Here is a 239,263-nt window from a genome sequence, read left to right as displayed (position 1 = left end):
TTCTTTCTTTTCTAGCCACACAAGAAAACAGGTTTTATCACTTTATAATAACACCTTATGTTTATACATGTGGTTCTGTGATTTATATGAATTGGGTATTAAGGGAAAAGAATAAGCATGGCAGAAATCTAAACAAATTACAGTTTCAAGAGAAAGTATATATATACAAACAAGTAAGGACATTTGCGAGGTTGCATTATCAAAACTGGTTGTATTCATTTTCCATAGGAGTATAAGACATCTATGTTTTAAAAAAATTCCACATGCTCCATTATAATTAAGTCAATAACTTCAAAGTAACAGTGTGCTTACTTATATTTTAAAAGTTAAGCTGAATTGGCCGGGCGCGGTGGCTCAGGCTTGTAATCCCAGCACTTTGGGAGGCCGAGGCGGGCGGATCACGAGGTCAGGAGATCGAGACCATCCTGGCTAACACGGTGAAACCCTGTCTCTACTAAAAATACAAAAAAATTAGCCGGGCGTGATGGCGGGCGCCTGTAGTCCCAGCTACTCGGGAGGCTGAGGCAGGAGAATGGCGTGAACCCGGGAGGCGGAGCTTGCAGTGAGCCGAGATCGTGCCACTGCACTCCCGCCTGGGCCACAGAGCGAGACTTCGTCTCAAAAAAAAAAAAAAAAAAAAAAAGTTAAGCTGAATTAAAAACGTTTTTCATGAGATGATAGCATTGGCAGTGTTGACGGGCTGAAAATCAACATTCTATCTAAATCAATGTTAAAATTGCAGTTGTATCTATAAGTTAGTCTTTCAAGGCAATTTTATGAGGAATTATTGTAGTAATTATACAGGCTTTCTAGTACTTCCGTGTACAAAATGAAAGCCATCAGACAATGTTAAATTTACAATGTGCTGCTTGTTTGTATTAATAATAAGTAGATTTTAAACCTTGTCTGTTGAATGGAACACTGCACTTCAAACAGTTGCAAAAGAAAACAGGCAAAATGTTTTCTTTGTATGTAATAAGAGTAGGTTTGGGTAATAAAAGAAGTATTTGGGAGGAAATCTTCTTTTGTGGTTTCCTTTGTGTTGTCAGACAAACCGCTGAAATTGTATATGTCAGTATTGGTTCTTTCAATCTTTGACCCAAAGAAGGAAAAGTCTCAGCTCTTGCCACGTTAATTACTATTCCAATTCAACCATGTTAAACTCATACAATTTCCTACATATGCCAGGTTATATGATGTCTTCCTCCCTTTGCTGGTACTGTTTCCCCTACCTATAATATCCTTGAAAATGCTCATTCATTCTTTGCAAACCTTTGATAAAGGAAAGTTGATCAATTCTTAAATTTGTACCTCCATTTTGCCTAATGAATACTTCTACTACTGCACATATTTTATTATAAATACTTGTTAGTTTGTGCCTTCCCCAGTGAACTCTGTATTCCTTGAAATCAGGAGCGTTTATTCTTCTGCCTCTGGCATCTGGCATGTTGCTGGTACATTGTGGGTGCTCAGTAAGTGATGGTTTATGTACAAAAGGTAGTTGACAATACAAGAGTTGGTATGTGAACTTATTTGTTGAAGTATGGCAACAAAACTTCTATTCAGTGGATAGGATAATATTTCTTATTCAAGAGAGGTGTCAATTTTACATAGGCTTCAGAGGTTCTGAGAAACCCTTGAAATTTCATGCCGTTTTGTTTATTGATGTAATTGTGTTTCTTTTTTTCTGGAGAGAAGACCCATACTTTAATCATTGTCTCAAAAGGATCCATGATCGGCCCGGCACAGTGGCTCATGCCTGTAATCCCAGCATTTTGGGAGACCAAGATGGGTGGATCACCTGAGGTCAGGAGTTCGAGACCAGCCTGGCCAACATGGTGAAACCCCATCTCTACTAAAATACAAAATTAAGCCAGGCATGGTGGCGGGTGCCTGTGATCTCATTTACTCAGGGGGCTGAGGCAGGAAAATTGCTTGAACCTGGGAGGCAGAGTTTGCAGTGAGCCGAGTTTGTGCCAGTGCACTCCAGCCTGGGTGACAGAGCAAGACTCTGTCTCCAAAAAAAAAAAAAAAAAAAAAAAAAAAAAAGATACATGATCCCCAAAGGATAAACAACTAATTGAAGGATTATTACTTCATTTTTCAGCAATCAAAATCCTCCCACTGAATGCAAATTGGCACAATTGGTAAATTGGTCTTTATTTCAGGAAGTCCACTTCTAGGAAATCTTCATAAGGAAATGACCTAAAAAGCAGAGACTTCACAAAATTTTTTTTCAGACTGGTGTATAAAGTTTCAAAAATTGGGAATAAATTCTAGATGTTCAAGAACAGAGATGTAGCCTGGCACGGTGGCTCACACCTGTAATCCCAGTACTTTGGGAGGCTGAGGCGGGTGGATCACTTGAGGTCAGGAGTTCGAGACTAGCCTGACCAACATGGCGAAACCCCGTCTCTACTAAAAATACAAAAATTAGCCAGGTCTGGTGGCGCATGCTTGTAATCCCAGCTACTTGGGAGGCTGAGGCAGAATGGCTTGAACCTGGGAGGTGGAGGTTGCAGTGAGCCGAGATCGTGCCATTGCACTCCAGCCTGGGAGACAGAGTGAGACTCCTTCTCAAAAAAAAAAAAAAAAAAAAAAAAGAATAGAGATGTAGTTTAGTGCATATACTTGATGAGATAACATACAGTCACTAAGAGGGATTAGGGAGAATTATTAAAAACTGAATCAAAGTTAAATGAAGAAAAATGGTTTGTTTTGAAGATGTGCATGTAATTTCACTCCTGGTATATAGTTTAGAGAAACTCATATATGTGCACCAGAAGCTGGATTTCAAATTCTTCACTGCAGCATTATTTATTATAGCAAAATAATTGGAAACAGTCCAAATGTCTGTCAGTAGAAAAACTGTGGTCTATCCATATACTTTGAACAGAATTTTATGCAGCCGTGGAAAATGAATGAATTACAGCTGTATACATCAATGTGGATGAATCACAAAAACAATGTTGAGCAAAAAAAAGTAAGTCATAGAGGCCAAGTATGTAATCCCAGCACTTTGGGAGGCCGAGGTGGGCAGATCACTTGAGGTAAGGAGTTCGAGACCAGCCTGGCCAACATGGTGAAACCCCATCTCTACTAAAAATACCAAAATTAGCCAGGCGTGGTGGCAGGCACCTGCAATCCCGGCTACTCGGGAGGCTGAGGCAGGAGAATCACTTGAACCTGGAAGGCAGAGGTTGCAGTGAGCCGAGATCATGCCACTGCACTCCAGCCTGGGTGACAGAGTGAGACTCTGTCTCAAAAAAAAAGAAAAATTAGCATTTTGAACTGAATGAAAATGAAGCAACATTTCAAAATTGTGGAATGCAGCTAAAGCAGTATTTAGAGAAAAGCTCAGAGTACTAAATGTCTATATTAGAAAAAAGACTTCAAATTAATGACGTAAGCTTCTATCTTAAAAAGCTAGAAAACGAAGACCAAAATAAACCCAAAGTATGCAGTTAGGAAATAACAAAGACAAGAGCAAAAATAAAATAGAAAACATAAAACAAAAAACGGAGCTAAAAGCTAGATCTTTGAGAAATTCAATAAAATTTATAGACTTCCAGACAGATAGATAATCAGAAAAATTAAGAAAACACACACACACACACACACACACACACACAAACAGTACCAGGAATGAGAGAGGGGAAATCACTATACATCCCATAAATATTAAAAGGATAATAAAGGGGCCAGGCATGGTGGCTCATGCCTGTAATCCCAGCACGTTGGGTGACCGAGGTGGGGGGATCACTTGAGGTCAGCAGTTTGAGAGACTGGCCTGGCCAACATGGTGAAACTCCGACTCTCCTAAAAAAATACAAAAATTAGCTAGGCATAGCACCTGTAGTTCCAGCTAAACGAGAGGCTGAGGAATGAGAATTCGCTTGAACCTGGGTGGCCGAGGTTGCAGTGAGCCGAGATTGCTCCACTTCACTCCAGTCTGGGTGACAAAACAGAGCAAGACCCCGTCTAAAAAAAAGGATAATAAAGGAAGTTTATGCCAACAAATTTGATGACTTACGTGAAATGTACATATTCCTTCAAAGACACAAACCATGCTCACTCAAAAAGAAATAGATAACCTAAGTAGCCATGTTACCTTTATTTAATTTAATTTGTAGTTAAAAACTATTTGTTTGTTTATTTATTTATTTTTGAGATGGAGTCTTGCTCTGTCACCCAGGCTGGAGTGCAATGGTGCGATCTCAGCTCCCTGCAACCTCTGCCTCCTGGGTTCAAGCAATTCTCCTGCCTCAGCCTCCCAAGTAGTAGGATTACAGGTGAGCGCCACAGTGCCTGGCTAATTTTTGTATTTTTTGTAGTAGAGATGGGGTTTCACCATGCTTGCCAGGCTAGTCTCGAACTCCTGACCTCGTAATCTGCCTGCCTTGGCCTACCAAAGTGTTGGGATTACAGTCATGAGCCACACTGTACCTGGCCTGTAGTTAAAAACCTTTCACGGGCTATGTGTAGTGGCTCACACTGTAATACCAGCACACTGAGAGGCCAAGGCAAGAAGACTGCTTGAGCCCAGGAGTTTGAGGCCAGCCTGGGCAACAAAGTGAGACCCCGTCTGTATAAAAAAAAAAAGAAAGAAAAAAAAAAGAAAAATTAGCCATGTGTGCTGGTATATGCCTGTAGTCCCAGCTATTTGGGAAGTTGAGGTGGGAGGATCACTTGAGCCCAGCATTTTGAGGCTGCAGCGAGCCGTGACTGCACCACTGCACTCTATCCTGGGCAACACAGTGAGACCCTGTCTCTGAATAAACAGAAAACAAACCTTTCACAAAGAAAACTCCAGGTCCAGATAGCTTCACTGGTGAACTCTAGAAATATTTAAAGAAATATTACCAATTCTACACAAACCCTTCCAGAAAAACTAAAGAAGAAGCAATATTTGTCAACTCATTCTATGAAACCAGCACTACCCAAATAAAAAAAGAAGACATAACAAGAAAACAACAGACCAATGTCTCTCACGAATATAGACAGAAACATTTCTAAGAAAATTCAAGCAAATTTAAGTACAACAATACACTTTAAAAAACAGTACTTCAAGGCTGGGCATGGTGGCTCCTGCCTGTAATCTTAGCACTTTGGGAGGCCAAGGCGGGCAGATCACCCGAGGTCAGGACTTCGAGACCAGCCTGGCCAACATGGCAAAACCCCGTCTCTACTACAAAAAATACAAAAATTAGCCAGGCGTGGCACATGCCTGTAATCCCAGCTATGTGGGAGGCTGAGGCAGGAGAATTGCTTGAACCCGGGGGTGGAGGTTGCACCACTGCACTCCAGCCTGGGTGACAGAGCAAGACTCTGTCTCACACACACACACACACGCACAAATAGTACTTCATTACCAACTGGGGTTTATCACATAAATGTAAGTTTGGTATGACATTTAAAAATCAATCAGTGTAATTCACAAAGGCTGAGAAAGAAAAATAATATGATGATTACTTCAATAGCTGTACAAAAGGCATTTGACAAAATCCAATATTCATTCATGATAAAAATGATGATGATGATGATACTCTCTTGTGTATTGTGATATAATAAGAAATATAGGCTGGGCACAGTGGCTCAAGCCTGTAATCCCAGCACTTTGGGAGGCCGAGGTGGGTGGATCACTTGTGGTCAGGAGTTTGAGACCAGCATGGCCCAACATGGCGAGACCCTGTCTCCACTAAAAATACAAAAAAAATGGCCTGGCATGGTGGTGAATGCCTGTGATCCCAGCTACTTGGGAGGCTGAGGCAGGAGAATCATTTGAACCCAGGAGATGAAGGCTGCAGTGAGCTGAGATTGCGCCACTGCACTCTAGCCTGGGCAACAGAGCGAAACCCTGTCTCAAAAAAAAAAAAAAGAAATATATATTTGGGTCTTTGTCTAGCTCCCAGCTTTTGTACAAGTTTCTAAATGATAAGAGCTGTAGTAGCATCTTATGTTATATTTGGCTTTTGTCCCTGGCTCTTGTAATAGGTCCAGGGTGATAAAGGTGAAAGGAACAACTTTTGTTACTTATAATAAGCCCCTGTTGACCACACCTGAGTTAATGAAGTGACTTTGGAAAAGCCCCTCAAGATGAGGGTGCTGGTTGCCAGAGGAATCAACTGTATGTTTGGAAGATTGAAACGTTTAGCCCAGGAGGTTTTTTCTTTTGTTTGTTTATAGAGAGGGTCTCACTCTGTTGCCCAGGCAGGAGTGCAATGGTGTGACCTTGGCTCACTGCAGCCTTGACCTCCCAGGCACAAGTGTTCCTCCCGCCTCAGCTTCCTGAGTAGCTGGGACTACAAGTGGATGGACTATAAGTGGACACCAGTACACCCAAATAATTTTTATTTTTTTTTAGAGACAGAGTCTTGCTATGCTGCTAGGGCTGGTCTTGAACTCCTGAGCTCAAGCAATCCTCCTGCCTTGGCCTCCCAAACTGCTGGGATTATAGGCATGAGCCACTGTGCCCAGCTAAGGCCAGAAGGTCCAGGCTGCAGTAAGTCATGATCTTGTCACTGCACTCCAGCCTGGGCAACAGAGTGAGGCTCTGTCTCTCTCTCTCTCTCACACACACACATACATACACAGACACACACACACACCCCTCACTATATGTTAGTAAATGAATAAGTGAATCAGCCGTATCACAGTTTCTACACTCATAAGTACAATAAAGGTGTGTAAGTATACTGCAGTCTGCAGGCTTTGAATTAGTGCAAACTTAAACCAAAATCCCAATAAACTGTTATTTTGGAAAGCATCAAGTCACTTGTAAGTAGGGATGTTTGTGAGTGACCCTGGGAACATACAGCACAAAATTCCCTTCGATGGAATGGTGCTGATGAAGCTCATTCCTTCAGTGTAGAGAGAGATCACGCCCACAGACCTGACTGCATGTCCTCAAACACTGCGGCCTGTGCTGACTGAGTAGGAAGCAAACATAGTCCAATATATGGATGCTTTTGGTGCCCTCCCCTTCCTGCCTTTACTTTCACTGCAGAACCAACAGGCTTCATCTCAGCTTTTTAATTTCCCCAAAACATTTTCTAAATGAGCCATTGTTATCTTTAATCACCATGGCTAGGGGGGATTATCCAGCCTTATTTGAAGAAGCTATTTTTTGCAAAGAGATGAGATCCTTCCAGACAAGGATAAAGACATTAATGTTGTCTATTAAGATTCTGCTTTAGTCAAGATAATAATTTTAGGGTAATTAAGCAAATTGTATAGACTCCAATGGGCCATTAATCCCCAGTGGAATTGTCTGAAATGGAGAGGCCTTTAAATTTGGAAACAAGGAATTTGGCAACAGTTACATTTTGAATTTCCTTCAGTTAAAATGAAAAGGTTTCAATGTTAACAGGTACTGTCCTGGGTAAAGAATTTTATTTAGTTACAATCTGTATCTCAACTTTTTGTATTAAAAGGTAGAGATCATTAAACCTTTGAATTAAGAGTTAAAGTATCAGTTAAGTATACTAAGGAGGAAGCAGAAACATACCAGAAAACCTAGGCTAAAGGCTAAGTTAGCAAATGGCACCCAGTTGAGCTACGAGCTGCCCAACAAACAGCAACATAGATTATTTACCTGTATTACTGTCTAATTAAAAGGTGCATACTGGAACATCAACATAAAATCTATTTTTCTTGGTTCTAAAAGATAATAGCTTACGGTACAAAAAGCATCAGCTTTGAAAGTGATATGGACAGGAGACAGGGAAATACTGAGTAGAAGAGAGCAGTCCCTGGCAAAGGCCCCACCCTCAAGCCTGGAGACCTGCAGCCCTAAGTGGGAACAGGCATTTCTGTTTTCGTGCCCAAAAAGTTGCCTTTTTGCCCACCACACCTCCTATCTTGTACCCATATAAACCCCGAACTCCAGGCTCCGGAAGCAGACAAGCAGGGGAGGAGATGAGATAGGCAGAGGAACTGCGGAATGATGCAACAGAGAAAGAGAGAAGAAGAGGAACATCTGAATGCCCAGAGGAGTTTGGCTGGGGGTGGTCAGAGAGGAGTTCGGCCACTGGATGGGCAGGCTCCAGGGGAATATCATCTTCCTATTCCATTCCCCCTTCCAGCTCCCCATCCATCCGTCTAAAAACCACCTCCACCACTCAATAAAACCCCACATTCATCCTTCAAGCCCGTGTGTGACCCGATTCTTCCAGGATGCTAGGCAAGAGCTCACAATACAGAAAGCTATCACACTGGCCCTCTGCCCTTACGAAAAGGCAGAGGGTCCATTGAGCTAGTTAACACTCAAGCCGTCTACAGATAGGAGGGCTAAAAGGGCACACTGTAACACATGCCCACTTGGGCTCCTGCAACTGCCTGTCTATGTGTTCCCCCTTCCCTCGGGGGTTTGAGCAGTGTCAGTGACAGGCAAGCCACACTTGCCTTCACACGTCCTGCGAGAGGGATTGGGGAACCCTCCCATTTCAAAAGCAGAGAGATATGGGTTCTAGTGCAGGCCTCACAACTGTAGGATCTGGGGCAACTTAACAGATGGCTCTTCGTCTTGTTGCCATTACCTATAAAAGTAATAACTTTTTAGTTATCACTAAACATGGGGTTTCGCCATGTCGCTCAGGCTGGTCTTGATGCTGACCTCTTAGGGTTGCAGCGAGGTTAAGTGAAAACCTTATGTGGAGCATCGCAGCACATGCAAGGTCTACAATGAATAGTTCGCTTCCTCTCTCCCTATTATTTAAGAGGTCTTTAGGCTGGGTGTGGTGGCTCATGCCTGTAATCCCAGCATTTTGGGAGGCCGAGGCAGGCGGATCACAAGGTCAGGAGTTCAAGACCAGCCTGGCCAAGATGGTGAAACCCTGTCTCTACTGAAAATACAAAAATGAGCTGGGTGTGGTGATAATGCACCTGTAATCCCAGCTACCAGGGAGGCTGAGGCAGGAGAATCGCTTGAACCCGGGAGGCAGAGGTTGCAGTGAGCCGAGATCGTGCCATTGCACTCCAGCCTGAGTGACAAGAGAGAAACTCCATCTAAAAAAAAAAAAAAGAGGTTTTAAATAAAAACTTTACAAAAAATGCAATGTTTTTCTATCTCTAGTGAGTGGATAATTGGATCAGGTACCAGCTGGTTTGCTTCCTGACTAGAAAACCAATCTACAGCCCAGTATTTGAGTAAGGCTACTCTTGGGTTTTGGGTATACTTAAATGAAACGAGACACCTCCCTAAGTTGAATTGCTGCTGTTTCTGTGTTTTCAGTGAGTGGTCTGTGGCCAGGACGGCATCCACAGGAGGCTGAAAGAAGCAAAGTGACATGTTGTTGGCATTCTATGGTTCCACAGGGATCCATGAAGAAATGCCATATTTGCCTATGGGAAATGGGTGGGAAACTGGTATTGTGAAGCGAGGAGAGTACAGGCCTGGGAGTCTGCCCATTTTGGGTCTATTCTTGCTCTGTTATGCACTTGTAGAGTGAACTTGGGCAGGCCGCTGAATCCATCTGGATCTCAGTTTTTCCACTGGTAAATCCAAGAAGTTTAGTTAAATGTTCTCTGTGAGGACCTTTTTAATTCTTGTATTCTATTCAGTGGGAAGATAAGGGTGTTCAGAGTAAGATAATTAATTCTGGTTAAGATTTATTAATTCATTCTTTCCTCAATATTTATTAAACACCTATTATCTGCCAGGCACTATAAGAGACCAGAGGGTATAGAGTTAAAAGTTCCTGCTCTCCAGAGCAGCCAGACACAAGAGTATGCACTGTATGATTCCAGTCCTAAGAAACTGTTGAAAGACAAATCTTGGCTGGGCATGGTGACTCATGCTTGTAATCCTAGTACTTTGGGAGGCTGAGACTGGAGAGTAGCTTGAGTACAGGAGTTTGAGACCAGCCTGGGTGACATGGCGAAATACTATCCGTACAAAAAATACTAAAATTGGCTGGGTGTGGTGGCATGTGCCTGTAGTACCAGCCACTCGGGAGGCTGAGGCGGGAAGATTGCTGGAGCCCAGAAGGTCGAGGCTGCAGTGAGCTGTGATTGCACCACTGCACTCTAGCCTGGGCGACAGAGGGAGACCCTGTCTCAAAACAAAAACAAAAAAACAAAAAACAAAGGAAAGAAAGAAAAAACAATTTTTTTTTTTGTTTTGATACAGCATCTCACTCTGTTGCCCAGGCTGGATGGAGTGCAGTGGCGTGATCTCAGCTCACTGCAACCTCTGCCTCCCAGGTTCAAAGGATCCTCCTGCCTCAGCTTCCCCAGTAGCTAGGACTACAGGTATGTGCCATTATGCCCAGCTGATTTTTGTATTTTTAGTAGAGATGGGATTTCGCCATGTCACCCAGGCTGGTCTTGAACTCCTGACCTCACGTGATCTACCCGCCTTGGCCTCCGAAAGTGCTGGGATTACAGGCATGAGCCATCGCGGCCACCTCATGCCCCACTAATTTTTAATTCTTTCTTTGTGGAGATGAGGACTCCCTATATTGAGTAGGCTGGTCTCGAACTCCTGGGCTTCAGCAATCCTCCTGCTTTGGCCTCCCAAAGTTTTGGTATTATAAGTCAGAGCCACCATGACCAGCCCAAAAAGACAAATCTTTAATGAGGAAAAATAGAACAGTGAGGCCGGGTGTGGTGGCTCATGCCTGTAATCCAAGCACTTTGGGAGGCTGAGGTGGGTGATCACCTGAGGTCAGGAGTTTGAGACGAGCTTGGCCAACGTGGTGAAACCCTGTCTCTACTAAAAAATACAAAAATCAGCTGGGCGTGGTGGCGCACACTTGTAATTTCAGCTACTCAGGAAGCTGAGGCAGAATTATTGAACCCGGAAGGCGGAGGTTGCAGTGAGTCGAGATCTCACCCTTGCGCTCCACCTTGTGTGACAAGAACGAAACTGTCTCAAAAAAAAAAAAAAAGAAGAAAGAAAGAAAGAAAGAAAAAAGGCTGGGCACGGTGGCTCATGCCTGTAATCCCAGCACTTTGGGAGGCCGAGGCGGGCAGATCACGAGGTCAGGAGATCGAGACCATCCTGTCTAAAACAGTGAAACCCCGTCTCTACTAAAAAATACAAAAATCAGCTGAGTGTGGTGGCGCACACTTGTAATTCCAGCTCCTCAGGAAGCTGAGGCAGAATTATTGAACCCGGGAGGCGGAGGTTGCAGTGAGTCGAGATCGCGCCATTGCACTCCACCTTGTGTGACAAGAACGAAACTCTGTCTCAAAAAAAAAAAAAGGCCGGGCGCGGTGGCTCACGCCTGTAATCCCAGCACTTTGGGAGGCCGAGGCGGGCCGATCACGAGGTCAGGAGATCGAGACCATCCTGTCTAAAACAGTGAAACCCCGTCTCTACTAAAAAATACAAAAAATTAGCCCGGCGTGGTGGCAGCGCCTGTAGTCCTAGCTACTTGGGAGGCTGAGGCAGGAGAATGGCGTGAACCCAGGAGGCGGAGCTTGCAGTGAGGGGAGATCGCGCCACTGCACTCCAGCCTGGGCGACAGTGAGACTCCGTCTCAAAAAATAAAAAATAAAAGAACAGTGATTTCCTGAGGGGGAAGGGAGATTGACTTGGACTGTAACACCAAGGAACCTTGTGGGGTGATGGAAATGTTTCACATCTATGCTAATACAGTAACCACTAGCCCCATGTGGCTATTTAAATTTTAATTAAGATAAACATTTTAAAAATTCAATTCCTCAGTCACATAGCTACATTTCCAGGGTTCAATAGCCACAAGTGGCTAGTGGCTATTGTATTGGACAGTGCAGATTTAGAATACTGTATTTCCATCATCCAAGAAAGTTCTGTTGGAGAGCCGTGTTCTATCTCTCTCTCTCTTTTTTTTTTTTTTTGAGACAGGATCTTGCTCTGTTGCCCAGGCTGGAGTGCAGTGGTGTGATCTCAGCTCACTGCAACCTCCACCTCCTGGGTTCAAGAAGTGATTCTCCTATCTCAGCCTCTGGAGTAGCTGGGATTACAGGCACACAACACCATGCCCAGCTAATTTTTGTATTTTTAGTAGAGATGGGGTTTCACCACATTGGCCAGGCTGGTCTTGAACTCCTGGCCTCAAGTGATCTGCCCGCCTCAGCCTCCCAAAGTGCTAGGGTTATAGGCATGAGCCACCGTGCCCAGTCTGCTATTCTGTATCTCTTGATTCTGATGATGGCTACATGAGCATGTAAGTTTGCCAAAACTCACCAGAATGTATACTTGAAGTGGGTACACCTATTTTGTGTAAATTCTATCTCAATAAAGTTGATTTAAAATATTAACATTGGCCAGGTGTGGTGGCTCATGCCTGTAATTCCAGCACTTTGGGAGGCCGAGGTGGGCAGATCACCTGGGTTGGGAGTTCAGGACCAGTCTGGCCACTACGGTGAAACGCTGTTTCTACTAAAAATACAAAAATTAGCTGGGCATGGCGGCGCGCACCTGTAGTCCCAGCTACTTGGGAGACTGAAGCAGGAGAATGGCTTGAACCTGGGAGGCAGAGGTTGCAGTGAGCCGAGATTGTGCCACTGCACTCCAGCCTGGGCTACAAGAGTGAAATTCTGTCTCAAAAAATAAAATGAAATGAAAATAAAATATTGGCATTGTCTCTCCTGGCCTCAAGGAGTTCACACTGTGGCAGCCAAGTTAACAATTACAGAGCTAAATGTCACAATGATGATAAGCTCAGGGTATGCTGGGAGTCCAGAGGTGGGACATCTTCCCAAACTGGGTCCCAAAACTTTCTCTTAAACTGTTGTTTAGAGGAACCTAGGACTCACAGAGAAGGGGAAGGAAGCATATTTTAGACTCTAAGAGTCACTGGCATGTATAGTTCTTTTGTGTGAATTAGAAAAAAGGCATCCCTGCTTTGGGATAAACTCACAGCTTGTCCAGCACAGCACGGACTCAATTTCAGCCTCCACTCCTCCTTTGGGTGGATGTGCTTGTGTAGGGTGCAGTCTGTGCAGTGTACTTGGTGGCATGTCACACACACAGGAGGACACATGCAAGGAAAAGGGGACTGTCATTTATCCCTTTAAGGAGGGAGGCACTGCAGCTGCCACAAGTGTTGTGTTCATCCTTCTCTATATCCTGCTCTGCGCTCTCAATGTGAATTCACCGCATTTAAGGGAGATGCAAAGTTTACCGTCCCCTCCTGCAAGTCACAAGACATTAAGTACTTCTTTTAATCTGCAAAATGTCCAGACAGTTGATTAATTCAATTACCCTTCTCTGCTTAGAGCTATCGCTGCTTTACATATTCAATGTGCAGCTGGAAAGGGTGCTTGAAAGCACTCTCTGGCATCCTAGGATAATTTTTCCAGCAGCTTTTAGATCTCTGTTAGCCAGACCCTGGATTTAAGTGGGTGGGGATGTGGCCATCATACTGAGGATGATCAATTTAGGTAGGAGATCTTGGCGTGGGACATATCTCTGGCTCCTGCAAGTTTCAAAAAGCTCAGGAACCACGTTTTGTGAATCAGGAAATGGAGGTCCAAGCTCCTCTCTGTCACTAGCTTGCTGTGTGACTTTGGGAAAATTGGTTCATGTCTCTGAGCCTCAATTTCCTTATCAGTAGAAGAATGATAACAAAATTGTCTTAGAGCCATTGTGAGGTAGAATCAAGGGATGAAGAATGTGACACGGGCTTTTTAAATAGTTGCATCAAGTAGGGATTTTATTTGATCTCTGTTGGCCTTCAGACATGAGGAGCTAGTGCACATAATAGTATGTACAGGTTTTTATCCTGCTTTTGCAAGGCCTAGGTCTTACTTGTAAAACAGCCTTCCCCAACTGCTCAATCAGAATGACTCAATCCCTTCTGCGATCCTAGAATCTTACTGTTCTTTTTCTTTTTCTTTTTTTTTTTTGAGATGGAGTCCTGCTCTGTCACCAGGCTGGAGTGCAGTGGCACGATCTCTGCTCACTGCAACCTCCACCTCCCAGGTTCGAGCGATTCCCCTACCTCAGCCTCCTGAGTAGCTGGGACTACAGGCACGTGTCACCACACCTGGCTAATTTTTTTTGTATTTTAGTAGAGACGGGGTTTCTCCACGTTGGCCAGGATGGTCTCAATCTCCTGACCTTGTGATCCACCTGCCTCGGCCTCCCAAAGTGCTGGGATTACAGGCGTGAGCCACCGTGCCCAGCCCTGTTATCGTTCTTATACCAACAAAGTATTTAAAATGTTTTGCTTTGTTTCATAATTATGTATGTGCATTTTCACCAGCTTCTTGAGGACAGGTATTCAGTGAAAGGCACTATGGCCTAGCGGTTAAGAACATGGGCTTTTGGATGAATTCTGGGTTCAAATCCTGTCTCCACAACTGAGCTACTTGGATGGTGTCGGGGCAAAACTTTCCTTTAACCTGTCTGGTTCAGTACCTGAGGGTTCTGTGAATTAAATGGACAAAAGACAGATTAACAGGAGAAAAGGCATATTAATTTTTATTAATAGTTATGTGCACAAGAGTTCATAGAAAAGAAGTGAAACTCAAATAAGTGGTTAGGCTCAAGGGCTTTTATCCCATTATAACAAAAGAAGGGAGTGTTGAGCTTCAAGGCTGATAAATCATGGGGAAGTGATTAGGGAATATATGGGGGAAACTAATGGTAGACAGGGAGGAGGCACATGTTCACAAGGGGGAATTTATGTCCTGCTTCAGGGTAGAAAAGGAGAAGGCAGAAAATTCTTTCTGCATCTGTTGATTCTCAATTGTCTTCAGCTCAAAATAATCCTTATGCGAAAGGGGCATATGTTGGGATGGCATATTTTGATCCCTTTCAATGGCCAGGCAACTCTTTCTTCTCTTTGTACTTCAGTTTTGTCAACCATAAAGTTGGAGCATAATCAGTTCTTGTTTCATAAGGTTATTGTGAGGATTGAATGCAAAGTATATAACACAGTACCTGGCACATAGAAAGAGCTTAATATATGGTAGCTAATTTTAGTTATTCATGGAACATCACAGCTGAAGGGGCCTCAATGTTGTAGTGTAATGCATTCAGCATACAGATAAGAAAATAGGCCCAAAAAGTTGAACTGGGAGATTGGTATTAACCTTATATTATGTTGATGTGTGTCACCATCCCTAGTCCAATAATCTATATTCTATTCCTTTGATATTTGGTATTTCTCATTCCACTTTCCATCTTGAGAAAAAGTCAGGACTTGGAGTTAATTTGACAAACTGGCATTGAGCATCTACTATGTGCACAGCCTTGGGCTACATGTTGGGCCCAGAAGGCATCACTGGCTTGATCACCCTGCTCTTCAGAGAAGGCAGTGGGTACTAATTGAGAACTGGTCCTAATAAGGACTGCTGGTGTTGAGGGTTGGTTGGTAAGAGGTCTTGGGAGCAAGGGGGCAGATCTGTCTGCCAGAAATACTGCCAACTGTGGGACCAGACAGGCATGGGTTTGAATCTCAGCACGGCCATGGTTTAGAAGGGCAGCTTGGGCCAGGCGCAGTGGCTCATGCCTGTAATCCCAGCACTTTGGGAGGCCGAGGTGGGCAGATCACGAGGTCAAGAGATTGAGACCATCCTGGCCAACATGGTGAAACCCTGTCTCTACTAAAAATACAAAAATTAGCTGGGTGTGGTTGTGTGCGCCTGTAGTCCCAGCTACTTGGGAGGCTGAGGCAGGAGAATTGCTTGAACCCGGGAGGCGGAGGTTGCAGTGAGCTGAGATCGTGCCACTGGACCCCAGCCTGGGTGACAGAGTGAGACTGTGTCTCAAAAACAAAAACAAAAACAACAAAGCGTGTCATTGCCATGAAAGACAGAACTGTCAGAGACTGGAGGAGAGTAAGGAGATGTAACAAGTAAATGCAGTGTGGAATATTGGATTGGATCCTGGACCAGCAAAAGGGAATTAATGGGAAAAGATTAAATTTAAATAAGATCTGTAATAAGTAGTATTGTATCAATGTAATTTCTTATTTTTGACAATTGTGCTATGGTTGTGGAAGATGTTAATATTTTAGAAATTCTTTGTACTATTTTTGCAACTTTTTTCTAAGTTTGAAATTATTTCTAAATAAAAAGCTAAGAAAGAAGGAAAGAAAAAAAAGTGTGACCTTTGGGAAATCTCTTCCCCTCTCTGAGCCTTTAGTTTCTTCTTCTGTAGAGTAGGGCGATCACCCCAATTCACTTCACAGCATCATGAGGATAAAACGGAAGAATGCAAAGTAGCAGCATTGCGTATATATTGATCCTATAAAAAGTTATTCTTGCTGTTAGTAATGGCAGTTCAAGTGTCTTGATCTGTTAAAGCTTCAGGAGGGTTCTACCCAAATGAAAAACATCTGACTGCAAGCTACTTCCTCCCAGCCATTTGATATGACCTTGTCTGAGGAAATAATAATGCCAGCTTTGTGGTTGGGTGGCTGTTGTCAAGGAGATAGCCCCAGATAGCCCAAACAGCTGGTGGTAGTGACGTCACCTCTAGGTTTGGCAGAAAGATCATGGTGAGACAGAGACAGGACAAAGGCCTCTGTCTCTGAACATGAAACCACTACAGTAGCAGGAAAACCAACTTCCAAATAGCCTTTCCTTTGTGCAATTGATTCTATTTTCAGTTTCTAGGTTCACTAAAGGGTTTAGCACGCAACCCAGGGACATGGTCATGCTGAACAAGGCAACGGACTAATCATAATGAGAGATCCTAGGCTGGGCGTGATGGCTCATGTCTATAACCCCAGTACTTTCTGACGCTGAGGTGGGAGGATCATTTGAGCCCAAGAGTTCGAGACCAGCCTGGGCAACGTACCAAGACCTCATCTCTACTAAAAATAAACAAATTAGTCCGGCATGGTGGCACCTGCCTGTGGTCCCAGCTACTCGGGAGGCTGAGGTGAGAGGATCACCTGAGCCTGGAAGGTGGAGGCTGCAGTGAGCTATGATCACTCTTATTGTACTCCAGCCTGGTTGACAAAGCAAGACCCTGTGTCCAAAAAAAAAATTAAATAAATTAAAAAAACAACCTAACTCCTCACAGGTTCTTTCGTCTTCAATAATGTCTAAGGTATTCAATTAGATGAGGCAACCATGTGAACTCAGCATTGTCCTCCCCATTTTACACATGGGAAAATCGAGGTGTAGCAAGGGGAAGGAACCCCAGGTCACAGGATAAATGGGAGGAGTTTCCAGAGTCAGAATCCAGGTGTCCAGACTTCCAGTTCTGTAAACTGCCCACACTAAGATTCACCTCTTAGCCACTTTGAAGCAGTTTCCCAAGGAGTAGAGTCTGGTGAACACAACCCTTAAATACTGTCGTCTGGATGTAGACCTTGCCTCTTAATACTAAATTCTAAAGCAAAAGAGAAACCCAAATGGGGATGACAGGCTGCCTGAAACAATCAAGGTGTTGGAATTCAAAGGGACCTGGTCTCAATTCCAGCTCTGGCACTTACCAGCTGTAGGACCTTCAGTAAGTAGTTTTTACCTTTTGCAGCCTCAGTCTTCTCAATTGTAAGTCAGATAGTAGGGCCTCCTGCAGAAGGTTGTTGGGAGGGTTAAATGAGGTGGTGCATGTAATATGCCTGGAACAAGTGACGTATAAGACATGCTCAAAATGTATAAGTTCTCTTCCTTGTTTATATTCTCAAGAGTTTTCAATGGCTGGAGATGCAAAGTTAGTTCCTTCATGTGGGAAGTGTTAGCCTCCCTCCCCAGGAGAGAGTTGGTTGTATGTTAGTAGCTTTGAAATAAAGACAGAAGCCGGGCACAGTGGCTCACACCTGTAATCCCAGCACTTTGGGAGGCCGAGGTGGGTGGATCACCTGAGGTCAGGGGTTCGAGGCCAGCCTGGCCAACATGATGAAACCCTGTCTCTACTAAAAATACGAAAATTAGCTGGGCGTGGTGGCAGGTGCCTGTAATCCCAGCTACTTGGGAGGCTGAGGCGGGAGAATGGCTTGAATCCAGGAGGTTGCAGTGAGCTGAGATTGCATCACTGTATTCCAGCCTGGGCAACAGAGCAAGACTCCATCTTAAAAAAAAAAAAAAAAAAAGAAATGTAGAAATCACCTCCAGAGCTGTAACAGCCTGAGAGACCCTGAGAGGTTCAGCCCTCTCATTTAACAGATGTAGAAGCTGAGGTACACAAAGAAGTGATTGGCCAGGCCGGGCGGGGTGGCTCATGCCTGTAATCCCAGCACTTTGGGAGGCCGAGGTGGGTGGATCACCTGAGGTCAGGAGTTCGAGACCAACCTGACCAAGATGGATAAACCCTGCCTGTACTAAAAATACAAAACTAGCCAGACGTGGCAGTGCATGCCTATAATTCCAGCCACTTGGCAGGCTGAGGCAGGAGAATCGCTTGAACCCGGGAGGCAGAGGTTGTGGTGAACCGAGATCGTGCCATTGCACTCCAGCCTGGGCAACAAGAGCAAAACTCCATCTCAAAAAAAAAAAAAAAAAGTGATCTGCCAAAGATCACAGAGTTGGTGGCAGAGCCAGGGTGGGAATCCTGACACCCCAACTTCCCTGCTTTTGGACACACCTATCTCATAGGTTGAACTTACTGGCAAGGAGTATTGGTTCCTGGGCTTCAAGGACTGCCCCGTTCCTGAGGCAGTGCACCAGGTGTGCTAAGCTTTCCCTCTTTTTCATGCTTTTATCATTGCTAATTCTGGGTGTGGTTGAAGATCTAGGGAAAGAAGGGGGACAGGCAAATAATCGTGGGCTTTGGAAGCCTAACTAAAGCTCAGAGAGAGACAGAGAGACAGAGAGAAAGAGAGAGAATGAATATGAATCTGGGATACACAGAATTACTATTGACTGAGCTCCTAAAAGTATCTCTGATTATTCTCACAAAAACCTTGCAGGATAGGTATTGGCCTTATTTCCAGACTGATTGATTGAATCATTCATTCATTTAACATACATTTTCAAATAGCTGCTGAGTGGCAGACATAGTGCTAGGTGTTGAGGATATAGCAGTGAACAATTCAGAATATAGTCCCTGCCCCATGCAGCTTCCAGTCTAGTGCAAGGAAAGACATTTAAAAAATGATTTTACACACACACACACACACACACACACACAAATTGCAAAATATGGTAAGTGCCACAAAGGAATAATTTGCATTGCTAGGAATACAAGAAGTGGCTTGATTTAGATTAAATGACTAGGGAAGGCTTCTTTTGAAAAGTATCAATAATTGGTTAATTACTTAACTGAAGAATGAGGGCCTGGTGCAGTGGCTCAGGCCTATAACCCCAGCACTTTGGGAGGCCAAGGTGGGAGGATTGCTTGAGGCCAGGAGTTCAAGACCAGCCTGGGCAACATAGTGAGACCCTCTGTCTATTAAAAAAAAAAAAAGAATGAGGAAACTGAGGGTGAAAGGGGAATTGTTCAAGATTACTGGGAAAGTCACTATCTATCCACTCACCAACCATTTCAAGTTATTTTCATCGGGCGCTCTCACAAGGGCCTGCAGAGGAAGGAGCAACACTGCGTTGAGGAGGGGAAGGTTAATTTCATTGCTTAAGCTCTGCCAAGATTATCTAAGTGTTTGGTGATTGCTATGTGCTTTAAGAAAGGTAGCCAAGGGGCCAGTGCTGTGGCTCATGCCTGTAATCCCAGCACTTTGGAAGGCCGGGGTGGGCAGATCACGAGGTCAAGAGATTGAGACCATCCTGGCCAACATGGTGAAACCCCGTCTCTACTAAAGATACGAAAATTACCCAGGTGTGGTGGCGCAAGGCTGAGGCAGAAGAATCGCTTAAACCCAGGAGGTGAAGGTTGCAGTGAGCTGAGATCGCGCTACTGCACTCCAGCCTGGCGACAGAGGCACCATTTCAAAAAAAAAAAAAAAAGAAAGGCAGCCAGGGTTATGCAGAGAGCCCTCATCTAGTTGGCAGGAGCTGCGGACCCCCGCTCCAGTTGAAAGACATTGTCAATACTTAATTACTTTGGGAGAGTCCTTTCCTCTTGCTGGCCCTCAGTTTTCTGACCACAGGTGCCTTTGAGGCCTAATGGTAATAAAAGACCAATAGGTGAGAGACTGGAGTGGGAGTGCTGTTGACCACTGGCTCATGGGAATGAGTTATTTGCTTCAAACTAAGTCTGCAAATTACTGTTTGCCTTGAGATTCCGCACGTAGGATTTTTCCAAAGCAAGGCAGCACTCAGTTATCTGAGTTTCAACTTAAGGTCAAATCCCAAAGTTTTGGGGTCATTATTCCAGAAAAGCAAACACGAGTTTAGGAACTTTGAGGATTCCTGAAGGGCTGTATTCATTTCCATCTCCCGCGTAAATTAACGGACTAGGGCCCGCTTTGGCCCTCAACAAAGATGGCACCCGCCCTCGCCTCTCCCTGAGTGCCCTCACAAAAAATGGCAGCCGGCCTTTTTTGTCTCTTATTTTTGCTTGCTTAAGCGCGGATGCTATGCCCTTAGTTAAGATGGCACCTATCCCCGCTTCACTGCCCGTCCTCTGGCGCCAGCCGGTCGGCTTCACTGCGTGCGCCTCAGTGACCCCGCCTCGTTTCCGTAGGAAGAAGCGCCGGGAAAGATGGCAGCGTCTGTGGTTTGAATTCCAGCGGCGCCGCAAGAGTCTGAACAAGAGCTGGGGTGGAGGGGGCGGGGACCCGGGGAGCCCGGCGGGTCGCTACCGCGGGGGGTACTAGTGGCGCCGCCGCCACAGACACCAACGCCGCCGCCACCTCTGTATCCATGATGGACTCGGTGTTGGAAGAGGACGTCACCGTCCCTGGGACGCTCAGCGGCTGCAGGTGCGGCCGGGGCATTGGTGGTCGTGGTAACCGGGCCGGGGTTCCAGCTGATGGGATTTCGCTCTAACGCGGCCTTGGGGTTTGCTCTTGAGGGTGTCTGGCCAGGGGCAGTGTGTGGGGTGGGTTCCTTCGGAGAGGGTCTCTGGGGGGCCCACCAGCTGACACTCTGGAGGGCTGGGAGCCGCGACCTGCACCACAATTGCCAGTAGCATTGCGCCACGTACTTTGTAGAGACTGTGAAGAACAGGTAAGGGGTTTTCTGAAAGAGTAGGACGAGGGTGGGGTCACTTGGAGTATCCCGTTAGTGGGGATTGGTGGAGAACAGGGACCTTGAGGGCACCTGATGGTTCATTCTGGTTTGAGGGTTTGTTTTCATTATGGAGAGAGTGTAGCCGGTATGCCCAGACTTTGCTTTTTGGGTCACATAGTGGCCACCCAGGAGGCAGTGGAGTGCAATGATTAAGAACCTTGGCTGGAGTTGGACAAAACTGGATTCAAATCCAGCCCTGTAAACTGACTAGCTGTGTGACCTTGGTAAAGTGATTTCACCGGCTTTCCCATCTGTAAAATGGGCTAGTAATATCCACCCAACAGAGTTGGGATGAGGATTAAAAGAGGTGATGCCTGTCGAGCCATTTGCTTGGCAGGTGTAGTGCCTGCCACATAATCAGTGCTTAAAAAATGATCTTGTGTTGCCATTAGTGTCATTATTACTACTGTCATCAAAGGTGATATGAATCAGGGAATAATGGCCAAGAGTGGCCTCCCATGGACCTGCCCCAAGAGACTGTGGAGTCCCCATTGCTGGTGGAGCTGGGGTCTGGTAGGAAGGCCTAACAGAGAGCTACTCTGCTCCACGGCTGACCCCTGTGGTTGTCCTGGACTCCTGGTTGGAGAGTGAGTAGAGGGAAGAGGAGGAGAGCCCTGACTGAGAACCTGCACTGTTTATCCAGCTCTACTATGGACAAGCTGCTGCTTTTAGTCAACAGATCCTAATTGAAAGGGTGACCATGGTATTTATTGTGCTAACTGGGACACTTAAGAGTGAAAAGAGCCAGGTGCGGTGGCTCACCTGTGTAATCCTAGCCCTTGGGGAGGCCGAGGTGGGCCGATTTCTTGAGCTCAGGAGTGTGAGATCAGCCTGGGCAACATGGTGAAATCCTATCTCTACAAAAAATACAAAAATCAGCCAGGCGTGGTGGCATGCACTTGTAGTCCCAGCCGCTCGGGAGGCTGAGGCAGGAGGATTGCACGAGCCCGGAAGGTTGATGCTGCAGTGAGCTGTGTTCATGCCACTGCATTGTAGCCTGGGTGACAAAGTGAGACTCTATCTTTAAAAAAAAAAAGGAAAGTGAAAATAATTAATATTTATGCCCGGGCAGCAGACATAAATAGGGCCTATCTTGGGTAAACCTGGACAAATGGTTTTTCTGTTTATTGAGAACCTTCATGTATGAGGCACAGACTAAGATGCTTTGCAGTTCCTGTCTAATGGGGTCCTGTGGTATTTCATCATGCCCTTTTCTATCTATTTTACATCCACTGCCCCAATATATTGGGAGTATGGCTTCTCTCCTGTATTGTCCTTTGCATCTCGAATAGTTTTTTATACTACAGTTTGAAAACTATTTTTTATTTATTTATTTTTTTGAGACGGAGTCTTGCTTTGTCACCAGGCTGGAGTGTAGTGGCGCGATCTCGGCTCACTTCAACCTCCGCCTCCCGGGTTCAAGCAATTCTCCTGCCTGAGCCTCCGGAGTAGCTGGGATTACAGGAGTGCACCACCGTGCGTGGCTAATTTTTGTATTTTTAGTAGAGACGGGATTTCACCATGTTGGCCAGGATGGTCTCCATCTCCTGATCTCGTGATCTGCTCTCCTTGGCCTCCCAAAGTTCTGGGATTACAGGCGTGAGCCACCGCGCCCGGCGTGAGAACTATTTTTAAAATTTAAATCTGCTCTTCACAGTCTGCTGCTTTATACTTTTAATGCTGCTTATTGCTGTTATCATAACTTCCATTATTATTCTCTCAGATAGCCATTCTTATTTCAGTGCTTTTTGGCCAGACACATGGCTTTTGGGGTCCCAGGCCTAGCTGGGTTTTAATCCCAGTTCTGCTACTTAACAACCCCTTGATCTGGGGCAAGTCACTCATCATCTGTGAGCCTCAGTGTTTATCATCTGTAAAAGGGGTTGGTATAAAGTCTAGGGTTGGCATAAGGATTAAAATGAATCCTAAAAAGTTTAGCTCAGTGTCTGACCCAGAGTAACTACTCAACAGATCAGCAAATATTCTCCTTTCCCTCATCTCCCTGCCTTTGCAGGACGTAGATACTGCATACATTCCATCTTAACCATTTTAAAGCATGGTTCAGTTGTATTAAATATATTTGTATTATTGCTCAATGGTCACCACTGTCTATCTTCGTAACTCTCCATCTTGCAAAACAGAAACTGTGTCCCTGTTAAAACAGTAACTCCCTATTCCCCTCTTCTCCCAGCCTCTGACAATCACCATTCTACTTTCTGTCTCTATGATTTTTTTTTTTTTTTTGAGACACGGTCTCGCTTTGTTGCCCAGGCTGGAGTGCAGTGGAGTGATCTTGGCTCACTGCAACCTCCGCCTCCAGAGTTCAAGCAATTCTCGTGGTTCAGCCACTTAGTGGCCGGGACTACAGGCATGCCCCACTACGCCTGGCTAATTTTTGTATTTTTAATAGAGACGGGGTTTCACCAGGTTGACCAGGCTGGTCTTGAACTCCTGGCCTCAAGTGTTGTGCCTGCCTTGGCCTCCCAGAGTGCTGGGATTATAGGTATGTGCCATTGCGCCCAGCCTGTCTCTATGATTTTGACTACTCTAAGTGTCGCATATAAGTAGAATCATACACTATTTGTCCTTCTGTGACTGGTTTATTTAACTTAGCATTATGTCCTCAAGGTTCATGCGTGTTGTAGTATGTGTCAGAATTTCTTTCCTTTTTAAGGCTTTTGTTTTTAATTTTTTTTAGAGACAGTCTTGCTGTGTTACCCATGCTGGTCTTAAATTCCTGGGCTCAAGTGATCCTCCTGCCTCTGCCTTGCTAAGAGCTGGGATTACAGACACAAGCCACTGTGCCTGCCCTTCACTGATATTTTTATTGTCCTTTGGATTATAGCCATCCTTTGGGTGTGACGGGTGTGACATGGTAGGTATCTCATTGTGGTCTTTTTTTTTTTTTTTTTGAGACAGAGTCTCACTCCCTTGCCCAGGCTGGAGTGCAGTGGTGCAATTTCGGCTCACCGCAACCTCTGCCTCGTGGGTTCAAGTGATTCTGGTGCCTCAGCCTCCCAAGTAGCTGGGACTACAGGCACGTGCCACCATGCTCGGCTAATTTTTGTATTTTTAGTAGAGACGGGGTTTCACCATGTTGGCCAGGCTGGTGTCGAACTCTTGACCTCAGGTGATCTGCCCGCCTCGGCCTCCCAAAGTGCTGGGATTACAGGAGTGAGCCACCCCGCCTGGCCCTCATTGTGGTATTGATTACATGTTAATGACTACTGATGTGTTGAGCATCTTTCCATGTGCCTTTTAGCCATTTGTACACTTTCTTTGGAGAAATGTGTATTCAAATCCATCGTCCATTTAAAAAACGTGAATATATTTTGACCCAGCAATTCCACTTCTTGTCATCTATTCTAGAGAAATCCTCATACTTGTGCATATGGGACCTTATAAGGACATTCATATGACATTGCATGTAAAAGAAAAACTTGGAAACAAATTGAATTATCATCAGTAGGGGATTGGGTAAATACACATCCTTTCAAAAGTATCTTTCAGACTGTGGCCCGTTGGTAGCTCATGAAGTTCAATTTAGTAGGTTGCAACCAGGATTTAGAAAAATAGAACAGAATAGAAAACATTTCAAGGATGAAGGGTAATAATATTTCTTCTGTGGCTCATGGTCAGTAAAGTTTGAAGAACACTGCTGTAGAAAGCTTTGTAGGAGTTGAAAACTTTGAGGCATATCTATTTGTACTGTCATGAAAACATCTTGAGGGCATATTAAGTAGAAGAAGGATGTTGTAGCATGATGTATACTGTTTGATTGCGTGTGTTTTTAAGCAGCAAAATTGAAACTATCTGTGTAAAAACACATAAAAAGATCTGGAAGTTATAGGTCTTTTTGAAAACAGTGATTACCTCTTAGGCGGGTACTAGATGGGAGCGAGGAGGAGCCAAGGAGAACTTTAGGCTTATCTGTATTTTTTTAAATTTATTTTTCTCTAATTAAGAATAAAATAGAATGAAAAAGGGGTTGTTAAAAGACAAAAGTGAGTTTGTTTGTGTAATCGTTGTCAGAATGTGATGTCTGGTCTCATCCATGACTCTCATGAAACAATTTGTCAAGGAGACATAAGACCCCTTGGGTCTTATGGTTTGAGTGGACAATTGTTGCTGGCATATGTAGGCATAGAAAGAGGTCAGTCCTTTTCAGTAGCAATAGAGCAAGATAGGAGGATGAGGTGGTGGAGCTCAGGTGAAGGTCCATTCAGTCACTCAAAAATTATCCACAAACAGTTGCTATAGCTGGGCGTGGTGGCTCATGCCTGTAATCCCAGCACTTTGGGAGGCTGAGGCGGTCAGGTCACCTGAGCTCAGGAGTTCAAGACCAGCCTGGCCAACGTGGTGAATCTCCATCTCTACTAAAAGTACAAAAAATTAGCCGGGCATGGTGGTGCATGCCTGTAATCCTAGCTACTTGGGAGGCTGAGGCACGAGAATCGCTTGAATACGGAAGGTGGAGGTTGCAATGAGCTGAGATCACGCCACTGCACTCCAGCCTGGGCGATAGAGTGAGAGTCTCCAAAAAACCAAAACAAAACAGAACAGTTGTTATGATGGCTGTGCCCTGTGCTGAGTGATGGAAACTTTATGCCTAAGTCCATTCGGCCCTTAACCACCACCACACCCCTGCCACCCCCAACCTCCGGGAAGGCGTCGGGGGTACCAGGGTGGTGTAGGTTCACAGCAGGGGGTTAAAGTCAGGCTGGCTTGGAGTTTCCAGCCTGTTAACTTTTGGGTCTTTGTTTCCTCATTAAAAAAAAAAAAAAAAAAAGGCAACATTAAAAAGTACTACCAACCGCAGAAAGACTATAGTGAGGATTAAACCTGATTTTAGTTTCAAACATTCAGTTTAGAAAATGGACTTTAATCCTGTGGTGAGGATGAAAGGGAAGGCTGCCTGTCCTGTGCTGAGTGTGGTGCTTGTGCAGCATGGGTGCCCCATACAAGGGCAGGTTTCTTAGATTGTGCTTTATTTTGCACGTGAGGAAACTGGTACTCCACCATGTGTCACATTTATATGGTAGCTTTGGGCAGTCCACACACAGGCTAGCAAGTGGAAAAGACACTGGGATCCTGGATTTTGGGCTTGGATTTGCCACTAACTTTTGTGATTTTGAGTAAATAAGTTCCTAACCCATTTCTGGGTTTCAGTCTTCTCATCTGTGGAATAAGATCATATCTGAGCCCTTTTGTTTTGCTTATATTGTTATTTCTTGTGAGTCTCCCTGAGGCCCCAGCCTTAATTATGAGGCTACAAGTGAATGATTAGAATGGAAAGAGGGAGCTGCTTGCAACTGGAGGTGTAGTTGGAACTGACTGGAGGGTGCAGATGACAGATTCATAGCATTTTAAAAGTGGGTAGGTAAAGCCCGAGTGGAAATTTGGCAGGATCCAAGCAAAAATTTCTGCATTACATAGTGGTTTTGTCTAAGAGTTGGGATGTCAGATGTCATTTTTCAAACTTCAGTGTTTGCCTGTAGGAAGCTTGTCTAAGACCAGAATCTTTGGCTTTGTTTGCTAGGTACTTTTCAGCTGTGATTGATCTTGGTTTGAGTTATTCATGGGCAGTTTTAGCCAGTGGGAGTTAATGTAATGGCTCTGGTGGAGAGAACCCCAGATTGAGAATGCAGGACCAGACCTTAGGCTGAGCTTGGCCAATAACCTGGTGTATGTGACTTTGGGCTTCTGGACCACCATCTGCAAAAGGTGATGGTTGAACTTGATTTTAGTTTTTAAAATTCAGTTTAGAAAATTGACTTTGTCCTTTTAGTGATGTTTATTGGAGGAAATTGAGAATTATATAACATTAAAAAGGGAGAAAACCTCTCATTTCCCTACTAATGATAATTTTTAATATTTCAGTATATTTCCTTTGTCTTGTTATATATCTGTAGCCCACCTATTTCCAAAACGGACTTGAGGTGACTTCAGTATTTATGTACTGTATATATTTGTTTTCATTATTGAGGACATATTCTGTTTACGTTTTTTCATTTACATTTACAGGGGACACATTTTTTTTTAATTTTTTTTTTTTTTTTGAGGTGGAGTCTCACTCTGTCACCCAGGCTTGAGTGCAGTGGCGTGATCTCAGCTCACTTCAACCTCTGCCTCCTGGGTTCAAGTGATTCTCCTGCCTCAGCCTCTCAAGTAGCTAGGACTACAGGCACCTGCCACAATGCCTGGCTAATTTTTGTATTTTTATTAGAGATGGGGTTTTACCATGTTGGCCAGGCTGGTCTCGAACTCCTGATCTCAAGTGATGCACTGGCCTTGGCCTCCCAAAATACTGGGATTATAGGCATGAGTCACTGCACCCAGCCCGGACACATTTTTTTGTGATCATTTTCTTGATGTTGGAATTTTATGATATTTCCAATTTTTTGCCTGTTTTTGATCTTGAAGTGTACATTCCAACTCCAAAGTTTGGTGGTCAGGCGAAATTATCCTAGGAGCACAATGAATTTGGATTTAGAGGCATGGAAAGAGCAAATTGCCAAGAAGTCAAGCTGAGTTTCCATCAACTCCTACTTTACAGTGTGGGATAGGGAAGTATTCGTGGGGGTTGGACATAAAAGACCTGGCTTCTGGACCTGGCTCTCCACAGAACCGCCATGTGACCCTGGCTAGGACAGTAAAATTGTCTGGGCCTTGGGGCCTTCCTTTGAAAAATGTGTGCACCCTCAGGGAATTAGGCAATTCTAATGATGGTAAATCTTTTATAAATTGTAAAGCACTGTAGGTTTCAAGGCGACATGATATTTTGCTCCCATTTGTGGAGTACCCACAATATACTGGTACCTTGCAGTATCTTGTTTAATTGCCAATTACTCTTTGAGGTAGCTGCTGTTCTCATTTTACAGCTGAAGAAAGTGAGGCTCAGAGAGATACATGGCAGAGCTTAGAGTAGATCAGGGTAGTGTCTTTTGTGTCACACCACACCTCCTATTATGGGTTAGTTTTCTGTCAGTGTCTCCAGATCCTCACTGAATTTATTTATGTAATTCAACCAAGACAACTTCTTGGATCAGTGAATTTTGCATTGTTTGACATTCTTAAAACATTTAAATTGGTGTCTGATTCCCAGAGGTGGTGATAGGCATATTAGTAGTCATAATGATAATAGTAACAACAACAATAGTTGCCGTTTACTGAATACTTACTATGTGCTTTGTGTTTATATACATGAACGAATTTAATTTTTACAGGGAGGGCATGGTATCCCCATGTACCAGATTAAGAGGGTGAGACTCAGAAACATGAGTATCTTGTACTTGTCACAGTGCCTCTGCCACTAGCACATGTTTGGCACACAGAACATTTGATGTATGACTGAATGAATGACGTTACTGAAGGTCACTCAGCTATCAAGTGTTGGAGCTGGAACTCAGCCCCAAAGCCTGAGTTCTTAACCTCTGTGCTTCATGCCACATAGGTAGCCCAGCTGTGTGCATCCCTCCTGGCCATGGGATGATTGTCATGTGCAGTCCAGACGGTCTTAACAGTCTCTGTTGTTCAAACATTAGCTCATCTCTTATCTCATATGTTCTCTCCTAGTGGCCTTGTTCCCAGTGTACCAGATGACCTGGATGGCATCAACCCCAATGCTGGGTTGGGAAATGGTGGTAAGTACACAAAACCAGGCATTCTCTTGAGTAAAGAACAAGGAAAGTAGACATTGAACTGTGAGCATCTTGAGCTTTCATATCTCTGGGGCCCAGAGGCTTCCCTGAACTGGCACACAGTAGGTGCTCAGTATTTTTTGTATGTATTGATTTGCTTTCCACCTCCTTTCATAAACACTGGACTAGAGGAATTGTCCTTTTGGCCATACTTCATGAGTTTCATTTGTTGCTACTAAAGCTATAGGGATTCAGTGAGCGTTTGCTGAACTGAACAACTGCACGGAGGCTGGACATTGAATTGGCGGCTAGGCCAGTGGCTGGAGGCCCAGGAGAGCTGCCATCTGGACTCTAGTGTGCCAAGGCCTTCCTGGCAGGCTGCTGGATCCTGTTTGCCGGCTGAGGCCCCGCATTCCTACACGGGCCTGCCCTTTGGAGACAAATAGCTGGTTAGACCACAGGAGACGGCTCTGAGTAAATAAGTAGCATATTGTGTTTAAGCTGGATTATGAGGAGACTTTGCAGTTTGGGTCTAGCTAAGCATTCTTCATAATTTTTATTTCTGAAAAAAGTGAATGCTTAAGCGTCTCTGTGGGTAGTGCTAGTTTTTGCAAAATATCTCTAAGATATTTTGACTTGTTCTTTTTTTCCTCTTCTCCACAGTGCTGAGATATGTGCAAAAGGAGGGAGATTTTGGAGCAGACAGGAAAAAGAGTCCCACAGTTTATTTCTGGAAAATCCCTTAACTTACAGGGCACCTTCATGTTTTCCTGAGGAACCTATTAACTTTTACTTTATTTTTACTTTTTATTTTTTTGAGACAGGGTCTTGCCCTGTCACCCAGGCTGGGAGTGCAGAGGTGCGATCATGCACACTGCAGCCTTGATCTCTTGGACTCAAGCGATTCTCCATCTCAGTCTCCCTAGTATCTGGGACTACAGGCGTGTGCCACGACACCCGGCTAATTTTTGTATTTTTTGTAGGATGGTTTTGCCATGTTGGCCAGGCTGGTCTCGAATTCCTGGACTCAAGTGATCCACCTGCCTCAGCTTCCAGAAGTGCTGGGATTACAGGCATGAGCCACCGCACTCATTGGCAACTTTTACTTTAAATGCAAAATCCAACAAGTCTGATTGGAGATGGAGTCTCGCTCTGTTGCCCAGGCTGGAGTGCAGTGGTGCGATCTCGGCTCACTGCAACCTCCGCCTCGTGGGTTCAAGCAATTCTTCTGCCTCAGCCTCCCGAGTAGCTGGGATTACAGGCACGCGCCACCACGCCCAGCTAATTTTTGTATTTTTAGTAGAGACGGAGTTCACCACGTTGGCCAGGCTGGTCTCGAACTTCTGACCTCAGGTGATCCACCTGCCGCAGCCTCCCAAAGTGCTGGGATTACAGGCATGAGCCACCGTGCCTGGCCAGCCTATTTCTTAATTTAGCCGATAGTATACGTTTGCTTCATGCCAGACTCTGGGCTCAGTGCTAAAATTCAACCTCAAATGTGGTTACTGTTAAGCTGAGAAGACAGACAAACCCTTATGAGAATTTGTATGGTCAGTGTCAGGAGCAAAGATGTATCAAGTGCTGTGAGAGGGGATTAAAGGGAGATTTCCTCTGGTGTGGAGGTGGGTCAGGCTAGAGTTTCCCAAGAAATTGATATTGGAGCAGAGACCTGAGTAAGTCAGATGTAGGTAAGGAAAAAGGAGGGGATGAGCATCCCAGACACAGGTGAGGGCATGGCCCGTTTGAGGAACAGGAAAACAAACTAGCGTGCCCTTCACAGTCTGCCCTGCCCACTCCTTAGCCTCTTTTCTGCTAAGTGGTTTACGAACACCATGCCCCCTCCCGCCTCTGTGCTTTTGCCTGGGCTGTCTCTCCTTCCTTTTGTTCCTCATCTGCCCGGTGCCTCCTTGCTCCCTCTTTAAGACTCAGCTCAAAGCTCACCACCCTCTTTGGCTCTCCCCAGGCTGACTAAGGTGTACTTTCCTCTCTCAACATTGTGTATTTCACTTCATCTCATCTCATTTCATTTATTCCTGTTCGCTACTTTTAAAGTATCGGAATCAGACTAGTTCTCACCCACCTATACTCCTTCCATCCTACTCCAACCCACCATGATCTGCGGCCTAGATTATCTCAATATTCTCCTAACTGGTTTCCCTGTTTCTCTCCTAAGCCCCTTACAGTCTGTTCTCAGAAAGGCAGCCAGAGGGAGCCTGTAGAAACCTAAGTCGAATCATCTTACTCCTTAGCTGCAAACCTTCCAGCAGCTCCTCAGAGTCCTTAGAAGAGCCTAAAAATCATATACAGTCTGTCCCTGTTTACCTCTCTCACCTCCTGTCCTGCTATCCCCCTTTGTTTATTGAGCTCCAGCCTTTTGGCCTCTTGACTGTTCCCCAGACCCACTGGGGACCGTGCTTCCACCTCAGGCTTCTCCCTGAACGTGGAGAATTCTCCCCCAGGTAACTGGTCCTTTCTCTTCAAGTCTGCCCAGATGTCACCTTCTCATTGAGACCTTCCTTAACCACCTTACCTAAAATGGCAGTCCTCACCCCATGCCTCCTATTTCCTATCCTTATCTACTTTATTTTTCTCCATAGCATTTATCACCTTTTAACATATTATGCAGTTGTCCTTTTGTTTTGTTTATTGTGTTTCCTCCCTCTAGACTATCGGCTGCATTTGTTTGTTTCCTGATGTTTCCACATCTAGAAAGGGGCCTAGCAGAAAGTGGATTCTCAGTGCATATATTTTGAAAGAATGAACTTATTCACTCAGCACACATTTACTGAACACCTACAAAGTGCCATGGGCTTTATTCAGCCTGATAACAGTTAGTTTAGATCTCCATCCTGCTCACTCGATAGGGAACCTCTTGGAGGCAGGATTGGTGTCTCCTTCACCATTGTTTCCTCAGCATGCAGGATGGGGCTTGGCACCGAGTAGGTGTGTAATACATGTTTGTTCAGTTAAAGATGCTGCGGAGAGATTTGGGTATTGCCATAGTGTTTAAAACAGGTCAGCAGTTTCCGGTCCACTGCTTGCTTTTGAAAATAAACTTTTATTGGAACACAACCACTTTGTTTATGGATTGTTTGTGGCTGTTTTTGTGTGACAACAGAGGATTTGAGTAGTTGTGACAGATTTTAGGCTTTGTGTATGGCCCACAAAGCCTAAAATATTGTCTGGCGTTTTAAGAAAAAGTTTGCCAACCCCTGCTGTCAAGTCAGTTAGATGTGCTTTGTTGTAATTACTGACATGAGAAGATGCCACTCTGTTCAGTAAGGTAATTTCATGAAATAAGGAAGTACATATCAGGACAGTCTGCTTTGCAAAATGCCTGATGTGTTTGCTGGGTTCATCCTCTGATGTGCACATTGTTACTTTGGGGTTAGTTTAAGTAATTTGTAAATTAATGGTTTAGAGCTTTCCCTGGAGTAAAATCAGTAAATCACAACAGACAGCAAGTACCAGCCGCGTGTACTGTGGAAGCAGTTCGTGTTGTTTTCCTCTCTGTGCTCTATTCCCCAATAGGAACACTGGGCAGTTTGCATGCTGTGACGTTTTCCTCTATTTTACCTTTTTACAGTGTTCCCAAATGTGTCAGAAGAAACAGTGTCTCCCACCAGAGCACGGAACATGAAGGACTTTGAAAATGTAAGTGGAAATACCAAATTACTGCCCCCAATAAATTGTGTCTGCTGCCACTGTCCAGCCAGACCCAGGAAAGCTGTGTTTCTTGAGATCTAAGTTCGGTGATGCCAGAGGCAGGGAGGTGCCATGTCTCATGGACATCTTCTGTGAGACTTTTACGTACACATGCAGTCAGCCCTTTATACAAGGGCCAAATATAGGTTCTGACGGGATCAGCAGTTTTCAACTTTGGGTGAAACTTTTGGTTTTCAACTTTGGTTTTCAAGTTTGGTGTCTTTCTGGTGTCCTAAAGGTGAGGATGTTCGCATGTTGCACAGTTGAGGGGAGCTAACATTTGTCAAAGGCCTGACTGTTACCATAAGGCACGTTATTTATGGTCCCCTATTTGATGCTCACTGCAACCTTTGAGATATTTTGTATCATTTCCATTTTACAGGTTAGGAATCTTAAGACTAGGAGAGACTTGTTTATGGTCATATAATACATAAGCGTCAGAGTTGGGATTTGAATCCAGGTTTTTATTAATTCCAAAGCCATTATTCTTTCCACTGCATTGTGCCTCCCCTTGCATTTTGTAGACTTTATCTTTGTTGCTGTTGAATGAAATGTGAGTAGCCTGTACCTAGTACTGTGTAGTTTTCTTTCTGAGAATGGATTACTTGGTGATAGATTTGGCTTCAATGCTTGATGTCTTCCAGCATTGTGTCTTTCATTTATTAGCAGAGGGGGTTTGTTGTCAAGTAACAGGAAAATAAGGTTATTTTCCCAATTCCAATTCTCTTTAACAAGTTACCTGTTCAGTGCTCTCATTTATCATGGGAAGAATTAGACCCTTCTTCATTTGTAAGCAAATGAAATCCATACTATGCAAGACACAAGAGATACTTAACAGAGAGAAGATGGAGGACACAGAGAGAAGGACATTCCACAATTATGTTTCTTTCTCCCCAGTTGTCTTTACAGAACAGAGCAGTGCTGTCTCTGGATTTAATTTAGAATACTCATTACTGCTAATAGTTATCTGCAAACCACCAGTGACCAATTGAAGAAATGACTTGTCAGATCTCTAATGGAAACAAGTAATTTCTGAGCTTTGGGTTGTTATAATTTCAGCTGTACAACTCGATCTATGCTGTGGGGTCTGGGGCCTCAAACGAATGAGATTTGACTATTCTACATCGTGTATAATTAAAATATGCTCTACTATTAAATGGTTGTTCCTGTTTTATCATAAGAGTAATAACAGCTACTGTTTATTGAGCTCTTGCTCTGAGCTGGGTACTTTAAGTGCTAAGCTCTTTGTATATGTTACTTTAATATTAAAGCGGCTCTGCAAGATAGTTATTTCATTTTTGAAGGGCACTGTTTTACATTTTATTTCTAAATTGGAAAATTTCACAGAATATTAGAATTTTGGTTTCACATCTTTTATCTGCTTATTGAACTGAAAGGAATCCTAGAATTGAACACAACCCTCTTTATTTTATATAGGAGAAACTGAGGCCCAGGGATGTGATGTGGCAAAATTGTTCTCAGAGGCAGTCTGTGCTGCCTAAGGCCCATTGGCTTCTGGAGCCAGGCTGCTTGTTTGTCCACTTCTCCTGGGTGCCCTGTGGCCGGTCACTTAACCTCTCTGTACTTCCCTCATTTTAACAATGGGCCTGATAACAGTACCTACTTCATAGGGTTGTTAGGAGGATTGAATGAGTGAATATTTGCAAAGCACAGAGTACATTCTATGTGTTTGCCATGACTGCTTCTTCCTTTTCTTACTGTTATTGTTATAATTACTGTTATTTTTTTCCACTCTGCCATGTGATTCAAGTTCCCCTTGTTCAGATGTGTTCTTGATGACCTAAATCCTGTTTTACTTGAAGGTGAGGGAGAGGCTTCTATGCCAACATGTTTTAGGATTTATGTTTTTTTCTTTATGACTGTAGTCCTTTGGTTGCTGTTAGGTTTTTATGGCATTAATATTTTTTATTGTAGCATTTTCAAGAGCAAATTCTGCAGCCGGAATTGAAATGGCCACACTGTTCTCGATGTCTCCCTTTCAGGTCTTTATGAATCACTGAAATTTTTCATTTGGCCTGAGTTACAAAATGCACGATCTGTATGTAGTGGTAGTCTGAACTTTCTGTGGGATGCTTATAGGAAATGCTCTTGGCACCTAAAGCTAATTTTAAGAGCATGCATATTAAGGAGGGGGCTGAGATACTTTGGGTTTAAAGTGGAAACTCATGATTCGTCCTATTCTAGTCTCAGATGATTGATACCTAACCATCAGGAGTTGCATTTAGTTGGGAGCTGGCAACACATAGGTCACCTTCTGGTTTTCCTCAGAGTTCATCCATTTAATAAACATTTTTTAATATATGCCACTGTGCCAGGCTCTCTGCCAGGGGGAATCTGCAGTGGATTAAGACCAGGTAAGTCCCCCTGTCCAGAGGCTCACAATCTGATTGGGAAGATGGATAGGAAAATAGTGCAGGGACAGAGGTATAAGTCTAGGGTGCTGTGGGGCCACAGAGGAGGGGCTATGACTCGGGATTCAGAGAAGCCTCTGGAGGAGATGTTGCCTGAGTTGGGTCATCAGGGACAGGTACGGTTTGGTCAAGTGGGGAGAGCTAGGGAGCATCCCAGGCACAAGGACTCACATGTGCAAATGTAGAGAGAGGCATGACAGGGTTTGATGAGTTCAGAGAGCTGTAAGTTCCCTGAACTTACCGGCTGGAAGGAGGCTGTGTGAGGGGAGTGGAGAGAAGTGAGGCCATTGAAGCAGGCAGGGGCCAGCTCCTGCAGGTTCTTGAATGTTACACTGCTTTGTTTGGTTTTTGTCCTGAAGATGAAAGGGAACCAGCAATGGATTTTAATCTGGGGAGGGAAATGACCAGAATTGTGCTTTCAAAAGCTTACCAGGCTGGTGACTATGAGGAGAAGAGTTTGGAGGGGAGCAAGGCTGGTGGTAAGGTGATGAGTTAAAAGGCTGCTGTGGTGTTGTGGGCCCAAAGGGAGGAATGTGGAGCTAAGGGCATGGAATGAAGGGATATTTAGAATGGAGTTAATTTCAGAGTTGGAGGAGCTCTAAGAATCATCTCTTCCAGTGCTTTCATTTGACATATGGGGACTCTGAAGCCCAGACAGGGGTAGGGACTTATTCAGCTTTGAACCCAGGTCTTCTATCAAAGGAATTCCTTTCTATTTCATTTGACTGTTCTGTGCGAGTACTCACTCTGGCATGTGAAAACCACATGTCTTCTTTTTGGTCTTTAAACTGGTAATCCATTGTCTAATATCCTCATTAGCTGAGGGTATAATCACCTGTATGGCAGGCCTTATGGTAGGAAGTCGGTAAATCAGTTGCTCTTCTATGGGAGCCTGTCTTATTGGTCTTCCCTCCCTAGACCAGAGGAGGCCTCGCGGAGGCAGCATTTTGTGAAGGCCTGTACCTGTTGTGACTTGTTCTGGACACTGCTATCTGTCTCTCCCTTTAAAAAACATGTTTTTTGGGTGAGTAGGGAAGACCCAGAATCTGGTACAACATATGCTGTCCAAGTAGCTATCTTTGTGAACATATGGAAGAGTTTAATCTTGGCTTTTGACAGGGAATGACATGGATAACTTTCCATTATCAATACTCGTGGATGGCATTATTACTGGCTGTGTAATATTAAATCAAGGCTTAATAAAAGGGATAGATTGAGCCATAATTTATATAACCTTACTGTGGGACATTTCAGGTTGTTTCTAATTTCTCACTTTTATAAACAAAGCTGTGATGAATCTCCTTGTGCATATATCTTTTTATAGTTGTGTGATTTTTTTTTTTTTTTTTTTTTGAGACAGAGTCTCACTCTGTTGCCCAGGCTGGAGTGGAGTGGCACGATCTCGGCTCACTGCAGCCTCCGCCTCCCGGGTTCAAGTGATTCTCCTGCTCCAGCCTCCCTAGTAGCTGGGATTACAGGCGTATGCCACCATGCCTGGCTAATTTTTTGTATTTTTAGTACAGGTGGGGTTTCACTTTATTAGCCAGGTTGGTCTCACCATGTTAGCCAGGATGGTCTTGATCTCCTGACCTTGTGATCCGCCCACCTTGGCCTCCCAAAGTGCTGGAACTACAGGCGTGAGCCACCACGCCTCGCTGAGTGATTTTTTTTTTTTAAGGGTAGATTCCTAGAAATGAGATTTCTGGATGTCGGAGATATTAAGCATAACTTACATGCAATAAACAATAGATACTATGGAATAGGATTTGTTATGTCTAGCAGCTTCCTTTCTAAGGAATTGAAAGAACTCTTAGCCAGGTGTGGCTGAAACAATTGCCTGTATCCTGTCCACACCTGGTCTCCTTATCTTTTGTTGTTCTTATCTTATACCCACCTGCCCTGAGATGTTGGCATTCTTGCATTGAGGCCCTTATTCCTGTTGTTGAAAATTCTTGGCCTCAGCCGAGGCAGTTGGTCAAATTTGAGTGTTTTGTTTGTGGCTTCACTAGGAGGTTTGCATCTTTAAATTTGCTATAATATGTTTGTGAGTTACTTACTGCCAGATCATAGCTCCCTCACCTTCCACCCCTGCCCCACTTGTATGGCCCCGAAGCTTTCAGAAGCACCATGGTGTATAGATACGACATGGATTTGAGAATGATGAGGACTGGGTTTCAGGCTTGGCCCTGCCACTTACTGATCTGTGGCCTTAAATGGGTTGCTTCTAAAACCTCATGTGTAAAGTGGGGCTACTACTATCTTTCCTTCAGTTATTAATTAGGTAAGGTATGGAAAGCACCTAGCATGATGCTTGGTGCATAGAGGGTACTCAATGAATGCTGATGTCTGCTCTAATCCAAAGATTCCGTTGACTACAACCACTGCCCTGGGTTCTGCCCCATCAGTGTTCAGTTTCTGTACATCCTTCTGTGATGTTTCTTTGACCTTGGAATAAAATCCCTAATCTTGGCCCACGAGAACCTGCCCTGTGTGATCGGCAGCTTCCTGTCTTTCTGAACTCAGCATATTCCTCTCCCCATCGTACACTGCTCTAGCCACACAGGCTGCTCTTCCTCAGCCACACCCAGCTTGTCCCTGTGCCAGGGCCTACGTGCATGCTCCACCCTCTGCCTGGACACGCTTTCTCCCTTTCCTTGAATGGCAGGCCCCTGGACCTTCTTGCCTCAACTTGAATGTGGCCTTGTTAGAGAGGCTACCCCTAACTCCCTTCTCAACTCATGATTCTGTCTTCTAGCAAGTACTCAGCGCCCTGTCTCTCCTACCATGACTCTTGTGACAGTTTGTGATTATTTCTTTATTAGTGTACTTGCTTAACATGTGTCTCTATTCAATGTCTGGTACTCAACGCTGAACCTAACAAAATCGTAGGCATCTAATATTTGTTGATTGAATGAATGTGTAACCTTGAATGGAATGCTAAAGCTCCGAATTTTGGTTGCTTTATCTGTAAAACTGGGAAAAATGTTCATCTGAGGCTTGTGGTGAGGAGTAAATAACATGCTAGGATAGTGCCTGCTATACCAGATCTTTAGCAAACAGGGCGGCTACTGTGGTTATTGTTACTAAAGTGGCTGGAGAGGAGATATACCTAGAGACATATCTAGAGGCAGACAGCTTATAATGAGGATGGGGGCATGCAGGGCCAGAGTCAGGAAAGCAAGCAGTAATGAGGGCAAGGTGAGGCTAAGAGTGGGAGAATGAGGGTGAACTTAGAACATGGCAGGAGTGTAAGAACTGTGTGGGATGCCGCTCAGTGGAAGTGGCTGAAGACGAGGTCTGTAGCTGGCAGAGCGAGTGTCATAGCCACTTTCCACGGAGCTCTGTGCACAACATATAGCCTGACGGTGCTAGGGCTTTTTGCTGAGTTGAGTACTTGGAATCAAGTAGGGCTTATGGCTGTTGGGGTAAAAGTGTAAGTACAGGGGTTCGTTTGTGTAGTGGGATGGCCTGCTGAATTGAACGCTCTGAGTTCCCGTACCTCCCATGTCCTGGCCATGCCCTCCAAAAACCTGGCCAGATGGAGGGCTGAGTAGTGTAAATTTTTACTATCTTTTTGAAGGCCATTTGGAAAGAGATTTTGATAGCCATAAATATAAAATTACTCTTGAGCCCAATAATCCATTTTGGGGAAATTGATACTAGGGAAACAACCCAGTAGAAGGAATAAAGCTCTGTTGATGAAGGTGTTTGTTGCCACATTGTGTATAATTGTGAAAAACTGGAAGGAAGGGAAATTATATTTTATATTTGTTATCTCTTTGCTTTTGACAAGCGTGTGTTGAGGATATTTCACAGATGAGGAAGCTGAGGTTGGAGAGGTTAAACAACTTGCCCATGAGCTTACTGTGATTGAGAAGCAAAAAGAAGGCAAAATTCAAGCCTGGTCTTTCTGATTGTAAAGCTGGTCACTTTCCATGAGAGCACACTGAGTCTATCAGTGCACAACAGAGAAATGGTTAAACGGTTGACTGTGAATCACTTCAGTGCAAGGTAGTGCAGTTATTTCAACTGACAGTTTTGTGTAATTCTGCCACAATATGAAAAATACTTAAGAAATATTAAATGAAAGCAATGGAATATGCAAATTCACTTATGTTATAATTCTGCAAAAATGTGCATTCATGAGCAAAGATTCAAAAGAATATGAAAATAGTTGATTTCATAAGGTAGTTAAATTCCAACTGGTGTGTGAGATTCAGTTTTAAATTTCTGTTATTGAGGCTGGGTGTGGTGGCTCACACCTGTAATCCCAGCACTTTGGGAGACCAAGGCAGGGGGATCGCTTGAACCCAGGAGTTGTGACCCAGCTTGGGTCACAAAGTGAGACCCCATTTCTACAAAAAAAATTAAAAAGTTAGCTGGGCATGGTGATGTGTGCTTGTGGTCCCAGCTACTTGGGAGGCTAAGGTGGAAGGATTGCTTGAGCCTGGGAGGTTGAGGCTGCAGTGAGCCATGAATGCGCCACTGCACTCTAGCCTGAGCGACAGAGAGAGACCCTGTTTAAAAAAAAAATTCTGTTATTTCTCCAGTATTATTTATAAGATACTTACCTAGTAACAGTTTTCTTGATGATTTGAAGACACCAAGGAGAGTATCAGCATCAGAAATTGATTCCAAAGTATCCTCCCCTCTTTACTACCTCACTTAGCTGCTGTAGGCAGTATTATCTTACATGCAGTATTGTTTACTAGAGATGAACTTTGGGTAGCCAAGTTCATGGTTTTTGTTATGCTAGGTGAAGTCTAACAGTGTTTGTACTTTCAAAAAGGTTAAAAAATTCACTGTGGCCCAAAGATCTGCTTATTGAGGGCCTGAGAAGCGAATTTTTTTTTCTTTTTAAAAAAGGCTTTACTGTGTGTGTCTGCATACACATACCATTATTTAAGATAGACAATATCGGCTGGGTGCGGTGGCTCACATCTGTAATCCCAGCACTTTGGGAAGTCAAGGCGGGCATATCACCTGGGGTCAGGAGTTTGAGACCAGCCTGGCCAACATGGTGAAACTCCGTCTCTACTAAAAATAAAAAAATTAACTGGGTATGGTGGCATGTGCCTGTAATCCCAGCTACTTGGGAGGCTAAGGTAGGAGAATCGCTTGAACCCAGAAGGCGGAGGTTGCAGTGAGCCGAGATTGCGCCACTGCACTCCAACCTAGGTGACAGAGAGAGACTCTTGTCTCAAAAAAAAAGAGACAATACCACCATCTAGGTATGCAGACCAGAATACTTCCCTAGATATAAAAATTTAAAAATTGATGACTTCATGGAGGAAAGATGCCATACTGTCTTGAGACTGTGAATGGGCTGGCAAGTGGAGCATAATCACAGGGTCAGCAGCAGCCAGGATCAGCACAGACCATTCCTGGTCAATAGTGAGTGGAGAACATAGGCCTTGAGACAGCAGTATGGGTGGGTTGGAGAAGATCTCTTCCCTTTAGTGCCTTGGTGTTGCCTTCACTCTACGTGATTTTTAACTCTATCCTGTGTTTCCTGCTTGCTAAGTGCAAGGCTCTGCCAGGTGCTTTAGCTCATTTAGTTGTCACAGCACCCCTGTGAGGGAATTGACTTTATCCTCATTTTGTAGATGAGCCAACACTGGACAAAGATGTTAAATAATTTTCCCAAGGTCACACAGTGCAAAAGTAGCAGCTCTGGTAGTTTAGTCTGTTTCTGCTGGCCCGAGAGCTCTTGCTCTTAGCTCTTGCTGTCTTGGGTGGAAAGATGAATTGGTAGGGTGAGCCTCAGCTTTGGAGGCCCAGGTTCTTGTGAGCCATTGAAATGGATAGCCAGAGTTAGGTGTACTTTGCTTAGATTTCAGTTGAGGTGGGGCGGGTTGGAGTTGCCCTGATTCCTTTTTATGTTGTTGGTTTTTCTTCCCTTTTAGATGAAACTTCAGGCTAGGCAAGGCTTTTGACAGAGAGTGGGAGTAGGAGGAAGCCAGAATGACTGACCAGTAGCTCCTGCAAAATTTTTCCTGCCGCTAAGCTGGGGCCCTTCTCTAGTTTCAGAAAGCACCACCCTGTAGTCGTGTTGAGATGTTTCCCATTTCAGATGGCTGCACTTCCACAGTAACACATGGCTTCCAAGGGCTGGAATGTGGCAAAAACAGCCTTGCATTAGCTTTCTTTTGAGCATTAGGTTTCCAAGTCATATTTCTTGGATTTTATATTTTGGGTATTTATTCCTACTGTATTGTAAGCTGTTTTCAGTTTTTCCACCTCAAGTTTTGTTTTTTTTTTTTCTTGTTTCTCTTAAGGGGAAAAGTACACATGAGAAAAACAATGTTTTAAAATCTTCGTTTTCTTTTTTTTTTTTTTTTTTTTGAGACAGAGTCTTGCTCTGTTGCCCAGGCTGGAGTGCAGTGGCCTGATCTCGGCTCACTGCAAGCTCTGCTTCCCAGATTCATGCCCTTCTCCTGCCTCAGCCTCCCGCTTAGCTAGGACTACAGGCACCTGCCACCATGCTTGGCTAATTTTTTGTATTTTTAGTAGAGACAGGGTTTCATCGTGTTAGCCAGATGGTCTCGATCTCCTGACCTCGTGATCCACCCGTCTCGGCCTCCCAAAGTGCTAGGATTACAGGCGTGAGCCACCGTGCCCGGCCTCAATGTTTTAAATTCTTATGTTTTACTAGCAGCTATATTAAACATTCTAATTAATTTCTTTTAATTCTTAGACTAGCTTTTTGAGGTGGTTATAATAATCCCTTTTTTATAGATGGAGGAACTGAGGCATGTAGGAAAAGTGAACTTTATTAAGGCCATACAGCTAGTAAAGTGGTCTGGATTGTATTTATTCATTAATTTGTTCACTCATTTAACAATTTGTTGAACGTCTACTGTGTTCTAGATACTTGTTAAAACCTTGGAGGAAACAGCCATGAAAGATTAAGTGGATTATATTCATGTAATAAACATGATAATAATAAACATGCAAAGAGATGAGACGTATACAGATTGTGAAAAATTCTAGCAAGAAAGTAAGAGCTATGTATTAGAGAGTGAGCTGGTTGGGTTCATAGAGATGGGGCCCACTTTAGATGGTGTAGTTGGAGAGGCCCTCCCCAAGGCAGTGACATTGGAGCTGAGGTGGAAGGGATGAGATCGAGCCACCCTGGCAGACGCGTCAGAAAGAGCTTTGTAGGCAGACAAGGGCTTGGCTTATTTCAGGACTGGAAAGGAGGCCAGTGAGGCTGGAATATTGTGAACAGGAGAAGATGATATCTGATGAGGTTGGAGAGGTGGACAGGGGCCAGATGATATAGCACTTTGTGGCTGTGGCAGGCAGTTTTATTCTAAGAATGATGGAAAAAAGAGCTAATAGAGGGTTTAACCAGGGAGTGATGTATACCAGATCGGTCTGAAGTCTAAGGGGGCTCTTATTACATCACACTGCCTTAAAGAAATTCTTTTTTTTTTTTTTTTTTTTTTGAGACGGAGTCTCAGTCTGTCGCCAGGCTGGAGTGCAGTGGTGCGATCTCGGCTCACTGCAAGCTCCGCCTGCCAGGTTCAAGCCATTCTCCTGCCTCAGCCTCCGGAGTAGCTGGGACTACAGGTGCACACCAGTACACCCAGCTAAGTTTTGTATTTTTAATGGAGACAAGGTTTCACCATGTTGGCCAGGATGGTCTCGATCTCTTGACCTCATGATCTGCCTGCCTCGGCCTCCCAAAGTGCTGGGATTACAGGCGTGAGTCACCGTGCCCAGCCTAAAAATTTTTTAAAAAAGAATTTCTTGGCTGGGCATGGTGGCTCACGCCTGTAATCCCAGCACTTTGGGAGGCCGAGGTGGGCAAATCACCTGAGGTCAGGAGTTCGAGATCAGCCTGGCCAACATGGTGAAAACTCGTCTCTATTAAAACTACAAAAATTATCCAGGTGTGGTGGCGGGCACCTGTAATCCCAGCTGCTTGGGGGGCTGAAGCAGGGAGAATCGCTTGAACCCGGAAGGCGGAGGTTGCAGTGAGCCGAGATTGCACCACTGCACTCCAGCCTGGGTGACAGAGCGAGACTCTGTCTCAAAAAAAAAAAAAAAAAAAATTTTTTTTGACAGAGGGTCTCACTCTGTCACCCAGGTTGGAGTGCAGTAGCATGATCATGGCTTACTGTAGCTTCGACCTCCTGGCCTCAAGTGATCCTCCAGCCTCAGCCACTCGAGTAGCTGGGACTACAGGTGTGTGCCACTATACCCAGCTAATTTTTAAAAAATTTTTTGTAGAGAAGTGGTTTCGCCATGTTGTCCAGATTGGTCCTAAACTCCTGGGCTCAAATGAGCCTTCTGGCTCTGCCTACCAAAGTGTTGGGATTATAGGTGTGAGCCACCCTGCCTGGCCAAGAAATTCTTAAATGTGTCTGTCCATCTATTCTGCCAACCATTGGCTATTTAGTAACCATCTGTTGGTTTACAGTCTAGAGTGCCCAAGGTGGTTATGGGATGGGGGTGGGTAGAAAGCCGAGTATCCAGCTAGGACAATGCAGTATGGGCATTGCTCTGATAAAGTAGAGAGTGTGTGGAAACATGAAGAAGGATCCCCAGTCCAGCCTGGTAGTGGTATTCAGAGAAGACTGTGAGGAAAGTGGTACTAAGCAGAGAACTGAACTGGCCATGGTGGAAAAGATGGTGCTTGTATTTCATTTTATTCATTTGGGACTGTCTGTTGTTTGCTGTGACCTTCTAAAGGCATATTTTGCTTTGCCATATACAAAAATTTCTTTACCTATAAATAGGACAAATATTCTTTCAAGTGTTGTTAAGAATTTTAGCATTGTGTACAATGGGGGCATTCTAAGCAACCTACATAAATATTTTATTGGTAGCTGAGTAACAGAATAAGGTTTCTCTTTATAGGAAGCATCTGGCGGGGTAGTCGTTTTTTTGTTTGAATGAATGTTTTATGTGCTGTTTCCTTAAAAGGAGGTGCTAATGAACCTACCAGTTGTTTCTTGTGCTGTTCTTATTAACCACAAAATTGAAACCTTAAGTGTTAACAAGAGGGCCAAGGGTAGATAGTTTGAAGATATACTTAATGTGAAATATGCTTATCGTTTTCTTTTATTCAGTCATAAAATTGTATTTATGGGCCGGGTGTGGTGGGTCACACCTGTAATCCCAGCACTTTGGGAGGCTGAGGCGAGTGGATCGCCTGAGGTCAGGAGTTCAAGACCAGCCTGGCCAACATGGTGAAACCGCATCTCTACTAAAAATAAAAAAATTAGATGGGTGTGGTGACACCTGCCTGTAATCCCAGCTACTTGGGAGACTGAGGCAGGAGAATCGCTTGAACCCGGGAGGCGGAGGTTGCAGTGAGCTGAGATTGCAGCACTGCACTCGCACTGAGACAGAGCGAGACTCTGTCTCAAAAAAAAAAAAAAAAGTATTTACTAAAAAGAATATGATATGCTATTAAAAATTATTTTTTAAAAAGCTGAAAAAAATACGTGATGAGTGTTTATGTGTGAAGATGTACTAGCGTCCAAGTATAGCTTTTCACATTTTGCCCTATTTCATTTTAGTTATTTTAAAAATCAGCTTTATTGAGATATAATTTACATAAAATAAAATGCACCAATTTTAGGTGTTGGATGAACTCTGACAGATGTATATTCCCTTGTAATCACTATTGTAATCTATATGTACGTATGTGTGGTTATAGTTTTTTATATGTGTGTGCAGTTCTTGGCACATGTAACGATCACCACAATCAGAATATAGAACAGTTCCGTAATACCAACAACTTCCCTTTTTTTTGCTTCTTTGTGGTCAAATCCTCTCTTCACCCCAAGCCTGTGGCAACTAATGCCCTGTTCTCTGTCCTTGTAATTTTGCTTTTCCCAGAATGTCGTATAAATGGAATCATACAGTATGTAATCTTTTCAGACTGTCTTCTTTGCCTCAGCATAATGTCTTTGAATTTTATTCACGTTGTGTGTTTCATAGTTGCTGAGCACTATTCTGTCATATGGATGTCTACTGTTTATCCATTCACCCTCTGAGGGACGTAAGAGTTTCTCCCAGCTTTTGGTGATTATTAATAAAGCTGCAGTAAACATTTATATACAGGTTTTTTGTGTGAACATAGGTTTTCATGTCTCTAGGATAAATACCTAGGAGTGGAATTGTTGAGTCACATGTTAAGTATAGTTTTTTTTGCAAGAAATTGCCAAACTATATCTAGAGTGTCTGTGCCATTTTGCATTCGCATCAGCAGAGTATGAGAACACCATTTATTCTACATCGGTACTTGGTATTATCGATTAAAAATTTTTATTTTACCAGGCACGGTGGCTCACATATTCCAGCACTTTGGGAGGCCCAGTCCTCTCATTTAACAGATATGGAAGCTGAGGTCCACAGAGAAGTGATCTGCTGGGCCAGGCAGGGTGGCTCACGCCTGTAATCCCAGCACTTTGAGAGGCCAAGGCGGGCGGATCACTTGAGGTCAGGAGTTCGAGACCAGCCTGGCCAACATGGTGAAACCTCGTCTCTATTTAAAAAAAAATACGAAAACTTAGCCAAGCGTGGTAGTACGTGCCTGTAATCCCAGCTACTCAGGAGTCTGAAGCAAGAGAATCACTTGAACCGGGGAGACGGAAGTTGCAGTGAGCCAAGATCGTGCCAAGCCTGGGCAATAAAGCGAGACTCTGTGTACCCACCGCCGCCCCCCCCCCAAAAAAATTTAGCCATTCTAATAGGTGTGTACGGTATCTCATTTTTTGTAGGGACAGGGTCTTGATTCTTTTTTTATATCTGTTTCTCCACTGAGACTTTCTATCTTTCCATTCATTTCAAGATTGTTGTCTTATGTCTTAGTACATGATTTTGCATGTTGCAAACGTTTTAGTCACTTGACTTTAAACGTTTCATATTTTGAGGCTGAGCGTCGTGACTCACGCCTGTAATCCCAGCACTCTGGGAGGCTGAGGTGGGAGAATCACCCGAGGTCAGGAGTTTGAGACCATCCTGGCCAACATGGTGAACCCTGTCTCTACTAAAAGTACAAAAATTAGCCGGGCATGGTGGCACATGCCTGTAGTCCCAGCTACTCGGGAAGCTGAGGCAGGAGAATGGCTTGAACCCGGGAGGTGGAGGTTGCAGTGTGCCAAGATTACGACATTGCACTCCAGCCTGGGTGACAGAGTGAGACTCCGTCTCAACAACAACAACAACAAAAAAAACAAAAAGTTTCACATTTTGAAATCGTCAAATTCATTTATTTTCTTCTCTCAAAAACCTATGAGATTGATTTTATTATCCGTTTTAAAGTTGAGGAAACTGAGGCTCAAAGAAGTAGCATGTCTAGGTTGCATCATAAAAGAGAGTTAAGATTGAATTTAATATTGTCTCCAAAGCCACTAATCTTTCTGCCTTACCATTGAAAACTGAGCTTGAACAGTGACTTTGAGAATGGAAAGAGAACAACAGATGCATGAACTATAATGTGGATAGACACACTGCATTTAGTAAATATCATCAGCACTCGCTTCACAATTCAGAGTCTCAAAAAAAGATTGCATTTATCTATTATTTAAATTTATTTCATTTATGGGAAATTTATATGGTACAAATATACAGTGTACTTCTTTATGCCTACTATCATATCAAGTAAATAATTATGTATTCATATCCCCTGCCCTTTTAAAAAATAGTAACCTATCTATATAATGTTCCATACTATAGTGTTTTTATTTAACAATGTATCTTGGACTTAATTTCCTATGAGTGCACAATGTGGTCTCTCATTCTTCTTTATGGTTCTATCATATTCTATTGAGTTAACATACTATAATTTACTTAACCATGGGTGAATTGACTTTTAATAATTCATATTAACTGTAGACTAGTAGACTATTTGACTTTAAAAACTTTAAAAAATGAGGCCAAGTGTGATGGCTTGCACCTATAATCCCAGCACTTTGGGAGGCTTAGGTGAGAGGATTCCTTGAGCCTAGGAGTTTGAGGCTGCAGTGAGCTGCGATTATACCACTTCATTCCAACCTGGGTGATAGAGCAAGACATCATCTTTAAAAAATAAAAAAATAAATAAACTTTAAAAGAATTGTAACATACATGCAGGCATACCCACAAATCATATGTGAACAGTTTAATGAATTATCAAAAAAGGAGCATACCCTATAACCATCACCAAAGCCGAGACATGGTACATTATCAGTGCCCTAGAAGTTTGCTTTGTGGCTCATTCCAAGCACTATGCACTTTTCCTCCCCAAAGGTAACCATCATCCTGGACTAATTTAAAGTCCCTTCCTAGCTTGTGTTTCTGTCACTCTCTTTATAACAGGGTAACGAGAGGAATTTTTTTCCCACAAAGGCAGAGACTTAAAAATGTATGAAACAGAGAGGGAGAAACTGGGGATGTTGGTAGGATTTTGGAGAACATTTAGCTATTTAAACATGGTGATAGAAACATACTAGGAATTGCTTTACTGTATAGGCTAATATCTGTTCTTGAAGTTAAGTTAGACTGCACAGAAAAGTTTACTGGATGAACCAAACCAAAAAAAAATCAGGAATTTTCTCTATAGGCAGTGAGGCTGAATTGACAGATCATAGTTACTGGAGTCAGACAGCAGTATAGGAATCCCAGCTCTTCCCCTACTGGCGTGATCTTTGATCATGTATATAGCAGAGGCAGTACTTTTGCAGTGTTACTTTAAGAATTGAGATATTGTATATAAATTGTCTAGCTTGGTGCTTGTTTACATGGTAGGTTCTCAGTAAATATACTTTTTCTTAATATATTATTTTTTCCCCCAACTTTTTATTGTGACAGATTTCAAGCGTATGAAAAGGTGCAAAATAGCACAGTGAACAACCATGTATATTCATCTAGATTCACCAGTTAATGTTTTCTGTATTTGCTTTATCTCTTTTTTTCCTGTCTCTACTCATTTAATTGCAGATGTCATGACACAGCACTCTTTTTTTTTTTAAAATTATACTTTAAGTTTTAGGGTACATGTGCACAATGTGCAGGTTCGTTACGTACGTATACATGTGCCATGTTGGTGTGCTGCACCCATTAACTCATCATTTAACATTAGGTATATCTCCTAATGCTATCCCTCCCCCCTCCCCCCACCCCACAACAGGCCCTGGTGTGTGATGTTCCCCTTCCTGTGTCCAAGTGTTCTCATTGTTCAATTCCCACCTATGAGTGAGAACGTGTGGTGTTTGGTTTTTTATCCTTGCGATAGTTTGCTGAGAATGATGGTTTCCAGCTTCATCCATGTCCCTACAAAGGACATGAACTCATCATTTTTTATGGCTGCATAGTATTCCATGGTGTATATGTGCCACATTTTCTTAATCCAGTCTATCGTTGTTGGACATTTGGGTTGGTTCCAAGTCTTTGCTATTGTGAATAGTGCTGCAATGAACATACGTGTGCGTGTGTCTTTATAGCAGCATGATTTATAATCCTTTGGGTATATACCGAGTAATGGGATTGCTGGGTCAAATGGTATTTCTAGTTCTAGATCCCTGAGGAGTCGCCACACTGACTTCCACAATGGTTGAACTAGTTTACAGTCCCACCAACAGTGTAAAAGTGTTCCTATTTCTCCACATCCTCTCCAGCACCTGTTGTTTCCTGACTTTTTAATGATTGCCATTGTAACTGGTGTGAGATGGTATCTCATTGTGGTTTTGATTTGCATTTATCTGATGGCCAGTGATGATGAGCATTTTTTCATGTGTCTTTTGGCTGCATAAATGTCTTCTTTTGAGAAGTGTCTGTTCATATCCTTTGCCCACTTTTTGATGGGGTTGTTTGTTTTTTTCTTGTAGATTTGTTTGAGTTCATTGTAGATTCTGGATATTAGCCCTTTGTCAGATGAGTAGATTGCAAACATTTTCTTCCATTCTGTAGGTTGCCTGTTCACTCTGATGGTAGTTTCTTTTGCACACAGCACTCTTAAGTACATTAGCATGTGTCTCTTTCTTAGGACATTTTCCTGTAAAATCATATTATTACCTAATATAAAATTGTTATTCAAGTTTCTCCAGGTATCATCATATGGTTGTTGTTGTAAAAAATTCAAGATTCTGTTGTACTTAGTAGTCATGCCTCTTCAACCTCCTTTTATTTAGAAGAGTTCACCAAACATTTTTGCCTTAGGATTGCCGTTAAGATTTTTGAAGAGTTCAGTTCTGTTGTTTTGCAGAATGTTCTTCAACTTAGATTTATCTGGTAGACTCCTCTTGATTAGATACAGGTTAAAGGTTATAGACAGAAGCACTTTGGATGGAATTATTTGCTCTCATTGATTTATTTCAGGAGGAAAATAATGTTAGTTTATCCCTTCAGTGGTGATAAGAGATGAATTTTTTTGGTCAAGATGGTGTTCGCAAGTTTTCTAAATTGTAAGGTTACCTTTTCCTTTTGTAATTAATAAGCCATTTGTGGGTGATATGTTATGACTGTCTGAATATTATGTTCTGTAGTGATCTTTCATCTAATGCTTTTAGTGCTGCTGATTCTTACCTTAATCAATCATTACTATAAAGGTTGTAAAATAGTGATTTTCTGTTCCTTGTATTCTACATTTATTAACTGGATTTCTTTTGAAAAGAAGAGATTCTTCTTTTCCTTTTCTTCTTATTATCAGTGTGGAGTTTTGAATTCTTTCTTTATTCAGTCATTATTCATTCCTGTCATTATTCATTTTAATGCTCAAATTGTACTAACTTTGGCTAGTGGGAACCACTTAATTCTTCTGGGTTAGTAGAATGGTAGCAAAAATAAGCTTTCTCTAGTATTTAACATTTGAATCAGTTTTGTAGCCTCGTAATCCATAGCGACTAAGGTATGTACTATCTGTTGGACTCTCTGTCTTTTGTTTGCTTTTGATGACCCTTCTGTGATATTTTTCAGCAAATCACTGAATTGAAGAAAGAAAACTTTAACTTAAAGCTCCGCATCTATTTCCTTGAGGAAAGAATGCAACAGGAATTTCATGGCCCCACTGAACATATCTACAAAACTGTGAGTGGCCCATTTCTCATTACTGTCCCTTGTGTCTTTTCTCATTGTCATTTCAAGCAGAAATTTGATTAATATTTGTTCTTAGAGTTAGCATGAATAGAGATGCTTTCATTTAATCTGAATTGATTATGGGGAGCATAAAGATATTAGGATGACTTTAATATTAAGCAAAGGGGTACATGATTAATTTTAAGAAAGTCTTTCACTGTCTTTTAAAAATCAGAATTCAGATTCACTACTTTTTACCTCAATTAAGTTTTTATAATTGTGTGTTCTTTAGAAACAGGCAGTGGAATGGTGGAATGGTTTTGGAGTTGAATTCTACTGTTACCAGCTAACTTGTGTAACTTAGGCAAGTCAGTTTAGCTTTTGGGGCTTGCTTCCAGAATTAAGTGATAATCCCTTTGTCATAGGGTTATTTGTTTGAATTAAAATGAGAAAACAGATGAAAAGCTCCAGCACACAGTCAGTGCTTGACAATTATCGTCTTCTTGAGGCTTCCTTTGGCAGCCCAAAGTTAGGATTGTCAGTTTTTCTGTGATAGGACTCTTCGGTATTCCTGTGTGCTTGCCTGTAACTGTCAGAAGAAAAGCCTATCCTCATTTGAAGTCTTGACCTGCAGGTCTTTGTCTGAAAACAAACCTTGGTTCTGAAAACTGAAAAAAGAACTTGGCTTTCTTGAAAAGACAGGAGTACAAACAATATTTCAGTGCCTGTTTCTTGGCTTTTTCTAGTAGATTAGCCCTTGGCCTGGGAATTATTCTGACTTTTCTCCTCTGAAGTTTGCACCAGTGGAAACTTTTGAAGGAGGAAAAAGAACTCTCCTTGAGTTTCAGCAGATGAACTTAAATTGACTTGTCTTGAAGAGGGATTGTGCTGTACTTCTGAGCCTTTTCAAGAATTGAAAAGCTTCTTTGTCCCTTATGAAAGTTTTTTTCTTCACTCTGGGAGTGGAAAGACAATGAGGATGTCCCCTTTTCTGGAAGGGAGTAGTGATGCAATCACAATTTTAAAGGAAAACCAATAGCCTAAAGCAGTTTATGTGTGAGTATGGTGGTCATGCGTCTAGAACCTCTTGGGTGATAGGAATACAAAACGTGTCTATTGCCACCTCTATCAGGCACTGTCTTGGGCATCTGTACATTTGCATCTTATTGTAATTCTCATGACAGTCCTATGCCGTGGAGTTTATCTTCATGTTACAGGGGAAGAAACTGAGGCTTATAGATGAGTAAGCCACCTGATGTCATATAGCTACTACGTGAGGTGGATTTTGAGCCCAGGTCTTCCAACCTCATTGTACTATACCACTTCAATTGTCTGACTAGATGACTTGATTTCATTGCCCCTTTCTTCAGTGTAAGTTTTTGGGTAGGTGCACATGGTTTAGAATTCAAAAAGCCTAAGAGATATACACTGAAAACACTCTTCCACCCTTGTGTCCTGGTCCTCTAGATCTAATAAATATTGATTGCTTATGCAGAGGAATTTTATGTATATATAGTATAAGCAAGCGTGTGTTTGTGTGTGTGTATGTGTATAAACCCTCTTTTTACATAAATGCAAGCATGTTCTGTTCTGCACCTTATATTTTTCACTTAATGATATCTTTCTTTCTCTTTTTTTTTTGAGACAGAGTCTCTGTCTGTTGCCCAGGCTGGAGTGCAGTGGCACAATCTTGGCTTACTGCAACCTCTGCCTCCCAGGTTCAAGCAATTCCTGTCCTCAGCCTCCTGATTAGCTGGGATTACATGTGCACGCCAGCATGCCTGGCTAATTTTTGTACTTTTGGTAGAGATGGGGTTTCCCCATGTTCTCCAGGCTGGTCTCAAACTCCTGGCCTCAAGTGATCCACCTGCCTTGGCCTCCCAAAGTGCTTGGATTATAGGCGTGAGGCACTGCGCCTCACCTTACTTAATGATATCTTTCTTTAATAGTAGTTTAAGAATGAATTTCTTTATTCTTTTTGTTTTTAAGACAGTATCTCACTCTGTCACCGAGCTGGAGTGTAGTGGTGTGATCATAGCTCATTGCAACCTTGAACTCTTTGGCTGAAGGTATCCTCCCACCTCAGTCTCCTGAGTAGTTGGGACTACAGGCATGCACCACCACACCTGGCATTTTTAAATTTTTGCTTTTTATAGAGATGGGGTCTTGCTCTGTTGCCCAAGGCTGGTCTTGAACTTCTAGCCTCAAACCATCCTCCTGCCTTGGCTTCCCAAAGTGTTGGGACTTACAGGTGTGAGCCATTGCACTAAGATGCCTTTTTAAATAGTTTCATAATATTCCATTTTACTCTTTGAAGGTGCCCTGACTTTTGGTTTGGAAATTACAATTATGTATATAAGTTTATAACTTGAGATATTGGGCTTGAGAAAAATAGCCGAATGGACATGTTAGTATTCATTCTTTTAAATGTATTAAATTGGAGTGCCTGTTGGTTCATCAGAAAGTGAAGCACGTAGAGTATATTATATCACTTCATAAATAGAAGCTCTCCACCCTTCTGAGAGCTGGAAAAAGAATCCTCTGTTTGAAGGATGTTTCTGCATTTTTCACAAAATTACACTTGAAGATATTATACACTGTCACCCAGTGTCCTTTTTGCAAAGATCACTTTCTTCAAGAAAAAGTTCTGCCTCATAGATGACTTCTTTAATTCTTGTTGTTTGACAGTGAAGAAGATAACCTATTTTGAGCCCTGTCTCCGAGGCTTTTCTCATTTGCTAGCTCATTTAGTCCTTAAGGCCCCCATGTCATGGGAGCTTTTATGTTTTGTTTTTGACACTTGAGGATTAGAAAGGAGAAGCATTGCTTTCTCACCCTGTGGACTTATATGTCTAAGGACAGTTAAAGTATTGTGCTTCTAGTTTTGTATTCCACGTTAGCATGTCTTGTTCACTTCAGTGTCTTCTGTGGTTGGTCCTTCACAGGTGCTTGGTAAGTTTCTCTGACGTGAAGGAGTGAGTAAGTGAGGAGCCGCTGACTTTGTGGTCTCCTCCTGGTAGAGAGTAGAGACAGAATTTAAACCTATGTCCTTTTGTTCACACACCCATGACCTTACTGTCATGGCTGTACTTCTCAGCATGAAGTACTTGCTTCTCTAGGGCTGCTTGCCAGAAAGGAGGGAGGCATACCCTGTGAGACAGTAAATCTTACTGGAAATGATTTTTTTTTTTTTTTTTTGAGATGGAGTCTCGCTCTGTCGCCTAGGCTGGAGTGCAGTGGTGCAATCTTGGCTCACTGCAACCTCTGCCTCCTGGGTTCAAGCGATTCTTCTGCCTCAGCCTTCCAAATACCTGGGATTACAGGCATGCGCCACCACTCCTGGCTAATTTTTGTATTTTTAGCTGAGACAGTGTTTTGCCATGTTGGCCAGGCTGGTCTCGAACTCCTGACCTCAAGTGATCTGCCCACCTCAGCCTCCCAAACTGCTAGGGTTATAGGTGTGAACCACTGCGCCCGGCCTGGAAATATTTTTGTTTAAATAATACACATATGGCCGGATGCGGTGGCTCACGCCTGTAATCCCAGCACTTTGAGAGGCCAAGGCAGGCGGATCACTTGAGGTCAGGAGTTCAACACCAGCCTGGCCAACATGGCGAAACCCCCGTCTCAACTAAAAATACAAAAAATTAGCTGGGTGTGGTTGCAGGTGCCTACTATAATCCCAGCTACTCGGAGGCTGAGGCAGGAGGATTGCTTGAACCTGGGAGGTGGAGGTTGCAGTGAGCTGAGATCGCACCACTGCACTCCAGACTGGGTGACAAGAGCAAGACTTCATCTCAAAAAAACAAAAAAAACAAAAAACAAAAAACACGTGTATTATGGAGTAGAATATAAAATTGGCATGGATTATTAAAATAAAAGAGGAGCTATAAGCCCAGTGCTTTGGGAGGCTGAAGCAGGAGTATCATTTGAAGCCAGAAGTTCAAGACCAGCCTGTGCGATATAGCAAGACCCAATCTGTAAAACAAACAAACAAACGAAAAGACGGGTGTGGCAATGCACGCCTATAGTCCCAGATACTCAGGAGGTTGAGGTGGGAGGATCCCTTGAGCCCAGGAGTTTGAGGCCTGCAGTGAGCTATGATAGTACCACTGCACTCCAGGCTGGGCAACAGCAGAGCAAGACTCTGCCTCTAAATAAAAAAACAAAAAACCAAAAAAACAAAAGGGAGATTTCCAAGAAATTGTAGGTTTACAGCAGTCTTCCACAAACAATGCACCCAAACCCCCATCTACTATTTGAGTTCATCTAATATTCTGTCTGGGATACATTTGTAGATAAGTTTGAGAAGTCTGCCACTGTTCAGCTGTCTCATATTGAATTCCATTTGCCCTGGATTCTCACGTGAGTTATAAGCCCAAGGCTGTGTGCGACTCCCTTTGTTCCAGTCAGTTAAGAGGAAGACATTTGGTTGGAGAACACTGTGGTGCTCCTTATAGACAGCTTGCCCCATGTGGTTGTAGCTTTAAGTGAGAACCCTGAAATCTTATACTGAAATGACACACGCCATGATGTGGTCTCCTGTTTTCCATCCACATGTTTTATTTTTTTTTAAGCTGTAACACGTTCCCAGTGCTGCAGCCACCACATGCATGATTGTAAACAACCACCAGTAATTGCTTTGGAATGGGAAAAACACACCGCAGAATTGCTTGTAAATTCGCTTGGTGGAGGGCATACAATTTTTAAATCAGCCTTCCTTGTATGACATTTATGGCTTCATATTTGAATGCTCTGGCTGTTAGAAGCTTGGAGCATTTACATAATTGTTCCAAGTCTCACGAAATCCAGGTCTTTCTTTTGAGACCAACAGTGTTTAATAATTCCCTTTTCCCTGTGCCCTGAGGCTAATGAGGGTTTTTTGAATCTAACATCTGCCTATTACAAGCATCCTGTAGTCAGTCTGTGCTGGAAGCAGTTTCCCCATTGTTGACATTCATAGGTCCTCTATTTTACATTGTTTCTTTTCTTTCTTAATCTTGTTTTGTAGAACATTGAGCTCAAGGTGGAAGTAGAAAGTCTGAAGCGGGAACTCCAGGAGAGAGAGCAGCTGCTCATCAAAGCCTCGTGAGTACCATCATCCGTTGAAAGCTTGCAAGTCGCCCACACTGGGTTGGTCAGTGAAATAGAGCCGTATACTTTTCTAAGACAGTTGGTTTCCGTCTGGACTCTGAGGACTGCAAGGAGGTTTTTGTTTTTACTTAATTATTTACTTTTCAACAAGCTTTTAAGATATACCATGCTTATAGAAAAATGAACAGATCTTAAGTGTACAGTGTGAATGTTCACAAGCAAACACACCCGTGGAGCTACCATCCAGATCAGGAAACAGAACATGCCAGCCCCCCAGAAGCCCTCTTTGTGTTCTCAGAGCTCACCTTTCTCCCCTAAAGATAACTACCATTCTGACCACTGTTAGTTCTGTCTGTTTTTAAACTTTATATAAAAGGAATTATATAGTAGATTCTCTTTTGTGTCTGGCTTCTTTCCTCAACAATATATTTGTGAGATTGATCTATGTTGTTAATTATATCAGTAGTTCATTCTTACTGTTGTAAAAGCCTGGGGTGATTTGAAGGGGTCCTGGTGGGTGAGGCAGGGAGACAGAGGATGGGGCTTCAGCCATGGTAACTGTCTTTTTTTTTTTTCTTTAAGATCTGTTAAGTGTACTAGGGACCCTCATAATGTTATGCTTGAGAGAGGTTCTCCTCCTTAAAAAACATTTGAAAAGTAGTATTTTCATTTATTAAAATATTGAACAACAAGCACAGTTCAGCAAATACAGTCTGTGAATCAATTGATTATTCACTCATTCGTAAACATTTATTACATAGTAACTTGTGAAATACACAAGTATTTCAAATCTAACATCTGCCCGAAGATCTGAAAAGAGACAGCCCTCCACCCCTCTACTCCAAGAGCTCATCAGAGACTGGTGAGCTGCCCATCACACCTATGAAAAATAACACGCCAGGAAGGTACAGTGATGGAGGGTGTTGTGGGTAAAGTGGCGACACCAAAGTGTGCTAAGTTTTGTTCTGTGACAGTGGAATAAGACTTTCCAGGGTTGCCTCACCGAGGATCCTAGCCAGAAGCTTATGTGGAAATGCTTCATTTGTCCTGGCAATAGAGTTCCTGCTGGGTGTGGTAGGCCAGGACCATGGAGTTCTTGGTTTAGGGCATGGCTGCACTGCTCTGGGCCAGGCCAGTATAATTCCCTTAGTTGCCACAGGGTCCAGCAGCTGGAAACTGGCCTGCTGTTGGCTTTCAGCAGACTAGAGGATGCCAGGCCCAGGCTTCTTCTCTGGGTTATGCTGAACTTGCACACTTGGTATTTTCTGAATGAATGAGTGAATGAAGTAATAAATATCACCAGATCAACAAGTTGTTGTTATTGTTGTTGTTGTTTTTTGAAGTACATTATTTTCTGGGCAGGGAGGCAAATCTGCTTTATCAAGCTTGAAGATCAGTAATGGAATTTGGTCTGTTTCATACTCAGTGCCCTGCCTGCTACAGGTCTTGGCTTGGACTAGTTTTTAGTTAAGCTCATACACATGGAAACCTCAGCTCACAAAGGCTTGCATACACTCCTGAATAGCAACACATGGGATTGAGTATTTTGGAGGCTTGTGCACATGTTTATATGTGTATATTTCCCAAACTGCTCAGGCTTGTGTGGTCTGACTAGCTTTATTCGTTTATTCAGAAAATATTTATTAAGTGGCTCTTGTGTGCTGCAGTGGACTAGGTTCCTGGGGATATAGTGGTGATGCAAACATGTATGAGGCTCACATTCTAGTGGGAGTGATGGTGACAAAATACTTGGAGTAATATATAAACACAAGTTGGGGAAAGAGCTATGAGGAAAAATAAAGTGAGCTATGAGAATTTATAGGTAGGGGAGTAAATATATATTATTATTATTTTTTGAGACAGAGTTTTGCTCTGCCAGGCTGGAATGCAGTGGCATGATCTCGGCTCACTGCAACCTCCGCCTCCTGGGTCCAGGCGATTCTCCTGCCTCAGCCTCCTGAGTAGCTGGGATTACAGGCATGTGCCGCCATGCTCAGCTAACTTTTGTATTTTTAGTAGAGATGGGGTTTCACCATGTTGGCCAGGCTGGTCTCGAACCCCTGGCCTCTTGTGATCCGCCCACCTCAGCCTCCCAAAGTACTGGGATTACAGGGGTGAGCCGCTGCACCCAGCCAGGTAGGGGAGTGAATATATAGATGTGGCTATGTAGCCGGGAAGGTGTCCCTGAGGAGGTGGCATTTGAGATGAGATCTGAAAGATAAGTAGGAATTAACCAGTTGAATGGGTAGAGAAACTGTTCAAGGAGAAGAGAATGTATAGGTCTGAGGGAATATGAGAAGTCTAGAACACTAGAGATTTTGATCTTTATCTTAAAATCACATGGAAAGCAGTCGTGGGTTTTAAGCAAGTGACACAATCAGAGTTCTGTATTTGAAAAGGTCATTCTGGATGCTGGGTGGAAAGTGGATTGTGGAGAGAGCGTCAGTGAAAGCTGGGCGACCAGTCAGGAAGCTAGTCCAGTGGTTGAGGTGAGAGGTGAGTGACAGAGTAGCTGGGTGAATCAGACATTTGGGAAGCAGAATCAACAGGCCTTGGTGATGGATGGGAAGGGAGATGTCATGGATGATTCCTGTTTGGGGTTAAGGTCATGAGCTCTGTTTAAGAATGTTCGCAGTGACCCAGCTGCTCCAGCTTCCTCTCTACCAACTCTATTCCAAACACGGTTCATGGATGCTAAAATGTTCTTGCTTTTGCTGCTCTAACTCTGCCCCAGCAGACCTCCTCCCCTCTCATCTCCTCCAAGCCCAAATGCCTTCCATTGCTCAGCCCTTTGTAAAGCTTCAGATCTGGAACCGCGCATGGCTTCCTCTAGCCCACATCAGTTTCTTAATGGACTTCGCTGGTACAGAATGATAATACTCTATGTGTAACACTTTTTAGTTTATAAAACACTTTCCATTTACATTCCATCATTGTTCTGGGAGCTGGGAAAGTCTTGAGGAATACCCTCATTTCACAGAGGAGAGACTATAGGCCAGGAAAAGGGAAGGGCCATGACTCCCAGCCAGGAAGGTCACATCTGGTATTAGAACTTAAGTCCCTGACTTCTAGTTTAGCACTAGGTTCCATGTTCTTTTTAAATTTTTGTATGTAGATAATTGTACATTTGTATATACACAGTATCTGTGTATCTGTTCAATGATAGTATCTACCATGGAACTGCTAGGTGTACCCATCTCTTTTTTTTTTTTTTTTTTGAGATGGAGTCTCGCTCTGTTGCCCAGGCTGGAGTGCAATGGCACAATCTCGGCTCAGTACAACCCGGGTTCAAGTGATTCTTCTGCCTCAGCCTCCCGAGTAGCTGGGATTACAGGCATGCACCACAACGCTTGGCTAATTTTTGTATTTTTAGTAGAGACAGGGTTTCACGATGTTGGCCAGGCTGGTCTTGAACTCCTGACCTCAGGTGATCCCCCCTGCATTGGCCTCCCAAAGTGCTGGGATTACAAGCGTTAGCCACCATGCCTGCCTATGCTTTTCTCTTTAACCCTAGCTTCCTAGCACCCACCAGTATGTCTATGGTGGATACTTGTTGATGGAAAATATCTATGTTAATATAATACCCTCAACTCCCCTTTTCAGTTTTAGGATTTTTGTTGGGGCGTGGGGACAGGATATGACATCTGCCACAGGAAAATCCCCTGCTTTTTCCTGAAGAACCATAATTAGAATGAAAAGAATCCAGGGGAAATGTGGAGAATTAAAAAGGGTAGTGAGGCTGGCATTTATAGAATCTGGCTTTCTTGTATTGGGTGGAAAGCTAGATGAAACCAGTTTCTCTCAGCCTTTCCTCTTCTCAGGTCTTGCTGCCCACCTTGTGTGTTAGCCCAGATTCTGCAAGGAAAGAAAGGGTCGAGGGAGGGAGCTAACACTTATTGAGATCCTTCTTTGTTCCACATCCTGCGTCTGGCGCTTGACAGGCTTTATTGCATTTGATCAGTTATGTGGGCAGTCAGTATTCCCATTTGAGTGGAGAGAAAACCAAGGTTGGAGGAGTGGGGAAACATGTAGCGGCTGCTCTGCCTCCAGAGTGTGCTGTGCCTTGCTGTGAGATAAACATATTTGTTGGCTGGTTTTCCATTGTTATATTTATCAGTTACAATAAGGGGACATAAAAAACGAAAGCAGTCATATTGTTGCGAGTAAATTTTATCTCTGTAGCTTTAAAACACAAACAAAAATAATAATTCCATTAGTAGAGGAAAATTGTACCATACTACTGAGTATAAATTTTATTGCCACAGAAACTGTAAAACACAAAGATGATAAATGAAAAGTTGGAACATTTATTATTGGGAATATATTTTACTGGTATAACTAAAACTCAAACAAACTGAATAATAATAGTACTTGTTAAAAATTGTAATCAGCCTCTTGACAATGTATGTGATTTAGACAGCAAAACACAAAGGTTAGATCTGGGCTGATAGGAGGGAGACGGCCTATTTGCACTCTGGTGGGCAGGGTGGAGGGGTAAGGGAAAGGGTAGCAGAGATGAGCCGTTTTATAGAGGAGGCTCTATGAAGCCCCAGGCCTCAAACCTTGGTGAGTGGGTAGCAGAAATTCATTCCTGGAGAAATCCTGTAGCCAAGGCTCGGGAAGGAAGGGCTTCTCATCCAGAATTCTTTTGGCCGTGTATAATGCTCCTTAAGGAGTGATAGAAATGATTGTGAATCACTGTGAATTCAAGACAGTGATCCAAAAATGAGCCCCGGGAGTCGGGGGTGATGGCATTCAATGGTGTTAATCAGGAAATGGAAATAGGCGCCTTGGCTGTGGCCAGCGGAGACCCCAGCAGAGGGTAGCATGAGGCCTCTCACAGCAGCTCAGCAGGAGCCAGCGCTGTGTGGGCCTCAGAGGCCAAGGGCTAGTGTGCAGAGCACTCTGATCAGAGAGGAACAGGCCGACGTGTGTAAGCACATTAATTCTGAGAGGTAATCATCTCATTTTTCACATGAGGAAACTGAGGTGTGAGAGGTAATTTACTGAGGCTAGGTAATTCACCCAGAGTCACACTGAGGACGTAATAGAGTAAAAATTTAGAAGCAGATCTGTCCAGCTTCAGAGCCCATGTTCTTTCTTTCCAGTTGTTCACATTGAATTCCATTAAAATGATATGACACTGGGGCCTTCTGAAGCTTTATTGGTGAAAAGAAAAAAGATATTAATAAAGTCTTTATTTTCAGGCGACTCATGTTTGAGACTTGGACAACAAGTATGGCCCTCTTGACTTTCCATTGTTCTCAGTAAAAAATTCACATGGCTTGTACATATGAGTGATCACATGGCTCTCAGTTGGAAAAATTTTATATATCTTTAAAGTAGGGCATGGGAAGCTGGTGGTGAATAGATTTGTTCTGTTGCAGTTTTTCTGAGAAACCAGCCTTAGGTGGAAGCATTTCCTTTATTATTTTGCCTTCTGGAAACCTGCAATCATTTTAGAAATCTGACGAGGACTGCTCATACAGTCTTACAGAGTCATGTCCGACACTGTTTATCTTCTGGCATCGGTGGTTGTAGTCCTGTGTCTGATTTGGGCGTGCCGTTCCCACCACTGCCAGTCATGTGGAGAGAATATTCCATGGTGCTCTAGCAGTGTGTACTCTGTGTTTTATGTTAGAGTAACACGGAGTACGGGCTGCTTGTGTAACCTCCCCTTTTTATGCCCTGAGTGGTAGCTAGTGCGCAAACAGATTGATCCTGATGCATTTAAAATGCTTTTCTCTTCAGTTGGCAGAAGATGAAGTATACAGACTTCGTTGCATACTGCTCCCTTGCACGTTGGTTTGTCAGACCAGCTCTCTGCCCTCCTTGCACCACTGGTGGAAGTGTACTTTGTTGGAAGCCCCTTGCTGAGAAATTTTGCAATAGCTATCCAGAATCTTAGCGGTGGGCTTACCATGTGACCTAGCTATTCCCTTTCTAGAAATCAATTCTCAGGAGGTCACTGGATAGTAGACACACAAGGATGCTTTTATCATAACATTGCTTATTACAGTAAACAGTATCACCAACATTTATTGAATACTTACTTTGTACCAGGCACTGTTGTCAGAACTTTGAGTATCGTCAGATACAATGTGTTAAATGAGAAGCAATTTAAATGTTGTAAAAATAGAGAATTGATTTAGTAAACTATAGTACATTTCATACATTGAATTAATATGCAGCCTTTAAAAATGATGATGTAGACTTTTATTTATTGACACAAAAGAATGTTTATAGTATATTAAGTAATAAGATCAATTCACTGATGTGTACTAAATGGTTCTTTTTTGTAGAAAATGTCTGAAAGGCTATATGCTAAAATGTTGACTTAGTTATCCTGAGTAACAAGATTATGGATGATTCTTACTTTTTTCTTATCTGTGTTTTTAAATGATAAATATTAAGCTAAAGAAAAAGAAGCTCAGCACAGGTCTGTGGGAGAAATGACTAACAAATATTCCTTGTGTCTTTGGGGCTGTGAAATAACCATCAGACCATCACCCTTGCATGTTTTACCCCTGTACCCCTTTTTGCAGCAAAGCAGTTGAGAGCTTAGCTGAAGCAGGTGGCTCTGAAATCCAGCGGGTGAAAGAAGATGCTCGAAAGAAGGTGCAGCAGGTGGAAGATCTCCTAACCGAAAGAATACTCCTTTTAGAAAAGGCAAGTCTGGAAATCCTGAGGGCAGTGTATTTCTTATAGTGGGTTAATCATAGGCTGGCACAGTTTTGTTTCTTTTTTTATAAACCGTCAGTTTCAGCAGAAACAACAGCCACCCTTATTGAGCATCTCCTGGATTGTAGCCCCATTTCAGGCATTTTATATGTATAATTTATAACCCCTTTACCCACAAACTGGCCATTGTGGTCCTCATTTCTGTGTAAGATCCCTGAGATACAGAGAGAAGTACTAACTCGTTTAATAGGCTTAACCTAATACTAGTAGGTTTAATCCTGGGTTTAACTATTCGGATTTTAAAGCCCATGCTCTTCCTACAGCACCACTCTGCTTATTGTCTAGTTTAGCCCCATTATTTTAAAGATGTGGAAGCTGAGGGCCAGAGAAGGGAAATGACTTACCTAACATTAGTCAAGCCTGGAACCAGACTCTGACCTTTAGGCTACCACGTGTCCATCCAGCTCTGGTCCCTGGTATCCGGCTTCCCTCTAACCATCCTGCCGGTGCTCATGGAATGTCTTTTCTCTATTAGGCACTGCGTGCCACTTCTTCTATTTACTCTCAGTTAGGTATTTCCTGTCACTGTGATGGGAGTCAGGATGTTTCCTGGCTAAAAAATCCTGTCTCCTTGTCTATTTTAAGCTAGTATTAAGTAATACTATTTAATTCTTGGTCTTTGAAATCTTTTGTTTTATCACAGTTTCTCTACCTGAAACTCTGGTTCTTTTTAGATATGGAGAGAAATGGCACCAAAAGCACTTCTGGATACAAAGAGCAGGCACTGTATTTTGCAGTTTACAATTTTCCATTTATGATGTTCGTATCAGCCCTTAAATTGTCATCTTGGGGTTATATAGCTATTAGGCCCAAAATACCTGTGTTTTAAACAGGCTTGGAGAGGGTTAGAAACATAGTATAGGTCAGAAGTGGTAGAACTAGAACCACATGAAGGTTCTCCTGATCACAGATTCTGAATTTTAGCGAAAATGTAATTATGAGATCTAACTTACTGGTTCATTTGTTTTTCCCTGTAAGTGCTTTCCCATGTGTTGGAGTGACAGGTCTCTGCTCTGTCACTTACTAGCTTTATCACCTAGGATAAGGTATTTGCCTATCCTGAGCTTCTGCTTCGTCATCTGTAAAATGACAGTGATACCTGGTTTGCAGTGGTAATTGTAATAATAACTGTGGTATTAACAATTTATTGTGGGCTTACCATTTCATTGTGTGAGACATCCTTCTAAGCTCTTTATAGACAGGAAGGTAATCTTTTCAATAAACCTCTGTGAGGTGAATACTTCTGTCATCCTTTTTCATTCATTCTTTTTTTTTTTTTTAAACAGATGATGAAACAGGCACAGAGTGGCTAAGTCACTTGCTCAGGGTCACACAGGCAGTAAATATCAGGTAGTCTGGCTTCAGACCTGCATTCTAAACTGCTATACTCTACTGTCTTAGGATATAACTTTTTAGGGTTGGATGCAGATGGGAGATAATACGAATGAAGCTCCTTGCTCAGAGCCTGGCATTTAGTAAATAACAGGCTTTGTTGTTGTCTAAGAATATGATAAATGATTTTTTTCAGCTTTCATTGAGAGTGACAGGAAGCCCCTTGGGGAGATAGTGGTGGGGGCGGCACTGTGGAGGGCAAGGGCGGGGAGGAGGGAGCCAACATTTTTTTCTGAGCTTCCTGTGATGGAACAAGCATTTGATAGAGACTCATGGTAGCTCTTTGATGGGACGGTGGTTATCCCTATTTTATAGATTGGGAAGTTCAGGCTCAGAGAGGTTTAGCAACTACCTGAGGTCACACAGCAAGTATGTGGGAGAGCTGGGTTTTGAACCCAATTCTGTTTGATGTTTATCTTTGTGATGTAATTGGAGGCAGTTGGTGTGAGTAGTTGGAGATTCATATCTACTCCCAGGTCACTTTCATGACCACAAGGGCCTTTTTCCCTAACACAGACACTGCCTGCATGATTTAGATAATTTCCTCGTTGGCTTCTCTGACCTCTTGGGAAGAACATACAGTTGGTTTTTTTTTTTTTTTTCCCAACTGAATCACCTTGGAGATATAGAAAATGTACTTTAGAATTGTTCAGTCATTATCTTAAAAAAATAGGGCGGTGGGGGTGTGTAGGATGAATTTGTATGGAAATTATGGTGACTCTTTGGAATTTATGTATGTTTATTATTGGGAGGAGCATTTCTTCTTGTTCTTCTTGAAGCTGTAAATATTGATCTGATTTTTCAAAACCAAAAATACAGTTCTTACAGAGTTGAGTCTTCTCCATTGGAAATGCCTGTTATGCTTCAGGATACAAGAGGGAAAAATGGCTGGCAAATGTATTTATTATTGATTCTCTCCATGTATAGTACAATTCAGGGAGGGGAAATGTGCCGGAGAAAAAGTCATAAATATTTATATTTTAATCCAATTTCCTTTCAAAATGTTCCCAATTGTATTGAAAAATTGCATCAAATGCATTTAATTTAACTCTAGGATGTGACAGCCGCCCAGGCAGAACTGGAAAAGGCCTTTGCAGGGACAGAGACGGAGAAGGCTCTTCGGTTGCGTTTGGAAAGCAAGCTTTCAGAGATGAAGAAGATGCACGAGGGGGACTTGGCGATGGCTCTGGTCCTGGATGAGAAAGACAGGTCTGGCTCTTGTCCCTGTCATACCCTGACATCACATTATCTGGCAGCGTGGGGAAAGAACTGTTCCCTTTTCTTCCCTTTTATCCCTCCCTTCTCCCCATGTTTCCCATAGGACTTGAGTGACTAACGGGAACAAGTCCAACACAGTTAGATAGAAAACTAGGGATAAAATCAGGAGGAAGAGAAAAGGAATAGCATAGTCATATGAGGTCAGAGATTGTCTACCGATAGACATTCACGCTAAAAAGTTCTACTCAGATACTAAAGTTAGCATTTGATTTTGCCCATAAGCTTCCTGGGAGCCAAAGGAAAAAGGGTAGAGACAAGATTCACATTGCAAATGAGGTAATACAAGCTAGTAACTCAGGAGAAGCCCAGTTTTACTTGGCATTATCAGAGGAAATTTCTCTTGTGGTTCTTCCCAAAGTGAACAGTGAGTGACTGCCCCCACAAGAAATAACAGTGAATTTCGTGTGACTTATATTCCATCATATCTTTTAATGCAGCCCAAGGCCCAAATGAGAACAGGGCAAGGTGTCAAAAATAAAACAGTGTAGACCAAATACAGAGCTCTTTGATGATCCACAATAAAATGGGTGCCTTCTAGTTTATTGGATAGTTGATATGTCCTTTAGGCAGTCTTTAGTGCCCATCATATTTTGCAACCAAATTTTTGGTAAAAACTTGTCAGGAGAAAGTTGAGTTTATTCCTTACCGTAAACCTTACATTATGATACTCTTGCCTTATTTGGCAGTCACTAAATGGAAGGTTAACTAAATATAAGTCCAACTGCTGGCTAACCTGTGACCTATCTTTTGAAGAGCCGAGCTTGTTTGGAATTTGATAGAAATTGTTCTAAAGCAAACGATCTGTTTCGGAGGATACTGTCTGGCTCCTTTTTCTTGGTCATTTGGTGCCTGCCCTCTGCACTGACTAGCACTACTGTGTTGTTTAGGTGCTTGGCCTAACTGCCCAGTTCCTCAACTGTTGTCTGCTTTTACTTCTGCCTTGGTACCACCTGTGGAGATTGGAGTCTGCTGCTTGGAAAATCAGATGAGCAAATCCTAATCTTTGGGATAGGATTATCTGTAAAAGAAAAGTAAATAGACCCAGAGGGAGAGCCCATGCCTCCATGTAAGTGCCCTATTTTCAGCATTTGGAGGTGCGAGCATTTATTTGGTGCTCTGCAATCTTTTCTTAGCTTTGATCTGGAGAATGAAAGTTTTATGATTAATAATTTCAGGGTGAGTGAGGAAACTGGGTTCCCCATGGACCTCAGTGGAATGAATATATATCATCTCAGTTTACCCATTTGAGACCATGTGTTTTTCTTGACTTCATGGCTAGGAAGAGAAACTTCCCTGGGACGTGCCCTCCTACTGAGCCTCCCCGCAGAGTACTGGCCTTTCCAGGCACCACCCATGGAGCCACTAGACTGTGAGAATTCCACAGAACCATTTCCGTGTTCCCTTGTATCTCTCCCAACCCATCAGCAGTGAAGCCCTTAGAAGGCTTATGGGCTTGTCTTCCTGGGGGAGCTACAGGTCTGGAGCAGTTAAACTGGGAGTAGGGGACCCAGGGAATACAGTATGTGAGCAGCCACCAAAGAAGAAAAGACTGGCAGAATTCCTGGCGCCTGTGAAGGGGAAGGAGAGGGTTTGGGATAGGTTTGAAAAGAGGTCCTGGGACAGAATGAATAGAAAAGGCCCTCTGAGGGTCCTGACAGATGCTGAGCAGTCAGTTAATTGGTTCTATTGGATCTTTATGCCTTTTATGCAACAAATATTACCTGAGCATCTTCTACTCAGCACAGTGGTGATGAGAATGTAAGAAGGAGTGATACAGCCTGGGTTCCTCTCCCCAGGAATCTCATTGTTTGGGTTGAAGCTTATCATCCAGCAGGGTGGGAGGGGTGGAGGGAGGAGCAGGATGATAAGGGCTAAGTAGGATCAATGCTGGGTTAACATATATCTAATTCAGTTTAGAGGGATTAGGAAAAGCTTCCTGGGAGAAGTACTAGGAAGAGGAAGAATTACTTGGACAGAGAAAGGGAAGTAAAGGAACAGTGCGAGTGGAAGTCCAGAGGCAAGAAGGAACATGGCAGGACGCAGGCACAGGAGGGTGCATAGCCTGGCCTGAGTGCTGTGTTCTGGAAAGGAGTGGGGAAGAGGTGAGGAGAAGGAAGCTGGGGAGGTGACATGGACCTTATTGAAGAATTTGAGTTTTATCCTAAAGGCATACAAGAAGCCACTGAAGAGTTAAAGGTGGGGCTTCAGGGAATGACAAGATCAGATTTAAATTTAGAAAGGTCTTTCTGCCTGCCCTTGGGGAATGGATTGACACTGGGGCTGGGTAGAAGACTGGTTCTCAGGCTGATGCAGAAATCCAGGAAAGAGCTGATGGTGACCAAGGTGGAGGTGACAGAGCTGGGAATGGAGGAGAACAGGCTAGAAGGTAGAGTGGACGTGATGGGCTTGAAGGGCTTGGTGACTGACTGGATCTGGGGGATGAGGGGAAAAGCTACAGTGACACACCCTTGCCCAGGTGTTTTTTTTTTTTTTAGATGGAGTCTTAACTCTGTCCTCCAGGCTGGAGTACAGTGGCGTGATCTCGGCTCACTGCAACCTCTGCTTCCCAGGTTCAGGTGATTCTCTTACCTCAGCCTCCTGAGCAGCTGGGATTACAGTTGCCCGCCACCAAAAAAGCCTGGCTAATTTTTGTATTTTTAGTGGAGACAGGGTTTCACCATGTTGGGGTGATTTGCCGGCCTCTCAAAGTGCTGGGATTACAGACATGAGCCACTGTGCCTGGCCCTTGCCCAGGTTTTGAGCATGAGCAGCTGTGGGGTGGTGCAATTTATTGAATTTTGTTGGGGGAAAAGGAAAAAGAGGAAATGTTTTTGGGTGGAGGGAGAGGGAAGATGATACCTTCAGTTGGCACATGTTGGGTTTGAGGGCCTGTGAGCTTCAGTGGGTAGAGACTAGGATGTGGTTGGATGTATGGATTAAAACTTGAATTAGAGGAAGTATGGATTCATTCCTTAACCAACTACTGAGTGTGGCCTTGGGAATGCGTGCTGGGAATGCAGGGCTGAACGTTGTCCTGCTTCTATGGTGCTCTCAGTGTGGGAGGGGATAGATGTTAAAAAAATATATGTCGTGATTGATGCCGTGATAGAGGTGAGCCCAGGGTTCCGTGCTGTGACAAAAGCAAGGTGTGATCAGCTCTGCCTGGGCGTGGAATGGGGAGGGCTTGTCAGACAAGGAGTCCTGCGAGTTGGGTGAGGACGCTTTGCCAAGCAGAGAGAACAGCACGTAAAGGTACAGAGCCTGGCACATTTTAAGGTGATCCTAGAGGAGAGTGGTCCTGTTAGCATGTGCCACAGAAGCTTAATTGCTCATCTTTTTTTGGAAGGGGGACTTTGGGAACGGTTAACGTGTATCAAGTACTTACTGTGTTCTAGGTGGTAGAGTCTCCATGGATGTCGGATCAGAGCTTTGCTAAAGGCCGCATCTTCCTGGGATTTCCCATAGGTCTGACTCGAGAGGCACCAAAACCCAACATGTCAGTCCTATGAATGCAGCTGTCTCTTAGGGATAGCTGTGTCCCAGGCGCACTCCCAGAGATCAGTGCAGCAGTCAGATGCCAGCTCTGGATTTTTGCTCAGGGTGTGGCCCTCTTTGTGGTGAAACCTTCCTGGGTGTGTGGGATCAGCATGTTCCCTCCCTGAAGGCAGGCCTGCCTAGGAAGCTAAGTCAAGGTCAGATGCTTAGCAGAGAACTGGAGCCAGAGTCCTTGGTTTTGCCCTGGTGAGACGGATCCAGATCTGCGACACAGATTGACTCACTGTTGGGCAGGGCAAGGTATTGAATCTTTAGGGCCCAGGGACCCCTCACGTGGATGGACTCTGCCAATATCTTTCTGGGCTCCCACCACCCTTTTTAAAGGTGCATGCTTTAGCTACTTTATTGCCTTCAATCTGGCCTTTGAGCTGCTCTGTGTCTTTAAGGCAGTTAATGGAAGCCCTGCAGATCAAATATGCCAACAGATATGATCTGTTTGGCTTACAGTATTTTTTAAAGTGTGGATTAGTTGCCAATATGTAAAAAATTGAATTTCATGCAGAAGTCTGGATTTCCACCTTCTGTTTAAAACCTAGGAGATTGGCAGCCCTGGGTATCATCTTGCTGGATAGAGGCTATCCCTCCCCTTAGATGGGCTTGGTGCTCCAGCTTGGCCACAGGAGTCCCCACCAGGCCTGCCTACTTTTTCTGTTCTGTATCTAGAACTTGCTTTAAGGTAACTAAAAAAAAAAAAAAAAAAAAATTCAGTTTTATTGGTGTATAAATTACATACAACACAGTGCTTCAATTTTAAGTGTATATAGTTCGGTGACTACCTCTCCCATTGATTATGTGACGATTTCAAAGTTGAACCCCTAGAGGGCAATCTTACACCTCTTTCCAGGTTTTCTGGGGCATTGCACTGGTGCTGCCTGGAACCTTGTCTCCTAGTGCATTGCTAGGTGCTTTAGTTACCTTTGTCTCCCTCTTTACCTTCGTCCCAGGAAGCTGTGCTTCACTAGGGCAGCTCTGTCTGACTGCAAAATCTTTCTTCTTTCTACCAAACTAAGTTGCTTTCTAGGTTTAGCTGCAGAAAGGCTATTCTGAGGGTCTTCTGACAAAATGCTAATTGTTACATGTTAAAAAAAAAAAAGTAATAATTATGACAACTGTCATTTGTTGAGTTCCACCATATTCCAGGAGCAGTGCAAGATTGTTTTAAATAGCTTGTCTCTGGTCCACAATCACAAGTCACCCCTACTTTGTAGCTGAGGAGGCACAGGCTCAGAGAGATGGAATTACTTGCCATGGCCAAGGGGCAGTTGATATGGGATAATTTGGTAATTATATTGTGTTATTTGATAACACAGCCCAGAGAGGGATGTGTTCAGCTGTTCCTGAGGGGGGCACTAGGGGTGCAGGTAGCAAAGCTTCCTGGAGGGGAGCTTAATTAGCTTTGGCAGGATGAATGGGTGTTTGTCAGGTAGAGGAGGGGGTGAGGCGGGGGTAGGGTGGGGAAGGGCATTTTAGGTAGAAGGAATAGCATGAGCAAAGGTGTAGAGACATGAAACAGTCTGGCTTTGGGAGAGAACTGAAAGTGAGGCTACTGAGTGGAGATGGAGAGGGCGATGGTTTCCCGTGAGAGATGAGACTGAAGCTGTCGGCAGGGCGCTCTGCTCTGGTAGGCCCTAAGACCTAGGACCTAGAATGCCTGGGAAGGAGTTTCACCTTTTACAATTTTTTTATTTTTTCCTTTTTTTTAAAAATTATACTTTGTTTTAGGGTACATGTGCACAACATGCAGGTTTGTTACATATGTATACATGTGCCATGTTGGTGTGCTGCACCCATTAACTTGTCATTTAACATTAGGTATATCTCCTAATGCTATCCCTCCCCCCTCCCCCCACCCCACAGCAGGCCCTGGTGTGTGATGTTCCCCTTCCTGTGTCCAAGTGTTCTCATTGTTCAATTCCCACCTATGAGTGAGAACACGCAGTGTTTGGTTTTCTGTCCTTGCGATAGTTTGCTGAGAATGATGGTTTCCAGCTTCATCTATGTCCCTACAAAGGACATGAACTCATCATTTTTTATGGCTGCATAGTATTCCATGGTGTATATGTGCCACATTTTCTTAATCCAGTCTGTCATTGTTGGATATTTGGGTTGGTTTTATCTTGAAAGTCAGTGTTTTTAAACTTTGCCCTGAGAAGTCTTGGCAAGACATTCCATTTTTTCCACACTCACTGGAACAGCTCTGCTTCATTGGTTTTGTTTGCTTAGGTTTCAGTGACATATCTTTTGGAGAGAGGATTTCTTGGCCAAAGAAATTAGTAGTCCACTGCTGTTGGTGGGGACCGTTGAAGGTATTTGAACAGGAGCACAGCTTGGCTAGAGTCCAGAAGCTCAGAGTTGAATTGACTGGAGCCAGGCTGGAGGCAGGTAGGGGACCAGTTAATGTCACACGAATTCTGGCGCTTAGTCTCCTACCTGCAAAATGTGATTCTGTTTGTGTTCAGCCATTGTATATGTCTACTTTGAAGATATCTGGCCCCATTTCCTTCCTCCTCCAGCTCCACTGAGCTAAGAGAACAGCTTAGAATTAATATTTAAATTTTGTTCTCTTTTAGACTGATTGAGGAGTTGAAGCTGTCTTTGAAGAGCAAAGAAGCTTTAATTCAGTGCCTTAAAGAGGAGAAATCTCAGATGGCATCTCCTGATGAGAATGTGTCATCTGGAGAGCTCCGAGGACTTTGTGCTGCTCCAAGGGAAGAAAAGGAGAGAGAAACTGAGGTGAGGTGACAGGACATGAAGAGGGGGCTTTAATTAGCCAACCAGACTCCTCTGTGGGAGATGGAATGTGCATTCGGTCCTCATGGTTCACACACAGCCTGCTTCTAAATATGAGTCCCCTGTCAGCTGAGGAGTGAGCAGAAACTGCCTGTCAGGGGCCCTGGCATTCTTTTTCCTTCTTAGCCTCCTGTTCCTATCAAGAGTTGCTTAAAGAAAACCAGTCCCTACCTGCTTACCTCTGTTTTACCATGTGTTGATTTGTTGTTACCTGGGGACTTTATTTTCATCCTTTGGGTTTTCTTAGGATACAGTTGTGGTGCATTGTTTTCCATCTTGCCTTTTTGGTTAGAAGTAGGTGTGAGGCCAACTTTGGTCTGCAACTTGAGAGGTAGGGTGGGAAGAGGACTAACTCGTATCGGGCTTAGCAGTATGGGAGGGGTTCAGTATACCACCTCGTTCAATCCTCCCAGCCACCTGGCAAGGTAGAGCTCATGGTCTCCTTGTCAAGTTTAGAAACAGGCTCAGGCTCAGAGGAATTGTTACATTTTTCCAGGTTCCAAGAGATGGGTTGCTAGTAGCTGACCCCAAAGCCTCCCTGGACTCCTGCCCCCGCCCTAGGCGGCCTCCCCAGCAAGCTCTTTTGAAGAGGTTGGGCAGGCCAGGGAAGTGCAGGTAGGTCTTAGTCCAGGCCTTCCATTCTTGTTGGAGTAGCTGCTGCATGTGGTGTGTTCACATTGGGGATGTTCTGGTTGTTCACAGAAAGTCTTGGTTTCTTCATGGAGCAGGGCCTGTGCTCCTACCACAGCTGTGGATGCTGTAGCCTTGCCAGTTCGTTTTCATCTGTAATCCACAGTTGTCTCCTGTCCCTCCTCTTAACTCTCTTGCCCACTTCCGCGGCACGGCCCTCTAGTAGGCCTTTGTCTTGTTAAGCAGCACTGTGGTTTACTCTCTGTGGGGCTGGTGATCAACCAGGGTAGGTTGTTGTCTTCACATTTTTCTTCATTCAAATCAGGTGGGGCTTTGGGTGGGGCGGAGAGAGGGAGGGGACACTTGTTTTAACGAGTTCCACAGTAGTGGGGGAAGGTGAGTAAGCGACAAGAACATGCTCATTCTAATTGTTCTGGAGAAGCTGTTGGATTGCACGTCCCTTCTTCACACCAATTAATGCCTTTTCTTAGGCTGCACAAATGGAGCATCAGAAGGAGAGAAACAGCTTTGAAGAGAGGATCCAGGTATGTTGATACAATTTTAAAAAATGTATTGAAGATTTAGCCTATTCTTGCCTCTTGTTTTATTCTGAGTACAGCAGATAATTCTGTGTCACAGTAGCTGTCACTCATTGAATGCTACTGTATGCAGGTCAAGCATAAGGTACTCTAGAAAGGGTTTCTTAATCTTTGCAATAACTCTGTGAAGTAGGCATTCCCATTTTACAGATGTGGTACCTGAGGCCCAGAGAGGTGAGGTCACTTGCCTAAGAGCACATAGCTAGGAAGAGGTAGAGCAAAGATTTGGACCTGCCCATGTGCCATGGTTTCTCTGTCACAGCAGGAGGCATTTGTGTAGTGCCTGCCAGCTTAGAAAGTGCTTTCACATCCATTATCCTGTTTGATCCTCACAACAGCCCGGAAGAGAGGCGGTGGTGATTATCTTTAGAAATGAACTCAGACTATAAATGTATAGTTCAGTCTCCATGAAAAGGAATGAAATTAATGATCTGTTATTTCTCCCAAATAACCTGGTATGGTTTCAAAGACTCTGACTGACTGTATTCAAATTCCAGAAGGCATTGGAATCCTTCCCATAGGAATAGCTGTCATCGTCTTAACTGATTTGATCCCCTTCCCTTCACCCAGCCCTGTTGCCGGGAGCGGTAACACAGTAACTTGGAGCTGATGGCACTATGTTCAGCTCCACTTGGAAACATTAATCACAGGTTGACAGGAATAAGATAGAATAACTGCATTTGAGTGTGCTCTTAAAGATATATTTACGGTGCATTTTGGTTGGAACGCATCAACTTAGTGAATCTTTTTCTAATCTAATTTAGGCACTTGAAGAGGACCTGAGAGAGAAGGAAAGAGAAATTGCTACAGAGAAGAAAAATAGTCTAAAGAGGGATAAAGCCATTCAGGGTTTAACCATGGCATTAAAATCAAAGGAAAAAAAGGTATGTCTGATACACTTGAAGTAAGATTTTTCTTTATTAGCTTCTATGACTGGCCTGTCCTACCCTGAATTTTTAGCGTTAGATAAAAAGTTTATAAGAGAGCTGAGGTAGTATAGAAAGTGGGGAAATGATCCTCTAGTCAACCGGAAATTCTTTTGGAGTGTCTAATCCAGTGCTGTCCAATAGAAATATCATATGAGTTACATATGTGATTTAAAACTTTCTAGTGGCCACATTAAAAGAAGTAAAAAGAAACAAGTGAAATTAATTTTAATTATATATATATATCCCCCCAAACATAATCATTTCATCATATAATCAGTAAAAGTATTGAGATAGTCAACACTTTTTTTTTTTTTCAGAACTAAGCGTTTGAAGTTCAGATGTGTTTACAGCACACCTCAATTCAGTATAACCACATATCACATGCCAAGAGCCACATGTGGGTAGTGACTGCCGCACTGGACAATGCAGGTCTAATCTTTTGAAGGATAACAGAAAATTGAGATAAAGGAGTTTTGGGAAGCAAGGCCATGACTGTGAGCCAGTTAAAGAGCTGCCTGAGTGTTGCGTTTGTAATCCAAGGTGGTAGCTGATGGTTCTGTGCTGTTTTCTTGTCCTTACGATGGCAATCTATTGTGTCCTAGTAGCTGTGCAAGGAACAGACACAGAGAAGAAAACCCAGCTCTGCTTGCAAGTCTATTGGGGAAGAAAGAGTGTTGAGGGTTGTGATTGAGGGAAGTGTAGGGAGCTGGGGAGGCAGAGGGAAGGGGACCTGATCCAGATTAGGTGTGGATGTTGCGTGTGGGGAGCAGTGCTTAGAGGAGAAGGTGCCTGAGCTGCATCTGAAAGGATAAGTAGGAGTTAGTTGGGAAGGAAGGCAGGGATGGGGATGCCATTTTGGACAAAGGGAGAACATTGGTCAAGGTGTTTAGTTAGGAGAGACCCCATATGCACCACAGACAGTTTGGAGTTGTCAGAGCACAAAGTGTAAAACTTAAAGGAGGCGAGAGAAGAAGGTGAAGCTTCTTTAAGTGGCCAGCCGGTGGGGGTTGGGGAAACTCATCATATTGAGCTGCTTAAGTGGCACTTAAAGACACTGAAAACTCTTAAGCATATTTTCATTTTGGAGAGGTCTGTGGCTCTATCTGGAGAGTGAATTGCAGGAGGGAGAGAGTGGAGGCTGGGAGACCAGTAGCCTCAGTGAGAGCCAAGAAAGGGTGAATTAGAGCAGTGGGCACAGCAAGTAGGAATGGAAGGGGAGGGGCTTATTTAAGAAATAAGATTCAAAGTAATTAGAAATAAAGTTGGGAAAATTTGAGGATTAGATGTAGGACTTCAGAGGAGCATAGTGAAGGAAGACTTCTAGGTGTCTGGCTTGCATGACTAGAGGTATGGTGGTGCCACTGACTCAGTTCAAAGCGTGGATAATGGAGGTTGATGGCAAGATCTGGGACAGTGGTAGATGTGATGAATCTGTTTAGAAAGTGGTGACTTTGAGGAGCCCGTGGACCATCCAGATGAGATGTCCAGGAGGCAGATAACATGCATGCCTAAAGTTTGGAGAGAGCTCAGTCCTGAAGAGGTCAATCTAGGAATCCCTGTTTACAGGTGTGAGTTAAGATTCTGAGAGTTGACCTACTTATCTAAGGAGAGTATAGAATGGGAAAGAAGAAGGTTGATGATGGGACTGCAGAGGACATCAGAATTTCAGGGATAGGGAGAGGAATGCACAAAGGAGACAGAAGGAATGGTTGCAGAAGTAGGACACTAACGAGGAAACTAGGGGTGTTGCTAAGGAGTTTGAATGATCACCAGTGTCAGATGCAGCAGAGATTTGCCTCCTAGTGATAGTAGTCACGGTGGGCATGGTGGCTTACGCCTTTTATCCCAACACTTTGGGAGGCTGAGGTCGGAGGATTGCTTGAGGCCAGGAATTTGAGACCAGCCTGGGCAACAAGGTGAGACTGTGTCTCTAATAAAAATACAAAAAAGTAGCTGGATATGGTGGCGTGTGCCTGTTGTCCCAGCTACTTGGGAGGCTGAGGTGGGAGGCTTGCTTGAGCATGGGAAGTTGAGGCTGCAGTGAGCTGTTATCAGCCACTGCACTCTAGCCTGGGTGACAGAGCAAGACCCCGTCTCAAAGGAAAAAAAAAAAGTCAACATTGTATCACATGTGGGGAGTTCTAGGCCCAACCGAGATCGGAGCCCTTCAGTGTGTCAGGACACTGGTGTCAGAGCTGCTCTGGGTGCTGGCAAAGTCCAGGGTGTGGCCATGGTGGTTCATGGCCAACTCCGGGGTATAGGAGAAAGTCACTGGAGGCTGAGGAATTTGGGGAATACCCTGGCTAGGTGTTGGGTAGGTCATCTATATGGACAGTAATAATTGTAACAGTATGACCAAGGCATTATTTTAGCACGGATGCACATTACCTCATTTAACCTTAACAACACAATAGCTGGGTAAGCGGTGGTATCCTCATTTTACAGTTGAGGAAATGGAGTCTCAAAGATGTTAAGTACCTTGCCTGAAGTTATCCAGCTAGTAAACGGCTAAACTGGAAATCCCACTCAAATCTCTTCTGACTACAAAGCCCTTGATTATAAGCACGACACAATTGAGCAGGAAAAGCATGTGGTCTGTGCAGAGAGGAGAGCCCAGTTACATACTTGGCTGGTATTCGTTATTTTTCCCCAGGTTGAAGAACTTAACTCTGAAATTGAAAAGCTCAGTGCTGCCTTTGCTAAAGCCAGAGAGGCCCTACAGAAAGCACAGACCCAGGAATTTCAGGTAATGTTCACTTGGCTTAAGTGGCTGTCTCTTTGATCCTGACCCCTGGTGAGGTGAGGACTTTGCAGCTGAAAGAACTTGGGTGATTTTAATAAGGAAAACCGTGGGTGGTCTTCAGTGATAGAATTTGCTAGTCTAATTAAAGGGAAATTCTCTACCAGATTTGGGAGCTTTTCCAGCCCCCTCCTCAATATGATAATGATAAATACCTCCACAGTTAGGAGTGCTGAGTGTGCTCTGTGCTAAGTAATAATGCAAGATATGTGGATTATCTCATTTAATCTTCACCAGCCTGTGGGAAAGGTAGTCATCATCCGTCTTGTTTGTAAATTTTTTTTTTTTTTTTTTTAAGAGTCCCTCTCTGTCGCTGAGGCTTGAGTGCAGTGATGCAATCTCTGCTCACTGCAACCTCCGCCTCCTGGGCTCAGGCAATTTTCCTGCATCAGCATCCTGAGTAGCTGGCATTACAGCCCACCACCACGCCTGGCTAATTTTTGTATTTTTACTCGAGCCGGGGTTTCACCATGTTGGCCAGGCTGGTCTCGAACTCCTAACCTCAAGTGATTCACCCACCTTGGCCTTCCAAAGTGCTGGAATTACAGGAGTTAGCCACTGCGCCCGGCCGTATTTGTGAGGTTTTGAGGCTCAGGAGGGTGTGTAGCTTATTCACTGTCACACAGTTAGCAAGTGGCAGAGCCAAAATTTTAGTGTGGTAATTGCTAATAATAGCAAGAGACATTTATTGAACACGTACTATGTGCCAAGGCCTGCTAAGTGCTCCCCATAGATTATCTCAGTTAACTGAACAGCAGCTCTATGAAGTAAGTACTATTAATATCCTTTTTTTTTTTTTTTTTTAAACTGCTGAGGAAATCCAAGTTAAGTTTCTAGTAACTTGCACAGGTTCCCAAAACTGGTAAGTAATAGAGCTAAGATTTGACTCCAGAGCCAATCTGACTCCAAAGACTGTGCTTTTACTGTCATCCCGTATCTCTCTTACCTGGCTGCTTTGGTCCCAGCTGCTCCTTTCCAAGTTTCTTTTCCAGACCTTGATGTTTTTGACCTGCCTTTTCCCTCCTCCCTCCGCCCCCCAATGTTGTACTACAAGGACTCCTGATGGTCAGCCCCTCTTTCTTCCTTATTTTAATTTCGTGTTTTAAATTATTTTAACATGTTTATTCTCATGTTTCTAGTTTTCTTATACAGCTTATACCTATCACTAAATAACTTAATAAATCAATACAGTTTCATCATCAAAGTAAGTCCATACTGCCTAAAGCTTCCTCCTCCCACCCCTTGCACTGATGTTGCTTTCGGTTGTAACGTAGAAGTTAGAAGTTAAATCTGATTTAAGACTGTTTGATTCCCAAGATTCATATCCCATGCCTTATCTTTTGCAGAGCTTTAGTTCACAATAAGAATAATTGAAGTAATTTGGTTTAAATCATGGTACGCTAGGAACATAGACAAATCTTTGCTTTTGGGATCTCAGACTTGCCTTCTCTTACCGTTTTGACAGTGGTTGATGAAATGGAGCTAAGATTACACTTTAGACTGTTTCTCTCTTTCCTTGCCTAGAAAATAACAAGCTTCAGAAGCTGAATTCTTAGGAAAATTATGTTTTCCATTGCTTGGGAAAAAATCTGTTGGCTGCTGATAGCCAGAGAGACCGGTATAAACATTGTGATATTTTACTTGTTATGACGGGTCTTAAAGGAAAGAAAGGAATCTTATACATTTAAATGTTACCCAGATTTATTACATACGTTTAACTTAATAACCCCAGTGTTAGTCAGAAGACTTTAAGAATGAGTTTTGAGGTCTTACAATGTACAGTGTTGGTCAAGTTTCTTATCTTGCAGCACACAGAGATCAGGAACTGTTGTAACTCTTCAGGTTATACATGTCAGGTTGGCTTTTCAGAGGACCCTCATTTAATCCTTGCCCAAGGAGGTAGCAGATTTACAAACCAGTGAGTTTTTGCAGGACTTGAACTCAAGTCTGTCTTCAAAGCCTATGCTCTTTCCACTCCTCTGATTGTGTGTGAGTAAATGCACACAATACACCTATATTGGCTATCTCACTGTGAGGTATACATAGTTTGAATGGTGCACAGATACTTGTAAATGCATTTTTTCCCCATGTATTGGGGTCTTTTTGCCAGTTGCAGCATGAGTTAAATAGCCAGTGTTCACAGGGTTGGCATCAAGCCTGACACTGAAGCAACAGCAGGTGATATTTAAACTCTTGAAGTGATTGCCAAAGTTCAGAAGCACAGAGGTGTGAATTCTAATCACTGGTTTCACTGTGAAGGTGATAGTGTGGGCTGGCTGCTGCTGCCTCCATACTCATTTTAAAAAAAACTTTCAAATTGGAAACGGCATCCTCCCAGCTATTAAAGTAAAAATGCACATTGTAGGAAATTTATAAAGTACTTAAAGTAGTAGTGAGAGGTTGATAGAAATCATCAGTAAACTCACCTCTTGCCTTGACTCTGTACCTTGACTGTAATGCATATTTATGCATATATACATATATACTTTAAAAAATTAAATAGGATCATAATATGTATTTTGTTCCATGACCATTTTTTAAAATTTAACATTCTTGCCATGGCAGTATATATAGACCTACCAAGTCTTTTATTTTTTAGTTTTTATTTTGAGGTAATTGTGGATTTACATATACATCCTTTATACTCTTTACCCAGTTCTCCCAAAGGTAACATCTTGCATAATTGTGATGTAAAATCACTGCCAGGTCATTGACATCAGTGCAGTCCTTTGACCTTATTCAGATTTTTAGCAGTTGATATGCATTTATTTGTTTATGTATGGGGGTGTGTGCATATTTAGCTCTGTGCTGCTCAATCTTTTTAAACAACTGAGTATAGTCCATTATATGGAGGTAACATATTATTTTTACTGGGAAGAACATGGAGTGGGACATGGATTTGAATCTTGACTCTGCTCTTGCTAACTGTATTAGTACATTCTCATGCTGCTAATAAAGACATACCCGAGACTGGGAATTTACAAAGAAAAAGGTTTAGGCCAGGTGCGGTGGCTCGTGCCTGTAATCCCAGCACTTTGGGAGGCCGAGGCAGGTGGATCATGAGGTCAGGAGATCGAGACCATCCTGGCTAACATGGTGAAACCCAGTATCTACTAAAAATACAAAAAATTAGCCAGGTGTGGTGGTGGGCGCCTGTAGTCCCAGCTACTTGGGAGGCTGAGGCAGGAGAATGGCGTGAACCCAGGAGGCGGAGCTTGCAGTGAGCCGAGATCGCGCCACTGCACTCCAGCCTGGGCAACAGAGCAAGACTGTCTCAAAAAAAAAAAAAAAAAAAAGAAAGAAAAAGAGGTTTAATGGACTCACAATTCTTCATGGCTGGGGAGGCCTCACAATCATGGCGGAAGGCAAAGGAGGAGCAAAGACACATGTTACATGACACAGGCAAGAGAGCATGTGCAGGGGAACTGCCCTTTATAAGACCATCAGAACTTGTCAGACTTATTCACTGTCATGAGAACAGCATGGGAAAAACCTACCCCCATGATTCAGTTACCTCCCACCAGGTCCCTCCCATGACATGTGGGGATTTTGGGAGCTACAGTTCAGGATGAGATTGGGGTGGGGACACAGCCAAACCATATCACTAACTGTAACCTTGGGCAAGATATTTGAGCTCTTCCAGCCTGTGCATTGCAAAATCTAGATAATCACCCAAGGTTTAAATAAGAAAGTGTACCTGGGCACAGTAAGTGTTGTTAGCTCACCCTTAAATTAGGTGGTATTTGGACAAAAACAGAGTACTTTGGTCTGTTTTTCAAATTCTTGGTTTATAGTGTTATTGTATATAGCTTTTGGTTTGTGGAACCTCTGTTATTTTTTGATTGGGAATGAAAGATAATGGAGTAGGTAAAGGAAAAGTAGAGCTAGATTTATTTATGTTGTACCCACTGAAATGGCACTTTATGTGTCATATGATATATATGAGATACATCTCATGATATATCTCATATGATATATGAGATACAGCTCATATGAGATATGATATATGAGATACAGCTCATATGAGATATATATGAGATACAGTTCATATGAGATATATGAGATACAGCTCATGAGATATATATGAGATACAGCTCATATGAGATATATCATATGAGATATATGATATATGAGATATATCATGAGATATATCACATACATATATATCTCATGAAATATATCATGAGATATCACATGATACATATATATCTCATGATATATGAGATGTATCATGTGATATATCTCATATGATATGTGATATATGAGAGAGAGATATATATATATTTTTTGAGACAGAGTCTTGCTCTGTCGTCCAGACTGGAGTGCAGTGGCGCAATCTTGGCTTACTGCAACCTCTGCCTCCTGGGTTCAAGCAATTCTCCTGTCTCAGGCTCCTGGGTAGCTGGGACTACAGGCACATGCCACCATGCCCGGATAATTTTTGTATTTTTGGTAGAGATGGGGGTTTCACCATATTGGTCAGCCTGGTCTCGAACTCCTGACTTCAGGTGATCCACCCACTTCAGCCTCCCAAAGTGCTGGGATTACAGGCGTGAGCCACCACGCCCAGCCTGAGTATCATATTTAATCTTCACAATGACCATATGAAAATAGAGACCATTCCTCCCAAAGTGTTGGGATTACAGGCAGCGAGCCACTGTGCCTGACGAAGGATGTGTTTCTTGATATGAGTGTATTCAGTTTGTGAACATTTGTTGAGCTATACACTGATGATTTGTGTACCTTTCTGTATATATGCTATATTTAGTAGAATGCTGGTAAACCAGCTTTCAGAAAAAAAGAAGGAAAAAATAATAATTTAAAAAATAGAGGCCGTTACTTCCCATTTCACAGATGTGTATATATTTGATAATCATATGTATTTTCTTTAGTTAACTGTGTATTAATGAAATACCACATATTCTTGACTTATTTTGCCCATGGACTTTGCTGAAATTACAGTCTCTCAGGCTGGCCATTGAACTAGCATGCTGACCACCTTTTTTTTTTTTCTCCAAATGAATCTGGGTTTGAGCCATTCTGATGTGGATGAACATTGTAAGTGCTTAGATATATCTCTGCTTTTTGTCAACCTAAATAACAGAGAGAATCTCTCAAAAAGAAAATGATACTTATTCAGGAATAGGACATGGCAGTGGGAATACATATGCCATAGCTATGTGCATATATTCAGGGAGGTTAAGGAAGACAAACATTTTTAAAGAAAAATGAGAATTACATAACCGTATTAAGATACTTGTCCTTGGCTGCAAGGATCAATAACAAGGATGACACCAGTCGTAGGTTGGATGGGCGGTTGCTGGGCAGATGTCCTTGTGGAAGTATTTTTTGTGTAGGATTGCGGTGGCCTTTGTGCAAGGTTGTGGTTTTTACAGAGTCTTTTGTGATAGTTTTTGTTCTGAGGCATTTATGCCTGAGTAATCTGTCTTCATATACCCGAATCTATTTGTCAAGGTTGTTTTTTTTTTGGTTTTATTTTTATTTTTTTAAAGACAAATGAGTCCATTCTGATTCTGACAACTTTCACATTTTCAAATGAAGGTCTTCATTTTCTACCATTTAAAAATGACTTAAATTGTTTTTTAAACCATTATTAAAGTAACATGCTCACTTACCTTAGAACATTTGAAAATACAGAGTTATGACAAAAAAAAGTAACTATAGTCCCACCCAACTAAAGACAGTTACTGTGAAAATTTGTGCTTTTCTTTCTTTTTTCTTTTTTTTTGAGACGGAGTCTCGCTCTGTCACCCAGGCTGGAGTGCAGTGGTACGATCTCGGCTCACTGCAGCCTCCGCCTCCGGGTTCATGCAGTTCTCTGCCTCAGCCTTCCCGAGTAGCTGGGACTACAGGCACCCACCTCCACGCCTGGCTAATTTTTGTATTTTTAGCAGAGACGGGGTTTCACCGTGTTGGCCAGGCTAGTCTTGAACTCCTGACCTCATGATCCATCTGCCTCAGCCTCCCAAAGTGCTGGGATTACAGGTGTGAGCCACTGTGCCCAGCTGAGAATTTGTGCTTTTTTTCTGGTCCTTTAAGAAAATACTTCTTTCGTACAACCATCCACATCATAAGAAACATTATCTTATGTTATTCCAAAATCTTCCTATTATTTTTGCTTTGGTTTCTGAATGTTGTCTATGTTAATCTTTTTCTTTTCTTTTTTTCCCCCATGGCGAAAAAGAGCCCAGGTTTCTTGGTTTGTTTCATGAGGTATGAAAATTAGCTCATCTTGCTTCTCTGCCTTCTCTTCTAGGGGTCTGAAGACTATGAGACTGCTCTATCAGGAAAGGAAGCCCTTTCGGCTGCGCTGCGCTCACAAAACCTCACCAAGAGTACAGAGAACCACAGACTGCGTAGAAGCATTAAGAAGATCACCCAGGAGCTGAGTGACTTGCAGCAGGAGAGGGAGAGACTGGAGAAGGACCTGGAGGAAGCCCATCGAGAGAAGAGCAAAGGAGACTGCACCATCCGTGTGAGTACCGCCCTGCCCTTCTGACACAGTGGACAGTGCTTTTGGGGCTATGTGGCTGTGTCTGGTTGTAGGGTGATATTCAGTACAGAAGACTTAAGAAAATATTTCACTTATTATCTCAGTACCTAGAAATGACCAGCTTCATTTGATCTATTTGGCATTTCAGTCCTTTTATTCTCCTCTCTCTCTCTCTCTCTCTCTCTCTCTCTCACACACACACACACACACACAGAGTTGTTATCGAGTTGAAAATACAGTTTTGTATCGTGTTTTTTTAAGTTTAATGTTCTCTCTCTGGTTTGTTGCCATGTCATGAATGTTCTTCAAAAACAATTTTTTTTGTGCCAGCATAATATTTCATCACTTGGATGTATTACAGTTTATTTAACTAGTTCTTTTTTGAACGGCATTTAGATTATTTTACTGTTTTTTTGCCTTATGACTTCTGCAGCAAACATCCTTGTACATAAATATTTATCCACTGATTCTTTGTTGTTTTTTTTGAGACAGGGTCTCACTCTGTTTCCTGGGCTATTCCTGAACTCCTGGGCTCAAGTGATCCTCCCACCTCAGTTTCTTGAGTAGCTGGGATTATAGGCACATGCCACCATGCCCACCTCACTGATTGTTCCTGATAGAGGTATAATAACTGGGCCAAAGAGTATGAATATTTTAAGGACTGTTGTACAGATATATTCAAATTGTTCTACAGAAAGATTATATCAGGTTTCTCTAGGTGATCTTTTTTATGACTGTACTGTATTTAGCATTGGGTATTAGCATTTAAAAATCCTCTCTGAATTTGGTAGACTTATTAAATTTCAATTATACTTAAACTTAAATATTCAGTGTCTTTTAATTTAATCCCTCCTGAGAGTCACATCCAGATATGTAGCCTTGTTGCAATCAGGTAGGATTGGGGTCTGGGTCTGAGTGATCATTGCCATGAAGGTTAATTGAATTGTCTGCCTGAGATCCTGGGCCAGGCAGTCATTAGAGTAGAGGACTCAAAAGAGTACCAGTGGTTAGTTCTCTGGTGGCTGCTGCTGATAGGGACACCAGGATCCAGAAGGTGAAATCCCAGTGTTAACACTGAAGAAAGAATTGAAATGCAAATGTTTGTATATTTTAATAAAATTTTAACAAACATTAATGGATCAATAAAGGAAACCTAGAAAAACTAGAAAATGGTAGCTATAATTCCACTACCCTAGCAAAGTAACTCTTACTGATTTTCTGTACTATCGTTCAGTCCTGATGCCCCTGGGCTCCTGGTCTAATCAGAGGCTAAATACTGTTCTGTCTTTGATCACTTAGTCTGTCATAGGCACCATCTCATGGTGTAGGCTCCAGAACGATCATGTTGAATTATGATGCATACCCTTTCACTGAATAGATTTCACATGATTTACTTAATAATCTCCTTTGTTGGACATTTTGGCTATTTAAATAATACCACAATGAACATCTTTTGACATAAGGATATTTTCTCTTGAAATCCCTAGGATAGATCCTGAGGAGTGAGATTACTGGGTCAGATAGTGCCTATGTATATATGTACATACATATTTTTTGGGACAGAGTTTCACAGTGTTGCCTAGACTGGAGTGCGGTGGCATGCTCATAACTCACTGCAGCCTCAAATTCCTGGGCTCAAGGGATCCTACTGCCTCACCCTCCTGTGTAGCTGGGACTTCGGGTGAATGCCAACATGCCCAGCTAATTTAATTTTTATTTTTTGTGGAGACAGGGTCTGGCTGTGTTGCCCAGGCTGGTCTCAAATTCCTGGTCTCCAGTGATCTTCGCATCTTGGCCTCTGAAAGTGCTGGGATTACAGGTGTGAGACACTGCACCTGGCCAATATTTTTTATTTTTTATTTTTTATTTTTTATTATTATACTTTAAGTTTTAGGGTACATGTGCACAATGTGCAGGTTTGTTACATATGTATACATGTGCCATGTTGGTGTACTGTACCCATTAACTTGTCATTTAGCATTAGGTATATCTCCTAATGCTATCCCTCCTCCCTCCCCCCACCCCACAACAGTCCCCGGAGTGTGATGTTCCCCTTCCTCTGTCCATGTGTTCTCGCTGTTCAGTTCCCACCTATCAGTGAGAACATGTGGTGTTTGGTTTTTTGTCCTTGCAATAGTTTGCTGAGAATGATGATTTCCAGTTTCATCCATGTATCTACAAAGGACATGAACTCATCCTTTTTTATGGCTGCATAGTATTCCATGGTGTATATGTGCCACATTTTCTTAATCCAGTCTATCGTTGTTGGACATTTGGGTTGGTTCCAAGTCTTTGCTATTGTGAATAGTGCTGAAATAAACATACGTGTGCATGTGTCTTTATAGCAGCATGATTTATAGTCTTTTGGGTATATACCCAGTAATGGGATTGCTGGGTCAAATGGTATTTCTAGTTCTAGATCCCTGAGGAATCGCCACACTGACTTCCACAATGGTTGAACTAGTTTACAGTCCCACCAACAGTGTAAAAGTGTTCCTATTTCTCCACATCCTCTCCAGCACCTGTTGTTTTCTGACTTTTTAATGATCGCCATTCTAACTGGTGTGAGATGGTATCTCATTGTGGTTTTGATTTGCATTTATCTGATGGCCAGTGATGATGAGCATTTTTTCATGTGTCTTTTGGCTGCATAAATGTCTTCTTTTGAGAAGTGTCTGTTCATATCCTTTACCCACTTTTTGATGGGGTTGGCACCTGGCCAATATTTTATACTGGTTAATCATGTTGCCAAATTGTTTGTCCAAAAGGCTGACCCATTTTATGCTGCCACCAGCAATGTTAGAGTGCACTAGTTTATTGCATGTTATTAAAAGACCTGTTTCTCATCTTTATTCAGTGTTATTGAACACAAAATGTATCTGGTTTAGATACTGATGGAATTACAATACGTAACTCCTGAAAGTTTTATTTTTCTAAGGGAGATGAAAATGTTATACAAGACAAAATGCAAAACAATTTAAAATCCACAGTTAATTAATGTAACCTGTACTCAATGCAAAAGATCCTGTGTGATGTGGTAGTCAGGGAAATCTTCTAAGAGGGGCTGACACTTGAGAATGAAAGGGGTCAGATTTGAGTAGTGTGACTTTATATAGATGAGGTAAAGAAAAGGCTGGCCAGAGGGTCCATTTATAGAGCTGCATGTTTCGTAGTCAATTCTTATATCTTTGACTATTAGATGACCTTTTTTTTTAGTTTAAAACAATTATCCCTCATCTCCTACTGCCATTATAATGTTTGTTTGGTAAAATTTGGATGGCCGAGGATGAGGGGGTGATACACACACACACTCTGTCTCTCTCTCTCTAGATAATATATAATATGTAGTTTTTTTATATCATAACTTAGTCTTTGTAATCATTTGAAATTGCTGTATAACATTACATCAAGCGTATATACTGTAATTTTCTTAGGTATACCTCTGTTGTTAGACATTATTTGTTGGTTTCATAATTTACTTATTCATGTAAACTCTGGTGCTTCTAGAAGAATTTTGGGCTGCTGTGGATAAAAAGATGTATTGCTACATAACATGTATACGTCTTCATATGGAGGTATTTGGGAAGGAGTGGAAGGGGACTATGATGGCAATAGCACAGGAATTGGGGTGAGTATACAATGGGTAGGACTTTCTTGTGAGTGGTAGAAACCTAGCTTGAACTAAGTTTGGCAGAAAGGGAACTTGATTGCCTTGTGTAACTAAACTGCTGGAAGGACGGGGCACTGGAACACTACCAGGACCAGACTCTCTCTCTGAGAGCTGGCTTCTTTTTCTTGCATCCATACTACAGTTCCAAGTGGCTGGACTCATTGCCAGCCACGCTGGGATCACATCTTCCCGATTTACTGCAGAAGAGGAAGAAGAACTCCCACACTTTGCTGCCCTGGCTGGTTTCTTGTCAGGATGGCCAGACGGGTGATGTACTGAGAATCCCAATTTGGGTCACATGCTTATTGTGCCTTGGCAGAAGGGTGTGTGTGTGTGTGCGTGTGTATAACATCATTGGCAGCCTCCCCTAGAACCACATGTTTGGAAGGGGATGAGCGGGTACCCAGAAAAAGTGGTATTTTGTTTCAGGACACTGGGCAGACCAAAAGCAGCTGTATACTCTAAATGCTGTCCTCAGGTGAACATGCCAGTGACTCAGGCTTCCTGGCATCTCATCGTGACTACCTTTACACATCAAGTTACATACATGTTTCCAACAAGATGATTTGGCCGTGGTTTCCTTTTTTTGCATAGATATTGCATCACAGTTGTATCTCTAGTTAACTTTTGCTTATAGTCTAAGAATTTGATGTGTCCATCTCACATGACTGTTTTATACCAGGTCTTGGAAGTATTGGCTTACTCAGAGCCTGAGGAAACATGGTGGGGTGGTGTCTTTGCATTATGGTGCTAGGATAAATGTACAGGTGGAACATAACACACTAGCCTTGCATAGCTTACCAGCTTGTTTCTGGTAACTAGGCTCCTTATTTAACTGGAGTGCCTCCTACTCACCAGCTGCTACAGGTGTTGCTTTTGGATTGAAACAGACAGAAAAACCTAGAGCTTTTAGTGGTCTCTGTTTCTGTCCTGGCAAAAGAAAGGAATCCATTCATACATTCAGCAACATTGAACACTTTGTGCAAGCCCTCTACTAGACAAGGAGAAAATTCCATAATAGAGACATGAAGAAACAACCACAGGAGCACAGAGAAAGGAAGTGGCTTGCAGGACCAGAGCAGGCTCCTGGGGAAAGTAACTTTTGAACTGGTTCTGAAGTTTGAGCTAGAGGTTAATAGATAGGCAAGGGAGAGGAGGGTTTTGTATAGAAGGCTAAGGTTTAGAGGTGGGAGAGGGTATGGTGATTTTGGGGAAGAAGAGTTTGGGGCTGCAGTAAAGGGTGGTTCCTCTAGGGATGAGTCAGGAGTTTAACCCGAGAGAAGTTGGCTTGTGGAGAGCCTTGGATGCAGAGTTTGGGAGCCTGGACTTGAGGTGTAGGCAAGGGGCCCCTGGTGGGGTAGGGTTGGCTATGCCAGTCAGAGGATTGACAGGATCAGATTTGCAGTTTAGAAAGACTAGTCTGATGGATGTCTAGAGGATGGATTGCTGAGGGAAAGCCAGGAAACAAGATGGGAAAAGGCTTTTCCTTAACATGTAAGTCAGGCTCTGAGAGGTCAGGGTTATAGGGGAAAAAGAAAAGGAACCTGTTTCTCTGTAATGGGGATGCTCAGGTGTAGCTTCTGGGGCTTGACTTGGTGCGTATTCAATGCTTCATCCACGAGGACTCTAGGATGTTCAGCTTTGGGTCCCTCTCATGTTTACTCAAATTTTGCTGCATCCCACAGGTAGGATAAAGAAAACATTGGTAAGAACAATGTCCAAAATACAGGTCTTGTTCTCAATTCACATTCAGCTCAATCCTCATTGTCCTCTTTGGTAATGAAAACTGCTATTCAGAGTGGTAGAAATAAAGCAGGTATGATCCTCAGGTGTAGATTGTACTTTACAAAGATTGCCTGTGTGCCCGCGTGATGCTCCCAGCCTTGGGTTTGGGCATAGAAAATGTTTTTCCCATTTTACAGATTAATCTGTGCCTCAGAATTTACATTGCTCAGCCGTCGTTACGTAGAAGGTGATATATATGTGACATGGATTCAGGTCTATGGACTCTATCTAATTTCAGGACTTTGCTAAGATACTACGCTGTTGCTATGCCAAACCATCAGTAATTATGTTGAGAATACTGTGCTTTTGGCAGAAAGGAAGATTGGTATATTTTCAGCTTTTCAACAGACCAGAATAATACATTCTCAAGAACACCCAACTTGAAGTATTCTGGCTAATTGAAGCTGTAAACATTGTAATTTGTTCCTTTTTGTGTTTCAGAAATACTTGCAGAGGTTTATAGAAAGTCATAAGATTAAATGAAATTAAAAATAAAGGCTTTAGGGTTCAGGAAAAATAAAAGTGACTAGCAAAATGGAACTAGAGTGAGTATTTTAATTAATTAATTCATTTGAGACAGGGTCTCACTCTGTCATTCAGGCTGTTGTATAGTGGCACGATCCTAGCTCACTGCAGCCTTAAACCTTCAGGCTCAAGTAATCCTCCTGACTCAGCCTCCTGAGTAGCTGGGACTATAGACATGCACTACCACACCTGGCTAATTTGTTAAATTTTTGTAGAGAAAGGGTTTTGCTATGTTGCCCAGACTGGTCTTGAATTCCTGGCCTCAGGCAATCCTTCTACCTTGGCCTCCCAAAGTGTTAGGATTATAGGTGTGAGCCACTGCCTGTGGCCCAGAGTGAGTATATAAAAATGCACATTGTGGCCGGGCGCGGTGGCTCACGCCTGTAATCCCAGCACTTTGGGAGGCCGAGGTGGGTGGATCACCTGAGGTGAGGAGTTGAAGACCAGCCTGGTCGACATGGTGAAACCCTGTATCGACTAAAAATACAAAAATTAGCTGGGTGTGGTGGCAGACGCCTGTAGTCCCAGCTACTTGGGAGGCTGAGGCAGGAGAATCACTTGAACCTGGGAGGCAGAGGTTTCAGTGAGCTGAGATCGTACCACTACACTCCAGCCTGGGCGACAGAGCGAGACTGTCTCAAAAAAAAAAAAAAAAAAAAAAGCATGTTGTGATATCCTTCACAGTGCTAAAGAGGGAGACTTACAATTCAACTGGTAGCTCCTGGCAGGGAAAGCAAAAAGAGAAAATCAGTTACAAGGTCTGCAGTGTCTGTAAGATGAACATGTCAAGTAAAAGGACAGCTTTTGCTGGCACTGAGGCCCAAGGAAAGAATTGCCTCTGGTGAGCTTTTATAAAGAGTACTTTGAGCAGTTTATAGCATCTTCAACAATACCCCATTCAACAAAAGCAATTCTGCATGGGGCCAGATCAATGTGATCCAAGTCAGTAAGATTGTAAGTATAAGCTTTTCAGTCCCTGGGACTATATCTAGCTGTTTCCCATTATTCTCTTTTCTTGGACAAGAACTACAAAATCAGTTGGAAATGCTGCAGCCCTGTTTTACAGATGAGCCCTGACCTAAAGCCTATGTACAGGATCCAGATCAAGCAGTCCTGGTTTTTGTAGCGTTCTTGAATTTTGATGGTAAGCCAACCATTACTCTTGGATGTGATCAAACCATCCTTTGCTCATGCCAACAACATTTATTGCCAGTCTCATTGTGCCTCTTCTTTAGCATTTTGTAGGGAGGCAATTCTTTTGCTGAAAATTGAGCTTGGATCAGAGGCTTATGAATTCACTGTGTCTGATTGTGCACGAACACTGAGAAGTTGAGCCCCGAGAGTCAGTTCTCCATGTTTGTTTGTTTTAATTGCCTGTGATTGCAGTGACCTAGTGCCGGTTGACTCAGCATGTGTTGTAATTTGCAGTTTTTTATTTATTCAACACATTTATTGAGTACTTGTAATGATATTGTTAGGCTCTGGTGAATACAAGCTTTGGTTTTTACTTTGGTAATCTTATTTACAGTGAAGAAGGTGAAAAAGTGAGGATCACAGATAGGTCCCCTGTATTGTAGTATACCTCCTTGCTGCCAAAGGGGCTCATATCCCTTGAAGGAAACTCAGGAGACCTTTGCAAAAACAAACAAAAAACCCAGTGTTCCCAAGTCTATGCCATAACTGGGATGTTTAAAGTGTCCTACTCTTGAGGTTGGTAACAGGGATGCTGCTTGGATCCTCACATCTCTGCCTTCATACATCTGAGTTTGATACATTGTCAGAGCCCAGAAACCTGGGCTCTCCTTTTAGTGTGTGTGAGTGTGCACATGTGCATGAATGTGTGTGTTTGGTGAAGGGTGAGGGAAATCTTTATTTTAGGTGCACTCTCTCTGGTTCAGGCACTTGGTATTCTACTCAGGGTGGGTGTGGGAGAGAAGCAAGCTAAGGTTTTTTTGTTCTCCTTTATAAGCAACATATATTAGACATTGCCTTAGCCATATTCCCCAGACTATTTCAGAATGCTTTCATCTGTTATGAGACCCGTCATCCGCTACCCTGACAAGTGTGTGCTTCAGTACCTGGGCACTTAGCTCTGTGGGGATGCATTTGCTGGCTAAAGCCCAAAAATCTAATTAAAGTCGTACCGGTCACCCAGCTGGCTAATCCCATGTGCTTTGACAGGAGTGGGTTTAATTTCAGGGTAGTTCAGCCTGAACCTCCCAGTTCTCACATGTACTCATTGATGGATATCTCCAAATGAGATTGTGACAGCATTTAGAACATCTCTTGGTAAATCAGAATCAAAACATGGCATTTGGAGACAGTGTCTCTACAGGCTGGTTGGTTAGGGCTAAGACCACAGATCTGAGGTACTATATTTTTTACTAACGGCCAAAGCTCCTCTTGCCCTAAAAAAAAATTTATATATATGTGTGTGTGTGTGTATTAGGTGTGAAGGTTTTGAGTTGGTCTCTTTATAGAATAATGTGCAGTTTAAATGACCTATGTTGGAAGAAGCCTGAAGCCAGAAACATGAGTCAAACTGGTTTGGAGTCCTGGCTCCATTACTTACTAGTTATTGAACTGTGAACCAGCAAATTTGCCTCTTCGAACCATAGTATGCCCATTTCTTATCAGAATAATAGCGATTAGTTGTTAGGTTTATCTGAGAGAGGGAGTGACACTTAGCATAATACTTGACACATCATAAATGAGCAAAAATTGGTAGCTATTTTGATGATGATGCCTTGGCCTCGGGCACTAGAAACGTAGCAATTTTAGTGGCCATCTTTGGAATAGCGGAAAATAGTTCTCAACTTGGGTTGCAATCTCAGCTTCACTTACAAGTGCTTAACTTCTAAGCCAACAGCTTAAACTCGTTAAACTTATGTTCACTCCCCGAAAGTGGGGTTGATTATATCTATTTTAGGATTAAACAAATGAATAGTAAAATGTAATGTGTGAGAAAATGCCTACCGTGGTTCCTGGCACAGAGAAGTTGATGCTCAGTGTATCCGATTCCTTCTTTTCTTTCCTGTTTTCCTGCTTTTAATTGTGTGGCAGGTGCTGGCTCAGGACTTTGAATGACAAACCATCACCTGCTAGAATCTACCAGACGGTGTTGATTAATAAATGTTGTCTTCCCTTTTACCAGCCAAGTCACCAAAGGTATAAATTTCTTCCTTGATCAACAGTAACCTCTCCTCTGAAGAAAGTGCCTGTCTGTTCCTTTCCAGCTGATTGATCCCTATAGGAAGGGAGTCGGAGCGCTCTGCTATTGAGAAACTCTGGAGAATCTCAGTGGCTCACACCTGGGGCTGCTGTTAAAGCTGTTTTAAAAGGCTGTCCCCAACAGTTTTCATATGGAATTGCTGTAATCTCCATGGGGCACAAACAGGGAGACTTTCCCTTATGTCACCCTCTCATTTTATCATTTCTGTGCCAGGCTCTGTCCTGGGCACTAGGAGTACAGGACCGAATCAAATCATACACAGTCTCTGAAGGAATCTAGTGAAGAAATAGCATAGAAATACAAAGAGCTAATTAAAATATAGCATGATAAGTCCTGATAGTGGAATGGACCGAATGCTTTGGAAGCACAAAGAATGGAACTGTGCTAAGAGACCAGAGAGGGAAGGAGGGAAGGCTTCACAGAGGAAGTGGATTTGAGCTGAGACTTGAAGGATAGGTAGCTGTTTGCCTAGGGGAATGGGAGGTGGCAATGCATTCCTGGTAGCAGGAAGGCCTGTGCCAAGGTTTGGGGTCCATGAATGAGCCTGGCTCATGGGGAACAGTGAGTGGGGCTGGAGAAGGGGGCAGCTGGTGAAAGCTACATCAAGCCCTTTGCTCAGAACTTGTGCAGTCATCACAGCTAGCACCATACTGTTAGGTGAGGCACATGTTTGTTAGTTCTCTATGCCAAGGAGTGTTTCATTCTGGTGGCCTCCAAGTTTTTTTCCCCCAGCATATGAATTATTTGTTTGAATGAACCGTTATGGAGAGAAAACACAGAAGTGGAGTTGCTCAGGGTGAAGTGAGGTAGGAGGCCTGGCACCCACCTCCACGCATCATCTGTTTCCGCCACAGCCCGCAGGAGCAATGAGGCTCCACAAAACGTGGCTTGAACAGTGCTCTCACCTGCTAATTCTGGAAATTCTCCTTACATCACAGCGTATCTCTTCCTCATTAAGATTGTGGAGAAATTTCCTTTGTATATTTAAAGGTAACCACTGAGCACTTTGACAAGCTTTCTCACAGTGAAACCTGATAAGGTGGAAATTTGATGGATGAGAACCTTCTCATTCTCCATCTGGCCAGAGATAAAACAAAACTAGCTGGCTGGAGGAGGAAGTGTGAGGGCTTGGCTTTTCATTTCTAATGTGATTCTAAGATTTTAGAACATGTTATTTTTCAAACAATCCACTTTATATATATATATATATATATATTTTAATCAGCCAGTCTGCTCTAAGAGAACCCTGCCATGCAGAGGCAGCTCTCAGCCCAGTGCTGGTCCAGAGTGCACCTGTGATTCTTAAGGGAAAATTGCCCATTAGTGTAGAAATTGAGGCCATTAGTTGACATCATCATACAGGTCTTGCTGTGGCAGCACTAACTTTAAATCAAGGCAGTAGTCTGGTGTAGGATAGGGTTCTTTTTTTTTTCCTGTGTAAACCCTTTGTTCAGAAGCAAATAAAACAGATGCACCCAGGAGGGCTCTGCAGATTCCTTAGGATGGTGGCTTTTTTTATTGAAATAAAATATAATTTTCTGTGGTCTTCCCTAAGCTACTGAGTCAATTTCTAGAGGAAGGCCCAAGAACATGTAGTTAGAGGGTACTGATATCCAACCAGGTTTGGGTATTCCTAATCCTAGAGCTTCTTGGATTTGGCTTGTAAAACCACTGGTAGAGTAAAAAGAATACAGGTAGACCTGGTTTCAAATCCTGCTTCTACTACTTTTTACCTATGTTGCTTTGGTTAAGTTGTTTGAAGTCTTTGAACTTCAGTTTTCTGATTGGTAAAATGGGTATAATTAAGGTACAGACATCCCTCAGGAGATATTAGGGATTGGAATAAAGTGAGTCTTACGAATTTTTTGGTTTTCCAGTGAATATAAAAGTTATGTTAACACTATACTGTGGCCTATTATGTGTGCAACAGCATTACGTCTAAAATAACAACATACATACCTGAATTGAAAATACTGCCAGAGATACTAATGATCATCAGAACCTTCAGCTAGTTGTAATCTTTCTTGGTGGAAGGTCTTGCCTCAATGTTAATGGCTGCTGACTGATCAGGGTGGTGGTTGCTGCAAGAATGAAGTTTGCCACATTGATTAACTCTTCCTTTCACAAAATATTTCTCTATGGCATGTGATGCTGTTTGTAGCATTTTACCCACAGTAGAACTTCTTTCAAAACTGGAGTCAGTCCTCTCAAACCCTGCTACGGCTTTATCAACTAAGTTTACATAATATTCTAAGTCTTTTGTTGTCATTTCAACAATGTTCACAGCATCTTGAGATGGAGAAGTTTCCATCTCAACAAACGACTTTCTTTGCCCATTCATAAGAAGTAATTCCGTATCTGTTCAAGCTTTATCATGAGATTGCAGCAATTCAGTCACATCTTTAGACCCCACTTTTAGTTCTCTCGCTATTTCCACCACATTAGCAGTGAAGTAAAGTCTTGAATCCCTCAAAGTCATCCATGAGGGTTGGAATCAAATTCTTCCAAACTCCTGTAATGTTGGTATTTTGACCCTTCTCATGAATCGCAAATGTTCTTAAGGGCATTTAGAATGATGAATCCTTTCCAAAAGGTTTTCCATTTACTTTGCCCAGATCCATCAGAGGAATCACTCTTTACAGATGTATTTCTTAAAGACTTGAAAAGTTAAAATTACTCCTTGATCTGTGGGTTGCGGAATGGATGTTGTGTTAGCAGGCATGAAAACAACATTCATCTTCTTGTACATCTCCATCAGAGCTCTTGGATGACCAGGTGCATTGTCAATGAGCAGTAATATTTTTAAAGGAATCTTTGTTTCTGAACAGTAGGTCTCAACAGTAGGCTTGAAATATTCAGTAAACCATGCCGTAAACAGATGTGCTGTCATTTAGGCTTTGTTGTTCCATTGTAGAGCACAGATAGAGTAGATTTTGCATAATTTTTAAGGAGTTCTGGAATCATAAGTGAGCACTGGCTTCCAGTTAAAGTTACCAGCTGCATTAGCCCCTAATAAGGAAGTCACCCTGTCCTTTGAAGTTTTGAAGCCAGACATTGACTGCTCCTCTTTAGCTATGAAACTCCTAGATGGCATCTTCTTCCAATGTAAGGCTGTTTCATCTGCATCGAAAACCTGTTTAGTGTAGCTACCTCCATCAGTTACCTTAGATCTCTTGGATGACTTACTGCAGCTTTTACATCAGCACTTGTAACTTTACCTTACACTTTTATGTTACTTAGATGACTTATTTCCTTAAACCTCAGGAACCAACCTCTGCTAGCTTCAATTTTTGTTTTTTCTTTTTGCAGCTTCTTCACCTCTCTTAGCTTTCATAGAATTGAAGAGAGTTAAGGCTTTGCTCTGGATTAGACTTTGGCTTAAGGGAATATTGTGACTGGTTTGATCTATTCAGACCACAACTTTCTCCGTATCAGCAAGGCTGTTTAGCTTTCTTACCATTCATATGTTCACTGGAGTAGCACTTTTAATTTCCTTCAAGAATTTTTGCTTTGCATTCACAGTTTGGCTAACTGGTGCAAGAGGCCTAGCTTCTGGCTATATTGACTTTTGACATGCCTTCCTCACTAAGCTTAATCATTTCTAGCTTTTGATTTAAAAAGTGAGAGACATGTGACTCTTCCTTTCACTTGAATACTTAGAAGCCATTATAGGGTTATTCACTGGCCTAATTTCAATTTTGTTGTATCATAGGGCATAGGAAGGCATGAGGAGAGGGAAGGAGACAGGGAATGGCCAGTTGGTGGAGCTCTTGGAATACACTTTTATCCGTTAAGTTTGCCGTCTTATGTGGGTGTGATTTGAGGCACTGCCAAACAACTGGAATAGGAATATCAAAGATCACTGATCACCATAACAGATACTAATAGTGAAAAAGTTTGACATATTGCAAGAATTACCAAAAGGCGACACAGAGACACGAAATGAACACATGCTGTTGGAAAAGTGATGCTGACAGACTTGGTTGATGCAGGGTTGCTGCAGACCTTGAATTTGTAAAATACAAAATTTCTGTGAAGTGCAGTAGAGCAGAGCACAATGAAATGAGCTATGCCTGTACCTGCTTCATAGGGTTGTGAGAGTTGAGTGAGGTGATGGGTAAAGTGCCCAGCACTCTCCTAAATGTCATAGAGTTTGTAGAAGAAAATGTTGGGTGGTATTTTATGAGGATGATTGGTGATGGCCTGAGTAATCAAATTGGGCCTTGTGGAAGAGATGGCACTTGAATTGGGCCTTGAAGGATAGCGTGCTTTCTCTAGGTGGAACTGGAGGGAATTTGTACTTTTTCCAGGTGGAGGGGACTGGTAGATACAGGCAGAGAGCCTGAAAGTATGTTAATGAAGTGGTTGGATGAAGGGGACTGGTTGCAGATAAAGCTGAAATGTAAGCTGAAGCCCACTAGTAGGAGCCTTGAGTAGACTCCTCGTAGGGTAGCTTCATTCTGCAGTTAACTTGGAGTCAATGAAGGATGCCTAGCAGAGACGTAATGATCAGAGGTCTACATGTGGTTTAGTGGGGTGAACCCAGAAGCAGCAAGACCAGTTAGGAAGCTGTTGCAGCTGACTGGCTGGGAGCTGAGTTCTGAAGAAGGCAGAGGCAGTGGGATGAAGGGTAGGGAGCTGTCTGGCGGGAGGAATACCTTTCTTAGTACTGCAGCTTCTACCCTTCTTCCTTTATAATTAAGGAGGGAGGAGTTACTAATCTGAGTGATGAGAGTTCAGGATATTTTGGGGGCCATTCTTGTTAATGGGTGAGTTATAAGAACCCAAGTTCCAGATTCTTTTGCTTTCCTGCTCCAGATGTAGCCAGGCCTAGCCTTTGCTGGGCAGGCCAACTCCCTCATTTCCTCATCAGTTGTCTTTGTGCACTTCTACTTCTACTTGAATAAGAGAACTTGGGCAGCTCCCTAAGCTGCATACACCCTCCCTTTTCCCAAACAGTAACAACATCAACTACCCCAAACCGTTAATTTTATCAGAAAGCACTTATCTGGATATGAGATTGTCACAGAATTGTACTTTGATTCCCCATTCTGCTATTATTGTGTATAACTCCTTTGAGAACTCTGGGGATAGCAGGAGTGATTGACAGGGCAGGATTTGGACACTCTTGGCCATGAAAAGCACCAAATCCTCGCTTTTCATCTCCCAGGTGCTCTGTGTTGAGGGCGTGCCGCACCTTAAGGCCTGGGTTAACTGTTGGATGACAAGGTGCCTGTGAGAGGGAGGGGCAAGAGCTGAACCTTGTTGTGGGGTGGGGGTGGTGGTGGTGATGCCATGGCCATGTGAGGAAACCGGGTAGTGAGGATCAGCCTGGGGGTTGTATGTGGGGACAGAGAGAGGTGACACGGCTTCATTTGCTCTGCATTAGCTTCTATGCTGGGCTCCCATTGTGCATTCTCTCCTCCAGACCTCCAAGGACCCTGGGAGTTTGCATTATTATCTTCATTTACCGGAAAGGAAACACTCAGAAAGATTTAAGTTATCCATCTCTGGTCACACTGCTAGTTAGCAGTAGAGGCAGGATTCAAGACTAGGGCTGTCTGTTTTCACAGTCCAGGAATATCGAAGGAGGTTTGGAAAAACCACCCAAGATGATCAGTTTTCAGTTCTGATTGTTGTACTCAGGCAAGACATGCCATCTCCATGCCTCCCCAAAACATTTATTAGAACCCCACTGGCAGCAAGTGCATGAGCCTGTCTGCTGTCTTTGTGTTGCCATGGCAGCACTCTTCTTCAGGGCCATCTCTGCACACAAACCTGCCCTCCCTCTATGGTCATTTTGCTTTAAACTTTCTTTGACTGCTCTTCATATGAGGTTGAAGGTGCTTGGTTCTGCCCCATTCATTAGAAGGAGGGCTTCAGTCTCGGGCTAGAGAGTCCATCAATCCAAGTCCTTAAGAAATGATATGTTAATTTCAGGTATTGAAATTATTGGCTAGTGGAAGCCTGTGTCACAGAGTGGTTTTATGTTTTCTTTAGCCTTAACAATAGCACATTTGGGTGGAAAAAGCACAGAATTTGGGATCACACTGACTGGGGTTTGGATTTCAGCACTAGAAGTTACTAGAGCTTTTGTAAAGCTTTGTGAAAATCTCTCAACCTCTGTGGGCCTTAGTTCTCTTTCTGTAAAAACAGGACTAATAATACTTACCATGTAGGCAGTCATTAGGGTTCGAGATGTTTTGTGTAAAAGTGCCTTGGCCTGTGCTTGGTTCATAGCTGGTGCTCAGTAAATGGTGGTTTCCATAACTAATGAGTAAAATAAGAGAAGCGGTCTGTACTCTTTGGTATCGTAACTTTCCCCAAGGTTCTGATGATGCTGTGGGCCTTCTACCTGCCCCCCCCACCGCAAATGTACACGCATACAAATTTGCATAGGATCCCTGGCCCAGTCAATGGACCTTAGGTTAAGAACTCCTAATATTGGGGAATGACAAAACTACAAATCTTGGGGAATGACAAAACTACATGTCCTTTGTGGAATTCTGTAACAGGTCATTTTCACGTTGTCAACTCTGTTAGGGGATTTGTGGGAGAAATGTGGCACGTTAGTAGCCCTTATTGCTTAAGCCATGTAAGACGTTCTTAACCTAGGTAGCTGAATTAAAAATTAAAAGGAAATTAAAAGGAGAATGGAATAAATGGTTGCTGAATATACATACATACACTGGAACTTGAACCAGACATCAAAATATGGTTCTGATAGTCGTTTGTATAGAGGAGGAAACTGAATCTCGGAAATGAGGTAAGTGGACCTGTAATTACTGTGCACAGGAAAAGTGCACACTCTTTACTCAGCATGATACGTGAACATTTTTAGAATTAACGGGTGTGCACGATCTTTCTAGGATGGCATACACATTTATTGTGAATTTAAAGGTGTACCTAAATGGCTGGCTTAACACAGGTTTTATAGTTATTCTTCACAGCATTTTTCAGGGGAAGATTTCTAAAAGTGAGTATTAGATATACGTTAAGTGGACTGGGATCATTGCATTAGTGAGTCGTGCAAAAGAGATCTAAACCATGGTGTGGGGGCGAACTGAGAAGATTTGGAATGAGAGAGACCTGGAATAAGGCAGGTGCTGTCCCTTGGTGACTGTGATCTTAGGCAAATTACCTGTCTCAGCCTGCTTCCTCATTCATAAAATGGGAGCAGTCCCATCCATCTCATTCCTTGATTTATTCAGTCATCCAACAGATGCTTATTGAGTGCTTTCCTTGATATCTATTGCTGCATAACAAATTACCCCAAAACAACAATCATTTCATTATACCTAATGAGTTTGTGAGCCAAGGACTTGGGCAGGGCATAGCTGGGTATTCTGCTCCATGTGGCCCAGGTTACTCATGGTCTTCAGCTGGTGGATGGGGTGGACTGGAGGGTCCATGATTCTTCACTCATATGTCTGGTACCTTGTCGGGGATGGCTGGAAAGAACAGAAACTGACATAGTGTCACTTCTGCCGTATTCTCATGGTCACAGCAGGTGCTATGCTGCCCAGATTCAATAGGAGGGGACATAGACTCCACACCTCTTGATGGAAGGGAAGTCAAATAATTTCTGGCTATGTTTAATCTGCCACAGTGTCTGCTATGTGCCAGGTACCATTCTAGGTGCTGGAGATATAGCAGCAAACAAAATACACAAAACTCCCTGCCCTCATGGAACTTGCATTCTGGTGGGAAAACTGCAAGCAAAATACACATATAAATTAAATACTATATTAGGAGGTTCCATGGGGCACAGTGGTGAAGGGAAGGAATATGGAGAGTAGGGTGGATGGTCAGGGAAGACTGGTCTGAGAAGATGATGGCTGAGCACACACTTGAAGAAAGTAAGGGAGCAACCTGGAGAACTTTCCAGGTAGAGCAGCAGGCTTAAGGGCTCTGACCTGGTGTGTAAGAGGAACGACAAGACAGCCAGGGTTGCTGGAGCAGAACTGGCTGCGGAGAGCCACAAGAGAAGAGGGCAGCGAGGTCAGGGGGGTCTAGCTGATGGGGGCCTTGTGGGCCATCGTATGTTGTGAAGAGTAAATGCCTCATTATGAAAGTGTCTAGCACCTTGCCTGGAACAATGGTAGGTGCTTGACACACAGTAGCATCTATTATTAATAGAACCCGGATGTGGGAGCTCCCAGGTGTAGGAATTTTCAGGTATGGGAGTTCCCAGGCCCCCCCCTTACTCCACTCAGTACCCGTTCTTTAGCCACAGCTGCTCTTCTGGCCCTGGTGGTATTGACTGTTTCTGAGCAGTCACCGGCCAGCAAAACACAATCAGGAAGGCAAAAACATGATGATATCCATTTGAAAGGTGAACCCTCATAATCAGCCTCTTCTCTAATGGCATTAGTATGGTAGCTAGACCTTGCCCTGGTAGATTTTGTAATGTAGGGGGAAAATGAGCTTATGTGTGTATGTTTGTGTATGTACACCTTGGGTGATTCTTGAGAGATCAGCTTTTCATTATGACTCTCCTTGAAACTATTTTCATTCATGGCCCACAAGGACAATTTGCCCAAGGAGAAATTCAAACAATAGTCAAATATATAGAAGCATGATTGGCAATCAAAGAATGCAAATTCGAACACTTGTGAAGGACCTTTTTATACCAATTAAATTAGCAAACATTTAAGAAAATATCAGTGCTGGTGAGGATGTGGTGAAACAAAAAACTCCCACTTGGCGATTACATTTTTGCCACTGTTTTTTTGGAAGGAAGTTTGTCACATTGTAGAAAGAATTCTGAAAACATGCTTACCCTTAGGCCTAGTAATTCTACTTTTGGGGATTTAGCCTAAGAAAACAAATCAGAAGTTAGAAAAAAAAAACTTGTTTTATGCTCACAGCTCTTCCTTTTTGTATTTTCTGTACTAGCAAACAGTTGGTGACAGTGGGAAAGTAGTTAAGTGACCTAAGAGATATGCATTAAAATTGGTCAGCATAACGATCATGTGGTATCTTTCACTTTAGGCACTGCCTCGCCACCTGTCCCGCCTTGCCTTTAGACTAAAAGGATGAGCAGAGCCAAGTTGGAAGCTCCGTATTATAGCAGCTCTCTAGACCATTCTCATCTCTGTACTTTAAATGAAACAAAACAAAACACTTTTCTTGACTTTATTCTCTTAAACTTTTCTTTTTGTTTAATTGTTCTTTTATGTCATCATTAATTAATTGCTCTATGCTCTTTGTAGGCCATATAGTATAATGGAGTAAAGTGAAATGGGGTAAAGTCCATACCAAACTTAAAACTGTATAAAAATTAGGGCTGCAGATGGACAAGAACTGAAAGGAGCACCTACTGTTTGAAAATGGTTTAATATATTGCCATGACTGTATTTTGGGGGAATGTTTTTGTTCTTTAGCTTTAGAATTCTGTTAATGTTGCTTTAGTATCATTTGTATAGTAATATAAAAAACCCTTTCTTTCCTTCTCCAGAATTGAATTTCTATTTACTGCCATTTATAATTCATGATAGGTTCTTGGTCTGGCTGTTTGGAGTAAAGGTTTAGGGCAATCTCATCATCATCTTTTTGCCCAAGAAAAAAATTAACAATTTTTAAAGCATTTTAAAAAATGTTACTTTACCAATTATGCATGTAGTGTCTGCTTAGTGTGAAATATTTTAAAATTAAAATAATGACACAATTTAAAAAATCATCTATAATCATGTGTTCTGATACTTCTTGCAGGTTTCTAATAAGTACCTTTAAAAAAAAAAACCCTGCTCATTATGGAAAATTTCAAATACCCACAAAAGGAGAGAGAATAGTACATTGAACCGCTATGTGTTTGTCTCCCAGCATTAGCCATCACAAACTGAGAGCTAATCTTGTGTCATCTCTGCCCTCCCCCTCATTCCCTCCTTTTCAACACTGAATTATTTTAAGCAATTCCCAGACATACTACTTTATCAGTATTTCAGTATGCTTTAAAAAGTACCATTTTCACATTAAAAAGGGTAGTAATCTCTTAAAATTACCAAATAACCAATAAATGTTTAGATATCCCTGATTGTCTCATTAAAAACAATTGTTTGAAATAATTTGTTTAAATCATGATCCAAGGATGGGAGTGGTGGCTCATGCCTGTAATCCCAGCACTTTGGGAGACTGAGATGGGAGGATTGCTTAAGCCCAGGAATTTGAGATAAACTTGGACAACTTAGTAAGACCTTGTCTCCAAAAAAAGATAAATCATGATCCAAACAAGGTATATACATTGCATTTTATTTACTTATTTATTTATTTATTTTAGAGACGGGGTCTTGCCATGTTGCCCAGGCTGGTGTCAAATTCCTGGGCTCAAGTGATCCTCCTGCCTTGGGCTTCCAAAGTGTTGGTATTACAGGCGTGAGTCACCACACCCGTTGATATATATATATTTTTTTAAAACCTTTTTATTTTGAAATAATTTTAAACATACAGGAAAGGTGCAAAAACAATATAGAGAGTTCCCATATATCCCCTAGTGTTAACATTTTGCATTACTGTGGCATACTTACCAGTATCAGGAAATTAACGTTGATGCAACATTATGAACTAATCTACAGACTCTATTTGAATTCTGCCAGTTTTCCCATGAGTGACCCTTTTCGGGTTCAGGATCTCATGAAGGATCCACACTGAATTGTCATGTCTGCTTAGTCTTGGCTAATCTGGAACAGTTGCTCAGATGTTGTCTTTTATGACCTTGACTGGTTTGAAGAGGACTGGTCAGTTATTTTGTGAAATGTTCTTAAATTTGGGCTTGTCTGGTGTTTCTCTCATGTTGGGGTGATCAGACCCAACACCAGGTCGTGGGGGCAATGAAGTCCGTCGGAGTCAAAGGAATGAGAAAAGACAGTTTGAGAGAGAAAGTGGCACTAGGGGGCCATTGCTAAGTATGGAGGCTGGGAAGGCCTGGAGCTCTGGAAGCCCAGACTATTTATTGGTGATCAAACAAAGAAACAGGTGGTGAGAATATGGGAAAGGGCAAGCACTTGATCCACAGCTGTGACGGTTTAGCATTTCCTTTGCGGCATATGGAACATGTTCTGCTACTTGAGATAATGGAGAGCAGGTTCTTTTAACTCAAGATACAATCCGTCCTGGGAGAGCAAGGAGCCAGCAAGACTAGACACATTCTAGAGCCACAAGGGATTTTATGCCCTGAGCCCTGGATTCTATCCAAGCCACGAGGGGTTTTATGCCCTGGACTTAGATTATGGTGCATCAGGGTAGCCTTCCACCCTTTAGCACAGAGCTTGGGCTTCCAAAGGCCACAGGGGTTTTAGACCCTGAACCCCGGACATGTTCCAAGACTCTTTTACATTATGTCAGATATCAAGCCCTGCCTCAGCTTCTCCCAACACTCAGCTTTTCTCCCAACACTCTCATGATTGGATTGAGGTTATGTGTTTTTGGCAAGAACAGCATGGAAGTGATGTGCTCTTCTTAGTGTATTGTATTTGGAGGTGCGTAATGTCAATCTGTCATTATTGATGAGGTTAGTGCTAGTCACTTGGTTAAAGTGGAATCTTCTGGGTTTCTTCACTATAAAGTCACTATTTTATTCCCTTTATAATTAATTTTGTGGGGAGATCTTTTGAGACTATATGAATATCCTGCTTCTCATCATACTTTGAAGAATTCTAGCATCCATTGATGATTCTTACCTGCAACAGTTATTACTGTGGTGTTTACCTAGTTGTTATTTTCTTTTTCTATCTTTCCTTCTATTCTTATTAGTTGTATTATGTCTACCATGAGGAAGAGCTGTCCTCTTCCTCCTCCTGCATTTGTTTATTATTTAGTTATTTGTTTCTATCAGTATGGACTTGCAGATACTGTTTTACTCTATAAGTTATAAGCCATTACTATCATTATTTATTTTATTGTTCAAATTGACCCAGACTTGGCCATTGGGAGCTCCTTCAAATTGATTCCTGTGCCTTTTCAACATGACTCCTCATTTTTTGAGCAATTCTTGCTTTCTAGGAGCACAAGATCTCCTAGGCTCATTTCGTATTATATTTTCCCTGCTCCAGGTCTGGAATCAAGTATTTGCCCAAGAAACACTGGTTTCTTTTATTGGAAAATGATATTTAGAAACCAAGATGTGAATGATAGGTATCCTCATTACTACTGGAGTGTTATTGCCTCTAGGATTTGTCAGTGTACAGAGCTGAAATATGTGTATTGACACATGCATACAAACATGTATATTTCTATGTCTTTCCAATTCTGTGTGTGTGTGTGTGTGATCATGAATTCAGACTGATAGCAGAGTTCATTCTCCCCTTCCTTTACTTTTTTTTTTTTTTTTTAACCGAGTCTTGCTGTACTGCCCAGGCTGGAGTGCAGTGGTGCCATCTTGGCTCACTGAAACCTCTGCCTCTCGGATTCAAGTGATTCTCCTGCCTCAGCCTCCTGAGTAGCTGGGATTATTGGCATGTGCCACCACGCCCTGCTCATTTTTGTATTTTTCATGGAGACAGAGTTTCGCCGTGTTGGCCAAGCTGGTCTCAAGCTCCTGACCTCAAGCGATCTGCCTGCCTCGGTCTCCCAAAGTGCTGAGATGACAGGCTAACTTTTTAACTTATTGTTTAATAAGTAAGCAGGTTCTCCCTCCTTTTTTTTACCCCATGTAATTTGTTTGTTGAATATGTTGGGTCGTTTGTTCTTTAGAGTTTTTCACATTATGGATTTTGCTGACTGTTTCTGTAATGCCATTTGGCTTATTTCTCTGTTGACTGTTTCTGGTAAACAGTCTAACTACCATCTAAAGTGGTAGTTTAGATAAGATGCATGGTCAAATTCAGGTTAAATTTTTTGGCAATGTTACATCATAAATGGTCATTTGTACTTTCAAATATTTGATAGTCCCTCTTTTTGTGATGTTACTAGCTATTGATCATTTGCAAATGGTGATAATTTGATTTCATTATTCCTTCTTTTATAGCTGAATACGTCTATAAAGAGAAACTTGGTTTTTCACCACCTATTTAGTTACCCTGAGGTGCAGCTCATACAGGAAAGTGAAAACAAGTTCCCTAGAATCCTCCAGTAGTGGCTGTATTATTAGCTTCTATTGCTGCTGCAACAAATTACCACAAACTTGGTGGCTTAACAATACAAATCGATTATCTTGCAATTCTAGAAGTCAGAAGTCTCAAATGGGTCCCACTGGACTAAAATCAAGGTGTCGGCAGGGCTGCATTCCTCCTGAAGGCTCTAGAGGAGAGTCAGTTCCTTGCCTTTTCCAGCTCCTAGAGCCTACCTGATTTCTTGGTCTGAGTCCCCTTTCCATCCTCAGAACCAGCAATATATTTGCATATATGCAGGTGATACTGATTATGCTGTTCTAGGGACTATACTTTAGAACCACTGCTTTGAAGAACCCTGTTCTTTTTTATAGGAAAAGGCATTTAGAGACTATAGTCTGGATACTAGGGAGGACACCAATTCTAGCCTTTTTTAGTGAAAGAAAGGAAACGACAGAAAATAGAAGTTCATATTGATATTTCAAATTCAAATTTAGAGTGACAAGTTTTAACTTCTTTTATGTTTGTATTTCTTTTCTACTTAAAGTTTTGGGTTTTATGACAATAATTGTTTAATAAATATATATGTTATATATACTCACACAGTTTCAGAATAACATTACCAATATCATTACTTATAACATGATTACTAAAAACAGTTTAAGATTTTTTTACAACCTCTTTTGTACTTAGAGAAGTATCCCACTAGGGATGTACAAATTATTCTGCTTCAAAGTTATTGAAACAATTTCCGTCTGTTTGGTTAACCAGTTAACTGGTTACAAAGTTAGATTCATTTGTTTGCTTGCTCTTTTTTCAGTTTTATGGGATTTTTATTTTATTTTTAAGATAATTGTATAAACGTTTAAATGATTGCAACGTCACATCTGTAAAATGAGTTTTAATTTCTATCCTTGTCCCTTCTACCTTGTTCTCTCTTATACCTTATAGGCAGTCATTTAATTTGTTTTATGGTTAAATAAATGGCAGTATGCTATCCATACTTATTTCTCTTGGGTCTCTGCTGCTGCCACACACACTTAACAAAATATTCTGAAGATTACTTTAGGGCAGTATATTTATAGAGAGAAAGAGTCCTCATTCCTTTTCCTTTATAGCTTAAGAGTGCTCCATTGTGAGAATGTACCATAGTTTATTCCTCTGTTGGTGGACATTTGGATTGTTTACAGCCTTTTGCTATTATGAATAGTGCTTCAGTATTGCAAATAGTACATATTTAAAGGTAGTCACAATCATTCTGTATACGGTTTTTTTTTCCTTTTTCTGTAACATGGGAATAACATGAACTTTTTTTATGTTATTATAAATTCTTTGTAAATGATGGTATTAAGACAGTTTTTTTTCCTGATTACGAAGATAATACAGGATTATTTAGAAATTGTGGAAACTTAGAAAAATAAACAAGTAAAAAAAATGGAAAATTACCCACAATTCCTCTACTTAGATATACTGTTGTTGTTTTGATGTGTTACCTCATAGCCTTATGACATTTGTATTAACATTTAGAAAATAATGAGCATCTTATTATCTGTACAGTTTGATACTCTGGTTTGTTTTGACTCATAATTGTGGGTGTATGTTTTTTAAATACTGTACTCTTTATAATTATTTCTCTGTTGTTGACTGTCTAGTTTCTTTCTGGTTTTCCAGCATTTTAAATAATGTTGTGATAAATATCTGTTCATAAATCTTTTGCCAAATTTCAGATTATTCTTATAGTGGTTTTTGTAAGATTTTAAGTGAGAAGGATTTAAATATACACTTGTATACTCCCTTAAATACATCTATTATCATGCTCTCTTGTAGCAGTAATTTAGCAAGTCAAACACATAAGAGATTGAAATTTTTGTCAAGTAAATTCCATTTTTTCATTTTCTTCTGGTAGGATCTTAGAAATGAAGTTGAAAAATTACGCAATGAAGTGAATGAAAGAGAGAAAGCAATGGAAAATCGTTACAAGAGTCTTCTGAGTGAAAGCAATAAAAAATTGCACAATCAAGAGCAAGTGATCAAACATCTAACAGAAAGTACCAATCAGAAGGACGTGTTGCTTCAGGTACTGTAACTTTTGTATTTAAATTTTTTAATTTGGCATGGGTTGATTTTTTTAAAAAATAATTCTTTTGCAGAAATATTTATGATTACAGTAATCATTGCTATGTTTCAGAATACTTTAGAGCTTTAATTATGTCATTTGAGCTTCAGCCACCAGGGAGGTAAGTGTGGTGAAACAGAAACTCAGAGAAGGGAAGAAACATATCCTGGGTCATATGACGACTAAATAGCAGAGCCTGGATTCACACTCTGGCTTGTTTTGCCCTAGTGCTCAGGCCACTTCACTGAGGTTCTTCTACTGCAAATACTTCCTGTTACTTATTTATACCATGCTCTTTCATTCCCCTGTACTTTTTCTCTAACTGTTCCTTTTTCTTTAGGAGTACCCTTCTTGTTTGATCATGTCGTGAATTTTTGAAATTCACCTCAGACTTACAGATAACCATGATGGAGTAAACATAGGCATGTAACTCTGCTTCCTACAGAAACCTCATTAAAATAACAATGAAAGAATAAAAAGGTATAAACCCACAGGGACTAACTAGGAGAATAGAAGCAGGTATAATAGCAAGTGTGAGTTGTCAACAGAATTTTGGATAAGTGTGGCTTGTAGACAAAAGAGATAAAAAGAAAAAAAGAAAGAAAAAAATTTGGCTAAGTGGATGGGCAAGTGTTAAGGGCATAGGATTCAGCTTTCTCCATACAGCTACATGCCTTTGGGACAAAAAGCCAACAAGAAGCAAGCTGGTTTATGCTGCAGAACCCCAGAAAGGCATAGCATGCATTGGCTATACCTGGTAACTTTAAAAATGGGAGACTGGCTGTAATTCTAAGCAGTTAGAGGTGACACTCTCCTCACCAGCAGGAGATCTCTGGAGACCTTAAACCAGAGAATCTCTGGCCATGGGGTCACCAGATGTAACTGAAAGCAGGAGTGACCACTTAAGTGAAAACAGGGAGGGAGTGGAAGTGTGCATGCCCAGCAGTGAGATGCCTCGGAGAGGAGAAACAACTGAAAGATGCTGACAATTGGGGATCCTCCAGCAAAATACCTGGGCCTCTACCTGTGCACCTCACTGTGAGGCCACCTTTGACAGGTCCTTTCCACACTCTCAGAGCTGCTGAGCACTTCTAACCCCTAAAAGTAGGTGGATGGCCTGAGTTTATCAAATAGGAGAAAAGAATTTAGGAGGAAAGATGGCCTGGCGTGGTGGCTCACGCCTGAAATTCCAGCACTTTGGGAGGCTGAGGTGGGCGGATAACCCGAGGTCGGGAGTTTGAGACCAGCCTGACCAACATGGAGAAACTCCGTCTCTACTAAAAATACAGAATTAGCCAGGTGTGGTGGTGCACGCCTGTAATCCCAGCTACTCGGGAGGCTGAGGCAGGAGAATCGCTTGAACCCGGGAGGCAGAGGTTGCGGTGAGCCGAGATTGTGCCACTGCACTCCAGCTTGGGCAACGAGAGCGAAACTCCTTCTCAAAAAAAAAAAAGGAAAGACAAAGACAAAGGACAAACAGAACAGAGGTACATAGAGGAAATAGAAACATGCAAGGAGGAGAAAACAAGACAGCTTTTAAAAATCCAAACATTTCAGGGCTATAACTCCTTTAGATAAGGCTCTGACAAAAAAGATATTTGGAAAAGAAGAGCTATTGGAATTTGAAAGTAGGATTGCAAATATAAAAAAGTTTAAAAGAAGAGTAAGAAAAGTTGGAAGATAAAGTTGAGTAAGTCTTTCAGAAAATAGAACTAGACAAATAAAAAGATGAGAAAATGGGAGAGAAAATTAAGAAAACTAGAGGCTTGATACAGGAGGTCCAAAATATGACTAATAGGAGTTCCAGAAAGTCAGAACAGGCAAAGCAGAGGAAAGGAAGTTTTCAAAGTAATAGGAGAAAATTCCCCAGAATGGAAGGACAACTATTTCTACATTGAAAGGGCCTGCTATGTTTCTAGCACAAAGAATGAGAAAAGACCCATATCCCATGGTGTGTCATTTTGAAATTTTAGAACAGAGGGATAAAGAGAGGACCTGAAAGGCTTCCACAGAGAGGAGAATACAGGTCACATGCAAAGAACCCACACTTGGAATGACGTCAGAATTCTCAGCAGCAACATTGGAAACCAGAAGATGGAAGAGCAATGCTTTCAGATTTGGAGGAAAAGTGATTTCCAATCCAGCATTCTGTACTCAGCCAAGCTGTCAGCAAGTGTGAGGGCAGAATAAAGGCATTTTCAGACATTTGGTGCCTACAGGCATCTGCCTCCTATGTACTCTTTTGCTGGAAGCTCTCGTAGGATGATTCCATATGTATAAAGGAATCACCAAATGGGAGAGAATAACCAAAAGAGAGAGACATGGGTTCCAGAAAGTAGGGAATTCACATGGCATGTGGTGAAGGGAAGTCCTGGGATGAGAGCTGAGCTGCTTATGTAGAAAGCCCAGATTTGAACTCTTGAGGAGGACTTCAGTTGGGATTTCTCTAAGAAACTAAAATGCAGATGGTCAATTTTTTGATGTGTGATCACAGAACACCGTATGGCTAAGTTATGAGCAGTATCTGCGTGGCTATAATGTAAATGCAGAATATTGATTTAACTGAAATTGGGATATTATTAGGAAAAGGGTTGAGGGACAGAGGATGTAAGAGCTGAATCCTTAAACTTCTATGGCAGGAGCCAGTAGGTAAAACCTAAACTTAAGAAACCAAGCCATGTAAGAATAGGAATGTAATATAGAAACATGGAGGTATATAGCAGAAGAAATAGCTAAAGAGTTGCAAGTTGTTTTTCTCTGGGAGTGGGATTTGAGAGGTGAGAGGAGAGGAGAGGGAGAGGACACCATTTTCCATTTAAGCCTGTAGTACTATTTGACTGTTAAACTATATATATATCTATAATTGGACTTTAGAAAAATGGAAATGAATAGTGTAATTTAAGCACAACTGTATTTTGACAATTCTAGAAAGTCAGTATTGGTTATTTGATTCCTAGTTCTTTCTATTACAGTTCAATGGGTTTTTATAAAGAATTGCCTCTAATTTTTTTGTTTGTGTTCACCTAATTTCTTATAAAAATTTGAAAGGATAAATTAATTCTGCTAGGTGCTTAGGAATAAGATGTGGTTCTTACCCTTAATATTTGACAAGAGTGGACAGAATCCTAGTTCAGGAGTTACTAGGATTTTAAATAGTTAGGAATAGATTCCATGCGGAAGACTAGAGATATGGTCTCCGGTCCTGTTGTGTTGTTGGATGTTAGATCTTCTGAAGGGTTCAGCCAGTGGAATCGTATCGTGTGTGATCATGAAGGAGCCTTTCACATGTGACCAGACCCTAAAGCAGTATTTGCAGTCTTGGCTTTTTTTCCTGGAAGTCAGATCTCCTTTTGGATATGGACAGTTCAAGTTTTATCAAATTTGTAACATTTCAAGAGAGACTAAGACTTCGTTGGGTTTTGATGTGCAAGTCTTGTTATCATCCCCATAAGCCTGCAGGACTGGAAGCAGATTGCACCCTGAGCAGGATGAACCTAGGTTTGGAACCAGGTCTGTTGGGTCAGAGCCTGGCTTTGTCCTCCACACCCACTGGAAGGTAGTCACAGTGGTGGCGAGCGAGGACGGTTTGTAGTGACTGCGACCATCCTTGGCTCTGCTTTGCTGGCATTCAGCTATTCTGCAAGTTGTAATAGCATAGAAATGGAGTTGCATGACAGTTTTGTAATTGCCTAGTATTTTGGATGATGAAAACTATGTAGGGGATATAGGAGTATTATGAAAAAAATATTTTTCCTTAAGGAGTTTGGGACAGTTTCTTAATATTTTTTTTCTTGATGACAACTTCCTTAGAATTTGTTTTATTTCATTAGAAAGTCAATGAAAAAGATTTGGAAGTAATACAGCAGAACTGCTATTTAATGGCTGCAGAGGATCTCGAGCTCAGGAGTGAAAGCTTAATAACAGAAAAGTGCCCTTCTCAACAGCCACCAGGCAGCAAAACCATCTTCTCTAAGGTAAGCTTGACTGAAATTGGACATTCACATGCGAATGGATTCATACACTTTTTTGAAACATATTTGATAACTCCTTTGATCTAGAGATCCTCAAATGCCTTCTTGTTGGTAACTGAGCCTACAACAGGTAGGAGGAGGAGTTCTTAGCTTACCACGTTACAGATTAATATCCTTCAATGAATATTAGTCTTTGCACTGCACACGAAACTGAGAAATCATAGCTTGTTAAACCAGAAGCCTCATTTGCTCTATCAGGGCTCACCTCTTAAGAACTATGTAATCCCAAGTGTTTCGTAAGTGTTCCTATTTAAATTCACACAGAAAATGGCACAGCAGGCCCTTCCTTATCTGGCCCCAAATCAACTTTCCAATCTCATTTTCTTTTGTCGCCAGCAATAGCAAATTTCTTATAGATTCCTGAAAACACCATGTTGGTACCTCTCTGTGCCTTTGTGTATGTAGTTCCATCTGCCTGGAATGATTTTTCCCTCCTTGTTTACATGCTAACTCCTGAACATCTCTGCAGGTGCCATCTTAGTGTCACCTTCTCTCTGGAGTCTTTCCTGATCCTGCTTAGTAGTGTGGTCCCATTTTCCTCTGGTTCACAGCACTTTACACACCCCTCCATCATGGCACTTACTCTGTGTGTTGGAGTTACAGGATCCACCTTTCTGCTTCCCCTCACCTGGGCTCCTGTACAGCACCATGGGCAGGCACTTCTTGGGTAGGGAACTGGCACATGTTCCGAATCCCAATGTTCAGCCTGTTGCCTGGCTGTGTAAATATTTGTTGAGTGAATGAATGAATAATGCAACCAGGCAGCCAGATGTGGGAAAGGAAAAGAATTAACTGTAGGCCAGGTTTTTTTTTTTTTTTTTAAAAGAAAAACCTGGCTTAAATTAAGTTCATACATTTGGAAGATAGAGAACTCTTATGCAAATTAGTTTTCTGATGAATGGCTCTGATTGTGACTTGCAGGTTTGTGAAGGGTGATTCTCAAAATAATTAACAACTGGTACAACATGGGCATCAGCCTTCAGAAAAGACTCGGGCACTAGGGCTGGAGTGGGGACCTGGAGGCCTGCTCCTGTGCCAGGCACCAACCCTGTAGTTTAAAAACTACTAGGGACCTCATGGGGAGGTCCCTAGGGAGGGACCAGGGCAGCTAGGGTGGTTGGAGTGGATGGACCAGGGTTTATTTTCCAACTGGTGTGGAAGTATTTCAGTATATTAGCAACCAATGCTAGCCACTGTGCTGTGTATCTGCTCAGTATCAGAGCTTGTCCTGGGGGTATCATTGGCTGAACAGTTGGAGCTGTTTCTTAATTCTGACTGTTTGTGTATTTGCATTTTGCTGTTTCTCTTGAGAGCGTCAGCATGGACTTATGGAGCCCTTGGGCTGGGCCAGCAATCTGGAGACCTGGATTTCTTTCTGTCGACTCTGTCATTTCACTTACGTAACCTGGGGCAAGTCTTATGACTAAATCTCAGAGGGCTAATATTTTGTGATTCTAACTAGCATTTAGTTAGATTTTGACCAACTTTAGTTGGCTAAGATTCACATTAACCTGTAATATAAGGCATAGTCTGTTTCACACCAAGATAGCAGCTCATCAGGTTATTTTAGTTGGAAATATCTTCATTACTTTGAATATATTAAGTTAGTTAAACTAAAATGCTATTTTGAATCACATTTTAGTCATGTAAAAAGTATCTCCTGTAATCCCAGCACTTTGGGAGGCCGAGGCAGGTGGATCACAAGGTCAAGAGATCGAGACCATCCTGGCCAATATGGTGAAACCCCGTCTCTACTAAAAATACAAAAATTAGCTGGGTGTGGTGGCACATGCCTGTAATCCCAGCTACTCAGGAGCCTGAGGCAGGAGAATTGCTTGAACCCCGGAGGCGGAGGTTGCAGTGAGCTGAGATCGTGCCACTGCACTCCAGCCTGGCAACAGAGCGAGACTCCTCTCAAAAAAAAAAAAAAAAAAAAAGTATCTAAATGTTGAACAAAATGTTTATAAATTTATCGGACAGGTTGGATATTTTAAAATTTAATTTCAGTTTTATCATTTTGTTTTTAGTTTTTTTGTGCTGGCTGATGTACTTCATATGACCACAAATGTAAAGTTACTAGCTGGGCATTTTGGTAATATTCAGATCCCGGTGATATTTAAATAACTGTGTCAGATACCTAAGTATTTTAGCAAAGGCTTTAATAGTGTTCTACAAGATGAATTGCGAATTGTAGATAGAGATTTACTGGCCAGGCATCATAGCTCACACCTGTAATCCTAGCATTGTGGGAGGCTGAGACAGGAGGATTGCTTGAGGCCAGGAGTTGGAGACCAGTCTGAGCAACATAGTGAGACCCCAGTATCTACAAAAAAAAAAAAAAAAAATTATAAAAATTAGGTTGGCACAGTGGTGCACGCCTATAGTCCCAGCTACTCAAGAGGATTGCTTGAGCCCAGGAATTTGAGGCTGGAGTGAACTATGATTGTGCCACTGCACTCCAGCCTGGGTCACAGAGTGAGCCCCAGTCTCTTTATTTATTTATTTATTTTTTGAGACAGAGTCTTGCTCTGTTACCCAGGCTGGAGTGCAGTGGCATGACCTTGGCTCCCTGCCATCTCCGCCTCCTGGGTTCAAGTGATTCTCCCACCCCAGCCTCCCAAGTATCTAGGATTCTAGGCATGTGCCACCATGCCTGGCTAATTTTTTTGTAGTTTTGGTAGAGACAGGGTTTCACCACGTTGGCCAGGCTGGTCTCAAACTCCTGACGTCAAATGATCCACCTGCCTCATCCTCCCAAATTGCTGGGATTACAGGCATGAGCCACTGCACCTGGCTGAGACCCAGTCTCTTTAAAAAAAACAAAACAACAGCAGCAAAGGAATGTTAAGTGATCACTTAAGAATTGTAAATTTCTGGTGTCACTTTAAGAAAGCCCAACTGTTGCAGCCTTACAGTCGTACCCCCCACTCCCCCGGCCCCAAGAAAGGTGTGCTTTTCAGATCGTAGTTCTTTCTTTGTAGAAAATGTGAATTTATTCTGCTGTGCCCTTGGCTATTTTGTGTTGGTTTAGAATTTATCCTCTGCCCATTTCTAGAAAGAACTTGAGGCTATGATCATGTCTCCATAGACTCTGGGCAGTCTGTTTTCCTTCTAATCATTGTGTGATCCTGAGAATCAGTGCTAGATGACTAGGGAATTGAAGAATAGAGAGTGAAACACACTGACCATATTTAACTGACTGCAGCCGGAGATTCATGGCTTGGTTATTGGCATGGTTGGGACATCGCTGCTGAATTTTCAGAGTATTAAAATTAATGTCTTTGTTGCAGGGCTGTGACATAGCTACTGAAATAGACACCATCTATCTACCAGGCCTCTAAATTGCCTTGATTACCAAGAAGTGATCCATTAAGCTTTCTCCTTACATGTCTGCTGTCTCTTTAGATGTGGTCTGCACATTACATATGTTTCCTTCAAGTCATTAAGGAAACTATGGTAAAGTAGAAAATGCCCGGCTTTGGTGTCAGAATGCCAGTCCTACTACTCACTAGCTCTGTGATCTTGGGCAACTCACTTAATGCCTCTGAAACTCACTTTCCTAATCTGTGAAGTGGGCAATTACATGCCTGCCTTTTGAGAGAATTAGAAATAATGGAAGTGGATTAGTTAAGATTCTTTTGGTTGCAAGCCATAGAACCCCACATTGGGTAGTTTGAGCACAACCACCATGAAAGGGAATATTGATTGGGAGCAGACTTCAGGCTGTCACAAATGCCAGGCAAGACTTGAGCAGCCACACTTTGGGGAGGGTGAAACTGGGGCAGCACCATGGACCTCAACTGAGTCCCAGACTCTAGGGCTCTGTCGTTGCTATGACACAGACCCAGAGACTCCCAGCTGTCTGGTGTCTTGGTTTAAATCTCTCAGTTCCTGGGAGAGAACTGTACTAGTTTAGCAAGTGAGCCCAGGACCTGGCTCACAAGGGAGAGGAGTCTTCCTGGGACTCACCCCTGTGTTTTAGGGACAGTTCTCAGGTGAGGCAGGGGAATGCGGTGAGCGGGGTGGTCATTCCAAGGGCCGTGGAGAACACATCGCAGAGCCAGACACACAGCACATCTGTGGCAGTGATGAGTCTTCTCTGCACTGAGAGGCCTCCTGTCTGGGTTGCTTTTTGTTTGGAGGGGCTGGGTGGAGAGGGGAGAGTGGGGGTTGGTTGCTGTTGCTGAGCAGGTGCTTCTCATGACTCCCCTTTGGGCAGCCTGGCCGCCTGCCTGTGTGCCGAGGAGATCTACTGGTTTGTCAGCTCTGCTGAGGGAGCCAAATGACTTCATTCTAATGGGGCATGATTCAACGCAGGGGAATAGGTGATTGATGAAATGGGACCCAAATGGCTTCAAAGAGTTCATTTATTTAACATGGGTAAGCAATTTGCTTCTAGGAAGACTTTGACTCAGTCTGACTTCCATTATGCAAAATATCCCCAGGAATCTCTTCTCTTAAGATTCATATTGGTCTCTGAGTTCCCCTCTTACCTACTTAATCATCAGTTTAGCAAGTATTTGTGGCAGCGTTTGATTTGTGCCAGACACTGTGCCTGGCTCAGGACACTGCTGCTTGCCAGGAGCCCTCAGCCTTGTAAACAGGTGGCTGGCACACCAGCTCTGGGGGCTGGAGGAGGGCATCTTTATCAGTCAAAGAAGGGCTTGCTGATGAGGTTTGGCCTGAGCAGATCCTGTGAAGTGCCCTGGAGTGTGCCAGTGGATAGTGGTAAATGACAGCACTGGGTCTCAGGGGATAGGCATTCCCCCTGGGACTCTGATGGAGGGATTTCCCAGTCCACTGAGTTGGAAGGGCAGGAGGAAGGGAGGAGGGCAGGAGCTGAGGAGAATGGTGGCCTGAAAATTCCGAGGAATCTTTGGAATAGCTGCCAGAAAGAAGAAAAGAGCCTGAACTGATATCCAGGCCCTGGTGTGGCAGACAGTGGGCTCTCCTCCTCTAGGACTAAGAGCCAGCCTGCAGAGGTCCGTTAAGATACTGGGTCCCACATACATACATTCCTGGAGTCTCTGTGCCATCCATCAGAAATCCATATTTATTGTTTTTTTTCCCCAACCTTTCTTGGTTGGCTTTGAAGTTACATACTTAAGCACAAATTCTGACTGTAGCAGTTACTAGCTTAGTGGACTCAAACAAGTTACTTCTGCTCTCAGAGAGTCAGTTTCATCGTCTGAAAAATGGGAAGTTCCCTGGAATGCTGTGGCAACTAGAGATAATATGTCGGTAGCTAGTATAGCACTTGGAGTATAAGAATAATAGTAACAGCTGACATATATCAAGTGTTTGCCTCGAGCCGGGCATCATTCTGAGAACTTTGTCTGGATTAACTCATTTAATCTCTTTAACGCTCCAGGACATATGTAGAATTATTATCACTACTTAGAGGTAAGAATATTGACATACAGGCCCGGCACGGTGGCTCACGCCTGTAATCCCAGCACTTTGGGAGGCCCAGGCGGGCGGATTGCCTGAGCTCAGGAGTTCGCGACCATCCTGGGCAACACGGTGAAACCCTGGCTCTACTAAAATACAAAAAATTAGCCGAGTGTGGCGGTGTGCACCTGTGGTCCCAACTACTTGGGAGGCTAAGGCAGGAGAATTGCTTGAACCTGGGAGGTGGAGGTTACATTGAGCAGAGAGCGCGTCACTGCACTCTAGCCTGGGAGACAGAGAGAGACTCCATCTCAAAAAAAAAAAAAAAAAAAAAAGAAAACAAAGAATATTGACATACAGAGAAGTTGAGTAACTTGTTCAAGGTTGCATGGTTCATAAAGTCACACACTCTTTATCATCACTGCCTCTCATGTTAGGTGCTCAAGAAACAATAGATTTTCTTATTTTGTCACTGGCTTTTCTTATTTTCTTTGGCTGACCTTTATGTGGCTGACAGTGATGATGTTACCCTTGCCAAGCACCCAGATGCATTGTATTTAAGGCATCTATTATGGGGCAGTGATGGGTGGGCTGAAGAGCATGGGCCTTGAAGCCCACACCTGGCCTCACCATCCTGACCTTGATCATGAACAGCCTTGTGTGTCAGTTTCCTCATCTCTAAAATGGGGAGTGTAGTAACACGTAAGCACATTGGGTCATTGTGAAGATTAAATGAGAAAATGCCTGGAAAGCACTTAGCATGGTGGCTGACACACTGGCCCTGGAGAGCCTCCTTGGTCTTCATGTCCTCTTTAAATCCTCCTCACTCTTCTCTGAGGTCCTCTGGCTGCACACGTGGTTGTGTGCAGGTGGGAGCTGAGAGAATCCCACATGATACTGTTGTTGTGTGCAAAAGGCATTTGGGAACTCCTTGTGCCAGTGACATGTGGCATGATTTACAAAAGGGCCTGACATTTCCAGCAGTCTGGATGACTAACTTATCATGACCAGACTGGTGGTTTGGCATTTAAAAGCTTTAATTGGCAGGTGGTGCCTTGGCCTTGTTTTGTCAGGATTGGAAGCACAAAAGTATTCTCCTGGATCAGGGCTTCTTCACCTTTCTTGCCCTCTGCATCCTTTTGGCAAACTACTGAAGCCAGAGACCCCTATCTTGAAAAAATGTTTAAATGCATACAATATATGTGTAGGATACTAAAGGAAACCAAATATTTTGAAATTAGGTTATCAAAATATAAAACAATTATGCTATGGAAATGGTGCTTCTTTATTAATATGTTAAATAGTAAGATATGGTGGTGAGTATAAGTAACTACCGTAGCTATGAAGTAGTGATAAGAATGAATATTTTGAGATATCTGCATCACATACAAAATAACTATTTCTTTTGATGACAAAGTCAAGGTAATACCACTAGTATTACTATGGTTTGTAGCAATAGCAGTATTCCTTCAATTCATAATTGAAGGTAATGCTAAATTTCAGTTAGAGGTTAGTGGAAATAGGGATGTAATTTTTTTCCCTTGCTCGTATTCCTACAGCCTGTAAATTTTAATCAAGTTGAAAACCCCTGTCGTAGGTGGTATCTTAGCTTTAGGAGAAAACACAAGTCAATGTGAACTACAAAGGCTGTTTGCAGCCCCAATTTCTTCACGGACTGAACATCCGCCTCCAGCATTTAGAGAGCATTTAGTTGGTGCTAGGCATCGTGCTGGATATTCTGTATGCATTAACTTTAACATTTTTTCTTATTTTGAAATAGTTTTAAATTTGTAGAAAAGTACAAAAATAAAGGATTGTATTTTTTTCTGAGCCTGCTGAGAGAAAGTTGCCAATGTGAAGCCTTGTCCCCTCTGAATGTGCTAGTGTATATTTCTTATAAACAGGAACATTCTCCTGTATAACCTCAGCCCAGCCACTACAACCAGGAAATTAGGCTGGACTGATTTCCTTCATTGCTGCCTTCTAATCCTTAGACTCATTTGAATTTCATCAGTTGTCTCAATAACACCCTTTGTAGTGAAAGGATCCTATTCAGGATCATGCCTTGCATGTAATAGTCTTGATTCTTTAGTCTTTAGTTTGGAACAGTTCTAAAATCTTTCCTTGACTTTCATAACCTTGACACTTTTGAAGTGCCTGGGCCAGTTATACCATAGAATGTCCCTTCAGTTTGGGTTGTTTGTCTGGTCTTTTCTTGCTGATTAGATTCAGTTTATGCATCTTTGGCAGGAATATCACAGTAGCGATGCTATGTTCTTCTCATTGTGTCCTGTCTGATGGTACACAGTTGGATTTGCCCCATTACCGGCCATGCTAACTTTGATAACTTTATCAAGATAGTGTCTGCCAGGTGTCTTGACTGTCTAGTTATGCTTTTTTCCCTTTGTATTTAATAAGTATTTTGGGGGAGGTGTTTTGAGTCTATGTAAACATCTTGATCTTCAAACTTTTACCTACTAGTTTTAGCATCCTTTTGTGTTTCTTGGCTGAATTATTTATTACTGTGATGGTTGGTGAAGGGTGATTTTTCTAATTCCATTATTCTTTTTACATTTATTAGTCATCATCATTTTTCTATAAAGAAAAACCTACTCTTTTCCCCTCCTATTCATATCAGTATGGATTTATGAATTCCTGTTTTATTTGGTGGGTTATAATCTGTTACTCTCAGTTATTATCAGTGGGTTATAAACCATTACTCATTATTTCAATGCTCAAATCATCCCAGATTTGGCTTGTGGGAGCCTTTCCAAACTGGGTCTATGTGTCCTTTTGACAACATTCCATCATTATTTAAGCATTTCTTTAAAAAATTTTTTCAGCTTTGAGTTATAATTGACAAATTAAAATTGCATGTATTTAAGGTACACTAGATGTTTTGATATATATGTACATTGTGAAATGATCACCATAATCAAATTAATTGTCATATCGATCCTCTCACATTGTTATCTTTTTTTGTGTGATGAAAAAACCTAAAATCTACCCTCTTGGCACATTTCAAGTGTAAAATACAGTATTTTTTGTTTGTTTGTTTGTTATTTCAGGGTCTTGCTCTGTTGCCCAGGCTTCAGTGCAGTGGTATGATCCTAGCTCATTGCAGTCTCAAACTTCTGGGCTCAAGGGATCCTCCTGTCTTAGCCTCCCAAATAGCTGGGACTATAGGTGCATGCCACCATATCCAGCGAATGTTTTTATCTTTTACTTTTTTGTAGAGGCAGGGGTCTCACTATGTTGCCCAGGCTGGTCTTGAACTCCGGGCCTCAAGTGATTCTCCCGCCTTGGCCTCCCACAGAGCTGGGATTATAGGTGTGAGCCGCTGTGCCTGGCCAGGGTATTGTTACATATAGTCATCATGCTGTATATTACATCTCTGGAATTTATTCATCTTGCGTAACTAAAACTTTGTTCCCTTTCACCAACATCTCCCATATCCTCATCCCTCCAGCCCCTGGCAACCACTGTTCTATAAGCACTTCCACATTTTTTGGCACAATAAAATGCTATACACATATCTTTTATTGTTCCTGATTTTCCTTGTCCTAATATAGGAATCAGCCATTTCTCCAGGTATCCCTGGTTCCTTACAGTACACAATTTATCTTTCATCTGCTCTGTAACTCCATAAGGCAGTGGTAATTGTCCACCAGTTTTACAGGTGAGAATACCAAGGCTCCTAGTAAGTAACTTCCCAGAGTCTCAGAACTGGTAGGTGGCAGAACCAAATTTTGAACATTAAAAAATTTCACATTTGTGAATGTGAATTCATAAAATGACATCCACATTTCATAAATGAGGAGACTGAAGCTCATAGAGTTTTGTTAAGCTACTTACCCAAGATCATACCTTCAGTAAGTGGCAGAGATCCAACTCAGATTTCTTCATCATCACTGTGTTCTGTGTTCTGGATGCCTCCCAAGAATACCTCAGTTGACCTCTTCTACTTGACTGTAACTAAATCCCTAGTCCCCAGTACTTGCCAGGTTTTGGTTTGTGAATTTCTCTTCTTTGGAGCAACAGTGAATATGGAAAGACATTTTTTTTGTAGTGTTTTAAAAATGATGACCAGCAGCTCTGAGGGATAACAGACTCATGATGGGCTAATCCCATAACTGATGCGTCTTCCTAGCAGCTGTTGGAAGCAGTATTGGAAGCTCAGCTCTCTGCTTTGTTCTGGGATGAGTGATGGGCAGTCATTCCCCACTCCTCCTGAAGGTGGTGCTCTCTGACTGTGGCCTGAGCCAGAGCCAGGCACAGGGCCTCTCTCACCTTCGTTTGATTTTAAAAACCGGGACTAGCTACATATGTTTGCATAATGTAAGGATGTACTCTTTCAAAATTCTTTCCTTAATGTCAAATGCCCATTGTCATTTCCAGGAAAAGAAACAATCATCAGACTATGAAGAGCTGATTCAGGTCTTAAAGAAAGAGCAGGACATCTATACCCATCTGGTCAAATCTCTGCAGGAATCAGACAGGTAAGGGTTTCTGTCTGGACATCACACATGTGAATGCGAACACACACACACACACACACACACACACACACACACACACACACACACGCACACACGCATACACGCACACACCCCTTCAATCAGTGCTGATCTCTAAGGCAGCAAAGCCCTGCCAGTTTGCTTATGGAGCTTATAAAGCTTGGGTGGCGACTGCCCTATTTGATAGTCACATATACCTGTTTTTCTATCAAGAATTGTCTGATTTTTGGCAACAAAATTGATTACTCAGGTTTTAAAATCATGATTACTTAGGTTTTAAAAATAATTTATTATATATTTAGAAAGTGCTTCTATGTGTATTATCTCATATGATCCTCACAGCCTTTCTGTGAAGTAATAATAATGCTATCCCTGTGTTTTCTATAAGGTCATGAAAACTAAGATAGGGTAAGTGACTTGCTCAAAGTCACACAGATGTCAAGTGACAGAACCCTGGGACTCAAACAAGTCTCCCTATCTCTGCAGAATTGCTGAAATGAGTTGCTGCCAGCAAGGTGTGGTGGGGAGAGCCAACTCTAGGATAGAGGCCTTGTTCTAGCCCTGACTCTCCCACTTTCTAGCTCTGTGTCCACAGGCAAGTGCTGCTCTGGGCCTCTGTCCACGTGTCTGTACACACAGGGCTGGCCTCAGGGACTTCTCAGAATTGAGAAGTCCTTTTTTTTTTTTTTTGAGACGGAGTCTTGCTCTGTTGCCCAGGCTGGAGTGCAGTGGCAGGATCTCGGCTCACTGCGACCTCCGCCTCCCAGGTTCAAGCGATTCTCCTGCCTCAGCCTCCCAAGTAGTTGGGACTACAGGCACGTACCACCACGCCCGGCTAATTTTTTGCATTTTTAGTAGAGATGGTGTTTCACCATGTTAGCCAGGATGGTCTCGATCTCCTGACCTCAGGATCCACCCACCTCCGCCTCTCAAAGTGCTGGGATTACAAGTGTTGGTCACCACTTTCTACACAGTGGGATGGGTACAGCTGAAAGGATATGATGTCTGGGATTCATTTCCAAACAGTACAGAAGCTGAGGAAGTGGATGGGGATATCAAAAGAACAAGATTGGCCCTGGCTCTCTGATTGTTGGGGCTGGGGTATGTGTAGATGGGGGAGAGGTTCATTACAGTAGTTTTTTTTTTTTTTTCCTTTTGTGTCTGTCTAAAATTTTCTATAATGAAAAGTTAAAAAAGAATCACCCCTCATTTCTCCCTCTCATATGTCCTCTGCTCTTACCATAGTGAGCTCTTTATCGTTCCCTGGGCTGTGTGTTCCTGCCTGTACCTTCACCTGTGTTTCCTACCCTTCTATTCCCAACCTTTCCTCTACTTTGTCTCCTCCCAGTCCTTTAGAATTTAGCTTGAATGTTACCTTTGTCAGGCGGCCCAGCTAATCCCCAAAACAGTTGCCTCTCTGTGTTTCTGCCCTGCGTGGGGAGGTCACCTTCTGTAGCCGTCTGTGCCTGCTCTGCCTCCTCACCTGTGTTGGAGCTCCCTCAGGGCAGGGGTCCCACCTTACTGTCTCTGCTCCCCAGGGCCTGGTACAGAGTAGGCACTTGGGAAATGTTCTGTGCAGGAATGCCCCTCCCTGCCATGTTGATCTTCTAAATTATGAGATAATTTCCAGATTTTTTCATAGGAAATGAGTTTAGGGAAAATGAAAACATGCTGCTGAAATTCTGGGAGTAGGCGTCACTCTCTGAAAGTGAGTTTTTTCAAGAAACCTCAGCTGCTGGTCATTTTCACTTGGCGGGTGGTGTTGGGGGAGGTGGGCAGGGGGAGCGAGCAGTGGGGGGCACTGGGGATTGAGTCATGTGTGGAAACTCACAGAGGGAGTGGACACATTTCATTTCAATTGCGCAGCTTCTCTGGGTAGGAGCCAGGTTGATTCTGGGTACTGAGAGGCCTTGTGGGTGGATATGGTTGCTCCTGAGTCTTCTCAGCTTCATGAGGGGCTCCCAAGTTTCACAGGCTCTTTCTTAATGAATGAAAACTTGGATGGGACTGAGGCGGGTCAGGGCTAACTCGGACTAACAAAGACTAACCAGGACTAACAAGGTTTCTTAAAAGGCTTCCTGTTCATCTTCAGACTTATAATACATTTAGTGGGAGACAGACCTGGGTCCACATCTCAGCTCTGCCACTCAGCAGCCCTGAGCTCTTGGGTAAGTAATTTCTCACCCTGAGCCTCAGTGTGTTTGTGAAATTGAGATTGGCTGGTCTGCCTACTTACCTACCTACTTAGATGTCTACCTGCTTTACAGGGTTGTGTTGAAACTAGAGAGGACACTGTGTAAAGACCTAATACTTCCTGGCATGTAGTAAGCACTCAGTAAATGGTAAGATTTCTTAAGAATAATGACAGCATGAAAAGCTTACATATGTCTCAATATTTCATCATGCATAAACTTAGTTTACAGGAGGTTTTTGAATCCTCAGACCTTGGCATATCCAGAGGGCAGAATGTGGGCTAAGGGAGGTAGAGCTGTCTTCTGTAACTCCAGCACTGTTCACTCTGAAAATTGACAGGAAAGGTGGATGACCCTGAAGACAGATGATGTACTGTGATTAAAACTGGAAAGGGAAGTCAAGAAGGGAGGAAACTCATTGTGAGCAAGAATATGGCTGATCCTTTCACTTTTACTATTTATTCTTCACAGCAGCACTTAGAAGTTGGTAGATGATCCCCAAATTACAGAAGTGGAAACGTGCATTCTAAGACACCCGGTGTTCCTCAGTGAAGGATTATCAGTGCTTAGGTCGTCTTGGCTCCCAACCCAGGTTCTTGCTGATACACTCCCCATCTTGAGGACTAGCACAGTTTCCCTGTAACTCAGGATTTCTCAGCCTCAGCAGTATGAGGCTTTGAGGCTGGATAATTTTTTTGTCATGAGGGCATGTCCTATGCTTTGTAAGATGTTTAACAATCCCCAGCCTCTACCATGGGAGGGTCGGCACACCTGATCCTCCCATGCCAGTTGTAACAACCAAAAATGTCTCCAGACATGGCCAAATGTCCCCTGGCGGGTGGGGGGCAAAATCATCTCCAGATGATTATCATTGCTGTAACTCATGAAAATCAGCAATCTTGGCTCATAAATATTGTCTTCTGTATGGGAGTTGTTAGAGTATGTGGAAGGAAGGAAATGATGTTTGTTGAGCATCTCATATGTGTTAGCCCCTGTCCTAACGTCTTTCCCATGTAATGTCTCATTTATTCCTCAAAACAATCGCAAAGCAAAGGTATTATTATCCCCATTTTGCGTGAGGAAATCAGGACTCAGTTAGTTGAACTGGCTTGCCCAGTAGTGGTGGCGTGCTATTTTGAGCTTCGATCTCTCTGACTCCTTGTTTCTGCTCCTGTCTGCCCTGCCCCAGTTCCAGGAAGAGGAAGGTTTTTGTTTTTTTTCTGAGTGAAGCACCTTTTGTTCTCCCAACTCCTCACACCTTGAAAAGATTCTCAAGTTGGGAAAACATAAATGACAGACACAGGAGCAGCAGCTGTGTACTTTTCACCCTGTCAGAAAATGGAAGAGGGAGTGAAGCAGTTAGCTTTCCCCAGCCCTAATCGCAGGAGCTTCTCTAAAACAGTCTCTTTTTTTCTCCCTGGTTAAATGCCTCTGCAGCACGACTCCATCCAAGCGAGTGCTGTGCTGTGATACCTCTGTGAGGTTTTTCATCAGCCTTACAAATTGATCATTATGATTGTCTTAAAATGGAACTAGGTACAAGTTGCTAGTAGGGCCCTTTCCCTTGCGTGAAGACTGCTTCACAATGAACTGTCCTCAAAGCAGCAAGCATAGAAGATTAGACATAATGGTTTATTTTCCTTCCAGTGTGTGTTGATTTATGTGTGCAGTTCGATGGATGGAGCTGGAAGTCTCTAAAGGAGAAGCGGGGCTTCTTTGAGGAGTCTGGCACACATATTTGGAGCAATTGCCTCTAACCATTCGGGGGCTGTTGATCCCTTTTGAAAAATCTGATGGAAGTTTATAGGCCCTCTCCCTAGAAAAATCCACAGATTCATTCATTTTTTGCAGATAATTTCATGGCATTGATGGACATTTTTAGGGAACCATAGATGCTAGTTGGAGAATGGTAGATCTCTTGATACCTAAAAAAGAAGCCTTTCTGATTTGTTAATGTGTTTCAGTAGTCTTAAAGATGTTCATATACTTTGACCCAGTAATTGCATTGCTGGGAATCTTAAGAAAATAACCTGGATGTCAAACAAGGCTTTAAGCACAGAGATGCACAGTGAAGCATTATTTATGCCATTCAGATGTCAGCTGGGGTCTCCATGTTCTTCTGAGAGCTGGATTTAACTGGTTCTGATCTCTGCCATTTCCACATCAGTAGGAGTCCAGAGCTGTTCTTATGGATCTGCACTGTCCAGTTCAGTAGCCACTAGCCATGTGGCTGTTCACATTTAAACTTACTGTAAATTTAATAAAATTAAACGTTCAGTTCCTTGGTACGTTAGCTACATTTCAAGTGCTCAATAGGCACATTTAGCTAGTGGCTACTGTAGTTGACAGTGAAGATATAGAACATTTCCATCACTGGAGAAAGTTCTGTTGGACAGGTTTCCCCGAGATTAATGCACATTCTGGGAGGTGTGCATTTTCTTGGTCTCCTCTGGGTTTTGGGCTTCTAGTCCATGCAAGCTCTCTGTACAGCTTAGCACTACATCTCCTCTCCCGGAATAAAAATCCACTCATACTATGCATTTCTGAGTGGTTAACCCACCACAGTGGAGTTTTGTTGGCCCCTAATAGATTAGTCCTTTTCTCCTTCTTCTTGTTGACTCACTCTTCCTTTGTTTTTTTCTCTTCCCACCTGTCCCCTACCCTTAACTTCCAGTATGACTTTTTCGAGGAGTAACACAGCAGGAGTCCTCTGTCTCCCTTTCTTCTGAAGCCCGGGTGCCCAAGTGACACTCAGGCCCTGGGGAGCCTCCCTTTCTATACCCAAGCCCTCTTGGGGCATTGTTCAGAACAGAGACACATTCTGGAATGGAGAATTACATTATTTTCACCTAGTTACGCCTATAGCAAAAATTTGGAAATGACCCAAGTATCCACTAATAGGGGATGAGTTAAAGTAAGTGGTGGGACATTCACCTGGTTTAATATTATATAGTCATTAAAAATGATTTTGCAAATAATTTCTAAAATATAGGGAATTATGAAGTGAGGAATGCATATCAGCATTGTACGTCTAGTATTATTTCAGCCATGTAAATTACGCATAGGGGAAAAGATTGGAAGGAAATCCAGTCTGCCGTGTGTTAGTTGGTAGTAGGAGCATGATAATTTTTGTTTTCTTTATACTGTTGTATTTAAAATTCTCTATAGTAAACCTGTATATACTTTTATAACCAGAAAAAAACACAAATGACATAAAAATCACAGGAAGGCTTTCTGGGCTTTGCATCTAAAAGTACAAATAGGTCTGTTTTAAAACTTCTGGTGTCTTGTTTTGCCAAGTATCAACAACCTGCAGGCTGAGTTAAACAACATTTTTGCCCTGCGGAAGCAACTGGAGCAGGATGTGCTTTCATATCAGAATTTGCGGAAGACCTTGGAGGAGCAGATCAGCGAAATTCGGAGGCGGGAAGGTACAGACTTTATTCTATGTGCTTCTCTTTGGTTTTTCTACTTGGAGGGCATGGACTGAACTTCAGGAGAGTCCTAAATATTTGTTAAGGGATGAAGCATACACGGGGTTTCATTTGGAGATCCTTTTTGTGGTGACCATGCTGATGTTAGCCTTCCTAGTAGAAGAGCCCAGTAAGTTGTACTAAATTCTGCAGAAGGTCAGGTGCAGGATTGCTTCTTTGCTGCCTCTACTGTTTTCTGCATCATTTGATACTTCTAGTTCCAAATATCCCTGGGCACTTGTAATCCCCTTTTTTGGGAAATTGCAGCCCTCACTGCCCAGAACATCTGAGTACTGCCTACCACAGCACCTATTGCAGAGAGCCCAAGACTGCACACATATATGGGTGAGATGCTGTTTCAGGTTGAAGCACTGTTTTTAGTGCTGTATATGCATTAAGGGAGGGCTACAAGATGAGGGTCCTGTGGGACTTATGTTTTCTGTATTCATCACAGTAATATTAAGATTTGACCCTCTCCCCTGGTAGAACTTAAGCCCTTTAAAGTTTGGGTTGGTATGTAATTCGCTTCTGTATCTCTAGCCCGGTGCCTGACACATATGGTAAAAATTGGTAATAACAGTGGTAGGTCTGACATCTCTTGAGCATCTGCTGTGTACAAGGCACAGTGCTAGGCACCTAACTTTTCACCTGTGATCTTCACAGTCATCTCACTAGGTAGAGTAAGTATTAAGTTCATTTTACAGATGAAGAAACCAAGACTCAGCTGGGGGTTGACGTGCCCAGATTTCAGCCAGGGCATCTTCCTTTAAGTCTAGCTCTTTGCAGTATTCTGCACTGTATTTTAGATGTATCAGCTCTTACACGTGTGTGTTAAATGAGATACTGTTTGTGGATATGCCTTGCTCAGTACACATATACACACGTCTTCCCTCTGCCCCCCACTTCTCCCCTTCCTATTAGAATTGACCTTTGCTGCAAAGGAAACAGATTCTTACATTGGTGACCAGAGATTCTTCTATCTTAGCACTAGCAGGCACTTTCTGCACTTAGTGTGCTTGTTTCCCATGAGGGTTCTGGGGCCAGTAAAAAAAAAAAAAAAATGATCAGACACTTTTATCTCCCTTGAGTTCTACCCTTGAGGGTCACATCTAATTTTTCTGCGTTTTCCCCTAAACGGAATCAGTCCCTCATTTAAACTGAAATCACCATTTTCTTGTGCCATTCAGAATGGTCTCCAGGCACAATACTTGATATGCAAATTATAATTCACAGTTGGCCACAGTGAAAACCTACAGCCTAAGACGAAACCATACATTGAAATATCAGCCTGTTGAGAAAGGGAAAATTAATTTTGCTCCAAAGGTGGTGCCTTAAGCCCCCTCTGTGTGCTATGCTCCCTTCCGCCCCACCTCCCCCATTCACATTGCTTTGGATGGATTGCACTGGGGTCAGTCTTGGGAGGATCTGTTTCTGATATTCTTTTTCTCCTCCCCCTCCCCACCTTTTTTTTTCTTTTTTGGGCAGAAGAATCATTTTCACTTTACAGTGATCAAACATCTTACCTAAGTATTTGCCTTGAAGAAAACAATCGGTTTCAAGTGGAACATTTTTCTCAGGAAGAACTTAAGAAAAAGGTATTGACCTATTAACTTTTAGAGCTTTTCTTTTCTTTTTGTTAGATTGTTTGTTGTATCTTGGGTTCCTCATGAGAGGTTAAGATTCTGAAGGCCCCTCTCCTTCCTTCCTGTCCCCTCTGCCTTGTTGTGTGTGCCCCTCCTGTGTCCGTTAACTGGAGTACCTTCCCTCGTGTCTGATAAACTCCCCAGGCCTGAGAACCCAGCCAGGCTCGATCTCCTTGAGGAAAAGCTCTCTGGCCCCTCAGTTTAGAGTTAGCCACTTTTCCGTCAGGCTGTTCACCTCTTTTTTTTGTACCTAATCCAAATCGATGTCCTTATCTTACTGATCTGTAATTATCTGGTTATTTGTCTATATTTCCTTGCTAGGCTGTGAACATCTTAAACTTAGTGATTATGTCTTACTTATTTCTGATTTCCCATTGCCTGGCACACATATAGGAACTAATAATAGATGCATTTTGAATGAATAACGTTCCAGGTTTGATCAATAAATCTTTTTTTAAACTGGAAAGGTTCTTCAATGTGTTGATCAGTGACATGGTTAGAGTGGTTTAGTGTTTCAGGGTTCTGAAAAACGTTGTTAGGAATGGGAGGTTTGAGACCGTATAGTTTATTATAAAATTATCATGTATGTGTGACTAAGATTCAGTTTCCGTCTTGGAATAATTTACATTCTGATAGAAGAGACAGGCATGTAAACAAGTAATTGCAATATGAGGTGCAAGGTTGCTGTATGGGCAGCTGTACAAGGTGTAGAAATAGCAGAGGAGAGGCTAATTGCCTGTATGGGAGATGGGGGGGTGAGCTCACCTGATCAGGGGAGGCTTCTCAGCAGAAGTGAGACTTGAAGTGGGTTTCGAAGGACGAATTCGGAGTTTGCCCAGGTCTCCACTTTCTCAGCAGAGAAGGAGAAAACAGCCTGTTTAAGGCACAGAACTAAGAAATAGCAAGGAGAATAAAAATTTGGGTATTTTGGGAGGAATAGGGCAAGGAGTATGGAGGCAGCTGTTAGTTTTTAAAGATGAAGAAAATAGAGATGATAATAGCTGCTGCTAGTGCCTACTGGGGCTGTGGTAAGGCCAGGAGGTAGTTCACTTGGTTGGCACTTAGTAAATCAGAATGTCTTGTTCTTCCTACTAGAACCTCCTTGAGGATTCGATCCAATTTTTGTTCATATTTTGATATATTGGATATCTACTATGTGTACTCAGGGTGGGAATTTCCATGTTATGTGAAGAGCTAATAATCGCTTCCATCAAGAAGCCTTGGAAAATTACTGGCCATTGGGATTTGAAGCCTGCAGGAAACCAAGGTGGTGTCTGCTTGTTCCTTCTGTGTCTGGCCTCGCAAGACCCAGGCCCAACTCTGCCTGTGTAGAGGCAGCTGCTCTTTCGCACCTGGTTAGGCACTTCGGCCATTGTTCTGTCTCATTTAGTTCTCCAGACACCCCAGCTGTGGGACTCTGGACAGTTAAATTTCTTTGTATTTCATGTCCTCATTGTAAAATGGAGATAGACACACTAGTCTGTTTACCTCCTCAGGATTTTTGCAAGGAGTGATAGACTAAAGCTTGTAGGAGTATTTTAGTAGCTGTAAATTGCTTCATAACTGACAACTGTTAATATTACTGGCATTGCCAGATAGGTGTACAAAGGAGGAGGTCACTAGTGAAAAGTAAGACTCTGATACAGTTTCAGAAACTTTAGCTTTGGGAGACTTTTCCTCCAGAGGGTCTCAAGTGCAAGAGAGAGATAGTATTAGCTGTCATTGACTGAGCACTTAGACCATGCCAGGGACTTTAGTGCACTGTGACCACAATCCTGTTCAGTTCTCGTAGTAACGCTACAGATGAGGAAACTGGGGCTTAGATTGTGCAGTTTGCCCAGGATCTTTTTGCCTTGAAGTGATGGCTCTGGGATTAAAATACTGTTATGCCAGATGTTAAAGCCAGTGTTTTTGTCACTGTGCACAGGGTATCCTGAGGGCTAGAATCAGCCTGATTCCCCATAACTGTGGTGCCAAAGAGTCGCTTAATAGGGCTGTCTGGGGCTGTGGCCCTGGGAAGCTGAAGTCTCTTGCTGGGTAGACAGCCTTTTCCCTGTTCTTACCTCCTAGGTCAGTGACCTTATACAGCTAGTGAAGGAGCTGTATACAGACAACCAGCACCTGAAGAAAACCATTTTTGATCTCTCCTGCATGGGTTTCCAGGGAAATGGGTTTCCAGATAGACTTGCGTCTACAGAACAAACAGAGGTAAGAAACATTTTTGTTGTCATGTGCTGATTACAAAAATATAACAACTGGCTTGGTATGGTGGCTCACGCCTGTAATCCCAGCACTTTCGGAGGCTGAGGTGGGAGGATCACTTGGGCCCAGGACGTTGAGGCTGCAGTGAGCTGTGATTATACCACTACACTCCAGCCCGGGGGATAGAGCGAGACCCTGTCTCAAAAAAACCCATCAAAACCATATATTCATATATATATATGTATGTATACAAACCATATGTTTATATATATGTATGTGTGTATACAAACCATATATTTATATATATGTATGTATGTATAACAACCCGAAAGGTTTTTCAAGACTGCATCTGTTCCTGGGGAGGTCTCTAACTGAAATTCCCTTTGTTGTGGACTGGGTATTGAGAGCCCCACTAGGCTGGCAGGTCTGTCCACAGGCTTCCTCAGGTTCGAGTCATGTCTCCACGGACACATTGGATATACTGTGATGCTTTGCCTCTGGTCCAGCCCTGGGACCTGTGCTGCAGATGGCACACATCTGGATGAGCAATGTGGTCTCAGAGGGATCTGGAGAGTTTCCAAACCACCCAGATAATTTGAATAGTGTGGTTGCAGCCTTAATGAATACATTAACATTGAAAAACTGACATACACACAACCCACCCGGGAAAAGAGGAAAGAAGCCTTATTCACCTTGATGACTTCTGGGTCTGAGTGCTGATCTTTGTGATTTGTTGGCTCTGATTTTCTGTTTGGGACCTGGGCTGCACAATGGGAGGACCCTGAAGTTGTGATGTTGTTTCCGTCTTCATTCCCTACTGTGGCCTGACTCTCTCGTAGGAAGCACCTTGCTTCATGCGCGTGTTAGCATTGTTTCGGAAGACCAGAACTGCTCTCCCATGAAGTGCAGTAGTAGGGTCTTTTTGTACTTGGGTCCCTCACGTATGAAACTGGAATCTTCCTGGTTGGGGTTGTCTTCTGCTCTACCTGGAGTGCCAGGTAAATGGAGAACTCACATTCATTGCAACATCATATCTTGGGAAAGATTTGTCAGCCTTAAGCTGTCTCCTCCTACCTTCAAAGTGGGAAATGCTCAAAGGTATTTATGCTGCACTCTGGCCATCTTCTTTCTTTGTGAGAGGGAACATTATTGATCTTAGCCTCCAGGACTCTAGATAATTTTGAAAACCAAGAATATCTGCGATCCATTTAGGGAGAAACAAGTCTGATTTGTTTCCTCCAAGGCTGCTAGCATTCTTCACCAACTTCATTTGAGACACAAATGGTGTGTTTTGTTTGTTCATTTGCCCTTTAAAAAAAAAATCTGTTAAATGTCTCATTATGTCCTTTGGAGAAAAAGGCTTTTTCCTTTTCCCACCCTAAGATCTTAATATCAGCCAACTGAGATTTGTTGAGTCTTTTTATCATATTGTACTTTGATTTGATGTTCCCCATGAATAGCCTTGTTCTTCATAGCACAACTCCCCATCATCCCCCAGAATGGGATGGGAAAGGTGATGTGCCCATTGTAATCTTGGGCTGAGGGAGTAGATGGAGTGAGGGTGAGGGTGAGATGGGAAAGAGCGGAGCCTGCGGTTCTCTGGGAGTACGCGTGGTTCTCCTTTGATGAGAAACAAAGCAGAAACAAACCAGAAATGCATATATTGTCCACAGCATTTCCCAAGCAGCATGGCTTGCAAAGTGAGGTCTGGGTATGATTCCTGTTCTGTAGGAGCCTATAAATCAGAAAAGGAGGGGGGAAAAGCAAGTATATTTTTATTTTTAAAATTCAGTATTTTTTCTCCAATATTTAATTAACCCATAGCATTACCCCAACATTTGGAAAAGAGAGAGAATAAATTACCCCTAATTCTGTCACTTTAAAACAAGCACACAGTTAATTAACGTTTGGAAGTGTTCCTTCTGTATTTGTGTGTATGAACATGTGGATGCACACATCTCTCCTGGAATGCAGCTTTGTCTCCTGTTCTTGCTAATTGCCATTATGTCATAGCATCTCATTCCTTCTTATGAATGTGCTGAAACTTAACTGCCTCGCTGCTGTTGGACATGTAGGTTATTTCTAGTGATTTGCCATTTTTAATTTCCTAACGAATGTCTTTGGACACAAATCTTTTTCTGTGTTTAGAGGTTTTTTTTTCCTTAGAGTTGATTCCCAGATATGTGTCATTAGTAGGCCAAAGGACAGATAGAAATATGCAATAGGCATAAAATTTATTTTCATTTATTTATTTATTTTCCCCCTCCCCCAACAACTTTTAATGTGTAAAAGACTGTAAGTAGTTTGAAGGCCCTGATAGAGTTTGTCAGGTTTCTTTCTAAGATGCTGGCCCTGGTGTAGAGCCTCACCAGCTGGGTACCACGGTGCTCAGTTCCTGCCTGTTGGTAGTTCACATAGACACCACCAAACAAACAAAACACCAAGAACAGGTATCCTGTTGTTGCTGTGTACATTTAAAAAAATCTCTAATGAGGGTGCACCTATTTTCTCATATTTATTTGCTGGTTTTTCATGCATTATAGGAGAATTAGGTTGAAAATCGATACAGAGGAGTGATTTCAGCAGAATGTAGTCAGGACGGTGAGCATAGAAAGCCAGGAACTGTATAACTTGTGGACCTGCCCTCTGAGTATAGGCTCTGTGTAAAGAAAGCATGTGGCACAGGTCCTGGCACACTGCAAAGGCTCGAAAGGGTTAGTTACTATTATTATTTACTTATATTGTCATTATTAAGAATGGTTAGAAAACTCACTTTTTTTTGACGTAGAGAGGAAACCTGGACAAAGGGGCTAATTTAATTGAACTCAAATATTTGTAGGGCTGTCATGTTGACAAGAAATAGACCTTGTATGACTCTAAAGGACAGAAATGGTTGTCAGAAGTAGAAGGTGCTTGTTAAATATTCTGTTAATAGTAAGAACAAACCTGGTTTGTCAGAGCAGATTTAATTTCATTTAAAGGAGGAACTTTCTAACAATTTGACTTCATACGTTATTATGAGTTTTACATGATTTATAAAGCCCTTGGCACAGTTCTGGCATATGGTATGCACTCAGTAAAACAGGTATTTTAATTTTTTTTTTTTTTTTGGTAAGCTAGTGGCAGAGATGGGACTATAACCCTCTTCTGACTCTGTGTAGAATTGTTTAGCAACACCATAGGGCAGTGCTTCTGAAGTTTAATGTGCACGTAAATTTCCTGAGAGTCTTGTTAAAATGCAGATTCTTGTCCAGTAAGCCTGGAATGGGGCCAGAGAGTCTGTATTTCTAACAGATTTGGGTGATGATGCTTCTGCTGCCCTAAGGAATACACTCTGAGTAGCAAGACCAGAGGTAATCCTGAAAACGACTTGTTTCTACGTCTCGTTTTGAAAAAAGTCTTTATTCATTTGTTTATTTGTTCAGCAGTGTTATTGAGCGTCAGGCATTGATGTTAAAACTATGAGCACATACATGTCCCCGCCCTGTCTAGGATGTAATCCAGAGAAGCAGAGGGGCAATTGCGGCAGAGTGTGGTGAGGGCTGTGATGGAGTGAATGCAGAGTCTCAAGGGAGTTGTAGACAGGTGCCCAGCCCTCACTTTGGGGATTAAGGGAAGTTCTCCCTGGAGGAGGAAGGGGAGCTGCCAAGCAGATGAAGAAAGAATAGCTCAAGAGGCAGGGGGAGAGGCAGTAGAGTGCAGAGTAACAGCGTGGGGTTTCAAGGAGGGAGTGTTTCATCGTGTCAAACACTCTGAGAAGCAAGAACGAAAAAAAGTACTGAGAACTTCCTATGAGTCCCATGACCTGAGCGGTTTCATTAGAGTGAGGGGGACAGAAGCCAGCTTGCAGGGGATAGAGAAGTGATGAGAAGTGATGAAATGAGGATAGAGCCAGTTGACACTTGGAGGTTGCTTCTTTAGTGGTGGTAGGGCTGGAAGCTGAGCCAGGTATAGTGACCCAGTTCTTTCTGACATCTTAGTTCTATATCTTTGAAAATGGGTAAGTAGCATGTAGCATGAAGTACGTTTCTCTATGTCCATAACATTTAATTTCTTGACCATTCCTGGAAACCGAGAGTTTACTTTTAATCTTGACCAAGTCAGCAGAGGTAAAGAGAAATGAAAGTTAATTTTTATTTAACTGTATCAAGCATTGGCATGGTTGTGGTTCTGGAAATGCAGAATAACTTTGACGCTTTTCATATTTCAACTTGGAATGATGTGTTAACGATACTTTCTTTGCTCAGCTAAGCTTAGGGGAAACCCTTCTCAGATCCGCAGGAGTCTGGGAGGAGCTCCTCCGTGCCTCTTTCCTAACCCCATGTGGATTTCATCTCTCATTAATACAACAAGGTCTTTGGGGACCTTTCCTGGGCAGTAAAGCCACATTGCAGAAGGTGAGAATAGACCCCTTGCAGAAGCTTGGAGAGAGGCAGAGAATACTCAGTGGCCAGAGCTGTTGGGGAATCAGGGGGAGACTTTCGTTGTTGTTGTTGTTGTTGTTGTTGTTTTGTTTTTTGAGATGGAGTCTCCCTCTGTCACCCAGGCTGGAGTGCAGTGGCACGATCTCAGCTCACTGCAAGCTCCGCCTCCCGGGTTCATGCCAGTCTCCTGTCTCAGCTTCCCAAGTAGCTGGGACTACAGGTGCCCGCCACCATGCCCAGCTAATTTTTTTAATTTTTAGTAGAGACAGGGTTTCACCATGTTAGCCAGGATGGTCTCAATCTCCTGACCTCGTGATCTGCCTACCTCAGCCTCCAAAAGTGCTGGGATTACAGGTGTGAGCCACCGTGCCTGGCCCTGTTTTGTTTTGTTTTTTAAAAGATGGGAAAGACTTTCTCCTAATATTTTATTATGAAAAAATTCAGACACAGTGAATACCCATATACTCACCACCTAGGTTCTATTCACATTTCCCACCTGTCCATCATCACTCTGTCTCATCTTTCTAATAAATTTTAATTGAAACTGCAAACATCAGTATACTTCCCCCTAAGTACTTCAGTGTGCATATCTTCAATAAATGCTTATAGTTAAATGAACTATAGAAATTGTAAGCCTGCGTTCACTAAGTTTTACAAGTGTATGTGCCTGTGTAAGGCAAACCCCTATCAAGAGCCTGCATGTCCTCTGTTGTCCATACCCAGTCCCACCCCAGCTGCTCTTCTGATTTTGTCCCACTGTGGGTTAATTTTGCCTAGACCTTCATGTAAATGGAGTCATACAGTATATTCTCTTTTGTATATATTCTTTTACTCAGCATTATGTTTTTGAGATTCATCCATGTTGTTAGTGCATGAGGTTTGTTCCTTTTTATTGCCAAGTAGTATTCCATTGCATGAATGTATTACAGTTGTTTATTCATTCTGCTATTAATGGACACTTGGGTAAAAGGTGATATGGGCATTCATGTACAATTCTTTGTTGGGACATACTTTTTTTTTTTTTTTAAATTTGATGAGTACCTATGAGTAGAATTCCTGAGTCATAGGATTACTCGTTTTATAAGAAATTGCCAATACTTTTCCCAAACATTTTATATTCCCACCAACAAGTTTGATAGTTCCAGTTAGTCTTTATCACTCGAGAATGTTATGGTAATGAGGGAAGAAGCCAAAAGACAGAGGGTTCCTTACCCATATTTATAGACTTTTATGCCTCAGTAGGTATATTTATGCATGTCTAGTCTGTTTCATGCTGGATAGTATAGTAGGATGTGGTTTTTGATCATCACTTCTGTTTGATCCTGATTGCAGATTTGGATATGGTCAGATTGAACATGTTCTGACCCTGGGAAGTTTCTATAAAAACTGAACTCAGTTGCCTTTGTTTTGTTTTTCTTCCACAACAAGGTTTTTCCTCTGAAAGGAGAAACAGAGAGTTGGGCTGGAGAGCTATGGGGATAATTGACTAAATGTAGGGATTCAGAAATAAAACTTGAGCTAGAACCATAGGTATCTCACACGTACAACACGCCCAACAAATGACCCAATACTCTGTGGTTTCAGCACCTTTGGTGCAGACTCTTGTTTTGTTTTTGTTTTCGAGACAGGGTCTTACTCTGCTGCCCAGGCTGGAGTGCAGTGGTGTGATCATGGCTCACTGCAGCCTCGACCTCCCTGGGCTCAGGTGATCCTCCTGCCTCAATCTCCTGAGTAGCTGGGACTACAGGCATGTACCACCACACCCGGCGAATTTTTGTGTTTTTTGTAGAGACAGGTGTCTCACTCTGTTGCCCTGACTGGTCTTGAGCTGCTGGGCTCAAGCAATCTGCCTGCCTAGGGCTCCCAAAGTGCTAGGATTACAAGTGTGAGCCACCACACCTGGCCAGACTCTTATTGGTGAGATAAGGTTTGGTATAATTTTGACATAGCTTTGATTGATTCCTTATCCGGGAGTGGCTGGCCACCTTTTCTCTCATTTTTAATTTGGTTAATTCAGGTGCCCCATGACTAGAATTTTTGCTTTTGCGGAGAGCTGAGAACTGGCTTTCTTGAGAACTTTGTACCGTCCATTTTGTAGAACTTGGAAGCTTTGGGATTTACACTTCTTTGAAGCATTAGGGATTTATGCAGTCTTTATAAATAACTGTCCTTCATTTCCAAAAGCATAAAGTTATCGTCAGGCAAGCGTGATACTCTTCTCATTAGAGATGAGGAATTTCTGTCAGCAAAATGACAGTGTTGCCAGGACTGTCCATCTCAGATGTGTGACAGTCCAACAAGAAGAGGTTTATGCCTTGTGCTAAATAGGAGAAGTGATGCATAAATTGGGCACACCATAAATTTCATTTATTACTTTCTTGCTGTTTGATATTTTCAATTCCATCAATAGCTATTTTCCAAAATCCTGTTACTTTTATATAATCTGAAAGTGAATTTAGTAAAGGCAGGAGTGGCAGTGGCATAACAGACAGCATATTTAATTTACGGCAGCTCAGGAAAGGCCATGCAAGGGCAAGGGGCAATGCCTTTAGTTATTTTCTTGGGGAATTTGTCCTTAAATTATGCTTGATCCAGGCAGCTGTGTCTGATTCGCCACAACTAGCAACTCTAACCTTGGTTAATTTTTATTTCATGGCTTTGGCATTTGTTTCTTCCTCTTTTTTGTTTGCCTTTTGTTTTGCATTAAAAAAAAAAGACATCACTGACTTATTCATACATATTCATGCTGCACACTTTTTTGGGTTGCATTTTCACACCATTCCATGCTCCATGTAGCTTCTGGCTAGCAAGGAGGACAAGGACACGATCAAAATTGGGGAGGATGACGAGATTAATTTCCTGAGTGACCAGCATTTACAGCAGAGTAATGAGGTAGGAACCTTTCAGTTAACTCCTTATTTCATCTACTCCACTCTATGTCCAAATCAGTCTTCGAGTCTGGAATGAGTCCAGTGGGCTTTCTGTTCATTCTTCCTATATCGTGTACCTTTCACGTGCCAGTGGAAAGCAAAGACTAGGTCTCTTCCTTCTTATAAGTTATAAACTGGGTGACAGAGCCAGTCATGAAACATGAAAACGAGCATAAACTTGCAAATAAAAATGGGCGTGTTATAGTAGAATAGCAGGCATTGGATGTTTGACCTGGACAAATCTTTAGTGATCTAATCCAACCCATTTTATGAATTAGAAGCTGAAGGCTTTGAGGACTGATGATTTATTTGGGGCACAGAGTAAGTCAGTGATAGAGTTGGGATAAGAACCCTTGTTTCTGGACTGTGTGAACTACCAGATCATTTAGTTGAGGTATAAAGACCTACTGATGGCACTTAGCTCCCCTTCCTAGGGGCCCTCTGCAATCTTCTCATCTGGAACCCACGTTACTGTCATTTGGGCATTGTGAGAATCTCACCCCCGTACACAGAGCACTCTTCCAATCACATTGATACTGAACATTTGGAACAAGCAGTCTCCAACCCTCTAATTCATAAAATAAGTAGGAGACTCCAAGCAGTCTCCAAGGTTGAAAGAACCCTAGAGACTGGGATGTGGTGGGGGTAAGATGCTACAGATTTGGCATTTTTGGCCTTCAGGGTGTTCAAGTTTGTGGAGTCACAAATGGGAGATCTTAAAATGTAGATAGTTTTAGAAAGCAGAGTAATTAAAAGTGGGGGTCTTTGCAACCAGATCAACCTCATTCAAAGTCTTAGCTTTGGCACTACTATCTCTGTGACCTTGGTTAATTAGTGCTTAACCTCTAAGCCTGAGTTTCCTTGTCAATGAGGATAGTAATACTTCCTTTTAGGATTATGATATTTAAATAGAAAGGCATGTAATAAGTGCTCAGTAAATAATAATTATTGTTTTTATTATTCTAGACATTTCCTTCTTTGGAGATTGCTTATTAGTTGGATTTAATAACTAGATTGGTGGCAAAGAAGACCCTATAAGTAACAACTCATTTGTGTAGGTCTTGTCTTCCATTTAAAAATCTTAATCATTTCACCAGTGTGGAGAGATGGGGGTGATGGTTAGTGTGTATATCACCAGCAGTAATGAAGTCAAGAAGAATTATTTGTAGACTGGTAGAAGAAATTTACAGCTTTGGATAGGGGAGAAAGAATGCTAATTGCAGCACCTCAAAGACATGCCCAGTACAGGCTTTAACTGGATGCATCTTTGGTACCACTCCTCTGGGACCCTCAGTGATCCAAGAAGGTGGATCCGTAAATAACATCTCCATGGGAATTAGGAACTCTCTATCTTCCTAATGTGAAAGATCAAAGCCATGTTAAATAATATGTGTCTGAAAAGAGTAAGTCAGCTTTGTGATATATAATAAGGAGGATACATTGCAAGAAGAATATAATAAGCACTCAAATCACAACATGGGTTCCATACTCTTCTTAGGAACAACTTTCAAGGATTGGGCCGTAAGGGTGGGAGAACACATTTCCATTGTGCACCTGTAGTGAGTAAGACATGTCACCTGAGGTGGTGTCATTTCATTCTCCTAACCACCTCGGGAGGTACCATTACTACCCCCATTTTATAGGTGAGGAAACAGGGTGAGGAGAAGTGATGTAAACATCTCTATCCTGTTTCTAGAACATCTATCTCCCTGTGTTAAAGTGAGTATGTATGCACCTGCGTGCCTGTGTCTCTCTCTCTTCCTCCTTCTCCTCCCCCTTTTCTTTTCTGTTTCTCTCTGGCTCAGTGTGTCTGGCTTATTTTCACTTAGTCACTTACCCTGTATCTCCATCCTCTCTCCACACACCCCATTCCCTTCCTCCTTATTCCATTATTTGACCAAATACTTTTATTTGCAGATTATGAAAGACCTTTCCAAAGGAGGCTGCAAAAATGGATACTTAAGGCACACAGAGTCTAAGATTTCAGACTGTGATGGGGCCCACGCACCTGGCTGCCTAGAAGAAGGCGCATTCATAAACCTGCTTGCCCCTTTGTTCAATGAGAAGGCCACATTATTACTGGAATCCAGGTATACATGGGGCCCAGACATTCCTTTGTTTCTCTAGTTCTAGGGGAGAACAAACTCATTTTGCTAAATGGGTTTAGATGATCGTGCTGTGTAATTTACCTGAGAGAGCTCCTGAAGTGGCTTGGAAGGAATCTTGCCAGTCATGGAATTAAGTAATTAGGCTGCATGCTAGTGGCTGTGAGGGGATGTCAGCAAAGCCTCATGTAAGCCCATTATAAAGAGGAGAAAGAAAGCTTTCTTTGGGAATTATTTCTGGGAGCCCCAGAAAGGGCTGCCTTGCTGTCAGCGAGAGGAATCAGCCCTACCGAAATCTCTTCCAGTTTCGACAGCAGCTTAAAAAATACCATTGTAGTTGTGATTCTGCTGTTTTTGCTGAGCTTGAATTAAAGTTCTCTTCTCATTATATCTGTTGGGAGCCATTCCTATGTGAGGAGATACTACAGGTTGTTTTCCTTAAAACAAAAAAGGAGAAACATTCAGTACATTTGTATTTTTTCAATTAATCCTTTAGGAGTAATTTTTTCCCCTTTCATATTCTTCCTAGTCCATCCATAACAGCTGCTTGGGCTTTGGAACCAAAAAGAGCTGTGGTTTTATCTCTCAGTGCCTCAGTTTCTCTGATTACTTCTTAGGGTTGCTGTGGGGAGTAAGAAAAAAACGTTTAAGAAAAATGGCTGGTATTTGGTGTGGTGCATGTTCAATAACAGTTTTTAGTTCTCCTCCTGAATGGATAGAGAAATGGAACAGTAATGATTGCCCATGACTCTTGATAAGAGCCAGGAACCCTAGTATTTCTTCTATCATTGATGGACTAAGCCTTACAGGCATTTCTTCAGCTAAAAAACGGGATTGAAGCATTCTGTTTTTGTGAGCTCAGCAAGGCTAACTCCTCCCCAATCCCTGACATCTGTCCAATATTTTTCTAGCTTGAGTCTTCTTGGAAGACATGCCTAGTGGCAATTCTGGCTTATTATCAGAAGTAGTTAGGTGACCATAGTAGTTGGTGCTTGAGAAATGGAGGATTTCCTAAACATCAGGGTCCCAAATTTTACTTCAGAGTTAAAAGACACTTTTTGTCTGAGGGCCATGTGGGAATGTACTTGGGTGATGTGAACCAGAGAGAGTGCAGTGGGCTGTGGTAGGAGCATGGTGAACTGGGCGGTCAGGGGGAGTGCTCCCTTCTGGCAACGGAAGCATTTCAGCCCCAGCCGATGGTTGGGAGTCAGAAAGGTCTGGAATCTCATCTTTGCTCTGACACTTGGTTGGGGGATCCTGAACCTTTATGAGCCCATTTCTTCATCTGTAAAATGGGTTTTTAAAAAATCCCCCTCTCACAGTCTTATCGTGAGGATTCAGTGTATTTAGAGGATTTGGCACGTGGTAAGTGCTTAGGAAATGTGAGTTCCTCTCCCCTTATACCTTCTTCATGGCACAGATGCCCAGGAAGGGATATAAACGATATTTGGGCTCTGAGAAGTTTCTTGGACTGAACCATAGAAAAGGTTCTGCTTGTAGTGATAGCTTAATGAATCTGCTGTTCAGATTTCTAGCAAAATAACACTTGAAGTATTTTATTTAGTAGCACCACCACTTTAGTATATTATAATGGCCTCTTTCACCACCTTTTACTACCCATTTGTAAAGTATTTTTCCTCGGTTTTATTGTGTTGTTTGGTGGTGAGTAATGGTCCTCCTTTGGCTAGCCAAATAACAATTGTCATTATTTTTTAATCTATGTTAAAGAGGCAGAGGAAAGGAAAATTTAGTTTAACATCTCCTGAAGCTTGAAATGCCAGAAATATTTTAAAAGTCTGGGTTTACTATAGTTTGAGATTGTTTCTGTTGTCTAGATAATTTCACATTAGAGGTGAAAATGTACCATACATTTAAATTTTGTTGTTAACCCCATTTTGGTGTGCTATAGCTATTTAAATGGAGTTGACTCTGCCCCCATCTAGATAATAGAAATCTGGATATGCAGAGGGCCTTCTCTCTCCCCTCAGAGGGCTCAGTGGGAAAGACAACACAGGGGTGCCTGTCATTGCCAGTGGCAGCAAAGATCGGAGGGAGGGAAGTTCGGAGTATGTTAAAGGAGTTGTAGAGTACAGCCTGACTGTTTCACCGGGTTTCTAGAAATAGAGCAGATAGTAGAAACTGAAGTGAGAAGGAAAAAGAACTAACACCAATGAGGACCTTCTGTCCCCTTCTCTTTGCTGACTGCCACCACCTCACCCAGACCTGCATTTTCTTTCTCCCAGGAGTTAGCCACAGCTTTCCAGCTGGTCTCTCCTCTCTACTTCCCCCATTTATTTTCCCATAATTTTCTGTCCCAGTTTCATAACTCCCTCTTATGAATTTTTTTCCCTTTATTTTTTTGATGATTTAAACATACTTATTTAAAAATCTTCTTCAGATTGCTTTATTGTTTCTATTTCCTCAATTGTGAATTCTCTCATTTGTTAAGTTGTTGTCTTTTTAATAGCCCTCTTCTTGCAGCTGTGGGTTTTCTCCCGTTTTTGATCTTTGGATACTTTTATCTTGATTTTGAGCCCTATAGTGTACCTTACACTATTGTTTTAGGTGTGCATATTTTGCAGTCATTCCTCTGTGATTAGACCAGCCTGAGGGGAGCTCCTTGTGTGCGAGGCCTCTCCGTCCATTCTCTATGCAGCAGCAGCCAGAGTCACCTTTCTTGATTTTTTTTTTTTTTTTTTTTTGACACAAGGTTTGGCTCTATTGCCCAGGCTGTAGTGCAGTGGTGTGATCTCAGTTCACTGCAGCCTCCTGGGTTCAAGCCATCCTCCCACCTCAGCCTCCCAAGTAGCTGGGACTACAGTCACATGCCATCATCCCTGGCTAATTTTTTGTATTTTTTTGTAGAGATAGGGTTTCACCATGTTGCCCAGGCTGGTCTCGAATTTGTGAGCTCAAGCTATCTGCCTGCCCTGGCCTCCCAAAGTGCTAGGATTATAGGCATGAACCACGATGCCTGGCCTGGAGTCACCTTTCTGAAGCACGTGTGTGACTGGCCCAGTCCATTGCAGGGCCTTTCAGTGGCCTTCCTTTTTTTTTTTTTTTTAACGTGTTGTACAGGACTCTTCGTTTCTTCCCTGCTCATCTTTCCAGCCTCACCTCTTCTTGGCTACTTGACTCTGTTCACGTTGTTTTCCATGCTTAGACTGTTCCATTTCCTCTCCTCGAGGCTTGCCTCTCATTGATGTTAGAAGCCCTCTGCTGTTGTTCTCCCTGCCACCCCCAGTCTGGGGCACTCTGGGATGGTTGCCCTGTAACCCTCATAGTTTGTTTACATATGTTTCTCTAAAACCAGTCCATGTCCTCCTGGGACAGTTTTGTATCCCCAGTGCCCACTGCAGTGCCCAGCACAAGAAACACACAAGGGGCTCTTCTTGAGTTACTCCACCCGAGCACCATTCCAGGTGTTTTACATGCTGGCTTAGTTTTGCTTCCCTGGAAAGCAGAGCCTGAGATATGGATTAGAGTGTAAGGGATTTATTTGGGATTTGACATCAGGGAGCAGGAATGAGGGCTCAGGGAGAGTAAGACAGGAATGAAAGCAAAGCCAATAAGGGTGCAATATTGAGAGTTTCCCCAGAAATGGAAACTGTTTCACACTTCCACACTGCTTTACTGGCTTGCTCACAGAGCTTTGGAAAAAGCCCCAAGGCAGCAGAGACGTAGAGGGTGTTTGAGGTGGGACTACGTCTATGGGAACTGTCCACACAGCAGCAGCTGAAGTCAGAGGTGGGCCAAGGGTATGTGGCAAGGGACATGAAAAGCATCTGCTGCCTATACACTATCTCGTTTAATCCTCATAGCTGTCTTGTGGAGGAATACTTATCTTCTTTTCAGAGAATTGCGGAGTTAGAATATGAAGGGATTTGTATCCATCTTCGGAGCCAATGCGCTTTCTACTCTGCCTGTGTACAAATATCTGTTCATTAACACCTCTTTATTAAGCACCCATTGTGTACCAAGATGGATTAGGTCATCGATGGACCAGCCAGGTTGGCCAGATTCATCTAAAGCCATACTTGCCCCTGGATGTAGAAATGGGGCCAGGGCCAGGAGCTTGGCTGGCGGGGTAGAGTCAGGGAGGGCCCTGTAATTGTCATGGTCACCTTATAATCCTGTTTGTTTCTACCTGGGCCCAGCCTGCATTCACATATTTATGTGGCCCACTCACTTGCTGTGTACCTTGTGTTAAATTAATTCTACTCTTCTTATCCGTGAAATGACATGGTAGTACCTGCTTTGTTTGGGTGCCGTGAGGTTACACAGGATAAAATACTGGATGTGGGCCCTGGCACGTTGTGGGTACACACTATATTTAGTTTTGATGGAATCTGGGCAACAGTAGGTGGGGATAACTTGGGATACTGGCTAGGGGACAAGGCCTAGCAGAAAGCTTGGTTCTCCCACTTCCTTCCCTTTTGGAAAAACAGGCCAGACCTTCTGAAAGTGGTACGGGAACTGCTTCTGGGACAACTATTCTTGACAGAGCAGGAAGTTTCTGGAGAACACCTTGATGGTAAAACTGAGAAGACACCTAAGCAAAAAGGTGAACTTGTACATTTTGTCCAAACCAACTCATTTTCCAAGCCACATGATGAACTGAAGTTGTCTTGTGAGGCCCAGCTAGTAAAGGCAGGTGAAGTGCCCAAGGTGGAACTGAAAGATGCCTCCGTGCAGACTGTGTCCACGGAGGGCGACCTGCTGAGATTCAAGCACGAAGCAACAAGAGAGGCTTGGGAAGAGAAACCGATCAACACTGCACTCAGCGCAGAGCATCGGCCAGAGAACCTGCACGGGGTGCCTGGGTGGCAGGCTGCCCTCCTTTCCCTCCCTGGTGTTACCAACAGAGTAAGTTTTTCCATGTAATAATTATGTACTTACTTTATCCAAACAAAAAACTTTAAAAATCACCTTTAATCTCACCACTTTTTTCCCATTTATATGACGAGAATGTCCAGTGTCTCCCTCTGCTTGCACTTACCCTGGCCTCCACCCAGAGCTGCATGTCCTCACTGACCTTCCCCTTCCCCTCACTCCCTCTGTTTCTCTTCCTCCATCTCAGCCCTATCTAATTTATCTATATATTGTGACATTTATGTGTTTTCGTTAGAAAAAACACACGTGAGGTCTTGTTTATACATCTGTCTATCTGTCTGTAGCTGTCTCTTTCATGTTATGAGGAACATCTTTCCTTGCAATGGCTACATAAGGTTGCATTGTGGAGATGTCCCAAAATTTATACAGTTTTCATTGTATTGATGAACATTTGCTTTTGCAGGTTGCAGTCAAATTGTCATAACCTGACTTTAGGGGTAGGGATGAGAACCTAGGTTTTATCTTGTGCAGACTTTGTGTAGGAGAGGTGTTATTGTGAGGGCTTCATCTATATTCTTTTATCCTGACAACACTCATCAAAGATCTGGAAGCCACACCCCATGTTCCCGTTGTTAACCAGTGGTTAGGGGGCTGAGCTGGGACTCCCACTGTACCTGACTGCACAGCCACACCCTTTCCCTGGATCAGGCTACCTTCCAACCCGGGTTTGTTGAGTGAATGTTTGCATGTTGATTTTCCTTCAGCTTAGATACTGTCTCTAAGCTCTGCACATCCTATCAAGTATGCCAGATTGTTAAAACCAGATTCTTTTGGCAATGTTTCATTGGACCCTTATGAAAATCCTCTTGAGGTCACGGCTTGACCCCCCCACGGCCAAGAATCCCTATAGAAGGGAGATGTGTTCTGGGAGAGAAGGAAATAGGTCGTGTTTCTAATAGTGGTTCAGTGAAGGCTGTTGATATTCTTGTTTCTGATGGGTGTTTTGTATTTGAGAAATCAACTGTACACACTGCTTTATAGCATCAGAATGGAGAATTAAGTTTATTTTCTGACCACTAAATTACTGCTTTTGCGCATACAAAAGAGAGTTAGATATATCATTAGCAAAATTGCTTTTGATTGTTTTAAATTATGCACCAAAACTGTAATTTCTAGAAAAGAGTTTTCTAAAGATATCAGTAGAGACCAGAGAGAGAGAGAGAGAGAGAGAGAGAGAGAGAGAGAGAGAGAGAGAGAGAGAGAGACTGCCATTATATTAACGGTACTAGAAATGCAAATTTGTGCAATTTGGCTGTAATAGAAATGCTCTCATCTGCCCCAGCTCCTTCAATTTGTACCTGTATATCAGGAAAACTAGGTGTCTTTTGTTTGTTTGTTTTTTTGTTTGAATTTTTCATTGTGTGAGAGATGTTATTCTGTGTTCAGGAAAACTGGAGAATTGAATGGACTTAATTTCCCCAAATATATTAAAATATGTATTTTTTTAGTTTGAAATTATTCCTCTTGCTATGTCTTCGAAAGGAAGGAAACCGTATTTATTATTATTTTTAGTATCTATTAGGGATTGTGCTAGATACTCTCTTGTTTGTGTGTATATATATTATATATATAATATGTAATATATATAATCTCATTTAATATTCTCAACAAGAATATGAATTTGGTAGGTATTACCTACATTTTACTTATGAAGAAATACGGGCTCTTAAAAGGCTCAGAAAACTGTCCAGAGTGATTTAGCTGGTAAGTGGAGTGACAGGGATATAAACTAAAGTCTGGTTTTAAATGCAGACAGGGATATTATAAACCTGCCTTTCTCTGGGAAAGAAGAGCCCTCCCATCACCACCATGGCCTCCAGTCTATGCAAAGTAGAAGGAAATTTAATGATATTTTTTGTAGTCTTTGGTAGTTAAGGAGTTGATAATCCTATGGCTTACCTCTTTTAATAGGATACTCTGATATCCTGTTAAAAGGAACATCACTGCAGCCCGAGGGTGAGACAAGGAGACCAGATATCCTTACAGTTGTTTAGTTGTAGAAACACGGAGACCAAGTATCCTTTCAATTGTTTAGTTACAGACAAGAGGATGGACTTTACTGATATACGTGTGTTTGCATCCGGCCTGGCCACTTACCTGCTTTGAGCCTTTGGCAAGTGTCTAGTACAGTACCTTGTACATGGTAGGATCTCAGACTCTGTGAGTTCCTGTTTCCCTTCCATTCCCAAGGAAGAAATTCCAATGTGACATCTTCAATAATGTGGTAGGTGGGACTCTGTTTAGAGTCCATAAGGTAGCATTTTGTGTGGTGTTATTTTAGAACAAGCATTAGGTTGACTGACGGCAGTCTTCCAGCTTGAAATTGGCTTTGGCATTTGTGCACTTGCAGATATGTTTTCTGCTGCCATATGACACACAGATTTGGATCCAGGAATAAAGATTGGTGGAGACTGAGGACCAAGCAAATGATTGTTATTTTCCAGCCCTCTTTGCTGAGGCATCCACCTCCTCCCACGTGGTCTCCTTTTGCCACCTCAAACTGTTCTTATCCTTGAACCTGCTCTCTCCTCTTACCTGGAATTTCAGAGCAGAAAGCATCTCACTTTTCCGAACTGAGCAGTGGACCCTGAAGAGCTAGTCTGAGGTCTGACTCTTGAACCTTCTTGCACTGTGACATTGGACTAGTTGTTTGACATCTCGGTTCTTCATCTGGAAAGTAAGAATGATAATGTCTCTTATCCTGTGAGTTCTGGGAATGCAGAGTTTACTTCCGGATTATGGGAAAGTGTGCTTGAAAGCATTTTATATCCTAGAATGTTCAAGAAGGGGCCCTTACTCTTCTTTCCTTCTTAAGAGACCTCAGTGATCTCATTTCTTGGGTCCCAAATATTTTCTGTTTTCCTCTTGGGTTCCTTCTCCTCTGCTATTTAAAAACTTTAAAAAAACACAACCTTATTGAGATTTAATTCACATGTCATACAATGCATCCCTTTAAGGTATACAATTCAGTGGGGTTTTTTTTTAGTCTATTCACAGAGTTGGACAACAATTTTAGAACATTTTCATCATCCCAAAAGAAACCTTGTACTCATTAACCGTCATTTCCCATTTCCCCTCAACTCGCCCACCCTAGCCCTAGGCAACCACGAATCTGCTTTGTGTCTCTTTCAATTTGCCTATTCTGGATTATTTCATATAAATGGAATCATGTCATATGTGGTTTTTGGTGACTGGCTTCTTCCACTTAGCATACTGTTTTTGAGATTCATTCACATTGTAGCATGTATCAGTACTTCATTTATTTTTATTGCCAAACAGTATTCCATAGTATATCCATATGGATATACCACATTCATTAGTTGATGCACATTTGAGCTGTTTCCACTTTTGGTTATTAGAAATAATGTTGCTATTCATGTACAAATTTTGGGGGTGATAATGTTTTTAATTCTCTTGAGTATATACCTAGGAGTAGAATTGATGGGTAAGATGGTAACTCTATGTTTAATCTTTTTGAGGAACTGCCAGACTGTTTTCTAAAGTGCCTGTACCCTCTTTACATTCTCACCAGCAGTGTGTGAGGGTTCCAATTTCTCCACTTCATCAACACTTGTTGTTGTCCTTTGATTATAGCCATTCTAATAGGTATGAAGTAGTGGTATTTTATTGTGATTTGATTTACATTTTCCTTGGTGACTAATGATGTTGAGCATCTTTTCACATGCTTATTGGCCATACACATATCTCCTTTGGAGAAGTGACATATCAGAGTTTTTGCTCATCTTTTAATTGGATTATTTGTTTTTATTATTGAGTCGTAGTATTTCTTTAAATATAGTCTGGATTTAAGTCTCTCTTCCCAGCTTTTGAATGTTTAAAATTCCCCAGTTGAAAGAGACCCCCATTTGGCCTCTTAAGTTATTGTTTATATGTTCATTCCACAAATAGTTGTTGAGTACCTACTGTGTACTAGTTCTTATGCTAGAAGCTATACAGAGAGTATGGCCAAGATATGCAAAGCCTCTTAACCCTGGAGCTTACAGGTTGGTGCAGAAGATAGACAAGGAACAGATAATTGCACAGGCATTTAATTAAAATGATACTAAGGTTCTCTGAGGGGATATGTAGGGGACAGTGAGTGTCTAATAGGGAGCCCTGCCTTGGTCTTGGAAATCAAGTCCCATTTTCCTGAGGAAAGCCCATTTGAGCTGAGTTTTAATGAATGCTATTTAGAGTTAGTCAGGGAAGTAGGAAGGAGTAAGTGTTCTGGGCAAAGGAGTTGGCATATGCTAAGGTCCTGAGGTAGAAGGAAGGCATTTTGAGGAACCAAGGTCATTGTTGCTGAAGAGCAGGGTGAAGTGGAAGGGGGTATAACTCAGGCTGTAGGTCCTGCAGGACTTTGTAGGCTGTGGTATGGATGTTGACCTTTGTCTTGAGAGAACTGGAAAGCAATTAAAATAGTTTTAGGCAGAAGAGAGGAGTAGTAGGTTTGTCTTTTTGCTGTAGCATGGACAGTGGCTTAGAGAGGGCAAAAGTAAATGTGTGGAGACCACCCAGGAGACTGTTGCCATGACTTAGGTGAGAACTAACAGCATCTTGGAGTTGAGTGGTAGCAGTGGAGGATGAGAAGAGTTGAAAGAATGGAGAGACAGCCTGGGAGTTATAATTAATGGACCCTGATGAATAGTGAAAGTGGGTGGCAAGAATAAAGGGAAACTTAAAAATCATTGCCATGGTTCTAGATTGTGTAGTAAATGGATAGTCATGTGATTCACCAAGACAGAGATTGTTGAAGTGGCGTAGATTTGCAGCGGAGACACGGGGTGATGGAGCTGAAGAGTAGAATTTTCAGTTGACTCTGTAGTGCCCGTAAGTCACTACAAATGAAGATGTCTGGGAGTTCTGAGCCTGGGAAATATCCGCTGGGTTGGCAACTTAGTAGCCACCAAAGTAAGGGGTGGTTCTGTGGGACTAGCAGGGGTTGATAGGCCAGACCAGATTAGACTGAGGAATGTTTGGGAAACGAGGAAATAGATAAGGAGCAAAATAACATTTCCCAGAAGATCAGGTTGGAAGAAGAACTGCCATTTATGGAGTGTCTGGATTGTCCAGAGAGACAATAGGCCAGGGCCAGGAGGGTGGCGAGGAGAAGCTTGGCTCTTGTTGATCAGAGGAGGGACCTGCCAAGATACAAGCTCTTTGGCTGGTGGATAAGCATAGCTGCCATTATGGGAACGAGAAGTCTGGGCAGCCAGTTCGAATTCCGTTTTATAAGGCTGGCATGAGAATGTTGACTGTGCAACCAAAGGAAGTGTGTTCAAAGTGTATTCATTGTTGCATATGTGTGTTTTCAGGAGGCTAAGAAGTCCCGCTTGCCAATCCTAATAAAACCATCCCGGTCATTAGGAAATATGTATCGTCTCCCTGCCACCCAGGAGGTGGTGACGCAGTTGCAGAGCCAGATCTTGGAGCTGCAGGGGGAGCTGAAGGAGTTTAAAACTTGTAATAAGCAACTTCACCAAAAGTTAATTCTGGCTGAAGCAGTGATGGAGGGGAGGCCAACGCCCGACAAAACGTTGCTGAATGGTAAGCACCAAGAAAAATGTATTCCCTGTGAGCTAGACAAACGGCTCGATAGAACTGCTTGAAATGTCAACCTTGTTGTTTAAAATTGCAATAAGTTTGAGTATAAATTTCATGAATTGCAGTGATTAATCTTGACTCTTGACAAATGCACAACAGAGGGAACACAATAAGGAGAATGAATCCATTGCTTTCATTTTATTCTGGAGTCTGGATAAAGGGAACTTGCAGTGCTCATAGGTCTGAGGGGGCACTGCTGCCTTCACTAAGGATTGTCTGCAGATGCCCCAGTTGTGTTTGGCTTTGTCTGTGGACGCCTCTGGCGTGTGGAATCAGAGGTATGCAAGTGAGGGTCGACTTTGCAGGGTTCTCTGTAATGTCCAGGCCAACTTGGGGCTAATTCCAAACCTTACTAACCTTGCGTCTTCCTTTAGAAGTAACCCACTTCCCCACCCTCTTTGAACCTGCTGGCTCTGCTCTCCTGGGAGGCAAGACAACAGCCCCTGTGTTAAAATGTACCTGAATAGTTAGGATCCAGAGACTTGGAGGAAGTGTGTCTAGTGGCGTCCTCTAGTCTAGGACAGTGGTGCTTAGAGATTTTGGACCACTAACCCTTTGAGAATCTGAAGAAAGCAGAGGGCCCTCCCACAGAGTGATGCAGCTGAGCATATAAGTAGCATTTTACATCATTTTCTCAGGGCTCACGATCCACAAAAGTGCATATGTTGACTCCTAATTTTGAACTTCTGTAAGCAGATGGCAGCAGCACCATAACAAGAACAACAAAAGTAATCTTTTATTTATTTATTCATTTCTTCTGTGTGCCAAGCACTATTCTAGGCACTGAGGAGAGAGGAGTGACCAAAGCAGATGAAGTCTTTGTCTAGCTTACATTCTTGTGTGTGTGTGTAGGGTCGGGGCGAAGACAGAAAGCTGATAAGCATATGTACAACGTGAGAAAATAAGTGCCGTGGAAAAGAATGAAGCAGGATTCAAGTGTGGGGAATGTGGAGGAGGGGCAGGATTTGCTTATGTCATGAATGCTAGAGAGCCTCCATGGTGAAGTGGCATTTGAAGGGAAACAGGGGAAATGAGTGCACTAGTTATCTTGGGAAGAAGGAAGAAGGCAAAGGCCCTGGTGCTGCTGTGAACAGGGGAAGATGGATGAATAGTAAGGAGGCTAATTGTGTGACTGGAGTGGAGTGAGGAAGAGGGAGAGTTGCATGTAGAAGATGAGGTCCAGGAGGCAGCAGATCAGGCAGGCTCTCAAAGGCCATTCTAGGACTCTTTTACTTGGTAAGATTGGAAACTTTTGGAGGGTTTTGAGCAGCAGAGTCATGATTTGACTTAAGCCTTAAAGTGGGAGTTGACAGGCCGAGTGCGGTGTCTCACACATGTAATCCCAGCACTTTGGGAGGCCAAGGCGGGCAGATCACCTGAGGTCAGGAGTTCGAGACCAGCTTGGCCAACATGGTGAAACCCCATCTCTACTAAAAATACAAAATTAGCCAGGCATGGTGGCGCGTGCCTGTAATCCCAGCTCCTCAGGAGGCTGAAGCAGGGGAATCGCTTGAACCCACGAGGTGGAGGTTGCAGTGAGCAGACACAAGAGCGAAACTCCATCTCAAAAAAAAAAAAAGTAGGAGTTGACAAACCACAGCCTGTGGGCCAAATCCAGTTCACTTCCTGTTTTTGGAAATAAAGTTTTATTGAAACACAGCCACACCCATTTGTTTGCATATTGTCTGTGTTTGCTTTTGTGCTTTGATGGCAGAATTGAGTAGTTACCATAGAGACTCTATGGCCTGCAAAGCCTAAAGTATTTATTATTTGACTTTAAGAAAGGTAGTCCAACCTCTGCTTTAAAGGATCACTTTGGATATGAACCTTTGGAAGGATGGAGTTGTCATTCACTGAGATGAGAAAGACTGAAGACTGCATGAGAGGCAAGCATGAGGGAGACATTAGGGGTCTGGTTTGGACATACTCGAGATGCCTGTTGACCGTTCCGGTGGAGATAATTAGATAGGCAATTAAAGACAGATGAGTCTGGAGTCAAGGGTAGAGGTCTGGATTAGAGATACAAAGTTAGGAAATAGCAATATTTTGGTAATATTTGAAGCTATATGACTTGGAGCCATAGCAACCAGGTCCAGGAATTGAAACTGAGGCTCTCTAGTGGTTAAAGGTTGGACCAAGAAGATCAGCCAGTGAGGTAGGAGGGATCCAAGAGAGGGTGACTTCCCAGAAGCTGAGTAAGGAGGGGATTAGCGGTGTCAGATATTGCTATCTGGTAAGACAAGGACTGAGGATTGGCTTTGGGATTTAACAATGTGGAAGTCATTGGTGTACTTGAAGGGAGCTGTTTCCATGGAGTGGGTGCAGCATGATTGGCATGGGTTGCAGAGAGAGAATGGAGGAGAGAGATTGGAGACAGCAAGCATGGACAGCCCTGAGGAATTATACCGTAAAGCAATGTAGAGAAGGAAGGCAGTTAGGAGCCACATTGTCACCGAACCTCAAGGGATTCAGTGAATCAGGGGACCATGGATGATTACAGTAAAGTGGGGTCGTTGGTGGTATCTTCTGGAAGCATGAGCTGCAAAAGTGGAATTTTCAGGTAAGAGAGAGAATGATCTAGAAGTGGCAGCGAGGAGCAAAGACACTTACACACTTTGGGCCCATGATATGAGAGCTATGGGAAAGAAATGACCACAACTTTGAAGGCTGCGGGAGAAGCAGTGTCCTTGGGGTCATCCCAAGTTCACTTAGAGTGATGGGGAGAGATGAATGTTCAGAGAGGATATTGATGCTCTTTGGGACTTGCCAATGAAGGAAATGAGTACCAGGGCAGGAGGTTGCATCAGATTAGAGGATTTCCAGAGTGGGTCAGGGATTGGAGATGACTCTGGAGTCTTGGACATACTGTGGTATTAATAAAACAAGCACCTATTATTTACTGAGTCTTGCTATACACTCTAAGTACATGATATAATTGGGTTCTCTCAACAGTCCTTTGAGGCAGATACAGAAATTACTACCATCTTATAGTTAAGGCAGCAGTTTCAGAGATAAAGTGACTTGGCTACAGTCACACTGTGACTAACTTTTCTAGCTAGATGGGAATCAGCCTGCCTAATTTCAAAGTCCATGTTCTTTACTGTTTCACAAAGCCTAGTATGTGATACTTCTTGTATGGATTTTATGAAGATCCATAGCCAAAGGTATGTTCCATTTAACTTTAGGTTTTCTTTTGGGTTTACCATAGTTGAGGTTTCCAGATAAGAAGACCTTTGGCAGAATTGCTCTTCCCTTACCACCTCCTTATCTACCTTCTTCTAATCCATTCAGCCATCATCCAGACATCTTTTCATTCATTCAGTGAACATTCCCTGAGCACCTGCTATGTTTCCAGCCTCATGCACTGGGGGTAGGAGAGAAATAAATCAGATACAGTCTCTGCCTTCTGAGAACTCCTCATCTGGTGTGGGCTTGGGGAGGTGGCAGTTAACTAAATCAATACAGGGTTGTGGGGACCTTCATGGAGGAAAGATTTTATGGCAAAGGTAACTCAGCTCAACAGAGGCCCTGGCACTTTGCCCATAGCTTGCCATTTTTTAAAATTCAAATTTAAATTTGTTATATTTTGTAGAGATGGGGGTCTTGCTATATTGCCCAGGCTGGTCTTGAACTCCTGGCCTCAAGTGGCCCCCCTGCCTCGGCCTCCCGAAGTGCTGGGATTATAGGCATGAGCCACCATGCTGGCTCCTAGCTTGCCATTTGCACTCAATACTGTTTTTATTTTTTACTGAGACACCAGGGTGCCTCAACTCCAGGTGCTACCTCAAACAGTTGCCCAGGAGACCCTAGGGCCTCTCTCTTCTTGGGAAAAATGGACACGAATTGATAGAATTCATTTTCTCACTCAGCTTTTTGAGAGCCTGGACTTAAACCATTTCAGACAAGCTGCAGTATATTTATGCTTTTTATGTCCTGTTATGGCAGCTCGATAGGTTAATTTTATCTTATAAATTGCATTTTGCCTCCCCAGTGTTTTTATTTTCCCTGTTGTATCTTTGTGTTCTTCTCAGTTGCTTGGCTAAGTTTCAGGTCTTACGGTTTTATTTATTTTTCTTTCTCTTTGTGATTGCCTGTAGCTCAGCCCCCTGTGGGAGCAGCCTACCAGGACAGCCCAGGAGAGCAGAAAGGAATTAAAACCACATCTTCTGTCTGGAGAGACAAGGAAATGGACAGTGATCAGCAAACAAGCTACGAGATCGGTCAGAATTCAACCCCTGTGTGTATTGAACAGCTTCCATGTGCCAGGCACCATTTGGATGTTTTATCTAAAAATTATTACTAAGCCCATAGCAGCCCTCTCAGGGCATTATTATCATTCCAGTCTAACACATGGGAAGCTGAGGTTTTAAGAAATAATTGACCCAGGGTCACCCAGCTGGTAAGTAGGAGAAGAGTCAAGGTACAGTAGGATGTCAGAACCCACCCGTCCATGTGTCAGCATGCTTCTCTACCAGGCAGTGGGCTGGGTTCTGGTGCTTCAACATGAAGAGACACAGCCTGCTCTTAGGGACCCCACAGCTCGGAGGAGACAATCATCCCAACAGCCTGTTAGTATTCAGCGTGGGGCTGCCTGTTGCTGAGGTGTGCTCGGTGTTGGTCCGTGTGCCCAGGAGGAGTGGGTCAGAAGAGAGCCTGAGGCTGAGACTGGGTTTGTGGGGTTTGCCAGCCAGATCAGTGGAAAAGGTGCAGAGATACGGGTGAGGGCACAGGCAAGTTGTATTCCTTTCTTTTTAAAATTATGAAGTATTAGAAGCATACATAAGCACAAAAGATAATATAACAAATACTCATGTTCTCATTCAACCAGAATGAACAAATGCCTACATTCTTTTTATGTTAGATATTTTTCCCCCTTCATTAAAAAAAATCACTATTAATCCAGATCTAATTCACTCTGTTAGAAATAATTGTCCTCAAGAATCCTAAATTTGTCATGGGATGGCCATGGGGACACCAGTCTCTGGAAAAGTACTGAGTTGTGGTATATACACTGTTGTATACTTTTGCAAGGTCCAGAGTCACTGCAGTGAACACATGGTCACATGCTTCTGCGTGTTCTGGGCTTTGAGGAGAAAGCTACTCTACCAGGCAATAAAGTCCCCCTTAGCTGAATTGTGGAAAGTTGTAGAACTGTAGTATTTCTTATAATGCAAATATTCGTAAATGGTCTTGGGGACATCTTTTGATTTCTTCTTGATAGTTATTAATACAGACTTCTTAACTAATTGACAGCTTCCCTTTCCCTGTCAGTACTTCCCTTCATTACTGAATGTCTTTCATTTTTCTGAATGTGCTTCCAGAACTTTGTACGTGAGTTGCATCTGCCTGAACTTCCACCTTTTAATTGTTGTGCAGCTGAGGCTGGGTGCTGCGTGTGACATCTTCATTGCTGTTTCTTTTTCACAAGGCCCTTGACAGATACTTGGGATGTGAATAAAGGATTTTACAGGCATCTTGGCCTTCACATTGAGGGTTAAGAACTCTCTCTCTCTTTGCTCATGCACCGCGGTACAGGAGATTCGATTGCAGGAGTGTTACTTCGGGAAGCATCATTCAGAGTGTTAGAGGCAGACTGCCAGGCTTTGAGGAAGGGCTCTACTGCTTACCTACCCTGAACCCTAAGCAAATTCTTAAGCTCCCTAAGCCTCAACCTCCTCTTCTGTAAAATGGGGATACTAGTGATGCCTCATGATTACTTAAGGAAAGTCCTGGGAACTAATCTTTATTTCCATGAGTGAACATGCTTCTTGCCATGAAGTACAGACCAAATTCTATTATCATGAGGTTATTACAGCAAAGATATTTTCTTGTCTTGGAGGGTGATTCACTGGAAAAAAAGCCTTATGGAGAGATATCTCCCTCCCTAGTTCCTCTTTCTCTTTCTTGTTCAGCCAGAAATACTTGCTGAGTACATTCTCTGTAGCAGACCCTGTGCTAGATACTGGAGAAACAGACATGGATGACATGGTCTGCACCCTCAAGGCTCTTATTGACTAATTATCATAACATTGTGTATAATAAAAATACTGTATTAGGAATGCTTCCTTTAGGTCAGGTGGCAGCTGCTTTCTGAAATGAAATGCCATACTTTATGGTATTTGCATCATGAACAGAGACAAGAGTGTACCTCAAGTCACAAGGAGCGGATTGCAGAACCAGAAATTGGGACATGCAGTCTGATGAGGATTTGTGTGTGAATTTCTTTCTGAGAGATCTCCTAGGTCACCCAGTCCAACCCACGTTGTTGCTTTTGTAGCATTTTTCCAGGCTGGCCTTCGCATGCACGCCTCCGGTGAAGGGCATCTCCTTCTATCTTGGAATGGTTAGAGGATGTTTGTGTTACTTGGATTCCTTCACTACTATGTGCCAGACACTGTGCTAGCCTTTTTTTTCTTTTTGCAGATTTTGTTCCATATAATCCCTAAAAACAAACACACACACACACAAATTTTCACAGTGATGTTCTTTCCATTTTACAGATAAAGCTACTAGAGCTCAGAGAGGTCAAGTAACTTGCCTATGTGACAGAGCCAGAGTTTGAAACTATGTCTGTTGAATTTCAAAGACAGGTTTTTCTACTACATTCCGCTGCCCCTTAAGTATTCAGACAGCTCTCTATATTGAACGGAACTTTCCCTGGGCAGCCAGCAGTGTGGCATAGTGGTTAAGAACAGAAGCTCTAGAGTCAGGCCTGAGCTTGAAGCTGCACTACAACCATATGAGACATCTCTTTCTACATTTTAGACACAGGGGAGACTGAGGCTCTTGGATAGTAAAGTCACTTTCCTCAGGCTGTGTGGCCTTCAAACTTCATATTCTTTCTGCTTTACTACTCCACTTCTGAAACAAGTTTGACTGCATCTCTAAGGGTTTAGCTATTACTAGCTATAAGGAAATATTTCCTGGCAGTGTTGTGAGTGAGTGAAACACCTCACTAACGGGGATGTCAGGGCATCTCCTGGAAGCCATTAGACATGGAAATGAGAAGACTGTCACATGTTGTGGATATTCAGAATTACCACTCTTTACTGTTGCTTCACAGAATCTCTCAATATTTCTCACACTGGCACTGACTTCTGGTCTGGGTTAGGTTCTGTACTAGATGCCGAGAATATGAAAATGAAAGGCCACATCTCTGCTGTGAAGAAACGTGCAGTCTGGTGAGGGAGAGCGACATTCAGATGACGAATTGCTATGTGAATCAATAAATAAGCCACTTATAATTTTTACTTTAGCACCCAGTACATAGTATATTTGTCTTGAGTAATATGCATAAGGTGCTACAGAACCACAGCGAGTTGTGACTTTTGCATAGTTTGGCAGTGGGCTTGCAGAGGAAGGAAAATTAGATCTGGGTATGGAAAGAGTTCATTAAGTAGGAGTAGAATAGAGGGCTGAGGGTGTTCCAGGCAGAGGGCACGGCCCATGCAAAAGCATGGAGGCATGACACAGCACGCTGTGTGCAGGGAATCATGGTTAATTTTGTAGGAAATCTCCAGAGTGGTGCCAGAGATATTCCTGGAAAGGTTGCCTGGAACTAGATCATGGAAGGTCTCATGTAGATACTGGGAATGTTGATGAATTTTAGGGGGTGTGTGTGTGGGTTTATCATGGTTAAAATTACTTCTTAGAACAGTCACTCTGAGGAAGAGGACAACTGAGGGGTAAGAGGGAAAGACTAGGGCTTTTTGAGGGAGGCTTGTTAGGAAAGACTGGAGGCTTTTTAAGGGAAGTGTGTTAGGAAATACTAGGGCCTTTTTGAGGGAGGCTTGTTAGGTCACTGCAGTGGTCTTGGCTTGGCTATGGCTGTGAGGAAGGAGAGAGGGTTTGGATTTTAGTAAAAGAGATACTGACATAAATGTATTTGATTTTCAGACTCTGAGATTTGCCCACCTGATGACCTTGCCAGCTTGCCATCATGCAAAGAAAATCCTGAAGATGTTCTGAGCCCAACTTCAGTAGCTACTTACCTGAGTTCCAAGAGTCAGCCTTCTGCTAAAGTCAGTGTGATGGGGACTGATCAGTCAGAGAGCATTAATACCTCAAATGAGACAGAATACTTAAAACAGAAAATCCATGACTTGGAAACTGAGCTGGAAGGCTACCAGAATTTCATATTTCAGCTTCAAAAGCACTCCCAGTGCAGTGAGGCCATAATTACAGTTTTGTGTGGGACAGAAGGGGCCCAGGATGGCTTGAGCAAGCCCAAGAGTGGTTCTGATGAGGAAGAAGTGACCTTTTCAAGTTTGCACCAAGTGCGATACGTGAAACACGTGAAAATCCTCGGTCCGCTGGCCCCAGAGATGATTGACAGCAGGGTGCTGGAGCACCTCAAACAGCAGCTAGAGGAACAGGAATACAAGCTGCAGAAGGAGCAGAATTTGAACATGCAACTTTTCAGTGAGATCCATAATCTGCAGAATAAGTTCAGAGATCTCTCACCTCCCAGGTACATTCCACCTCTGCCGTCTCCCCGTTTAAGCCTGTAGTCCCCCAGTATTGCCACTAGGTGGGAGCCCATGAGCTAAAAGAGAACGCTGCTCTGTGATGGGTAGAGTGTGTTCTGGGGAAGGCTTGATGGTGGGGTTCAGGCAGCCAGGTCCTGTGGAGAAGGGAGAGGCGAGGCCACAAAGAAGAGGAACAGCGACCACGCACGTGAACGTCAGTTACGAGTCTTGGGTCCTCTGGAAATCTGCAGGGCAGATTTCGCCCTCCTCAATTTGGGGGCTCAGGGTAAAGGTTTCATACCAGTCACTTGGTGAGTGATAGTGCCTTTGCTGAACTGCAGTGTGTACTCCTGGACTCTGTTACTGGCTTTTGCTGTGCTGTGAAACTAAAACTGATGTCTAGGCAAGGTAGGAGGAATATAAATATTTTCCATATCTTTACCCTTTAAGGTCATCTTAGAGAAATAAGCTTGTGTTGAAAGAGAAGAATTCTTAGGGGTCATGAAGATAATGCTTTATGGGCATAGATATATACGGTTTTGCTTCATGAGATATGGCAAAAATGGGATCATTTGTAAAGTTGACCTTCATTTGTCACTAATTTGAGTCAAACACGTTGTTCTGAATTGTCAGGAGCCAGGATGAATTTTTCAAGACTTCCCAAGCAGTGAGATTGAAGGAAGCTTGTAATTATTGAAAGGCTGTTGTCTCAGGCCTCTGGTTAGGCACTTTTCTTATCTAATCCTCAAAATCACCTGAGAAGGAGGTATTCTTAAACTAGTTATTACAGGTAAGGAAACTGAGCCTCAAAGTAGCTGCAGTGACTTGGCAGAGAACATTCACAGAGCTGGTCAGAGCCATTGCCAGGGTTCAAGCCCACATTATCCCACTCCAGTAACCATGTTTACTCATGTTACTCATGAGTTACCCATGTTTACCCATGTTACTCCAGTACTCACATGATACCAGCCCCCACCTTTAATGCTGGTATCATGTAATCTGCATGTGCACACTCCATGTTGAAGGTGACTGCCAGCCCATGTAGTGTTGTCATTTCCAGGAAGGAGAAAATTATGTTGAACTGAAGTGTCAACATCTTTGCCAAGCTACTCTCTGGAGCAAGGTTATTGTGGCCAGTTTACATGAGTCACATTTCCCTTAACCTGTGTACTTCTCAGTGTCTTTCTCTTATGGGCTCACGTAGGAAAAGATGGCACATGACGGTAAGAAGGTAATATTGCATAATGATCTTCAAAGTGAGAATTGTGTTTGAATCCAAAATCTTTACCACTTAATTAGCTTTGCAGTCAGTTTCTTCTTCTGTAAAAGGGGACATTTATACATTTGTTGGAAGACTGAGAGGATCAGATAACATATAAAGCACTGAATTCAGTTACTGTCAGGTCCTAGACCCTCAGTAAATGGTAGTTAGCATCATGATTATTCAGTGACGTTTTGTTCGGGAGGAGAGAGTCCTGTCTTTTTTTCTTTGCTGGTACACTTTCTTTATCACACTTCATGAGAATTTTTGGTAGGTCCTCTGACCCTTGGGGCACTTGTTTCTACAATTCAGAATAGTATTTTTGAAGAGTGTATGGAAACTAATTGTTTGCCTGAGTCCTTGCCAATCTGTACTTTAATTGGGGGCTTTATAAGGTTAAAAATGTTGCAGAAGAATCTTTGTTCCAGCCTTTGTTGGCTGTGTGAAATCAAAGAAGAGGTGACCTTGTACAGTTTCAATTTTTCTAAAAGTATATATACTTGTACAGCTGCAGGCTTTTAAAAATTGTACTCTGTCATTTTTCCAATTAGTGTTAAGGTCACAAAAATTCAATTCTAAAATGGTCCAAGTATTTTCTTTCCCCTCTTTTATCAGATACAATTCATTAGTTCAGTCCCAAGCCAGGGAGCTCTCCCTTCAACGGCAGCAGATTAAGGATGGCCATGGCATCTGTGTCATCTCCCGTCAACACATGAACACCATGATTAAGGCATTTGAGGAGTTGCTGCAGGCCAGCGATGTGGATTACTGTGTGGCCGAGGGTTTCCAGGAACAGCTGAATCAATGTGCTGAGCTGCTGGAGAAATTGGAAAAGCTATTTCTCAACGGTAGGTAGGGTGAGGTACGCGAGTCCTAAGACATCAGTAATTGACCCAGGACTTCTTGGAGGGGCACAGGAGGAGCTAACTCCTTGGCCTTACTTATCTTTCACCCCTCTGCCTTGATGAGGTGACAGCAGAACCACACTGGCTGCTGCTTCCTCCCAGTGACCACTTCCACATGGCTTGTGGTCGGCACTGTTACAAACCAGGAGTCCAGTTTAGACGCCTCAGGGGCCGGGCTGGCGAGGTACATGAATGAAGCCAGCCAGAAGGCACTGCCTCTCACTCAGCAGTGGTCACGTGGTTGCCAGTTCTTGCATCTTACAAATTTTCCAGAAAAGATGGGATTTTTTTTTTTTTTTTTTTTGTGTGAAAACTCATGTGTTTTAAATGTTGGCAAGCAAAAAATCCAGTCAACCAAGCAAAATTTTTATCAGTTAAAAAGTATATCGAAGAGTTAAGAATGGCCAGAGGAAGGGTGAAAGAAACCTTTGCTATGTGCTAGGTAAAATTTTTAAAATAATTTTTTTTTGAGACTACAGCAAAGAACTCCCATTTACTGTGCACCCAGCTTCATCAGTTGTTAGCATTTGCCACATTTGTTTTATCTTTCCCTGTCTGTACACACACGCACTCTATTATTATCTTTCTGAGCCCTATGAGAATGGATTGATGCTATAATGTTCCTTTCTCCCTAGATAATTCAGGGTGTGGTTCCTCAGACCAAGGACATTCTCGTGCATAACCATGGTATTGTTATCACAATCAGAAATAGTGTTGTCTAATATACTGTTATCTAATATACAGCCTATATTTGAATTTTTATAATTAATTCAATAATGTCTTTTATGACAGTTTATTCTGGATCCTGATCCTGGTCCGGTATCCAGTCTCCACATTACATTTAGTTGTCATGTGTCTCTCGTCTCCTTTAATCCGGAGTAGTTCCTCACCCTTTCTTCTTTTTGTGATGTGAACATACTTCAATAGTTCAGGCTAGCCCCTCACTTTGGGATTATCTGTTCTTTCTGCAAGACTCAATTCATGATTAGATTAGATTGGTTAGATTAGATTGGCTATGCAGTTTTGGCAGGAATGCTGCATAAGAGATTATTTTGTTCTTATGGTATTTTCTTAAGGAGGCACACAATATTAATCCTGTTTTTGGTGATATTAACTTTGATCACTTCCTTAAGGTAATGTCTGTCAGTTTTCTCCAGTGTAAATTATATTAACCTGTGTAATGAATGAGTAATTTGTATAAGATACTTTGTTATTCTGTAAGTATTCTCTTCCTCTTCAAACTTCTACCTTGAGTTTTACCATATATTGATGATTCTTGTCTGAGTCAAATGTTCCTATGACAGTTTTTTTCTAACACTAACATTTTTTAATCACATTCCTTCTTCATTTATATTAGGTGGCATGTACGAGAAGGATGCATTCTCTATTAATTCCTTTTATTACTATATTTCTTGTTTGTTTATGATCAGTGTGGGCTTAAAGATTCTTATTTTATTCAATGGACTATTATCCATTCTGACATTCATATTATATTGTCCCAGATTTGGTAAGTGGCAGTTTCTTTTGACATGTCTCCATCTTTTTGGGAGTACTTCCTTACTTTCTGGGACAAAATAGATTTTCCATGCTCATCCTGTACTGCTTCTGCCCTGAATGAGCCATTTCTCCAAGTGCCTTGATTCCTTTTAGTGAGGAATGATATTTAACCACCAAGATTTGGTGCTAGGTGTGTTCATTGCTACGAGGGTATCATTGTGTCTAGGCCCTTTAGCAGGCGTGTGTGTGTGTGTGTGTGTGTGTGTGTGTGTGTGTAAATGTGTAATTTATTTTTTAAAAAAATCATTACTTCACAATGGTGCCTTTAATTCCAGTCCAGACTCACTGGGTTCTTTCCTGTTTTTCCCGCTTCCACATTTTTACTTCCCTTCTCCAACATTAAGAACCCTGGCTCTGACAACATCACCATATCTGCTGATTTACTCAGTTCTGTAATATATACACATAGTTCCAGAATTACTCCACCCTTTCCACTGTGAAAAACAAACCCACTGGAAGAGTTCAAGATTTGTTTATTAAAGTAGTTCTCTTTGTTTTTAGGCTAAAAATATATTATAGTATGTTCTTGAATTTAAAAGTTGTTTGGTTTCATTCTTTGTACAGCTGTTGTTGGGTTAGTCATTTGAAACACAATTAGATTCATTTGTTTTTATTTGTATTCAATTTTAGAGTTTTTTACTCTATTTTTATTGATTTAATTTTTTGAATATGTATAACATTAGCATGATTCCAGAGTCAAAACTGTATCCTTTTAAATTGCTCTGTGAAGTCATTATTTTTCTCCTTTTCCTTTATCTCCAGTAGTATTGCTTTCCAGTTCCCTTTCTCTCTTAAACCCATTGGGACTGGACTCTGAGTTATCTCAACCCCTCCACTGAAACAGTTTGCCTGACACTAACAACTTCCACTTTGCCAAATCCAAGGATCAGTTTTCAGTCTTCATCTTGCTCAGACTGCAGCAGTATTTGACGTGTTGATCCCTCCCTCCTTGGCTCACTTGGCTTCCAGACGATGCCACTGAGAGTTCAGTTCTCCTCTCCCTCCCTGGCTGCCTCTGTGCAGCCCCGCCTTCTGCACGTCTTCCATCCCTGACCAGTCCTCACGACCAATTATTGCTGCCACCGCTTCAGCTCGCCTCTCTTCTCTCACCTGGATGCTGCAGGCCTCTCCTGTTTGGCCTCTGGGCTTCCATCCTTGTCTCACTGTAGTGCATTTTCCACATAATAATCAGTGATCTTTTAAAAATGTAAGTCAGATCATGTCCCATCTCTGCCCCCAAATCAAAGCCTTTCCTTTTCATTCAGTGTAAAAGTCCAGATAAGGGCCTGCAAAGCCCTGTACCATCGCCCTGGCTGCACTCTCTCCTTACTTCTGCCGCGCCACCCTCTCCTGCTTCCCCTCCCCGGCTACTGACCCTGCAGTTTTTCTATCATGCCCAGGCCAGCTCCTCCTTCAGGGGCTTTGCACTTTCTCTTCTGTCTGGTGTCCCTGATCCCTTCAGGCCTTGTCTCAAATGTCATCATATTAACGAGGTGCTCTTTGACAGCTCTTTATGAAATAGCAAGGCACCCCTGCCTATCATTGACATTCCCTTTTTCCCTTACCCTGTGTTATTTTCCTCGGTTCTACCCACAACCATCTCGCATGTTATGTGTTTACTACCCATAACCATCTTAACCATCTTGCATGTTATATGTTTTTTATTCTGCCTTCCCTGTAGAAAGTAAGCCCTACAAGGGTGCATGGATCTTGTCTGTTGTGTTTGTTGCTGTAGTGCTAGGATATAGATAACGTTTGGTGTATGGTGGACACGCAACACATATTTTGAGAGAATGAATAAATGAGTGAGTGAGTCAGTGAATCTAGTGTTACAGCTGTGGAGAGTGTGGCCCAGTGAGAGTAAGCAACTCATCTGTGACCATTTGTGGAGTGAATGGCAGAGCTGGGATTTTAAATCAGGTCTCTGGACAAAAAACTTTTCCTACTAGAGCTACTTGTATTATAGTTGGTATCATATAGGTTATTTGATTTAAACTTCACAGTGACCTTGGAAGCACAATGTATTAGTTCAGTTTTATAGATGATGAACTGAGGCATAGAGAAATAACCTTACATATTTAAATAAATGGGCCTAGTAGTGAAGAATGCAGTCATTGGAGCTGGGCTGGCCAGATTAGAGCTCTGGTTTCCCACTCGTAAGCTGTGTACCTTGGGAAATTTACTTAATTCCTTGCCTCAGTTTCTTTTTTCACCTGTAAACTTAGCATTCTAATACCTAATTGGTGGAGTCTTTGTAAGAATTAAATTATGGATGTGAAGCCTTGCTTGGCTCAGTGCTGGGTGCATGGTTCTTACGTACTGAGTGCTTATTAGTATTTGTACTTGCTGTGAGTTGGGGCTTAATCCTCAGAACAGCCTGTTTTTCAGGTGAGGAACTTAGACTTAACAAATAAGAGTTTGTTGTTCAAAGTCACAAGTGACTTGGCGGAACCAGGATTTGACTCTGTTCCTCTTGTCTTCATATGTACAAAATAGATGGTTTATGATGGCCCACATCGTTCATTTAATTCCAGGATAGAACATGGGATAGTTTACCCATCTGGGCCTAGTGAATGTTTTCCCCCAGCTTTTGCAAAGGGCCCAGCAGCTTAGACCTGCTGTAGACTGGTTTTGCTAATACCAGTTCCCAGGACTTTTGAGGACCAGGGTATATAGGAGTACCTGACTTTTCCCAGCTTTATGAAAACCTACTTCCTTCTAGCTAAGGGTATTCTAAATAAGCTAGTTTTCATTTTATTAGTGGAGAACTATCTGGGTCCTCATGATAAAGCCGTATCTTCCAGGCCCAAGTCATTTTCTGTCGGCCTCTTCTTGAAGGCTCTCACTCTAGGGCCTAGGAAGTGGAGAGCTGAGAGAGGGTGCCTCTGGCACCAGCTGCCCTCCTTCCTTCATCCAGCCACTCCCCTTGGTTTATTTTTTAGTTATTTACCTTGACACACCCAAGGAGAGCCTACTTATTCTTTGTGGGTTCTGCAGGCATTTTAGACTTAGCAGATAACACAAACATAGAACTTGATTTTCTCCTACAAAAAGCATAAAAGTCCCAGAAACCTCACCACAGCTCCTTTTCTTAGGGACTAAAATGTAACACAGAGGTAGCTCTTTCTTGGATTTATATAAGGGGTCTGGCTCTTGAATTATGAAACAAGCTTATCATAAAACAGTTTTATATTTGAGGCAGTCGTATAGCATGAGTTCTTAAAAATTTAAATATAGCCTTTAAAAAAATTAATACAAAGCAATACATGTTTACTGTGGAATAAAAGATAAGCAAATACTCCTATAATTGCATCACACAACAAAGTGTGAATACCCTGGAGTATATATGCCCAGACCTTTTTTATTTATATGTGTATTTTTTATGGAAATGGGACTGTTTGCATCCTCTCCCTTTGTTCAGTTATAGATAATAAATATACATTGTAAGTTTTAGTGGCTGTAGGGCATTCTTTTGTATAAATGTACCATAATTTATTTAATCATTCCCCATTAGATGAACATTCAGATTGTTCCCATTTTGGGGCTATTATAAAGAACACTGTACTGGAATCTTTGTGCATATCCTTGCTATTTCTTTAATAATGTTTGGTTGGTAGGCTCCAAGAAGTAGGATGGTAGCGTGGTTTCTTAATGCTTATAAGGGGACTCTCCCTTGGCTCCATTAAACTAGGGATTCCACTAGGGATCTGGAAACCTGCAATGTACATTTTTCTGGGGTGAGGGTCTATAACTTAGATTCCCAAGAGGGCTGGGATCAAAATAGATCAGGAACTGGTGTTGCAGCCAGAGTTTCCACTGTATCCTTGTTCTTGGTGCCTCCCAAGAGCAGTTGTGTGAATAAGGCAGGTAGTATTTTGTCTGCAGGTATTTTTGAGTAAGCTGTGTTTGACACCGGGAAAGGTACAAAGAAGACAGTTTGATCAGTGAGCTCACCACATGAACAAAGATAGCTCTTGGAATCCTTTGCCTTCGTTCTCTGCTGACAGAAGTGAACCTGAAACATTGGTTTCTTCTCAAGGCCTTCCACAGTCTGGAGGGGGCCTTTGCCAGCCCACCACCCTCTGATGATGATGATGATATGAAGAAGTTGAAGGAGAAACAATGAGGAAGTGAGAAAGACTGATCTTTATTGGGTGCTTGCAATATGCCAGGCATTGTTCTCAGCCTAAGAGGAAGTATTATTTATTATCCTCATTTATTAACAAATGAGGAACGGAGAGGTTCATTCACGTGGTCTAAGTCAGACAGGAAGTGACAGTCTGAATTTGAGTCCATGTAGTTCACTTTCACAGTCTACCCTCCTAACCACCATGATATCGTGCTTTTCACACTCCTATCAAATTGGATTCACTGGTCAAACATTTCTTCGTATTATTATTATACTTTAAGTTTTAGGGTACATGTGCACAATGTGCAGGTTAGTTACATATGTATACATGTGCCATGCTGGTGTGCTGCACCCATTAACTCGTCATTTAGCATTAGATATATCTCCTAATGCTATCCCTCCCCCTTCCCCTCATCCCACAACAGTCCCCAGAGTGTGATGTTCCCTTTCCTGTGTCCACGTGTTCTCATTGTTCAATTCCCATCTATGAGTGAGAATATGCGGTGTTTGGTTTTTTGTCCTTGCGATAGTTTACTGAGAATGATGATTTCCAATTTCATCCATGTCCCTACAAAGGACATGAACTCATCATTTTTTATGGCTGCATAGTATTCCATGGTGTATATGTGCCACATTTTCTTAATCCAGTCTATCGTTGTTGGACATTTGTCTTGGTTCCAAGTCTTTGCTATTGTGAATAGTGCCGCAATAAACATACATGTGCATGTGTCTTTATAGCAGCATGATTTATAATCCTTTGGGTATATACCCAGTAATGGGATGGCTGGGTCAAATGGTATTTCTAGTTCTAGATCCCTGAGGAATCGCCACACTGACTGCCACAATGGTTGAAGTAGTTTACAGTCCCACCAACAGTGTAAAAGTGTTCCTATTTCTCCACATCCTCTCCAGCACCTGTTGTTTCCTGACTTTTTAATGATTGCCATTCTAACTGGTGTGAGATGGTATCTCATTATGGTTTTGATTTGTATTTATCTGATGGCCAGTGATGATGAGCATTTTTTCATGTGTCTTTTGGCTGCATAAATGTCTTCTTTTGAGAAGTGTCTGTTCATATCCTTCGCCCACTTTTTGATGGGGTTGTTTGTTTTTTTCTTGTAAATTTGTTTGAGTTCATTGTAGATTCTGGATATTAGCCCTTTGTCAGATGAGTAGGTTGCAAAAATTTTCTCCCATTTTGTAGGTTACCTGTTCACTCTGATGGTAGTTTCTTTTGCTGTGCAGAAGTTCTTGAGTTTAATTAGATCCCATTTGTCAATTTTGGCTTTTGTTGCCATTGCTTTTGGTGTTTTAGACATGAAGTCCTTGCCCATGCCTATGTCCTGAATAGTAATGCCTAGGTTTTCTTCTAGGGTTTTTATGGTTTTAGGTCTAACATTTAAGTCTTTAATCCATCTTGAATTAATTTTTGTATAAGGTGTAAGGAAGGGATCCAGTTTCAGCTTTCTACATATGGCTAGCCAGTTTTCCCAACACCATTTATTAAATAGGGAATCCTTTCCCCATTGCTTGTTTTTCTCAGGTTTGTCAAAGATCAGATAGTTGTAGATATGCGGCATTATTTCTGAGGGCTTTGTTCTGTTCCATTGATCTGTATGTCTGTTTTGGTACCAGTACCATGCTGTTTTGGTTACTGTAGCCTTGTAGTATAGTTTGAAGTCAGGTAGCGTGATGCCTCCAGCTTTGTTCTTTTGGCTTAGGATTGACTTGGCGACGCGGGCTCTTTTTTGGTTCCATATGAACTTGAAAGTAGTTTTTTCCAATTCTGTGAAGAAGGTCATTGGTAGCTTGATGGGGATGGCATTGAATCTATAAATTACCTTGGGCAGGATGGCCATTTTCACGATATTGATTCTTCCTACCCTTGAGCATGGAATGTTCTTCCATTTGTTTATATCCTCTTTTATTTCATTGAGCAGTGGTTTGTAGTTCTCCTTGAAGAAGTCCTTCACGTCCCTTGTAAGTTGAATTCCTAAGTATTTTATTCTCTTTGAAGCAATTGTGAATGGGAGTTCACTCATGATTTGGCTCTCTGTTTGTCTGTTGTTGGTGTATAAGAATGCTTGTGATTTTTGTACATCGATTTTATATCCTGAGACTTTGCTGAAGTTGCTTATCAGCTTAAGGAAATTTTGGGCTGAGACAATGGGGTTTTCTAGATAGACAAACTTGTCGTCTGCAAACAGGGACAATTTGACTTCCTCTTTTCCTAATTGAATACCCTTTATTTCCTTCTCCTGCCTAATTGCCCTGGCCAGAACTTCCAACACTATGTTGAATAGGAGTGGTGAGAGAGGGCATCCCCGTCTTGTGCCAGTTTTCAAAGGGAATGCTTCCAGGTTTTGCCCATTCAGTATGATATTGGCTGTGGGTTTGTCATAGATAACTCTTATTATTTTGAGATACGTCCCATCAATACCTGATTTATTGAGAGTTTTTAGCATGAAGGGTTGTTGAATTTTGTCAAAGGCCTTTTCTGCATCTATTGAGATAATCATGTGGTTTTTGTCTTTGGTTCTGTTTATATGCTGGATTACATTTATTGATTTGCGTAAGTTGAACCAGCCTTGCATCCCAGGGATGAAGCCCACTTGATCATGGTGGATAAGCTTTTTGATGTGCTGCTGGATTCGGTTTGCCAGTATTTTATTGAGGATTTTTGCATCAATGTTCATCAAGGATTTTGGTCTAAAATTCTCTTTTTTGGCTGTGTCTCTGCCCGGCTTTGGTATCAGGATGATGCTGGCCTCATAAAATGAGTTAGGGAGGATTCCCTCTTTTTCTATTGATTGGAATAGTTTCAGAAGGAATGGTACCAGTTCCTCTTTGTACCTCTGGTAGAATTCGGCTGTGAATCCGTCTGGTCCTGGACTCTTTTTGGTTGGTAAGCTATTGATTATTGCCACAATTTCAGATCCTGTTATTGGTCTATTCAGAGATTCAACTTCTTCCTGGTTTAGTCTTGGGAGAGTGTATGTGTCGAGGAATTTATCCATTTCTTCTAGATTTTCTAGTTTATTTGTGTAGAGGTGTTTGTAGTATTCTCTGATGGTAGTTTGTATTGTGTGGGATCGGTGTTGATATGCCTTTTATCATTTTTTATTGCATCTATTTGATTCTTCTCTCTTTTTTTCTTTATTAGTCTTGCTAGTGGTCTATCAATTTTGTTGATCCTTTCACAAAACCAGCTCCTGCATTCATTAATTTTTTGAAGGGTTTTTTTTGTCTCTATTTCCTTCAGTTCTTCTCTGATTTTAGTTATTTCTTGCCTTCTGCTAGCTTTTGAATGTGTTTGCTCTTGCTTTTCTAGTTCTTTTAATTGTGATGTTAGGGTGTCAATTTTGGATCTTTCCTGCTTTCTCTTGTGGGCATTTAGTGCTATAAATTTCCCTCTACACACTGCATTGAATGTGTCCCAGAGATTCTGGTATGTTGTGTCTTTGTTCTCGTTGGTTTCAAAGAACATCTTGATTTCTGCCTTCATTTCGTTATGTACCCAGTAGTCATTCAGGAGCAGGTTGTTCAGTTCCATGTAGTTGAGCAGTTTTGAGTGAGTTTCTTAATCCTGAGTTCTAGTTTGATTTCACTGTGATCTGAGAGACAGTTTGTTATAATTTCTGTTCTTTTGCATTTGCTGAGGAGAGCTTTACTTCCAACTATGTGGTTAATTTTAGAATAGGTGTGGTGTGGTGCTGAAAAAAATGTATATTCTGTTGATCAAACATTTCTGTGGGCCAGGCCTTGCATTTCCCCTCTTCCATGATTCTGTTCAAACCATTATTTTTTTCTGTAAGACTTCTACTCCCTTTCCACTTAGAGAAATTAGAGAAATTCTGCCTGTCCTCCAGGAATCTTTCTTTGTTCACCTGAAGTGGAAGCAAAATTTATTCTTTCCACCCGCTCTCACCCCCCGTTTGTTTATAGCTTGCACTTGATATTCACATCTGAGTTTGTGATAGAGGCTGTCACAAGGGTGTTGGGTTAGAAAGAACAGGACCTTTGGAGTCAGACAGACTGGAGTTCAGATCCCAGCTTTGTGGGTCATTTATCCTTTGAAGGGCCAGATTTCCTCTATGGGGGAGAGCAGTACCTGTCTTATAGAGATGTTTGTGAGAATGAAATGACATTATTTAAGCTTGTCCCATCCGTGGCCCACGGGCTGCATGCAGTCCAGGACAGCATTGAATGTGGCACAATGCAAATTCGTAAACTTTCTTAAAACATTATGGATTTTTTTGTTTTTTAAGCTCATTGGCTATTGTTAGTTTATTTTATGTATGGTCCAAGACACAGTGTGGCCCAGGGAAGCCAAAAGATGGGACACCCCTGATTTCTTTCATTTTTAAATTTCTGGCCAAACAAAAAACCCAATAGACACTCCTGATTTGAAGGGTGTCCTGCCTTGACAAATAGGGGGAGATCAGGAAGATACATCAACCAAAATTAAAATTGTAAATCCTACAGCTGGGTTAGTGGACCCTTCCCTCAGCTAAGGGAACACAACAAAACCTGAAAAACTAGTTCAGACCATGATGGGAAAGTGGGGGGCGGTCAGACATGCCTCATTATACTCTCCTCCCTTTGGAGCTGGCACACAGCTGACCAGTATTAACACTAAAATAGAGATCCTTAGGCTGACCGAACAGACTCTGTAGCAATAAGAAACCAAATTCTAACCTGACTCCATTATAGCATCACATGACAGATTGCAGGGCTCTGAAAGAAATCAAAGTATTGTACCCCAAAATATATTTGTTTGACATGTTTTGAAATGGCCCTGAAATGCTGTCTCTTGTAGGGAACACTTACATTCTATAGAGAATCCCCTTCCCTTTCCCCTTTTTTGATCCTGAAGAGATTGGCTGAGAGTCCAGCACCTTTTAAGGATCTGAATAGGAAATATTTGCCTCTGAGGATGGCCACCTCTGGGACTTCATCCACATAAGAAAAACCTTGGTCTCTATAACCCCTTAGCTTAACTCAGACACTCCTTTCTATTAATTTCAGGTCTTTAGATAATAACTCTTTCAACCAAGTGCCAATCAGAAAAATGTTTGAATCCACCAATGACCTGGAAGCCCGCCACCGACTTTGAGTTGTCCTGCCTTTCCGGACCAAACCAGTGTATACCTCACATATGTTGATTGATATCTTTTGTCTCCCTAAAACATAAAACCAAGCTGTAACCCAATCACTTTGGGCACATGTTCTCAGGACCTCCTGGGGCTGTGTCACCTGTCATGATCCATAACCTTGGCAAAATAAACTTCAAAACTGGTTGAGATCTGTCTCAGATACTTTTTGGCTTACAGTGACAACAATAATAATGGGGCATGCATGTCATGGTTAACAGAGTGATCCAGGCTTTCAGAGAAAATGGAGGGTTTTTCCTCCTAAGAATCCCTGGAACTGCCCTCTCCAGAGTCCCTTAAGTGTCTTCCCATCTTTATAAAGCAGTTCTTCCCTCCATCAAAGATATGGCTCCATTGCCACCTCCCCTAAATGTTCCTTGATGGTCCAGGCCAGATTCTGTTTGTCTCCTCTGTGTGCCTTCCCACAGCATCCATTGCGGCCCCTTATCACAGTGTGTAGTGCAGTTGTCTTTTGGGTCCACCCTTTCCACTCAGGTGAACTCACTGAGGATAGGGTGGCTCCTCATTCATCTCTGTATCCTCAGTGTCTGGCACAGGAACCTGAGTGGAGCACTGTAAATATTAAAATAGAATTAGTTTCTACCAATTACTAGAGAGGTGGAAAGGAAGAAACATCTGGGTCATGTAGGAGATGCCAGGCTGTGGGATTTGAAGTTAACTCTGTAGGACTGATGGATTTTGAGCTCGGAAGTACTGTTTCAAAAGCGGCTTCTTAAGCACTGTACAGAATGGATCAGTGCAGAGAGGAAACTGAAGTTAGGTCAACCAGTTGTAAGTTTGTCTGGCATAATAGTCTTCTCTTGCTTGTTCAGTTATGGATGGGATAACTAGATGTTTTTTATTTGAAAAGATGAAGTCCTCCTATTGTCTCACACTACACAACTCTTAGGTGTAGCAACAAGATTTGCCTGAGAGATGGGAGCAGCATTTTCATGACATGCATCCTAAGCTTTTGAATAGCCAGACAGATGGTACCCTGTTACCTGTGTGAGGGCAGTTTCCACCAAGAAATTCAATGCATTAGTTGTTGTGATTTCCCTGTGAATCCTACAGTAACTATTTGTCACTTGGTTTTAAAGAATTCTGTTATAATAATAGGGGAACGGGTGGAATACAGTTGTTGTTGAGTTGTTGCAAGCTCCTCGAGGGTCTGTTATTTGATGGGGAAACTCATGCTGCTGGTGGCATCAGGGCACATCCTGGTGTGGTCATGAGTTTGGTTAGGAATGGAGGAGAGGTTTTTGATGGGTCTAAGATCTGGAGACCCGGAATGCTTAAAGCCTGCCCCAAACCAAGGGTCCCCACCCTGTGAAGTTCCTGAGGAAGATATACAACTAAAGAACAATGTGAATGTGGCCAGGTGCAGTGGCTCACGCCTGTAATCCTAGCACTTTGGGAGGTCAAGGCAGGTGGATCACTTGAGGCCAGGAGTTTGAGACAAGCCTGGCCAGCACAGTGAATACTCTACTAAAAATACAAAAAAAATTAGCTGGGCGTGGTGGTGTGTGCTTGTAGTCCCAGCTCCTCAGGAGGCTGAGGCATGAGAATTGCTTGAACCCAGGAGGCAGAGGTTGCAGTAAGTCGAGATCGTGTCACTGTACTCCAGCCTGGGCAACAGAGCAAGACTCCATTTAAAAAAAAAAAAAAGAGCTGTGAGAATGTGAAGCAGAATGTCATGTTACTTTGTTTGCCTGGCTAGTACCTGAGTAAGTCCTAAGCTTTTTGGAAGGCTGGGCTGGCACTGATGGTCCATTCTCAGGGTCTGTAGGGTCAGTCTTATCTGCTGAATGTTGGTAAGCAGCCCAGTGCAAGTATGAGATGAAAAATGTTGACTAAGCTGTTCTTTTAACACACAGTTGTCCCTGCCCATTAGGGATGGTCTTACAAGCTGGTTCTTCCAGTAAAAGTCTGGAAATCTGACTCAGTCAGGTGTGGATTTCCCCCTTGAAGAGGATTGTAGAGGACAGACATGTGGAGTCTTGAGAGCATCCACTGATGAAGGCCTGTCAACCTCTATCTACCTTTCAAGAAGCCAAAATATCATGCCATTTTTGGCCAGGATGTAACCAAGAGGCATAGGTTTGCGATTGAAGTAGCTATAAGGATATCTCCATCTGTCTTGCTTAACTATAAAATGTAGTAAAGTAAGGGAGAGTGTGATCAGACAAAGGGAGAGTTGAAACATTAAACCTCCTGGATATCCACTTCTTTGCTTTAAAACAGAGGTACTAACACCGTGCTCATAGGATCATTGTGAGGCCTGAAGGAGATAGTAGATATTAAAGAGCCATACTCAGGCCCTGGTGCCTGGTCACTCAGGCCTGTGTGACTCATTTCTGATGGTGACAGTGCCCTGCCGTAGTAGGTGACTTTCTACCACTTAGCATATTGCACTGACTCTTGGTTCCCAGGTGGCTGGCCTGGTGGGCGATAGGGAACCTGGATGGCCATACCAGCCAGCCGTGTGAGTTTGTAGGTGGAAACTTCTAGACTTAAAGCAAATGTGCAAGGATTCAGTGATCTTTTCCTCTATACTGTGGTGTTTGAGAACTTTTCCTTTTAGGAATGGTTTTGAAAATTGCATGTGTGGGTGCAGTTTAATTATAGTCTCATTTTTCAAGTACAACTATAGAAGAGTTTGTGTTTTTCTTTAGCCACGCATCAGTTTCTTCAAAGAGCTCATCCCAGCCTGCAATTTCCAGGGTTCTGAAGTATTTTTAAAATAAAGTTGTTAGTCTCTTTGAAATCTAGGCTCATGTGCTTCCTTTCAAACAGCAAATGATGACATGCAGGAAGAGAGCAGAGCGTCTTTTGCCCAGCTACATTCTGAGCTTTATTTTGTTTTCTTTTGTCATTTTTTAAAATCATTTCCCCTGCTGTAGACAGTGGGTTTTTCAGCTGTACTCATGTACTCCTTTTCCTAGTTTTAATCCTACTTCTGAGACCCTTCCTAAGGAAATAATTAAAATGCAGATAAAGCTGTATGCACAAAGATGCTTATTTTATTTGTTTATAAAAGTGAAAATTTGGAAATGACCTAAGTGTCAAATAGAGAACTGGCAAAATTGTGGTAATGCATGCCTACAGTGGAATATTAGCGCAGACATTAAAAATGATGTTTCGGAAGCAAATTTAGTAAGAGAAATGGCTATAATAATAATATACTAAGTGAAAAAATTATGTTGTAATATGGTATCTTCCATGCCAAAATGCATGAAAAAAAGAATGGAAAGAAATCCAGTAACTTGGCTGTGGGAGTGCCAGGATATTGATCTTTTTTGGATTCCGTTACCCATTTTCTGTAATGAGCATATATTCTGTTAGTATCAGAGTTTGAGAGAAAGAAAACGAAACCTGCACCAGCAATACCTTGTGATTGCTTTTTAGATTCAGTGCTGTCACCTAGCACTGGTGTCAATGCAGTGATAAAGGAGAAGTCTATAGTCTGAATCGTACTCTTGGTAATCCTACTTTAAATATCCAGGATTGTTACAGAGTGTTTAAATAAGTGGAATAGTGCTTCTGCAAATGTATGAGCAGGAAGTTATTAGGGAACACTTAAAAACATTTTTTTCTCCTCCTTTCTTGATGTTATTTCTGCTTCCAGGAAAATCAGTTGGAGTGGAAATGAACACCCAGAATGAACTGATGGAGAGGTGAGTGTGTAACATTTGTTAAGAAGACTTCCCAGGACTTTCTAGGTCTGATTTACCTGCCAGCTTTTAAAATATTTTGGCTCCTTCCCGTTCTGTTTGTTTCCTGCTTCTTGTAAATAAGGTATAAACATCTATGGAACTGACAATGGCCATACAAAACCAAGAGCTCATGCCATATGTCCTGTTGCTTTCATTCATTCATTTCAGGTTACTTGTGTCATCTCTATGAGGTGATCTGAACCAGATGACATATTCATTTGTTGGCTTCCAGATACCTGCAAGATAAACTCCAGACTCCTTAGCCTGGCATTTGAGGCCCTTCTCATTCTGACCCCAATTCTCTTCTCCCCTGCCCATTCTCCTCGCTTCCCTTCCCCTGATGTACCCCATGTTTTAGTCCTATTTGGCTTTGTATTCTCCACACCATAGCTGTGCACTCTGCCTTCTTCCTCTTGAAGTTCGAAAATCATTCTTCCGAGTCCATTCAAATGTAAATGAACCTGGTTCTCCCCAATACCCTCCCTCTCCACCACATCCCAGCGTCAGTAATTCTTGCTGTAGCACTTGGAGATAATTACATTACAGCATTTACCACATGGTATTGTAATGCTTTCTACATTTATCTTTCTATTCCCAGAATTCCTTGGAAGAGGAAAGGAGCTAGCTAGTGTTCACTAGGTATTGGTGTGTGTCAGCTCCTGTTGTAGGCATTTCACGTTTACTAGTTCTCACCATATAAAGTTTAAAGTAACTATTTTAGGATGAGGAAGCTGTGGGTCAGAGTTGCATATTTGCCATTACAAGGCAGAGCTAGGATTTGAACTTGAATCTGTCACACTCCATCCAATGCACGTCCTCTTCCTGTTATTCCACATTGTCTCTTGAGGGCAAAGCCTATGTCTTGAATATCTCTAGCTGCTTCAGCTCCAAGTTGCTGGCATGTAGTTGGAGATCAGAAAATATTCATGGAATAAATGAATTGTATAATTTCTTGGCTTGTGTCTGTGGCCAACTGAAAATGCCAAGGTCTTGCCCTCCTTTATTTAGTTGTTAAAGATTCTGAATGCTATTATTGTTGCTGTGTACTTTCCTCTTCTTTAAAGATGTGGTCCTTTGGGCTTCTGGGAATAAAATAGAGACCAGTCTAGGGTGCAGACTTGTAGATTTTATTGGCATCACAAAGGGCACTTGCATCATTAGAGCGAGTAGGCAGAGAGTTATCACAGCTCACAGGAGGAGTTTTAATCGGGGCTTTTGCAAATTTAAAAGAAATACTCTTCTCCCACTGCAGATCCCTCCCAATTCAATCCTCCACTTCCATTCTTATAATAATAGATCACATCCCACTGGCATGCTTTAGAGAGGGCAAGGAAGGCTTCCCAGAGTGGGGCCATTCTTAGCTGAGATCTAAAGGGTGAGAGTCGAAGGGGCTGGGGGCTGTCAGGAGAATGTCCAAGCCTGAGGCAAAGGAGACACGGTCCCTTTGAGCATGTAGCTGGCACATAGAGGGTCAAAGCTGGAGAGGCAGGCTGGTTCTTGTTGGGCTGGTCCTCAAATGTGTTAAAAGTCCAAACACTATTCTATAGGAAGTAGGGAGTCTTCGAAGGAAGGTAAGCTGGGACTAGACATGATCACATTTGCCATTTAGGAAGACTGCTGGTGTTGCTTGCAGAAGGAGTTGGAGTGAGAGATGGAAACTCTTTAGCCTCCTCAACCAATGTGCCACTCCTTTTCATTTCTGACAGATTTGTTTTTTTCCTTCTGTTCTGCCTCTCTCAACTGTAGTTTAACACGGGCCACTTCTAAGTCAATTAAGTGGGTGCCCTTGGCCCATGCTGCACTTCTGCAAGCCAGCAGCAAGCCTGTGCATCCATCACACTGTCTGGGCAAAGTTGCATCAGGTGTTTACCTGTTAATGAATGCATTGCAGCCTTAGAGTCTTTGCTGTTGTCTGAGCTCATGAATAATGAGACTGTGGCTGTTGACAAGAAGTAATAGGAAAACGTGGGAGGAAAAAAGAGCATCAATTAAGGAGTTTATCTCTAATGGAGATTCATGTGGGCTTTTCACAGCATTTGTTTTTTTTTTTTTCTCATGGCTTAGGTGGTCCTTGGGAAATACAGGTTAATAACCAGATGATTGCTAGAATAACGATATTGAAACCTGCTTGGGAACCATGAGAGTTTTGAGATTTTTAAATCCATAGGCCATCTCACGGTTTTGGGCTGGGCTCTCACATTCTCCTGGGGCCTTGGAGCCAGGCAGGCCTGGTTGAAATCTAAACTGTGCCTCTGACCAAGCCGTGAGACAGTGGGCCAGTTTATGATGAGCCCCAGTTCCCCCACTCTAAATGAGGATAGTAATCCCTACCTCAAAGGGTTTCTGTGAGGCCCAACTAAAATCTCAAATGCTTGGTATAGAGAGGTTATTTGGTAAACAGCTGCCGTCAACCCAAGTCCTCTTGGGTCCCTCCCCTGTAAGCCATGCTGTGGGACAGGCACAATCCCCTGCTTCCCCTTGTTGGCTTCAAACTCAAGTGCACTGAGCCTTTCTTGCTTTTAGAATGTCATTGCTTAATGCTGTAGGGAAATAAAAGGTCTGACTGAAGTTGCAAACATTGGGGAGTTACTAAGAATAAAGTAATCGTAAGAATTCGTAAGTCATAGTCCTGGCTTGGGATTTTAGCATGGGAGATGATTTATCTTTCAATCTCAATGGTTAAGGATTGAGGAAGACAACTTAACCTACCAACATCTTCTACCTGAATCTCCTGAGCCTTCAGCCTCTCATGTGCTCTCTGATTATGAAACGTCTGAAAAGTCCTTCTTCTCACGAGACCAGAAGCAAGATAATGAGACAGAGAAGACTTCAGTTATGGTGAACAATTTTTCTCAAGGTAAGCTAATCCTCATTAAGTGTTTTAAACATGGCCTGATTAAAACAATAATTTGCCATCTTAACCTTAGTAAGCAGAGTGTGGTGACATTTGAATATTTCTCTGATGAAAGGAGATCCCATTAGGGCCAATGCTGGTCACTCAGAGTATCATTTATCACTAGAGAAAGCTATGGTTGTTGAAAGTGTTGGCGATTGGGGAAAAGCCATTTTTATTTTTTAAATGACGACTTAATATGTGACTTGCCATTTCCTGCAGGCTGTGTGTCATTGAACTTGTATGTCAGTGCAGATTTGGTTAATTTCCTGTTGTTTATTTCAAACTCATCCTAAGGCAGGGTCAATTCAGAGACTCTTCTGCTTTGAGTTGCCCAAGAGTATCTAGCCCCCTGTTCTGATATTTTTATATTAATACAACATTTGTGATTGTAGGAATCTACTTTGTTTTCCTTTAGTGTGACCCATGGCCCATTGGGTCAGGCCTTTTGTCTTAGTCTATTTGGATTGTTGTAACAGGACGCCATAGAATGGGTGACTTATAAACAGCAGAAATTTATTTCTTACAGTTCTAAAGGCTAGGAAGTCCAAGATCAGGGTACAGCCAGCATGGTGAGGGCCTTCTTCCAGGTTGCAGACTGCCATTTTCTGGTTGTATCCTCACATGCAAGAAGGAAGGCGAGAGAGCTGGGGTCTGTTTTATGAGGGCACTGATCTCACTGTGAGGGCTCTACCCTCATGGTCCTGTCATCTCCCAAAGCCCCCACTTCCTAATACCATTACATTGGACTTAGAGCTTCAACATAGGAATTTTGGAGACACAAGCATTCAGTCCACAACACCTTTGCTCTGCCTCCAACCATGGACTGAGTTAGCAGGTGAAAATTTTCACAGCGGCCCCATGCAGTGTGTACAAGAGGTAAGTGTGGTGCCTTTGTCCCGTGGTGGCCTCTGAATCTTCTTGAGGACACTCAGGACTTAGAGGAGCCCAGTTTGAAGACAGAAGACATACCTAGAGTGTGAAGTCCACATTGTTGGCATAACTGAGGTATCAGCTGGGGTCCTCCAGCAGCGTTATCTAGCCCTAGTTTCTTTGGATTTCTGACTGTATCTCTCTGCAGTTTTTGTGAGTTTCTGAGTACTTGGTTTTTCTTGGTCATTTCTGGCTCTGCATTCTGCCTTTCCCAAATTTAGGTCACACCACGAATTGTTTCCCTGTCCCTAGTGCCACTTCTTCTGTATTGTATCCATTCAGTGTGTAACTCAGTGACTTTCCAGGAATCCCCAGAGACCACTCCCACGAAGACTTTGTGCAGACTTGATTGAGGAACCAGAAGGAAAGTGGTGTTTACAATGCAGCAACCCAAATTATTTAAACGGGAACTCTTGAGATCCCTATTGTTTTCACTAGACAGTTCCCTCTGCTCCCTCTTGGCTGCCCCTCTTTTTCCACCCTTCGCCCTGTCCACCACCCCAACCTTGTTCTATTTCTAATGTAGAACCTTTTAGGCATTTCTTCTATTTCTTACTCCTCTGTGGACCCATGACCTTGGGCTTATGGTGCCCTCTTAGTGGGTTACCTGAACTGTGGCAGTGCTCCCTGGAGTCATCCCAGTAAGCCCACCATCATCTTTTTTGGTGTGTCTTCAGCCTTTTGCTCTCTGCATCTAGTTTTTCTTTTGTCTTTTGTCATATTTATGATTTGGTAGAGAGATAATTTAGTATTTTTCTCACTTAACGTTCTGTCATAAGCTTTCCGACATGTTATTACATAACATCATTTTTAGTGGCTTTAGAATAGTCCAGTGAGTGGCTGAATTGCAGTTTTCCTTCTGTTCCCCTGTCGCTGAACATTTAAGTCATTTCCAGATTTCACAATTGTAAATGCTGCAGCGGATATCTGTGAACATGAAGCTTTTCCCTTATTTGGGGGCTTTTCTTAATACAGATTCTATAAATTGGAACTGCTAGGCAAGAGATACACACTTTTTTTTTGTGGTTGCTTATTGGATTTATGTTTTTAAGAAGTTAGCATTTGTCAAAAGGGCATTATTCTAAGAGAGAGAGATTTTTCTCCCATTTTGTAAAGGCTAGTATAGTGTTTCCTTCTCTTCAGTTTGGCTGCATAATTAATAAGTGGTGTCCAGTTCAACTGGGAATGTTTCCTTAAGCCCAACTGATGATTCCGCCTCCTGGCCAAAGACTCAGTGGAAGATGGCATGTTTCGATTGCTGCTAAGCATTTATGTCCCCTTCTCACAGTCGTGAGTGTGTGACTTGGATAAACCAGCAAGGAAGGTTGCAGTCAAACAGAAAAGTTCCTGACTGACTCCGACCTGACTAGCTGCTGGAAGAAGATTTGCAGGGCCCCAAGGCAGGAGCAAGGAGGTACAGTGCCATGGGTGCCAGAAGTTTAAGGAGCATGGAGGTGCAGTGCTGTGGGCACCAGAAGTTTAAGGAGTGGGGAGGTGCAGACCTGTGGGCGCCCGGAGTTTAAGGAGCGCGGAGGTGCAATGCCTGGGCACCTAGAGTTTAAGGAGCGCAGAGGTGCAGTGCCGTGGGCGCCAGAAGTTTAAGGAGTGGGGAGGTGCAGACCTGTGGGCGCCCGGAGTTTAAGGAGCGCGGAGGTGCAATGCCTGGGCACCTAGAGTTTAAGGAGCGCAGAGGTGCAGTGCCGTGGGCGCCAGCAGTTTAAGGAGTGGGGAGGTGCAGTGCCATGGGCGCCAGCAGTTTAAGGAGTGGGGAGGTGCAGTGCTGTGGGTGCCAGGAGTTTAAGGAGCGTGGAGATGCAGTGCCGTGGGTGCCAGTAGCTTTTTGCAGACAAGAGTCCTGTGCTGTGCTGCAGCGAGAGCTACGACATTCCACCAAATTACTTGCCACACTTCTGGCATTAGCAGGAGATAGGTGAAGGTCTGGGAATTAAGTCATCTCATAAACATTCAAATTCATGGTAAAATTACTATTTAATTAGGAAAAGATCTGTAACATTGTGCTACTTTTAAATGAAAGTCATTTTGGAGGAATTAAAACTGGGTCATAACATTAGTGTAATGTTTTAAAACAAACATTACTAAGATATACTGAGTATACCCTAATTGATAAATTAAAGACATTAGTTTTGCCTTTGGATACTTAATGTGATGATGCTTTAAACACTGACTGTAGAAACCTACCCCTGGATTGGAATTGTGCTTTCTTCTTTCTTTGTTAAAGTGAGATGTGGCAGAGGCTGAACAAATACATGCTCATTTTGGAAAATTTAAAATGTTATGTATTATTAAGTATTATGTTAAAATGTAATATAGAATTTTTGAAAAATCTAAAATCTGCCACCTAAAGGCAACTGCTATTAATATTTAGATATATTTCCTTCTTTCACATATTTGTGTCTTTCCTTGTCTGTACAAATTTTTAAGTAGAGTTCTGTGATATTATGAAGTATATATTTAGTCTTCCTGGCAGTATCCTTCATAATGAACCAGTAGACATAAGCAAATGTTTCCCTGAGTTTTTGAGCTGGTGTAGCAAATTAATCCAACCGCAGGAGGCAGGTGAGGGAACCGAATTTTTAGTCAGTTGGTCAGAGGCACAGGTGAAGCAACTGGGGGCTTGCGATTGGCATCAGAAGTTGTTGGAGGGAGCAGTCTTGGGACTGAGCCTCAACCTGTGGATCTAACGCTATCTTCAGGTCCAACTGAATTAGAGGACACCCGGCCGGTGTCTGCTGCAGAACTGTTTGCTTAGTCTGTGGGGGAAAAAACCCTCACATTTGGTCACAGAAGTCTTCTGTGTTGATTGTTGAGTGAGTGTATGGGAGAAACTGAATTTTTTTTTCTATAAGTTGTGATTATGTTATCGATCTTGGATCTAAGATTTAGTATATTTTTTATGATATATAGTCTTCATAACATAATTTTGATAGCTATGTAATACTGCATCATCATGAATGTACTACAGTTATATTTGGAGTTACTTCAGTTCTTATGGTTACATCCAGTGCTAAGGTGAACCTTTTCCTCCATTCTGGCAAATGCTTGTCAGCATCTCTGGTGGTCTCTTTAAATAGAGTCCTAAGAGTTGAATTATTTGGTAAAAGACATTGGAAAATAACTTTTCTGAGGCTAAGTATAGAAGTAGCCCCAAAAGGTCATACACATTTATACTCATGCTATTAAGATGTTCTCTTGAGATCACTTTTCTTATTACCATTCTCACTAGCATTGTTTTGCTTTATTTAAGTCTTAAATTAGTAAATGATAAATGGATAACATATTCCTTTCAAAAAATTAGTCTCGAAAATATCTGGATTCATTATGAAGGTAGTTTAATCAACTCTCAGGCAATTCAAGCAGACTTGAAAGTGATCTGTTAGTTTCACCATAAGGAATATTTTAAATTAATATTTGATATTTGGAAGAATAAAAGGCTACATTAGAGTTAGCATTAAAATTGTATGGAATATAATTTTTTCTATGTGATGTAAAATATCTTCCTCATGGAGGGCTGCAGAGAATCATTACAGAAGTGTGTCTGTGGGCTGTGGGAAATAGCTCACCCTCCCCATGCCTAGGAAAGAATTGCCAGTTGCTAACCATCTTAACACATCCAATACTGTTTGGAATTTCAGGATCCCTGCATAATCCATAAATTATTCAATTTATTGGGGGTTCAGACTTTAAATTAAAAATGGCTTCCTTCCTGTAGACTTACTAATGGAACACATACAGGAAATTCGAACTTTGAGAAAGCGTTTAGAAGAATCTATTAAAACAAATGAGAAGCTACGGAAACAGTTGGAACGGCAAGGATCTGAATTTGATCAAGGTAAGAAAAGACCTTCCTGGAGGACTGTACATGTCTGTGAGTGCTTCACTGTGACGCATTTGCCTGAGTAAGCATCTGTGTACAAAGCAGGTGCTTGATAAATGTTCATTTTTCCATCTTGGAGAAGTCTGCCAGCCTCTGGCATCCTGAATTGTGACTGGCATCTCATTTAACTTTGGAAGCTGGAGAGAAATAGATAGGAATTTTAAGATAAAACAAAGCAATATATTGTCTTTTCATCTATAATGGATTATAAAAATATCAGCATTTTAGCAATCTGGTAAATTTCACATGCCAGTCTAAAGATCACACATATTCCTGTATAAACACAGTTAGCTCTGAATAGAGTGATCGTCCATGAAGAACTTAAAAATATTACCCCCCCCCCCCCCCCGCCCCGCTGGCATAGGTAAGACATTCATGTGCTTCAAAAAATTTAAACCTCCATTCTTTACCCATTAACCCTGTTTTCCCTTCCTTCTTCTCCACTTTTTTCTTTTCTTCTGTATCCTTAACAGTGTTTTTTAAAATGCAAATACCAGCATATATTCTTACTCTTCTCTTCATCCCAAAGGTAACATACTCTATATCCATGATTCTATCCATTTGTCATGGAGCAGTAAATCTTGGATATCTTTCCTTATTGCTGTAGAGAGAGTTCCTCATTCCGTAAAGCATGTATCTTGAAAGCAGCTTGGCGCACTCAGAAAAGCCCGAGTTTGTCTGGTTGAACTGGCCGGAGTGTGGACCCTGCTGTCCCATTTATTAGCTTTGTGACGTTAAGCAATATACTCATTTCTCCCAGTCTTAATTGTTTCATAGAACAGGGTCATTGTGAGATTAAATGAGGCAATGTTATGAGTAGGGCCTTGCTCAGTGCCTCACTCAGTAAATGGTTGCCTTTATCATCATTATCAATTTTATTTTACTATTTTATTCTGTATAACATTGCAAAGCTCTGCAATGGGCAGGGACTCTAATGTCATTCCAATTTTTAGAGATGGTAGAATTGAGTTCTGGAAAGATAGTGCTCCATGGCAGCAGCACCCGAGTCCTTGGACCTTTGTCCAGGTCTCATTCTTCTCTAGCCATCATAGCTACCAGCCGGGAGGGACATCTTTCCCAAGTACTGTGCATGCTGCAGCTTGCAAGGGAAACCGAATGGCTCCATCTCGCCCTCTCCCTCCCTCCTCCTTCCCTCCTCCCTCCCTCCTCTCGCTCACTGTGCCCATTTCCTGCATATACCCCCCTAACCCTCAGGGAAATTGATTGATCTGAGTTATTAGTTGTATCAAACACAGGAAAGAAATACACGCCTGGGCCCTTCACATTCAGTCTTGGTAATGCCTGAATTAGATTCATTCTGTTTTACATTTTCCCTGGCAAATCCAATTATAGAATTATTTGGGGGCTCAAATGGCCACCAGCTACAATGGAGCAGACAATTGCTCTGGAGAGTAATTCACTCTGACGGGAAGGTTTACAAAAGCATTCATAAAGTATTTACATTGGTGGAAAGACGTGCTGTTCTCACCATGTTGTCACAATGTCTGAAAAGACAAAGGAATAAAAGTGGCTCCGCCTCCCCCTGCTGTGAAATGTTTACCTTGGGGAGCAGGCCTGAGAAAGGTATGGCTTCTTACAATATCGAGGTGGAATATTGTTAAAAACCGGCCTCTCATGTTTTAGAGCTTCCAGCTTGTCACTACTTGTACAGGCTGATAGTGATGACCCTCAGAGGAAAGACTGGCCTCCTAGCATCGGAAGTGGATCTCACTAGCTCAGGTTTAGGTCGGTCAGGAACTGTTCTTTGGCCTATTTCTTTGCCAAGAAATACTGCCTTCAAAGCTACCACCTTAGCTTTGGTTGTGGTAGACTTCTGTAGATTTTTTCCTGCTGTTCACATTACTTTTTGGTGCTATTTTGGCTCCAGTCTATCATTAATTGTTTTAGTAATACAAATGGTAATAGCAGTAACTTTTTATTGAGTTAATGGAGACTTAGGGAAGTGATGCAATTTGCCTGAGGTCATGCAGCTATTAAGCCAGAGCCATGGTTCAAACCCAGGTGTCTCTGAAAAGATACCAGAGTTCGCAGGGGAGAGTGGAGGAAGATGGTGGGGAGAGACATAGTGAGTAAAACAATTAGATAACCTTGCGGTAAGTGAATCATTAACATGAGAAAAAGGTAGTGCTGTAGAGTGGAAGGACTGTCAGCTCCTTGGAGAACTGATGCCCTACCTTCCCTACAAGGAGTTTGAATAGGATAGGTATTCAGTTGTGTGCCAGGATGCTTTCAGCTGCAGACAATGGGAGTAGCAACTGATGGTAACAACAGGGATTTGTGTTTTCTCTTGTAACAAGAAACCCAGAGGCAGGGAGTTCCAAGGCAGGTTTATGGCTCAGTGACAGCAGAGTTTGGATTAGTATCTGTGATGACTGCAGTAGTTACAAGCATTCCAGTCTCTCAGACAGTGTCCAGAGCATGGGAAAGAAGAAGGTGGGGCTTTTTCCTGTCCTCTTTTCATCCTGGTGAAAAATCTTTCCCAGAAGCCCCCAGCAGACTTCCTGTCAGGCCCAGTTGGCCAGAGGTGGCACGTGACCATGTCCTCACTGCAGGGTGGCTAGGAAAGCAGGAATCTGGCATTTTGGCTCTGTGGTGTAGTAAGTGGACTCAGTGAGTGTGGAGGACAGGGAGGGAAGCATCTGTCTGCCACATAGAGAAGGCACCTTGCACACAGTAGGCACTTTCCTGAGGTTGGCCGTGAATGTGAATGTTATCTATGAAATAGAGGTATCTAGACTGAGAAGTTGGCCCTTGTGTTTTGTTGTGTGATTGTCTTTTGCCATGATGGGCCATCAGATGTTTTTGAGTAGAGAGTAACTTAAATGTAATTTGTTTAGGATAATAACCCCATTGGCAGAACAGCAGGGAGGCAAGGTTAGAGAGCAAAGTGATAAGGCCTGAACTTTAGGACGGAAAAGAGTAGGCCAGTGTTGGAAGCATTTTGGAGGAAGCAGCAGCAGTCATGATTGCTTGACTGGGCAGTGGAAGAGAAAGGGGTTTAGGATGGCTCCCAGCTTTCTAGCTTAGGTTAGGGATTGTGGCGATACCATCTCCTGAGGCAGGAAACAGGTGAGAGAGCAGGTTTGGAAGGATAAGGAGTTCAGCTTTGGCTCTGTGGACTGAGTGACAGAGCTGCCTCAGTAGTGAGGCGCGGCAGGCAGCTGGATATGAATTTTGACCTCGGGAAAGACATCTGTGAAGGTGAAGACTCTCACTCACTCATCCCACTCCTGGCCCAGGTCTTCTGCTTTGTTCTCCCTTAGGTAAGATGTGGGGGAGCCCTTCCTGCCCCCTCTTTCAAGCTTACTCTCATTTCTCTTTGGCTTCTGGTAATTCCTAACATAGTTAACAGGAGGGATTTTCATTGTATGTTGTGTTAACTGTTTGTTTAAAACTGCTTTCTAGAAAGTTCTGTCTATACTGATCTGGAGACTGTTTATAAATCAGTCTTTATGTGTGTTTTTATAGGTTCTACAAACATTTTTGCTTCTGGTTCAGAGCTTCATAGTTCTCTAACATCAGAAATTCATTTCTTGAGGAAGCAGAACCAGGCCCTCAATGCAATGCTCATTAAAGGATCCAGAGGTAAGAGTTAAAGGAGTCACTGGAAGTCTGGAACACCAAAGCCTTCTGTGTCATGGAAAGAATGCAGGCATTGGAGTCTGACCAACCTAAGTATGAATCCTGTGGCTCTGTGATGGCTTTACACCATTTAATTGTCACAGCAGCTCTGTGAGGTGTTTCTGTTTTATAGCTGAGAATACTGGAATCAGAGAGGTTCAGGAATACCTCATAGGGCTGTTGTGACAATTGAACGGTGTAAAGCTCTCAGCACAGTGTCTCTAATAGGGGCTCAGTAAATGTTACTTTATTTGCTTGTCACTCATCTCCCCTATAGCCACGTGTCTCTCATCCTAGTTCACAGTGGAAGAAAGAAGGGCTGGAAATATAATACTGCCAAAATCTCAATTAGTGATTTCCTACTATCAGCAAAGTTTATCCTGTACTTCTTATAAAGATCCCTTGTCTTAGTTCCTTCTATTTGGAGCTTGGCTCCCAAAGAGCTTTCACTTACATTATCTTTCACTACTGAAAACAGTTCTGGGATGAGGTATCATTAGCCCTATTTGACAGGTGAGAAACTGAGGCCCAGGGAATTGCCCGGCCTGTGGTCACAGAGCTAGAAGGTGGTAGAGCTAGAACTTGGGCCAGCTTATCCCACTTTTCCTAAAAGGATATTGATGCTCCTTTTGGCTTAAGAGATGAAATTGGGGCCTCTGTCAGTCAGTCATTCACTCAGCAAACATTTCCTATCTCCTGTGTTACTTCAGGGCCGTGTAGACTGTGATACAGAAATGGATGAGATTTCATCCCTTCCCTCAGGGAGCTCATAGTCTGATGGGAGAGACAGCCAAACAATCTTGTCAGGCCAGTGTGAACCTCAGCCACGATAAAGTTAGGCTCTGGGAACTGCAGGACCCTGGAGAAGGCATCCTGACTCAGGAAAAGCTTGCCTTCAAGAACGGAGGATGAGGAGGGCTTAGCGAAGGTGCTGAAGATTGAGAGGAGCCAGGGCCTTTTAAATAGAAGGGAGAGAGCAGACAAAGTCCCAGGGGTTAGCGATGAGGAGAGTCTAGGCCGTTCAGGAAGGGTAGGCAGCATGATGTGTCTGGCGCTTGAGGGAGGAGGTGAATGCTTGCTTAGAAATTATCTTGTTGTGGTTAAGAATGGAATCAGACTGAGTCCAAATTCTGGTTCTGCCACCTACTGGCTGTGTGACCTTACGGAAGTCTCTTATCTGGAAAACGGAGAATAATAGTGCCTGCCTTGGAAGTCGGCCCTGGAGATTAAATAGGGCGATGCATGAGAAGGCCCTAATGTCACACCTGCACAGGTAGTGCTGGTGCAGGTCAACCGTTACCACCACCAGCACTGCTGGCAACTCGTCCTTATGGAGCTTCCAGCCCCCAGAGTGCTCCTGACTCCCTGTGATAAACCCTTTATAGATGGCATCTCAGTGAATCCACACAGTAACACATGTAAGGAAACAGGCGTGGAGAAGTGAAGAGCCTCACTCAACGTTATGAAGTCAGTAAATGGAGAAGCCGCTCTTGAATGTGGCCTCTCTGTCCCCAGCCCCCTACTTTTGACCACAGTGTCTCTTGTGCCTCTGGGTGTATTTTATTCCTCAGGAGAGGTGCTGTCCTCAGCCTGAGGAGTGAATGGGCCTCAAGGTGACATCTGCACAGCCCTGCCGGCCTCCTGGTGCTAGGCTGGTAGAAGGCCTGTGGCCAGGCGAGCACCCATTCCCAGAGTTCTGGGCCCTGTGTTTTCCTCTGTACTTCCTACCCACTGTTTGCTCTGTGAAGGCAAAGTAACTGGGTTTGCATGGCCTGTTCTTTAATAGAAAATTAAACAGGCCCATTTTATCCCAGTGACGTTTAATCTGCAGCCTTGATGTTGACAAATTTATCTGCCCAAAGTGTGTAAGATAATTGGAATGCCAAAATCATAAATGCCAGATCGAATCTCATTCTTTTTTGTATTCTTGAAGTGCTGTATTTATATAATAAGGTTGGAAAAAACAAATGGTGGCCCTTCTCAGTGGCACCTTTTTATGTTTGCAGATAAACAGAAGGAGAATGACAAATTACGAGAGTCCCTCTCCAGGAAGACCGTGAGCCTGGAGCACCTTCAGCGGGAGTATGCCAGCGTGAAGGAAGAAAATGAAAGGCTGCAGAAAGAAGGCAGCGAGAAGGAGAGACACAACCAGCAGCTGATCCAGGAGGTCCGCTGCAGCGGCCAGGAGCTGAGCAGGTAGTAGCTGTGCTTCCCTGGTGGCCTGCTGGCCGTACCACGCATGCAGGCACTGGGCTGCAGTTGTGGAATCAGCACGCAGGCCTCTGCCTTAGTGCACAGTGGCAGGCAGTAGACACAAACACATTGTACGTCTGGTGCGCCTACAACATATGGAGAAAGATCCTGTAAGGAGGAGAGGGCTTGGCAGTGGGTTGCTGTTTTTTGTGAAGGGTGAGTCAGGGAAGGCCTTTGTGAAAAGATGCCATTTGCTCAGAGAGCTGAATGCAGTGAGGAGGTGAGTGCTGCAGCTACCTGGGAAAGATCATTTCAGGCAGAATGGGCGCAGGCCCTGAGGCAAAGTGGCTTAGGCCTGTGCCGGACAGAGCAGGGCAGTGTATCTGGAGAGGGGGCTGGCAGGATGCCAAATCACATCGGGCTGCAGAGTCAGTGTGAGGACTTTGGGTTTTCCTCTGAGTGGCATGGGAAGCCACTGGGAGATTCTGAGCAGAGGAGTGGAATTAGGATTAGAGAGCACATGGAATTCTTAACCATGCTTGTCACTTCTTGGTCCACACTCTTGTGACTGAGGGTGGAATTGGCCTGCTCTGTGGGGTTTGAATAAGTTACCCTGAGGTAGACTTAACCTGTCCTTCTCATGCCTGTGGGGCCTTCTCAGGGTGCAGGAGGAGGTGAAGTTGAGGCAGCAGCTGCTCTCACAGAATGACAAGCTATTGCATTCTCTCCGAGTGGAGCTGAAGGCGTATGAGAAGCTGGATGAAGAGCACAGGAGACTGAGAGGTACTGAGGCCCTTCTCACCTTGAGGCTACTGTGCTTTGGGCTGTAAGACCACCCGACAGCTGGCTGTAGGCACAGGAGGGCAGAGCTCAGCCCTCTCCACTCTGGCCTCGTGGGTAGAGTGGATGGGTGTTGAAGCTAGCGCTTTGACCCACTCTTCTTCTGAAGGAACAGCAGGAAACATAGAAGGACTGAGGCTCAGCACCCAGGCCAGCCGAGGTCCGGGTTCCCACTCACTTGTTCCCAGCTATGTGACCCTCAGTAGGCCACTTCACCCTTTGAGCCCATACCTATCTCTGTAAAACATGTCTCTCAGCACCTGTTGTGTGGAGAATTGTGTTGAAAATTGAATGAGACCATTTATTAAAAGCATCCTAGCAAGATACCTGACACGTAGTAGGCACCCAGGAAATGACTTTTATTATAATCGTCCTGCTAGTGTATGTTACTTTTTGCCCATTCATTCAGCAAACATTTATGGACACCTCTCACGTGCTGGGCATTGCTCTGGGGATGGTTGTTGGCCTCGTTGCTCTCTGTATCCCAGGAGAGATACCAGCTCAGACTGCTTCAACTATAACGTCTAATGTTTCAGAATCAATTTTGAGGTGTGGCGAGGTGTTTTTTTTTTTTTTTTTTTTTTTATTTTACTAATTTTCCAGATGGTTTCTCTCTTTTGAAAGTTTATCTAGAAAGGGGTCATCTCACAGCTTTTATTTTCTCCTCAACTTGCTTTTTTTTATTCTTGCTGTTGTGTCTTTTTAATATAGTATGGCTCTTAAAATCATCCCCTTTCATTCTATAATTCTAGCCCAAATAGATTTTATTACTACTAGACATAATTTCGGGGTTTGGTGTGCAATTTGCTAGGCTTTTATGGCCAGAAGCGAAAATTAATTTCCAGCTCTTATTTAGCCTGTGGAATAGCAGCAATTAAGTCTGCCAATATTTTTGTTTCTAAAGTCAAGTTGTTATTTTAAACTGTACCTAGTTCTTAGGAAGGGGGAGGGCGATGGTGGTGGTGGGTGTAAAATGCGATTGAGTTCCTTCGATGGCTGACCCTTTGGTTGTGGAAGATGTGCTTCTCTTTGCACATGTCCTCAGAGGTGTCAGAGGAGAAGGCTGGAAGGGGCAGGATCCTTTCAGGGACCTGCACAGCCTCCTGATGGAGATCCAGGCTCTGTGCTTGCAACTAGAAAGGAGCATCGAAACCAGCAGCACTCTGCAGAGCAGGCTCAAGGAACAGCTGGCAAGGGGGGCAGAGAAGGCACAGGAAGGAGCCCTCACTCTGGCTGTCCAAGCCGTGTCCATCCCTGAGGTGCCCCTTCAGCCTGACAAACACGGTACTGCCCCTGCCTCTCCCCACTTGCTGAGAATGCAGCTCTGAGCATCTGTGTGTGACATGTGAACTTCTGAATGATGCCTTTGCCCCACAGAGGTGTCTTTCCATTGATAGCTGACACGCTGTACCTTAGGAGCCAGGGGACCTGACTGCTAATTAATTAGCGGTCACCTTGGGCAAAGTGGCGTAATCTCCATCTGAGGCATCTTGATTCTCAGGGAAGTGGAATTTGGACTTCCAGACACCCTCAGTGCCTCTGGCCTTGCTCCCTCCTATCCATTTAGTCCTGCCTGCATCACTTTGATGCTGAAATTTCTTTTAGTTTCTCTTACTGCCTTTAGAAGGGAACCTAAACATCTTAATCTGGCTTTCAGTGTCTTTCAGGATCTGAAAATCATCCTGATAGGTTTAAAAAGTGGATCTGTTTTGCATTTGTATGCAGGTTAATTGCCTAGCCCTGGAGAGGCTGTGGGGGGTACCAGAAAGAGGACCAGACACCTCTGCCACCCGCCCACCCAGGGCGTGGAGCAAACCAGTAAATGGTTAGACTCCAAGCAATCAGGCAGCCTGTCCTCTTTGCTCTAGAGATGAAAAACAAAGGCCCAGAGAGTGGATGGGGCTTGCCCAAAGTGGCACAGCAAGTAGGCAGCAGAGCTGGAGCTAGAAACCATTTCCAGCTTCGAGTCCAGGGCTGTTCCTAAACCCCACTGGACTCCCTGGAGCCTTGGGTATCCTGGGATTATCATCCTGACACCCATAGGGTAAATGTGTGTATCCAGTGGGATGAGGAATGCCAGCCTGCTTTAAAAGCAAGTATTGTACTAAAGTTTGGACTGACTTTTACTTGGATACCTCTAGTTAAAAAAATAAAAAAAATCTCTTAAGGAGCACCTGGTCAGTCCGCCTTAGAACTCACAGTGATTAGTTCATTGATTTCTCATTGACAAGGATCTTAAAATTTAATCAAAAGATGATGTAATAATATGAAAAAAGTGAACAGAGAAAAAAAGTTCATGATTCTACACACTGATCATTTTTTAAAATTTGCATATTTTTTCATTTATTAAATATGAGCATGAATTTATATTTTTCAAATTGGATTTTGTGTCATTCTGTGTCCTTTCTTTGTTTTTGCCCAATATTACATCATACATGTTCCCTGTGCTTTCACATGGGCTTCCTAATGATTGTTTGCAGGCTATTCTCAGTCACCAGTCCATGACCCCGTTGATTTATTAAAGTGGTCTCTGATTTGGAGCCATAATAGACATCAATGTTAATATGCTTTTTGCTGTGAAATAATATTCTTAGGAGAAAACCCTACAAGGGGAACCTCATAAGTTTGGAAAGGTGCCATATTGCCACCTTCTAAATAGTCTGTACATCAGCAGTGTACAAAGGTAGTGGTTTTTGTGTGACCTCAGCATTGGGCATTACTATTTTCAACACGGGTCTGCATCTGGCCCTTTTTAAGGCTTTGAGGAGATGGGATTCAGGAGCTTGTGGGGTAGGCTAGGGGAGATTGAAGTAGGGAGAACAATTCTGTGCTTGGGGTACTCAGGAAGGAGAGTTGGGTAGCTGAAGTGAGGAGGCCATCAAACAGCCTTTACCTGCTTTTGAAATTTGCCGAAAGCAGCCCTCATCATGCCTGGCAAGAGGCATCCAGGAGAGCATTCAGAATTCACAGTGCTGCCTCAGCAGAAAAGTTTTCTAATTTCCTTGAGTCAAGATCAGAATTATAGGCAGCAGCATTTCTTCCTTTGCAAAAGACTTCTCAGGTCTGTATTTAAGTGCATCTGTTTTAAAAATTCTGTTCTAAAGGCTGATGTCTTTCACTGAGAGTGATTCCTCTCGGGGCCAGCTCTATGGAGCTGACCTCCTGGCTCCTTGGCCTTAGGAACTGTAGCACACCCCTGGGAAATGCTGGAGTGCAGTCAGCCCACTGCCCAGTGGTGCAGGAGCTCGGAAGGGGGATCCTAAGCCCTAGGCTTCCTTGCTTTGTGCCACTGACATGCTGGGTTATGCTGGACAGATCACTTTCTGTCTCTGCCCCTTGGTCTCCCCTTCCGTGAAATCTGAATTACAGTGTGTTTTGCCCACTGAGCTATTGAGCCCAATAGCTTTTCATATGTGAAAGTGCTTTCCAAATTATAATGTGTTGCACAGGTCATCTGTACAGCATCTATTGGTTTTGCCTCCTTACAGTGTTGCAAATACGTCACCCCCCAGATCCTATTGTGGGTTACTCTCATCTCTAGCTTAGGTTAGTGTGGCAGCCTCCAGACTTACTCTTTCAGTACAAAATACAGACCTCAGCTTGACATTGCCTTGCCCAAAGCCCTTGAGTGGGCCCCTCAGTCCTCTTGGTTCTGGCCTTGCATCTACTTTGTCCTTCCCTGCACCCTGGGCCTTGGGTCTGTGAAGTGCTTATTTCTCCCTGAGCGATGATCCCACTCTTTGTCCCACTGTCTGCCTCTCACCTGCCCATTGTGCTGCCTGGCATTTCTTTCCCTCCTTCTTACCATAGGTCAGTCACAATCAGTCTTAAAACATAAGGTTTTAAAACGGGTATTAGCCTTTGGGAAGCCAAGTTGGGGGTAGTGCCCCTCACCTGAGCCCCAACAGCCTGTGTTTCCCTCCCTTGTCCTTGATCACACTAAAATAAAATTGCTTATTTACTTTTCTGCCGAGAGTTTTTCTAGGGAATGGACTGGGCCTGGTCACTCTGTCTCCCTGGTGTCCCACAAAGGTGGGCCTGGCAGGACAGAGGCCCAGTGAAGATTTGAAGGAATGCTGTGTGTGTATGGATAAGTGACTGTGAGGGGCTTGACTGTATTCTCTTTCAGTTCTCTCTTGAATGCTGACAACAGTGAAACTAACAGTTCTCGTGTTTTGCATTTTGTAGATGGTGACAAATATCCCATGGAAAGTGATAATTCATTTGATCTGTTTGATTCCTCCCAGGCAGTGACACCAAAATCAGGTACAAAGCTGAAGTCTGGGTAATTGTGGGAGCATTGGATGTGACAGTAAGACTTTTTAACTTGCAGAAAAGGGGGTCCCTGGTCCCAACTCAGGAGGGTATTTGGCAAGGATTTGGGATTTCAAGTTCTCAGCATCCCCAGCTGGTGATCTCCTCCTTCAAGCCAGTTAATCCACTCCTAGGTGTTACCAAGCTTAGAACATCATTGGGTCCCTGTTGCCTTAGATTAAAATTGTGACCACCTTTGTGAGGCTTTCAAGGCCCTCCAGGATCCAGTTCCAGTGGGTCCGTCCAGCCTTATCCCTTAACCTGGTGTAGCCACACAGGGGTCACCATCCTGCAGACAGGCCCACACTTTCCTCTCACTGTGACTTTTAGACCCCCTTTGTCCCACTCTTTGCCAGTAAAAGTCCTGTTTCCTCAAGACTCATCATGAATGCACATTTCTCTGTGACATGCCTTTGCTGCTGTCCTTGGTCAGAATGACTCATCATTCATGTAATTCTTGCTACTTGCTCAATCCAGTTCAAATGCTGCTCCTTCTCAGAAGCCTTCCCTGTTCTCTCCCTCCCTGCACAGATAATTGTTTTTCCTGGCTCTGGCCCTTCATCACTCTGCTGTTGCACCTTCTGCAGTGTCTGTGTTCTGATCAGACTGTGGGCTACTGGAATGCAGGCACCAGCTTGAGTCATCCTTGTGAATCTGGGGTCTTCTGCCGAGTGGGTGGTTGATAAGTGTTGGTTGAGTTGACTTGAGCCTCTCCTACAGGATGACTCGTAAGCCCAGTGTGGGGTAATATACAGAGGTCCAGGAGCATGCCTCTTTTCCCCTCTGGGCTTGTGTTGGGTGGCATTTGGGCATGAGGGCCTCTTCTAGCCCTCCTAGCTAGCTTCAACATCATAAGCGTCTTGAACGCAGAGTGTTACCTGAAACAGATTTTACATCCTACTTCTCATTTTACAGTTTCAGAGACTCCTCCACTCTCTGGGAATGACACGGACTCCCTCTCCTGTGACAGTGGCAGTTCAGCAACTAGCACTCCGTGTGTGTCCCGCCTGGTCACTGGCCACCACCTGTGGGCCAGCAAGAATGGCCGCCATGTCCTGGGCCTGATTGAGGACTATGAGGCCCTGCTCAAACAGATCAGCCAGGGACAGAGGCTCCTTGCTGAAATGGATGTTCAAACCCAAGAGGCTCCCAGCTCCACAAGTCAAGAGCTGGGAACAAAGGTAACCTGACCACAGAGCTGGGGGGCACAAGCTGCTCCCTGGGAGTGTCAGTGGAAGGGGTAGGGGAGTCAAATGGCGCAGTTGTCCTCATTAGGACGCTGAGAAGAGGGACCAGGAAGTGTGGCCCCAGAGAGCTCAGAGGTCAGGTCCAGTGTGGGGGACTATTGGTGGTGGCTGTGTTTGGTGGGGTTCATGCCTTGTGTTCCTGCAACTGCTTCACGGGCTCTGCTGTCTTGTTCCCATGACGGCCGCTGTACATCTGGTCTCTCATCCATTCTTCTCTCCATCTGCACCCTGGTGTGTCTGTCCATTCATCTGCCCATCCACCTGGCTGTTGCCCATTATGAAGTGGAATTACTAGTTCAAAGGTTGTGAACTTTTTAGGGCTCTTGATGATAACTGTTGCTCCATTACTTTCCAAAACAATTCTATCTCTGTTCATGAACGTTTGTCTCACTACATTTTTGTTTTTGTTGAGGTTTTGTTGTTGTTGTGTTTTTTTTATTTTGAGACAGGATCTAGCTCTGTCACCCAGGCTGGAGTGCAGTGGCGCGATCATGGCTCACTGTAGCCTCGACCCCACCTCCTAGGCTCAAGCAATCCTCCTGCCTCAGCCTCCCAAGTAGCTGTGACCACAGGCATGTGCCATCACACCTGGCTTTTTAAAAAATTTTTTTTTAGAGACAGGGTCTCACTCTGTTGCCCAGGCTGGCCTCGAACTCCTGGGCTCAAATGATCCTCCCACCTTGGCCTCCTAAAGTGTTGGGATTACAGGCATCAGCTATCATGCCTGGCAGTATATATATATAATTTTTTTTTTTGAGATGGAGTCTCATTCTGTTGCTCAGGCTGGAGTTTAATGGTGTGATCTTGGCTCACTGCAGCCTCCTCCTCTTGGGCTCAAGTGATTCTCCTCCCTCAGCCTCTTTAGTAGCTGGGATTACAGGCGCCTGCCACCATGCCCGGCTGATTTTTGTATTTTTAGTAGAGACGGGGTTTCACCATGCTGGGCAGGCTGGTCGTGAACTCCTGACTTCAGGTGATCCAACTGCCTCGGCCTCCCAAAGTGCTGGGATAAAGGCGTGAGCCACTGCGCCCAGCCCAGATATTTTCATTTATAATGATTTTTTATTACTTTGATATCTAAAAAGGATGTGTCTTTTTTCTCTCTCTTTTTTTTTTTTTTTTTTTTTTTTTGAGACAGGGTCTAACCATGTTGTCCAGGCTGGGGTACGTGGCATGATTATGGCACACTGCAGCCTTGACCTCCTGGACTTAAGCAATCCTCCCATCCCAGCTTCCTGAGTAGCCAGGACTACAGGTGTGCACTGCCACACCTAGCTAATTTTTTATTTTTTGTAGAGATGGGGGTCTCACTATGTTGCCTAGGGTGGTCTCGAATTTCTGGGCTTGTATTTCCCCTTTTCTGAGTCACATACATAATTTTCTTGTGCCCTTGATACCGCCCAATTTGAGTTTGCTCTGCCAGCAGTACAAGACCCTGATATCATATTCACTACAGCAGGGCCATTTAACAGGGACCAGTAAAGGCAAACCATTTATTGCTTGCTGTTGGTGTCATTTTCTCTGGGCGAGTCTCTGTGGGCCGCCAAACAGTAAGAATGGCCCTCCCACAGACCCTTTACTTGGAGTAGTAACTGTAGTTAATGCTGGTGGTTATTAACCATGGTGGTTATTAATCATGGTTATTGATTGGGCTAAAATCACCACTGAAATTCTCTCATAATCTACAATTCACCAGTCTTTAAGAACAATAAATTGGTGTTATGTGGTACCAGGCTTTCGCTCAGCGTGTGAAACAGAAGCCCTACAGTCTGGAGATTTATGCTGCACGTTAAGGCTTGCTTGTCTAAAATCTTTTTCAAGACTGCACGTAACAGCCTTCATATCCCCCCTGTGTAGGGTCCACACCCAGCACCACTGAGCAAGTTTGTGAGCAGTGTGAGCACAGCCAAGCTGACCCTGGAAGAGGCCTACAGGCAGCTGAAGCTTCTCTGGAGAGTCTCACTCCCCGAGGATGGCCAGTGCCCCCTTCACTGTGAGCAGGTAGGTGGTGACACATGTTTCAGAGGCTCAAGGATGCCACTGGGGCCTGTGTCTCAGTTTCCTCCATGCCAAGCAGGGGCCCACAGCAGATGTGCCCACCATTTGGGGTATGTATTAGGGAGGAGATGGCACCGTTTGCCATGGCTTCACTGTGTTCTTACTTGATCCGTCCCACACTCCTGTAGCCATGACCCGTCTGAGCGTGTCTTTGTTGAGTAGAATCCTGTCCGCATTCTACACATGAGGGAACCAGGACTCAGGGAGCTGAGGCACTTAGTCAAGGTTAGAGCTTGTTTGAAAGCATAAATACTGGAACCCAATGTTTATTCTTTTATTTTATAGGCTCTAAGTCCCAATTTGTCCTCATGGACTAGCTCATTCTTTATCTACTCATCATCTCTTTTATTTTAGGTGCCTTTTTCTGGACCTTCTGATTCCTGTTGACAGCTTTCATCATTATATTTGAGTGTTCAAAATCTGTTTTAAGTACTTAGGAATGACAGGCTCCAAACCAGGAGTCAGGCAGAGTAGAAGCTGTCCTCTGATTTCTGTATGTGGGATGCATGTGGTGTCATGACAAGGTGAACGCCCACTCTGGCTAATCAGAGAAACCTCCCTGGAAGAAGGGACCTGCAGGTTAAGGAAGAGTTAGAACTCTCTGCTTGGTGGTGTGATAGATATTTCCCCCTTTGTTTATCTAACCTATCTGTTCTTGCCAAAGGCCAGCAGGAAGGCAAAAGGGAAATTTACATTTTTTGTCATTATCTCATTTAGTTAAACCCCTTTTGACGGCTCTCAGGTCTCTCAAACATGACCATGAGGTAGCTGGTGGGGCAGCTCTCTCTGCTCTGAAGGTTCTAATGAGCCTGTTCTAAGATTTCACTTTTGGGATCCTGGGGACAAAGTTTGGATACACTAAGCTCAGGGAAGTTGATAACTATTCATTCCATAGAAAAATCTTTTTTTGGCCCACGTTTAGCTGGTGGCAGTATCAGGTGGGAGACAGAGTATCAGGGAGGAAGGCTGAGACTCACTGGGGTCCAGCCCCACATTGGTCTTTCCCTTCTTCTAATCCACCAAGTCCTGTTCCATCTTAGGCTTAGGTGACACAGATGGCCTGACTGCCTGGAGTGTCCCATGTCCTGCTTCTGGCTGGCTCCTTCTCACCTTTCAAGTCTTAGCTTAAATATTACCCCAGAGTCAGAGAGGGCTCCCTGATTCCTCCATCATAGCATCCTCTTCTGTTTCATCATAGCCTTTCAACAAGTTATAATTGTATATTTGTTTAATGCCTGTCTTCCTCTATTTTCCTTCAGAGGATGGTGTCTGTTTTATTTACATTTTTTGAATGAACCAGTGATTTTTTTTCTATACAACCAAAGTAGTACCTGCCTCATATGATTTTAATATAAACATGTCTGAACTGAACAGTTGACCCTTAATGCAATGTTTTTATCCTTAGCACCTTGTAGTAACTGTTACATAGACAGAAATACAGCTCATACACATATATATAAAATATATATACACACAAAAAAAGTTATAGCCACATTGATTCTTCCCTACTTGCAAATCATTCCAGGAGTGGTTGGTGCTCCTGAGTACCCCTTTCCTTCCAAAGGTTTCTCAAGTAATTGATTATGCTCACTCTGATGTCATGGAATTGCGCCAGAAAAAGGACCTTTGAGATGCTCCGATGTGGTTGCTGGGGTACATACCCCTTGTGTAGTGTTAAATTGCCTCTAGCCGCTTTTCTGTCACTGCTGTGTTTCATACAGTGCCTTTGCTTGGTGTGAAATGTGTGTAATGCTGATTTCCATTTCCAAGTTTTCACCAGCAACGCAGGGGTTTTTGAACTACCTGGTTTTCTCTTGAGTGTTATTAATTGCCTTTTACATTTAGTATACCATCCCATGTAGTCTGGACTGCTCTGGAAAGTGTGTATCATGTGCACCAGTTGTGTGGAGGGGTACACATGTACACACATACTTGTTTATAATAATTTTTTTAAATGGAGGATAAACAATAACAAACTAGGCTACATATAGTAATGGAAGGGGAGAGATTGGAGTAACAGATAGAAGGTAGATTTCTCTGAATAGACCTTGTTTTGTAGATTTGACTTAGCAAGTATATAAATGCATTACATGATTATAAAAAATCAAAATGAGAAAACAATTCCTAAAAATTCTTGGCAAGATGAAACAAACCTTACTGTATATGGCAATGTAGGCATAACAACACAAAAAGGAAGCATTTCAGTGACTAAAGCACAGTAATTTGACCACACATTTCTAGTAGAAGTATTCTAAGGGCAAGAAAAAAATTTAAACTCTTGTTAATGGTTATATTTTTAGTAATAATATTGATATTGATATTCTGAATTATTATACTTCTATTATAAGATAAAGCAAATAATTTTATTGGGAACTGATTTTTTACTGTAAGGAAAAAGAGATATGAAATCAAAGAAATAACCCCGTAATCCTAAATTTGAATAGCACATATCAGAATGAACTTGTGATGTATTATCATCCATTAAAAGAATTTTATGAACTTTCTCAACATACAAGGCTTTAGAAACAATGTCTGTTCTAGCACCAGTGAGTGCCCTTGATGCCCAAATTATGGTTTCTAGATACCTTTGCCCGCTAAAGGGAACTAGGGTTCCCTTGGAGAAATGGGTTGCTGCTAGGTCTGGGGCAGGAGATGAACAGTATGAGCCTAGAACGTATTTCATCCTAGTAAGAAAGGATCCAGCGTGGGGAAAGAGGGAGAGAACCCTATGGATTTACAGTGGTTCCCATAAGTGTGGGCCCTGGACCTGCAGCATCTGCATCACCTGGAAACTTGTCAAAAATTCACCTTCTCAGGCCTCACACCAAGCCTACTGAATCAGGAACTCTGAGAGTGCACCCCAGCAGTCTGTTTTTACAGCCCTCTAGGTAGGTTTGAGAACCACTGGATTTAAAGAAACTCAAGAGATAATCAAATGCAAAACATGGATCTTATTTGCATCCTGAATTGAACCAATTGTTTAGAAAAGAAAATTATGAAGCAATCAGGGAAATGTGTTCACTGACTGGATGTGGTGATACTAAGGAATTACTGCCTTTTTTTTTAAGGTGTCATAATGATACTGTGTTGGGCTTTTTTTTTTCTTTCTTTTTTTTTTTTTTTAGAATGTTTTTATGGCCGGGATGGTGGCTCATGCCTGTAATCCCAGCACTTTCAGAGGCCAAGGTGGGAGGATCACCTGAGGCCAGAAGTTCGAGAGCAGCCTGAGCAACATAGTAAGATGCTGTCTTTATTTTAAAAAAAAAAATCTTCTAGAGAGATCTAGTAAAATATTTTATAGATGATACATTTGGATTCTAGGGTTGGTTTCAGAATCATCTTGGGGAGAGGATGGGCAGGAATGTAGTAGAGATAAGTATGGCCATGAATTGATCATTGCTGAAGCTGGATGGGCACTTGGGCGTTCATTATCCACTTCTTTCTGCTTTCATAAATGTTTGAGATTTTTTTCACCATAAAAAGAAAACAAGCAAAAATTCCTGTCCCCGAAGTCAGGCAGAACACTGACGAGGAAGAGTGAGGCCTCCTGGGAGGGAGTGGCTTCAGCGCTGCAGCTCTGTGGCCCTCAGGCAGGGTTCTTCTGGTGACCTCTTGCGGACACTAGGCATGCTGCTTACACCCAGCATCTCATTTGATCCCTTGCGGAAATCTTGAGGGAGTTAGCTGTGATTCTTCCCTTTTTCCAGAGGTAGGAATGGAAACTCCAAGAGATTAAGTGACTTGCTTCAGCGTCATATAGCTGGGGAGTGGTGGAGCTGTACTTTGAGCCCCTGCTGTTGCTACCATGGAATATTCATCCCATAAAATGAAGATTTGAATCCAGGGGAACAATAGACATGTAAACAATTAAAATTCCCTGTTGTAAGTACTGGATAGAATATATACAGCGTGTTAGGAGAGCACTAGTGAAAATTAATCCACCATGAGTGGGTGAATGGTGTCACAGCACCTACTCTGCGCCAGACACTGGTGGTTAGAGGGAGGAAATGAGTGTGTGGTCAGTACAGGAAGCAAACAAGTAAAGGACCAGTCACTCCAGTGTGCCATGGGCGGTGATGGGGAGACACTGAGCCCCGGGGCACCCAGAGGAGCAGTAGGCATCCTAAAAGAAGTGCCAGATCAACTTCCTGGAAGAGGTGAAACCTGAGCTGACTTTAGAACAAGGAGTGGGTCAGCCAGGCCAAGTTGGAAATGATCATTCCCACTGTCTTCCATTATCTCATTTGAGTCTCACTCTACTGCAGTGTGATAGCTGGATCAGGGATGATTATTCCGATTTTACAGATGTGGGACTAAGGCGTTGACTGTAGAGAGACTTTGTCCTGGAATGTGTGGCCTCTGGAGCCATGACCAGAACCTAAGTCTTTGTGGGCTCTTAGCCCCAAGGAAAAGAATCAAAGCAAACCTAATGTTTAAAATTAGGATCTGTTTGGGAAGAACTGTCAAAGTCCTTGTACCTGACATGACTGGTTAATCTTAAAAGTAGGTTAAGTCAGGGAATCAAAAATGATACGTACCTTAAACATTTTAGTTTAACTTAAAACAGATAAATGTACATTCATTTGCCATTCTTTTGATGTAGGGCCAGGGCCTTTTCTTTTGAATATGGGTCTGCTGATTGGAGTTTCACATCTTCTTTCTTTCATAAACTGCATCCATAATGTATGTCTGTCACTTCCAATTTCTTTTTCTTTAAGATGAAGAGAAAACTTAGACACTTGCAAAGCAATTTGAATATAGGATTCTTCTAGACTATGTTCCTCCCACATCTTTTATAGTTGTCTCACCCACACCTAATTTGCCAGAAATGTGTTTTTTAGTGACTTGCTTTTATCAAGTCTTTCCTGAAGCATATGTTAGTTTTCATACAACCAGTTCTCTCTTTTAATACACATACTTCATGGGCTTACTTAATATTTAATTAAATTATGCAATTTGATTACAAGTACAGCTACCATAAACAAGTTTGGGAAGAAACTAAAGTGACTCTTCATGAGCTGACAGCTCACCATCTCTCCTGTTGGAAGCAGAAGTGTTTCGCCGCAGCAGAGAGCGGCCTGTGCCATGGTGCTTTTCTGACAGAAAGGGAGTGTCCTTCCCCCTGGGAGCTGGTTTGGTGGAGACTGGCTCAGAGGGCTCCACCATGTGTGTATTTCACCTCGGAGCACTGGGGACTCTGGTTTTGCCACCCATCCAGAGTTTACTCTGGAAAACCAGAAGAGTTTCTTCTAATGGAGCATACTTTCCTAGTAATACTTTTATATGATCTTTTGAAGATTTAAACATTGAAAAGTTTTTAAAGTCAGCATTATAGTTTTTGTAAAAGAAAAAGATCACGCAATTTGAAATCATATCTCATGGAGAGAATTGCTGTTAACATTTTGATGACATCTCAATATACACATCTATGGATGTGGGCGTTTATATTCAGTTTCGTGGAACAGGAATGCCTTGTATACAGGACGTGTTGTTCTGGGCTCTTTTGTCACTAACTGTGATCATTTTTTGATATCAATGCATAGAGCTCTACAACGTCATTTTTAATAGTTGCAAAATTATTGTATTATATGTAAGTACCATAATTTATCCAGATCTATACTGAAATCAGGTTATTTTTTCCTACCATGAACAATGCTGAGACGAACATCCTTGTACATAGGCATCTTCTTGTGCTTATGTTATTATTCCTTGGGGGAAATGCCAGCATGTAGAATTGCTGGGGCAAAGAGTTAAGCGCATCTCAGTTTGGTAGATCTTGCCAGGGCGTTCTCACTGGGCCATGCCATCCCTCACTTCCACCAGAGGTCACGAGGTGCTTTCCCCTTACCCTCAATGAGTTTTGTCCAATTTTGCCTTTTCCTGGTTGTCAGGAAAAGGCTTCTAGTTTCCATTCAAATATTTTTGCTAGTGAGGTTGAGCATCATCTTTTTATATGGCTTTGTAATTCTTCCTATGTAACATGATGTTTATGTTCTTTGTTCATTTTTCTAATTTCTCTTCTCTTTAGATTGGAGAAATGAAGGCAGAGGTCACCAAACTACATAAAAAATTGTTTGAACAAGAAAAGAAGTTGCAAAACACCATGAAGCTTTTGCAGCTGAGCAAGCGCCAGGAAAAAGTCATCTTTGATCAGTGTGAGTGAGGGTGGGGGTGGCCGCTATGCCTGACCACTTCCTGCCTCCGAGGGCTCCCAGTTCTGCCCTGGATTACCCACTTTGGAGCCCAGATGGTTTGTAATCATGCCTCCTATCTGTGGGCTTCTTTTCATACTCCATCCTTTCTGACTCACACAGACAAATGTATTCACTTAACACACCTTTGTAGAGCGGCCCCTTGGTGTCAGGTACTGTCGTCTCACTGGGAGACAGTCGTGTGGCATGTGCAGTAATGGGAACATGCAGAGCACTGGGGTGGGAGTTGGGTGGCCGTCACTCTGTCCCGGCGAGGTGGGCGTCTTAGACAAAGTGACCACCTCGCTGAGTGTGAAATGAAAGCAGACGTCGTCACATGGAGCGGGGAGTGGCAGTCCCTCAGGGAAGAGCATGGACAGAGGCACAAAGGCAGGAAATAAGTTTTTGTATGTGAGAAACCAAAACCAGTCCCTGTGGGGTAAAGGCTGCAAACAGTGAATTAAGGTGAGAGGGATTGGGGGTCAGGGAGTACTTCATGAAAGACTGTAGGTGGCAGGCTCAGGGCAGAGGATTGGCCTGTCACATCTGTGTGCAAGAATGGCTCGCTGGTGGCTGCTCCACCAGTGAGGGGGAGGCTGACTCACTAGTCAGACAGGAAAGGTGGCTAGGACGCTGGGGATCCAGAGGAGGGCATGGATTTGAGAAATACTTCTCAAGGCAGATGCCGAGACTCAGGGTTGGTGAGGTTAAGTAACTTTTGTAAGGTCAGTCCCAGTTCTGATCTAGCCACTTTGGAGATTGTTTGGGAGCAGCTCCGTTTCCCGGTTTAAACCCTCAGCACTCCCTCCCGCTGCATTTAGAGGCCAGGCGGTAGCTGAGTTTCCATTAGTGCCTGTTGGCAACATGGCCCTGGCCAAGCCTGCGCTGTCTGTGTGTCAATTTCCCTGTCTTAGGAGAACTGCTGACTGCAGCACTTTTTCTCTGGAGGTGCCAGCCTGCCTTGTGCGGCTCTCCTGTCAAAGTCCAACATTTCTGGGGCATTTCTGAGAAGCACAGGACAGAGATTATTGCCAAGTAGGAGTTCTCCTTAGCCACCCCTGGGAACCTTCTGAAAATAGACTCTGTGAGACTGCCAGTGTTTGGACTGCAAAAGAGAGGAGCACAGCCACTGAGCAGGCACTGAGTTCCTGTTCTTTACCCCTTACGCCAGGCCCTGGGGACAGAGATGAACGAGACAGTCTTTGCCAGTGAGGGTCGTGGGCTTAATGGGGGAGACACAGAGCTTAGCTGCAGGATGATGTGCTGAGTGCATCCTAGGAGGCCTGAGAGGTGGTTCAAGACTGACTGGGTCTTGAAGAATGACTAGGAGTTTGTCAGCGAAGGGGCAGGAATAGGATTCTGGCAGATGGCCCTGTGGACTTGCTGGTGTGCTCCCAGGGGTGAGAGAGAACTGAGTGCTCAGGGACATGCTTAGGACATACAAAGGGTTTTCCTCTGAGAGATGAGTGAGAGGGAGAAGCAGGAACCAGGTTGCAAGGAGCCTTGTGGACAGGACTCCAGCACGAGCAGCAGGGACTGGCGGGGTCCATGCATGTATTACAAGATCCCACGGCTGAGCTTGGAGGGGCCAGGAGGCCGAGAAGACCTCTTTGGGGGCTGCAGCAGTCCCCCAGGTGGGCAGTGGGTCAGGACTGTCGGGGAGAGGGGATGGTTTTGAAAGATTGTAAGGAGGTCAACCTGGCAGAGTGGTGGATGTCTGTGGGGTTCCGGTTGAGGGTTTCATGTCACTCGTAGAGAAAAAGAGCACCGAGGGGAACCTGGAGAGAGACAGTGCCAGCTGTGGTCCCGTTAAGGCAGCTGTGGTCCCGTTAAGGCAGCTGTGGAATATTTGGGTTAGACTCTTGGAGCAGCAGTGGGGTGGGGAGCAATGCTCTGCATAGGTCTAGAGAAAGGCAGAACTCTTTGCATTGGCATCTCTTCTCCTCAGCAGCCTTTGGCCCTGAACAGTCACAGGGCAGGTAGCTAACCCTATTGACAGGTGAGAAAATTGTAGAAGTAGGTTTGGATGTGTTGAGTACTGTGGTCGGTCAAAAGGACAGAACTAGAACCCAGATCCCCTGTGTCCTAGGTCAGAGAGCATGGAATTATTGATTGAGCACAGTTCAGATCTCCACTCTCCTATGTGACCTGCATTAGACTAGAACCCTAAGCTTTCGATTCCTCATCTCTAACTGGAGACATGAGTTCCAAAGGACTCAGACTAACTAGTTGGTCCCGGGTTCAATAGCAACTTTATAAAAAGCACCCCAGTTTTCTCATCTGTAAAATAAGGATGACAACGCTACCTAAACTGTATTGTACTTAGCACAGTCTCGGGGGCACAGGAGATGCTCAACCAGTCCCTCCTCTTTCTTTCCATTAGGCCAGACCAAATCCTATGCATGGAGGTGGCAAATCATTCATAGTAAGAAGAGCCGCAAATGTCTCATAGCACTTCCCCTCCTGAGCTGGTATTGTCCATCTCCATATCTCCTAGGCCTGGCACAGAGCAGGCTCCGCCAGAGCAGGGTGAGGGGCTTGCTCCAGGCAGCATAGCTGGTGGCTGACCCGGGCCTGCAACTCCTCCTTTGCCAGGCTCTGCAGCTCATCCCAAGGAGTCAGGTCCTTGGAAATTCTCCAAGCCCTGCGGACTTCACAGACCTGCTCTGGGTCTAAAGGGACTAGGTGAAAGTTGGCATAGCACCTCCTCTTCCTCCGTCCCCTCATGGTGATGGGGAAGAGCAAAGGCCAGGGCTGATTGCTACCTGGTCAAACTGACACCATACCTTCTCAGAGTCTACAGGGGAAAGGAAGGAAAAGGCATCCCAGTGGGAACCCTAAGAGTCCTGATGCCCTGGGGCCACTCACTGGCCATGTGACCTGGAACCAGCTGCCTCAGGTCCTCATTTGCAAAGCGAGGACAGTAGTTCTGCCCCATAGGGTGTGGGAGTATTCAGTGAGGTCACAGTTGGAAACCACCTGTCACCAGGTCAACACTGCTCAGCTCAGGTCGGTACCTTCTTCCCAGCACTCTGCTGAGGTGGGAAGAACCATGGACTGAGTTGGGCAGGCCCGCATGTGAGTCCCATCTCTGTGCTGGGGCCAGTCTAGATATGGGACGAGTCCTTTGTCGCTGTGTTCCTTGGTCTTCTCCTTGCAGTGGGGATTTCTGTGCTTTGGAACGTGGCAGTGCTGTTGAGGTGTAGGGGTCCCCTCAAAGCTTGAGCCAAGTGATCCTTAGTTCTTCTGCATGAGCTTTGTTCTCTAGGGACATGGAGTGCTCTTTCACAATCATCTTTAACCTCCATAGCTGTGATACTTAATCTTTTCTGGGTCTCAGGCCCCTTGGTGAATCTGGAGAAAACTGTGGTCTCTGTGTGGAAAAATGCAGACGTCCAGATACATACCCCCATTTGCACACAGTGTCGGAGGGTTTAGGACTGACCCCCCAAACATATCCAGGGCCCCATGTCAGGAACTTTGCCCTGCAGCAGGAGGTCAGGTTGGGGGTAGAGGGGCAGTGGCCACCTCTGAAAGTCGTTTTGCTTGGCTAAAAACAAAGTCCACACGGTCTGTCCCGTCCCCAGTGTCACAGATTGCAAATAAACTCCATTACCTCCAGATGGAAATTTTCATGAGGCAAGATATCAGTATTTTCTCAAGGCCACCACACGACAGACACCTATTCTGAAGAAGCCACTGGGGAGTCAGGCTGTGTGTGTTGGGCGTTGAGTCTGTTACAGCCTCTGGCACTGTTGGCTAAAGGCGCGGCTCCAGAAGCCTTTGGTATTTCCAACGTGGGGAGTAAGCTGATCTTACTCTCACCAAGCCCTGTTGAGAACAGATTCCCTGTCAGGCTCAGAACTCTGATCAAGAGGGGCATTCTTGCCACTGCTGGAGTTTGTGCTGGACAAGAAAAAGCCTGAAGGAAGACCCACCTTTACAGTTGCTCCTGAAAGCCAGGGCTCGCCCGCCCCTCCTGGGAATTCTGATACACGGGGGATCTGTCTAGTACAGTGCTCCGGGCGTCAGTGTCAGCAGGGACCTCTGAAACCATCCCACCCAACCAGCTCTTGTCCAGGCAGAATGTGACTTGCCCAGAGGAATCAGGCTGGGCTATTCCACCAGCTAAAGGGCAGGCAAAGGAGAAGCAGCATGCCCACGGTTTTTTCTTCCAGGCCATTTGGAGCTGTCTCTAAGAGCTGCTGGGTAAAAACCTGGCTTCGTAGAATTTGGACCCTCATATGTGGGTCTGCCTGATCAGGGCACAGTCCTTCCCACAGCTGCTTCCCAGAGGGCCTAGGAAACTAAAGAGTGCTGGGCAGGCCCAGGCCTCTACCCTCCCTGCGCCATTGCCCTCCCTGGCCCACAGAAGTGAGCCTGAGGGATACCTGGACAGCCAGGTGGCCGTGCACAGCTGTAGGGTCTTCTGTGAACCGGCATAGCATGCTGTAGCCTCTGCATCACTGTCAGGTGGTGGCTTAGCGGGGCCTCAAAGAGGTGTTGTTGATGCGTTATTTGGCCCTGGGGTGTGTGATGTGTCAGGTGGGCCCTTTGTACCTCCCTCTGGTCTGGATGCTTCAGACCTCATGTTGTCTACATGTCCGAGCCCTTTGGGGTGGGGCTCATCCTCCCTGCACTTGGCTTTCACACAGCTCTCCTGGATATCCATGCCCCTAATCATTGCATTCTTTGCTCTCTCCTCAGTGGTCGTAACCCACAAAATCCTTCGGAAGGCCAGAGGAAACCTGGAGGTATGCTCTTTGAGTCTTTTCACTGCAGGCCAGTGGAAGGTCAGGAGGGGTGCAGGGCCAGAAAGGACCTCTTGAAAAATGAAGGTGCAGGTGGAACCAGGGGACATGTCCTCCTCAGAGAGTTGTTTCTGCCAGCAGTGCATGAAAAGTTGTGTTTTATCACGCCCTGTCGCCAGTAGGGGTTCTAAGTTTTAAATTTGTATGCTATTTTTACCAGTAAGAAATACAGCAAACAATGCTTGACACATAGTAGGCATTTGATGAATATTTCTTGAATGAATGAATACAGTATGATCTCATCATCGTTTATTAGGTAAATATTTACTGACCAAACTATGTCTTTGAAAGCACTTTGAGAATAACAGTCTCGCTTTTACCTCTGTCGGGGTCTTACTTCAGAAACCTCCTTTGGACTTAAAATTCTCCTTTTTTTTCTTCCTTTTCCTAGCTTAGGCCTGGGGGAGCCCATCCAGGAACATGCAGTCCCAGCAGACCAGGCTCCTGAGAAGAACTTTCAGCCAATAAAGCTTGTGCTTCCCCCACCGAGCTCACGCTGTCTCTTTGTTCCAAGTGTGGTTCCTATTTATTGAGGAAGAAAGAGCTGTCTGGCCAAAAGAAATCTATTTTTTCCCTTCATGTTTTCTCTCTGAAAGTTGGCTTGAGAGTTGTTGTCAGAAAGGTGCAGGTGCTCCACAAACGGGTGGTAAAAAGGCCTCGAGCTCTTGGATGTTGTATTTCAGATCAGGGGCAGGCACCGGAGTTGAGGCTGTGCGCCTTGGTGGGCTTCACGTCTTCCCCTGGATTTGCTTAGTACTCAGCCAGTGCCGCAGTTTGAAGATTCTCATTAAATGATTCATTTCATTTCACCTTGACGATTCTGTTGTTTTGTGTGGAGCCTCAAAGCCCAGGTCCCAAAATCCCAAGTGGGACAGGCCAGGGTTCCACGAGTCGCATGGCTCACTGCTGAGCTCGTTCAAGTGTCCAAAGAAGAGCACCTCCGTGCAGCGTGGCCATGGGCACTGGTGTGTGCTCAGCATCTCACAGTCTGCTGGACAGCAGCCCTTGCAGTGGTGCCATTCCCAATTTAGCAGAGAGCAAAGTGAGGCCCAGAGCTGGGATGTGGCATTTGCATTGTTCCCGTGGTGACAGGGGTGTGTCATCAGCCATCCACATCGCTGCCTCTGACCAAGATGCCCCCAGCCAAAACACTTTAGCGGCTTCCCACTACCCTCTGATCCAAGCCCGAGCCCCTAACAAGGTTTACAAGCCTTGCTGGCACCTCCAGCTCCTTGCCCATCTCGCCTCCTCCCGCTCCACTCTGTGTTCCAGGCAAACGGAACAGTGTTCTCCCCAGTCTAACCCAGGCTGCGCCCTCTTGGACATGCTCCTCCCACCCTTTCTTTTTCTAGTTAGCTTTGAATGGTCCTTTAGAAATATTTTTTCTGCCCTTGGGGAAGCCTCTCCTGACCCGATACTAGGTGAAATGCCCCACCTCTGCCCCCGCAGCCCCCACACCACTGTGCAAATCCTCTGAGCCCCTGGAGAGCAGAGGCTTGTGTTGACCACGGAATTGCCAGCACCTGACCTGGCGCCCAGCTCCCCAGACACGATGGTGAGGGGAGGAGACGGGATTGCACTTGCTGGAAGCGTAGGGTGCAGCAGCCTCGGCTGGGAGTCTGGGGAGTGGCCTCATGCCACTTTGCCTGACTCCCCATCCATTAAGAGAGGGGCGGGGCAAGTGGGCAGTACAGACCCTTTCTGCTTGGGTTCCTGCCATCTGTGCTCTTTCTGAGAAATATTTGCACAGATGTACCTCGGTAGAATACGTACCAGCGTGTGAAAACTCAGATTGAGCCATAATGTCACTGGAGTCCCTTTTGCAAGCAGTCACAACAGTTGACTTCCTAAATGGAAGCTGGGTCGGCCGAGGCGCTGGGTCAGCGTGGCGCTGTGGAGCAGGAGGCCTGGTTCCAGTCCCGAGTCTTGTGCTTCTGTAAATGAGAGTTACTCTTGTCCAGTACTGTTACAGAGTTCGGAGCCTCAGATTTTGAAAGCAGCTGAACAACAAGGCCCTTTCCACAAATCGGTGACTCTTCTTCAGTGTCTCAGTGGCTGGTCTTAAGCAAGTTTTAAAGTACTGTTTTAAGTTCTATGGCTGTGTTGTACCAAACCCCTATTAACCTCAGTAGGGGAGGCACCAGGTTCAAGGGGCCTGAGACCCACAGAGCCAGCAAACAGGATGTGGGCTTTATTAGGGGCTTACATACAGGGGAACAGTCCAGAGGCGGCAGGCTGGACAGGAGAACTGCTTTTCCTACAGAAACAGATGGTTCAGTGGCAGCGGCTGAACAACACAGCCCACGGCCCGGGTGGGGCAGGAAAACCATCACCACTTATAAACAGCATGCAGTTTATATAGCATTTTCACTTAACCTTCCCCCAAGGACCTCCACCCGGGAACCTTTTTTTAACCCAAAACTCAGGGCCTCAGTTCCCTATACAGCCCATGTCCCATGAGACGGGCTGGGGGGCTCAGATATTCCTTACAAACAAGGAACAAATCTCCGGGTTGGCCACTCCTAGATTCTCTAGCTCAGAACAGCATTAAGACGCGTCTGCCATACAGGGTCATTCTAAGGGTATGCTTAAGCTATTGCTGTCAGGGTGTTTACCCTCCAGGCAGGTGTGCGCAAATGTAAGCATGTGTGGTTGCGGGGGCAGTGGGGAGGAGGGGAGTAGGTTGTACAGTATAGTAGATGCAGCTCAGGCAAGGCCTGGAAGTCAGACCTGGGCTCAGATGTCCCCACAGGGGAAGAGTCCTACCTTGCCTGGCACATGGTCAGTGCACAGCGCATGGGAGCTGAACTTGGTCATTGGCAAGGGCTTGAGGTGGAGGGATTGGAGGAGAGATCCACATTGGATTCTGGTACATCCCAGGCCCGTCTGGTTGGTGAACCCAGGCACGCCTGGAGCAGGAGCTGCAGAGGAGGGGCTCCAGGAGCCCAGCTGGCCATTTGCTTCCGGTCACCCACAGCTTTTCAGGAACACAATAATCTAATACGAAGTGCATTTTTATCCCCCAGTTTAGAGTCACGTAAAATACTTTCAACCTTGGGCTAGTGAAGGCCCTCCCTCTTCGGGGAGGTGGAGGAGGCAGCCTGGTTTGTTTGGGCTGGATTAATGCCAAGAACAAACTCTGCAAATAAGACAATTTGGACCTTGGAAAAAGCTCCATTGTCCCTGGTGAGTTAATTTTACCAGCAGCTGAATTCGGGAGGCTTTGAAGCAGTAATCAGAAAATGCGTCAATTTCCCTTCAGTGAAATTAATCACCACGTGTGCTGGAGGAGCTGCACCTGAGAGAAACAGCTGCAGGGACTAAATATATAGTGAGAGAAGGATTGGGAGACAGGCCCAGGGCCCCCTGCTTGCCCTACCTTGGAAATGGTGCTTTTATCTCACTTCCGAGGCCCACATCCCAACGTCCCTATCAGGGTCCTGGAGAGTAAAATCCTCACGCCTCAGGCCGGCGCTCACCTGGGATGGCAGTAGCCACACTGTGCATCTCAGTAATCTGCACCGCGTCACCCATTTTACAAATGAGAAGACCGAGGGATGTAGCCAGAATTTGAACCTGAGTCTGTTAAAACCTGATGTCCCTTGGATTATCAGTATTCCCCCAAAATGCCATCTCTTCGAGAAACTGCAGCATTTCCCTGTTACAAATCGAAGTATTCTCACTCTACCCTTTCCAACAAAATGTCTCTGGATGACCAGAGCAGGAGCCCAGAGACCCACAATTGAATTCCTCAACACAGCAGCCCCGAGAACTGCTTGTAAGTCGGTGGTGGAAGGGAGAAAGAGTGATCTTGTTAATAAGTTCTCGGCATTGTGGAAACCGAGAAACCTGCCTGGGGGATCCGGTCCTGCCAAATTGCCTCTTCAATCTTGGCCATATTTTAAGGCTAACTCAAAAATGCAATTATCAAAATCACTCATCCCATCTCCTGAGAAGCCCCGGACTCTGCCTCAGGGGCTAGACCTGTTTACCTCTTGCCACAGATGGGCGCCAGGTAGGATGGGGGTGAGCAGATCCAGAGACCCGGCTCCCCAGGTGGGGCCTTCTAGTGAAACCAAGCCTCGGTTTCCTTATTCACAAAAATTATGAGATGTGGAAAGATATACAATGGCTAACTGTGAGGCCCAGACATGGCCAAATTGCTAGGGTTCATCTGTTCACCTCAGTGAAGGGTCTGCCTTTGGCCAGCAGCACATGCTAGAGACATCCTTGCACCTCGTCCCTCACCCTCCATATCCCATCCATGATCAGGGCCACTCTCTCCACTTGTATCTCCCAAGGCTATCGCTTCATTCATCTCCACTGCCACCTCAGTCCAAGTGACCATTAACTCTCACCTGGACAGCTTACTGTCCAGTTGGCCTCCCACATCCACCCACCCCTCCAAATGTCTGCCAGACCACAGCTAGAGTGATTCTTTAAAAGGGAAAGCAAATCATACTATCCCCCTTGTTTAAAATATGGGATGCCTCTCACCACACCTAGTGTGGTCAGCAAGCCCTCAGTTCCCTGAGCCCCCCTGTGTGCCTTCTTGGCTCCCTGTGTTCCAGTCTCTTAGGGCTTTTGTCTCTGTCCACAGGACCTTTGCACATGCTGCACCCTGCCTAGCATGCTCTCACCGTGGCTTCTCCTGCTGGTCAGAGACGGCTTCCTGATCAGGAGCCCCTATTCTGCATGATCAGAGCGTGATGATCCCCCCTCACTGGCACTTGGCTGCTGTGTGACTTTGGGTTCTTCCTCTCCCTGTCATTGACCTGAAGCTCCGTGAGAACACAGACCTCATGTGATTTGCTCACCACACCAGCCCCGCTGCCTGGGACAGGGCCAGCAAATATATTCACTCAGCAAACATTGCCAAAGCTTCGCCAGCCTCCTCCTGGAGGAACTCAGGTTGGTCGGGAGAACAGACAAGTAATATAGTGAATAGGGAACATTTGCTTAGACCTCGGGTCCTGGGAGCCTGGCTGTCTTTGGAACATCATCATAGGCAGTCATTGTGACAGCCCTGGGTGGGAGGGACTGCTTTTTTCATATGAAGGACTGGGGCACAGAGTGACCCGCCCAAGATCACACAGCTTCAGATGGAGGCCCGTGGGCTACAGAGCCCACCCAGCTCCCTGCCACTGCGTGTGAGTGCAGTTTAGTATGGCGAGTGCCCAGGCGGCTGGTCAGGCTGGAGTGCAGCCCACACTGGCAGCGTCTGCTTCCACTTGCGGCCCACTCAGGCAGTTCCTGCCAGTGGTCCAAAGTCCAGCCCTGCTCCTGGTGAGGCCCAGAGGGGCCTCATCCTCACTGGGAGGCAGGCAGTTGGAGTTGCTTCTGACTCAACCTTTTAGACCTCTTTGTCCTCAGGGTTGCCCAAGTCCCCTCTTTTCCCGTTGACCCCATTCCCTGGGAAGCCGCCGGCCTTGCCTGACCCGAGAGGGCAGCACTGGGCAGGGCTCACCCCTCCAGCTGGATCACAATGGGACTAAGTGCATGGTGGCTACCAAGCACCCTCCCACACGTGCGTCTCTCAAATGCAAAAGCACCTCCTTGTTAACAGGCATTCACGGGAGAGCTTAATTACATGGTTTCAGGTCTAAAACGATCCTCTGTTTGTATTAATGCCACTTTCTCGTTCCAAACAGAACAGCATGTGGTCCCAGCTCGTGTGTGACACTGGCCGACGGTGTGGGCAGACACAGGGAAATAAGAGAACAAGGTCGCCCTGGCCTCGCCCTCCTCTTTAGCCAAAACAATGGTGGGGTCGGGGGCTACAGACAGAGAGTGACCAGGCCCAGGGCTCCTTTGTGGTGGAAGCCAGTGGCTGGGAGCCCACCTGGAGAGTGTGGAGTGGGTGTGGGAGGGAGACAGGCAGGCGAGGTGTGGACACTCAGCATAGGAAAGTATTTGGAGACAGTCACAGTTACACACTCAACATCTGCTGGCACCTACCCAAGCCCAGAGCTCCCAGAGCCCCGCGGGCCCCCGAGGCACTCCCAGTCAAGCATGGGAGACAGGCCAGCACACAGGTGATCCGTGGTCGTGATAAATGGTCACAAGGGGCCGTGGGCACCCAGAAAATGAGCTCCTACTCGGCCTTGGAGGTGAGCAGGGAAGGTGTCCTGGGGTGACCCTGGATGAACAGTAAAGGCCAACTGGGAATTGTGGGGTGGAGAAGGGGTGGGGGTGGGGCTCCTAGGCAGAGGAAACAGCAGGGACTAGGGTCTGTGAGTGGTGCATTGGTCTGGCTAGAGCTTAGAATTCAGTCAGCGGCATAGGCAGTGCCTCCAGTGGCAGCTTGAGGTGGGTGGGTGTCATAGGGAGCAGCAGGGGAGGCACGGGTAGGTTTTTGTCTGGGAAGGGGTTGGGGGATGTTGCTGAGTGTCCAGGGTGCAGGCTGGAGTGTCCTCACCTGGTCAGGGGCCGGGAACAGAGAGGCAAGGTGGATTTGGGACACTTATGAGGACCTGAGGACCCGTGTGTGTGTGTGTGTGTGTGTGTGTGTGAGTGTGTGCGTGCCCTGGCAGCGGGGGTGAGGAGGAGAGGGTCCATGCTGCAGGTTTCTGGCCCAGCCAGTGGTGTGGGCACCTCCACAGAGAAAGAGCAGTATGGAAAGTGTGGAACAGTATGGAAAGCCAACTGCATCTTTCAAGGTGGGCAGAATCTACAGGGTTGTGGTGGGGGAGGAAACAGCCTGTGCAAAGGCATGGAGGCCACTGAGGGACCCATGGTAGTGGAGTGTGGCCTGGGCATGAAACACGAGGTTGGACACAAGGTACTGGAGATTTGGGCCTTTTATTTGTGTGTGGCATTGGGAAAACAATGGTGATTATTCCAGCGATGAAGGAGAAAGCCCTGGGAGGAGGCAGAAAGAAAACTCTAGACCAGAGGCCAGTCAGGGGAGGGGGTGAGGGACTCGGTCATCGCCCAGGCAGTGAGCCCCATGGCTGTGAGGACACAGAAGCCCACTCTCTTCTCGCTGCCGTTGCAGGAAGGCTGATGGCAAGAAAGGAACCCGGCCTCCTACTCAGATGAGGTCATGGGGGTGGCCTCCCCGGGGACTACCTGGGACTCCTGTTTTACATGCAGTCTCCGGGCCCCACCTCTAGTGAGCCAGTGACCCAGCCGCAGGCAGCTCCTCTGTCTGGAGACAGGACAGTGGTCCAAGCAACTGCCTAGCAACGGGCTGTGTCACAGAAACAGAGGTGATTTGAACTCTCCCAGCCTCAGTTTCCAGCCTCACCTTTAAGGTGGGGGTAACGACAGCTCCTTTTTTCTACCCAAGCCTCCTCCTCCCTGGAGAGTTCCCTGTCTTTGAGTTCAGAGCTCCTCCAGGCTCTGCAACAGGCCATCCTGTCCTCCCCCCAGCCCAGCGGATTCTGCTTCCTTCCTCTCTCCACTCTGTCATCTCCTCTCCTCTCCACGGCCACCTCCTACTTACGCCGCTTGCCTGCAGCCAGCCCGGGCGCCTCTGGCCTGGGTGAAGGAAGCAGTCTTCTCACGGGTCTCCCTGTCTCCTGCGCATGCCCCCACCCCTCACTGTCTCTGCCCACATCCAGGATGATCTTGTCAATTGCAAGACAATCATGTCACTTCTCTGCTTGCAAACCCTCCCAAGACCAAGTCCCCACTCCTCCACTGCATCCAAGCCTTCCCATCTGGCCTTGGCCTTCATTTCCCATAGATCGGGGCTTGTCCTTGATGATCTCCCTGGCCCCCATCCATGAGGTTGCTATTCTTGCCACACTTCTTGCAGGCCCCTGAGACCACCTCCTCGGCATCCTGCAGCTCTGGGCTTTGCACCTGCGTCTACTGTTCTGAAATGTCCGTCTCCCACATCCTGGGCCTGACTCACTCCCACTCATCTTTACCTCAGGCATCACCTCTGGGCCTTCATCCTTTATGCCTCAATTTGTCTCCCTATAACAGGGGTATGATCCCTTGTAACTGGAGATGGTCTTAGGGTCTTAATTGACTACAAGCAACTAAGTTAACTGAGACCAAAGAAGTCTAAAATGCTAATGATGCCTTGGCTGCATTAATAGAGATACAGAGTCCAAACAAGAGAGGTGAATTATTTGGCTCTTGTCAGACCTCCGTGACTTGTCCAACTGTTCTGTGGGCCTTGTGATCATTTCCTGTGCCTTGCTTTAGGAAGGATATTGACAAAGTGGATCATATCATTGATACTTTCACCTCAGTTCACTGAATTTGTTTGCCATTCGTCAAACATGTATATGCCAGGCACTACAGGTGTATAGTCACATTTAATGCCATAAAGCATTATGATCTCCTTTGTACAGATGAAGAGGAAGTCACAATAAGTCAGGTATTGTAATGATAAAATAGCGCCTGTGGTAGGCAGAACAACAGCCCCTAAAGATGTCCATACTCTAATCCCGGAACCTGTGAATATGTTACTTTATATGACAAAAGGGAATTTACAGAGGTGATTAAAGTTAAAGACCTTGAGATGGGAGATCTTTCTGGATTATCCAGGTAGGCCCACTCTAATTCCATGATTCCTTAAGGGAGAAGAACCTTTCCCAGCTGTGGCCAGAGAGAGATGTGACACCAGGGAAAGGATCAGAGAGTGGCTGAAGACAGAGGGAGGGGCCAAGAGTCAAGGAACATAAGTGACTTCGGGAAGATGGAAAACGCAGGAAGCAGATTCTCCCCTAAAGCCCCAGAAAAACAGCATAGTCCTGCCTACTCCTTGATTTTGACCCAGTGAGACCCATGTCAGACTTCTGCCTATGGAACTGTAAGACGATAAAAAATGTGTATTGTTTTAAGCCACAAGGTTTGTGCTGATTTGTTATGACAGTGGTAGCAAATGAATCTCGTGCCTCAGTCAGTACAAGTTTGATCATATAAATTTAGAGATGATATGCATATGCTTGTAGTGTGTAATTTCCTAATGACAGGGGCCACTGAACAGATAACCTGTGAGGTAGTGAGCTCCCCATCCCTGGAGATATGTTACAGAGGCTGTCTGCTAGCTGTTGATGATGTTGTAGAAGGGATTTCTTCTCAGTGGGCAGGTGCTTGGACCAAGGACTTCCTCCAGAGAGTCTTCAGAGATTAGAGTGAGAAGCCACATGGCCCAGGACTGGAGGAGGTTGTGCTTCTCCCTGCCGGCTGGGAGGCCTGTCACCACCCACAGGGTCTCCCTTTAGGCGCGTTATTATATATGGTTCCAGGACTCCATTACTTCAGAATGCTTGTATGTAATGTATTGAAGGAATTATTGAAATGTGTAATTACAGTGTGCATTGTAACATAAAACAAGTCTATTATATTCATTTGATGGAACTGTGCTCCATAATATCTATTCTCATATAAAAGACTCTGCCATTAGAGTGTTATATTGTGTGATGGTAGTTGTCCTTCAGCAGACACTGTCTCCTGTCTTCACCCAGTTCCCTTTCTTCCTCCCAACGCTCCTGCTACCATGAAACTGGAATACCCCAACTTCCCAGGTGAGAAGGCACTTTGGGGTGATTGGGTCCACCCCACATTAGACAGATGGAGAAGGTGAAGCCCTGAGGCCAGAGCTGGTAACGCCAGCATCTCCCAAGTCCCAGCCAGTGTCCAGCTTGTGGTTCCCAAACACCTGTGAATTGGAACCGTTTGTTCAAAAAGAAATCTTGTGTGGAACCCCAATATACAAAGCAGATGGGTCAGCTCTAGGGCAAGCCAAGGTGGGCCCCCCAGGGTCCTGAGTGCTTGGGAGCACACTAAGCCTCACCCCCACTCTGAGGTCCCTCTACCAAACATTAGGGCTTCAAGGGACATCCCGTGAAAACCAGTGCCTCAACCCCTTCCTGGTTCAGATGGGAAAAATGAGTCCCTGAGTGTGGCGAGTGCTTGCCCGAGATCACACCCCGAGTTGGAGGCAGAGCTGGGATCAGCACTCATGTCTTCTCAGCCTGCGTCTCTCCATCTCAGCTGCATCGAGAACCCTGGCTGTTCTCAGCTCTGGCTGCGTTGGAATTACCAGGGACTCGTCAGCATGAGGATCAGAATCCTGGTCCCACAGACTGCGGTGTGATGAGTCTGTGGCAAGGTGCAGGGCTTCTTGTTTTTGAAAAGAGCCCCTGAGGCTCCTGCTGCACAGAGCAAGTTAAGAATGTCTTCCTCCTAAACATTGCTTTGGTTTGTGCTCCTCACTGCATCTCCCCGCCCTGCCATAAGTCAGGCCCCATCACCTGCAGTTGTCATCTTTCCACAAATATTTACAGAGTAGGCACTGTCCTGGGCCCTTGGGATAAAACAAAGACCCCTGCTTAGATTTTAGCAGTGGACGCCCTGAATAAACAAGCCCATGGTCTCCTCTGTTAGAGGGGAAATGTGTTATGGCAAAAGGGGTTGGAGTGCAGGGTAGGGGAGGGTGGTAGAGGGGAGCTGGTGTTAGGATCTAACTGCGCGGGGACAGGACAGGGGATCCTAGTGGAAAGGGGATGTGAGCAGAGAAAAGTCATCCCAATACCTCCATTGCCTGGACCTGTGCGGTAGCATATTGAGAACAGAAAATGAGAAAATACTGCTCTCCCAGGTTGCCTGCCTTGTCGTTGGGTTCTGAAGCCACCCTGGTTGGGCTGGGTTATCACAGTTCCTCTGCCTTCTGCCTGCAGCCTTGAAGTGAACGGCGGTCAGATCTAGGCCTGGGCCGGGCTGGAGACAGTCTCCTCCTGTCTCCACCCCAGAGCCATGGAGCCTCAGCTTCATCAGTCTTTTTCTCCAAAGTCCTGCTGGCTGTGACATTAACCCATGTAAGCAAATGCCTCTGGTTCATTGGAGGAGTCAGACATGGAAGCTCGGATTGCAAAGCTCTACACACAGTCTCAGTTCTTACAACATCCCTGTGTGGCTGGGTTTAATTCTCCCATTTTTCAGAAGAATAAATAAAGCTCAGTGAGGTTAATCCACTTGCTTAGAGTCATGTACCCAGTAAATCGAGGAGCTGATAGTGGAGCCAGGTCTGTTTGACTGTTTCTACTACGTCATGTCACCTCACTAAATGTTTGCTGAACTGCTGAGTGGAGGTGTGGAGTATTAGGCTGTCTGAGTTAAAATCCTCAGACTGGCAATTTAGAGCATGTTATTCAAATCCAGCCGACTCCTGTTTTACAGTAACCATCATCAAAGGCTGCTGTTAACGGGAGCCCACATCTTCCTTTGTGCATTTGAAAAAAATCCATCTCAAAGCCATCACGCCCGTGCAGTAACCACGGAGGAGTCAGTAGGAATTAAATCTGAAGCCAGAAACAGGAAGAAGCGAGAGGAAGGTCATCTTTTGAAATGACAAAGAGGTGCTGTTTTCTCAGTCGGGTAGGCCCAGCTACTGTAGCACCAACTGGGCCGCGAATTTTAATTCCAATCTCTGCAGCTGCTAATGTGCTTGTCGCTTGGAGAATAGACACTAATTGACAAGCAACTAAATAAATAACGTGTAACATGAAAGCAAACACAAGCTTTAAAAGAGAAAAAAAAATAGCAAAAAAGATGAAATTAAAAATGCGGGGGGTTGAACGGTGTTTTCCACACTCCATTAAAGTGACATCAAAAGGCTTTTCAAAATATTTGTTTTATGGTGAAGATAGAGTTAGGAATCATCTGAGCTCCTGTCCCCACGCTGCTGCGCTGGAGATCAGAGGTGGCGCAGTGAGAAGAGAAGATTCTTCAAAAGGAGCTGGAGAGACGCAAGCTGCGTGCCTGAGGGATGACGTGTCAGCCTCTTGGTCTTACAAGGGGACAGACCGAGGTAGAGAGAGGCTCAGCGGAGCACCAGAGTCACCCATTGGGTCCCTGGGAGGTTAAGCCTCTGGTATGGATTGAATTGTGTCACCCCAAAAGATATGTTGAAGTCCTAACCCCTAGTACCTCCGAATGTGACCTTGTTTGGAAATGGGGTCGTTGCTGATGTAATTAGTTAAGATGAGGTCATACCGGAGCAGGGTGGACCCTTGGTCCAGTATGGCCGGTGTCCTTGTAAGAAACGGGAGAGACAGGGGAGAAGAGCACCATGTGAAGATGCAGACACAGCAAGAAGATGGCCATGTGACCACAAGCCACGAGGCAGGGACAGATTCCACCCCGAGCCTCAGACGGAGCACGGCCCTGCTGACACCTGGGTTTCAGACCTCTGCCCTCCAGAACTGCAAGAGAATAGACTTCCGTTATTCCAAGCTGCTGAGTGTGTGGCGCTTTGTTCCAGCAGCCCTAGGAAACGAATCCAGCCTCTGCCGCCTGTGCTCCTGCTCCCCACTCTGCCCCCAAGGTGGACACGAGTCCCGCATCCTGGCCGGCCCACTGCTTCTCAGACCTCCCCTGACGTCCTCCCGCCAGTTGTGCTCTGATCATATAGCCATGAAATTTCACTGACATTCCCCCATTTTCATTATTCATGTAGTTCTTGCTACCTAGACTACAAGAATCTTTTCAAATTTCAATTCGATTTGTTCAACAAGAACTTCCTGAGCTTCTTAGCCAAATATGCCTGCCTTTCCCAGGGGCCACCAGCCCTTCTCCCCTCCTTCTCCACTCCCTCCAGACTGGCCGTGGGGCTCCCTTGCTTTCCCCTAAGCACGCCCGACATCCTCTGCTTCAAAGACTGGCCGCTTTCTCTGACGGAATCCCCTTTCCACAGACATCCGCGTGGCCTAGTCTCTCACCTCCTTGACGTCACTGTCTCAATCAGGACTACACTGACCACCCATCCTTATTCATAATCCCAACCTGCCCCTGTGTACCTGATGCCACTTAGCTGGCTTCGTGCTGTGTGATTTTTGTATGTGTTATGCTTATCCTTGGTCATGTTTTCCTGCCATAGACTATAAACTCCATGAGGGCAGGGACTCCTCTGTGTTGCTCACCTAGAATGGTGTCTGCTGCTCAGTAGATACTTGTTGATGAGTGACACTCTCCCTATGGTAGGCCCAGGGCTGGGCACTGGGGAGGCTGATATGTGGTCCTTAAATAGCTCACAGCATCCTAGGGGACTAGCATGTGCTGACAATTCCAGCTCAGGTGCTACGAGCAGCAATAGGCTGACTGCCATGGCAGACTGAGGAGTGGTGAGTCCAGAGGGGTCTTCCAGAGGAGGTGTTGTCTATAACAAGTAGGCAGGTGGTGGTAGGAGGGGCTGGCCTAGGGGCACAGTATGCAAAAGCGTGGAGGCAAGGAGAATGGTGAGATCCCATCCCCACGAGACATGACGGGGTGCTGTGGTGAGGCTGTGCGTGAAAGACGGCAGGGTGGGAGATGAGCCCAGATGGGCAGTGGGGCCTGAGCCTGACTGAGGGCTTCGTATACCCATGGCTTCATCCTGGGGTGAGGCAGGGACAAGTCGTCTCCAGGTTGCAGAACATCCACTTCTAGCCCCTTCCCCCACCGGGCTTAGCATCAATCCACTGGAGACAGTTCCCGCCACATCAGGCTGAGCTCCTCCTTTCTCCCAGCTCTATGAGCCCAATCATACCACTTGGAACTCTTGGGTAACAAGTGACAGAAACCCCATTCAAAGGAAGTTAGACCTTGAAGGGGCTTTAAGTGTCTTGTGTAACCAACTGGGAGGGGCAAGGGTGGGGCAGCCTCAGAAGGGGCTGGAAGCAGGACCTCTCCATGCTACTCAGTGCTCTGTACCTCTACGGGTGACTCACATCTCTCCTAGGTGGGCTGGGAGTGGGGGCCACATAGTGGAGCAGCATCCATGCTCACACTGTCTTCTTCTTTTTTATTTTTATTTTTTTGAGACAGGGTCTCCCTCTATCACTCAGGCTGGAGTGCAGTGGCACAATCTCGGCTCACTGCAACCTTCACTTCCTGGGCTCAAGCGATCCTCCCACCTCAGCCTCCCAAGTAGCAGGGACTACAGGCGTGCCCCACCGTGCCCAGCTATTTTTTTTTTTTTGGTATTTTTTTTGAAGAGACAGGGTTTCACCATGTTGCCCAGGCTGGTCTAGAACTCCTGAGCTCAAAGAATTCACTCACCTCCCAAAAGTGTTGGGATTACAGGTGTAAGCCACAAGCCTCAGCCCATGCTCACACATTCTCAGCTTCATAACCAGAGAGGAAAATGCTCTCTGCCTGCAGCTGTGAGAACAATCCCAGGGAAGGAACCAAGTGGCTCCAACCGAGTTGTGAGTCTACCCAGCAAACACCCCCATGGCTGAGAGTAGGGTCCTGGGTGAAGCGAGCACCTCTCATTTGGACTCCTCACAAGGGCAGGGTGTGGGGAGCTGAGTTAAGGGGAGCAGATCCCCACACAAGGGTGGGAGGAGGGAGACATTTACCAGAGCACTGGGCAGATTCAAATGGTGTCATGTAGGACCTGTCCAGGCAGCATCTAGGTCTAATCAGAGACCTCCAAGTCACCATTTGCAACAGACCCCATCTAGGTACCAAGGTGAAGATCTGGAGTCAGAGCCTGGGTTGGGAGCATTTTTTCCAACATGTCCTAGCAATTTCTTCTCTGTGAGCCTCAGTTTCCTCACCTGTAAAGTGGGGAAGACAGGCTTGGCTTTAAAAGGGTTTTTGTGGGGGGGTCCGTGCTATGAAGAGTGCAGAAGCCCTTGATAAATGCTCGAGGGCTGTGCATTCATGAGGCCACAGGCCTCACGTAGATCCTGCGATGGAGGGAGGGATAACCTCGTGGAACCAGGTTAGTGCCACGCATTCATTTCTCATCGGGGAGACTGAGGCCCAGGAGGGGGAACAGCTCATCTGAGGCCTCTGGTGCCTGCTCTGGGAGGTCTGCCACAGCCCCTCGAAGTGAGAGCTGATGTGACAAAGTGGTGCCGAGGAGGGCGCCTGGCATAAAATGAATTTGCTTATCAGAGAAATAACGCTAAAAGTAAAATAAATTAGACTTTGCACTGACGTCGTAATTTTAAAAATTAATTAAGAATAAAAAGAAGATGCATCTCGAAGGAAGGGAGAAGTCTAATTTTGACAGACAGTAATTAATTCCTTCGTTCAGGGATCCATTAGCGAGCCTGAAGTACAAATTGCTCCTTTGCAGGGCCTGAAATCCCCAGGGGCCTTTGCAAGAAAGTGCCAGGTCTAAGGGCCCATGGCAGGGAGGCTACTTCTGGGGACTTGTGTCCGGGGCCCCCCAACACTGACTCCAGGCTGAACTGCTCTGAGTTTTGGAGTGGGTGGTCCCCATGGAGTGTGACTATGGGCCTCCCATCCCTAACCATGCCTTGGTCAGGCTGTGGGCTCTTAAAACTGAGCACCTACTGTGTGCTATGCTGGGGCTGGCTGGGTGCTGAGTGCCTATGGGGAACTGGATAGGGCTTTGGCCCTTGCTGGGCTCACAGTCAGATGGAGGAGATGGACCCTCCTTACAACATGTGCTACTTGCTGTGCTGTGATTGGGGAAGGAGAGGGGGTTGTTGATACATGGGATGTGGAGGAGGTGGCTCTTAAGGTGAGTCTCAGAGGTTGGTTAGGGATTGTCCAGGAAAGAAGGGGAGTGGGGCATTCAAGGCAGAGCAAAACACAAAGGTGAGAAACAGCATGGCCTCCGGGAGCTGCTTGCACGGGCACTGTCTGGAGAGTGAAATGTTAAAGGGAACGCACGAGGCAGGCTGGGTGCCGTCCATAGGGAGGGTCTGGTGGCCTTGAATGCCAGGCTCAGGAAGTTGGGCTTTATCCTGAGGACAGCAGGAGTCATTAAAGGGTCTAAGGCAGGAGGGTGGTTTGTATTTCAGAAAGAGACCACAGTGTCTGAAGTCCCACCACTACGTTTACTCCTTTGTACCCTGAGTGCTGACCTTCCAGAACAGAGTTCCTTTCCTTCATGTACCTAGGGCACATTGCTGCTTTTTACAATAGATGTCTTAATTTTGAAACAATCCTAGACATACAGAAAAGTTGCAGATATGGTACAACGAACTTTCTATTCCTGAACCATTTGAGAATTATGCGCCATCTGATACCTCAGTACACCTAAATAGTGTGTCTTTCATACAAATATGGACATTCTCCTACATAATCATATAATAATGGGTAACTGTATTAGTTACCTATTGCTGTGTAACAAATGACCCCCAAAGTTAGCAGCTCAAAACAAAAAGCATTGATTGTTTTCACAGGCACAACTTAACCAGTGGCTAGAAGTCTCCCATGAGATGCAGTCACACTGTCGGCCAGGGCTGCAGTTGTTCTGACCTGACTGGGTCTGAAGGACCCACGTCCAAGTTCACTGAACTGGTCGTTAGGAGGCTTCAGTTCCTCCTGGGCTGTTGGGCTGAGGGCCTCTGTTCGTCACCGTGATGGGAAAACCTCTTAGGGTTTTCCACAGTATAGCAGTCAAAAAGACCACAGTCTTTTTGGAACCTGCTCTTGGAAGTGACTCCCCATCTCTTCTGCCATATTCTCAGTCAAGGGAGTGAATACAGGGGGTGAGGTTCACTGGGGGCCATCTCAAAGGCTGCCTACCACAGCAACCATTGCCATCAGAGCATTCACATTGATACATTACTACTGTCTAATTCAGACTCCACCCAGGTTTCCCCAAGCATCCCAATAATTGTCCTTCACAGCCAAAGGATCTGGGATCAGTATCATGTGTGTTGCACCCAGCTGTTGTGTCTCTAGTCTCCTTTAGCCTGGAAACAGTTCCTCATTCTTTCTGGGATCAGTATCACGAGTGTTGCATGTAGCCATCTCTAGTCTCCTTCAGCCTGGATCAGTTCCTCACTCTTTCCAGGGTCAGTATCATGAGTGTTGCATCCAGCCATCATGTCTCTAGTCTCCTTCAGCCTGGAGCAGTTCCTCACTCTTCCCGGGGTCAGTATCACATCTGTTGCATGTAGCCATCTCTAAGCTCCTTCAGCCTGGAACAGTTGTTCCTCACTCTTTTCTAAACTTTCATGACCTTGGCATTTTTGCCATTATTTCCCAGAATGTCCCTTCATCGAGGTTTGCCTGATGGTTCCTCGCAATCAGATCCAGGTCATGCTTCTTAGGAAGCATATCCCAGAAGCGATACGTCATCTCAGTACCTTCTACCAGGTTGTGTGAGTTTGGATATGTTGCATTACTACTGGTGTTCATTTTGATCACTTGATGTAGATGGTGTCTGTTACTTCTTTTATCTTTGTAATTAGTAATTATTTTGTGGAGGTGCTTTGAAACTATGACAATATCCCCTTCTTGCATCAAATTTTCAATTTAACTTTTCAATTAATTCACTTATTTCCATCTGTACAGACTTACAGTTTTATTTGAGTCTGTGAGTTATAATCCATTACTATCATTCCTTATGTTGATGCCCACATTGTCTAAGGTTGGCCAGCAGGAGACCCTTTGAGCTGGCTCCTGGGTCTTCCTGACAAGAAGCATTCACTCTTTGAAACTTTTACCTCTTCCATCATTTCATGCAAGTCCCCCAGCGGCCCTGTGACCATTATTCCCATCGTTTGTGGGAGGATGTGGAGATAGCTGTCTCCACCTCACCTTTTGGCCTCAAGCCTACTGCTTTCCAAGGTGCTTTGTGAGCCTCATGCCCCAGGGCCCTTGATGGAAAGGCTGAGGAGGAAGAAGTGGTTGTATCCCCCAGCACAGCCCCTGCCTCAGCTAGACCCTGGGAAGCAGGCTGCCTCCCTTCATCACGTGTTCTTGCAGGTAGAATATTCTTTGTGGGGCTCCAGCTCAGCCATCAGACCCTGGAGGGCCTTTGGGAATCATTTGGTCACCCTTCCTTTCCTGACAGCCCAGAGAGGGAAAGGTACTTGCCCAGTGTACACAAAGCACACTAGTGGCAGAGCTGCAATTAGAGCCCATGTTCCCTCTTTCCTAGCCTGGACCCTGGAATAATGGAATGTGGTGGATGTGTTCTGCGGACAGGGGCACAGATCATGAGAAAAGGCGTGAATGTGGAGCCATGCCGCCCTTCCCTCAATGTGAGCTCCATCTCCTGAACTGTAGGGTGGGACACTCGCTCCAGGATCTTTCTGGCTGGTCTTCCCTGGCCCTCTAACCTCCTCCAGTGCCCTCTTCCCTTGTGGGGAAGACAGATGGAGTGGCTCACTTATGCAGAATCAGTAGGCACCTATTACTCGGGTTAGAGTGGAAGACCTGGTTTAAGGTGATTTAGAAAACTACACATTTATCTTCTGGAACTGGGAGCTGAGAGGGAGGGGACTTATTTGCATAAGCAACCCAGAGCCTTTTAGGAGAACAGAGCAGAGACCACAGCTTCTGCTGCCAGAGACACACAACTTGGGGGAGATCTATCAGGGAGGACTGGCATGGCCTTCAGTGAGGTTTGGAAGCAAGGAGGCCAAGGAGGTCTGGAAAATACCTTGCCTTTGGGGAAGGGGGACTGTTTCATGTGTGGGTGGTGTTGGCACCCTTGGGACTGGCCACCTGGCATCCTGGATGTGTTACTGTGAACGAAGAGAGCAGCAAGGCTAAATGTGCCAGCTATGACAATGCATACAAATGGTTAAAGCCTCTTATTGAACTGATGAAAACATTTATGCTGAGTGATCAGTAGTGAAAAACTAGAAGTACCTAAAATATTCAATAATAGGAGCTTGATTAAATAGATTTTGGTACTCTGGAGTATGATGCTGGCCGAAAAAAAATCTTTGAGAATTTTTAATGAAATGGAGATATGCTCATAATATAATGTTGAATGGAGAAAGCAGGATGCAATATGTGATATGATTTCAGGGGTGTTAGTAAAACTGAATGGAACAGAGTCTGCCAAAATGTTAACAGGGTTTAAACCTGGATTGTGGGATTGTGGGTGACTTTTATTTCCTTCTTTATCTTTCTGTGTTTGCTGCAATAAACAATATTACTTATATTACTTGCAATAAAAATATTATAAAAACAATATTACTTTTACAATAAGAAAAAAAATCCCATAAAAATTTACAAAAGGAGGCTGACACCACTTACTTCACAAGTGACACTATCTTAGTGGAAAGCCATTACTATTCCTTCCACGGTGATTTTTCTTACCGTATCCAGAGGCACAGATCACCTGAATCATACCCTGCTCCCTCAAATATTCCATTTCTGCATGAGGATGGCATTTATTTATTTTTTTAAATTTTCTATTTTTTTTTGAGATGGAGTCTCTCGCTGTTGCCCGGGCCGGTGTGCAGTGGTGCAATCTTGGCTCACTGAAACCTCCACCTCCCAGATTCAAGCAATTCTCCTGCCTCAGCCTCCCAAGTAGCTGGGATTACAGGTGCCCGCCACCATACCTGGCTAATTTTTTTGTTGTTGTGTTTTTACTGGAGATGGAGTTTCACTATGTTGGCCAGGCTGGTCTCGAACTCCTGACCTTGTGATCCGCCTACCTCGGCCTCCCAAAGTGCTGGGATTACAGGTGTGAGCCACAGCGCCTGGCTGAGGGTGGCATTTATAAATGCAAAATAGAGTTAAAGGAAGAAAGGACCGGAAGATCAAATACCTAGTAGGAAGAAGAAGGAGAAGCAGGAGGAGAAAATGATGACAATTGTAGCTGAGTGACCCATGATTACTGGGGGAGCTGTTTTCTTTCCAGCGATTGGAAGGGGCTGCAGTGAGTCATTCACACTCCCTCACCCTCACCACTTGGGAATTATGGCATATATTTGTGGGGTGGTTGGGCAGAATTAGGTAGGATGCAATCTGTGGTCAGAGAACAGAAGCAGTTTAACTGACCAAGGAACTGAACTAATCATCATAAAAAATGAAACCCCAGAGGGTTTATAAAGTATGTTTTCCTGTTTTATTTCACCATCTCAACAACCCCCTGGGGTAGATAGTATTATCTCTATTTTGGTAACAAGGAGGCTAAGGTCAGAGATGCTAAGAATTTTGTCCAAGTTGCATAGCTCCTAGCAGGATTTGGACTTTTGGCTGGCCGTCCAAATGTCGAGTTTTGGTCACACCCCTTGTGACCATCACTGTACCAGATGATGTTCTGGCCACTGAAAAACACTGGTGGCCTGATCCTGAAAGCCTTAGGGTCACCATTTGGGCTGTGTTTCTAACACCTTTTCCTGGAATTCCTTGCTGGTGAACTCCTCTTCTTTCTAGAAGATTCCCTGGGTTAGCACCACACATTAGCAGAACATATGAGCCAAATGGCTTTCCCAGCCTTTTTTTTTTAAGCAAAAGGGGAATTCAAGCTCGGCATGGTGCCTCATGCCTATAATCCCAGCACTTTGGGAGGCTGAGATGGGTGGACTGCTTGAGCCTGGGAGATCAAGACCAGCTTGGGCAACATGATGAAACCCTGTCTCTACAAAAAATACAGAAATTAGCCAGGCCTGGTGGCATGCGCCTGTAGTTCCAACTACTTGGGAGGCTGAGGTGGGAGGATCACTTGAGCCCAGGAGGTTGAGGCGGCAAATGAGCTGAGATCATGCCACTGCTCTCCAGCCTGCGTGACAGAGTGAGAGTCTGTCTCAAAAAAAGAGGTAGGAGAGAATTCAATGGGTAAGATAACAGAAATCTGAAGAATCATATATGCTTCAGGCACATCCAGGGATTCAATAATGTCATCAGCTCTGATGTTGCTTCAGTCTATATGCAGATTCATGTCCAGTAGCAGGCAGATGGATACAGAAAGCCCCAGGGTACCATTCTCCTGACTTGACAGTGCTAGCCTAAAATCAGTATCTTCCCCAACAGTGCTGGTGAAAAAGTCCCAGGGGAGTTTCTGATTGGCCAGGATGGGTCATGTGACCACTCCTGTGGCCACAAGGGCAGGTCTGCCCTACCTCACACATGCAAATGGGTATCCCCAAGGAAAGAGAGGTGTTCTCACCAAACAAAAACAGATGTCTATCAACAATTGAAGCTTTAAATATAGTTCTATTTCTTGACTCACCTTCTTTGGACATATTTGTTGCCTCTCTGCTGAGAAAGTTGAGGAATTGAGCACACTTTATTGCCTTCCAATTCTCCTGTCCCTTGCTGAATTTTGCAGTTACAGACATTATTCTTATTTCTTCTACAGATTGCCTTTTTAAGTTTTAATAACCTACTATCTATTTCTTGATTTATTTCTTTTGGATTGTAAGTATTGATCTCTGCTATGAAAAATAAAGAAGTCCATGTACTTACACTTTCTTCTGTGTTTCCCATCTGCACCCAATTCTTGTTAAATAATTATTCTTACATTGTCAAGGTTCATAACATTTACATTCACTCTGTTACCATAATGGTCTTTCATGATTTCTCTATAGGTTATTTCTAAAATTTTAAGCCCAATAAAAATATCATTTATATATTTTAGATTATGGAAATACTCACTGCAGAACCAAGTGATGTGATTAGGCCTGTAGAGATGAGACTGTAATCAATTCTATGTCTGGAAACCCTTACTGCTCAAAGGGAATGTTCTAAAACATCAGGGTCAGCAGATTCTCTTATAATTTGGTTTGCACTTTCCTTGATCTTAACTTATCCTTAGATATCATTATTTCCTGTGTCTACTCTTTTTCTCTTTAATGCCAAACTTACCATTTTAATGATTTTAAAGTGTATAAATCAGCGGCGTTAAGCACATTCATAATATTATGCACTCATCGCTGCTGTCTAGTTCCAGAATTTTTTCCTTACCCTAAAAGGAAACCTTCCATCTATTAAGCAGTCACCCCTCATTCCTCCCTCTCACCACCCCCAGCAACTACTAATCTGCTTTCTGTCTCTGTGGATTTGCTTGTTGTGGACATTTAATATAAAGGGAATCATATAACATGTGGCCTTTTGTGTCTGGCTTCTTCATGTAACAAAATGTTTTTAAGGTTCATCCATGTTGTAGCATGTATGGGTGCTTCATTCCTTGTTCACAGCTGAATGATATTCCATTGTATGGATGCACCATATTTTATTTATCCTGTCATCAATTGATGGATATTTGGGTTGTTTCCACCTTTTGGCTATTGTGGATAGTGTTGCTGTCAACATTTGTGTATCAATATTTGTTTGAGTTTCTGCTTTCAATTCTTTTTACTTTTTTTTTTTGAGACAGGGTCTTACCCTGTCACCCAGGCTGGAATGCAGTGGTGCAATCACAGCTCACTACAGCCTCGACCTCCTGGACTCAGGTGATTCTCCCACTTCAGCCTCCCAGGTAGCTGGGACTACAGGCCATGCCCAACTATTTTTTTGTATTTTTTATAGAGATGGGGTTTCACCATGTTGCCCAGGCTGGTCTTGAACTCCTAGACTCAAGTGATCCACTTGCCTTGGCCCTCCAAAGTACTTGGGTTATAAGCATGAGCCACTGTGCCCAGCCTGCTTTCAGTTATTTTGGGTAGATGCTTAGGAGTGAAATTGTTAGATCGTATGGTAATTCTATGTTTAATTTGTTGATGAACCACCGAACTGTTTTCCAAACCGTGGAACTATAGAACCCTGGGTAAAACTGCTTTTCTTTGGAATTTAGAAGCTGTGGGAGGCTCAATGGTTCCCCTAAAATATCCAGGTCCTAATTCCTGGAATCTGTGAACATTATATGGCAAAGGGGACTTTGTAGATGTGATTATGGAACTTGAGAGGGAGAGATTATCCTGGACTATTCAGGAGGGCCCTAAATGTAATCCCAAGAGTCCTTCCTAGAGGGAGGTAGAGGGAGATTCATCTAGAGAGGAAGAAGATGATGTGACTACTGAAGCAATGTTCTGTGCTCCTGCTGGCTTTGAAGCAGGAAGAGGCCAGGAGCCAAGGAATGTAAGGAATGCAGCTCTAGAAGCTGGAAAAGGCCAGGAAACCAAGCGGAGTGTCCTCTGGAGCCTCTGGACGGTGTGCAGTCGGACAGCTTGGTTTCTGTCTAATGAAACTCATTTCAGGCTTCTCACCTCCAGAACTGTAAGAGAATAAATCTGTGTTGTTTTAAGCCATTAAGTCTGTGGTCACTGATTACAGCAGCGCTAGGCATTTAAGATAGAGGCCTTGCTATTTCCTACAGCATTCGGTAGGGTGGATAACCTTGGTAGGTGGTGTTTTTGCTCTCCAGAAGCATTTAAAATTTTCTCTCTCTCTCTTTTTTTTTTTTTGTTTTTTGAGATGGAGTCTCGCTCTTGTTGCCCAGGCTGGAGTGCAGTGGCGCGATTTCAGCTCACTGCATCTCCCACCTCCCAGGTTCAAACAATTATCCTGCCTCGCCCCCCAAGTAGCTGGGATTACAGGCACCTGCCACCACGCCTGGCTGATTTTTCTTTTTTGTAGTAGAGACGGGGTTTCACCATGTTGGCCAGGCTGATCTGAAACTCCTGACCTCAAGTCATCCGCCTGCCTTGGCCTCCCAAAATGTTGGGATTACCGGCATGAGCCCACTGCGCCTGGTACAAAATTTCTTGCTTATCTTTGGAATGCCAAAAATCTCACCTAGAGCTGCATCTTTCTCATTCATCCTGCTTGGCGTTAGTGCCTTCTGTTCTCTAAGGCTGCAGGTATCCCCAGCATCCCAAATGCTGCCCCTTGACAAATCTCCTGATGACATCCCCATCCCCGAGGCCAGCACAGCTGTTGGCATTAGTGACTTGGAGCCTGGACCTTCTTTTAGCCTCTCTGGAAGTCCCAGGGTAAGTTCTGCTGTCTTGGATCGTGCTTTGCTCAGCTTTCCCCTGTCAATTCGTTGGTGCGTTTTTACTTATTTTTTTACTTCAAACATTTTAAAACAGATACAAAAGCAGAGACTAGCATGGTGAAATCCCAGATGCCCATGATCCAGTTTCAACAGTGATATGGTTTGGATCTGTGTCCCCACCCAAATCTCATGTTGAATTGTAATCCCCAGTGTTGGAGATGGGGCCTGCTGGGAGGTGATTGAATCATGGGGACAGATTTCCCTGTTGGTGCTGTTCTTGTGGTAGTGAGAGTGAGTTCTCCTGAGATGTGGTCATTTAAAAGTGTGTGAACCTCCCCCTCTTCTCTCTCTCCTTTCTGCTCAGGCCCTGTGAGATGAGCCTGCTTCCCCTTTGCCTTCCACCACAGTTGTAAGTTTCCTGAGGCCTCCCCAGAAGCAGAAGTCGCTATGATTCCCTATACAGCTTGAAGAACCATGAGCCAATTCAACCTCTTTTATTTTCTTTTTTATTATTTTAAATTCTGGGGTACAAGTGCAGAATGTGCAGGTTTGTTGCATAGGTAAATGTGTGCCACGGTGGTTTGCTGCACCTATTGACCTGTCACCTAAGTATTAAGCCCAGCACGCGTTAGCTATTTTTCCTGAACTTCGCCCTCTCCCCACTTCTCCCCTCTTCTGACAGGCCCCAGTATGTGTTGTTCCTCTCCCTGTGTCCATGTGTTCTCATCGTTCAGCTCCCACTTATGAGTGAGAACATGTGGTGTTTGGTTTTCTGTTCCTGTGTTAGTTTGCTAAGGATAGTGCCTTCCAGCTCCATCCATGTCTCTGCAAAGGACATGATCTCATTCTTTTTTGTGGCTGCATAGTATTCCATGGTGTTTATGTACCACATTCTCTTTATCCAATCTATCACTGATGGATATTTAGGTTGACTCCACATCTTTGCTATTGTGGATAGTGGTGCAATAAACATACACATACATGCATATATATATATATATATATATATATATTTTTTTTTTTTTTTTTTTTGAGATGGAGTCTCGCTCTGTCACCCAGGCTGGAGTGCAGTGGCGTGGTCTTGACTCACTGCCAGCTCCGCCTCCCGGGTTCACGCCATTCTCCTGCCTCAGTCTCCTGAGTAGCTGGGACTACAGGCGCCCACCACCACGCCCGGCTAATTTTTTGTAATTTTAGTAGAGACGGGGATTCACCATGTCAGCCAGGATGGTCTTGATCTCCTGACCTCGTGATCCGCTCGCCTTAGCCTCCCAAAGTGCTAGGATTAAAGGCATGAGCCACTGTGCCTGGCCACATATATCTTTATAATAGAATGATATATATTCTTTTGGGTATGTAACAGCTATCAATATTCCTCTCTACTTGCCTTACTTCCCCTGATTTCTTTTCCTTTTTCTCTTTGTGAAATTAGTGCTCTCCCCACCACCATTAAATATTGAGAAGTGATTCTACATGTTAGAACATGTAGAATATTGAGAAGTGATTCTCAATATTTAATGTGCTAACGAATCACCTGAGGATCTCATTAAATTCCAAATTCTGATTTGGTAATTCTGGGGTAAAATCTGAGCATTTGCATTTCTAACAAGCTCCCAGGTGAAATTGTTTCTGCTAGTCCCCAGGGATGCACTTGAGTAACAAATTCTAGACCCCATGTAATTTCACCCCATACAGCCCAGCCTGTGCTGCTATAAAACATGTAGAATTGGTGCACCTTTAAAATAATCAAATATGCATGCATACATTTTCTTTGTTTATGTGTTGTTCTGTTTTTTTTTTCTTCTATTAAATTATATACGTTCCTCAAAGGCAGGAACTGTGCTGGTTCTTGTCCCTCTGTATCCTAACCATCTGGTATGGATCACCTTCCTCACTCTGAGAAGATTAAGAATTGCTTCTCTTACTGACCACAAATCAATCTCTCTCTCTCTTTCTCTCTCTCTCTCTCCCTCTCTCCCCCCTAATCATTGCCTTGCCCAAGCCTCTGCTAGTTCTGTTCTGATAAGATCTCAAGCACTAGAGCAAAGTAGGGAGGTCACAGTGCAGTGCAGGGAGCTTTGGTGTAGGAGGCAGAGGCCTGGGATCTGGCTGTCAGCAGTCGCCTCTCTTAGCTGCTATTGGTGGTGCTTCAAATGTGCTTGACTTTGGAATCGGCTACTCTCAGTTTCCTCTCCTCACTGCAGGATCCAGGCTGACCACACTTTCTTTGGTCTCTGCCTCAACAGCTAAGGAGAGGGAGGGCTCAAGAAGAGAGCTGCCTCTGTCCCCAGGGAGATGAGAACTATCTCCTGGGAATTAGCTGTGCAAATCCAGACCTGAAAAAGGACAGCAAATGTCACCTTTTCATTCCCCTGCATGATTAGAGCATTCAGTTAGGTCCCATGTAGGACTCAATCGCCCATCTATAAGGCTGTAGTAGGTCTGTGGAAGGTGCAGAAGACAGATCCGGTCCCTGCCCTTGAAGCACTTCCACCTAGACTGTCTTAGTCAGAGGGCTGCTATAACACACTACCAACTGTGAGGCTTAAACAACAGATGTTTAGATGTTTATTTCTCACAGTTCTGCAGGCTGAGGAATCCAAGATCAAGGTGCTGGCCAATTCAGTTCCTGGTAAGTGCTCTCTTCCTGGCTTATAGATAGCTGTCTTCTCGCCATATCATCACATGGCAGAGAGAGAGAGGGGCATGGGTCTCTTTCTCTTCTTACAAAAACATGAATTTGGCCAGGTGCAATGGCTCATGCCTGTAATCCCAGCACTTTCGGAGGCCAAGGTGGGAGGAGTGCTTGAACCCCTGAACCCCAGAATTCAAGAACCAGCCTGGGCAACATAGCAAAACTCCATTTCTACAAAAAGAAAAAAAAAATAGCCAGGTATAGTGGCACGCCTGTAATCCCAGCTGCTTGGGAGGTTGAGGTGTGATATGGTTTGACTCTGTATCCCCACCCAAATCTCACCTTGAATTGCAATCCCCATAATCCCCATAATCAAGGGCAGGACCAGGTGGAAGTAATTGGATCATGGGGTGGTTTCCCCCATGCTGTTGTGATAATGAGTGAGTTCTCGTAAGATCTGATGGGTTTATAAGTGTCTGGCATTTCCCCTGCTGGGACTCACTCGGTCCTGCCGCCCTATGAAGAAGGTGCCTGTTTCTCCTTTGCCTCTGCCATGATTGTAAGTTTCTTGAGATCTCCCCAGCAGTGCAGAACTGTGAGTCAATTAAACCTCTTTCCTTTATAAATTACCCAGTCTCGGGTGTTTCTTCACAGCTGTGTGAGAACCAACATAAGATGGGAGGAGGGCTTGAGACAGGGAGGTCAAGGCTGCAGTGAGTCACGATTGAGCCACTGCACTCCAGCCTGGTCAACAGAGCAAGACCTTGTCTCAAAACAAAGCATGAAAACCCCACAAATCTCATCATGGGGACCCCACCCTTAGTACCTCATCTATACCTACTAATAATTACATCTAAAGACTGTACCTGCAAATACCACTTGTTTAGAATGAGAGCTTCAGCATGTGAATTTGAGGGAGGTACATTCATTCAGTCAATAGCACAGATCAACAAGAAACAACTTTCATATTTCTCCAGGCCAGTGAGTAGCCAGACCTCTTGATAGTGGACATCCAGAATCAGGTAAGGGCATTCTGGGGATTGTAGTTTGGATGAGTTCAAGATTTCAAAGAGGGTCAAGAGCCAGGAAAAGATTCTTTCTAGAAGAGCTGTATCAAATGGAAGCCTTTGGGCCTCTGTAAACTAGCCTAGGAGCCCGCACCTCGGAGGCTCTCAGGAGGACAGAGTCAGAGAAGATCTGTGACGGTGGGGCAGGTGTGGTGGGGCCTCTTTGGCACTCTGTGCAGTGCTTGGGACATCATGATGCTTAGTAAATATTGGATGAGTAAGTCAGTGTTGTTTTGTATTCTTCTTGAAGAAATGGTTTGGGATCCATGAAAAAACATTGCTGGATGAATGAATGAGAATATTGCTCAAAACTCAGAATATGGCTAGACCTCTGAAAAGTGTTTTCTCCAGATCCAGAAGAAAATGTTAGAATTGTGTGTGGACCTTCACTCGAAGCTGGGCTCTTAAGAAATTGGAGCAGAAAATCATAAGGAGGGTAAAGCCGAGATGAACAGATACTTCGATGAAATATAAAGAGAGATGGATGAGATAAGGAAGGAGTACAAGGATTTAAAAGGCTGTAGAATCATTACAACATCCCTGGAAACACTGATGTTGAAATCAACTTTATGGAAAATCAAATCAGTGTTGTAGAGGATGATCTTAAGTTCTCTTTGAAGGCAGAATAAAAGGATAAAGACAGAAACTTTGGGGGCGATAATAGATATTATGGTGGTTCTTGAGGAAGAACAGGACTATAAGCCCCAAAGCAGAAATTTTAAAATGTTGTTTATTTTATTTATGTATTAGGATCAGAGTCTCGCTCTGTTGCCAGGCTGGAGTGCAGTGGCGCTATCTTGGCTCCCTGCAACCTCCGCCTCCCGTGTTCAAGCGATTCTCCTGCATCAGCTTCCTGAGTAGCTGGGATTACAGGCATGTGCCACCACGCCTGGCTAATTTTGTATTTTTAGTAGAGACGGGGTTTTGCCATGTTGGTCAGGCTGGTCTCAAACTCCTGATCTCAGGTGATCCACCCACCTGGGACTCCCAAAGTGCTTTGATTACAGGCACGAGCCACTGCACCCAGCCTTAAAATTTTGTTTTGAGACAGGATCTTGGTCTGTTGCTCAGGCTGGAGTACAGTAGTGTGATCAAGGCTCACTGCATCCTTGAACTCCTGGGCTCACGTGATCCTCTCACCTCAGCCTCTCAAGTAGCTAGGGCTACAGGTGCATGTCACCACTCCTGACTAATTCTTTTAAATTATTGTTTTTAGTAGCGACAAGTTCTGATATATTGCCTAGGCTGGTCTTGAACTCTTGGGCTCAAGTGATCCTCCTGCATCTGCCTCCCAAAGTGCTGGGATTACAGGGAAAAGCCACTGCACCCCCCAAAGCAGAAATTAAAGATCAGCTGTGCAGGTTAAAAAAGCCCCCTCCTTCCTGATGAAGCCAGTGGAAGGAGACTCAGGCTTGGATAAATCCTGGACTATGTGTTGACATACAAGGAAAAAAGTAAAAACAAGTAGCTTGCAAGGATCTGGACAGGAAAAAGCAAAATATTGAAGAGGCAACTCAGCAAGAAACAAGTCGGGCTGGTTTCAGATTTCCTTTGAAGCAACAGGCCAGCATCTATGGAGTGGGGAAGAAATGGTTGTGGCCCGCTGACTTTCTCTTCTTCCAAAGAATCTTATATATAGAAAGGCTGACCAGGTGTCGTGGCTTATGCCTGTAATCCCAGCACATTGGGAGGCCGAGGCAGGTGGATCACTTGAGCCCAGGAGTTCGAGAACAGCCTGGCTAACATGGTGAAACTTTGTCTCTACTAAAAATGCAAAAATTAGCCAGGCATGGTGGTGCATGCCTGTAATCCCAGCTACTCAGAAGGCTGAGGCGGGAGAATCGTTTGAACCCAGAAGACAGAGGTTGCAGTGAGCTGAGATTGCGCCACTGCGATCCAGCATGAGCAGTAGAGCAGGACTCCATCTCATAAAAAAAGAGAGGCAGACTGTTTCCTCATCTGTAAGAGGGGGATAATAACAGTGCTTCCTTATAGGATTCTTTTTGCATAAGGTCCTTGGAACAGTGCCCAGCATATATCAGCTCCCAATAAATAAAAATGCTGACTTCCTTTGGGCTATGTTCAGTTGGAGGCATCTTGGTTATCCAAGTGGAGATGCCCAGAGGCCTGGCTTCCTGCATTTGGAGCTCAAGAGAGAGGTCCAGGGTGAAGACCACCTACAGGTCTAGATGGTCATCAAAGCTAAGGGTGCAGATGAAGCCACCAGCAAAGTGTTTGGTGAGATCATTGAAGTTGCAGGAGCACCAGTGTTAGGAGCTGGGCAGATGAGGACGTGCAGTGGGTCCAGGCACAATCTGGGGTTTAACTTGGGTTCTTTTCTTGGCTGTGGTGCTCACCTGGCAATCTACAGTCAAGTAGTTGCCTGACCCAAGACAAATATCTCCTTGTGGATGTGCCTCTGCCAGGCTTGAAGGCCTAGCCCCAGGAACCTGCCCCAGATCGTGGGAGCACCAAATTGCCCACTGCAGCCAGAGCCCCTCTGGCACACCCCTGCCCAGGAGGCTCTCCTCCTGGTACCCGGGAAGGCCCTGGATTTTCATTTCAGAACAGCGGGTCAATCACTGAGAACTCCAGGCTCTGAGTTTTTATTCCCCTCTTGTCAATAAGGACATCTCCCCCTCCTTCTAGATCGGGGCAGGCTAATTGGGACTAGGACATTGAGTGTCTGAAGATTGTATGATTGCGGAAATACACAAATTTAATTTCACCTGGCCAGATTCAATTCTGCTGTAATCAGATAAATAGAAAACTCCGGTGTAATAATGATGGGGAAGATGACTTTGTAAACACTTCCCAGGAGCCCAGGCCTCTGGACTTGCCTTGATGGGGCTGGGGAAAGTGAGTAGGTTTGGTGGAGCTTTGTTATCTAATCTCAATAGGTCAATATCCTCTTTTCCTGTAGAGCCTGAGAGTGAGGCCTTTGAATGATGCCCTGGACAGAGCTGGGAACGTGAAGGTGAATACTGTTGTGGGGAGAATGCATCCCTTTGCCTGGCTCTGAGCCAGGGCCAGCTTTGGATCCTGCTAGCCCCATGGATATAGAGGTAAGGCTGAGGACCTGGTGGCAGTGCTCTGGGCTAAGAGGAGCCTGGGGCCGGAAACCTTCACATAAAGAGTGACTCAGGTGCTGGCGGGAGGCTGTCCCTTAACCCCTGTGCTTGTTCTATGCACCTTCCTCTCTGTTCCTGCTGCTTCCTCCGCTGGAGTGCCCTTCCTCCCTGGCTCCACCAGGGTACCTCACTCATCCTTCAAAGCCAGGGCAGAATGTCCCTTCTGAAAGCCTAGCTGCACCCAGGAAAAGCAGGTCGCTGTGCTCTGCAGTGGCGTGGCTACATGAAAGCATCATTATTGCTTTCTTGCCTTTCTCTCCCTGCATCTGCTTTTTTTGTGGAAGCACTAGTTAGATCCAAACTCAGGCCATCTCTATCCCCCGTAACTCAGTCTTAGAAAGAAACAGAGGCAGGTACCATCCTACAGTGTTGGTGGTACAGGGGACAGGGTAGATCCTCAGGCCAGCCCTTTTGTGTCACATGGGCAAGCGCCCCTGGAGCTGCAGGCCTGGCCAGAGGAGACTCTGGGGCATATGCCATGGTGGACTGGTAGACATAAAGGCCTTTGCTTTTGGAGAGGGGTGAGTTCCTATCTTTGTGTCCACTGAGAGAGGAAGGGGAGGCCAGGACCATGGTGGCAGTGGTATGTGGCTTGGCCTTGGCCTGGCCTCTTGGACTGTGCAGATGGCAGTCCTACATGTGGGTGTGGGGCCTGAGCCCTGGTGCTGCCAGGTCAGGGGTTTCTGTAACCTCTCTGGGTCTGTTTCCTCATCTGTGAAATGGGGATAATAGCAGTCTTTCCTTATACAATTGTTA

The 239,263-nt window shown here is 43.7% G+C and overlaps 1 protein-coding gene and 1 long non-coding RNA gene across 11 annotated transcripts; both read left to right on the top strand.

The window, feature by feature from the left end:
• Positions 1-20,242: 20,242 nt before the first annotated feature.
• CDK5RAP2 (CDK5 regulatory subunit associated protein 2) lies at positions 20,243-208,923 on the top strand. Of its 10 annotated transcripts, none has more exons than XM_063696729.1 (38): positions 20,450-20,708; positions 28,594-28,661; positions 32,245-32,312; positions 49,709-49,819; positions 54,819-54,895; positions 61,447-61,570; positions 64,089-64,243; positions 70,438-70,600; positions 71,779-71,832; positions 72,651-72,770; positions 75,469-75,561; positions 81,893-82,111; positions 106,294-106,464; positions 110,334-110,477; positions 120,324-120,424; positions 125,935-126,065; positions 127,596-127,702; positions 129,821-129,958; positions 137,173-137,268; positions 139,224-139,396; positions 143,860-144,277; positions 149,620-149,851; positions 154,006-154,128; positions 157,805-158,378; positions 160,253-160,485; positions 175,010-175,058; positions 177,782-177,954; positions 182,654-182,773; positions 186,308-186,424; positions 188,467-188,656; positions 189,315-189,436; positions 190,541-190,777; positions 193,682-193,759; positions 194,723-194,988; positions 196,912-197,055; positions 203,141-203,267; positions 208,011-208,057; positions 208,506-208,923. In XM_063696729.1, the coding sequence occupies exons 1-38, from the start codon at positions 20,650-20,652 to the stop codon at positions 208,560-208,562; spliced, it is 5,679 nt and encodes a 1,892-aa protein (XP_063552799.1). In that variant the 5' UTR covers positions 20,450-20,649; the 3' UTR covers positions 208,563-208,923. The 10 variants fall into 10 exon arrangements, with proteins under 10 accessions (XP_055207783.2, XP_018889414.4, XP_063552799.1 ...); XM_063696728.1 differs by having other exon boundaries at positions 127,593-127,702; XM_019033869.4 differs by lacking the exon at positions 190,541-190,777 and having other exon boundaries at positions 20,447-20,708; positions 127,593-127,702.
• A 6,408-nt stretch (positions 208,924-215,331) lies between these two features.
• LOC129524778 (uncharacterized) lies at positions 215,332-216,922 on the top strand. Its single transcript, XR_008668702.2, has 2 exons — positions 215,332-216,569; positions 216,652-216,922. It is a non-coding gene; the product is annotated as an uncharacterized lncRNA (long non-coding RNA).
• The last annotated feature ends 22,341 nt before the right edge of the window (positions 216,923-239,263 follow it).

The sequence above is a fragment of the Gorilla gorilla genome, chromosome 13 (genome assembly GCF_029281585.2).
Source record: "Gorilla gorilla gorilla isolate KB3781 chromosome 13, NHGRI_mGorGor1-v2.1_pri, whole genome shotgun sequence".
NCBI classification, from domain to species: domain Eukaryota; kingdom Metazoa; phylum Chordata; class Mammalia; order Primates; family Hominidae; genus Gorilla; species Gorilla gorilla.
Note: the sequence above shows the minus strand (reverse complement) of the source record. Positions and strands in the feature narration are given on the sequence as shown.

Excerpts from the sequence above, each read along its gene's own strand:
- CDK5RAP2 (XM_063696728.1), top strand. The coding sequence starts at position 20,650 with ATGATGGACTCGGTGTTGGAAGAGGACGTCACCGTCCCTGGGACGCTC. Across the intron at positions 82,112-106,293 it reads AAGGAGACTGCACCATCCGT|GATCTTAGAAATGAAGTTGA; the intron begins GTGAGTACCGCC and ends TTCTTCTGGTAG. Across the intron at positions 126,066-127,592 it reads CGAAATTCGGAGGCGGGAAG|AAGAATCATTTTCACTTTAC; the intron begins GTACAGACTTTA and ends TTTTTTGGGCAG.